Below are 288,358 nucleotides of genomic sequence, written 5' to 3' on the forward strand. Positions count from 1 at the left end.
TAGCCAAAATTAGCATCCCAGTTAATATCACAGTTAATGTGAATTATGGATGCACCATACTAACCAAGCTAGCTAGCTTCTACCTGTTGTTCAAATATGGTCACGTCACTACAACGTCACTACAAACGTCACTACAAAACAGTAGTGACATTGGGTGGCCACGCCCACTTTTTTATACAGGCTATGGTTAGCTATGGACAGCTGCTCGTCCTCCTCAGTGAGTGAGAGACGAAGAGAGAAATTGAGAGTCCTAAGAGAAAGAAACACTCAAGCAAATTTCAGACATCCTGCAAAGCAGAATTTATAAGAAAAGACAATGCATTCTTATGTCAGTGCGTTATTACCGACGCTTTCAGACAGCGTGACAAAGCATAATTATTTGACGCTAAAGGTACCCTTCAGTGTCCGTATGAAACACCACAGTTTGCTACGTTGCAGCAACACAGCATCACGGCCGATGTGCTAGCAGATAGGGTTAGCCAGTCGACATGCATAAAGTCAGTGAATTAGGTTTAGGCACTAACATTTCGGTTGTCGTAAGGGTAGGGGGCAATGTACGCCCCAGACCGTCTCATACAGACAATTAAACATGATTTGTCACTTTTTCTGAAAGCATTTGTATTGGACGCCCCGAGATGAGAACAGACATTTTAATCCTTCTAACCAGCAGAGCGCTCCTGTGCTGTCAGCCAATCCCAAACATTTGTTATTGATGACAAAAGCCCTGTGCGATTCCAGCTTCTCTCACATACATGCCATAAAAAACGAATGCTCGTACCTCTTTGACAAACGAGCGTTTGCATGAAGCCTTCTCTGCCAAAGAAGTGCCATCTCTCACATGGCTTCAGTGCTTGTTAAAAAATAACAACAGATTTCCATTAATGCTTCATGTTTTTTTATGTATGCTCTGTGTGATTGCGGTGTGTTTATCTCTACATTATTGTGTTCGTAAACTACAGTACATTTCTTAGAGGTTCAGAGATGAGTGCCACATTCACACCGTCACTCCCCGCTTATTCCTCAACCAAGGCGGAAACACAAGTGTTTTTTATTTTGTGTGTTTACCCTGCTAGCATGTTTTTTCCCTCGCCTTGCTTCTTTATCTATTCCTGCTCAGTCACAACTCCTCGTGAGCACCCATTTAGCACATCAAATAACACCGCTCCCAGATAAAAGTTACTCGATCAAGGCATGTTCTCAAACAGAGGCTCCCCGCAATATCATGACATTTACTGTCCAGAGTCTCCGCCGCGCTGCAATCACACGGCAGCCCTTCCCCTGAGTGGAGCTGGACAGATAAGCCGGCAGAGACGCAAAAGCTGAGCGGGTCTTTATCTCCAGCCAAGAGCTGTGAAGGACTGTCCTGCTGCCATTGTGGAGCCATGCTGAATCACCCATGAGATATCTGAAACCTCAAACAGCTGAGTAAATTGCTCTCTGAAGCTGTATAAAAATGCTCGATTCAAAGAGTGATGGTTGGAAAAAGCCAATATGCAATTGATTCCCCCCCCATGAGATGACAGAAATGGGAGTTTCAGGGTGGACGTGTGAGGCTGAAACGCTCAGACACACAATCAGGCATGTGTGACACCGCTGAGGACTCATCTGACGTATAATGTTCTGCTGCCAATCCACAGCAAAATGTTTTTCTCATCTCAGAAACAGCGCTGAGTAAACACTGTCGCTGAATATGACAGCGAGGTACACACAGTATGTCGGCAAAACTCCAATCAGATGTTAAGATCAGAGGTTTAAACTGACTGTCGGCCGAGTGACGAGGCTGAAAATGCTGTAAATCCAACATGTAAAACTGTCAGACATATTGACTTGCAGCATTAGTGAACTAAAACATGCAGAAATATTACCTGCAGATGTGTAGAATGGTATATCATTTCAGAGTGTGGTATGGATGGAGTAAAATAAAGCAATTAAACGTTATTGTACAGGTGTGTAATTTATGAATATACTCCAAATAAGTTTCCTAGATAGCACTAAGATTTGGTGATCAGTTGGTACACTATGATCAACTAGGTAGCCTATTGAGAGTCAAATGTGAAATAAAGTACAGGCAAAAGTGTAATTCAACATATATGTAGAATAAAGACTAAATAATATATGTTCTCTCAAAGAAATTCCTCTGGACGTCACTTTACTTCCTGTTTTATTTTGAAGTTGTTCTAACCCCTGGTGTTGTATCTTGTTTTATTTCCCGTCAGTATTGATTGTTCAAGTGTTATTGTTGTATTCACCCTCACCTGTGTATATAAGCAGTTGGCTGTCGGTCATTCATGTTGCTCCTCTTGTAGGGCTGAACGATTAAACGTTTTCAAATCACAAGCACCATGCACCTCCTGTTATGGTCCTACTCACCAATCAGAGCGGGCACAGAGCCCGTTCCGCCCTCCGCAGACTAACAATATGACATTGCCACATGGAGTATTTCAGAATAAGAGCGTTTTGCCTGTCTGATTTTGCTGACTCAGATTTTGCTTATTTGTTCAGTTCAGTAGCTACGAAGTTAAATTGTTTATTTTTTGTCTGTTTTAACTGTTTTTATTGTTGATGTACGATCGGGAGTCTGCAAAGGGTGTTTTATTTTGAAAATTGACCGGATTCTCTAGGCCGTTCTGTGTCTGACTTCCTGCCTGGTTCATCTGCTCTGTGCTGCTTGTCACGGCTTCAGTCAAAAATAGACTGGCAGTGACTATTGAACTTTAGCAAAACTTCAATAAAAAAATTGCAAATCAAATCGTAATCGCAATATCTGGCAGAAAAATTGCAATTAGATTTTTTCCCCAAATCGTTCAGCCCTATCCTGTTGTCCCAGTGACCAGAAATATCCTTTGTGTTTCCAGTGTTTGTATGGATTTATTTTCAGTTCTGTTTGGACTGTTACTTCGGTTTATGGATTAGAGACTTTCACTCGTTGTCTCCAAATGTTTGCTATATTAGTTCTTGGACTGCTTAACTGCCTTTGAAAGTTTCCAGGACTCTGTTTAAATAAACACCTCAAATGTACCTTCTCCGTCTGAGTGTCTTGGACACTTTATTTTTTTTTATTCATGGGTTATTTTATCAGGGACTGATACATCTAACATACATAAACTAAAAACAGAAATCCAATGCGTGTACCATAGTGTTTTTAGCAGTTGCTAATTTGCAGCACTCGTCCGTAGAAGGGCTTTTAAAGAAATAAAACATTAAAACAGTGGTGAAAAAATAAAATATGAATAGTATAATACAATACATTACAGTATAACACAAGATAAAAGGAGGTAAAATTAATAAATCAAAATATAATGACAAAAACATGTAACAGTAACTACATTAGACTAGACGTGAGTACAAGTTTGTTGCTGAACCAACCAGGACTTGGCCTCTCTTTTAAAAGTGGTGAAGTGGGTTTTCAGCAGTTTTCAGGTGTTTAGGTAGCAACTTCAAGACTTTGATCCATTCATAGAAAAGGCCGTCAGAGCAAAAGAGGTTTTGTAAAATGAAACTTTACAATTGCCACTTGAAGCTGCTCTGGTGGATCTGCTGCTGCTCTGTAGTCTCTTAATGTACTTACAGAGAGGCTGAGGAGAAAGTCCATTTAAGATTGTGTTTTTTGGATCCACAAGATATATTCTCCATCTTCAAATCAAGCACATTTTAATTCATTGGTTACTTATTATTAGGGCCCGAGCACGACCGTGCGAGGTCCCTATTGAATTTGCTCGGATTATTATTATTATTTTTTTTTTTTTTTTCTTTTTTTCTTTTTTCTGCAAAGTAGGCTCAACTGACATGGCCTAAACATTCTCGAAAACTCACCAAAATTTGCAAACATGTCAGAACCGGTGAAAAATTTCGTATTCTACAAATTTCGCACATGGGCGTTGCAAAATGACTCGCTAGCGCCACCTAGAAAATTGGAAAAAATTAGCCCCTCGTTCACGTTCAACCTACATCTACGAAATTTTCTGGGGACATGTATCATGTCAAGACGCACAAAAAAGCCTCAAGAACCCATAGCCTAAAGTCAACAGGAAGTCGGCCATTTTGAATTTTATGGCCATTTTTGGATGATTTACATACTTCGTACTTTAACGAACTCCTCCTAGGGATTTAGTCGGATCGACGTCAAATTTCTGCTGCGCCTTCTAAAGGCATTGAAGATGAAAAGTTGTGCTATTTGCGCGTTTTCGTCAATGGGCGTGTCCGTGGCGTCGATGATTCGCAATGAAACAGGAAGTTGTTGTAACTTCAGTGTACATGCTCACATCTGGACCAAACTGTACATGTAGGATGAGAGTCCCGCCCTGAACACATGTACATGCCGACATTCACCCACAGTCATAGCGCCACCTGCTGGCAACAGAAAGTGACCTTTAACGAAGCAGCCCCCGCCGCACGTTTCACCTACGTGCACGAATTTTCTGTGGTACGTGTATCTTGTCCAGACGCACAAAAAAGCCTCTTGGAGCCATAGCCTAAAATCAACAGGAAGTCGGCCATTTTGAATTTTACGTCAAATTTTGGATGATTTACACACTTCGTACTTTAACGAACTCCTCCTAGGGATTTAGTCCGGCCGACCTCAAATTTGTGCTGTGCCTTCTAAAGGCATTGAAGATGAAAAGTTGTGCTATTTGCAAGTTTTCGTCAATGGGCGTGTCCGTGGCGTGGCGTCAGAGATCAAGTCTTCGCCATGACACAGGAAGTTGTTGTAACTTCAGTGTACATGCTCACATCTGAACCAAACTTTACGTGCTTGATAACTCTCCCACCCCGTTATGGAGGACCGATCCTGACACAGCCAGAAATAAATACAGAAATAAATAAATGCTCAATAAATAAATAAGCATCCAATTAAATACACAAAAAAATAAAGTAAATAAATAAATGTAGGTAGTAATTAAATTATACAAGGAGACATAAATGTTTATATTTTAATTAGTGCCTTTACTTATTCACCTTTGTTATAATTACCTTATTTGTTTATTCAACTTTATTTATTACTAATTTTTTTAATGTATTTATTTATGTGTGTGTTTTAATATTTTTGTCTGTTTTATTCTTCCTTTGTATTTATTTACCTTATTTATTTTCACCCATGGTATTTATTTCTGCCTGTCTTTTTTAAATTTTTGTATGCATTTCTGCCTCATTATGCAAATGAGGAGGGGCTGTGTCTCAAGGGGTCATCTTCTCTGCTATTGGTGGACCAGTCAGACAGGAGAGCTCTTACTCTGCCTGCAGACATCAACGATCTTGCCCCTCACACAGTCAGATGGCTTCCTTCAGTGCACTGAGGTGTTTAACAACTCTGAAGACAATACTACCAGCAATGTCTTCCTTCTCTTTTCATGTAGACGCTCCGACAGACAGTGCTTTCAGTTTGCTGCATGCATGGACACAGAACTGCGGTATAGAGAGAAGCACACGGTCAGCTGGCTGCAGCTAAATCTGGAGTGCACTCGTATTCAATTCTGTATGGTAAATTCAGTTTTAACGGAGCAGAGCGAGCTGACAGGCAGAGTTAGAGACTTTTTCTGTCCGTTTCTCTCTTTACAAAGACGCATGTTGCAGTCAGAGTCTTCTCTGAAGAGGGCAATGAAGTCTCAGTAGTACCCGATGCGAGCACCACATACAACACAATTTATCAAATTACACAACGGATATACAGTATGAAAATAAGACTGATTGGATTATACTCACAGGAAGTATAAAACCTGTTACATGCGTAACACTGTAATGTCAGGGAAATTACTTTACTTAGAATTAAGTACTGCAGTTGTACATTTGAAATACCTTCCTAACTTTCTGATAGGAAGCCTTCTTGAGGTGGTATAAAACATTTCTTCTTATATTCTGACTTGAGTTGTGGACAACTATGACCACATGAATTAAAAAATTAAACATTTCACTGCCCAAGTCAGCTATAACACAAGTCTTGTTCATCAGACTACATGCTGTGGACAGATTTTGTCCCAGGATTTATTATGCATTTCTTCTTCTTCGTTGCATGATTTAGAATAATAAGGTGAGAAATGGGTCTGTTCTGAGTTCATCCTGCACTGCAGCAGCTAAAAAGTCCATTTAATCCCAAAAACGCTTTTCTTTTAGGCAGGCTGGAGCAGAAAACAACTCACCTTTCTCAAGTTGTACAGTAATGTCACATGTGTATGAAGGTGGATCAAACCAGCTAATCTTAAATGTCAAAGTAGAGAGGAGCCTAGTAGGCCTATTTATTTTCATTCATTATACAATATGAATAAGCTATGCAGACAGTTGTAAAGAAAGAACATCTTTTTCTTCTGTTCTCTACTTGTTATAGTTACACAGTATTAGGGGTGTGGGCTGTATTAAAAGTATCCACTGTTCTCCCATGCTCTAACACACAGTAACGATGAAATGTGTGCTGTTCTCACATTCTTCCTCTGTATGTACACATAAACAACAAGGCAGGGAAATATAAAAGGAATTTATTTTATTGTTTGGGTACATTATTGTTCAGTGTACATGCTCACATCTGAAACAAACTTTACGTGCTTGATAACTCTCCCACCCCGCAGACATCTACACGTCAATACCGATTTATATTCATAGCGGCAAGTGCTATGTAGCTCCACATAGGGGACACAGGAAGTGACATATAGCACCTTCATGCGGCGTCGGAACCGCGTAGGAAATTCACAGCCGCACCGGCAGAGCTCCAGAATGTGCAACTCGGCCGGCTCACGCGCGGACGCGCTACAAGTGCGAGGGCCCGCCCAACGCTGCTTGCAGCTTTAATTAGGGCCCGAGCACGACCGTGCGAGGTCCCTATTGAATCTGCTCGGATTATATATTTTTTTTTTTTTTTTTTTTTTTTTTCTGCAAAGTAGGCCCAAATGACATGGCCTAAACATACTCGAAAACTCACCAAAATTTGCAAACATGTCAGAACCGGTGAAAAATTTCGTATTCTACAAGTTTCGCACATGGGCGTGGCAAAATGACTCGCTAGCGCCACCTTGAAAATTGGAAATGATTAGCCCCTCGTTCACGTTCAACCTACATGTACGAAATTTTCTGGGGACATGTATCGTATCAAGACGCACAAAAAAGCCTCAAGAACCCATAGCCTAAAGTCAACAGGAAGTCGGCCATTTTGAATTTTATGGCCATTTTTGGATGATTTACACACTTCGTACTTTAACGAACTCCTCCTAGGGATTTAGTCGGATCGACGTCAAATTTCTGCTGTGCCTTCTAAAGGCATTGACGATGAAAAGTTGTGCTATTTGCGAGTTTTCGTCAATGGGCGTGTCCGTGGCGTCGATGATTCGCAATGAAACAGGAAGTTGTTGTAACTTCAGTGTACATGCTCACATCTGGACCAAACTGTACATGTAGGATGAGAGTCCCGCCCTGAACACATGTACATGCCGACATTCACCCACAGTCATAGCGCCACCTGCTGGCAACAGAAAGTGACCTTTAACGAAGCAGCCCCCGCCGCACGTTTTACCTACGTGCACGAATTTTCTGTGGTACGTGTATCTTGTCCAGACGCACAAAAAAGCCTCTTGGAGCGATGCCCTAAAATCAACAGGAAGTCGGCCATTTTGAATTTTACGTCAAATTTTGGATGATTTACACACTTCGTACTTTAACGAACTCCTCCTAGGGATTTAGTCCGACCGACTTCAAATTTGTGCTGTGCCTTCTAAAGGCATTGAAGATGAAAAGTTGTGCTATTTGCGAGTTTTCGTCAATGGGTGTGTCCGTGGCGTGGCGTCAGAGATCAAGTCTTCGCCATGACACAGGAAGTTGTTGTAACTTCAGTGTACATGCTCACATCTGAACCAAACTTTACGTGCTTGATAACTCTCCCACCCCGCTATGGAGGACCGATCCTGACACAGTCAGAAATAAATACAGAAATAATAAATGCTCAATAAATAAATAAGCATCCAATTAAATACACAAAAAAATAAGTAAATAAATAAATGTAGGTAGTAATTAAATTATACAAGGAGACATAAATGTATATATTTTAATTAGTGCCTTTACTTATTCACCTTTGTTATAATTATCTTATTTGTTTATTCAACTTTATTTATTACTAATTTTTTAATGTATTTATTTATGTGTGTGTTTTAATATTTTTGTCTGTTTTATTCTTCCTTTGTATTTATTTACCTTATTTATTTTCACCCATGGTATTTATTTCTGCCTGTCTTAAATTTTTGTATGCATTTCTGCCTCACTATGCAAATGAGGAGGGGCTGTGTCTCAAGGGGTCATCTTCTCTGCTATTGGTGGACCAGTCAGACAGGAGAGCTCCTACTCTGCCTGCAGACATCAACGATCTTGCCCCTCACACAGTCAGATGGCTTCCTTCAGTGCGCTGAGGTGTTTAACAACTCTGAAGACAATACTACCAGCAATGTCTTCCTTCTCTTTTCACGTAGAAGCACCGACAGACAGTGCTTTCAGTTTGCTGCATGCATGGACACAGACCTGCGGTATAGGGAGAAGCACACGGTCAGCTGGCTGCAGCTAAATCTGGAGTGCACTCGTATTCAATTCTGTATGGTAAATTCAGTTTTAACGGAGCAGAGCGAGCTGACAGGCAGAGTTAGAGACTTTTTCTGTCTGTTTCTCTCTTTACAAAGACGCATGTTGCAGTCAGAGTCTTCTCTGAGATGCGAGCACGACATACAACACAATTTATCAAATTACACAACGGATATACAGTATGAAAATAAGATTGATTGGATTATACTCACAGGAAGTATAAAACCTCTTACATGGGTCTATTAAAAGTAAAGTAACACAAAAATGTCAGGGAAATTACTTTACTTAGATTTAAGTACTGCAGTTGTACATTTGAAATACCTTCCTACCTTTCTGATAGGAAGCCTTCTTGAGGTGGTATAAAACATTTCTTCTTATATTCTGATTTGAGTTGTGGACAACTATGACCACATGAATTAAAAAAATTAAACATTTCACTGCCCAAGTCAGCTATAACACAAGTCTTGTTCATCAGACTACATGCTGTACAGTATTTGTGGACAGATTTTGTCCCAGGATTTCTTATGCATTTCTTCTTCTTCGTTGCATGATTTAGAATAATAAGGTGAGAAATGGGTCTATTCTGAGTTCATCCTGCACTGCAGCAGCTAATAAAGTCCATTTCATCCCAAAAACGCTTTTCTTTTAGGCAGGCTGGAGCAGAAAACAACTCACCTTTCTCAAGTTGTACAGTAATGTCACATGTGTATGAAGGTGGATCAAACAAGCTAATCTTAAATGTCAAAGTAGAGAGGAGCCTAGTAGGCCTATTTATTTTCATTCATTACACAATATGAATAAGCTATGCAGACAGTTGTAAAGAAAGAACATCTTTTTCTTCTGTTCTCTACTTGTTATAGTTACACAGTATTAGGGGTGTGGGCTGTATTAAAAGTATCCACTGTTCTCCCATGCTCTAACACACAGTAACGATGAAATGTGTGCTGTTCTCACATTCTTCCTCTGTATGTACACATAAACAACAAGGCAAGGAATTTATTTTATTGTTTGTGTACATTATTGTTCAGTGTACATGGTCACATCTGAAACAAACTTTACGTGCTTGATAACTCTCCCACCCCGCAGACATCTACACGCCAATACCGATTTATATTCATAGCGGCAAGTGCTATGTAGCTCCACATAGGGGACACAGGAAGTGACATATAGCACATTCATGCGGTGTCGGAACCGCGTAGGAAATTCACAGCCGCACCGGCAGAGCTCCAGAATGTGCAACTCGGCCGGCTCACGCGCGGACGCGCTTACAAGTGCGAGGGCCCGCCCAACGCTGCTTGCAGCTTTAATTGGAAAATGTATTCCTTATGTTTAATTCTCATACTCAAAATAACCTCACCTAAGTCATTAGGACAGTTAGCCAAAGTTAAGACTGCATCAGGAAACTATGCTAGCTACAAAAACAAAGTCAAATAGCTTATTTAAGTATAAGTATGACAGTGAGTGATCACCAGCAGTAGGTGACAGTCTCACTTTATGATAGAGTTATGATTATGTCATAATCATTGACCTTAATTTAAGTAATCATCATCATTGCCACTACAGCATGACACACATCCTACCCAAGGGCATCACTTTGTGCTTGTGGGGACATTTAAGGGTTCAGATTAGGGGTGTGCATGAGAAGTAACATTGCACAAGATTTGGGTCATAATAACAAGATATATTTAAAGGCTCAGTGTGTGAGATTTAGTGGCATCTAGTGGTGAGGGTTGTGAATTGCAACCATCTGTCCAGTCTACCACTGCCCTCTAACCTTTCAAAGAGCGCAGGACAGCTACGGTGGCTGACACAGCACAAAAAGTGTCTCTTCTGAGACAGCAGAGAGTGGCCAGTCAAGAAATGAGGTTTCTTTAGGTAGATTTATTAAGAAATTATATTTATTTAACTATTCAGTAAAACCAGATGTTATTGTGACTTTGCCTCTGACAGATAACATGGAAATACTAATCCAAGAGTGTGAAACACTGTCGCTGTTTCTGCACCACAGTCTATCATAAACCACACATTAAATAAAGTTTATACAAACATTGACAAGGGAAACACGTTCATTCTCTCTGTGATTATGGATCCTCGCCAAAACTGCCCGCCAACAATAATATCTGGACCGCTGCCAGATTATGGTGCTTTGATAGCAACAAAAAATATAAATAAATAAATACGTTGATTGAGATCTATTTCAGCACTGCAGTCATGACAGCAACAGTTACTCACATAATCACTTCCTCTTTAGTGGTTTTGCCTACAAAATAAAAGCGCAAGAAGCTTGTTTACCAAAATGCAGTAATCGGAGTTGAACTGAGCTTTTATTTTGAAAAATTCTGAATGACATTAAAGAGTCTGCAGCTTCTTGACACACCTCTGGGAGAGCCGTCAGAGAACGTGATTCCCCTAAATGTGCTCTGCCTGATGGATGTGGATCAAACACCGAAACACAAACAGTGCAGCGCATGCTGTGACCTGAGAAACATTCGCTGCAGAATCCATTTGTTGAAAAATAATAGTATGTGTATATATAACAATAATAAAAGTAAAATAATATGTTGAAAATAAAGTTGTCCCAAGGTGGGATCAAACACTCTACCCTTGTGTAGACTGAGTAGAACTGAACAACATGTTAATTCAAATCAGTATTACAGCTTATATTCTCAGCCACCATCTAATGGTTGAAAATGTTGCTCTGATGCAAAACTTACTTGCCGTCCCCTGCAGTATTTTATTACTACTACTACTTCTTCTAACGTACGTATTCAACACAGTGATGAGTGCACTGCCTGAATTCTACCAGAAGTAGAAACATGACGATGCAACATCAAATCTTATATTGCATTTCTGTCGATAGATCCTCACAAATATTAACACACTGAACCTTTAAATAGGCCAACGATTTAGAAAAAATATTTATTGATGAAATATAAGATTGGGGGAACTGGAATATCTCCCAGAAGATTTTGAGCATGAAACACTTGCAATATGGAGAAATTCTCTGCACCTATTTATGGTGGAAAGGTCTTTTAATTATATAAAGGGAAGCACAAAATTTAGGTGGCAGGTGACAGTTCAGAATAATAGAATATAATGCAGTAATCAGTAGCTTATTATTTTTTTATAGCTTAAGTTACTTTTTTTAGACAATGCAGAGGTTTCTTCTATATTCACATTACATTGCAGGTTGTGCTATTGTGCAAATAAACCTTTCTCAAAGCATTTTCATTTGTTAAATAACGTTTCCTGGCACACGTGTTTTTTGAGATCAACAAATGCTTTCAAAAAGTGATGGGGACATGTCCCCAACATCCCCGGGTAAATGACACCTCTGACCACAACCTCCCTGCTCCCAGTTGAGCTGCTCCATGCTCACCGCTTCACCTCCACTCTCCTCCTCCTGCTCTCTCTCGCCCTCGGCCCTGTCACTTTGTCACTTCGCTGTCTCACGCCTCCTCCTCTGCCTGGCAGGGGCCACGGCTCTCCTTTACTCCTTCGAGTCCCTGCGCATGCTCTACGCCGGGGACCGCAGCTGATGTTGACGCTACTGCATCTCCGGTCGCGCATTTGACGGCAGATTTTTTTTGTTTGGCCCGCAACACAAGAAACAGAGAGCAGAGTAGGAGGGAGAAGGTGCCAGTAAGAGATTCATTCCACCCCTGCTGTGACTTGTAACCAATCAGCTAGTAGTACTGTGGGCAGGAAACTGTACTTGAGCAGACAGAGTGAGGCGGCTGTGTAAGAGCCAAGGGAATAGGGGAAAGGGGATATAATTAATTATATCGGCTATCTGTTTTTAAAATGACCGATGCAGATTATTGGAAAAATGCTGAATATTGGCGCCGATAATCGGGCCAACTTTGTGCACTGATTGTCTGATGTGTGTCACCTGCACCACGTTGTCTTCACCCCTCCCTCTTGTTTATCCAGTGTTGCTGCTGTCGCTGTTGTGTCTTATTTGTTTTGGACATTTGTTGTCATTTTAGACTGTTACTATATACTGTTTTTGTTGCTTTGTTTTTTGGACTTCTCACCTGTTTCATTGTTGGATTACTGTGCTTTTGTGTTGTTGGACTGCTAAAGGGTACCCAGGGCGTTAAAGAGCAACGCCAAAGGTGTTGACCAAGCGTCCATTTACGACGAGTTGGGAATGAGAACGGAAAGGAAAATACTCTGAAAATCTGTTTTTCCTTTCAATAAGTACCAAATGACACATTTCTTTACAGTAAATAAAGCATTACCCAGACTCTCTGTAAATGATTGTGTTTTTTGGATGTAGTTTGGTGGGGGACAGAGGACTGCATTAAACGTGTTATTCTTGATGTTGACTGCAGTGTGGATTATGATGCGGAATCTGTCTACATAAGTGTGTTGTTTCCCTGATTTGTCGCACTGCATCTTACGCTACTGGACCAAATAAAGGTTAAAAGAACACCCCAAACACTGTAATGATATATATTTGAGTGTAATCAGCTCTGTAGGAGATGTAAATGAAACAAGCTGTGGGACCTGACCCTTTGTTTTCACTGAGTAAGCTCAGCGAGGGCCCGCTGATGTGAAACATCACAACCAATTTTGTGATTTTCATCTTAAACATGAACATAATTTCCCTGCTGCAACTGCAGTTTCTCCCTTCGGCCCACAGCTCGCTTTTTGTTGTGAATATGAGACAGTCTTATAAACTAGTCGCACTCTGCAGAGCATTGTTAAAGAATCAGAGGTCAGCAAGACAAAGAAAATGACAAATGAGGTAATTCAGGTGGTGTTTCCATAGGGAAGTTTGCAGTTTACGGAACAAAACTCACTCTCTCACTCACCGGCCTGGACCTTCCTGTTCAGACATGCAGGAAAAGTATTTCCCAGAATTCACTGAGCTTAAGGCAGGGCGACACCGAGTGCTCATCATCTGTCTGGAAAAGCACTAAACGATCAATAACAAGGACACTCAGTATAAAATGATAAGGGCAGACAGCAAGTAGACAATTTGACAAGATCCCATGACATGTTCATTTCAGGAAAGTTTAATAATTTTATTTATGTTTATGAAAACCCAAAAGAAGAGAATCAAACTTTGGAGGAACTCGAGGCTCAGAAGAGGGAATCAGCAGGTTTATACATTTTATGGAGCAGATACACAACACGCTGGTGACGCTTCCCGCTCAGCTCGCTCTCATTAGCTGTGTTTCCATCTAATTGTCAAGACTTTTGAAATGTCGTAGATAAAAAAATAATAAAACAGAAAATATGAATTAGGCGGGTTTTCATCAAGTAGTTTCGTTGGACGTTACGCATGGATGTCATAAATAAGTAGATGTTGCAAACTGAAAACAAAACCAGTCGCAGGGACCTGAAGTTCTGAGAAAAGTTAATGAAACGTAAATGTTCGCTATTTTTATGCCATCTCACTTTTTTTTTTTTTCAAAAAGGCAAAATCCACCTCAAGCGAGTGTAAAAACTTTTTTGCATAACTGAGGACGTTTTTTGAATTTTGATTAGAAGCGGTTTCCATCAACCTTTTCTTATGCGATGCTTCAAAATGCGCATAAAAATTAGAGCCTGATCGATATGAGATTTTTAAGTCCGATACCGATTTTGATATTTGAGGATTTTAAAAGAGAGAGACCAAGATACCATGACATAATACTGTTTAAAAATAAACTTGTATTGTTAGAAACAGTACTTTTAACAAAAGCACAGCAACATTTATTAAAGTTGAAATGTATAAAACTAAAAAGAGTCAAATGTATAAAACTATAGAAAACATTTTTAAAATATCTGATTTATTTTAAAGTAAAAAACTAATAATAATGAACATTAAATTAAATACTGTATGTATTGTGGGGGCCAGCGAAATAGAAACTATAAAAAATACCAATATAGTACTACAGCTAAAAATAATAATACCATACCTCATCTCTAATGTCATTGCTCTCCTACAAATAATATATATATATATATATATATATATATATATATATATATATTATTATTTTATTATTTTTTTTCCTTGTCGTGCAGTAGTTATTACCTTACATATAATCTGCCACGATGATCTAGTTTATCACCTGCACTCTGTTAATTCTATCCAATGCAACAGAAACCATTTCTGGCTCTATGACACAGTGACGCAGAGGAAACGCTGCCCATGAATTAATGACTGTCTACAACGAAGACCTGCGTGTGTTAGATACTTGTTCAGCTCACGTTTATTCACAAGGACTTTAATCATTTCTGAACGCCAACTGTAACTACAGACATTACAGTTTAATCGCTCATTAATGTTAGCGTCCTCCACTGATAAACGCGGCATTAGCTTTGTGGCTAATTTGGCAACAGGCTGCGTTATCGGCTGTTGGAGATGTTAGGAAATATTTAGACACGAGGGAAGGATGCGACTCTGTTCCTCTTTTTTAATAGTCATATCGGCTATAAACAATATATCTGCAAGTTGCTTATATCGGCCGATAATATCTGCAAAACTCTAAAAAAAATTTTGATGGAAACACGACTATTGGCTGTTGTGGGTTTCTGATTGGCGGCTCCCCAATTTAAAATCTACAATGTGATATTGACAATTTAAAATCGAGGAGGAGCCTTCGTTTGCAGTTTTCTATTTACCTTTAGTCCATGTTCACAGCTCTGATATTCCCAGACAGGATGACGGTGTATTTTGATGCAGATCCACATTTAACATTTCAAAGTATTTAGTGAATTAAGTGAAGATGACTCTGCAGACTTGGTGGAGTGAGTTCTAGTATTCATTACATCTCCGCTAAAGCTGAAACTGCTCACCACAGACGGGTTACCCGGTTCACTAGCTTTCAACACCATGACTCCACAGTCTGCGTATTGACTGAAGCTCGAGGGGAAAAACAAGTCTGTCAGCCAAAACTTCCCTAACACATTCAACGACACACAAATGATGATAAAACAACATAATTCGTAGTGCATGAGTTCACTGTTGGCAGCAAGAGCCGTCTGTTTTTACCAGTGGTGAAAGTACATTTACTCAAGTACAAATTTGAGCTACTTTTTCTAAGTCTATTTTTTTTTTAATGTAACTTTCTACTTCCTCTTCACCACATCTCAGAAGGAAACATTGTACTTGTACTGCGCCACATTTGTGTGACAGCTTTGGTTCCTTTACAAATTAAGAGTGTCTTGTGTCTCGCTCAGGGACACATTAGTAGATGTGTCACAGTGGGAATCGAACCCGGGTCTCTCACACACTTCAGGCATGTGTTTTAGCTACTTTATCCACATGAAAAAACGGCCGCTGTCGCAGCTTGCAGGCAGATTGCGTAAGCAGTAACGAAGTACATTTCCTCAAATACTGTACCAAAGTACAAATTTGAGGTACTTTACTTGAGAATTTTCTTTCCATGCCACTTTCTACTTCTACTCCACCACATCTCAGAGGGAGATATTGTACTTTTTACTTCACTGCATTTATCTGACAGCTTCAGTTACTTTACAAATTAAAAACAAATTACCCAACAGTTTATATCTTTTATTAAATGTTTAACACTGTGAAATACTGTACATATCTTTTATATTTTTTCCCACTTTCTATTATCTATTATTTCTATTCCTTAATACCTTGATCTGCAAATTGAGCAATTGTAACAAAATAATTTCTTCCTCTGGGATCAATATAGTATTTCTGATTTCTGATTCAAGTACAGTTGAAGGGTTGGTTGACAGAAAAACTATTTTGCTTAAGTGGTGTAAAAACATTTGATGGTTCTCACAGGTGAATATTTGTTAATAACGTCGAGCTTTGGTCACAACGAGCGTTGTGAACGTGTCACTTTGGGCTCTGGGTGACTGTGACAGCAGAATCTTTACAAACCAAACAATCAATCGATTTAATGGAGAAAATAATCAGCAGATTGATCCAGAAGGAAAAGAATATAAATAATAAACAGTTCAGAATGAGCTCCAGCTCTGCAACTACTGCAGTGACATCCTGCTTTCCATTAATGATGAGGAAGAAGAATCTGATGAGAGAATATGTAATAGGTACAGGGACATTTTACTGCTTTAATTATATGTCACTATTATTTTCTATACAGGACTTTTACTTAGCGTGGTATTAGTACTTTTGCTAACAGTAAGTATCTGAATTCTTCCTCCACCACTGCATCTGTTATTTAGCTCACAGCAACTCACTCATATTGATTTCTGTCAACAAATTCATGCTTTTTACGAGAAAAGTATAAATGTAATTTGGTACCTCCCTCGTCTTAACTTGTCTGTAACATCTGAACTTTGAGTTCCTCATTGATTACAGGCTGGGAATCTAGTATGTAAGAAGTTCTTAAGAGAATCAGTCATGCTCAGCAACTTGTGAATGAGTAATGGAGGCAGGAGAGCACATACAGTTTGTCTCAGAAGTGTTTGTATCAAAAGAAATATTTCTCGGTCTTGGTGGATGAAGTGCACAGAATAACGTCTTTAAATCATCTGAAAATATTTAGCTGTGATTAAAAACAAATCTGTCTGGTAAATGAACAGTTACAGAAGCAGAACTGCCTCCTTTGTCTTGGTTTGATGTTCTCTGCCTTTTGTCAGCGCTGCACAGACAAATCGACATGATTAAGTCTTTACACTTTGGAAAGTCTTCACATCAACGGCGTGCTTTAAATCGGCCGTGTAATTCAGAGGAATGAAGGTGTGTTTGGACCTGAGTGGGCAGGTGGGGGGGAGGCTGATCCACGTGATCCAAAAGGGCTGAGAGAGCCGCTGTCTGACGGCAACCGGGGAAAGACTGAGAAGTCTTACACTCAGCAATAATTTCACATATTCTCACAATACTTTTAAGACAGTTGCATGAATTCATAATGCAGCAGGTGCCTGAAGTCTCTCAAACTCGCAGCAGAAGTCGAGGGAAGATGTGGGGCTGGGTGCGCTTGTTTAAAGCACGCAACATGAAAGCTGGGTGGCGATAGGGCCACGGAGGGATTGATTTTAGAGAACCTCTCTCCAGCAGAAGTACTTCAATTAAACATGAAAGACTACTTGTGCTAAGCCTAGGGCTGCAACTACTGATTATTTAAATCCATGGTTTGTAAAACGAATCAATCAGCCTATCTTAAAATGTGGGATACTCATCGCAAGTTCCCAAAATATCACCTTTCTATTACTTATTCTGTAAAAGTGGGAGGCACATGCAATCCAACAAAGGTTAAAGAACATACAAATGTCTGACAATTACATAAACAGAAATTGTTTGCAATAGATTTTCTGTGAATTGACTGATCAATTAATCTTGATTAATCTTGATTGCAATATAGAATCTCTAATTATGTTTTCAGTTCACATAATGTTTTTATTACCTTAGAATGAGACATTTCTATCTTCATACTCTTACGTGGACGTCACCATGTTGCACCGCCATGTTTGAAAATGTATGAAGAAGGAGGAAGAAGAAGAAGAAGAAGTAGTATTAGTAGGAGTGGTGGTCGTCTGGTTTATTAAAACTACGAACAGAAGAGAAATTTGGACTAATGGAGGACCACACCTATTATTTTGCACAAGAGTCGACAGAGCATCTCGCTTATTCTACACGCTTGCAAAGGGGGGGTGAGCTGTTGGTTGCAATTTGCAACTCTCACCACTAGGGCTCTGCAGCGGGTGATTAAAACTACTCAGAAGATCACTGGTACCCATCTCCGGAGCATCAGTGGTATCAGTGATTTGAGGTGCCTGCAGAGCCCGTGTCCACCAAACTGTTTTTTTCTGATGCCAGCGTCTTTTTTCAATTCATTGCAATGGGAGCGCCGCATTTTTACAACCTGGTAAAAACGCCAGCGGCGTGACGAAGCGTTTTTTTTCTGGTCTCTGAGAGTTTTTTTTTTTTATTAAATGTATTTTTTATTAATTGTATTAAATGACAAAATATAACAATAATAATAAAACTAAAGAACAAAGAACAAAGAGGTATCATGTGACAAACAACAAAGGCATTATAGAAAAATATTTACATATACAATATACATATTTTAACTGTTAAACCAAATAAAGTAATTATGTAATGGTTAATTTCTATCTTAAAAAGAGTTAATTGTAGTTTCTTCTTCAACCATTTACACTTGTGAATATAAAACTTTCCATACAAAATAAAGAGGTTCAAAATACGTCTTCTTTTACAATCAATATCATTCTGCAAAATAAAGAAATATTCCAAGTCTAACAAAAATAATTTGGTACAAACACAGTCATAAAATAAATGACAGATGGTTTCAGCTTCACCACTGCAAAACACATACTTTTCCACAACATCTTTCATGTGAAAAATGTTCAACTTTGGGAAAAACGCTGCGCTCGTCAATGTCACTTTTTACCCAGCTGTCCAATCACAGTAGCGGAGGGGCGGGACAAATACCGCACCATAGTAACGCTTACTGTCCTGGAACCGGGCTTCATCCAACCTCAGCTCTTGGACCAAACGGTGGTCCTCGCCGAACCCAACATAACTTTATGTATCATAGCAACCAAAGCAGTCAGAAAAAAACGCTGCACCTGAGAAGCAGCTGGCGTTTTCAGCTGGCGAAAAACGCTTTGGTGGACACGGGCCCTAAAGGACAGTACCCACCCAGCCACAGCCTGTTCACCCTGCTGCCTTCTGGGAAAAGACACCACCAGACTGCAGAGCAGCTTCGCCCCCCAAGCTATCAGACACTTAAACTCTAATTCATCCTCAGCTCTGCTCCACTGATTATAGTTTATTTCTGTTTACTGTTTTTATAATTGCTTCTGTGTTAATGTGTAGTGTCTGCTATGTAGCAGAAGGGAGTTACAAACTCAATTTCATTTCATAACCTGTTATATTGTGACAAATACATGTACGTACCCACCTAGATGCCACTAAAACTTACACTCTGAACCTTTAATATTGTTTCAGATGTGTGGTTAAAAGCAAGTCCACCAGAGGTTTTAGTAAATGACCAAATTGTCACTGCCTTTAAAAGATCTTCATGATTAAAAGGAGCAGTTTACCATTTTAGGAAATGTGCTTATTTACTCTCTCTCTCCCCGAGAGTGAGATGGGAACATAAAATTAAATGTCATTTTTACACAGCTGGTTGGTCTAGCTTAGCATAGAGACTGGAAGCAGCTAGCCAGGCAAGGAAAAAGAAAAATGTTCAGTAACCAAAGTTTAAGTGACAGCAATGCTTCACTTTAAACCCCCAACTCACCTGCTGGACTCGTCACAAGAGGAAGCTTGTCAGGAAAACACAAACATGATTAATTTGACTCAGTTATTCTCTGATGATCTAAACCAGCTTTTCAGGAGTTCACCCCATTTCTCGTTCAGTTTCTCTGCCCAGATCTTCCGCAGCTGGTCCTAAATTTGATCTGGCATCCTCTCACTCAGTCCCGGGCTTTCTCCTCTCAGAGCTCCGGGCTGCAGCTGACAACGACTTCAGCTTCGCTTGCCAGGAGGACTGACATGTTTTCCTGAGATGAGGGTATCATTACACCCACTCACCCAGTCGCCGCCCCGCCAAGCCAGCGGTCTGTCTCCCACATCGCCTCCTCTCGCTCATCAGCATACCGTTCCTCTTCTGCTATCCAGCCGGGCCTCGCTGCCACGAAGCAATACAGCAGAGACTGTTATGCAAACAGGTTTGGTGCTTGTTTGCCTCTGAATCATCCACGGCTGAAGGCCTGATAGTACCTATTTTCCAAAATGAACATTATATATGACAAAACTAGAAAAACAAGAGTGAGGTATTGATATTATTTGATATTGATATTAATTTTACCTTATATTCACAGACAAACAAAACTCCTTTATTGAATACCTTTAAAGCCCCTTACATGTTTCATATTAAGATTAAAGAAAAGTGCTCATTGAGTTACTTGAAAGGGGTAAACACTAAACTGACTGTAAACTAAATTTTTATAGATTATGGGATAATTAAGTCATTTTGAAGCTTTTTATAAGCTAGTGATTATTTTAGGGATTTGTTTAACATCCCAAAACTGTCTTGCCGAGCATTAGATGAAAGAATCAATACCACTCTGTTAAATATGAAGCTACAGCCAGCAGCTGGTTACTGTAGCTTAGCTTAGCATAAAGACTGGAAACGGGGAAACAGTTTCACAGTAACTGCTACTAGCGGAGTAGCAGGAAAACAGAGGTTAGGACTCAATAGCAGAAACCAGAAGGCAAAGCAGGAACAGTTTAAAGATTTATTTAAGGAAAAACAGGGACAAAGGCTTACTGAGTGGTTAGGGTTAGACATCCAAAAGGGTACAGGCAAATATCTAAAGTCCAGGAAACAGGCAAGGTCCAGGGGAAAACACAGAAAGTCTAAAACACTGGGGAGGGTCAAAAGACAAAGATGGGACCAAACATACACACTAGAGGAGTGAGGATGACTAATCAGGGCAGAGCCGACAACCACACAGGGGAGGAAGTGTAGTGAACTGAAACGAGAGGAGAGGTGAATGACCAAGTCAAACAGGAAACAGAATGAATGAAAATGAAGTGAACAACAACACATAGTGAAGGATTTTACCAAAATAAAACAGGAAATACCCGACAAAACCAAGACGAACAGCTTGGCTCTGTCCAAAGGTAACCAAGTCCGCCTACTAACACCTTTAAAGTTCACTATTTAACACGTAGTATCTTGTTTGTTTAATCCGTACAAAAACACTGTTTCTTTGTTCTGAGAAGACGATGAATGTTCGGCCCACATTTTTATTTTTCTTAGGGCCCACATTTGGCCTTGAATTACAGCGTTGTCTCATGTTTAGTGTGGCTGCCTTAACTCAGATGTCGGGTGTGTTGTGGACCAAATCTGGGCCAAATAAATTTACCACAGTCTCACTTTACATGGGCCATATGTTTGGCACGTTGCAGACCAGTGGCCTGCACTACGAAGGGAGTTCAACCTACTCAGAGTTAACTCGGGGTTATCAGGCAAACTCAGGGTTGACAAACTCTGACCGCCTCCACTGGAGTCGGTGTTAACCCCAGAATTTTTTCGCAACGGCGCATGCTCCGTGTTTCTCCAGAGGAATGCACATTGGTAGTATCAGGAAATTATGAACGTAAAGACACGTTAACAGCTAAATCTAATCTCATGGCGGCCGGCAAAGCAAAGGAGGCTTGTTGGCACAGTGTTCTTGTTGTAGTTCAAATCTCTATTATGTATTTTATGGGCTCTTCGTTTATATGATTAAGATGTAAAGGTACAACTGCACATAAGGGGTAATAATCCGAGACAGAATTTAATTTCCGAGATTAATCTACAAGTAAAAAACCTGAATATTCTCTGACATTATAGTCACAGAAACTTCACTTTGCAAGGCTGCAACATCTCACACACACATCTGCCGTGTATTATGCATGCTTTGGAAAGTTATATTAAACTTTGCAATCGGATTTAGCAGTGAGGAAATACTCGTGAGTTTAACCCACAGTCACAATCATGCACTTTAGAGACTTTGCCTTGGATTGGGCGTATTCAGAAGAAATCACCAGAGGGATTTTGGGATTTATTTATTTTTTTTACATTAATTTCAGGGAATGTCCGATTTTTGTTCCTGTAAATTTCACACTTTCATATAGGATTTTTTTTTCTCGGTTATTAACCCCTCTCCCCAGGCTCCCTATTTTTTGGACACGTAAAATAGTCAATCTAAATATGTGAAAACAGTCAGCAGAATTCAATTACAGCCTACAGATGGGCTCCAGCTAAGAAACTGTCCCGTTAATTAATTAAAGTTCCTCTCTAAAATCACAGCTCGGCTGCAGGGCTCGCTGTCTGAACATAATGCTGTTGTGTTCAGAACTTCATTGCAGCCGCAGCGGAACAAATCAGAATGAAATCTAATAATATTTTATGAAGTGGTGTGTAATAATATCCTACTTCTCATCCTTAACATTGAGTACTTACTTACGCAACTTATGCAACTTTTAATTAATGTTAAACATTTAATGCTGACTTTTCGTTTCACACAGGTATTGAACACCGGTCTCCTGGTTGAAAGGCTGGGATTCTGGCCCTCCTTCCACCCAAAACCACCTCCTCACTCTGTCTTTTCAGTTAAATATCCTACACCTACCTTTAGCATTAAAAACCGACGCTACAGGGCTTCTCCCAGTGCGTTGATCTATGACGCTAAGGGGATTTCCATCTTTATCATGCATCCATATGTGGCAATTTGGGAGTGTGAACAGGTTGGACTGGCACATAACCCCTCATGTTTACAGTTTTACTGTTACTGTTTTTGTTTTAATGTGACACTGATGGGTAGACAGTGTTGCCTTTGTACAGAACCAGGCTTTACGCTAAGCTAAGCTAATTTGCTGCTAGCTGTAGCTTCATATTTAACAGGTCGGGAGTGTCATCGAGCTTCTTAAAGCCTTAGACAAGACCGAGTACAAATGCGGTCGAGTCCGAGACGAGACCAAGACCATCAAAAAGTGGTCTTAAGACTGGTCTTGAGACCAAGAACAGTCTCGAGTACTAAAACACAGGCTACCCCCAGTGAAATGTAGCAAGCTAAGCTTAAGCTACAGCAACGTGGCAAAAGCTACTTTTATTATTTTAATATTTTATAGTTAATATATATATATACATACACACAAGTTTGTTGAGTTTGAGTTTGTTTTTGGTTGTTTCCTCTTTCTTTAGTTTTTATAATGTCATTTCATTGTTCAATTACTTCTTTTTTATTGTTAATATGTGAATTTCTGCTCTGGCAAAAATTGTTTAACCTAAACATTCATGGCAATAGGCCTGAGAGAAAGAGAGAGAGAGAAATTTCTCATCTCATCTAATGGAAACAACTTTCTGCCGCTGCATATCAACGTTTCCTCCTCACTGGAGGAAGAGCTGTCCAGGCTGGACCCTGGTCCTTCTCACAAGAGGTGTTAGAGTAACTATAGAATAGAAAGTAAACTCAAACGCGCATCTTTATTCCCCTGCAGCAAAGTCGCAGACATCAGCCCAAGGATCGGTGCATGCCTTGGGTGTGAGAGACCCGGGTTCAATCCCCGACTGTGACCCATTCACCATTGTGTCCCTGAGCAAGTCACTTAACCCCTCATTGCTCCAGAGGCGTGCGACCTCTGACATGTACAGCAACTGTAAGTTGCTTTGGGTAAAAGCGTCAGATAAATGTAAATGCTATGGAAAGCTATCGCACTACTCAATGGAAGAGCTTCATTCAGAAAACAACGACGCTACTGAGAAATTTAGTTAAACTAGTAAGCTGCTGCCAAACACTGCTAACATCAACTTTTTCTCCCTCTGAAGTTTTAGTTCTCACTTATCTGAATAATTAATTTCTCTGTAAAATCTGTACTTAAATAACTGGCAGCTGGTTTCGTGTTAATCCTTTTATGTGATGGTGCTTTTCCCTTTTCTCACACAGAGAGCCAGTTCTTGTAGATCTGGTTATGATCTGATTTCCTGTAACATGTGATTTGATTTGGTATCTCTGGAAAACACAAAGCGCAAGTTCACAACCTTCTGCTTATCTCAATGAAGTCTGAGTCTTACCTCCATCCTGGGCCTCACAGGGAGATCACACTTCCTGCCCTGCCAAGAGTCTGAATTATAATTTTAATCATTGCTGTGCTCGCCTCTATAATGTGTCTGCTGTCATCTTAAGTAATGATCTACAATGAGAGGGACTATTAAAGCCATTTATTATGCTGGTTCTGCTTCTTTTTTTAGCCGACAATTTACCTCCCTTTGCACCTGTGACATCTCTAAACCTGTGGGATAAATATTCACAGCCGGAGGAGGAGGAGGAGGAGTCGCTGTTCGGGGACAATGTGACCCTTGTTTAAAGTTTTTATAAAGGTTTTGCTTTTTGAAACAGCCCGTCCTCACCAGAACAACGTCCATATAGGATGATTATCCAGCAGCTTATTATGACCCATATTTACGTTTTTGTCAGGTGAAGGAGTATGTGAGGAGGTGACGGGATGGACGGATCTGTCAAGTAAACTCAGGAGACTGAAGTTCCTGTCCGGTGTGAAAGTCAAAGTTATACAAAGTTTTAAGTTAAATAACGTTTTGTGGGTGACTTACGCCATGTTCTTATTTTAATTTAAACCAGGTGGTTTTGTTGTCTAAATCTACCCAAACTAACACCGTCTCACAATATTTACGAGGTGTTAAACATCATGTGACTTAGACCACGTGACTTATGTAATGTACTTAAAGATTCAGTGTGTAAATTTTTGTGGCATCTAGTGTTGAGGGTTGAGTATTGCAACTACTGGCCCACTCCTAAAATCCACAGACTCCCAAAAGAGTCGTTGGTTGCAGCCCTACTTTATACAGTTAGCTAGTTTCAACTGTTCAAAATCTGTTTTAACTTATTGGAATTTTCTGTAATTGCTGCTTTTTTGTGAATTATTAGCTGCTTTCATCTCTTTGGGTCTCAAACTGTTATAAAAATGAAGCCATGTGAGAGGTTTATAGGGTAAATGTCTCTTTGGTGGGACTGCTAACAACTCAAAGACATTTGAAACATGACAAGAGGCCACAAGGCTGGTTTAATATTTAACAATGTGAAAGTTTCTGTCCATACATCTATTACCTATACCTACTTATCCATGCAGGGTCACGTGGACATATGGCCAGTCCATCACATGGCACCTGTAGAATCAAACAACCACTCACACTCACACCTAAGGGCAATTTAGAGTCACCAGTTAACCTAGCCTGCATGTCTTTGGACGGTGGGAGGAAGCCGAAGCACCCGGAGAGAACCCAAGCAGAAAAGCTTAATATGACCCAGGTTCACACCAAATACCTTCTTCTTATGAGGCAACAGTGAAAGTAAATGTAAATGCTCCGTACTTGTATAGCGCCCTTCTAGTCTTTTCGACCACTCAAAGCGCTTTTACACTACATCTGCATTCACATTCATACACTGAGCCTAAGTGCTCAAACGGAAACTAGCATTCACACACATTCATACACTGGCAGAACAGCCGCCAGGGGCAAATTGGGGTTCAGTATCTTGCCCAAGGACACTTCGACACGCAACCAGGGGGAGCCAGGGATCGAACCGCCGATTAACTGCCAACCCGCTCTACCTCCTGAGCCACAGCCGCCCCAGTGCTAACCACTACACCACCGTGCCGCCCAAGCTTAGGGCACCTGGTATTCCCAGGCGGTTTTCCATGCAAGTACTAACCAGGCTCTATCCTGCTTAACGTCCGAGATCTGACGAGATCAGGCGTGTTTCGTGTGTAAGAATTAAGTTTATGTGTTTAAGTAAAATATTAATCTGTAAAGTAACTAGTGACTAAAGCTGCCAGATAAATGCATTGGAGTGAAAAGTACAATATTTCCCTCTAAAATGTGGTGATGTAGAAGTTTTGAGCACCGACGCCCCCTGTACCAGTGGCAGCACGCCATTTTTGCGCAAAATGCAAATGGTAAATTCATGTCCAAAACTAGTGTTGCATCACCCTATCCATGCTACACACCTCTGGGAAGCTAGGAGGCTCAGCTAGAAGCTCAAACCACAACAAGCACACATCAAACACCAAGCATCTAAATGAACTCATATCACAACATAAATCGCTCTGTGAGCACTGTACATGGCTGCAGTTATAAGCATCCAGTTATCTCTAATCACAACATATCCTCATGTCCAAACCAAAGCTAATCTCCCCCTGAGATCAGCTGTATAGCTCACATCACTCAAATCAACAACATTATAGACTAATTAGCTGGATAAAATGAACAACAAACGCACCAATAGACATGTACAATCACATCCACTGACTTACTTTTGCCGTTTTCAGCCCAAATATCAGCTGATTTGTCAGTAAAAACATCTCCAGGCGCCATCTTGGTTATTGGAAAATACCAATGCCTTTTTTCGTCAGAGGAGGAGAAGCGCCGCTTTGGAACACCCAGTCATTTTCGCGGTCTGGTAGCCGATCCGTAGGAGCTACATAGACATCCATGGTATCAAATGAAAGGTCTGCTCGATCCAGATCGATTGAGTGCTTTTGGTCAAAGGAATATTGATGAATATTCACTGTTTTTATCAATATTTCAATGTTTTGGAAGCTTTCTGTAATTTGGAGGGCGACGTGGTGTTGCAGTGGTTAACACTGTCACCTCACAGCAAGAAGGTCGTGGGTTCGAACACCAGTTGCCCCGGCCTTTCTGTGTGGAGTTTGCATGTTCTCCCTGCGTCTGCGTCCAAAGACATGCGGACTGGGTTGATTGGTGACTCTAAATTGTCCTTAGGTGCGAGTGTGACTGGTTGTTTGTCTATGTGTGGCCCTGCGATGACCAGGGTGTACCCCGCCTCTTGCCAGATGTCAGCTGGGATTGGCTCCAGCCCCCCGCGACCCTGTACGCAGGATAAGTGGTTGACGATGGATGGATGTTATTTGGAACGTGGTTCTATGGACAGAAATAGTGTTTTAAAGACAACTCCCAATAAAAGAGAACATGTAAACAGTAAATATCGCCAAAACATGGACATTCGCCTGGTATATTTTTTAAAAAACTACTAACTTTTGTATTTTATGATAACTAGGTGTATTCCAGTTGCATTATAATCTATCTTATGATGGTTTCCATCGTTTATTGCATTAAATATATAACTTTTTTACCTGGCGAGGATGAAAACATCATGTTTTTCTTTATTGCATCTTCATTTGGGGGATAATGGGAAAATAAATATGTTAATTTATTGGATTTATATTCCTTAGCTCCTGACCTTTCAAAGGAGACCAGAATTATGCATCTAGGCCAAATGGTTGAGGAGATATTCCTGATGTTATTTTAGGCATTTTTCCTGAAAAAAGGTGGAGGTGACCAACAGGTTAACGTACCATAAAACCCTTCCCACCATTTGAGTGCATTTTACTGCTGATACCTGCTTTAACTCAAATAAAAATGTGAATCCAGGACTTTGTTGTTTCCAATGTGATACTGTTTCTTCAGTAAATGATTCGACTGCTGCCTCCACGTCTGGTCATTACTGACACGTTTGAATCTTGAGCCTTACAGCCGTGCAGAAAGGATCTGACACTCGCAGCAGCTCCATAAATAGGTCTGATGTTCAGCGCCCTGCAGAAGACAGATACCGTACATTCACGGTCAATTATTTATCACGATAGCGTTTTCAACACGAGTTTATCGCACAACAAAACTCGTGCAAAATTCAAGGAGGCCATATGTTCGTGGTGATGATGGAACGCCGTCTGATACACAGGAGGTCTGAAGTGTGTTTCTGACTGAACACACATCCACTCCCACTCGCTAACACACTCTGCTCTCCATCCATCCACAACGTCTGTGTGTGAATTCATTTTTTTTCAATTTAGGTTTTTATTGTTTGCGTCGTGGTGAGTAGATTCTGTTCAGATATTTTGTGTGTTTTTCTTTGTTTAGGAGTGGGATGTTTCGACCGAGCTTTAACTCGCCCACACATATCATCACATATTTCTTTTTCTGCTCTCCTTTTTGTCATTTAGCTTTTATCCATTTATCACTATCAGCAGTGTTGGAAGAAGTACTCATATATTTCAAAATATACTCAAAGTACCAAAAGTAAAAGTACTTATTAAGCAGAATGGCCCATTTCAGAATGACACATAGTTTATTATTAGATTATAATTATCATGCATTAATGTGTTTGTTACTTTAATGTTGCAGCTGGTAAAGGTGGAGCTAATTTTAATAAATTGATATACTGTATTTCCTCCACTGAGTGGTTAGTTTTGAATTTATGGTTTGTTACTTCCATAGCCTGGATTTTCATTCAGCAGGTAAGAGCGGTGCAACACAGGTGGCAACTAGGAAGTTATTATTGGTGCAAAACAATTGAGCACCTGTGACAATCAAATTTATCTTGAAGGTACTGAAGCAAAACAACTGAGCACCTGTGACAGTAAAAATTACCTTGAAGGTACTTTTGAAGCAAAACAACTGAGCACCTGTGGAATTTGCCTTGAAGGTAATTTTTGGACGCTGATGGTGGAAAATAGTCACACATGTGTCAGTAAATTTGAAGTCACAGAGAAAATTACTTTACAAGTTGCAAACTTTTACTTTCCTCTGCTTCCTGGTTGTTTTCTGGAAGCTGGACCCAGAATTTGCCAAAGGGATGACATGTTACCAGTGGCAATGTTACATAAACTTTCTCATCCATCCTGTTCCTCCGGAGCCAGTCACTCCGGCCCAGAATACCAGTTTTCAGCCAGCTAGACTCTGGCCTGCTAGCAACCAGACCTGCTAACAGTCAGTCAGACTATCTACAGCTTGCTAACCTCCTGTTAGCGCCACTGAGTCTGTCCCTGTTCCCTGCTACTCAAAACAGACTCATTAGTCTTCCTTCTGGAGTTCCAGGCTAGCCTTAAGTCGGTCCCCCCAAGGAAACAGAACAAAATAGAGACTGCTGGACGTCCAGCTCTCTTTTTAGTTGGCCCTTCCTGTGGAGCCCACAGACTGTTCAGCCAGATAGTCTCTTGGCTAAATGTAAATGCTCCGTACTTGTATAGCGCCTTTCTAGTCTTTTCGACCACTCAAAGCGCTTTTACACTACATCTGCATTCACCAGTCATACACATTCATACACTGAGCCTAAGTGCTCAAACGGAAACTAACATTCACACTCACTCATACACTGGCGGAACAGCCGCCAGGGGCAATTCGGGGTTCAGTATCTTGCCCAAGGACACTTCGACACGCAACCAGGGGGAGCCAGGGATTGAACCGCCGACCTTCCAATTAACGGCCAACCCGCTCTACCTCCTGAGCCACAGCCGCCCCCCCTGCCCAGCTCCTCGTCCACGCCGCTGCAGCCCAGTGCTGAAGGTATCTCGTTGCTCGGCCTCCCAGACCGGCTGTTCAGAATCCCACAGACATTGTTGTCCATCTTACCAGAGACTCAGCTGGCTAGCACTCCAGAGACAATGTTGTTCAGTACCACAGAGGTACCGCCAGTCCTGCCTGGATCCTATCGGTGGTCCGGCTGATTCCTGCTCCCCGTGTCCACCCAGCGGCTCGGCCGACTACTGCTTCCCACCGTCTTTAGCACCACCCCTGTGCTTCAGTTCCCTGGTCACTTGTCCCTGAATCCCTCCTCCGCACCTCCCTCCACCCACCCTGGTTTGACTTGGACCTTCTTTCCCACCTGCCCCAATTTGCACCTGTGTCTCATTATCTCCGCCCTTCTTGTGTATATGTCTTTGTCTGCCACTTGTTTGGTGTTAGCTCGTACTTTGTCTATGTTTAATTGGATTTTGGATTATTGCCTGTTCCATTCATTGGCTGTTTGTCCGCATCGATTCTGGATTTATTTTGCCTTGTTTTGGACTGCCTCCCTCACGTCCGTTGTAAGTTCCACCTATAGTTAATAAATCTACTCCGCATCTACTCTGCCTTGTGTTCTGCGCTGGGTCCAAATCCCCTGTATTCCTGTGTCAGCGCTCAACGTGACAGGTTGTTTTGTAAAACTGATTCACTTACAATTCAATAACACACCAAAATGACCTGATAAGATAGTGTATTTTAAAACAATAGAGAAAAATGAGAAAGGAGATATTTTAACATGCGGTTTCATTCAGTGCAGGACTGTGCAGTCACAGCCTCCTTCAAGGCCAACACACCGGAGAGCAAAAAAATTTAAATGTGTGATTCCATCATTAGGGAAAAAAAAGTTGCTGCTCTGCAGACAATGAGCTGTGAAAGATGGTAAAACAGAGGGAGGCTGTTTTTAAGTATCAAAGGACATTTTCTGCATGTGGGAACTCAAACAGCCGTTCTGTTTGTCCTTTAAATCAGCTTTATTATAAACAGTCTGGAAAATTTGATGTCAAAATATCCCAAATGTGACTCGTAGATTTGTGTTACCAGGTTTTTCCTCGACGGCAGGAGAAATATTCACAGATACCTCACAGTCAGCTTCCATTTGCATAAAAAAAATCGTCTATTTTCTGAACGGAAACAACATGTAGCTTCATGTTTTAAAAATAAATTAGCTGATTATTTGGAAAAACAGGTACGGCAACGGTGTGATATCTCTTCTCTGGCTTCATCAATATTCCAGTCAATGTGTTTATTTGGCTTCTGCAGCATGACACATTTCCAGCAGAGCCCGTGTTGCCATGGTTTAGCCGAGCGTCAAACCATGGAAACAGTAATCAGGAGGCCACGGTGGTCTGATCGATTTCAAAGGGAGCCAACAATATTAATTTCTGACAAAAGGAGAGAATTGTGTAGGCTCAGAGTTTGCTGTTATTCTAATGTGATGAAGATTTGATGGATTTTTCTTTGAGGCCGGTCTGAGCCGGTCAGTTTCTTCCTCCACTGTTGTCCAGAAACTATTAAAACCCATCACTGCTGCACTGGGTCACATGTTCCTTCATCACCACCGTGAACACACACCCTGTAGTTTATTCCGACTCAGTCCCACACACACCGTCCTGCTGCACCAAACACTCACTACAGCACCACACGTGGATTCATCCGCCACTGAAAATAGTCCCCCACAAATGCACAATTTAGACTTTTAAAAAAATTATTAGTAAAAATATATATTCTCAAAGATTTACGAATGTCTTTCATAGGACTTGGATAATTAAGGGACGGACTAACAAATTGTTGGTATTGGTTCTTTCATGGAGTTTGTTGACAATAACGACAATATTATAGATGAACACCAGCTTTATCTGTTAGTAAAACTTTAATTATTTCCATTTTGCAGCTGGATCCAGATGTGAATGAAAATATGAACTACCAGGATTAGTTTTGCCCCCAACATAATAAACATAATAACAGTTCTTTAATCAACATTTCTGAACGTATCTGTAAAACAATCGCTGTCAGTTTGTTTCCCGACAGTATCTGAAGAAAAGCACGATAAACAATGTCATGGCTCTGTTGAGGCACTCTGAAGTTCTTTGTTAAGGTTTGAACATTAAAGGTAGCCTGTGGAGTTTTTGAACAGCAGCACAATAGAACAATGTTTTTACGAGTGGGTCCCCGTTTTGTTTGCTCTAGTGCACGCAAAAGTCAATAGTTTCAGACTAAACCACCGATCCAGACGTGGCGGTAAGGACGCCAACACAGCAATGCACCAAGAAAGGCAGTGAAAAGAAGGCAGCTACCTTAACCTGGGCTGCAGTCGGCTTCTTCGTCCTGTGTCCTTTCCTAACCACTTTTCCTTGACCTCGTTGGAAAATGTCACAAGGTCAAGGAAAGATGTGAAGGTGAATTCATAAGGACCTTGATAAAAGACAAGAGAATCTGACTGCACTTAAAAATCAAAATCTTTAACACGTGGAAGATAAAATTAGTGACAAACTCAGTAAGGTTTCCTGTCCAACACAAAATCGCACCTAACCTAGAAAGCTAGGTCACATTTAACCATCTAGTACTCTAGGAAGTAACAACAAAACAAATACGATTTAAATGTTGAAATTAATATTATAACGGGTGAATATAACTAGAAATTCAATATGCTTGTTTTTCAAGACTCCCAGTAACTGAATGGATTTGACATAGAAGAATAATCTAGATTTATGGTTTAGGAGCTCATCATAGGGATTTCTAGACATTTTGGATCGCGTCACAAGCATAAAAAAGGAGCTCTGTTGTTTCTACATTTACGTGGGTCTGCAGTGGTGAAACTACAAAGCTGCGTCGCTTTAAAAGTTGCTGGGGCAAGGAATTGTGGGACGGCATTATCTCTTATCCTTTTGTAAAGGATGGTCAAGTGTACCCTATGCTAAAGGAGATCAGCATTGAGGCACATTTCCTTAGCCACTTAAACACTTCCGGATCATTTCACTCAGTTAGAAACCTTCCTCAGAAAGCTTCCAAAGAAGACTATTCAACCGCAGCCCTGAGTTTTATGAGCAAGGCAATTACTGAAAATATATGTCAGACCTGGATGATTCACACAATATGTTTTAGTGAGAAACAGTGAATGTAAACAGAAACTTTGTTTACAAGAAAACTCCACAAAAGTCACGGGTGACTTGAAACCAGGCGTGTTTACCTTGAGTATTTAACCAGAAGGGCCATCTTCCCTGGACATTTACTAAATTGTTTTAGTGACCTAAACCTGACCACACTCAGAATGACTTCTGTGGGGCACAAGAGCTTCATGTACTGGAAGAAACGTTCAAAATGTTCATGAGACACGGAGCCTCTCCCAGCAACCTGTTCTCACTCCTGTCGTCACATATGGACGTGTCGGTTTGTAATGCACTGAGGAGCGCCTCACTGTCAGAGTTCAGCATACCAGGGGAAGCCCTGCAGCATTGTTTCTTAACACTAAAGGTGGGTTTAGGACATTTAACAGACACGTCTGAGTAAGGAGGTGGTTGGGGTGGATGGAGGGCCAGAAACCGGACTTTCTCTCTGGAGACCAGTGTTCATTTCCTGAGTGAAACAACGGCTACGTGCAGACTGCAGGCCAAAGTGACCCAAATCCGATTTTGTTTTTGCTCATATGTGAATCAGATCTGATCTTTTTATGACAGGCCAAGTCACATGAAATCTAAGCTTTTCCAGTTCGGAATTGGGCCACTTCCAAATGTGCGGATCTTTTTAAATGCGACCTCAGTCTGGACACTCTCTGGCGTCACTCTAGAGCAGCTGTTGTCACAGTTCTACAGTTGTAGAGGGAGCCACAGTGAACGAAAAAGCTCCACAAAAGCCTTTATTAAACATGTGGCTCTCTTCCTCCTCTACTTTGCTATCATCTGCTCACAACTTCCCTTTCTTACACCTGAAATCCACCGGGTCACAAGCTCTCTTCTGAGATATGTAAATACTGTTTATCCGAGCGGACACAGTGGGGAAAGATAGAGTGACTGAGTTGTAGGGAAGTTTCGTTGTACAGCGCCAGAAACCAGAATAAATAACAGAAAGTGGTGAAAACTTGTCATAATTCGGGAGAAATGTGACCCGTGACAGGACAATGAAAAACGGGAGTCTCCCGTGAGCTACCTGGAGCTAAACTCTGTTGCTCCTAAACCCAACCAAGTACTTTTGGTGCCCAAACCTAACCAAATTGTCATGTTTCACAATCTTAACAAGTACTTTTATTTTGAAAGTCAAACTGGTCCTAAAAAGCGACGCCAACGGATCTTGACCAAGCGTCCATATGTGACCAGTTTGGAGAGAGAATGTGTTGCTCCCAGCATGCACTGTGGGGAACACGTTGGACAGGTCACCAGTCTATCACCAGTAAATTTTTAATTCTGATGTACCGGTTCCCACAGAGCTAGACTGATGTTTTCTCCCAAATCCATCTTCTAAATACTAATTGTAATAGCATTCTGTTTTGCAGTTAGCACACAAAAAAAGTCCACATACAATTATACAAAATGAGTGCTTTTAGACTTCCATCAAATTGCAATTTTAAAATATTACTTTCCTATTAAACAAAAAGAAAGCAAAGGATTTCATACATTTAGTACTTAGTGCACGTCACATGAAGTCCCAAATGCAAAAAACTGCACCAAACCTACACACTGTAACACAATAGTGAACCGCAGAGTGAAGGAACCCTCGTTAGACTGTATGTACACTGAGCTGTGCACATTAATATATTATCCCCCTCGTGCACAGATTCAGATGTGCAGAAGAAAAATGCAGAAAGGAAGCAGGCGTGCATTTCATTACGCTTTCATAACTGACATTTTCCTCATGGATATATTTTCTCCTGCTGATTAAGTTACGAACCGTTAACGCCGTCACGCAGCACATCCATCAGCTCACATCTGTGTAGCGTTTCATCACCGCCAAGCAGATTAAAATACCACAGCAGATTCTGACAAAGATAAAACAAATGTCAACCCTCTCTTTCTCACACATTGTTTGCAGTACTTGTGCCTCAGAATCACGTTTAAAACAGATGTTTAATCAGAAAAATGAGAACGTGGGCCAACTATCGTAACCTCATGATGCCATAGACCTTTTATTGATTTTTATTTTTTCAGTTTTCACAACAGCAGCAGTGCTTTTTTGTGCTCCAAGTGGGTTGGATTTCATCCTCCAGAGCAGAGCAGTTACAGTGCATCGCCAATGTGTGCAGAAGCGTTGTACAGCAGAAGCTAACCTGGATGAAATGCAACTTCCATTTGGATTTGACAGAGCCACCAGATGAGTTTCACACTGAGCTGATCAATACTGTACACAAAGAGGCTATTCATCACAGAGCCGCAGTAGAGCAGGATGGCTACAGTACGTCCACGTCGTGATTTGGCTCTAACATTCAACATGGCTGCCGAAAAAGTCACCAAAGGTGGGAGCCAGCGTCGTCACGGTGCTCTGGCAGTTCTCTTTGATGTGAGGGGGATGGCCATCCTACAGCAGGACTTTCTGTCATGTATTATTCTGTTTTTATAGAAAAATGTATTTTAGAGAGACTCTTTCTGCTTCTACCGGTGCAACAAACTCCCTGCAGCTGTTGTGTGGCTGCTTCCTAAATTTCTCCAGAGACTATTAGTCATTTTTTCCCCCTCTTTTAATTTTTATGCTCCAGGAGAGCCGTGTTAAAGGACTAGGTTCATATTTTAGTAAATCGTTTTTTTTAGCTTTACAGTTAGATAAACAGAAAGATGCCACTCTCATGTCTGAGTGAAGCCAGAGTCAACTGGTAGTTAGCTTAGCTTAGCATAAACAAAAGGGAAACAGCTAGCCTGGCTTTGTCCAACGTTTAAAACATCAGCCCATCCAGGATTTCATGATGTCACCATGGCAACTATTAAAACAAATTCAACACATCCCTGTAAATTCCTTCACATTAAATTTTGACAAATCTCCTAAATTTTTACACAAATCTTACCAAATCTGATTGGTGCTGTTTGGCGCAAAACATTGTCACACGTCAGCAAACTCACTTCTTTGTTTACAAGTCCCAGCAAACATGTTTGTAACCAACGTCTCACATTTGCTGACAAAAAAGCATTGTGGTCGAACATAAAAGAAATTGTGTATTGACACAAAACGTACATGGAGAGTTGCAGAAACTCATGGAGGACGTCAGACGAGACAAATCACCGAGACACAGGCTGCTGCGTCCCTGTCAGCTGCAAGCACTGAAAGAATCAGGGTAAACTGGTTTAAATTATGCAGGGTTGGGCCCGCCAAATCCTGGAGGGACTGTTTAATGATTCAACTCTAAATCTAACGTTAAAAAAAATCACATCTATTTTTGTAGTTTTCACTTATTACTACAATTACGTCGCAAAAAAATGCCCCAAAACATCTCAAAATTAGGCATTTTAGGCAACAATCACAAAGCAGGCCAGCGAAATCTCGGAGTGACTGAAATACACCTCCTGCTCACCAATTAACCAAACTGAAATGTAAAAACAGTATACAGATTAAACAAATGTGGTAAGTGTTACTGAGCTTTTGGTGTGTTAGTCAGCAGACTGCTTCCAGTCTTTATGCTAAGCTCGGATAATATTCCAGGTGTTGGACCAACGCGTTCTCGGTGGTGTCAAAGTTCAACACACTTGGTGAAGCCCGGTTGCGTCACTATTGAATGCTAAAGGTAGCTGAGGGATATTCAACAGATAAGACAGAGTATTGTAAGTATTATGTAAGTTGCGTAAGTTACATTACGTAAGTTGTGTATGTATGTAAATGTAAATTAACTGACATAAGTAATGTAGTTATTTTAACTGTGATCTTTTTCTAAACCTAACCAAGTAGTTTTGTTGCCTAAACCAAACCAAATTACTGCGTTTCACAACGTGCCATTTCAAAATTAAGACATTTTGCAACATTTACACGTTTATTCTGAAAGTCTAACCGGACGTTGCATAATTATTGTCGCTAACTTGACCGCAGAGCACTAAACGTTGAAAAACGAACCTGAACATGGGCATAAAAAAGCGATGCCTTGCGTTCTTGAATGTGTTGGTTGGGAAGTTCTACTGCATAAATTTTAATATAAAGTCTTTAGTGTCTCAAAGAAAGCTGTGTAAAGTCTACTAAAAGTCCTCGAGTGATGTCACTTGAGTCAAGTTTGAAAATGAAACCAATCTGTTGGCGTGGATTTAGAAAGACGTGAGCTTACCAGTAGCTGCTGCTCGTCCCTGCTACAGGCTACATTAGCCGCTACTAGCACGATACATCCGAATCTCCGACCAAACTGTTGATGGTTGCGTTGCATTGTGGGTAACGTAGGCGCCATGTTTTGACTGGGAAGAAGAACGTGTGGAATGACAAAAGAAGATATCTCTGGTGCTGCTGCATCGATTTTGATCCTTTAAAACAAACGTCCATCGTGAGTCCGACAGTTTTGTAGGAAAGCATCAAAACTCTTTTTAACACGCAGACATGAGAGTGACATCAACTGTCTCATCTAACTCTTGGCCCATTACCCCACAACTCTTCCTTAAAATCAACAGGACAGGGTTCCTACACATTTCTGAGATCACACGCTAATTCATTGCATGACCAGCGAAGCCAGGATTTTAAAAATACTGAAGTCAATTTTCCCAGTAATCCCTAAATATTTAATACATTTATTTAACTTTTAAATCATACTTTATGTAATTTTATCTCCTTGATGTCTTCACCACAATATCAAGACTTAAATTCCAGTAGAGCAAATGACCTTAAGTACAATTTATTTATAGTGTAATTTATATTTAATTTGGCCTAAAAATACTCAAATTTAAGAACTTTGATTTCAAGAAATTGCAGAGCTGATGCTTCATATGTAATTTATACTCCTTAACTTTTAACCCCCCATATTTCCTGACTTCATGACTTCAGCTGCAGCCTTGGACATGAGTAGCATGATTTCCAACACCATTACTTTCTTGTTGTTGTTGTTGTTGTTGTTGTTACAGCTTTTGCATATTTTTTTCTGCAACGCAAACAGATTTAGAGTTTTTTCAGTTTGATATTTTTTTCTTCAAAAAAATGCTCTTTTAAAGGGATCAACAGCTGCTAAAGCTTGACATTTAACATGTGACAGTTTGGTGGGAGGAAAAAAAAAGGGGGGAGATTTTGATCAGAATACCGTGACATTTTCCAGCGCTTAAAAAAAAAAATCATCTTCCACAACTTTTCTAGGTGTGGAAGACGCAAATGCCAAATTCCAAGAGGTGACTGTAGGAACCCTGGGTCGTCAAGCCTGTTTCGACTAGATCTGGATTTGTGTTTGTTTTAGCCTGACATGAAATGGAACATCACAGCTAATATTAACAATTAACAATTCATCTTTTAACAAGAGGTCTGGTAGATAGCGTCGGGCTCTGCAGTTTGCACTATATTACAGTGTAATACCCATTCAATTGAGCAAAATCCAGACTCTTCAGCAAATTAAGGTAAAGTCACACTGATGCATACAGATTCGTACATTTACACTCATTTTGGAGCCTTGAACTCCAGCAATAAAATTAAAGAAAATGCATGCACTGGCCACGAGAATAAACCAAATCTTTATGTTTTTTTCTCTGACTGAACTCGTGCTTTTCTCTCCATCTGGGCCAGGCACGTCTGAGGAACTAAAATAAACATGTTGTAGGCACCAGTATTTCCCCTTATTGAGTCAGGAAAATGAAACACAAATTGTATTTTTTGCCCTTGGGGCTCATGGTCAGCTTAGCTAACCTAAGCTGCTTGTGCTTACAAGCCAACTGATGTTGACTGTCAAACTCATATGGCAATGTGAGTCTGTAGGCTACAGTCCAGTGCAGCACGTACAGGCGGGGGTAAGGGTGGGGGGCCCTGCACCTGGGGCTATGGGCTTCCTCCAAGTCATTACATATCAACTGCAAACCAGTCACGTAGCTTCCACATCATCACATCCACCGACATTTCTCCTCCTCTCCAATGGCTGGGAAATGACAGCCATTCATTAGACAGCGCCATCAGATAGCACAATGCAGACTGAATGGCGGGTCAATGCATTTCCACAGTCCTCTGCACCATCTATCAGCTGAACGCTCATTCTGCAGCCACATTATCATAAACAATCTGGATGTTGGGGATTTTGCCCTCAAGGGGGGAACCTTGTAGAGGGAAATGTTTGTGGGGTGATGGGGAGTTTGACTGGCATTATACAGATGGTTAGAGAGAGGAGGGGTTATTTCTGTGGCTGGTAATAAGCGTTTATGCCCTGCAGCATTTAAACCGTATTAGTTTGTGGAAAGCCTGTTTAAAGTCCTCGTTGGACATGGTGTAAATGATGGGGTTGATTAAGGAGTTGAGGTAACCCAGCCAGGTGAAAATGTCAAATAACTCCGGGTGGAAGCAGGACTCGCAGACAGGCACTAGAAGAGTGTAAATGAAAAACGGGAGCCAGCATATGATGTAGGCTCCCAGGATTATTCCCAAAGTTTTGGTCGCCTTCCTCTCCCGGGCGGCGGAGATCCGCTTCTTCTCCAGCAGCGCGTCGGACACAGTGACTTTGACTTGGCTCACGTTCGCGGGCGAGGTAGTGTCACAGGAGGAGGTGTCGTTCGTCCCGTAGTTCAGAGAGGTCGTGGACGCCACCGAGCCGGGGGAGTTGGTGATCAGGTGCGCGGAGGTGAGTCTTTTCCCCGGCTTGTTGTGCGACTGCTTCAGGATGCGCTTACGGGCTTCCACGTAAATCCTCCCGTACAGGGCGATGAGCAGCAGCGTGGGGATGTAGAAAGCGCCGAAGGTGGAGTAAATGGTGTAGAAAATGTGGTCGGTGTTCACGTTGCAGGTCGTCACCTCCTCTGCTTTCACTTGGCGCCAGAAGAAAGGCGGCAGGGAGATGGAGATGGCGATCACCCAGGCGGTGGCGATCATCCCGGCTGCGCGCCCCGGCGTGCGCTTCTTGGAGTACTCCACCGCGTCCGTGATGGCCCAGTAGCGGTCCAGCGCAATTACGCACAGGTGGAGGATGGACGCGGTGCAACACGTTATGTCCGAGGACAGCCATATGTCGCACACCACCTGCCCCAGTGTCCAGGTTTGGCTGACCGTGTACAGCGCGCTGATCGGCATCACCAAAATGGACACCAGGAGGTCCGTGACGGCCAGGGAGGCGATCAGAAAGTTTGCCGGGGTGTGTAATTTTCGGGACTGGTAAATGGTGACGATGACGAACGCGTTTGAAAGCGTCGTGGCGAAAGTTATGAGGGCTAAGGTCACGGCTAGACCCGCCTGGAAAGCCACGTTACTGTCCTTCTCCGTTTTCGACGTGAAATTGGCATGGGTGTAGTTGGCGGAGATGTTCAACAGCTCTCCGTAGATGACAGGCGTTGGTTTGAGCTGACTTGCATTCTCCATCCCTCCACCTTCCCTCGTCAGATTCCCCTGTCATTGAGCTCAAAGTAAAGCCTGGAGATCACTCTGAAATCACTCAAATATTCATCCACCAGGCGCGTTTCTCGTCTTCTGAAAACCCAAAATAAAAGCGGCTCCATCTCCAGCAGACGCGCAGCAGCAGTTATCCAACCATCAGACGACAGGTGTTGCCACAAAGACGCATTTTTGCCTCCTTCTCTTCATCTTATTCACTTCACCCGCAGCATTTTACACTATTTAATCAACTTAAATAGGCCTATCCATGGAATAAAAACAAAGCGGCACAAAAAGCTGCCTCTCCATCATCCACAAACATCTTTCTGTGAAATCAAGTCATATCAGGATCCAGTGTCAGAGCAGAAATGAAAAATACTAAAATGCTGTCTCTATTAGCTGGTTTTTAATCCGCGCACAGTCTCTTCACAAGTTCAGAGCTGCTGAAGTCTGACTCCTGGTTTTATACTGCTCTCTCTCTCTCTCTCTCTCTCTCTCTCCCCCCCCCCCCCCCCCCCCCCCCCCCCTTCCCTCCCTCTATGTTTCATACATTTCTATGACCTGTTTTCTCTATCAGGACTTTTTTTAGGCCAACACCTATATTAATATTTACCATAAACTCAAGATTTAAACATTTTCAGAATTCCTTATTTTAATAATCGTGACACAGGTAAGTAGTGACCGACATTTTACACTGTAAAAATAAACCTGTCAGTGTTGGTTAAATTATGATGCTGTTTCTAAATTGACCTCCCAAGCTGAGGTTCAAAGTTCATTCTTGAAAACTTCTTCCCTAACAGCAACTCCATCTAGCCTATAAATAAAAACCATGTGATAAAATTGAAATCTCCAGAACGAAAAGGACCTTTTGTTGGGATTGTGCTCTCAGCTTCCTCAAACATACTTCACCATTCTTGTAGTTTTTGTCACTTATCAACCAACATATACACCTATAAGGGCATGAGTCCAATTCTTCCACTCTAGAAATACATTTCTAATGGCAAAATACTGAATACTTAATTAAATTAATTTTAAAGCAACACAATAGGTGTGTTTGACTACATGCGTTGGATGCTGAGAAATTTTGTCCAATTTTCACTGGCGCTGCAAAACATCACCATGTCACATGACATTAAAACCTCCCGGGAGCAAAACGGCTGCAGTTTTTTGAGTCCGGTGACTACAGTTATTTTTCTCTGGCTGCACCAAGCAGGAACCACCTTTTGCCTGAACTCGGCATTGTTCTCAGCTCACGCACTCTACAGCTTCATTTATACTCCTGCGTAGGGTCTACGTGCGTAGCTACGCTGTAGGCTAGGCACGTAGACAGGCATTTATACTTGTGCGTCGGTGTGTCCGTCATTCTGCAATACACCCCCAAACGCTAGTCGGCGGTAGCGCTACAGCGTCCGCTGTGTTGACTAACGTGAATGGGGGTAAAATTGTAAACGTGCGGCTGGTGTAACCTTTTCAGATGTGACAGACCGAATGGATCACATCCTGATAGGGAAACAAGTCATTTCGCTCAGGTTGCGACGGTGAAATATATTAATCCGACTACTAAAAGTTACTACAAAGCACGGCGACTTCCGGTCGGCTCGGAGGCATTGCGAGGCTTCCCAGCTGACCTATCACAGAGCTTACGGTCCGCATCGACTCGACGTGTAGTTACATTTTGAAGGAGGTGCACGTCAGGCGACGACGTAGCCTCTACGTAGCCCCGTAGCCTACGCCGTTGATTTGACACAGAAGTATAAGACTTAAAGCTGATGATACACGGGGCAACTTGTTGAGCAATGTTCCTGGTGGCAAGTACGACTATGTTTTGAACGGATAGCGGCGGGGCGGGAAGGGGATTATAGTAGTAATCTGTACTCATTACCATTGACGGGAACATTGCCCAGCACCATTGCTCTAAAAGTTGCTCCGTGTATCATCAACTTAAGGGAACTAGAATGTGTCCGACTTGACGGCAGTATTTTGGCTGCTCACGTTTCACTATCAAGTCAGCAAACGCCTGCCGCATCATCTCCAGCTTACCTTATGTGAGATTTGGTGTTTTCCGCGATTTGGTGCAATTCACGGCCGTGGTAAATAAAATCAGCTGATTCAAAAACTAGCAAGTCCATCACCTATAGCTTCTTCTTCTTCTTCTTGTTCTTCTTATGGCTTGCTCATTGTAGAGTCTTGTTGGTGTGTAATGTGGTGCCTTGAAGTATTACACCGTTCTCACAGTTATTTTTATTTATTTTACCTTTATTTTACCGGGAAGTCCCATTGAGATCAAACATCTCTTTTACAAGAGACACCAAGAGACAAGGTAGCAGCCGTACAGAAACACAACATAACAGCTATTCAAACACAGCGGCCTCTCAAGGAAAAACAACCACATGCCTCCATCACCTCATCCTTTATGATGGTCTTAAATTCATTGATGGATATAAATGTGTCTCTTTTTAGATCTTTGTGTAGATTATTCCATATCCAGGGTACATAGTGGGAATATGCAGTACTTGGAGTGGCAACAACAGAGATGCCATTCACTCTATCGCAGGTGAGTGTACAACTAATGTTGCCTCCAGCAGCAGAGTTTGCTCAGTTATCAGTTCCAACCAAAAGAGCCCTTTTGTGAACATTTAGAAAGTTTGTGTATGACAACAGAGCAAACCCTTCTGATGAAGACCAACAGCTGCCGTTTAAAGCTGGTAAGTCAACCTTTAGTTAAAATTTTTTCAGTCAATCTACTGTTCCTAAAGGACATAAAAGGAACTGTCACACTCAGATATATTTTTGTTTGGCTAAAATAAGTAAAATGTGAATATGATGAGTCTAAAAATGGTGGAATCAGCATTTAACCCATCACCGCTTGTTTTTAAAATTGACAAACTGCCCTGCAGGTTGCAACAGAGGACACGACCTCACCTGTCCTCAGTGGCAGCTTATCTGAGACGAGATAAAATCAGCCGATGATATCGGCCGCGTCTCTGTATCAGTCGGGTTTCTGCTCAGCAATGGATCATATTCTTTGTAACTGTTTGTCCTTCACAGGTGTCCAATAAAGAGCTCTTTAAAATCACTTCCTCACTCTGTCTCTCATTCTAAAAATAACAATTCAGGCTGAAACTAACGATTATTTTCATGACTACTTATCCTGCCCAATGTTTTCTTGATTTAGCATTTGATCTTTAAATGTCAGACAATATTGCAAAAAGCCAGTTACAGTTCAAAATCCAATGAAATTCAGTTTATTGGCACAAAAGATGATGAAAACCAGGAAATGTTCATATTTTAGGAGCCGAAACAAGAAACTTTGTGTCATTTTTTATTAGAACACTACCTAAATGATTGTTAAAATTATTATTTTATGATATAGAAGATTTATCTATATGACAATTAATCAACAACAGCAAAAGACAAACAGAAAACAGGAAATATCAAGACGACAGGTGTTGCCACAAAGATAAATTCCTGCCTCCTTCCCTTCATCTTATTCACCCGCAGCATTTCATACTATTTGTTTAACTCAAATATCCCAAAAATAAAATGAAAACGGCACCGCTAGCTGCCTCTCCATCACCCACGGATATCGCTCTGTGATGTTTTAATCATCTTCCTAATCATATCAGCATCCGGAGTCAGAGCAGAAATGAAAATACTTTGCTGAAGATAATGAAAACTAGGAAATATTCATTTATTTAGGAGCTTGCCAGGGGACTTTGTGGAATATTTCATTAAAAAAATTACCTTAATGAATGCTAATTTTCTGTCCAGCGATTAAATAAGAATTAGTTATGCAACAACTGCAAGGTGGCGTATAAAAGACCAGGAAATGTCAAGTGAACATTTAAATTGAACAGTGAGGACAGGAAACAAAGAGCCATTACTAGAAAACAAATTTACATTTATTTGCATACCTGTAAAGTATATCTACACATATTAGCATCTATAAAAGTAGAAATAAAGATCTCTGTCTCTCTCCCGGGGTTTCCTCTGCGGAGAAGCAGGACAGCTCCTTGACCTGCAGCTCCCTCCTGACTCCATGTTTTAAATATCCGATCATAGTTTCCTGAAGGGTCGAGGGCCAAAAACACAACCTGGGACCAGAGCAGGAGGAAGTATTAGGATACTTAAGTAAAAGTACTAATACCACATTGTGACAAATAGTCCTACGTTGAAGATGTTACTTAAGTATAATCAGGAAAATGTACTTTTAAAGTAGATATTATCTCATCACATTATTATTATTCCTCATGCATTAATGTAAAAGCAGGATTTTACCACTGTAGTTGAACTATTTTGTAGTGATTTATTTTTCTATGCTTTTAACTGGTTTTTAATTCCTTTAAAATATTTTCATGTTTTTGTCTATTTTATCTTAAAATCTGATGGGGTTTTTTTTTACGACTTGTGTGTTTTATTTTCTGCCTTTGTAACATAGATTTTGAAAAGTGCTCTATACATAACGATTATCATTATTATTATTTTTATTCTGGATCAATCTGCTGATTATTTCCTCCTTTAAATCGAGTGATCGTTTGGTTTTTAAAGACTCTGCCGTCACAGGTACCCAGAGCCCAAAGTAAATACACAATGCTTGTTGTGTATTCTCTGATTCCAGCTTCTTAAATGTTTCTACTTTCTTAGCCCCTCTGTGAAAGTAAACCGAATATATTTCGGTTGTGGACAGTTTTCATCATTATTTTACATTTCATGGACCAAACGACTTATTGAGAAAATAATTGACAATGAAAATAATCATTAGTTGCAGCCCTCCTTTCCTCCATCTGTTATTTATTCAAAGTTGTTGAACATCATTGATTCTTTTAAGAACGTTAATTTCTTCTTATATAATTATATATTTCCCGCCTGGAATCAGTGAGGAACTCTATTTTCGGCATTAACTACACAGATTTTAGAAAGTTAAAAATCTGCTGCCAAACTCATAAAAGCAAGAATTTGTAAAAAGAAATGCATTTGAATGAGCTGCTGTTGTTGCAAACTTTGCTATGAGCTAAATAAGAGATGCGGTTTTTGGAGGAGGACGTAAAAGTCCTGCAGTTTTTGTTTATTCATTTGATGATCAATATATTCTGTGTGTACTTTATACAACAAAATATACGTGTGCTATGTAACCAAGATGTGCCTGCTTTGCAAACTGCGATGTAAGCAGCATGTGTTGGTTTTAAAAACGGCATCTCAAGATTAGCTAAGTGCTCTATTTAGGGATCCTGGGTGAACAACCCTAAGCGGGGCCGAGTTACTGGCGTGTTTGATGGTGACCCAGACGTGAGAAGGTCAAACAACGCCATCTCGTCTTGAAAGGGTACGCCTGACAGGAACGGGTGGTGACCCCGAGCTAAAAACCGACACCAATAGAACCAAAGAAAGACATGGGGGGAGACATGAGGCTGCAGCCCGATCAGCCATAACATTACGACCACCTGCTGGTCTTAATGTAGGTCTCCCTGTTGACAGTTTGGACCTGCCACCTGACCAAGGCCTGAGCTCCATTTCCTTCATCCCAGTGTGATCAGTAAAATATCCCTAAAGTATTAAAGCAGTAAAATGTCCCGGTGCCTGTTGTACTGTTACACATTCTCTCCCCAGAGTATTATTCCTCATCATTACTGTAAAGCAGGGTGTTGCTGCTGTGGTTGTTGAGCTGGAGCTCATTCAGAACCATTTGTAGTGATTGTTTTCATTCCGGATCAATCTGCAGGTTATTTTCTCCATTAATATTCTGCCGGCACAGTTACCCAGAGCCCAAAGTGACACCTTCACACGAGGGCTCAGATTATGGGTGTGACGATACACTTAGCTCATGAGACGAGATCACACTTTCACACTGTTTTGAAGAAATCTTTAATGCTGAATCATACGAGCGGGGCGTCTGGGTGTCCTCCCTGCATATTTTTATCGTGGAAATGTTTTTATTTATGTGAAAGGAAACACTATGTTTAGGTGGCAGGTGATGATTCAAACCCTACAAATCTAACAGAATGTAAGTCGGTGCAGCTCTCAGGCATTCTGTGTTGCTTTCAGATCTGATTCTCCTGATCAACTTTTATCATTTAAAATCTTCCCTGCTGAGTCAGCACTCGCGCAGCTTCCTCTTCCTTCCTCTTTTGTCATGTTCACAGGGAGAGAACGGAAAGCCAAAAAGAAAGCTGCTAAAGATGATTGGTGCACGTTTTTGGGTCATTTTCAGTAGCTTGTTTAAATTTTTTTTTAGTTTAAGTTACTTTTTTTGGACAATGCACATTTGTTTCTGGGTGGCACGGTGGATAGCGCTGTGGCCTCGCAGCAAGAAGGGTGTGGGTTCAAACCCCGGTTCCCCCGGGCTTTTCTGAGGACCATCTCCGGGTGCTCCGGCTTCCTCCCACCGTCCAAAGACGTGCGGCCCTGCGATGGACTGGCGACCTGTCCAGGCAGTACCGCAGCTGTGTAAACTGTTGCGTAGTTAATTAAAAAAACAAAACATGTTTTATAAACTCTTCATGCGTTTTGTGTGTAAAAAACTGCAATCTGTCAAGTAACTAAAACTTTCTACGGCTGTCAGATAAATGTGGTGGAGAAGAAGTAGAAAGTGGGTTGAAAGGAAAAGACCAGCTCTTCTAACATCATAAAAAAGTTTTCCAATTAAACTCTATCCTCCAGAGAAAGGAGAATCGATTTTCATATTCACGTCCTTGGAGGCCTCTCTTCACTTCACCTTAAGAGCTGATTTGAAGCTTCTGTAAATTAGAGGAAACCTTTCAGCTCTGTATCTGTGGAAAGGGAACATTTTCTTGGGTTTAAATGGATGTGATAATAAGTTATAAGACTTAACAAGTTGTTCTTACCAGCAAAATGAATAGAGCATTACCCTTATGTTTGTTTTTACCCCCTGAGGCTAATAAGTTGCTTTACTGTACTCATCTGGGGACCTGGAGCCATATCCCAGCATTCCTTTAGTAAAAGTATTTCCTTTAGTATTTAAAGCAAACAAACCAGTATATATTTGTCACACATTTTGGACGCTGGGATACATGAAGTTGGAGCGAATCTTCATTTTCAAAGTAATCAAACCTGATGGCTGCCGAGCTCTGAGAGTGTGCCGGTGAACTCGGTGACCATAATTCACCACGGCTATGATGCCGAACACCTGTGCTGCTTCTGCTCCTCGTCTGTTTCCAACAGCTACACCGACGTCAGCATCGAAGCACCTCTCTCAGTGAGGTTAAAACGAAGAGAAAACAAACAAACCGTCAGTATGAGTTACATGAAATATGATCGCCTAAAGTTTTGTCATCAAGATTCAAAGGTCTGATGTGTCAGATGTTCATGTGCGGTGAAATGCAGGAGGACCTCAGGTTACCAGCGGGTATAAATGGGGTCACCGTGCAAGACAGCTTCACAAGTTAACAAAATCTTTATTCTAAAAGGAACTGGGAGTGATGTGCAGCTGCATTTGTACCGGCCGTAAATGGTTTGAAACCAGAATATAATGTGTTAATATGATGTGTTTGTTACTATTACTACCTCATGCTGTGAAAGGGATGAGTTTATTTTCACCCATGCTAGCAGGAACATCGGTGGGTCCACCACGTTGGTCCAGACTGAAATAACTCGACAACATTTGGACAGAACGCCATGAAAGTTTGCACAAACCTTCATGGTTCCCAGAGGAGGAACTGACCAAACACCTGCAGCACTAAAGACATTCCCATCAGCCCCAGCTGTACTTTGTGTTTAATGCTATTTAGCAGATGTTAGTCTCTTAAAGCCGTGGACACAGCCGGACACTTCGCAGAAGATTGAGTATAATGCTTCACTGAGGAAAACTGGAAGGAGGAGATAATGGTACAAATATGTCTAACTACTTTTACTATGGCTGACTATACACAAGCTCAATAGCTTTGGGAGCTTTATTTTGAGTCTTTAATAATTAATTTAGTAAACGAAATGTTGTGCAACGGTGAACAAAATGCCAGGGATAGTAAACAGACCAGTAGAGAGGGAGCAGCAACAGTTAGCTCATCGCCAGCCCTACAAGGAGTCGCTTAATTGAGAACTGAAGAAACTTTGGCCACTTTTTACTTCTGAAAAATCAAAATCGTGTCTTTTCTTTTAGAAAACAATACTAATCTTCAGGGTCTTAACTTGCAGCAAGTACAAACAAAGTGAGTTTTTAAAGCATAAAATCGTTCATCACACTTGTTTTTCATCCTCACAACGTCCACGCGGCACATTACATGCACATTGTGCAGCTCTAGCAGGCACTGTATTGATCATCATGGCGAGCACGAGAGCTGAGTCACAAGGCAAAGCTCCACGTTTTCCAGTCGAGCTCCTCCTGACCTTCACCTGGACGCCCGCAGGCTCTGAACTGACTGAGGGAATCGCATCACGGACCCTCGGCTGAAATGAGATTCCTTGGGAATCTCTTTCTGTGTGGGGGGTGAGGGGCTCAGTGATCGAGTTGCTGCTTGTCCGGTCGGGTTGTTTCGACAGACACCTTGAAATACTTTATAGTTTACTCAGCACAGAGATATTGCTCCTGACAAAGGTCTTGCTGCAGTCCGTCTTCATCCAACATGGAAGTTTGTAGAGATATGGACCATCAAATAGATTAAACAGAAAGAGGAACAAGTTTTTTAAGAAAATCCTTTGAGAATAAAGATTATAAAAAGAAGAACTGACTGATGAAGGTGTTAATAATTTAACCCTCTGTAACAGATTACAGAGGGTTAAATTATTAACACCTTCAGTAGTCTTTGTAAAAAACAACTTGAAGCAAGTAGTAAAGGATTATAAGTAAAAATACACACATATATACACACTTTATATAGTGAAGTAAACAGTATTTCCCTCTCAAATGTAGCATAAAATAGAAATACTTTAGTACTTTAACATTGCACAGAACCTGTGTAAATGTATTTATCGTATTTATTTTCGAAACCCCATTTAATTGACCCTTCGAGGGCCCCCTACACCCACATTCGGGATTTGAATGATGGAAAATAACACGGGGATGTGGCCTGCAGCCCAAAAATGATCATAAATAAATAAAAACAGCTGAAGCACAGCGAGCTGTCTGAGATCAGATCCAGAAGAGGGCCCGCCTGCCGCTGCAGATAATGACTCCGTCGGGCTTGTTGAAACAGTCGGACATGTTCCGACAACAGCGCTCTCAAACATCGAGGACACTTGAAAATGTCATTCAGGAAACGTTCAAAAAGGTTAACAATCACTGCATGCACATTTTGGCAATTTCCAGTGAATTAGACAACCGTTAGTTTACACTCAGGGTGAGAAAAACAAATGCAAAAACAAACTTTCCCTGTGCCTGACAGCTACAAACCTGCCTGTAAGGAGAAATTATAATATTCTTATGATGCTATTTTCTCCAACAGGAGCTCTGTTGCCAACATCTTATCAGATGAGCTTCTGTACCACTGTTGATTTAAAGTGGATGTTGATATTGTTAAAATAATTTGTTCATATTATTGAACTGTTTAGGTCAATTTGAGCCAGTTTGCCTTCCCTCTACTACTGAAACTCTTGGAGTGGCAGAAGCTGGACGTTTTGACCACTTATCTATTACTTTAAGCCAAATATTTCCCCTGTTTAACCATTAATGTTAGGTAATTACTTTAACTGTTTAACCATCACTTTTAATTCATTTTTAACAACAACCCCCCCCCCACACACACACACACACACACAATTTACCAGGAAAGCCTTATTGAGATTACAAAAGACGATGTTGGCAGCACCAATAAAGTCATTAATCATTAATAAGAGTCATATGAAACTGCAGTGTTGTGTTTCTTTTAAAAAAGTAAACAAAATAAAACCTTGACAGTGACAATTAAGTGATTTATTTACAAGATAATGCAATCCAGTATTAGCGGTCGACCGGTACAGGCTTTTCCACAGCCATTGCTGATATTTAGAGATGAAAACAAAGAAAAGTATTGCATTATTCTGTGCAGAGTACCTTCTCGTGTACGTGTTATCTCAGCCAGAAACACGATGTTTTAGATGGAAGCTTTATTAATGAATGAAACAGAAACTGCTGTAGATTTCAGAGCGTGGCTGGTGGTTAAGGGAGAGCGGGGTTACAGTTTGTCAAACGTCATTCAGCTGCTTTATTCTCTACAGTATAACTAAATATATATATATTTAACACTAACCAGTGATGCTGTTAGATCAGAGCTGCTGTCATTTAGGAGAAACGTGTTCACACTAGAAAACTTTTTCACCACCTTCCCAAAACTCACACGGGGGATGTCAGAGTCGCCGAGTGAAGAGACAGGTAAACTCAGAAGTGGGCCCACATGCAGAGACTAGTTGGAGCTGCATGCAGTTATTATTATTATTATTCAGCAGAACAGAAAACTCTGGCTTACATGTAACTACTAGCAGACCAAAGGTAACACGCCAAGAAATGAAAAGTAATCCAAAACACTGAGACAGGCAGGAAGCTCCCGACACATGATGTGGACACGACAAAGACTGAACAAAACTGAAGGCGTTAAATACAGACACAAACTCGTTCTCACTCCCCGACTCGTCAAGAACCATCGGCGGTCCATGTGAAAGAAAAAGTCAACATTAAATACTTTTATTTAAGTTACGTAAATTGCGTAAGTTACGCAAATAACGTTACTATACTTATGTGTTAACTGACGTAACGACGATCTTTTCCTAACACTGTTGTTGCTAACTTTAGCGGACGTTGCATGTTTATTGTTGCTAAGCGCTGCTAACTTGACCACGGAGCGTCTAAAAATGACGCTAAAGGGCCTTGACCAAGCACCACTATGTGACGAGTCGGTGAGTGAGAATGTGGGAGTGAACAGGTGATTCACATTAGGGACTAATTGGACTCAACAGGAAACAAATCTAAACAAAGACACATGAAACTGATCACGACAAACTAAGACAGGAAGTAAAGGAAAGGAAACTTATTGGGAGAAAACCAGTAGTTCTATGTAAAATGAGACGTTGAGCTCCCCCATACAGCCAAAATGGCGTGATCCTTTCGTAATGCAGCGAGATCAGGCAGAAGGTGGTTCAAACATGACATAGTGACGTTTCGACACAATTTCTACCCAGCATGCCTTACTTTAAGTCCATCATGCATCATGTTAAGTCAGCGCCGCGCAGCACCACATGAAGACAAATGCACCTATTGACAATCAAATCAGGCTCCGCCCATCGAAGCATCGAATCTTTGACTATACGGGGTCAGCGTTAATACAAACAAAAGTAAAAACTATCTATAAAAATATCTTAATGTTGACTCTTTAATAATTTATACAAACATACAAAAGGTGGCACCAACTAATAAAATAAAGTGTTTCAAGACAAAAGGTAAAGGGTACCCCAAACTTACGTAATGACAAAACTCCTATGACTTTATTTATAACTTTACCAAGGGAGCGCATTCACAATGCAACTGCGTGGCCAGCGGGTCGGAGAGAGAGAGAGAGAGAGAGGGAGTGAACTTCATCTTCTTATTTGGGTTTTGACAGCAGCTGGCATCCATGGAGTTGCATTACTGCCACGTTCAGCCCTTATTCTCCCTCAGAGTCCGCTCATATTAAATCCGTCTTTCCAGTCCAGTCGTCTTCAGCAAAACAAATAACGATTTCCTGCCTTCAAAACTGTCTCCACATTCCTCCTGAGACCTGGCAATTCATTGTTGTCCTCTGTGGCGGACATGGCACCGAGGGCTCTATTTCAAACAACATGCGTGTAACCTGTTTGAGTCCTAATGTACTGCGTAGAGTACATCCTGTGCTGTCAATCACATGGGGGTGTGGCCAACAGATAAAAAGTTCTGTCTTTTCAAAATGGCAGGAATCACACCAACCAGCCTCCATGGCCTTAAGAGAGGCAAATTATAACATTTATGCAAATGTTATTTTTTGTTATGTTATTAACATTGTTAATTTTAAGCTTTTAAAAATACAATTTTAAGTCCATGTCCTTTGTAGGGGACGGCGGGACTTGCTCCCACTGATTTTCCATATTTTTGGCATATTAATTGTCACATTAAGGTGCAGGAGAGAAGGACGCAACAGGAAGACCTGTTTCAATTGTACCATGCATGTGTTCATCACATTGTATGTGCACTGACCTTCTTTCAGATATTCGCCCATTGAGCAAAATGTTTTTGAAGGTAGTAATATTTTTTTTGTTCAAAAAAGTTTTCTTAAAATTAAATGTAAATTTTCCAAGATGAACGTGTTTGAAATTTGTTCTATATTGTTCTATATATTTATATAATACAAAATGGAAAGCAAATTTATGGCTTACAATGTTTTTTTTTTTACTAAGGACATGTAATGAAACATAAATGAAATATATTTATGAGAAAAAACAAATCTTTGTGACATGTTTCCTACATCTCAGTTACTGGAATTATGTAAACAAAATTAAAATTTTAAAATTGTTTTTCTTCCGGGTCTCAGGACTTTTCTAACCGCATCCTCTGCCCGCCCCATTGTTTTGTAATTGTATTATCATCTCTTATTATTCGTGTATGAATTTCCTGCATGGAACCTGCTCACAAACAGACCTGTTGGATGGCTTCCTGTGCTGTTAATGTTTCCATTTTGCTCCCCTGCTTCTTAGCGTGTAAATGTCTCCCTTTTATTGTGTTATCCCAATTCAGCCGTTGCTGTTGATTTTGATAATTTAATATTGAGTTCAGTATCTCGTCATTTTACTGCCTCTTCTTCCGCCAACTTGCCTGTTTTCTCATTTCCCCTGATTCCTGAAATAATACTTCATGGTGATTTCCCGCACAGTGTGTGCACTTTACTTGCTCCTGCTCTTCTCTATGCTCTTTCCACACCTCTGACTCCTCTAAATACTGCAGCAACATGTCCATATTCCTGACAGCAGAAACATCTTAGTGGAGCTCTCTCATGTGACCTCACCTTGTAACATATATACGCCAAATATGTCCTTTCTGGCAATTCCCCCACAAAGGTCAGACACAGCGAACCACTTTCCTCTTTCTCCCCTTTGTTGTGAGTCTTGCATCACAACCATCTTCCAAACGACCCGTCCTCCACTCACAGCGGTACACCACTTATCACTCTCTGACCCCCCCTGAGTGAGAATTGAAACAGCTGTGATCTTCATACTATCTAATCCTCAGTGCTTTATCTCGCTGCCGCCTTGACACACAATCAATGATATCCATCCCACCCCTTGTTATCGTGATCGAACGCAAGTTTATCTCCCAAAAACTTTCCGACCCCGTGTTGATCTTTGAATATCCCGTCTGTTCGTGTCACAGCAATAAACCCAACACGATACGTCTCATCGGTCCTTTTTCCTCTGACTGGCATCGCTTGTCCCTTCCTTCCTTTTCTTATTTACAAATCATCTCACTTTGTCTTCCTTTCCTTTGACTCCGTTTTCAAAGTGCACGCCTTCCTCATCCCTTCTCCCTCTGCCAGCAGGCTTCTTTTATTGAGGGCTTGGCTTTACGATGTTTGTAGGCAGCAAGGGCAGAAGCCAATAATCCTGGTCGCAGGGCCCAGTTGTTCAGAAGTAGTCTGATTTGATTTCGGCTATCGGATTGGATCAAATCTTGAAAACGGGTTGTTTAAAAGATAAAAGTCTTCAGTAGGCCTATGTGTTGTTGAAAACTCTTTATAAGGATTGGGAAATCAGGATTATCCTGATCCCAACAGAACGGAAAAAAAATATAATACAATTTTAAACTTATTCAAATAATACCACATCTTTAACATGTTGCACACACAGATTTTGCACTTGATTTATTTATTATCTACAACGATAAAGTAGATAAAGCAGACATTACCTATTAAGCCTTTCAGTACCGTAAATTAAATAATCCCCCAAACAGCTGTCACTATCAAACAAAAACAAGGTATTTAATTTTAACTGTCACCTACTGTGCATTAATTACAATGACACAATCATCAGGGCCCGGTTGTTCAAAAGTAATCTGATCGGATTTCGGCAATCGGATTGGATCAAATCTTTAAAAACGGGTTGTTCAAAAGACCTGATCCAATCCTGGTTTTGATCTGGATCAAACCTTCAGTTTGTGTTGTTCAAAACTTTCTAGTATAGGACTGGGATCACTTTTATCCTCGTCCCAACAGAAGGCTGGATTCAGGGTGGATTTTAGGAACAAAATGTCATAAAACTTTTGAAATTTCCCAAATAATACAACATTTTTTCTCATGTAGCCTACATAAACATTTATTTACATTTTGCACTTGATGTGTTTAAACTTAACAGTGAAAGGAGACATTACCTATTAAGCCTTTCAGTACAAGTTAAATAATCCCCCAAACAGCTGTCACTATCAAACAAAAATAATGTATTTAATTTCATACTGTCACTCATCGCGGTACATTAATTACAAAGGCACAATCATCAGAGGTGACCCAAGTGTTCTGTAACAAGTGCATCCCTTACTGCAGGTCCAGTCAGTCCCTCATTCTGAGCTAAAAGCTGCTCTCTGAACAACACATGCTCAAAATATCCACAGTGCATCTGTGAATAATGTATATTTGTTTGTGTTTCTTGGATTTGTTTTGGGTCAGATGGTCTGACTGTTTGAGAAATTGAAAATGGAAGGAAACGTTTGTGTTGTTTTATTGCGTCTCTTCAAACACAAGTGACCCCACGCTGACTGATCTACCTGTTGGTCTATATATAATCAACAGCGTTGTGATATGTAGTCCCATTTAGAGCAGATTTGGTAATCCTGAAAAGTTTATATCTGGATCAGGGTGATCCAATGTTGCTTTTAAAAAAACAGCACAAAAGTAAGAGGAGTTACGTGATCCGGTATAGCAAAACATGGGCTTTCCAAATCCGGATCATTAAATTTGAACAACTGGGCTTGGAAATCAGAAAGAAAACACACAAGGGCTCAACAGTTGCATAATAACTTTGAAACTAACTATGAAATATTAGTCTAATTTTGTTTTGAAAATCAAGCTTATTTTCACACATAAAAGAAAACGTTTATGTGAACTATATATTAAAAATGAAACGATAATAATATAAAACACAGTCCATAGGTTAGATATTTATGACGCAGTTGCATATTAGGGCCACATTAAGGGAAAAAACAATAATTTTGCATTTCGCGAATAAAGTCAAAATGATCAAAATGGTAGCCTACTTTACCTTTTTACTCATCATGTTATCTTTATTCTGGAAATGCTAAATAAATAACAAAATCTTCGTCCTTACTGTGGCACTAACACTCCGTCACAGATGATCAGCAGTCACACGTTTGGACGGCAGCAGTGATAAACCGTAACGTGGCGGACGTCTCAGACTGTCGCGGGTCACAGATTTCCGCGTAACACCTGTCCACCCCGTGAAGCTAATAAATTAGCAGCGTGGTTTTTACGATTGTAAACTTTTAATGGGGACATGAGGAGAGCCGCAGCCGAGCAATGGAAAGCAAGGAGGGGCATTTAAAAGGTAATTAATCTAAAAATAAATATAAAGTTTGATATTTAACTGTAACAACGTGAAGTTGTAACATGAACACAACGATGAAGTGTGGTGTTGTGACTTCAGCTAGCTTAACGTTAACTGTTAAAGTTTGACATAGTTCATTTAAAGCCGATTAAGTTTTTGTTTCCTGCAGTTTTACCACCGTTGTTTTTAGACATTTGATGTAGATTAAGGCTGCCAGATTATTATATTGGTAATTTTAGCTACAGTGCTAGTTTAGCTGAAAGCGCCTGTGCAGTTAACTTAACGTTACTCCAAAATATGTGCATCGTAAAACAAAAAAACAAATAAACAAAAAGCACTACAATCACATATGGAGCTGGCGATTCAGGAGAAAGTAATAAATCATATATATACAGCGACGTGTTAAGAGGATAAATCTATTTTTACCGGCTGTCCGATAATGGACGCACTGGACAGCTAGCTAGCTACTGATAAAGTGGCCTAACTAAACAATAAACACACCTGGCCCAAATAATGACTCAACAATACAACATAAACTGCTAATGCTTTTAAACAATTAAGCTTTATCTCTCCACTAAATAGAGTAGCTCAGCTATGTTATATTTTTGTTGCAGGTTGTGAGGCTTTTAAAGAAGTAAGAAGTAGTTTTGGACTTATTTTAATGGAGTTATTGGTGTTTTTCCATTTGTAAAATTTAACAGAAACATACAGAGGTTTTGGAAGCAGGTTGTCTGTAAGTTAATGGGAAGCTGACTGCATGTTTTATCATAATTATTTATAAATGATCATTTATTGTTATGTCATGAGGGGCTTTCTCCTCACTTGAACTGAAGATGATCGTTCAAACCCATTTTATTGTATATTAATTGACCGACACGCTGGTTTAAAGTACTTTGCCACTTACTCTGTGAAAGGTGCTATATTAAATAAACTTTACTTACTTACTTAACCAAAATTGAAGGCATGAACATTGCTGAAATTGGAAATGAACTTAGTTGGTGTGGTAAAATAGTAGCTAGCTTGCATCCAAAAAATATATATTTATGTAAATGTATAAATTTTGGGTTGTAACTAATGCCTGTTTTTATTAACCCATTTCCTTGACAAGTTGACTAGTTGTTTAATTTATGAAATGTGAATTTCTTCTTTTGTCTATATTCAGTTTACTATCATATGAGAGAAGAGAAAGCAACAAATCATCAACTGAGAAGCTGAAATTAAGTGATTTTTGCTTTAAAAAAAAAAAAAAGAAGCTTAAACAATTAACTGAGTATGATAATGATTGCAGATAAATTTGCGTTTTGGTAATCGATTAATCCGTTTGAATAACAATTTAAAAAAAAGGCAAAATTCTCAAATTTGGGCCGGTTGCACAAAGAACCTTCTTAAGTGTGAATATTTTCTGGTTTCTTTGCTCCTCTGTGACAGTAAACTGAATATATTTGGCTTCTCTGGCTTTGGGAAACACACTGACATTTTTCACCATTTTCTGACATTAATTAATTGAGAAAATGATTGACAGCTCAATCGACCGTGAACGTAATGGTTAGTTGCAGCCCTGACTGAATCTGTTTCAGGCGCGAGTCAAGCGGAGTGGTTCTTCACGAAAGCCAAAATCTCCCTGGCAGTGGCTATAATAAAGAACAAGCCCACGGGCATGAGTGGCAGAGAGTACGCTGAGGCTTTGGCCGGCAAGATGAAGAGCCAGGATGAAGGCTGGAAGAAAAAAGCCCGGGAGCTGCAGCAGGAGGTGCTGAGGCTGCGACAGGAGCTGGTGATGGCCAGAGCGACGTCTAACACAAGGAGCACAGCGCATGCAGCAGGTATGTAGGTTACAAGCGGAGGAGGAAGCGTAAATGTCCTGCATTGAAATCGTTACATAAGTAAAAGTATAATCAGGAACTTTTTAAAGCGGCAACGTGTTCAGTATCGGGCTAATTAATTATTCTTTTCATTCTGAATCAATCCGCTGATTATTTTCTCCATTAAATCGATTGATTGTTTGGTTTATAAAGATTCTTACAGTTACCCAGAGACCAAAGTGACACCTTCACAACGCTTGTTGTGTCCAAATCTCAACTTTATTAACAAACATTACAGTTATTACAATAATTCAGAGGAAAAGCAGCAAATCAAACGAATGAAACCTTCAGTTATCAAAATAGTTGCCAATACATTTTTTTTAATCAGTCGGCTAATCGTTACAGCTGATCTTTAAAAATTCAATTTATAACAAAACAATACATCATATTTTATTAATTCTCAGTATATTTTGTGCAGAAAAATCTGTTAACTTCTAACTGAAGCTGTCGGATAAATGTAGTGTGGAGATGTGAAGAAGGAGAAAGTGTTATGAATAAATAAAGAAGTACAAGTACCTCACGTTTGTACTTGAGTAAATATGTTTGGATAATAATTGAATAAGACACTTTATTTAAAGAGCATGTTACTTCACTAAAATCATCTTGGTTTTTAAAAAGAAAACGGATAAAAACATTTTGGTGTATAGAAACCAAGACTGTAAAGGAAAAGAAGAGGGGGGGAAATGACAGATGTTTTTTTTTTAATGGCTCATGATATAATGCTGAACAAAGAGAAGTCATGTATAACTCCATTATTCCTGCAGAGTCCAATCTAATATACATCTCATCGTTATCTCAGCCGGTAACGTGTTGATTTAGTTGTGAGCTTTATTAATTAATGAAACCGACACGAGAGCGGGGTTCAGTTTGTCAGACGTCAATCAGCTGCATTATTCTCTACAGTATAACTATATATACTAAACACTAGCCAGTAATGGTGTTAGATTAGATCTGCTGTCATCCAGGATGATATATCGGCCTCTCTATCACAGCTGCAAATGCTCCGTGCCCCCCCTTAGTGTTCAACCGGGCCCTTAGAACAAACAGCAGCACCTCAGAATATAAGAGATCAGAGATACAGCAGAGAGAGGGGCCATGAAGAGGCTTATAAGTATCTAAAACATGCTGGGGGCCAGCGTAAAGATAATAGAAAAGTAGATTAACTTTTCACCCAGGTAAGAATTATAGTTATGTGTGTATATAAGTAGTAAAAGCAAGAACACGTCTGCCTCTGATATTCCTGAGTTTGTTTTTAATGACAAACATGTTGTAGTTTGAGGTTTTACCCTTGAAAGAATAATTTATTCAGTGACCTGTTTTAACAGACAGGAGGTTCCGCTGAAAGGTGAGCTCGTGTCAAAAAAACTGCACACAATTTGTAGAGATATCCAAGCACCGAGCGTCTCTGCTGATGCCTTTTCAGTGTGAGGAGGCGATATCTCAAGGACGGGTTCATCCTGACGCGAGGCCTGCGAGGAGCCCAGACACCGGGCGTCCTGTCCCAAGGTTATCTCACAAAGCTGCTAATGATCACATACACGATGTTTTATGGCTGCGTGTTACCCCTGCTGACCCGGGCGGTGTTATACACAAACACGACAATATTAATGATGTCTGTCAAACAGATGAGTGCAGAGTGGAAGCAGCTTTCACCTCAACCAGCTGCATTTTAGTACCTGTAAACCATCAGTTCCTTTCACGTCAGGACTGGCGAACATCACAAAGTTCTGCAGCGATTGGGCTCTGTAGCGCCCCCAAACGCACGCCACAGTCGAGACAAAGTTGCCTGTTTTGTGGGGATCGTTGCGTTTAATGTCATGTGACGCCATGAAACCCAGCATGCCTTATGTTAAGTCCTCGCTGATGTCTGAGATGGTTGTGGGTCATAGCGGTAAAAGTGCCCCCAAAATTTGAAGCAGCCTCCGCCGTACCTTTAACCTTGATGTATGAAATTTGAGAGGCAGAGGGATGAAAAGGAAGCGGCTGGACTACAAGCGAGCTGTTTTCAGGCAGTTTTCTGTGGGAGATGGGAACTCCCTTTGGGCTGGACTTTATGCTTTTTATACGCAAACCACCTCTTTAATTTTACATTTTTCTGATTAATTAAGTCTATAAAATGTCAGAAAATTGTTAAAAATGCTCATCACCATGTCCCGGAGCTCACGCTTACATCTTGAAACCCCAAAGAAACTGCTAATGGTTTATTTAATTAAAGCAATTGTGGAAATGGCTGGAAAATCCCAAGAACTATGTTTTTCAAACCTGTGAGCTAATTAGAAATGTCTATGTGGAGCTTAATCCAATATTTTTTTTAAGTGGTTAATCCATTTATCCATTCATCCATCCTGCTCATCCAGGTCCAGGTTGTGTTTAATTATTAATTAATTAAATTATAAGGCCTTTTTGAAATATACAGCCAGGAAGTACAGACACAAGTTTGATTTCATAATAAATTCATGCACTTTGTAAGTAACTCTAGGACTTATTGTTCCGACGGGTTTTCATTGATATCTTTCATACTCTGGCTGGTTTGACCATGTAAATGTTATTTGGGGGGGACGGTTTGGACTGCAGCCTGTTAAATGATCACCCAGGTCCACCTGTTCATAGAATTATCAGCTGCAACCCCTACAGTTTAGATTTTAGACTAAAAGACAACAAAGCATCATGATATTCCTTAAAAAGGAAAATGCATCTTTACCTTCACATGTGCTTGTCTGAAAAGCATTTATTCTGAGTTGCTAAAATGCGTATTTGTGTATCAGTTTCAGTCGTCTTTGTTCTTTTTTTTTTATTTTTTATATTTATTCAGCAGCAAAAACAGCGTACTTGCAGAGAAAGTGTAATTCCGCAGTGTGATCCTAATGTGTTGATGTTTATGATGTTGTGTGAAAAGAGAAAAATATATATTCTTTTAGAATCCAACCATGGCCGGGCTGAATATAAAATACTTGAGGTTTGATACAGCCAGGCAGACGGGTTACGACCTTCTGACCACAGATCATATTGGAAATGTAATAATGTACCTTAATGACCACGATATGACTTTGAATGATCATTTAGATAATAATACAAATCTGGCTCTTCTGCCAATATTGAATGTGTTTTGTCACTTTGTTCCAGCTAGCGTCTGACCTTCAGTTACCTTTTGTCTCGCAGGCGGCGACGCTGTGATCATAGACTTTTTCTTTATTGTGTCATGCTCATAAATTTTATTGATTCTTTGAACATTTGTTCAGTGTGAAATGTGATGGCAGAAAATATTTTTTTTATTTCTCTTATATTCTTTTAGGCAAATACTTTTTAATAGTACTTATTATTATTATTATTATTATTATTATTATGATGATGATGATGATGATGTGTTTGACAAGAAGATGGATCAGTTTGTCAGATCGGCCAGCAATAGATAAAGCATATGATGAGCAAAATGCTCAAAATGGACCATTACAAAATAGCGGCGACGACATCATAATAATAATAATAATAATAATAATAAAAAATACTAGTAAAAGTAAAATAATTTAAGAGAAGGAAAAAACAATTTTCTGCCATCACATGAAATATCAGATATTTACTGAAAAAAAGGAGGGTGAATTTTTCCCTTTTACATTTCAGCTGTGTAAACAAATGCACACTGGCGTTCAGTCACACATGTACCACACTAGGTAACTTCACATGTTAGGGCAGTTTCAGATTTAGCAGCGGGAGGGTGGGATTATTATTATTATTATTTTTTTTTTTTTACTGTCCTGGGATTGGGAGGATTATTTTTGTGGGAGCGGGATGAGACAGGAGGGAAAATACGCTGCCATGTCACCATCCAGTAGAAATACCAAAAAGTACTCCCTGAGCAGAATCCCCCATTTTAAAAGAGTACGTATCATCATGTTATTGTATTAGGATTATTGATGCATTCATGTGTTCATCACTTTAATGTTGCTGTTGGTAAAAGTGGAGCTCATGTGAACCACCTCAAATCCTGCTGGGAAGTTTAATCTATGATAATGAACCACAGTTAATGAGTTGATTTATATAATCTGTAAATGAAGTAGTTACTAAAGATGTTAAATAAATATAGTGGAGGAAAAAGTTCAGCATTTCCCTCAGAGATGTAGCAGAGTAGAAGTATAAAGAGGCAGAAAATGGAAAAAGTAAAGTACTTATTTACTTGCCACGACTGAAACTAATTTATGTTTTGACTCATTTACAGAAATGCATTTAGGCAAAACTGATCCCAAATCAGGACCTAACTCTTCTGTGTAAAATCTTCTTCCAGATCATGACTACACCATGAACGTTTCGCAGGACCTCTTTGGTCCAGAAAGTACGGCGTGCAGCGCAGACCCTCAGTCAGGCTGCGACTCAGAGACTCCTGAACTCCTGCTACCGGACCACCAACCTGCCGTCCCTTCCCCTCAGCCGCCTGTTCCCTCCAGTCATCACGGAGGTCCTCGTGGGAACGCCGCGCTGCCCCACGTGCAGTTCCTCCAGTCGCTGTGTTCCCTGCACCGAGTCGACGGGGACCACAGAGGCCTGGAGTCTCTGTGGTTCAGCTCTGACGTGGATGTAGGGTCAGTGTTAGTGGACTCTGTGTGCCAGCTCCTGGACTCTGTGGTGGCGGCGTGCAGGGACCCCCCTCCGCTGGGACCTCGTGACCTCGTCCTGCAGGCTTGCCGGGTCGCAGCCGGAGCGATGGACCTGTTCTGCTCTCAGAGGCCGCCATCTGTAGAGTTCATGCGGCGCGTGGAAGAGTCACTGAGGGAGCTGACCGCGATGCTGCTGCACAGTAATGAGCTCAGCAGGGTGAGTAGTGGGATCCCCGGGGAGGGCGTGTACGCATGCACACAGTATTTCCCTATTAATATGGCTGAACCCAACTGTTAGAGCGCTTCAGTTTATGCAGTAACGTCCGGCTGCGGACTGTAGCACCGCTCAAGCCACACCCCTCGCTCAAGCCTCGCCCCTCGCTCAAGCCACGCCCCCTTGCGGTACAGTCTCTAATGATTGGCTGTAGCTGCAGAACCTTTCTATATGGTCCGTTCTGCCCTTCCCGCTCAATTTTTACCACGCATGTGTGAAAACTTTATTTACAACACAATATAATACAAATGAACAGTAAATTACAGCATTAGCAGAAAGTCTCTTGCTCAATTTGTTCTTGTTTCCACAAGCTAAATGTTAAAGTGATCTGGGAAAGTATAATAAGCGATTCAAACATTGCCTAAGTAGTGTGCAATATTAATTATTTTTTCATGTCAATAATACTATTGACAAAAATATTAATATTAACCTCCATTAATACTACATAAACATTTTTAAACTTAAACTCCGATCTTGATATGCATGTTTCCACACTAGGGAAAGATGGATATTATAGCAGCATGTTTGGTTTTCTATTTGTGCCTGCTTACTATGCAAAGACAATAACGCAACCAGCATGATGGTGCATCTGTTTATTGAGGATGTGCACAAATGTTAAAATACCACAATATAGTATAATAAGATTTAAAACAACACAACAATAAAAAAATGTGGTTAAGGATCTTAAAAGAAACATAAAACTTTGGACTAACTAATATTACATAACATTTTTAATGTTAAACAGTTGAAATTAATAACTTTTATTTAAAAACAATTAATTGTACTTATTTGTCCAACAACATCATAAGTTCAACTTCTGCTGCACTGAGCTGTGATCACCTACCTGCTGCTTCTGCTGCGTCATTACTTTATCGTCTTCCTCTTCAAATCTCTCCTTCTAGTCTGATGAACTTTGACCTACAAAGACCCGCGCTCACGCCACACACCCCATTCCTCGCACACGCCACGCCCCCTGAGCTACAGCCCGGACCCTTCTCTGTTTATGTGATCAAATAAATGGAAATCTAGATATTGTGCTTATGTTACATTATTACTGTACTAATTCCCATACTAATCCATATTTGCATGTTTAACAGTTTAACCTTTGCACTTGAGAAATATCAACATGTGTAACGATTTTAATTAAGGAAACCTCACTGCACAGCAATAAAAATGTATTAAAGGCAAGTGTCAAAACAAGAATGCAACCTTTTTCTGTTACTTTCACAGCAGGTGAAAATATCTAGTAACAAATTATAAAAAAAAAACTATTGTACAAAGTAAAACTTTCCAGAAAACAAACTATGAGCAGGCTGAGTCGGAGTGATCATCCTGAGCATGTAATGTAAGCGCAGGGACACAAATTAAAAATTTAAATAAGCCTCATTTGGGCAGAAACATAAAATCATGATGCACATCAGGTTCTGGCTGCAGTGGCTGGATTTGGGTCTCATGGGATTAGTTTTATCAGGGAATCTACTCTATAGATTAAAAACAGCAGATTTCTATGGGATTAAATCACCATATTGGTCACAAGTTTCTTACCACTCGACATCCCCTGGGTGTTATTAGTCCTTCGGAAATAGAGCTTAAGGGGCTTACGTGACAGTTGCAGTAGTTGGAGTGTATATATTAACTTTTCCCAAAACACATTTTAATACTACCCCATTTCCCATGAGCATCATTAAAGTTTTATAATATTTTATTTTATCAAGACAGGATTATTGGTGCTTTGTGTAAAAATATGCGTTGATGTCAGCTTAATGTATTCAGCAGCTGAAAGGTTGCAGGAAAAGGTAAAAAATTATTTGCCTGCTTAATTAAAACCAAATAGTTTTACCTTTTCTACATAAAAAATGTTTTAATAGATTCAAAAGCAAATGGAATAAAAAAAAAACGGCTGCAACTAATGATTATTTTCAATCCGTATTTTTTTCTCCATTGCTGTTTTTGTCAGTGGAGTCCGGTGGCTTTGATGAGAGCGACATAGGGGTCGTTTCTGGTTAAACAAAAATGCTCTAACTCTGTAGGATCCTTTTTCCATAATGTTTTCAGACGTCTGAGCCTGTCAGCAGCAACAACAAGCTCTTTAGTGGACGGACTTTATCACGGGCCGACTGCGGCGCGCTCACTAAATATAGGACCAGTTAAAAAACAAAATGTTGTGTACCATAAGTCACAGACACACAAACGTGGGAAAATAGAGTTCAGGTTGAAAAATACAGAGTATCTCGCTGTAGTTTTCTAAAAATGAGAAGCTGCTTCAGTCTGAAACAGTAGGCCAGTAGGCCTCGTGAAAGAACACAGAAATGGCACATGTGGGTGATTTTTGGTAGAGCTTCGCATTCACAGATTTTCTTGTACTTGAAAAGTGGTCCAGGTCTGATGAGTGATTCATGTCTTCTCTAAAGATAAAAACTGCTGTCTGACTTTAAATTGATGAAGAATAAATCTGAATGGATTTAGCCACGATTTTCTTTAGCAAGGCGTGTTTTAGCGTCTAATGTCACGCTAGAGACGGTACAACTCTCGGATGACACGGCGTTGACTGCTGTAGTAATGTTCTTAAATTGTTTCCGGGTCTCCTTGTACTGCTGACATTTGAAGTTCCCTGAACGTCGCTGTGATAGCGACTTGTCAATCACAAGGCAGCCCCGCCCTAAAGCCTCCCCTGCTTCCTGGTCTCTGTTCCTCTAAATAGGACCATAATTTACTAAATGAACATCACGCTGTGGTGAAGAAGACTTGAAACTATCGACTGAGACCATAAACTCATCAGGAAAGTGTTTACTGAGGGAATAAATCGGCTGAGAAGTAGCATAGACTTCTATGCAATCGCACATCTTTCTGCAGCCAGGAAGTCCTCTCACCCGACGTCGTATGATTGTGTTCTGCTGGTTCAACAGTTTGATAAATTGCTGGTGGTGATGGACCAGTGGATAAAGACTCCTGCCTTTGGTGTGAGAGACCCGGGTTCAACTCCCCACTGTGACACATCCACAGTTGTTAGTTAATTTTACAGAAACAATGAGCGCTAAAATATTATTCATTCAGATTAACCGGCATGATAAAGGAATTAAAAACTGTCCCAAAATATGGGCAGGGTGAGTTGAGTGTTTAAGCGAATAAAAGCCTGGGCTATTAATTGAAGTTTTACGGTAAACACATTCAGAGAGGATTTCAATAAGTGTTTTTATTCTCAGTTCTTTTCATTTTGATTCTGGTGATTTTTCCTGTGGCGCTGGCTAAAACCTCTTCATAATATATCAACTAAATCTTTTTTTTTTTTACCTTTTGAAACCACAATGAGAGTATTTTCATTACAATAAAGGAGAACAGTTTGCCGTGTCATTAACCTTTGTTTAAAGCTCACTCACTCCATAAAGGTTAACACTGCCTTCGCAGCCGATTGTGAATGTCACTCACCGCCTCGCACACGTTACCTTCATGACAGGGCTCGGCAGCTGGGAAATGGAGATGAAAGTGAACCTGAGTTGACAAGGATGAAGTTATCCCATCTGGCTCTTAACTGAACGCTCAGAGGATGGCTTAGCCAACTAAGATGGCTGCAGGCAGTTTCCCCTTCACAGCATATTCCCCTTCTCTCTCTCTCTCTGTTTGTCATGACTAATAGTGAAGGAACTGGAGTTTCATTCTGGAGCGACAGTTACGTTGAGCAGTTGTCAGTGAAACTGATGATGGTGGTGAGGAGGGTGTAAGATCATTTAAATATAATGAGGACTTCCATTAACACGGCAGCCATCAGTCTCTGAGAAACGTTATTGCCCTCACGAAGGCAAGATACAGCCTTATAGGACAGCTTACTTGGAGTCAGACAACCAATCACAATAATTTAAAAATTCAAAAAGCAGGAAGACCATTAGTTGGACTCTGTACCTGATTATTAGGACAGGACACTACCTAATTATTATAATGGAATCAGTGCTTTACCATTTTAAAGGTCATGCAATAGTCAAGATTCATATGTGATGAATAAAACATTTGAAATGTTTAAGCTATATTCCCTGCTGACTCCATTTTAATTAATTAATGCTACATAGGCAGGTCCTCATAAAACCAACCCTTAATTTAATTTATTTGGGGGATGGGATTGGTTGCTTCAGGGATATTCTGTAACTTGTCGAAATATTTGGTAATGTTTGGGTATAAAAGTTAAGAAGCTGTTGTTTTGTTAGTTGGTACAAAAGAGCAAATTGCTTTTATCCACTGAAGCGGAAAGTTGACTTTACCTCACCATGTCAGGAAATGTGCACGAAAGCCTACAAACCCATAGAAGGATGGATAATAATTATACAGCACCAGTAGTGTGTTGCTGTGGGTCCTGTTTGTGCACGTGTGTGTATTTCGGACCTGTGTGTAAACAATAACAATAATAACAGAGTGAAAACATTGAATTTCCCCTTGCGGGATTAATAAAGTTCTTCTTCTTCTACTACTTCACTCGTGTACATTTCTGGGTAAACTTTAGCGAGTAGACGAGTTCCTTTTTTTTAGAATAAAGGTGTATTTGTCGATGGTTGGTTATTTATTTATTTTTGATACTGAGTACCAATACATGACCAGTTTTCCCCAAACTTACTATCAGGATACTGTGTTTCAGAATGACAGTGTAACTGTGGCGGGGCGGAGTGCAGTTGACTTTCGACCGGCGCTGCAAAACGTCACCATGACGTCACATCACCATCACACGACATTAACATTTTGCGCGGCGGCAGCGCACAAAGATGCTTTTCTCTGGCTGCACAAAGTTGGAACCACCTTTTGCCCTAAGCTTCATTGTTCACGCAGTCTACCGGAGAACGTGTCCGACTTGACGGCGCTGTTTTTATAGCCCGCCCCATGTTAGACTATCAAGTCGGCCCAAGCAAAGCCTATGTGTGGGAACCACTGTTATACTTTACTGTGTGGAACTTGTTGGAATACGTTTTACAGACAAAGGAGCTGTATTTACTGTTGATCCAACCCGTTCTCATGCCAGGGCGTCACAAATGGACACTTGGTCAAAACCCCTCGGCTTTAGCCAGAATAATTATGCAACGTCCGGTTAGAATTTCACAATAAAACTAGTGTTTAACGTTGTGAAATGGCTCAATTTGGTTAGTTTTAGGCACCAGAAGTACTTGGTTAGGTTAAGGAAAAGATCATGATACTTACTCGCATAAGTTAAGTAACTTAACGAACAACAATCAATGTTGACTTTTTTGTTTCACATTTTCTGACCTACACCTTACTCTGACTTTTATGTTATTTATACTGGGCCTACTTTTACCGTTCAACAATGACGCTAAAGGACTTGATAAAGCATAGGTAGACTCAGGTGTAGCTGGCTTGCAGACCTCTTCGGTGGCCACGGACAGAATATGTGGAGACGGCAAGATCTGTGATTGGTCAGCTTCTGTTTTTTTTTTTTTTTTTTTTTTTTAATCAAGTTTCTGATGCTGGCGGAAATCATTGATGGTAAAGATAACGTAAACACACTAGCAAGCAAGCAAATTTGCAAAGTCATTCCCGCTCTAAACCTTCTCCTAGTCCGGCTATTGCTGTTGGGTAATATAGGCTAAATAAAGCGCGACATGACCTGGTCACCTACAAAATATCCTGATGCTGAACTATACATCAAAACCACGCCATGGTCGTCTAGAGCTACCATACTGGTTTCCGATTTTCGAATACTGTTTGCGTCAACATCCAAGTCCTAACTATGACTGGAAAAAACCAATATATCTGACGAGGGTCGCAACTGATAATTATTATCGATGAATCTGCCGTAAATGTTCTTGGTTAATTGATTAATCCTAAAGTCCAAGGTGATGTCTTCAAATGTCTTGTTTTGTCAGACCAACAGTCCCAATATATTCACTTTACTGTTTTGTAAGACAAACAAAAGCGGTAGATTGTCACATTTGAGAAGCAAGAACTACTGGATGTATATACTGGAAATATTTAGTATTTGTTTGCTTTAAAAACCACAAACAAATTAATTGATTATCACGTCTGGCAAAGTCTGTTTAACTTGATTTAGTGGCATGTTGACCTGTAGAGTATTTTTTGTTTTGTTTTTTTGACCTTCACACAATCAACTCTGCAATCAAACAACCGTCCCTCAACATTAGATGAGGAATATTATTTATTCAATGTTCAAAGCTAGTAAGAGTGCGGGAACTTCCAGCTGAGTGAACATCAGAAGCACTATGAGACTGTCAGCCGCTCTCTTGACTCGATAACAAGGGAATCTTTCCCATCGATAACTTCCATCCACTCACATAATGTGAACGTGGCAGTCCAGCAGGTTACTGAGCACCCGTAGTCCTGTATTTCTTTCAAAAATGCCATTCAGTAAAAGATTATTACAGTTTCACCTGTAATAATCTGTCCTTTTGTGACCAACTGTGAGGCTCCCATGAGGTTTGGCACTAAATGTATTTGGACTCTCTCTAGCCTTTTCATCATAGCACCTTCTTACATAGAGTGGCATCTGTGTTTGGAGTGAGATTACGCTGTTTAAAGTAAAAGTCCTCTCTTTGATACCCCTCACTGTTCGATATCTCCACTCTGTGACGCTCGGCGCATGTGGAATTAAATTTTTTTTGATGTGCTCGCTCCCCTTCAGCCTTATCATCTTGTTTTTATAGAGCGTATTTTGACAAGGCCTCGGCGAAGGGGTGTGAACTTGTTACTCTGAGTCAAATATGGGCCTCTATACAGGTGGAGGAATAGCTTTTAAAATGTGATCATTCAGCTGTGGGTGATGTGGGTCACAGATCTCAGCTGCGCTTGTTGCTCTGAATGCAACACCTTTTGGCTTCATTGCATTTTTAGTCTTTTGATGGTGGCCAGCCTGGAGAAAATGTTTTTTTTTTCTCTGCCTTTTCTACTATGGATGCCCATGATGTATGATGGGGTGAACTATAGTCCAAAATGGCAGATTTGGAAAGCAGCATTTTCACACTAAAACTTCAGGTTTCAGTGCCACGTCCGCAGAATCAAACACTTTTTGGAACCGAGCTGCAGCTGTAATATCTTTGTCTCTGTTTGACTTTTAGTTTGAAAAGAAAGACAAAAGAAAAGACATATAAAAATAGGAGCCAATGCAGAGAAGCTAAAACTGGTGTGATATGGTCCTACCTTCCAGCTGAGTGCACAATAATGTAATGTTTTCATTCAGACGGCAACAGAATTATTAGAAATAGCAGTTGTTGCCACTATGTGTGTTGTGGCATGAGGATTCTGCTGACTGTTCTCTACATGAACAGTCGTATCTATAATTATTCTGAGGTCATTAACAGGGTTTTAGGGGGTGATTCCCAAAACATCACTGGAGAGCATCATAACCAACCAAAGTACTTTCTCCAAATCTAATGGTTGTAGTTCCTCCCCAGTAGACTGATCTTTGGGTGTTGGTTATTTATTATCTGCTCTCGCCTTTCCAATTATTTGTTCAGAGATACGGTGAAAATAATGGCCCAATATGATGTGAAATTACATATTTGTCATTGAAAAATGGTCCTGAAACTGTAGCCTCCCGTACTGCAGCTATAATATAATGATGATTTCAGCAGCAACTGAAAAGACAAAGGATGGTGAAAATCCAAAGGGTCATCGGGCCATATTTAAATGCATATTTGATAACCCATTAGCTACCATAAGACAACAGCTAATTTTGGCATTCAACCACTTCCTAGCTAATAATACAGTTGGTTAGTATTGGACGATACAATGGGAAAGCTTTTAATTTTGAAATATCAGCAAACATCTTGGATACACTTTTAAGCCTGGAAGTAAAACGCAATGGATACAACATTAATCCAGCACTAATCACCAAATCAACAAAATCTAAACATGTCGGAAAAATTCTGGCAGGTAAACGCTCTTATTCTGAAATGCTCCCTGTGGTAGATGCTACATGCACGCGTCAAGACGAGGAACGAAAGCGAGCCACAGAGAGCTTCGAAGAAGGCACAAAAGGACATATTGAAAACAAGTCATTAACGTGGGGAAGGCTGCACGCTCCGTTGCTGAAACACTTCTGAGAGCCTTCCAGAGGACTTTGACGCCGTAAATAAACCGCTGCAAAGGGAGTTTTGTTAAAATTTGCTTATAATTTTGACATTTGTTTGAAATACAAATGTTACTTAATAATTTATGATTATTAAAACATGTCTGCCTTAGAATATAGTGTTTGTTTGTAGTTAGTTGTCATTCTTTACCGTTAAAACCAGGAGTGAAGGGACTATTTCATTTGGTAAGAGCAGTTGAATTTTCCCGGTACAGCGGAACGGCGCGCAGCGTTATCGTTTGTCCGTGTCATCAATCCGCACACATGCACCCGTGGCTTATGGCACCATACATATTCAGCATACCAAATGTATAATAAACACCACTTGCAATCCAACACAACACGGTAAGTCTCAGAAAGTAGATGTGACTTTTTTTACTCATGAGCAGACGCCATTAGCTGCCTAGATCAAGGGAAAACGGTCTGAAAGCTTACAGCATACCAAGAAAAATGGTTAACAATAATAAAGTGCATTGAGTTCGTAGTCACAAAACGAAAACAAATCACTACTATTGTCCACTTTTTTTTCATTCTGTTCAAATTTGAAAGAGAAAAAGCTGCAGCCTCTTTTGAAATGCTCTTTACCTAAACTTTCATTACTTTTGTGCAAACTGACAATTCAACTGCCTACACGGCTTTTATTTGAAATATAAATTTGAAAGGTTTTAATGAAAAACACTTCAGAAGACACTTCAGACCCTTTCAGTGGTTCAGCTTTAACTGACAACATCTCACATGCAAACAATTACCATTTTCAAGCTGTTTACACTGAGTACTCTCTTCAGAAAATGTGGCCTTTTCTACGTTTTATATCTAATTGTATGAGTGCAGAGCCAAACACAAATCGCTGTGCACTTTCCATGTATAGCGTACATGGATCTCAGTATGAGGTGACCTTAAAAGTTAGGTTATGAACACGTAAGCGCTCTGACTTTGACCACAAATCTTTGTTCACCACACTTAAAATGTTCTTTGTGAACCTTCCTGCAATTTCTTTCTTTCATTTCTCTTTAACGTCCTCAATGAGGACGTTACAAACGACTTTGAGGATACCCGTTTTAATGAACTCTTTATATTTTCATACGTCCATCCGTCACTCTGCCAGTCAAACTGATTGTTCAAGACATTTCAGATACGGAGGGAAGGTCAGAGATGAAGGGCAGGAGTAATTATAATACTGGAAAGACTCCCGACAAGATCAACGAGCACCGGCAGAGGAAGACAACCACTGGGACACGACTTTAAAATATTCAGACACCACACTAATCTGTCAAACACGCTGCTCAAAAAGATTGTCTCTGTGAACCACTCAATAGTTTTCCAGTTTAATTCCTTGCTGACGATATGAAGGGGACGACTAAGCACTTTATCATCATGTGTCAATAGATATTCTTTTGCTAAAACTATTTAAATATATTATATACACTATTTAAATCGATTTAACGGTCCTGTTCGGATCACTACAAACTACCAAACCAAGTCCGTTATTAGGCAGATCTACCTCAACCTCCCAGCATGCATTCCTGTCCTATCACAGCATCATTTTTGACATTAGGAGGCACCAAAGCTAGAAAGGTCCTGAAGATGAATAGAATAAAAAACAGTATTCTGGACATATAAACTGTGTGCTTTTAAAACTGCTGTAATCAATATTTTTAAAATAACAAAGGGTCACAAGACTTAAATAATCATCACCCAACTCTATTATCTATTTCATCACTGGCAAATGTATTTTTGCATCAGTGCGGGGCAAAGAAAATACATGACTTACAGACTGTAACAGCAGGCTGTAATGTTAGTTTTCTCACTCGTACGCGGCCTTTAAAGTAAACAGAAAATATTCAGTGGCCGAATGTTAGATGGCGCATCGTGTAACATTAGGTTTCTAGCAGCGATGCAGAAATAACTTTGAACATGGGGCGATGTAGAAACATTTGGAGAGAAATCCATTTTATGTGACGACCAAGCGGCGACCTCCAGCTGTCACGAGTGAAGCCATCTAGGAAGTAACTTAAACCTGCAGCCAGAAACTCCTCTGGTTGATAAAAGTGCGATTGTATAGATGTCTATAAGAAAATGAGGCAACTTCTCAGCTGATTTATTCCCTCAGTAAACACTTTCCTGATGAGTTTATGGTCTCAGTCGCTAGTTTCAAGTCTTCTTCACCACAGCATGATGTTCATTTAGTAAATTATGGTCCCATTTAGAGGAACAAAGGAAAGCAGAGGAGGCTTTGGGTGCATGTCGAAGTGTCCTTGGGCAAGATGCTGAACCCCGAATTGCCCCTGGTGGCTGTTCCACCAGTGTATGAATGTGTGTGAATGGTGAATGCAATGTAGTGTAAAAGTGCTTTGAGTGAGTATTATGACATTCTAGTGAATGTAGTAATTTAATATATTATTGTTATACTAACAGTAAACTATTAACTAAACATTACACTCTTTATTTAATCCGCTCGTGTACAGTTCCTCCTCCATACCACCCAGTGCAAACCTTAATCTAAATCGATCACCTTCTTGTATTTGTTGTTTTCCAGCTTTTCTCGGTTGTCGGTCAGATGAAGTAACTCGCTCATTACATTATGTTATAGCAACGTTGAGTGATCTGATCAGATGGGAGTGTGTCCATACAACTACACTGTAACTTTCTTTTATTTGACATGCTATTTTTCCTGTAAAGGAAGAAGAAAGCGTGTACATGAATCACGGGTCCAGGAAATTAGATTCTGCTGACAGGAGGGCGAGGTACAGCGTCCTCAGTTTGAGTTTAAGAAATGTCTTCCACAGGCTCCTGTAGCTCTGCTTCATTGTCATGCAGGGGCTGATGGAATACATCTTACTGTACAGTCTGAAGGGTTTTTGTGTATAACCTTTATTATTCTTAGTGAAAGATTGTTGTAAAACACTCAACATCGGTAGGATTTGGTGTTTTCGGCTCAGGTGTTCTCTGTATGAGCTGTAGCCCAGCCCACGACCTACCACTTCCTGGTCAGGGCTTCAAAATAAGCTAATGTGTGTTACAAAATAAATGTATTAGGGAAATCAGTCCGCTTTAGGGCTGTAGCTAACCATTAATTTCAGTATTAATAGGTGTTTTCTTAACAAAGTGATTAATTGTTTAGTCTCTAAGTGTGTCTCAACCTAAGCTGATGTCTTGATATTGCTAATATTATACAGTCCAAAACCCCCAAATCTTCACACTAGAGCAGCAGGAACCCGGCAACATATGGCACTTTTGCTTGTAAAATGGAAAAAAGAAAATTAATTGTTGTTGATTATTATTTTGTTATACTAATTAAATGAGCTTCCTGTTTGACTTGCAAGTTCACTGAGTATTTAAACCTGCAAATGGACCCAAACACCTCTCATAGTTTGATACAGCATGGTGGGAAACTACAAGTCAAAAGCTCATTGGAGAGTATCTCTGCGAGACATTTTGTCACTGTAGGAAACCAACCGTCATTTGTCTTACCTTTCTGAAACACCAGCTAGGAAGTCAAACAATGAAAACTACTGTATAAGAGTCCTCTGGAAGTGTCAAATAAGTGCTTACGGTCTGAAGTGTGTTCCATCTTGAGCAGAAACGCCGCAAGCAGCAGCAATTTACCCAGCGGCAGGTCCTGCCTTAGTCGCCTCCGTCCACGAGGAGAGCTCTTATTTCTGGCTGAGTTTCACAGACACACCTGGAGGAGTTTTTACGGTCTAGGAGGAAGGAGATTGGACAAGATGAAGAGCCCAGACGGTGAAATTGCAGATCCTGAATCCCAAGTGGTGTCATTCAAATGTCACTCTCCCACTGTGTTCGACTGCGGGCATATTTCATGTAATAACCTTTCGGAGAGGAGAAGCGGTTAGTGTCTGGCTGGCCTCATATAGCCTTGCACCCGCCTCATCGTACCGTGTCGTCCTTTTGTCTGCTGGAAGAACTTTTATTACCTACTCCATATATTGCATCCAGCTCGCCTCATGTGTTTCATCCCCAAACAGAACCCTCAAGTACACCTTTTATCGCTCTATTATTTCTCAGACAATAGGGCCTTTCACTGTTAGCGGCGGCTGCATTTGTCTGTAAACATGAAGAAAGGGATTATACATTATCATAAAAGATTTAAGAAGATTCAAGGAGAGCATCGTCAGATCTATTTTGCTTTCTGATTGTTAACTCGTCAAGCGGGTAGTATCTCCTGCAGCGTGCTACAGGTGATACAGAACGAGGTGCCAAACTGACCGCCATCAGTCCTTTTCAGTCACTACAACAAGAATGTAAGAAATAAAGTAGAAGAAAATGCAGCAATAACCAAAGAAAAGATACAAGGAAATAACCTCCCTCGCACCTCAAACTCAAACACAGTGATGAAGCTGGGCAGCTCACCAGAAGGTTCCTGTCTTAAGTCTCAAGTTAAGACAGGAAGAGTCTAATTTGGTATTACAGAAGCAAATCATAACTAACTTTAGGAATCCTATCTTATCTCGGGTTAGGAAATCCTAAATACTCTAATTTTTATGTCTGTTACCTAGCGACCGAGGCCACTTTTCTCATCTCGCCGAACTCAACGGCTTTTTCAAACTCAATCGCTGTTTTTTGCTTATTTTTTTATGAAACATACACTGAAAAAGGAGCAGATACAACAACCATCACTGAACTTCAAGTCAGCAAGCAGCGTTGGGCGGGCCACGAGTAGCGTGTCGTGGTGCGAGCTGGCTGCGTTGCATATTCTGGAGCTCTGCAAGTGCTGTTCCGACACCGTATGAAGGTGCTATATGTCACTTCCTGTGTCCCCTATGTGGAGCTACATAGCACTTACCGCTATGAAAATAAATCGATATTGGCGTGTAGATGTCTTCGGGGTGGGAGAGTCATCAAGCACGTAAAGTTTTGTTCAGATGTGAGCATGTACACTGGAGTTGCAACAACTTCCTGTGTCGTGGCGAAGAGTTGATCTCTGACGCCACGCCACGGACACACCCATTGATGAAAACTCCCAGATAGCACAACTTTTCATCTTCAATGCCTTTTAGAAGGCAGAATGTGTAAATCATCCAAAAATATCCGTAAAATTCAAAATGGCCGACTTCCTGTTGGGTTTAGGGCATCGCTCCAAGAGGCTTTTTGGTACGTCTTGACATGATACACGTGCCACAGAAATTTCATACACGTAGGTGAAACGTGCGGCGGGGGCTGCTTCGTTGAAGGTCACTTTCTGTTGCCAGCAGGTGGCGCTATGACTGTGGGTGAATGTCAGCATGTACATGTGTTCAGGGCGGGACTCTCATCCTACATGTACAGTTTGGTCCAGATGTGAGCATGTACACTGAAGTTACGACAACTTCCTGTGTCATGGCGAATCATCAAGTTGATCGGCCTAAATGCCTAGGAGGAGTTCGTTAAAGTACGGAGTGTGTAAATCCTCCAAAAATGGCCAACTTCCTGTTGAGTTTAGGGTATGGGTTCTTGAGGCTTTTTTGTGCGTCTTGACATGTGCATGTAGGTTGAACGTGGACGAGGGGCAAATTTTTTTCAAATTTTCTAGGTGGCGCTAGCGAGTCATTTTGCCATGCGTGAAACCCATAAAACCAGTTTTCGAGTATGTTTAGGCCCCCAAAATTGAGCTTACTTTGCAGAAGAAAAAATAAAAATCTTTACAGTTTCGGTTCGTGCTCGGGCCCTAATAACGCTTAACTCGGGAGATTAAAGATAAGCGAGTGGGCTAAAATAGCGGACACAGTCACCGCCGCATATCCGGCATCCAGCGGAGCGTTGATGCTGTCAAAAAGAAAGTCCATTTACAAGTGATGCGAAGAGAAAGGCAGCTGTTGTGTCCAGAGAGCAGATGAAACAGCTGGCGGCTCCTCCTGCGCTCCCTCACTGACCCCGGCAGAAAGCTGCGGGCTAACGTCGTCACGTTTTTCATGCGTTTCTTGATTTTAACGATCTCCTCCTATCAAAGACTTGCATTAGGATCCTTGTTACATCAAGCCTTTACATTATGTTACATAATGAGACATTATCCAGCGTTACATGCTGCCTTTCTGCTGACGAGGGTTTTGTCATCAAACACATCGGTGGAATCTATTAAGTTCGGCCTGTTGACATTTTGTTGATCTTGTAAAAGCAATAAAAGAGCAGCCGTGTGGATTAAACGAGTTAGCAAACACTAGCTGGTGGAAAAGTAAACGTTAGGAGAGTTTATTTAAGATTTTACAAAGTTAGGATGCTTCTTTTAATTAGGAAAGGAATATTGACCTTGAGGAAGTGTTAATCTGTAACAGCCTTTTTCCTAAATCACTTCCTAACCCTTATTACCATGGTTACCAAGCAGTAAGGATAGGATCTGCAGGTTAGGAAGTTTCTGTAACACGGCGCCAAATCTGTATCCTGTTCTAGATTAGATTCTTTATTCTCTTTTTCAGGACAAATTTACGCCTCCCATCCAGACTAAAACTTCAAATCCGAACTCCTAAAATGGAGAAGTTTGCAAACACCGCTGACCCGTTTTCATTTTCAAACTATGGGGTAGCTTATAAGTTTGGACAGCCGAAAAACGTAGGACTTGAGAAACAATGACGCAGACTAGTGTTGCCAAAAATATCTCTATATTTTTTAATACATATCAATTAAGAATATTTTAAACGTTTTAATTTTACTCATTTTCCACAATATCGATAATAAAAATTTGCTCTTTCACAATCTCGTCTCCCCAAAAGCGAGTTGACACACACACACACACCGCTGCAGTGCCTACATAGCCCCGCCCCCTCTCACTCACAGCGCCATCTTCTTGTCTCATTCCGGTTGATTGGTTTCATTTTTTTCCTGCCTTTTCACAAGTCCCGCCCTACTGTGCTTTGATAGGCTAGTACTCGTCGCTTGTGATTGGATGTTGGCAAAGGATACAATCAAACCCAAATTCAAGCGCTGGTACATAGCAGGCTAACGAAAGGTGCTAATAAAACCAATTTTTCAGTTTCATGTGACGTCTCATTCCAAGGAAAACGCTCCCTTGGAGGGCAAAAAGACGTTATTTTCCGCTGCCTGCCAGCCAATAAGCAAGCGAAACACTGTTACTTGGAGTTTGTTATTTTTTGCGTTGCCATAATGCTGTATGGTAGTTGTGCTTTCGGATTTACTAATCGAAGTAGGAGACAAGCCTGGGCTGTGTTAAGTGAGGGATTCCCCAGAAGGTAAAAGTAAATATTACCGCAGTCGAGCGGCGGTTTTTAACAGTAGAAATGCGGCAGCGGATGCTGTAATGTTACACGGATCGGTTATGCCCAACACTTGCAGTTTGTGTTCATATCTTTCTTACGGTGAAAGGTGATACAAATAAAATTTGACTGCTTTTGCAGCGTCTCTACGGGGAAGTCGCGGTGTTGGTCTGTTGTTTTGCCCTCCAGGTCATGTGACTGAAAACTATGAATAGAGCAAAACACCGGCTGGGCCGACACTGACCACTATAAAGAACCTCGAGATGCTGGAGACGCCTTCCCTGAACTATTAAACAAAATGCCATAAGATAGCTGTCGTGTTGTTTGCCCAACAGACATTTATAATTCTCAAAACTAAGCTAATCCCTTCAGAGCTATCAGACCTCAGGAATCTTAGACAGCAGAGTTTCAGTTGATAGGAAATGCGGGTAAAGCGTGAGGATGTAGCCTAAGCGTGGGCGCCTAACTTGTACGCCCATGTTCCACATTCTTTTCAAGTGGCGAATCACTGTATCGCCGCAAACAGACGTTTAAATCGCTGCCGTGCACCTGTGTCTAGACCGCAAGCGTTGATTTAGCTCTCATTTTTAATCTTTGGGCCCGGAGTCTCTGTGCACAACCGGGTCACGTCCGTTTTGTCTGTGCTTGGCGAATGCATCTGACAAGAAAACACACTGATAATATTGTCAAACTTTGTCAAGGAGAAGTTCAATTCACAAACATTTTAAACACAAACTCCTCTAGAGCTTTATGTATTCCTTTTTCTTTTTGTATCGTCACCAACTAGATTACCAAAGCAGCCGGTCCCATCAGGCTTGTTTATGAAAAGGCCAAAGAGGTCAAAGTGGAGCGAAGGCAGGCCTCATCAATCTACAGCCTGAGAAAATCTAGTTAGGGAAACTGAAAAACAATCTCCTCCCTTCAATCATTTCACATTATGAATTAATCTCTTGATGGGATAATCATGCAGACAATTTCACACGATGTCCTCGAAACACTCTGAGGTAATCAGCAGCAGAGGCAATGCAAAGATGATTCAATTTCAGGTCCTTTTTGTCTTTTCGTTCCTCTTTCAGTTGCTATCTGATCAGCTTTAAGCGTCTAACTGTTCTCACCCAGGTTGAATTCCCCAGACCCAACTGAAAAGCAACAATGGTCATGATGCCCTTGAGCCAAACATTTAATTTTTAAGATTTAATTAAAAGCTGCAGCAGCAGATAACTGTGTGCGTTGGGCACCAGGATGAAACAACCAAAAGGTAAAAGTCGGACGGTGTTAAGTCATTTTCTTCTTGTTAACTAATCCAATGTGCAGAACCAAACCTGTTAATGTATCTACTGACAAGTCCTGTGTATCACATCTGCTCTTCCTCATGCCACGACATCTCACGATATTAAAACGTGAAAAGCTGTCTCATCTCATGAGTAGGATGGAGTGTGAGAGTAAAGTTAGCATAGAAGATGCCCTTGCCATTTTTAAATTGTTTGTTCAGCAGCATTTTGGGATCCTGGTGGAAACCATAAACAGCGACAGAGTGACAGACAAGACACGAACAATATATACAAGCTAGGGCTGAAACGATTTATCGATAAATCCGATTACTAAAAAGCATCAACACAAATTCTTTGCACCAACTCTGGAATTGTACGGTCTGCACTACTACTACTACTACAGCCTACTGCAACAGCTCGACGCCAATGCTTCAGCATTTGATCAGAAAGCACCCGGTCTATCATCAGTCCACGGAGCGGACCACAGACAAGGTACAAGTAACGGCAACTTTAGCAATGAACTGAAATCAGGATTGATTGTTGAATTGAAGGCTGGCAAAAGTACGCCGCAGTTCTCAGCTGTAAATGTACACACGTAGGTTTGTTGTTGTTGTCCTCCGCCTGGTTTAAAATTATCTAGCTGCAGTACCGGAGTCTGCGGTCTCAGGACCCCTGCAATCCTGGGACCGAGAGTAACATAGCAGGCAGTATCAAAGTACTGCAGCTACGTACTACTCGCCTGGTTGGGCCGTGAGTTTGTGTTTTGTAACCCATCACATTCATGAGTTACACAGCTGATCCCTTTACGGGGGAGGGGTCACACCTGTATCATCACACCTCTAGTGAGCCACACTGTTGCACTGGGTGACAGCTTTTTCTGACAGGTAGTTAGAAAGTGTTGCGAGACGGACTAACGCATCGTTTTATTGGTTTTGGTCTTTTCATTGGATTTGGCGACAGTACAGAAAATACTGATTCACGCCTTATCCTTTTAAACAGGTTTGGATTTGCCCATTCTGACGTTATTGATCTAAAGTGTGTTAAATGGATTTTAGTGATGTCGTGGGAGTTCACCTTTCAGGTCGACTTGTGCTGTGCTTATGATTGTGTTCCTTGTGGTATCTTCTTGTAGCCTCATAATCAGACTGACTTATATTTTCTTTAACTTCATTCATCCAGTCTGACATTGTGTTCCTGTTCGGCCATATCTGTTTTGATTTGTTTTGCCTTAACCAATCAGTAGCAAGCGACGTATCTGTCCGTCCCATGGTAATTGTCTGTCGAAGGGGAAGAAATATGTTGTTGTTCTTCATAGATGTTGCTTGTTAGGTAGCAAAGCTATGAAGGGTTATGACATCCTTTTGTTATTCAGCCTAAAAATGTTCACTGCACCTGTTTGAACAACAAGTCAGTGAACATGAGGGCGGTGAGTTTTACAGGCCAGTCTTGCAGCTGTTCTTGTATAACGGAAGTGGAAGAACGTTAAGTGTGTCTTTAAATTGTGTTGGACTCTGCCAAGGCTGTCCCTTGTTGCCTGACTTTCATTTACAAAAGCTCTGTTGTACAAGGCGGCATTGTTTCACTGTTTTTATGTTGTTGTTTTTTTTTAGTTTGTAATCTGAAACAGTTTAAACTCCAAGGTACATTTTTTTTTAAATAAAATGTGTTGTGACAGTATTTTAACAATAGTCAGCAACAGGATTGTACATGTTGGAGGTTCTTAATAACGAGCGTCAGTTTCTTCTGAGTGTGAGGCCTCTGGAGGCTGCGTGTTTATGTGGAGGAGTTTCTTTGTGGGTGACCGTTAAAAATAGCAGCAGATATGGCAAAGTTTTGTAGGTGGGAATTCATGTCCTGTCTCACACGTTTCCACACATTTGACTGCAGCAACAAAACAATCAATTATCGTCAAGTTCAACTGCAGTCACATCCAAAACGATGTGAGACAACAAATTTGTTTAAAGGCATAATGTTTCCTCCCTGAAACACAGTGGCTGAAAGGATTTAGCCTGGTGCTTCTTTAAAAAATCTTTAAACCACTGTCATATATAATCTTTGGGTGTGAAGAATACATTTTTATTTTATTGCTCTGTCTGGTGGCCAGGTGAATTCACTGTTAGACCAGGGGTCGGCAAATAAGTAAATCCAACGAAGGTTAAAATCAAGGGCAGCTGGACTTGGTTGAAGATAAGTAAAGTAAAAAATAAGTAAAGTTTTTTCACGCCGTTACATGGCCGGCCCGAACTTAGTCAAATTATTTCACATCCTTTTATTTGCCCGTTTAGCTCAGCCAAACGTAGTGTGCGTGAATCCTGTTGGGAGGGTTGTATGATCGATCCCAACATAAGGTGGGTATTTCTTTTCTCCTTTGCATGCTCGCGATATATAGCGTGTGCTGCAGTGTGTGTGCGCCGCCCGCCGTTTGATCCGCATTCATAAACAAATGGACGTTTATTTTCATTTTATGGGGATCCAATCACACGTGTACTGACGGCTTTTTCAGAGGTGTGTCGAGCAATCCAGAGACTCTTTTGAATGAACTTTGAACTTCTGAACTTTTCAGAGTAAAAGCTCTCAATAAACCCAACATGGAGCATTGCTCCAATGTTCTCGTGCTTTTATTTTGGAGGCACAATCACTTAAGAGGAAGTGATTATTTAACCGTTGCTGCCCACCACTGCGTTGGACAATCTAAAAGAAAATGGTTTGTTTTGTTGACATGAACATAAGAACCAATAATCAGTGATTATCTTCCTAAAGGATAATTGGGTCGATTTTGGGTCTGATTCGCCCTCCCAACAATTGGGGGGTTTACGGACATAATCTTAAGGTCGCTAACTGGATTGGAGGCTCCGGGCCCTTCAGCAGCCAATGAGAGCAAGCTGACCAGCGTGTTGTGTATCTGCTCTCGCTATATGCTGTTTGCATCTGTTTTGAGGTTGTTCTGCAACTGCCTAGAGCTGAAATTATCATTATTATGAAATTAATTAAATAGTCGTTGGGCAGAAAATTATTCTGATAAGTGATGAATCGGTTGTATTTAAGGGAAACATGTCAAAGATTCACTTGTTCAAGCTTTGTTCAAACCAGAAAATTAGCTGCTTTTCTGGTCAAATATTATAGTAAACTGAATAACAAGACATTTGAAGACATCACCTTCTGTTCTGAGAAATTATAATGGCTATAACAAAGTAGCCCAACCTTGGACACACATTGCGTTCACCTTGTAGTCTTGTGCAGCTGTTTGGTGTCAATCAGTTTGGCACGAATTGTCCGCGCACGTTCATTGTATCCAGTTTGTGATTGGTAGAATTAGTCGATTTACAGATTTTGTATTCTCAGTGCTAGCAAGTTCTAAAGGTTAGTGTGAAAACTCTCCATCAATAATCTGTTGTTTTTCCAAACCTCAGCTCCAGGCTGCAGAGAAGCTGACGGACTACCTGATCACGCTGGGGAGCAGCAGCATGTCAAAGTCCTTTCTAATTCGTCACATGCTGTCTCAGATCAGCGCTCTGGCGGATCAGCTCTGGCAGGCCTTCCAGGTAAACACCCCCACTGCTTCACCACACATGCTCTTGCATTCCCATTGTGCTCTTCTTCTTCTTTCTCATTTGGCTCGACGTTGATCCCTTTCTACTTGATCCGCTGCCTCGTGATTGTGCTCTCCCTGTTTTTGTGTGTTGATCATTGCTCTTACCCTTTAGCAGTTTTGCCAAAGCAGAAACTTTTTCATCTGTTTAGCATTCGAGCCTTATTGTGATCATGAATCTCTCTCCCACTAGCATTACTGGTTTATTTCTCTCTGGCTTTCTCCCCCATTGTCTCCTTTCTCTCTTTCACGCTCTGTTTTATGTCACCTTTTTGCTCTTGGAGAGCCAGCCTTTGTGCAAGGCCTTACGTGCAAACAGCTTGCCCTATTGACTCGTCGCCACGGCCGCTTCTATACCGCCATAATCAATACTGCGTCCCACCAGTTCCCCGTCTGCCATGTATTCAAATGTCTCAGTAGCTTTGGCAACCGCTTGAGTCAGAGGCCAGACGAGAGCTGCATTTGGCCGGCCTGCTTCCTGTGAAAGGCAGAGCTGAGTGTCGAGCCACCGGGGGTCCTTCGAAATGGAAATGTGTAAAAAAGGACATGGATACAGATGATTTTCCCCTCTTAACCCCTCCCGCTGAGCACCCCTCCTCCTCAGTAGGGTTGGTCATGCTCGCTTGTGCCTGTTTTTCTCTCTCGAGGCGGAAGAGAATTTTAATAACCCTGTATTTTTGAGGGCCAAGTAGAAGGAAAAAAGAATCTCTCAACCCACTGCTCACTAAAGATATTGACAATGCAAGACAGCCTTGTGCTGCCGCAGAGCCATTGTCGCCAACAAACCAGCAGTAACGGTTATTCATGAGGACGAATCCTCCACAAACTGTCATTTAAAAGTGGAGCGGCGTCATCGTCCTCGGTCATTCAGGGGACCTGTTATTCTGAACTTAGATTAACCGTTGTGGAGGCGCAGATCCCTGTTAATGTGGTGGTTCAAAACACGCAGACACAGACTCCAAAATGCACCGCTTCACGTAACAGGAGCATGTGCAATTTGCCCTAAATATTGTTGACTATTATTGTTGTTACTATTGTTCTTAAAAAACACTTTAAAAGCACATGTACATGCACAAAAGGCATGTGAATAGTAACAATATTTAAATAAATGTTCCTTCCAGAAACTGTGTGTGAAGTCAGAGATTTACACAGGTAAAACCTGCAGTATCACTGTTGAGTATGTTGGATATAAACCATGGTCAAGCGTTTGTGTCAGTTGCTGCATTTGGAATATAACCAGAAACTTGAGTGACTGGCGAGAATACCTCAGATGAACACAGCCTCCATATCAAGCGCGCAGCTATATCATATCTATATATATTGAGATTGCTTTTGAAGACTCTGTTTGCTCGAAGACGGAGCCGCTGGATTGTCTTATTTGCTCGTAGCTCCATGCTTGCAGCTCCTTGCGGTTCATCCTCTTAGGGAACGAGGTCTCAGGGGAAGAGCTGTGTGCCGCTCGTTATGTAGGGGAGACTACATCTATATTTCCATTAACATTTTATGTTCTGAGCTCATGCTGTTATCCAGAGGGAATGATAATGAGTGAATCTTATCACCACCATCGCAAACACACTGTCAGAGTTTGTAGTTACAGTGCCCAGAGTTTATCTGTAAGAAAACACTGAGATGGTAGGATAGAAATGTGGTAAGTAACTTTTATGTTTCTCAAACATGTTTCGTTCATAAAATAGTGAAGCTCCAGCTGCAGGAAAAACAAGGAGTAAAGGTCACAGGTCAAGAGGTCCCAAAGGGTTTGAACTACAAAGTAGCCTGTCTATATTATTAAGTGAGAACAAAAAAGCAGACTTGCAAATATATTTTTTGACATCCTCAAACCAGATAAATCCTCTTTGGCGCCCCCTTTAGGCGCGCGTAGACCCCATGGTGGGAACCACTTCTCTGACCAATTGTTCAGAACCCAAAGACATTCAATTTACAATGACATTTACATTTTCGAAGCTGCAGCTGGCATATAATGTTCTTTTTGTTGGCAAAAATCTACTATTTCAGCCCTACAGAGAATAAAAAAATCAGTGAAGCATTCTGGTACCAAGCCTCCTCTTGTAAATCTAATCCCATATGGCACACACAAGTCAGTTTAAGATGCTAAGGTAAAATTTACTGTGACATTGAACTATATGTCACTTTGCTGAGGAGCTGACGAAACACCCTCTGGGAGTTCCTTGTCCCCTGTTTGAAGACCACTGAGCTCTACAGCTACCACACCTCCTGTATAAAGCTTTCATACAGTCCCCAGGCCGAGTGGAAGCTATGAACTGACCCCTGCTTCAGCTCTTTGTCAGCAGCAGCAGACTCGAACTCCCCGTCATTAGTGCTGAGTGAAAAGTATTTCTCAGCATGGAGGATTTCCTTTTGTGTGGGGAAACTGTCATGGTGGTGACATGAGTGGATGGCTTCTCTGTCTCCATTTATTAAGTTTCCAGTCAGTTTGATTTTTTTTTTATTTAGTGTCACGACACTAACACGACAATGGAAGCAAGTTTCTCCAAAGTAGCACATCACTTGGTGACAATATTGTTTACAGTTTAGTTTGTCTGGCTATAATATTGCCTTAGTTCATGCTTCAACTGTGTGGTTACGGAAGCTGAAACAAACTGGTGTGCTTGCGTGCTTGAGCTCCTTTTTACCAGTCGATTGAACCTGCTTTGAAAAGGAGTGTCTTTTGTTAGTGGATACGTGAATTTAACATGATTTCAAAAGCTAAATCATCATCTGATTATGAACCGTTCAGGCAGGTAGGCTAAATAATCGACCTGTTTAAAACATTTATTTGTGCAAATAAACTGGTAACAATGGTAACAAACCTGCTTCCCTGATCAGAAAGCGCTACAAGGTAACAATGCCCTTGTTCTTCCTGGTCCAGAGCAAATCTACAGATGTGAATGTTTCTGTTTTGTTTTTTTTAGGCATTGGCGAAGACAGGTGCAGCCTTTTATCAGTTTAGTTCAACAGCATGGACAAACATGCCTGCAGCTGCCCTGCAGCACAACATCTGAGAGCACAGGATCAACTGCCTACGCTACTGAAAAGACATTATAACTTCATTCTGGGCAAAAGAAGCTATTTTTTCTTTTCAGTTTAGTACTCGGATCTAATTTTGTAATGTAGGTAATGTGAGCTGTGGTGCGTCAATGGGTATCCATCAAACGCAGAGTTGCTTTGCATTCCCATCTATTCCTGGTGGCAAAACAATGACAGAGCATTAGTCACACTACCTGCAACATTAAAAAAAAAAAAGTTCATGAATCCCTCAGGAGCTGATGAGAAGCATTTACATTCAGGGTAGTTTATCAGTATACAACACAAATGTGTATAATGCACATATGCAGTACCTAGTTAAGGGCTAGACAGACAATCAGAAGCAGGGTAGGGCGGTTCCTGACAAGTAATGTGATACAAAACAAAGCAGCTTCCTTCAGATACCCGGGTTCGGTTCAGCTGTACATGTTCCGCCTGGCTCTGACATCCCTTCACTCAAAGCAATCTCAGTCCCCGTTCTCATCTGTGACACCACGAGCTACCTCACGCCATCAGAGCAGCGGCGTCCCTCTCTGACTTCAAGAAGCTGCTGAAAACTCTGCAGAGAACACTTCCTCCGATAACACCTCCAAACTCTAACATGCACTGCCTGTGCTCTTCTTCTTCTTCAGTCCCCTTACAATTATCTTTTTATTGATTGCACAATTCTTCTCAGCTGATTTATTCCCTCAGTAAACACTTTCCTGATGAGTTTATGGTCTTAGTCGCTAGTTTCAAGTCTTCTTCAACACAGCATGATGTTCATTTAGTAAATTATGGTCCCATTTAGAGGAAAATGGACCAGAAAGCAGGGGAGGCTTTAGGGCGGGGCTACCGTCTGATTGACAAATCATTAACATGGCGACTTGTCAATCAGGATAGAGGCGACTCGTATCCACGGCACTGTGTGAACATAACCAGCAGTGTTGGCCAAGCTTACCAGGAGTCGGCTGTTCATTTCCCTGTAAATACGTTTTGATTTAAGCCTGTTTTTAGCTAGCCAAAATTGCCATCCTGGTTAAAATCAGTTGACGTGAATTGCGGATGCTCCTTGCTAACCAAGCTAGCTAGCCAGCGCCACCGTCTCGTCCAGATATATCCAGTGCTGCTGGTTCATTCTCAAGGCTTTAAAACGGCAGTCCACAAACCAATGAGTGACGTCATGGTGACTACGTCCCACTTTTATACAGGCTATGGTTGTTCCTGCCAAATGAGTAAATGTAACGTAAACCTATTACGTGCACAAAAAAATATATATAACTCAATAAAGGAAAGGGAAAAAGCGTCAAACAGTAAAACTTAATACCGCTTAAGTTTGATCCAAAGTTTTGTATTTACATGCTGTGTCAGTCGGCCTGTACCTTCCAGCCAGGTGCTGTTATTTTCAGTGTCTGTCAGTGATTTATGTGGACATTCAGATTCAGTTAACCCTTCACTCCTGCTGATAACACAACCATATGGTTTGCTGGCCCAAATCTCTGGCCTCTAGATCAACCATCACTGCAGGGGAGATTCAACATATTTCTGTTCAGCTGCCTTGTTTTTCTCCCTTCCTAATTGGGACCCAGTAGAGTAACCCTGTTTGCCAGAATCAAACTCCTCGGGTAACAGGAATAGTGTCGAACTTATCACAGGTGTAGCTAACCATGTATCCTTCACACACATGGCTGTGGCTGCAGGTGAGAGGCCACTACTCTCATGTAAAGAAAGTCCTTTAAATTACTTAGAGTCTAGTTTATTTAATAGGTTTATTAAGCACAATGTGATGGCAAAAGTAGATTTTTAAGTTCCCAAAGGTGGTTAAAACATTTTGTTTGTCGGGTGTCCCCGGGGAAAATTTTAGTGTTTTTAGTAATTCATTAACTCAAGAAACTCCTTATCAAGGTTTTAACTACTCTCTATATATACAGTAGTTAGCTAGTTTTATCTGCTTAGTTTCCAACGTAGGGGTCGGGCACCTCCAAAGGGACACCAGATAAATCTCAGGGGTCGGAAGATAATTAATGGGAGAGGAACAAATAAAAAAACTACTTAAATCTGTTTACAGGTTTTTGCTTTTTCTCTAATCTTTGTTGTTCGTAAAATACAAGATAATTTTACCTCTTTGGGCCTGAAAGAGTTTTTTAAAAATGAAACCATGTGGGTTTAAAATGTAAAAATATATGTAGAAAGAGAGATTCTGCACATTCAAAGTTCTAAGTTAAGGATTAAGGATTTTTCTACATACCTTGGAACCTGCATTGCATATTCTTCTGAAACATAAGCTCCCTGTATTGTTATAATTAAATTCCTAAGTAGTAGTTCTATTATTATTATTTAAATATTAAACTCAGTTCATCAGCATACCACCTGCTTCTGCCGTGAATGCCAAACAGGCCTCCACCCTTCTCCAGCTGGTGGTTAAGAGAGCAGATCGTTCCCATCTGCCCCGGGACTTTTAGCTGACTCAGGCCTTTATGTTTGAGGGGTTGGGAGGACAGGAGATGATGGCTGAAGGGCTTTGTGTCATGTTAACACATCATCAGCCTTATTTCCTTGATATCATTCGCATCATAGTTGGGGAGACCTTAACAGCCCGTCTGGGCGTTTGTCTGGAGACACACGACAACGAGCTAATGAGGAAACCAGTTGGGAGATTTTCACGTCTTGAAACAAAATCAAATACATGTTGTTCAGGTTGTGCTAGTTCATTTCCACAGGTAGATTTTTTTTCTGTACAGTATCACATTGTAGATATACAGTGGGGAGAACAAGTATTTGATACACTGCTGATTTTGCAGGTTTTCCTACTTACAAAGCATGTAGAGGTCTGTAAATTTTATCATAGGTTCACTTCAACTGTGAGAGACGGAATCTAAAATCCAGAAAATCACATTGTATGATTTTTAAATAATTAATTAGCATTTTATTGCATGACATAAGTATTTGATACATCAGAAAAGCAGAACTTAATATTAGGTACAGAAACCTTTGTTTGCAATTACAGAGATCATACGTTTCCTGTAGTTCTTGACCAGGTTTGCACACACTGCAGCAGGGATTTTGGCCCACTCCTCCATGCAGACCTTCTCCTTCAGGTCTGGAGACTGGCTAGGCCACTCCAGGACCTTGAGATGCTTCTTATGGAGCCACTCCTTAGTTGCCCTGGCTGTGTGTTGTCATGCTGGAAGACCTAGCCACGACCCATCTTCAGAGCTCTTACTGAGGGAAGGAGGTTGTTGGCCAAGATCTCGCGATACATGGCCCCATCCATCCTCCCCTCAATACGGTGCAGTCGTCCTGTCCCCTTTGCAGAAATGCATCCCCAAAGAATGATATTTCCACCTTCATGCTTCACGGTTGGGATTGTGTTCTTGGGGTTGTACTCATCCTTCTTCTACCTCCAAACACGGTGAGTGGAGTTTAGACCATAAAGCTCTATTTTTGTCTCATCAGACCACATGACCTTCTCCCATGCCTCCTCTGGATCATCCAGATGGCCATTGGATCTTGCGTGTGCTGCAGGATTTTAATCCATGACGGCGTACTGTGTCAGGTCATTGACCAGGTCCTGCCGTGTAGTTCTGGGCTCATCCCTCACCTTCCTCATGATCATTGATGCCCCACGAGGTGAGATCTTGCATGGAGCCCCAGACCGAGGGAGACTGACCGTCATCTTGAACTTCTTCCATTTTCTAATAATTCTGCCAACAGTTGTTGCCTTCTCACCAAGCTGCTTGCCTATTGTCCTGTAGCCCATCCCAGCCTTGTGCAGGTCTACAATTTCATCCCTGATGTCCTTACACAGCTCTCTGTTCTTAGCCACTGTGGAAGGGTTGAGTCTGTTTGTGTGTGGACAGGTGTCTTTTATACAGGTAACGACTTCAAACAGGTGCAGTTAATACAGGTAATGAGTGGAGAACAGGAGGGCTTCTTAAAGAAGATATACCAGACCTCTTCATGCTTTGTAAGTAGGAAAACCTGCAAAATCAGCAGTGTATCAAATACTTGTTCTCCCCACTGTATGGATTGTTAATTTTCCTCTGATTGCAATTAGCAGTACCTTTAATTATTCAAGGTATAAAGGTAGTTATCATTAAACAACACAAGGTTGTACAATTAAATGAAGGTTTGTATTCCCTTCAAGCTACACACATAGGATCAGATGATTTAAGGTGTATTTGTGTATGGTAACATATAAACAAATTAAATATACAGTTTGTTATGTATACGAGTGCTAGATCCGGGATGATGGGAAGATCCCTGCAATGATGTGGGCACAGCAGTCTCTGATTGTCCCTTGCTAAGCAGAGTCCCATTTCATCCAGACCGGACCTTATCCACGAGCAGCCTTCCTCCAAACTACTGCATCTCTGAGCTCTTTTTTTTTTTTTTTTTACCAAATCAAATACATTTGGCAGTGATCTCCTTTTTAATAACTAATGCAATATCTAATATTCCATTTGCTGAAACTCCCCTAAGACAGTTTGGAGGCTCGTCTCCAGCTTTTAAAACCTGGATTAATTCATCATTTGCTCTGCAAATGTCATAGCTGAAAACTGTTTCCTAAAGTTGACACGGCCACATTGGAGCAGATGAACCCAGTGAATTTGATCTTAAATGAACGACTCAATGATCGACCATCTAAATGCGTAAAGCAGACATAATGACTTTACATGATAAACCGTGGGTCACTTAAGTTTAAAGCTGTCATAGGGATCATCTAAAGATGACAGATTAAGTGTTTTGGATGCACTATTTCAAGGACGTAAGTAGAAGTGAGTGGAGGCATTAAAGTCATGAGTATTCTATCAGGAGCAGGGTGGTTGAGGCCAGTGTTCCTGTCTGACATACATCCTCAGAGATGCCTGGTGCCACTGTCCTTGGAGCAGTGCAGCATACAGATAAGCCCGGCCATCTGGGCGCTGTGTTGTTCTGTCAGAGGGCGTGACAGTCAGTGGCATACACCAAACAGCCACAGCCCCTCAGGACAAAGCCACCATGAAACCCAGCAATAACACTAAACCACTGGGCGGTGTAAATGCCACTCTGACGCCATTACTATGCACCCTCAGTTGTCATTGACCCACTGTCTGCATTTTATGCAAACTTTGGGTGGTCTGTCGCTAGCTGTCTTATCTTCAACACATGTTTGTTTTTATTTTTTTTTTACTGATTTACTGGAGAGGATTGTTGGTGTTTAAGATAAAATATCAGCTGGGTCCCGTTCAACAAGGAGAAAACAACGAGGAAGCAGATTAATCACTTGAATGATTCCCAGAGCCTGAGGTGATTGTTTTATAGTGTTGTGGTACTTGAGATGGATCGTCTTGGAATCGACCGCATTTCTAATCGGCCTTGTTATGGTCTCAGACACAGAGGACTCTGGATTTTTATTTCAAGACCACAACTGTGGTGATATCAGTTAACTTGCCTGTGCATCACCTGACCATCTTTACTTTGACTGGATGTAAACCGTTACTTAATAAATATTAGCTATACGTTTAAAATAAGCTTTCTGTGTACATTAGGACACTAGTTTCAGTTGCTTACCAGCTATTAGCCATCTGTCTAGGTGCACAAACTACCCAGATTACTTATCTTAAATATTTAGAGAAGTAGCTAATGCAGTGTTAACTTTGCGTAACAGTAGTGAGCATTACATGTAGCGGTCCCTGAAAGTGTCTCCCATCTGCCAGGACCTGAAACGACGACCTAATGTCCCCTCAAGTGTTATGTCAACAAACCATGAAGAAGAGAGTCCTTCTGTTTCCAGTCCTGGACCACGGCGGACCGCAGCAAACGCTCCAAAGTTTTGCTTAGCTTCACTAAAAAAAGAGAACGACTGCAGAATGCAACGCCTGCAGTTTGGTGTGAGGGAAGACGCAGCGCCAACATGACGAAGCGTTTACTTCAACACGGCGTGAATCTGAAGGAACGCACCGTGTTCAACGTGTCGCATCCGCCCAGCTACAATGACGCCTCAGATCCAGCTAACGCTAACGCTCAATATATATTTTTCTTAGAGACAAGTCCCCAGATACGCCGCTCTGGCACAGACTCCTTTCACTTTAGCCATGAAGGGGAAGAGGAGCACTGACAAGACCTGTGGTGAAGGAATCAGAACTGGAATCGATAAAATTAAAGTGATACCCAACCCTCCACATTGGTTAGTGCAACTTTAAGCAGCCTAATCTAACTTGAGGCAAAAAGGGAATTGGGAAATGACATGATCTGACTTTTATTTGATAAATTAAACGACTGATTAATCAAAGTACAATCAACATGATTGTTAATTGCAGCCCTAGATTGGATTCCCTTTGACGAATTATAGGGTCTGTGTGTAGAGAGTTGGGCTGAGGTGGCCATCCTGGTTAAACTTCCATTGCAGCTTCATTTGGCATGAGATCCCATGAAACTTCTCCTTGTTATTGTCTCATTAGAATGATGTGATGAGTTTCAGAGCCAGCCAGTGTCTGGGCTGATTGCCCTTAATGATATTAATTTTGGCTTGTGGATATTAAATTTGGCTTTGGGGAGATGAATGAGTTTGCAGGGTTCAGCAGTGGTGGCAAGGCCAGAGGAAATGAGCATCAGCAGCTGATGCCTCTAAAGGACAGTGCCAGTTCAATTTGCACTCGTTGGCTCCACAGCCCTCAGTGAATGCTCAGGGAATAATTTTGCTCCGGGACTGCTCCGCACATTTCATCTTTAAATATCAGGAGGTGGCTGATTCCCGATTCTTCAAATACTCCTGCTCTTACATTTTTCTTGAGCGCCGGGTCGTCTGGTGCTTGGCAGTAATCTCTGACTCAGATGAGATGAATTCGTTCTCAAAAATTGTGAGTTTAATGGAAGTGCTTTGTCCCTGTGAGTGGCAGTGGTATTTGGAGGGAGAAAGTCTTTAGGAGATGGGAGACGAGGTGCCGTGCACACGGATGACATCCCCAAGAAACTGGCTTTGTGTTCCTTAAAGCTCATTTGTTCTGGCCCTCGTGTGTCACTGCGGCAGCCAAAAGGTCAGCTTCTGTTTCCGTGAGTAGCATACAGGGAACTACAGCTTAATCTCGTTATACAAACCCTGTGTTATGAAATGATGAATAAATCTACATTGTATGGAGATCACTCTTTCCAAAGCACTGACTGATTCTGAAACTGGGAAATCCAAATTGGCTTTGAATTGGTTTCAGCCCATAGACTGTATATAAGAAGTGGGCGTGGTCATCGTGACGTCACCCGTTGGTTTGTGGAGTGCCGTTTTGGCGCCTCGAGTTTGGCCGATAGGGCGCCGCCATGCTACCAGTTTTCTCCCAATAAGTTGATATACAGCCTTTTACAATAAACATTTCAACGTATAATACTGTAAATAAACATGTAAAAAAAAAAAAACCTTTCAAGAAAAGTTTTTAAAGTGCGTAAATAAATCCAAAAGTGTATTCCATTGTTGTTTTTCGGATAATTTATCACCGTTGATGAACCACACAAAGAATATTTTATTGTTTTTAAATAGCCAGCTACTTGAAATAGTCCCGCGAGGAACTGTGTTGTGAACACAGTTGGCGAATTTACTTGTTTAGTTTCGGGATGCTTGTGTGATCATAATGTTATTTGATCTCATAGACACTCAACAATTGATTGAAAATAGCCTAATATCGCTGTTTGACGTAACTTCAGACTACACAAAATACATAAAGAAATGGTCAGTCAGGCATTTATTAGTTTCTGACTCTGACGTTGGAGAAACAGTTCACTGAAACTATTGTATCTCTGAACTCTCTCACACACGTAGGATATTCCATGTGATCTCCTCTTTAATAACTAATATAATAACAAATGTAAAATGGTTTCACTTCCATTCACTGAGCCTCCCCTCAAACTGTTTGGAGCCCCCCCCCCCTGGGAGGCCCGACTTACACTTTGAAATCCTCTGATGTACTGAACTCTTTGTATTCAGCTATGCCAAGTTAAATACAGTTTTCCGTTCTACGGCACCTTAAAAGACTATAGTTTGTGATGCTGAGCCGGCATACTGTATTTTGTGGACTTCATAATGCTCTATAATGTCCACACAGACCTACTGTGAGAATTATAAACGGGTCTCGGCTCGAGCTGTTTGAAAGAGCTGTGTCAGTACGCCCGTCTTTTTATCCTTACTCGCCATCTCTGCCCTGTTCCTCAGGGGAAATGAAAACCAATAACACACCTTCGCAGGGAAAACAAATGATGACGAAAGGATGTTGGTATAGTTTTTCCCCCCCTGCTGTACAGCTTTGTAGGACGCACAGGGCAAGGCAGGTGGGGAGGGTGCTGGCATGTTGAGAAGTGGAGATCCTGATACTGGAAGAACTTGTGGAGAAACACTCAGTGCTGATAAATGCTGAAGACACATCCACTGGCATATGTATCTCAAATTACAATTTTAATACAAAAGTAAACTTTGGCCCTTTGGTTTACTGTCCATAAGTTGAAACTAGTCTCAAGCAAGCACGTGCAACAACACAAGACACAGCAACATTACTGACCAACAGAAAGAAGGCCAGCTCTGCGTCCGTCTCTCAGCATTTTATTTTCCATTTATACTGGTCCAGCTTCTTGCTCAGTCACTCTCTTTTTCTGTCCCTTCCTCTGACAAAGTCTTCTTTGGTCTCTTTGCGGCCTGGCTAGCTGCTTCTAATAGCTTATGTTAGTTTGCTGAAGAGTCTTGTTGATGAAGCATTAGGCTATTCCAATGCTACATAATGGGATACCGAGCGCCCCAGGCCAGAGTGGCAATGACAGAGACGCCATTCACCCGGTTACCAGTTAGTGTACCATCAACATGATTTTAAAGCTACGTAATGGGGCTTTGAGTCAGCCTTTCCATTTTCATTTTAATATGCTTCTATTAGCATCCCGTACGAGTGTGTGAAATGCAAACTGGATTAGTTCATTTTAATTTTCACTTTTACTCAAATAACACATGTGAAAAATTATTCTATTATTCTGGTATCACATCATGTTGAAGTGTACTTTAGAGTTTTGATAGTCTGACAGCCCTAAGAGGTAGTGTAATTCTACAGTAATGTTTAATATGCCATTTGGATCCCTTTTTATCATTTCGGGCTTTTGTGTGATCTCCGTGGTTCTTTTTCCATTAAAATGTGAAGTAATGTCTAAGTGCATTTCTGAAAAGTTTGGAAAATGAAATGTGAGTCAGTTAGCGTTACTCACCACTGCTAATATACTCGAAACATGTGACAAGATAACAGAGTTAATTAAGAGTACCAACTCTGATCCATCGTGACATTTCAGCGCTGCTTCCCACCCACGATGGCATTTGTTATTTTAATGAATGAATTTGTCTCGTCTGACCCCCATGTGTCCTGCTGTGTTTTTATCTGTGGCTATGGGAACTGAAATGGATGTGACGGCAACAAAAGGTCCAGTCCAGTGTTGCCCGACACTCATTTTCAGATGTTGGTGCTTTCTGGTGGAGTTGGAGACATTTTAATGGTGCAGGTACCATGGTGTTACTGTGTTTTCAGTTTCCATCAGCCTTTTATCTCACCTTTCCCTCTACAATGAACTCACTTTCCCACCTCAGACAAGTTTGAAAACCTTTTGGGATACAGAGAATTTTTTTTCCCCCAGAATTTCTTATGTGTTCGTGTCTCAATTGAAAAACATTTTAAGGCACATGTTGTTCTTTGCTTATCATCTTCTGTACATTCATGCATGGTATTTGGTAAATTTACAGTACGGTATGTTGTTAAAGAAATGGTGTGAGCCAGGTTCAGGTGTTATGAAGGAGTTTCGGAGACTGATGAAGTCTTGCATAGTTTATTGAGTCCGGCCAAGGAGATACAACATCAAATCTCAAGAATACTTTCTGTCTGGGGATAATTATTCTTCCTAAATCTATAGAGATTAGTGTGTCCAAATTAAGGCTATTGTTCACCCCTCTATCCATGTGTGAAGAGTCTATTGGTTCAAATCAAGAGACATTGTTTGTCCGTCTACCCACATGCCACACTTTCTACGTAGAGCCAGCCTTTCTGTCTGTAATGAAACGAAGCAGATAATCTCTAGCTTGGGTTACCTAAAAGATGCATCATTATCAAGGCAGCTACGTTTGTATGTAGACCCAGCAGGCCGAGAAGAGAGTCGGTCTGACCTACATTTTGGAGAGTCCCTGGCTGGCTCAGAAATGGATCCTACCATGACCTGGGGGAACCTTGAGGTACCCCTAAATTCATTCACATTTGTCTTCATATGATGATTTTATAATGGTATTCTACATTGAATGTTATTCTGTCCATTGAAGAGAAAAGGCCGGGCTAGGTCTTTTCTCTTCAACGGACGAAGGCCTGATCCTTTGTCTAAAATGCTCTATTAACTCGCCAAATCGGTGCAAACGAGTTTTTATTCCAGTAAAGGACAGAAAAACCCGAGCAACAACAAACAACAATTTTAACCCTTTCTCTACTAATTTTTTTTGTCAAAGTTAGTTGTTTTTAGCTGTTCTTTATCATAATTTGTTGTTACAATATAGCCTTTTATATTTTTAACACTCTGGATCAGAAATTCACAATTAGATTTCAAACCTACTCACACCGTGTTTTTTAAAAGATATTCTTGCATAATTTGACACTATTAAAACTTAAACACACGATTGTATTTTTTAAAAGATTACCATAATTCTCAAGTACATTATATATAGTTTTTTATATATACATTTTTATAGTTGTACCTTCTAAAAAGGATTGACCTCACACAATAGTCTCTTACAGTGTACATGTCATGATCTCATTCAGTACGTGACCTGTAGCAGGTGCCCAACTTCATCTTCTACTATACTGCATGTTATCTGATCCTTGAGCAAACACTATGTGTTATTATCTAGGCGTTAAGCAAACATTACTTCATTTTATGTGGTTACTAAGCAAAAATTACATCACCTAATCGGGACTCTAAGCTAACATTACCTGTGTATCTTAAACTTAACATGGCCTTACTGTCAGTGACTTCAGCAGCTTCACTTCACATGGAGAGACATGAATAAAACGGTCTACTAAACAAAAAGTTATGCTTCTAATGTCACACTAATAAATCTATCATTATACAAATGATTGAAACACTTCTATTTTAAAATACTTCTACAGTAGGTTAACATAAACAAACAAGATTAATAATTACACCGTCCAGCAGCAGCTATAAGTTAGAGAGAAGTTGTTCATTAATCACAGGGCTGGTGGTTTGAGCTCCTGTCCATATGCCAAAGTGTCCTTAAGCAAGACACTGAGCCCCAAGTTGCATGAGAGGCAAATCTGTTTGTCAGTTAAGGTAGAAAAGAGCTTTATAAATTCTGGCCATTAACCATCCTGTTGTGCTGTGAGCGAGTTCCTAACAAATTTTAATTGCGTTTTAATTAGTTCAACTCCCAACCATCAAAATGCCAAATCCCAACACACTCCGGGTCCGAAGGCAAAGCTTACGGCGGGCACATAGTGTTGCCATCTAAACGTTGACGGCTCGGATAATGTCGTGAAGTCCCCGAATGATGATTTTTCTGTCGAATCACTGCATTTGTAGTTTTTTTTTCATCTGCGTCATTGTGCACAGAGCAGCACCGAATAACAGCATTCACAGAGTGTTGTCTCAAAATGACCAACTACAAAACAAACTCGATGGGATCTCCACGTCCACCTTAGAGAAGACAGCGGGGCTGACCCAGAACACACTGGAGGGATTACGCATACACCGATCAGCCACAACATAATGACCACTGACAGGCGAAGTGAATAACACTGATTATATCGTTAACCACAGCTACAGAACCAGCAACAGGGTCACGGGCAGCCAAGGGTCATTGATGCATGTGGGGAGCGGATGCTGGCCCGTGTGGTCCCATGCAAGAAACGAGCTGTAGGTCAGCTACTGTAGGTCTGATAGAAAGGTGTCAGGACACACAGTCCATCCGGTCCATGCCTTCACGGGTCAGGGGTTTAGCTCATATTGTCAACATTGTCACTGTTGGGAGCGTTATCACTGTCCATGCGTCAGATTTGGAGTTATTTGTAAATTTTTAAATAATACAGGACCACAATAATTTTAAAACTCACTCACTCATTGATTTTACTGCTGATGAACATCGTGGGGGTCCATGCATTCACCAGCAGTGGACAAGACACATGCCTTTGGTGTGAGAGACCTGTGTTTGAATCCACTGTGAGACACCAATGTGTCAAGACACTTAACCCCTCGTTGCTCCAGAGGCGTGCGACCTCGGACACGTATAGCAATTGTAAGTCGCTTTGGATAAAAGCGTCAGCTAAATGAATAAATGTGAAATGTCAATAAATGTAATGGGAAGTGGCACGCCATCCACATGCCAATTTTAAGTGACTTACCTATTCTGGAAAACTTGTGTGAAAATGAGTCCAAATCAAATTTTCTGAATAGTGGTGGTGGCATTTTACTTGATGCGATGACCTCTGCTGAATAATATGGACAATGAAATGTGCTGTACTTGGTCAGAGCGGAGGCTTGCATATCAAGATGCCCTTTAAAATGATGACTTGACTGTTGTCTCTCTCCACATCAGGATTCTCAGCATTAAGCACTTCCTTAAAATCTACGTGGTAGAAAACTGAAAGGTGTAAAATATAAAGGGGAAAAAAAAATGCTGCCACCTGCTATTATCTCTTGTCTCGTTAGTGTTTTTCAGGGGATCTTTTGTGTGGAAGCTCTGGTGGCATCTGTGGTGATGGCTTAATTAATTTGCATTCTTTGGCTCTCTAGTCGCCTGTTGTCTTCGTCTCTATCTGTCATCTTCCTCCCACAGTGCTCCTGCCTCAGCTTTCACTAAAATAATCCACTGCTCTACTTAATCTTTGCTATCACATGCATCCTAAATACATGCAGTGCCGGTTAAATTAGACCTCAAGCAGTGGGAATGTGCTCTTTTTTTCCCCACCTTCACTTAGTTTTTCAATGGATAGAAGGCCATCTGCTATCAATTAGATGTGCCCCACACACATATGGATACTATAGCATTCTCAGTGAGTGATGTGAGTAATGGCTACCAGCACTTCACATTAGGTCTGATTGCCCTACAAGAGCCAACGTATATCATCCAGGCGTTGTGTAGAGACATCTGCGCACTGCGGTTCGTCAGCTGAATTAAGTCTGCAAAGCGGCTAAACGTTGGCTGTCATTGCGGGAGAAAATGTAAAATTAATTGGGCCAATATTTAGACCAATCTGCATCATTGCCAAGTACATTTAAATAGCAGGAATTAGGCCCAGAACAAAATTAATTTTGGCAGCCTGCACTACAATCCAAACAATGACTGCACAGACCAGGGACGGGCATTTCAAGCAAAAATACTATCCAAAAATCAACTTTTTATTCATAATAATAATCAACATGGGAGCAGTTAGGGATTCAGGGCCTTGCTCATGGGCACCTTCGGCAGTGCCCGGGGGGGGACTGGCAGCTCTTCAGCTACCAGTCCATACTTCGTATGACTGGTCCATGCTGAATTTCCTAAGACAAGTCCCCACGGACTACTGCTGCTGGAAGATACAAAGTCCACTGATCACATCACACACATCATGTCAAAATCGACAATGAGTTCGGCTTACTTTCCGCAGTCCTTTGTTATATATTATTACAACAACTGGAAATGTTTAGCTACATTTTAAAGTAATGATCAACAGTCCAAAAGATAGACAAGATAATTAGTTGAATATCGAATATCTTCACATATAATATTTTCCCATAATGGATTATGTAACGGTTAGACGACTCTTTTTCAAATCCTGTGGACTATTAAAAATCACTGGTTTTGAAACCACCAGTGTTGAAGATGTGCAGTCACGGCCAGTTTCTGTGAACAAACTCCTTGATGATGGACATATTCTCGGTGAGGTGAGCTCGGCTCCCCGTCCACCGCTGCACACGTGACAGATTTAAAGAACGATAAACTGATGGACAATTAGTCGAGGATCAAAGCTGCCCTGTATCCTCAACGTGCACCATTCTCATTAGTGGTCTAACCAGGAGGGAAAATGAGACCGTTTGATCAAAGTCACTTCATAAAACTAAACCTGGGAGCATCTGTGGAGTGCTTCCAACACACCAGACATGAAAAGTAGGTTTTTAACATCCTACCTGTATCTTTAATTCATTATTTCTAAAATCTGTTTTAGAGTTATACTTTGACTGGAAAAAGAAAAGATGCCCATGTAGAAATATTGTTGGGAATCTTTGATCCTCCACCTTTTTCTGTGCCACCGCTACCTGTAATTCCACACGATTCTCTTTCTTAACTTAAGATCTCTTCTGTAGCTTCCCAGGTAGCAACAGTACTGTTTAGAGATGATGGCAAATAATCGGTGGCGCCGCTCTTCTGGCGATCCGGGTTCTCGTTGCTGAAACCCAGATGGACTTGTGTTATCTAGCCTACTATCCATTTAAAAAAATATATACATACATACATACATACATACATACATACTCACCTAAAGGATTATTAGGAACACCCCTTCAGTTTCTCATTAATGCAATTATCTAATCAACCAATCACATGGCAGTTGCTTCAATACATTTAGGGGTGTGGTCCTGGTCAAGACAATCTCCTGAACTCCAAACTGAATGTCAGAATGCCTTGTTACCACTGTGCAGGCTGGTGGTGGTGGTGTAATGGTGTGGGAGATGTTTTCTTGGCACACTTTAGGCCCCTTAGTGCCAATTGGGCATGGTTTAAATGCCACGGCCTACCTGAGCATTGTTTCTGACCATGTCCATCCCTTTATGGCCACCATGTACCCATCCTCTGATGGCTACTTCCAGCAGGATAATGCACCATGTCACAAAGCTCCAATCATTTCAAACATGACAATGAGTTCACTGTACTAAAATGGCCCCCACAGTCACCAGATCTCAACCCAATAGAGCATCTTTGGGATGTGGTGGAACGGGAGCTTCGTGCCCTGGATGTGCATCCCACAAATCTCCATCAACTGCAAGATGCTATCCATCAATATGGGCCAACATTTCTAAAGAATGCTTTCAGCACCTTGTTGAATCAATGCCACGTAGAATTAAGGCAGTTCTGAAGGCGAAAGGGGGTCAAACACAGTATTAGTATGGTGTTCCTAATAATCCTTTAGGGGTGGGGGTGTGTGTGTATATATTAAATGTGTTTAAACTGGCTGACTCTAAAGTTTTCCATTCCTGCACAGCACATAACAAAGTCTGTTTCCAACCTCTCTGATCGTCTGACTGCTGGTAATTTTTGACCTGTTGGACTTCTTTATAGCAGTTCCACCCTGTTTCCCCCAGATCTCAGTTATTAACTTGGTGAGGACACTTTTAATACCGAGGAGGAGGAATGATACCCGCCAAAACTATAGGTAGGTCCAAGTAGCGGTAAAATCTGCAGTAAAACAGTGAAAGGAGGTTGTCAGTTTTAGGATTCACAGGTGGAAGTCACTGTGCACAGAGCTGCTCAGGGCCCAGTTTCGCAAAGATGTTTTAGACTGGTCTGCAGTTTCTCAAAAATAATGACCGAGCCCAGACCGTTAGCCACCCTAACCTGAGGCTTGCACTGAACTAAGAGCCATATTTTCATGGTAACAATCTGTGACCCCTGTTTTAACAGCGGTGTGGAGTGAGAAACAACAAGGAAAAGATTTTCAGAGACTCCAGTGAACTGTGAAATAGACAGCAGTCAGAACCTTTTATCAGTTGTTTTTGTTTGACCAAGGTCCTGACCCTGACTGACCAGTTAGCAGAAGTACTGAGTCACTGCAGCTCAGCTCTGCCACACGTCTGAACCGCACTGAGGCTTTATAATAGTGGACTATAATCCTCACTGAGTTTTTGCAGTAAAATGTCCTTTTTAAAGGTAAGGCAAAGTGGATCGCCAAAATTTGAGATTTAATCTTTAAAAATATGAACTAACTTCGTCGACAAGGTCATGAATTTATGTCAAGGACGTCTGTACTGTGTTGTAGAAATATCTGCTGACGTTACCGAGCGTTTATTTACCTCGGAGGTCAGAGCTCGGGACTCTGATTTAATGTCATATCCGTTAAACCAACAAGGAAACTCGAGTTGGACACGTTTCATTTGCCATACAACAGGTCGTACAAGATGGTGGACGTAGCCAATTTCAATAGACAACACGTTACACGGTATTTCACACATGACGTGATCGTAGCAACATTTGGTAGACGGTAAAGCAGTTGGCAAGTAGGAACTCCGACATCGGGGGGGGGGGTTCCATTTGTCACTTCCGGGCGCGAGCTATTTTTAACCTAACAAATAAACAAAGTAAGGAAATATTCTTACACCCATTTTCCTTATTAAACAGAAATACCACCTAATCGCCCCGTTAAGTCATTGTTAAACACACTTCATTGAAACTCAACAGAAAGACAATAAAGCTCACCAAATCCGTCGTGGTTAGTCTTTACACTGTTCCAGCCACCGACCACAGTGCATTACATAGGCAAGTGTCTGAATAAAGATTTGAAGGTACTCTTAGGTGTCAGTTCTTTACTTCCTGTTGACAAAGACGGGCACCTATCTGACATCAAGATGCCCGACATCCCTCTCGCTCCTCTTCCGGTTGACTCCTCTAAAACATACAAATTAACTCACCTTGACCTAAAATTTTCATAAACCAGACAGTTTGCAGAAGATTAATTAAGACGTCTGTCTGAAGTCTGATCTTAGCCACCCTCAGTGAACACGGGAGGAGCGGCGGGTAGGCAGAGGAGAAGGATAACTTGGTGAGAGAAAAGAGGAGACGGACTATGAGTTGTCAGGTCAAAGGTGAAGCTCTTTTGTCCGTTTTCTGTTCACGTCTCTCTAACTGGGTGGACACTGTAAATATTGTGGTTTGGTCTTTGTGGGCACCCTGCTGTCATATCAGTCATCTCCTCACGCTGCCAGTTCTATTTAACAAAAGAAAATAATCATCCAACCCAGTGGACCTTTCTTCAGTTGCTGATAAACTTCCAGAACACAAGGAGATGGAGTACTTTTCTGTATATATGTGTGCGTGAAACAGACAAACCTGTGTTCTTCCACCTCTTCGGGGAGTCAAGATGTCAAGATATGAGCTCAGAGAATGCCGACTTGGATGAGATTGGATTGATTTTCTGTCGGTTGAATCAGTGGATTGTCAGCAGACCGCCTTGAAAGAGACAGTCAGGGGGGAAAAAATAAAACACTGTGTGAGAGAGAGAGGGAGAAAGGAAAAGAAAAATCAATTCCTGGGAGTTGTCTGCTCTGGGCTAACGAGTGGGGAAGGTGGTGTGTGGTCATGTTCTGTAAGCCTGAAGCGCACTGCAGTCGAACTCAACTACAGTGGAGGGCCAATGGGAATCATTTGTACGCTGCACTTCAAAGGAGAGTCGTACCACGAGTGTCGTAAGACTGCTGGGTATAACAAGAGCCTATGAGGGGGGCCACAGGGCCACAAACATTGTCACTAATACAAAAACTGGTAAAAAATAAAAGGCTTATTCTCATACACCGATCAGCCGTAAGGTCAGAGCATCTCAAAGCCGGTCTGCAGTGGTCAGTACCCATCAAGAGGTAAAGGTAAAGGACGGAAAAGCAGTGAACCGCAAGGGTGCATTACAGTACAATACCAGGGTGTCCGTGGGGTCTTAAACTCTTAAAAGGTAATAAATCAATTTTGCAAATTAAAGCCATTAAAGAGTATTACAGTCTTAATTGCCATTTAACAAGGTATTAAATGTTGAAGATATTTATTTAAGATATGTGAAATTCCTGTTTGTCCAAAAGTTTGTTTGCTAAAAGTGTAGGTGAACGTATTTATTTATGATGCATAGCCAAAAATAATAGACAGGCAGTGCGTAGCGACTGTGTGATTGGTTTCCGTAACGTTAGGCGCAGGGATCTACCGATTTCACTCTTAAACGCTCCAAAAAATAGATGCGTGCGAACCGGAAAAAGATTTACGAGTAGGCTACAACTGTAATCTCCCACCCCGCCGGACCCTCAATGCTAATCGTCCAAAACATAGTCGGAGTGGCGATCAGTAGTTACGAGATTAACCTGGTTGGCCGGTCGTTCTGTGGCCACTTCAACAGCCCTGTTCCTCAAAAACAAGAGCGAGATGCGCCACCAGCAGCTGAATCAGTAAGACGGAAGACAACAGGGAAAATCCAAGGAGCGTGCGGGTTTGGCTAACGTTAGCCAGCTATTTAGCTAAATCTGTGCCTTTTTTATTGAAACACGTTGAACTTCTTATAAAGCTGATCAATCACAGCCTGGATGGAGCGGGATTTAAAAAAAAAAAAGTTTGATGTGCTGCAACAAACTTTTTATAAATGTTGAACTCAATGTTCTGCATAAACGGGTATGATTATTGACGAGTTAGCAGCCTGCCCAAAATCAAGGCTGGAGACTCTCATGTTGCCTGGAGCATTTTTCTTGCACAAAGTTAATGAATAAAAAAACAACCCCAAACTGAAACAGCTGTAATTTGAATTAATATTACACTAGTGGTAAGTTATATACTATTATATGAAATTATATTGAACATAATGAATATATCAATATCAAACTTAGAGTTTACTATGAAGTTAACAATGTACTAGTTCCTCCTCCAGGTTGTGCCTGTGCTACACCGCCTGCACTACTTACGTTATCACTCAGTTTATTCTCTTCATCTTTGTTCCCTCCTGCCCTATTTGAATTTTGTTGTATTGATCAAGTGGACGGTGAAAGTTATCACATTATCTAGTTTAAACCAACTAAAACACAAAATTACACTGTGTTTGACATGATTTGCTGTAATGTTGCGTCCATAAACGTCATAGTTTATGTAAGACAGTTGCATTTTGCAGGAAATCTGACAGAAAGGGAGATGGGAAGTACATGTATAAAAGGAAAAAGTGAAAGAAAGGTAGATGAAAATGGAGTAGGAAGGGAAAGAGGCTACCTGGGGTTTGAGGGCCTTTTTGAATGCCGGCGGGGTGTTTTAGAGAGAAGCCAGCTGAAAAGACCCGGTCACCCCAGGTTCAGGCCTGGTTGTTTGTAGAGTGGTTGCGTCCGCAGACCTAAGGCAACGGGTAGAGTTATAGCAGGGGGAGAGAGGGTCGGGGAGGTAGGGAGGGGCAGTATTATTTATGGCTTTGTAGGTGCTAAGTAGTAATTGAAAGAGTGGATCCTGTATTTAACCGAGAGCCAATGGAGGTTGTGATGGACGGGGATGATGTCTGTCTCTCGGCGACTGGTGGAGCATGCGGACAGCGGAGTTCTGGACGTTTTATCAAGGATTTTGTTGTGTCCTCTACGGTTTGAAGTTAGTTTTGACCTGTATTAAGCATCTAACATTTACTATTCACTAATTCTTCTTTTGTAAAACTCTCGTATAACACAAGACGTTTAGAGGCGTCACGTTGGATTTGTGATGGGCAGTAAATGCTAAACCTGATGTATTTACAGATCAATTAATGATAAAAATGTAGTTTCTCTATGTGTGATTTGTAACACACTACCAACTTGAGCCCAAACTAGCAAAGAATAAGTAAATGAACAAGAATGTGCTCTCAGGCCTCTTTTTTTATTTTTTGCTCTGACTTTGAATTTGCGCTGCGTATGACTGTCTTGGTTTTATTTTAGCACCTCTAACCTTGATACTTTCTCATATTGATCCTGAAATGCTCAGACCAAGGGAAGCTGTCAACTCAGATCAGCCATCTGAGATTCACACCCGTGATGTTTAATCGACAGTTACAGTGGCTGAAGTCAGTCAGTTAGCAGTTCAGGTTGGAGCCAAACCTGGAGCTTGGACAGAAAATGATTTATACACAGCAGCGGACAACTTGATATACTTTTTTATTTTCTAACCACATAAGTCTCAACAAACAGCTTCAGACCAGCAAATGTAATAATTTATGTCTATTGCAGGGCTTAAATTCAGCAATACATAAATAGGTTTGTGGAAAATGTTCTAGCGTTTTTTTATTTGTTTTTATTTTTTACTGTCGCGTGATAGGTGTGTGTGAAGCGCCAGTCTTCCTGCATAATTGGTGGCTGTGTGTCGGTTTATACATGAAAGAAAGGGGACTGGCACTTCCTGACTACGTGGACACTCATTGGCTATTGTAGGCTGCGAACAGGGCATGGAAGTTTCTATTGGGTCAATTACTGGTCACTCAAAAGGTCAACATGTAGACGCTTTTTTGTTTACATGCAAACTGTAGTTAGGCTGATATAAAACGACACAACAGCAGTCGCGTGTGTATTTATTGATATAATAATGCGTTTTGGGCTAAATCTTTTACTGGATTGGATCGTCTGGACCTTTGCCAACATAACGAGGCCAGTTTTGTCGGCATGCAATCCACCGGTGGAGTACGGCTTCACAGATAAGTGGCGTCAGTTTGGATTATAGGCAGTGCTTGAAGTGGGGTACTGGTAAACGTACTTTTACGTTTTACTCTTTGGCGTCCCGAGACTTTTCTTGCGTATCGGTGGGCTCATCTCTTCCCATTCGCGCCTCACTGCTAATCTCTGTCGGCGGAGACAGAGCAGGTAGAAGCTCCGGTGCCTTTCATGCAGCCGTGTGCAGAAAGTTGCTTTAAATTTTTGTGAACCGACCAATCACAGCCTGGATGTGCCGGGACATTAAAAAAAGTTTGATGCGCTACAGCAAACTTTTAAAATGTTGAACTTGTTGAATGATTATTGATGAGTTAGTGCTCAGCATTGAGCACCATGTAGATCATTTTTCTTACACAAGGATTTAATAAATGAAAACCCACAGAAATTAACCTGCTGTCCAACTGGAATTAATATTACTCTAGTGGTAATCTTTATAGTATAATATTATCTGAAATTAAAATGAAACAGTTTGGCCCTTTCCCGGCAGATACACACTCTCCCATGTGAATGGGGAGTACCAGGGCTGGCCAATAAAACAATAATGATAATTATCACAATTTAATTCTCCTCAGCAACAATCTAACAAATGTTTAATAAATGTCTAATTTAATTAATTTGAATCACGAACAAATCAGCTCTAATTTTTTTCTGTTTTTCTTTTTTTGGTTTTATTTTGTTGAGGAAAAGGGTCTGAAAAAAAGATTTCACTTAATCACAATAGTTTTGAATGTTTTACCCAGATTTGTGCAGTAATCCTCTGTTTGGCATCAAGTGTTTGTTCTGACCATAAAAACAGTTTAAAACCACAATTAACCAGCTGGTTTCTTCAACTTCCAGCAAAAGTCTGTCTTTAAACTTGAAAGAAATAATGATTTGACATTTATCCTGAGAATAATCGATATTGAATGATATAAAATGTTTTATTGTGATAATATTTTTGGCCTTATTGCCCAGCCACAAGTACCAGCCCCTATATTTTCCACTTCAAGCACTGATTTTTAGGTGGTGGCAGAAAACACACCAACACATTTCAGGGACAGAAAATTTTTTTGCTTTAAGCCCCACTATTGTCATGATTCTGTGTTATGTTCAAGGTCGTAGCAGCAACATTTAAAAATGAAATAATATTACAAACATATTAAATAAATTGATAAAATTTAAAGATTATAAAACCATTGATTTAAAAATGTTTTTCCTGCTAAAGACCTAACGTTTAACAAAGCTCATTTTAGTGTGTTAAAAACATTATCTGGCCCACTTTTGTCGACAGGCTGCGGCTGACGAGGAATTAATACTAAATTTGCAGGATATGTTGAGTGCTTCCTGTTTCTTAACACATTCACCGTGCTTTTTCTGTTGCCTATCAAGACAGGGATTGAGAAGGCTGCCAGCACACTGGCCCCCGGCTTGTCCTGGGAAGAGTCATGAGTGCCATTTTCCTTGTAGCCTGGACCCAGCACATATCAGACAGAGCTTGGTACAAGGTTATTTGTCATTATACAGCACAAGGTTGTAATAACAAAATGAAAATTGTAGTCCCTTCAAGCTACACTAAGTGCATATGGTAACATATAAAATAAAACAATACAGTTATTTATATACACATACACAAAGACTTATTCCCCCAGAACAATCTGCAGTGCGTTTTTTGAATTTGCGTCTGGGGAGGATGTAAACAGCAGCATCGTCCATGTAAAACACCTCCCCTCGTCTTTTTAAAGCTGGACCTCGTTATACGTGCTGGGTTTATATTCATATAGTGAGCCTTTGTACTTCCCCATCGGACCTTATTTCAGGAAAAAACAGTTGTCTACAACGAGAGACAGCTTTTTATTTTTTATCCCGTTTGAACTGGGCTCTGAATTACACACACGTTTGTTAATTTAAAAGTAATTAAGTCAAGACAGTTTCAGTTTGTCGCGAAACAGCAAAGTAACACTGAGTCGTCTCACACAATATACCGACATGTTAGCGCTGTAATGCTAAGCTAACGTTCATTGCTTGCTTGCTACTAGCCAGGTAGCTAAGCTATGTTCCACGCACAGATGTATCTCACCTGGTGTGTTTAATCCGACGACTCCTGGTCCTTTCATGTCATCATCTACACATGGAAGCTCTTTGACGTTAGCTTCAGTCCTGTTAGCTTCAGTCAACAGTTATGACGTCACATACGTGACTTTTGGGTTTGTGGCCTTTTGTATTTACGTATTTTCAAATACAAACTGTGACTTTCTTGATTTTCAAATTTAGATTTTAAATTGACAAACATCCTGTGTGTAATTCAGGGCACAAATCAAATGGGATCAAAAAATTCTCTCGCTGTTGACTTCTGTACATATGCTTTCCGAAATAAGGTCCCATGTTGGTCCACGAGTAGGGAAAGAGTGGATCCTGTATTTATCTGGCATGAGGAGTCAGAAAGGAGAGAGAGAGAGAGAGAGAGAGAGAGAGAGAGAGATAATTTTTTTTTTCTTATTTACAAAACACACACACAAAAAAAAAACTAATTTACAAAAGTTGTGACACACAAAACACACATAGACTAATTAAACAGACCTCTCAAGACTGAGACATGGGGAGACTTGTATAGTGGCTGATCAGGCCATTCTGACACAAAGGAGGTAGACAAATGCATAATATATAAATAAACCGCAATAACTACAACAAATGTTAAGCCAATGCTACCTAATATGAACTAACGGTAAATCAATCAAATAATTAATAAATAAAAAAATAACAACAAAAGTAGATCTAGCAAAGAAAAGAACACATCTCCAAAATGGGAAAACTCTGCCACCCCCACGATAAGGGAAAACATGGTACCGTCCAGTTATCCATCCTCCTACTTAGACAGCTTAGATCCAGTTGGATGTCCTTTTGTCAGCTAGCCAGAGACCCCCAGCAGCAACTCCCCACGAACTGATAACTCAAAAAGAAAGGTATTAATTTCACAGAATATAACTTAAGTTAAACAAAGATAATGCAAAGTAAACTAAATGTGTGCACCCAAATAGAGAACTAATGTGTAATAACTAATAAAACTGTTTTTAAAACTAAAATCTGTGTGTCCAGTTATTTATTTTGTATCCTGTCTAATGTGCTCATAACAAATGAAAGCGTTACCGCCGTGAGTTGTTGCTTCCATGTGTGGCTGCTAGTGCAGCATTAATAAAAGGAACGATCTCTGCTTTCTTTAGCAAGAGAAATAAGAAGGAAGGGAAAGTGAAAGTGCTTTTAGCAGCTGGCAAGGCTTCACAGAATAGATTCAAGGGCTTTTTGAGCAGTTGCATCACACCAGAAATGTAAAAGCCTTCTTCTTAGTAACACAGCTGAATACCTGAGTCGTGACGTGTGCTGTTGACTTGGAAGCTGGACTGAAAAAGTAGTCCTGCGTTAACACGGGTCCGCCCAGGCTGAGCTTCTGTGCATTTCAGTGTTAATACTGTGCCGGCTTACTGACAGCACAGTTGCAGAGAGAAGGCTGAAGCTTCTCGCTCACACTGTGGGCTTGCTTTTTCACTCCGGTGACAAATCAATCTCTGTCCTTGATCAGTAAATTACTGCCCTTCACACTCCCAGCCGAGCACAGCTTCATTATGTACTCTTTGTCAGCTTCTCCCTCACTTTCTCTACTTCCACTGCCTCGCTCCTCTCTGTTTGTCTCTGCTGTTCCCCTCTTTTTATCAATCTCTTTCAGATTTTTTTTTCCTTTCGCTGCCTTTTGCAATTTCTATGAAGCTCTCTTGCTCTTTCCTCTCATAATCTTCCAGCCTCCGTTCACCTTGATGTCGCATCTCTTATTCCCTTCCCGTTTTGTCACGCTCTCCTCTTTTGAAATAGCCATTTAGGTGAATGGTGTAGACAAAACAGAGCAACGCCTCCTGGAAAAAGCTATTGACGTAAACTAAAGTAAGATTCATCAGAATCGCACACAGCGGTAAAGCGGTGAGTCAGAGAAGGTTGAAAGCTAATTAGCAGCATTTATCAGATATAAAAGGAGATCTGGCAATTAGTACTTTGATATGTGAGAGTTTTCAAAGCAGCACAAAGCAACTCCCAGAGCTTAAGAGGTCAAATCATCTGTACCCAAACTGCAGGAGTGTCAAAAAAAAAGCCCTAAAAGCATTTGTGTGAAGAGGAAGAGTCTGGAAAATCCTGACACAAACACAAAACTTCAATATAATTGAACATTTGTGTTTGAAACATCTTAAAAAAAACATGATTTCAGTAGGGCTGAACGATTTTGGAAAATAATCTAATTGCGATTTCTTTTTTTAACAATATTGTGATTGAGATTTAATAAGCAATTAATTTTTCAGATCTTTATCTTCTATATTATTCAAAACAGACAAGATATAAATCATTGTATAGTATGACCAAAACAATATTAGATTAAACATACACTGTTCTTTCTTGTAGGACAGGCCTTTATATGTTTTGATGAAATTAGGTGATGCATGAATTATTATCATCATGAATGGTGGAGAGCAAGTACCAAATTATAATAGTCAGGTCATGGCATTAAATAATATCATAAGACAACAACAAAAAAAATAAAGTTCACTACACTGTTTGATACAGTAAGCGCTCTATACAAAACCACAGTTCAACCACCAATCAATGAGTCCGTATCTCAGTTCAAATCTCCACAAGAGTCCATCGCTCAACAAAACCTCCTTCTCTGCATCCCAGCGAGCAAACGGGGGAAAAAATACTCAGTTTAAGGTTCAATACAAAAGTTGGCAGACGAAAATAAAACCAAGTGATGGCTCTCGCGTAACCGACAAGCTTAGTGATTCTCCGACAAGTCCGGATTCTGTCGAGCCTGATCAGCGTTTTGCGCGGCTTGATTACATACAAAGTCAATGCAAAGATGCGAAAGATGTATTTGTTGCGACATTTGCCGGGTTGTGAGAGTTAAAATTTTTCAACTTAAGCGAGAAATTCGCATGGCGCTGTGTTGCACCTGCACAACACCCGTGAATGGCAGGTGAGCAGAGAGAAAAAGGTCAACAATGAGCCTCAGTTTAGCTGAAAATGTACACAAGTGGGATGACGATGTTGCTCTGTGGATCACGAAAAATCAATAGGCAACTGTTATGTGCTACGTGTGCAGCTTGTTCCACTGCGGCCCCAAAAATTATCTAATAATGCTGCTTTCAGATTTTCAGGAGCTTTAAGCAGTTCTGTGGTTCCAGTGTCTCAAATGGGCGGATTTGTTGCATTTCTCTGTGTTTATATTTGTGTAAATTTAATATTTTCTGGTGTATTGATTAGACAAAACACGACATTGTCTTGGGCTCTGGGAAACACTGGTGGACCCGTATACAGTTTTTATTACTATGATTTGGTTACTTTGAAGTTAAAATCCATATCATTCTCCATCTTCTAGTCGGTCTTCAGAAACCTTCAGTCCCAGCCGTCTGTCTGTCTGTCTGACTCTCCCTCTGTCAGTTTCACGCTGTCAGCTTGTCTGTGACCCAGTCTGAACAGTAACGACCGCCAGGTCCAATCAAAAGGACGATTAAATCCCTTTCAGGGCGCAGCTTTATAATCTCAGGGCAGCTGATGTTATCTGGGTCATGGTGCTCCAGGCTCCCACGCTGCATACAGATCCTGGAGTTGTCTCCTATACCCCAGTCAAAGTCCTCGTCCATGTCAGTGCACAAGGCTTTTTCACTTTTCCAAATCCCAGCAGCGGTAATTAACTGGTATGGGTAGGCTGTTTCTTTTGACACACTGTTTTCAAAAATCTCTACAAGGAGCCCCCAAACCATGAAATGTTTGTCTGCTTATGATTTCAACACTGTCTCGATGCTGCTACATACAATATTATTTTTCATTTCTGCTTTCAAACCACAGTAATGAGAGTTTTGAGTTGAGTTATATTTGAAGGGCAATGTAGGGATGGAAAAAGCGATGATAGGATTTCACAATGACCCATTTCACCTTGCTTATTGTTTCAATACAGACAGTAACACCTCTTTCACCTACCTGCTATGAGATGGAGGTTGAGGGTGTTTCCAGTTTACTAGTATGAGACGGCTGGCTAACAGGGTGGCAAAGCCAAGAACGGTCTGCATGGCTTTAGAAGCAAAAGGCTGCAAGGGGGAACCAAACAAAGCCAAGAGAGGTTCAGGAGAGATAGTAGTGTTATATATGCTGTGCTAAGAGTTTTGAAGCTTGGGACAGAACCAGAACATACGGGAATGGTTGTCTGGGGATTGTGGGCACCTATTACAAGAGTCAGTTACATTGGGGTAAATCCGAGACGGCCTCAAATTAGTGTAATGAACTTTGTGTACCACTTTACACTGTAAGAGGCCATGTCTCTCACAGATTGAAGATGAATGAACTCAACCGTAAAACTTGTTGCCACTGGACGCTGGGGTGTCAATAGTTAAATTGATAAGGCTATAAATCCTAGAAACCTGTGATGAACTGGCGACCTTTCCAGGATGTACCCCGCCTTGCGCCCGATGTCAGCTGGGATTGGCTCCAGCCCCCCGCGACCCTGTACGCAGGATAAGCGGTTGACGATTGGATGGATAAATCCTAGAAATTAGCCGCTTTTGTTCAGGATCAAGAACCAATAAGGAATTAAACAGTTTTTGGGGGTCAACTAGGGAATTTGGGGTTCTGATTCTCAATAAAATGCCTTATCAAAAAAAAAATGAAATAGGTGGGATTTAGGCAAGTCAAATTTCTGGTTGTAAAGGTCCTTAAATTTAGTTATCCCTTTGTCAAACCAAGTCCGAAAAGTCAAATCAGTGCAAGAGGGCAGAAATAAGTGATTATTTACCATGGGGGAGAGGACTGAGCATCTATGAAGGCCTAGGCTTTTCCTAATTTGAATCCAGATTATAACAGAGTGAGCTACCACTGGGTTCGAGGTAAAGTTGGAGACAGTCAAAGGGAATTGGGAGCAAACCAGAGAATGAATAGAGTGTTTAGAGAATGCAAATTCCATATGCAACCATGCAGGCCACTCTTCATATGCTGTGTTGTTAATCCAGTATAGAAGTTTATGAATATTACAGGACCAATAATAATGTAAGAAATTGGGCAATGCTAAGACATCAAGAACTTTTGGGAGCTGTAGCACAGAGTTTTTTCATGCACGGATTTTTATTGCACCAGAGGAAGGAACTTGTTAATTGATCCAGCGATCTAAAAAAAATACTTTTTAATAAAGACGGGGATATGTGAGAAAAGATATAGACTAGGGATAGTGGGAGACCTGACAATCTGTTGAAGTCTTGTTTGCACCGGAGAGAAATTTTTTGGATAAAAGTCGATTAATTGGATTTGTAACAGGCAGCCCTAAATATTTAAATCCATCTGTAGCATATTTGAAAGGGAGAAAAGACGGAGGCATATTTTTGGACAGAAAATTGATGGGAAGAAGTTCGCTCTTGTGGAGGTTAAGTTTATAGCCTGAATAGGTCCCAAATTTGTCAAAGATACTTAGAACCATGGGGAGAGAGGCAGCTGGATTAGACATGTATAAAAGGAGGTCGTCTGCATACAACGATAATTCATGAACTTTCCCAGCTCTGGTAATTCCCACCCTTCTGATGCAGCCAGATGGGATAAGAGGGGGGGGAAGGGGTCAGCCCTGTCTGGTTCTGCTATAAAGGGGAACTGGGGCAGACTGGATACCATTTGTGTGGACTAGGGCGACTGGCTGGCATAAAGCAATCTTATCCAAGATATAAATTCTGGATTGAAACCAGATTTCTTCAGAACAAAAGAAAGGAAGTTCCACTCCACCCTGTCGAAGGCTTTCTCTGCATCTAGTGTGATAATAATTTCCAGAATACAGGTAATTATTTTTAGCTGATGGTACCTGATAATGGCACTAGATGTTAAAACAAGTAATCTAACATGAATGTCCAAACCAAAATACATGACTATTTTTGAGAGATTTCACTAATAAAACTAAAATGTAGACCCAGGGCTGGAAATTAACAACCTCCAAGCGGCAAATGTGGATAGATTTTCCGCTTGGCGGCTAAATGTTGGAAGGCTACCCGCCACATTGGCGGGTGAACGTATTATGTACGATATCACCATATAAAATCTTTTTCACGGTACCTAAAAGTGGACCTGTTGTTTTTTGTTGTGTCGCACTGAAATTGGTCCCCACTGTACGAAGGGATGTAAAATCGTGTAACACACGGATTAGGGACGTTCATTGGTTGTTGTTGGTTTTTTCAGTTTTCTTGTGTTTGATTGTCATAGATATGTAAGGGGGTGGGCGTTAGGGACTGGAGTCGGGAGCTGTCAAATCATGCTTCGAGTACCTGGAGTGTTTGTAGCTTGTAGCTAGCGACCACCGTAACGTGCAAACCTGTCAACCCTCCCGTTTTCCTCGGGCTTCTCCTGTATTTTACCGTTCGGTAACAGTGAAGGGAAGAAATAAAACAAGAAGAACAAGAAAAGCTGCGCAACGGTTTCAGGGTGGATGATGATTTGCTAAGCAGAGTATTTCACATCCATTTGCCCCTGATTTACGATGTGCAAGTAAAAACTGCAACCTACTACAGACCAATGTAAACTGTTTTTCTTGCACAAAGATTTAATAAATGAAAACAACCTACAATTAATATTAGGCCTATAGTACTGATACATTGTATATGAAAGTTTAATGAATATAGTGGGGGGAGGGCAAAAATGAGGCTGAAGCAGAAGATAAAAACTATTATTGAGGAGGTTTAAGTTGAATGATAAAGCATTATTTAGAGTGAGCAGTGATGACATTTAATTTGAATGATTAATAAGCATCTTGTAAGTTTATAAAACAATTTAAGTCTTAAGTACATTTAATAGCAATGAATTACTTTTGCTTCAAATTTCAATCTGGTGTCTTCTTTAAGTTTGTATTCGACAGAATTCCTTATCTCAATTGAAAGAAGTGAAACAAATGTTTTCGTGACATAAAAAGGCACGTTGCATGTTATTTTGGGTGGTTAAAAAATATGCTTGGCCGGTGGATTTCATCTACCAGTCTCATTGGCAGGTGAGCCAAAAAGTTCATTTCCACCCCTGTGTAGACCTCATGTTGGCACTTAACCCTGGACTAAAGTGGTGGACCGACTGACCGACATTGGCAAAACGTCAGGATGCTAGCATGCCATGGAGAAAGACAAATCTAGATTTTACAGAAATTTCAACCATTTACAATGAAGACAGAAACTACCCAGATCTTTGTACTAGGTATGCCATAGCCATGCTGTAGCCTACACTTAGCAACGTGTACCCTACGCCATAGCGTGACGCTTACCCCGCCAAAAACGCAGACCGCAAGAAATGAGATTGGTCAACTTGGTAGCATCGCATTTCCTCCTACGCAGTTCCGACTTGTCCTTCCCATCTGCTCCGATGCCTCTCTCGTTTCTGCATTTTTATTAATTTTTCTAAAGGAAAGTGCTGTTCCACGTCAATCATGTTTGGAGTAGCTTCTACACCAACGAAGAAGAAACAACTCAACACAGTGGAACATAGAAACGGCAACTAGCGTGACACCAGCACATACAAGTATAAATGCACATGACAGCACATAGTGTACGCAGTCGGCTACACAATAGACTTGACGCCAAAGTATAAATCGGCCTTTAAAACCCCCCCTTATTAAAATAAATGAAGCTGCATTAAAATGATTTTGACCACTAGGGGGCAGAATGTTACAAAACAAACAGAAACCCAACCCTCATACCCTGATATTACACATCCTGCACACAGCAACATTATCCTCCCATTGGAGTCGTGTTTGTGTTCACCTGATGGAAGTCCAATATTCACTCTCTTTTTAGCTCTGTTTTGCTCTCCACCAACTGTGAGAAAAATATGTCTTCTTAGCTGCAAGATATTCCATTTTCTTATTGCCAACACAGCTTGCCTTTACCGTTTGGGTTTAAAGTTATAATGTATTTTATAATTTTTACATTTAAGGTAATGTTTGGACTGTAGCAAACAAACAGATACTAAAACCCAAGCTGTATCCTCAGAACAGCCGCTGTGATCACGTTGCACCATGTGAACATAGATGATTGTGTTTAATTTCTGAGGAACTCATTCTCAGGGTTGCTAATTATCACCTCCGAGGGCACAGTTATAGGGCCTGAGCCTCTGTGTTACAGGTGCCAACCTCCTGCAGATATTCAAAGGCTCTCTACAGTATCCTGTTGCCAAGCTTCAGAACCCATATCCACGCTCACCTGGACAGTTGATTACAAAACGACCTTCGCCTCACCTGAACCCTCATGTCCAACTTTAGCTGAGGTCTCCCACCTGGGATTAGAGATGTTGAGGATCAAGTTCATTTTGACTTTGCGGTTTGGCCTGGTAGTGAAAAGCTGTCCGGTACCTGGCATGGGGAGAGAAAGTAGTTTATCAGGATTATTAAAAAGCAGCAACAAATCCTGTCACTGTCATCCTGCGGCCCGCCGGATCCCTGAGGACTGCTAACGAGCCAACAGACAGCTCAATCAGTCTGCCCTGCTGTTTTCATCTTCTCAATGAGTCTGGTTAGGATACATGCAGATGGGCCCTCTGTCACTTCATCTAATGTTCTTATCTCCAAATTATTCTGTCCTTTTATTGTGTTCTGCTTGTCTTCTATTGTTCTGGTTCAGCTGTGTTGTTGGAGAATTCTTGCATCATGTTTAGCATTGGCAGACAGTTCTTTATTGAAGGTTATACACTACAACAGAATTTATATAATTAGAAATAATCTAGGCAACGGTTTAGGACCGATAATGAAATCACAAAGCTTTGTTTGGTACTGCCAGAAATTTGTCTGTTAATGACCTACATGTACCTACAACTGTCAAGTTCTGAGAGTTGGTATTGAACGTCCAGTTAAATGTCCCAGTTTTGCCAAATTTACACTTTATTTCAATTAGATTCAGTTTAATTAGATGGTTTGCCATTAAACAGATATTTATGGCACCCACAGAATGAATTCTTTATGACTTTGGAAACCTTCTGACTTTAAATTTAGGACCACAAGAAGGTAAACATTTTAACTTACAGAGGTCATATCATTTTCAGGTTCAGCTTATTTAGGGGTTGTACCAGAACAGGTTTACATGGTTTCATTTTCAAAAGACACCATATTTTTGTCACACTGCACATTGCTGCAGCTCCTCTTTTCACCCTGTGTGTTTAGCGCTTCGTTTTAGCTACAGAGTGAAGCATCTCACTTCTGTATTATCTTTGAAGGGAGTTGCACATGCACAGTACCTAGTTATTGACTACTAGCAGGGTTTTTCCTGGCTCAGAATGAGCCTTTGGGGGGTGACTTTGCTCGACAGTGAGCATGGCCGATACGCGTACAGTAAAAGTAATGATTCACCTTATGACCGAAATATATCTATTTTCTTATATACAGAATATATCCATAACCTGGGGGAGTAAAAGTATAATAGTAAAGTATACTATGAGTATAATAATCTATTTACAGGTTACACATGAGTTGGATAATTTGCAACAAATAGTTTATTAGTTGAGATTCAGGTGTATAATAATAAAACCTTTCTCTAATATTAGCCTACACCACTGTGGTGAAGGTTTGATTAGTGTTAATGTTTGTAGACTCATTATGGCTATAGGCCACTATAGCTTACTAATAGTAGCCTAATATTAATTCCACTTGGACAAAAGAGTAGTTTCATTTTTGTGGGTTGTTTTCAGTCATTAAATTATTGTACATGACAAATGCTGTACTTGGTGGTCAGTCTCATTTGTTTCTGAAAAGTAGCCTACTTAACTCGTCAATAATAAAAAGCGTGCATACAGAACAACTAGTTCAGCATTTCTAAAGTTTGCTGTAGTGCCTCAACCTTTTTCAATGTCCCGCCTACTCCAGGCTGTGATTGGTTGGTTCGCGAAATGTGACGTTGACGAGCTTGATGCACACGGATGCGGAGATTAACAGGCGGGAAGAATGGGAATAGGTGAGCGTCACCTAGTGCCCAGAAAACCTGATGTGGACAGGGCAGAGGCAGAGGCGAGGCGTCGGTACGCCAAAGAGTAAAATGTAAAAGTGACGGTACCAGTGAATACCGGCACAAACGGCTTTTATATTGTGAGAAATAACAGTAAGTTATCTCTCCCTGTAGGAGCGTTCATGCGCAGTCAAACGAACGCAGCAGCTGGTTTATTAATCCAGCGCCTACTGCACAGCGCTGTGGATGAGAGGTGACTGCTGGAAGTCAAGACATCGTATTTAAGTTTATGTTCTGCTTGCTCAACAGTTGTTTGATAAATGGCTATTAAAACACATTCGGGGAATATTTGAAACGCTTTTTTTCAATTCTGATCATTTGGCCGCTGGTGATTTTCCTTTGGCGCTTGTTAAAACTTCTTTGGGGGGCGCCAAAAATTTCTCTATGCAGGAAAAACCCTGACTAGCCAATCTGAAGCCGAGTAGGGCTGAAGCAAGGTTGTGTGATCCAAAAGATGTTTCAGCCGGTAACCATGGCTAAAGTATTTATCCGTACATGTTCGAGCCCAAGTCTGAACAACGCAGGCAGAACAACCCGAACCAGCTTCACAAACTAGATTTGAGCAAGAGTTTCAGAATGATAAATTATTCATTTGTCTAACTAGCTTTCACGTCGGGTATAATTTAGCTGGGTTAGCTACAACCTACAACTCCGCACTTGAACACTCCAGCTGTTTTCAGGCTGTTCAGGAACAGTGTTTTCTTTGAGGCTTTTTCACTTTGCTAACCTATTACTTGCACCAGAAAGTTATATAACACAATAAAGAAAAGGGGGAAAGCCAGAAAGCATAATGTGACTTCAATTTAAAACATCTGAACATGTACCAGATAGATTTACACAAAATTTGTACAGACAGTTCTACACACTCAACAGAGATGGCGAACATAGTAAACCTTATGATTTCAACCATAATTTCATTTAGGCAAAAAATACATTTAACATTATTCTTTAAATCAAAAGATGGAATTGAATGTTTATATTTCTCAAAGTTACTGTAAGTATTATTAAAAAAGTATTGTTTTGGCATTGGTACTGAAACTCAGGTATTTATGTGGGACTTGTATTGATAAACCACCCAGCCAGAGTGGGTAATTAATGGCAGCGCACACCAGCCCGCATCCTGACGCATGTCGACACATCATGATACTCTACTGTTCCATCTATTTACCAGATTTGACGCATGTCATCTCTGCAGAAAACCAGTAATTTTATCCCATTTGCTTCCTTATCTGTCTGCATGACGTGACTGGATTGTGTTGTAAATGAATATGAACACAAAGCTGACGGTTGAACTTAATTTCTCCAAACAGTTTATAATTGCAAAAATCCGCTTTGTGTACTCAACATTATTATTTCTCGTTTTACTGTTAGCGAGTTATTTTTCTGGCAGAAACGCCAGTTGTACAGTATTATGCAAATGATGATTTATTTACATGGAGTTAGATAGGATGCTTTGCTCATTAAAATCCTGGTGGATTGTGCAAGAAGGGCATTACCTCCCTGGGATTTTAAATCGGAACCACTGAGGGAGACACAATTTAATAAAATATGGCACCTTTCTTCAAAAGCCTGATTGTTGTTCTGCCGATGCTCGGTGAATCTGTCAGTCTGCATTGTGTTTCTTTCGCCTTCATGCCGGGAACATTGATTTCCAATGACATGGAAAGGGAACAAACAATAGACAGAAGTGATGTCAAGAGCTCATGTGAAACCCGCTGTAACCGCTGATTTCACATGGTTTCTGTTAGACATACAGACAGGCATGAGGCATGGACAGCATGCTGTCTTTTTAGACAAACCTTTTCCTTGAAATGCTGGATTACAACAGGCCCTGTGAAATCCGTTATGTCTTTTCCAGATTCTGTTTTAATTTTTCTAAATTCTGTCTTTTACAATTGAAGCACATTTTGTCATCAGAAAGACTGTGTTGTTATGTGGTATTCAATTATGTGGTATTTGGTAATTCAATAATAGCAAATGTAAAGAAAATTCATCAATATCAATGAATTTGATGTAGCATGCAAATGTGCCTAAAAATGTATGCAATTATTTATGGTCCATTTGGCTTAAGTGCTGTGGAAACTAATGCTTATAATGCTAGGGAAAAGTCAGATTTTTATAAATTGCATCCATATTTTGGCAGATTCCATGATATTCCCGTGTTTGACAGTTTATTCTGAGAGTTTAGTTACAGTAGGTATGGCCAGCTACCGTTAATTGCTCTGTCATTGGTGGTCAGGGGCCTAAGTTGTTGCAGGAAGATCATCAATCTTAATTCCATTAAACCACCAGTGTGGGTTGTTGACACCTGGCAGGATGGATCCATGGAGTCCTGTGTTGTTGTATTCTTACTTACTTACTGACAGTTTGTGATGATTAATGATTTGTCCAGAGTCGCCGGAATAGAATGGAAAAAGTTTTGTAAATTAGTTGGTGAGTTAACACACAATCAATTTTCAATGAATAGATAATAAAGATTTTTTTCTTTGTAAAGTAAATATCTTTGACATTTGCACTGCGGTTTGGACAAATAAACAAGCTTAAGACGCCACTTTGAGCTCTGGCAAATTAAGACAGACCTTTTTCATTACTTCATGACATTTTGTAGACTAAATGATCAAACAGAAATAATTAATGAATGTAAACTTTTTGGTTTTCAATCTTTCAGATGATATCGTTGTCAGTATTTTTAATTGCAAATCTGATGTACTACAAAAACATTTGAAGTTGTTTTTCTGGGTGGATGTGTTGTCACTTGGTGGTTTGATGGGATGTTTTTAAGATGTGAAGATTTGTGTTACTATCCAGTATTATAATTCATTGAAGGGGATTAAAAAGTTTCTTTAATTTAAACAAACAAAAGGGTCTGTTTGAATGGAGACGACATGTTAACTTATTTTAAGTGAGGCTTTTTAGTGAGAATCATACCATTAAATAGAATCATACTATCGAAAAGAAAGAAAGAAATAGAATGATGTAATATTCACTTTCATCGTTAATTTAAGTAACTTAACCTGTGGACCATTACATGATTTTAATACAGGAAGAAAAAAATAACACCGGCACATGTATCACATAATCCAATCCAATGACACAAACAGCCATTGTGTTAAGTTTAATTATAGATACCGTGTCAGAGAGGTATAGAATAAATAGTATCTGGGCTTGACTTTATGCTCAGAGGAAGACGTCATGTGATGTCACAAAGATTTCTAAATAAGGATGCCGGCAAGGTCCGTTGTGGTTTTAGGATTTTTATCTCAAGAGACAATTTCTGTCACCTCCCCCGGTGGACGAGTAGTTGTTTTCTACACAGATGCTCCATCACAGCTCGCACTAGATTTTCGTTCCAGTTGTCGATTTTTGCCGTTAACTGAATCTCACTTCATGGCTTCATAAATTCTTTGTGCATGTGAGTGCTTGTGAATGGTTGGAGATTAAAGTGAGAACACCCTGGGCTCCTTCTTACCTATATAAATGCCTTAAACCACCTCTTCCTCCCGAGTGTGGTTATATGTTGTCAAATGTAACTGGGGGTACAGGCCAGATAGAGTGTGAAGTGTGGCTGGTGGCAGTTTTACTGCACTGAGCATATACTGCACCGGATATATAAAACAAATAAGCATAATTAAAATAATAATGCCTGATTAGTTGTGTCAGAACAAGTTTAATGCAGAGAAGCAGCAAACTACTTTAAAATGAGCTCTTTATTTCTTGGACGTCAGTAGTGCTGAAAACCTTTTGTAGGGCAGCCTTATTTCCTCATGCTGCATTTTACAGCACTGTGTCTGTTATGTGCCTGATTCTAGCGCTCGGTGCCTCCTCGTGTGCTTATTTTTTTTTTTTAAGATGCCCTCTTGTTTTGCTACAGTGTTTGTCCAGCTCAGTGGTTTCAAATGATGCCTGTCCTTGAATGAACAAACTTGTTTTCTCCTGATGGAGGTGTTTACTGTTCAGGGATTGCAGTTTCATTCTGCATGCATTGAAAAGTTACAAGATATGGCAGGATATCTTGTTTCCCACATATAGTTTTCTTGAGCCTCCCAGGATTATTAACGATATATTAGCGGCAGCTCAGGGATAATGACCGCAGCCAATGTATTTTAAAGGCAGCCCAGGTATATTAGCGGCAGCTCAGGGATGATGACCGCAGCCAACGTATTTTAATGGCAGCCCAGGTATATTAGCGGCAGCTCAGGGATAATGACCGCAGCCAACGTATTTTAATGGCAACCCAGGTATATTAGCGGCAGCTCAGGGATAATGACCGCAGCCAACGTATTTTAAAGGCAGCCCAGGTATATTAGAGGCAGCTCAGGGATGATGACCGCAGCCAACGTATTTTAAAGGCAGCCCAGTGATATTAGCGGCAGCTCAGGTATATTAGCGGCAGCTCAGGGATAATGACCGCAGCCAACGTATTTTAAAGGCAGCCCAGTGATATTAGCGGCAACTCAGCGATAATGACCGCAGCCAACGTATTTTAAAGGCAGCCCAGGTATATTAGCGGCAGCTCAGGGATAATGACCGCAGCCAACGTATTTTAAAGGCAGCCCAGGTATATTAGAGGCAACTCAGGGATAATGACCGCAGCCAACGTATTTTAAAGGCAGCCCAGTGATATTAGCGGCAACTCAGGGATAATGACCGCAGCCAATGTATTTTAAAGGCAGCCCAGGTATATTAGCGGCAGCTCAGGGATAATGACCGCAGCCAACGTATTTTAATGGCAGCCCAGGTATATTAGCGGCAGCTCAGGGATAATGACCGCAGCCAACGTATTTTAATGGCAGCCCAGGTATATTAGCGGCAGCTCAGGGATAATGACCGCAGCCAACGTATTTTAATGGCAGCCCAGTGATATTAGCGGCAACTCAAGGATAATGACCGCAGCCAACGTATTTTAAAGGCAGCCCAGTGATATTAGCGGCAGCTCAGGTATATTAGCGGCAGCTCAGGGATGATGACCGCAGCCAACGTATTTTAATGGCAACCCAGGTATATTAGCGGCAGCTCAGGGATAATGACCGCAGCCAACGTATTTTAAAGGCAGCCCAGGTATATTAGAGGCAGCTCAGGGATGATGACCGCAGCCAACGTATTTTAAAGGCAGCCCAGTGATATTAGCGGCAGCTCAGGGATAATGACCGCAGCCAACGTATTTTAAAGGCAGCCCAGGTATATTAGCGGCAGCTCAGGGATAATGACCGCAGCCAACGTATTTTAATGGCAGCCCAGGTATATTAGCGGCAGCTCAGGGATAATGACCGCAGCCAACGTATTTTAAAGGCAGCCCAGTGATATTAGCGGCAACTCAGGGATAATGACCGCAGCCAACGTATTTTAAAGGCAGCCCAGGTATATTAGCGGCAGCTCAGGGATAATGACCGCAGCCAACGTATTTTAATGGCAGCCCAGGTATATTAGCGGCAGCTCAGGGATAATGACCGCAGCCAACGTATTTTAAAGGCAGCCCAGGTATATTAGCGGCAGCTCAGGGATAATGACCGCAGCCAACGTATTTTAAAGGCAGCCCAGTGATATTAGCGGCAACTCAGGGATAATGACCGCAGCCAACGTATTTTAAAGGCAGCCCAGTGATATTAGCGGCAGCTCAGGGATGATGACCGCAGCCAACGTATTTTAAAGGCAGCCCAGGTATATTAGCGGCAGCCCAGGGATAATGACCGCAGCCAACGTATTTTAAAGGCAGCCCAGGTATATTAGAGGCAGCTCAGGGATAATGACCGCAGCCAACGTATTTTAAAGGCAGCCCAGTGATATTAGCGGCAGCTCAGGGATAATGACCGCAGCCAACGTATTTTAAAGGCAGCCCAGGTATATTAGCGGCAGCTCAGGGATAATCACCGCAGCCAACGTATTTTAATGGCAGCCCAGGTATATTAGCGGCAGCTCAGGGATAATGACCGCAGCCAACGTATTTTAATGGCAGCCCAGTGATATTAGCGGCAACTCAGGGATAATGACCGCAGCCAACGTATTTTAAAGGCAGCCCAGGTATATTGGAGGCAGCTCAGGTATATTAGCGGCAGCTCAGGGATGATGACCGCAGCCAACGTATTTTAAAGGCAGCCCAGGTATATTAGCGGCAGCTCAGGGATAATGACCGCAGCCAACGTATTTTAATGGCAGCCCAGTGATATTAGCGGCAGCTCAGGGATAATGACCACAGCCAACGTATTTTAAAGGCAGCTCAGGTATATTAGCGGCAGCCCAGGTATATTAGCGGCAGCTCAGGGATAATGACCGCAGCCAACGTATTTTAATGGCAGCCCAGGTATATTAGCGGCAGCTCAGGGATAATGACCGCAGCCAACGTATTTTAAAGGCAGCCCAGGTATATTAGCGGCAGCTCAGGGATAATGACCGCAACCAACGTATTTTAAAGGCAGCCCAGTGATATTAGCGGCAACTCAGGGATAATGACCGCAGCCAACGTATTTTAAAGGCAGCCCAGTGATATTAGCGGCAGCTCAGGGATAATGACCGCAGCCAACGTATTTTAAAGGCAGCCCAGGTATATTAGCGGCAGCCCAGGGATAATGACCGCAGCCAACATATTTTAAAGGCAGCCCAGGTATATTAGAGGCAGCTCAGGGATAATGACCGCAGCCAACGTATTTTAAAGGCAGCCCAGTGATATTAGCGGCAACTCAGGGATAATGACCGCAGCCAACGTATTTTAAAGGCAGCCCAGGTATATTAGCGGCAGCTCAGGGATAATGACCGCAGCCAACGTATTTTAATGGCAGCCCAGGTATATTAGCGGCAGCTCAGGGATAATGACCGCAGCCAACGTATTTTAATGGCAGCCCAGTGATATTAGCGGCAACTCAGGGATAATGACCGCAGCCAACGTATTTTAAAGGCAGCCCAGGTATATTAGCGGCAGCTCAGGTATATTAGCGGCAGCTCAGGTATATTAGCGGCAGCTCAGGGATAATGACCGCAGCCAACGTATTTTAATGGTAGCCCAGTGATATTAGCGGCAACTCGGGGATAATGACCGCAGCCAACGTATTTTAAAGGCAGCCCAGGTATATTGGAGGCAGCTCAGGTATATTAGCGGCAGCTCAGGGATAATGACCGCAGCCAACGTATTTTAAAGGCAGCCCAGGTATATTAGCGGCAGCTCAGGGATAATGACCGCAGCCAACGTATTTTAATGGCAGCCCAGTGATATTAGCGGCAGCTCAGGGATGATGACCGCAGCCAACGTATTTTAAAGGCAGTCCAGGTATATTAGCGGCAGCTCAGGGATAATCACCGCAGCCAACGTATTTTAAAGGCAGCCCAGGTATATTAGCGGCAGCTCAGGGATAACGACCGCAGCCAACGTATTTTAATGGCAGCCCAGTGATATTAGCGGCAGCTCAGGGATAATGACCGCAGCCAACGTATTTTAAAGGCAGCTCAGGTATATTAGCGGCAGCCCAGGTATATTAGCGGCAGCTCAGGGATAATGACCGCAGCCAACGTATTTTAATGGCAGCCCAGTGATATTAGCGGCAACTCAGGGATAATGACCGCAGCCAACGTATTTTAAAGGCAGCCCAGGTATATTAGCGGCAGCTCAGGGATAATGACCGCAGCCAACGTATTTTAAAGGCAGCCCAGGTATATTAGCGGCAGCTCAGGTATATTAGCGGCAGCTCAGGGATAATGACCGCAGCCAACGTATTTTAAAGGCAGCCCAGTTATATTAGCGGCAGCTCAGGGATAATGACCGCAGCCAACGTATTTTAAAGGCAGCCCAGGTATATTAGCGGCAGCTCAGGTATATTAGCGGCAGCTCAGGGATAATGACCGCAGCCAACGTATTTTAAAGGCAGCTCAGGTATATTAGCGGCAGCTCAGGGATAATGACCGCAGCCAACGTATTTTAAAGGCAGCCCAGGTATATTAGCGGCAGCTCAGGTATATTAGCGGCAGCTCAGGGATAATGACCGCAGCCAACGTATTTTAAAGGCAGCCCAGGTATATTAGCGGCAGCTCAGGTATATTAGCGGCAGCTCAGGGATAATGTCCGCAGCCAACGTATTTTAAAGGCAGCCCAGTTATATTAGCGGCAGCTCAGGGAATATTTACAATTTACATTTATTCGTTTAGCTATAATATATATATATATATATATATATATATATATATATATATACATATATATATATACATATATATATATATATATATATATATATATATATATATATATATATACATATATATATATATATATATATATATATATATATATATATATATACGGCAGCCCAGGGTATATTGACGGCAGCCCAGGGTATATTGAGGGTATATTGACGGCAGCCCGGGGTATATTGAGGGTATATTGACGGCAGCCCGGGGTATATTGAGGGCAGCCCGGGGTATATTGAGGGCAGCCCGGGGTATATTGAGGGTATATTGAGGGCAGCCCGGGGTATATTGAGGGCAGCCCGGGGTATATTGAGGGCAGCCCGGGGTATATTGCTCCACATGCGGCGCCTCTACTGCTGTGAAATCAGAATTGCAGGTGGAAAAATCAAAAGACACCTTCTGTGCTGATGGAGAAGCAGAGCAGAGACATACAGGGAGAGACAGACAGAGGTGGGGCAAGCAGGTGTGTTTGCACTAAGACCAGAGGTGTAGGTGAGTGAGGTTGGGGGGAAAAGCAAGGTGAGTAGACACTTAAATAAGGTGGAGAATGCAGTAGAATTAAATTGATGAAATAGGAAATAACCTGGTAGAAATAGAAATATACCCCTCCCACCACAGTTACACTGTCATTCTGTGGGAAACACTGCTTGCAGTATGTGCAGAGCTTCAGCTGTTTCTGGTTTAAAGCAAGAAAATCTGCACATTAATTACTGGCAAAGCCTGCAAACAGGATATGCACTGGTTCGTCAGTTGAATGTATATTTAGAATAAATCACAACATTCTCAATGCAGTAAATCCTTCATGAAAGAGTTTCACTGAGCGTTAATTCCCACAGCTTTATTTGATTTCATATTTTACTGGTTTAAATGGATCATCCAGCAACACGGTGGAGTCCTCAGGGTGGTAATAAATCATTTAAATGTGCCGAGTTCAAAAGAGACATTGTGTCCAAAGTCTGTGCCTGGATACAGCTCAGACAATCATCATCTTTATGATGATTTGCAGAGCCACATTATGCTGCAGTCTTCCCTCCCCGTGTCCAGTCAAATCCAATATGTCCTTTGCATTTTGTTGACAGTTGCTGCAGCAGACAGTGTGAATATCTGAGGCCTCTGTGTCAAGCTGCCTGGCATCATCTAATAATGGCAGCGTTTCACCAAACACTGTATGCATACATATATACAGTACAGGCCCTTTATTCACAGCTCAGACACATGATTGGAACCTGTTATCACACTCTCATTCTTTTAATAAATGGTCTAACACTAGACAGCAAGTCTGAGTTATGCATACGTTTTTTAATGTTTCTGAACACAGTAATAGAACAGGCCCATGCTTTGAATCAAATTCAACCTTGTCGTCAACATGTTCATAAATATTGAGTCGAAGATATAGTTAGAGTACATTAAAAAAAAATGGATCTACGGTATCTCACAAAAGTGAGTACTCCCCTCACATTTTTGAGTATATTTGATTCTATCTTTTCATGTGACAACACTGAAGAAATGACACTTTGCTATAATGTAAAGTAGTGAGTGTGCAGCTTGTGTAACAGTGTAAATTTGCTGTCCCCTCAAAATAACACATCACACAGCCGTTAATGTCTAAACCGCTGGCAACAACAGTGAGTGCACCCCTCACCTAGTGAAAATGTTCAAATTTCACGTCAGTTGTTACTTCTTGTAAACCAGACGACGAGTACTACTACTGTTACTTGTTGTTGTTGTTCTTCGTACATAGTCAATGTAGTGACAAAATGTGCTCTGTATAGCAGTTTGAGGACCTACGATCTACGTAGATATAAATGTCTCATTCTAAGGTAATAAAAACATAACGGTTCATTATAGAAAGTCTTTACACACCACTGAAAACATAGTTATGGATCTTTATATTGCATTTATGTCAATAGATCCTCCTAAATATTACACACTGGACCTTTAAGTAATTAATGCCATACTAATTAGAGAGGTTGCACTCCTTTGACTGGGTAATTAACAAATGATCAATAAAGGTTTGATTTAATTAATTTGTAAGTAGCACTTAATTCTTCTGTTAAGATATTTATTTTGTTGAGAAAAAGGGACTGAAAAAAAGATTTTAATGAATTTTATCTCATGGTCAACCACTTGACGTCAGGCGAAAAGCGGGGTACACCCTGGACAGGTCGCCAGTGCATCACAGAAAAAATAGTTTAAAACCACAATTAACCATGTGGTTTCTTCAACTTTCACTAAGGTGTAAAAATCAGCCTTTAAACTGGAAAGAAATATTGATTTGACATTTATCCGTTGATATAGAATATGACATTTTTGGTCATATCGCCCAGTCCTAGTTCACAGCATGGGAACATGTTAATGTTATTGATTACACTTTTTAGTGATCAATCTTCTTTGTGAGTGCAGAGGAATTCTGTCTTAAATAATCTGTAGCTGTAACAGAGAAACAGAGATTTAAAACTTAAAAAAAATTTAGCGAAGTTATAAGTGACCCGATCCTGATGGGGTCTAGAGTGTGTTTGTGTGTGTAGTTAAGGGGTGGTGTTGTCAAATTCTGTCAGCCCTGTGGAAGTGTAAGCCTGGAGGAATACCTGACAGCCATCTGGCGGTTGTTTTTCTATGTGACATTGAGCACACGCACATTTACAAAGGCACACTGAGATACAGCCTGGAAGGAATCCAGTAGCTTCTGTTTATTTGAATAATTAATATTTGTGGTGTTTCATGGATTGGATGCCTCAGCTCTGAAGATAATCACACGTCGTACCTCATATTTCTGTGTTGTGACCTGTACTTAAATAGCTCGTGCAAGTCTTTGTGGCATATTGCAAAATCATAAATCAATCCATCATCCCTGAATGCTTGTCCAGTGTTTAATTTGAGTAATGATTCACGTCTATAATGTCTTTATCTTAAGTATTTCTCCCCATCAGAGGAGGTATTTGTGCTGGTTGACCTCCAGGACGTGTTAGGAAGCTCCGACACATGAGAGTGCCAAGCTACCGCTGGAGTGGAGGCTGCTGCTCGGAGGCCAGCTGGTTGTTGTGGTGTCCGAACGATAATGCTGCGATGATGTGTTGAGAAGAAATCCGCTTGACACTGTTCTTGATCATAAAAGTTTATTACATCAAGGAATTCAGCATCAAGTACAAGCTCTGCAGCAGCTTGGAGAGTGACCCAGCCCGATAACCACTTTGTCTCTCTGTACATCAAACACAGCTTATATAGGACATGTTTAGGTATCTGCTAAATACCATATAAGGGCACAGTCCCTTCATACACACTAATCTCTACTCCCCCTACCACTGGGTCAGAGGTCAAATTCCATAGGAGGGTTCACTCTTTGCACACCCATCAATCATTACTTCCCCTTAAGGGTTCACTGTGCCTCTCTCCAGCTGCAGAGTATTATGTTACTGTAATGGTCAAATGCACATATGTTATACACCACATTGTAATGGCTGCAAGCCCAGATCCTGTTAGTCCACACCGAAGATGAAGGAAGCTGTTAAGCTGAAGTAGGAGACCTTCTGGGTGTGGTTAGCCCAGGGCACTCCTGAATCAGCAGATGGGTACAGACAAGTCTGCAGAACTGGTTTTATGTTGAAACAAAACATTTCTACAACATTTAGCCCAGCGGGGATTTTGTCGGGCAGTGAAAGGAACATTTTAAGTAACTGCGGAAGCAGCAGAGTCAGGGGAAGCGTTGCCCATCTCTGACAGAGGAAGGTCAAAAAGCTCGGCAATAGAAAGACGCCAGTGGGGTGGATTCACTTTTCACCATCCGTACTAGATGCTTTGGATACTATCGGTCTGTCACAGCTGAGAAGGTGTAAAAGGACAGTAAACATCCTTATGTGACATTGCTGGAAAAGATTCTCCAGCTGATGAACTTCAGGAGGTCATATTCTGCTTTTTGTCTTTTTGCCTCTCCTTTATTATGTTATATCTCTTTTTTGTGCATGTAATAGGTTTGCAAAATGAAAAAGCCCAAAGGGAGTTCCCAAGTCCCAAACAAAACTCTGCTCCTAAATAGTGCCATAATATATTTAGAATAAAAAAGGCAATGTAACTTTACAGAATGTTAAAGTGTGCAGTGTCTCTCCTAGGATGGAGTTGTAGCAGCGGAGTTGAAGCAAAAGTTTTGTCTGAATATAAAAGCCCAACACAACATGTCTCAGCAACATTGCTCTTGTGTCCATGAGCATGCGATGCACGTCAGTATAGCATAAAACCTCAGTGTTTTCCATAGTTTTTTGTGAGCTTTAGATGAATGTTTTGGTGTTGGTTGTGGTGGTCATGGTCAGAGGGGTAGGATGATGATACGTTTTCAAATGACAAATATGTAATTTCACATCATAGTGGGCCATTATTTTCACCATATCTCTGAACAAAGAGTTGGAAAAGATCAGTCTACTGGAGGAACTACAACCTTTAGATTTGTGGAAAGTACTTTGGTTTGTTCTGTTGCTCCACAGTGATTAGACATTTATGGCACAGCATGTTTTGGGCATCACCCCCTAAAACCCTGATAATATGACCTCAAAATCATTATAGATACGACTGTTCATGTTTGCCTTTTGTGTCTTCATTTTACAGCTTCTGACATTTATCTGTAAACATTAATATAAAAAATTGGCAGCATGAGAAACCTCCTCCCTTCTGAGGTGCATTTTATTTGCAGATTAAAATCCAAAAAGAAACGTCTCCTCATTTGCTTAGTTTGCAACACTAATTAGCTTTACTAACCTCAGCTCCTCTACAGTCACCTCTGTCCTTTCCTTTCCTAACAACCACTTTTTTACACTCACCTGAAAACTGAAAAATAATTGAATCAGTCTGTACAGGACAGAGCTGCAGGCTGCACCAGTTTACTCTCAGTTCGTACTTGATGATCAACATTGGACAAGTAGGTAGTAATAAAATACATCTACCAGTTACTTTCTATAAATTGAGCTAATGTTGAGTTACACAGCAGCCAAAAGATGCAGCCTCGGCTGCTGTAGAAGCGTTCCTGCTCAGCTACGCAGTCTCAAGGGGAGGGGAGATGTTTGCCAGCTCTAACAGGCTTCACTTTTCCAGCAGGTGGGGAAACAGACAAACTTTTTTTAAAACCAGATTGAGAGCTGGGTCCGAAACACTTTCCTTAGCAGGATGTCTGAGCTGGATGGATTATGGTTCATTTTATATCAAGAGTGATTCCTTTTTATTGGTTGTAAAAGACTATTAGAAGTTTTTTAAATCTAATTAAATCTGTGGCCATTAGTTGTCACAAGTATGCTACCATACAACCTTTACCTGACACCACCCTGTAAGTTGGCCTTTGTTCATACACCAGTCAGCCGTAACATTATGACCACCTGCTGGTCATAAGTTAAGTCTCCCTTTTGCTGCCAAAACAGCCCTGACCTGTCCTGGACTCCACTGTGATGCTCCTGTCAGAACCAGCATCAACTGTTTCATTAGTTTGACCTGCAGTAGCTCGTCTGTTGGATCGCACCACACGGGCCAGCCTTTCGCTTCCCCACGTGCATCTGTGAGCCTTGGCCGTCCGTGACCCTGTCGCCCTTGACCCTGTTTGGTCCTTGTCAGAGTCTCTAAAAATCCTCATGCTGCCCATTTTTCCTGCTTGTAACACATCAACTCTGAGGACTCAATGTTCACTTGCTAACTAATAGATCCCACCCACACATAACGTTACGGCTGCTCGGTGTATAGCACTGTTGTGTCTCGGAGGTCGTAATTCTAATAAGCCCTGACGATGTTGTTACTTTCCAGGAGCAGGAGAGCTCCGGGCTCGACAAGTTTCCCCTGGACCAGTATCAGAACTCGTGCCATTTATTCTGGATCCTGGAGGAGCTCCTGCAGAAATCAAAGGTACCGTGCGGGGTGGAGGTTGGGTCGGAGCAGATGGGCTTCCTGAGTCACTTGGAACAGCGCGTCTTTCTATTGTCAGATGAGTTTCCCTTGTTTTTCATCTGCATGTGGAGGATCGGAGGTCTCCTCACCTCCTCGGACAGATAAGATCCCCCATACGAAAGGGCCATATGACCAAAGAGGACTAAACCAGCATCTGTAGAAACCTGTGGCTAGGGGCCCTAAAAGGAACACTCGGACTACATCTCATTGACCATGACCACAATCTTCAAAACTAGCTAAAGAGTAAGTCTGGTGTCCTGCTATATTTTTCTTACTGTCAAGAAATCTCTTGAAACGATCCTACCCAACAATGAACTCATCGTTCTCACAAGTATTGAGTGTGTATCGAAGCCTGTATCTGATCTCTCTGTTGTTCAAAAACTATTAAAACACATCAGTGAGACGCGCACAAGAAACGTCAGCCTGGCAAAATAATAAAACTGACAATTTGAAGGGATTCTTTCAGAATATCGGACGTCAATGCCTCCTTCCCAGTTTGCTCTCATAAAAACATTGTCGACGTAAAGGGTGGTGGTTAATTAACACAGAAACAACACATTCTTAATGAGGATTTTAATTTTAATCTTTTTACATCTTTGCTGTAGCTGCCATGTCAGGAGGAAAACATTAAATGTATCTGTAACAGAGAAATAAATGTTTTTGTTATTGCCAACAAAATCCCAAAAGTTTTGTTCTTTCAGTGTTGTAGTGATTTGTTTGACATTTAAGTGCTGAAAGGCACAAAATTACTAATTATTCTCGTTAAGAACTAATTGTTTTTTGATTTGTCGTGACTTTCTGTGATGGATCACTTAAGGCCTGTTTAGTTTATGTAAGTGATAACTGAAGCTCTGTACATTATTCTTCACTGTGGATATTCAAGGCTCCTGGTTGATGGTGTTAACGGAAGATGTTTTGTATTTCCTGCGGGCGTTAAAATCACACAGAAGTGTGACAAAAAGGAAAATATCCAGCTCGTTAACAGTTGGGGGAAATGTGCTAAAACTTTAAAGAATGATGTGATGAAAGAGTTTTGATTCCTGATTCAGTTACTGTATGTGTACATTTTACACCTATTATTTAAATAGATGAAAATAAAACACCAGAACGGTAATTCATCCGGACAAAACAGTAGAAACCAACATGAAAGACACAACCGTGGCCTCACACGTGGAGGTGCTGACCCTCATCCCAGCGTCCTCAAACCGCCCCAGTGCATCCTGGAGGTCACGTTGTTTGTAAAAGTGAACAATATAAAAAATATTAACTATCATGAATTCATTTCTTTTAAATTGAGGCAGGAAGAACAAGCGTAGTTTAAAAAAATGTAATTCTGGTCTCAGTCTGAGCTACATTAGAAATAAAAAGAAAGTATGCTATTTTCTGCATTTACATCAATACATGGCAAATCATGAAAGTGGTTATATTCTAACAAACATTAAAAAAGCTGTATACCGTAACACTACTTAAAATCACATCTAATTTCCTCGATGGAGCCCATGAATAGGACATTTCTTCACCACCTTGAACTTTATTGACTCATAAACGAAGAATATTCACTGCGAATAAAAATATAGGTTACATTTTTTTTACCCCTTAAAAGTGCATCGGACTTTACAGTATTTGTTTTTCCAGCCCTGAGTACAGTAGCACCTGCAGTTTCCCTCTCAGGCTCCAAAAGTATATATGTAGCTTAAATGGCAAAACTGGAAGCATGGAACTGGCTGCTGCTCATTGAGCTTATTGCTGTGAGCTCACAGCATAGACTGTATAAAAGAAGAGGACGTAGCCACTGAGACGTTTAATGTTTGAATGTTTTTTCAGCTTGGAGTTTGGCATTTTGGCCATTGCTATCCTGTTTTTTTATTTATTTATTTTTTTAACCAGACGTGGCCATATTTGGAGAGAGGGTGGAGCTAGCTAGGCTGGTTAGCAAAGTGCATCTGTAATGCGTAATCTACGTTGATTACAGTGGTTGACTACAGACTTCTGACCGGCTGCCAAAGCGCTTTTGCCCCCTGGCTGCACACATCCAGTAGTGTTTGTAGAAAAGAAACCCGTCTATAAGCCAGGTATCCCAGAATGCATCTCGCCTCCAAAAAGCAGAAGAGAAAACTCACAACTGTAAGTTATAGTACTGTTGTTATCGTGTACGTTTTTTTTAATGGGGGAATATAGTTGTCTAAACTCGAAATATGTGGTCGATTTTCTAAAGACAGGGTTGATTGGAAAATTTGCCGCTAACGGGTCCGGCCGTCGACCGAATGACTAACTGCGTGCTCCCATCCCTGGGAGTTTGTACTCCTGAGCCAAACTTGCCAAGTCCAAGCTTTTAAAGTACAGAAGTAAGAACTTGGCAAACAGGTATTGAGAAACGGCGATAATACACTGCTCAAAAAAATAAAGGGAACACTAAAATAACACATCCTAGATCTGAATGAATGAAATAATCTCATTAAATATTCTTTACATAGTTGAATGTGCTGACAACAAAATCACACAAAAATTATCAATGGAAATCAAATTTATCAACCCATGGAGGTCTGTATTTGGAGTCACACTCAAAATCAAAGTGGAAAACACTACAGGCCGATCCAACTTTGAAGTAATGTCCATAAAACAAGTCAAAATGAGGCTCAGTAGTGTGTGTGGCCTCCACGTGCCTGTATGACCTCCCTACAACGCCTGGGCATGGTCCTGATGAGGTGGCGGATGGTCCCCTGAGGGATCTCCTCCCAGACCTGGACTAAAGCAACGTGGCGTTGGTGGATGAAGCGAGACATGATGTCCCAGATGTGCTCAGTTGGATTCAGGTCTGGGGAACGGGCGGGCCGGTCCACAGCATCAATGCCTTCCTCTTGCAGGAACTGCTGACACACTCCAGCCACATGAGGTCTAGCATTGTGTTGCATTAGGAGGAACCCAGGGCCAACCGCACCAGCATATGGTCTCACAAGGGGTCTGAGGATCTCATCTCGGTACCTAATGGCAGTCAGGCTACCTCTGGCGAGCACATGGAGACTCCGTCACGTCTGTCACGTGTGCTCAGTGTGAACCTGCTTTCATCTGTGAAGAGCACAGGGCGCCAGTGGCGAATTTGCCAAACGTCCTGCACGGTGTTGGGCTGTAAGCACAACCCCCACCTGTGGACGTCGGGCCCTCATACCACCCTCATGGAGTCTGTTTCTGACCGTTTGAGCAGACACATGCACATTTGTGGCCTGCTGGAGGTCATTTTGCAGGGCTCTGGCAGTGCTCCTCCTGCTCCTCCTTGCACAAAGGCGGAGGTAGCAGTACTGCTGCTGGGTTGTTGCCCTCCTATGGCCTCCTCCACGTCTCCTGATGTACTGGCCTGTCTCCTGGTAGCGCCTCCGTGCTCTGGACACTACGCTGACGGACACAGCAAACCTTCTTGCCACAGCTCGCATTGATGTGCCATCCTGGATGAGCTGCACTGCCTGAGCCACTTGTGTGGGTTGTAGACTCCGTCTCATGCTACCACTAGAGTGAAAGCACTGCCAGCATTCAAAAGTGACCAAAACATCAACCAGGAACCACAGGAACTGAGAAGCGGTCTGTGGTCACCACCTGCAGAACCACTCCTTTATTGGGGGTGTCTTGCTAATTTCCTGTAATTTCCACCTGTTGTCTTTTCCATTTGCACAACAGCATGTGAAATTGATTGTCAATCAGTGTTGCTTCCTAAGTGGACAGTTTGATTTCACAGGAGTGTGACTGACTTGGACTTACATTGTGTTGTTTAAGCGTTCCCTTTATTTTTTTTGAGCAGTGTATATACAATCACAACCAATGGAGTCCCCCCCAGAATGCAGGTTTAAGGCACTTCAGCACTGGCTTCACTTCTCAGACTGGTTGCTGGACAGTCAGAGGACAATGTTTTAGAGACATTTCAGAGAGATAATCAAACAAGTCAGGGGATTTTGAGAATCGAGGCAGACATTTACCCCCTTACACAGGGGAAATTACGCTATCAGATATTGAAATGGAAAATACAACAGCCCTCTCCCGTGTCTGCATCTTCTCGTCGTTTCCTAATGCTCCCAGATTGTTAGCCTTTCATCATTCCCTCGTCTGTTGCTCACCCTCTCCTCAAGAAACAGAGTGCCTCCATCTGCAGAGATGTTCTCTTCCCCGCTGCTTATATGCTGTCTGCAATAATGGCCCAGGCATGAGCGCTTCTAAATAAGTTTCCTGGTACGTCGAGAATCACCAAAGCCTCTCGGGCCCCGGCTGTGCAGATAGTCATCACTCCTATTGTGTCTGCTTTGGGTTTCTGCCCGTCCCTGTCTGTGATCTCCTCATCTTTCATATCCTGTTGAGAGCAAAGCAGGGATAGGCCGCGCTTTAAAAAATAAAAATGGACTGCTCATACGTGCACTGATGGTTAATGTGGAGAAGTGAATCTGTCTCATCATGCAGGGATTGACAGACATGGCAGGTTGCGTCATCAGCAGAGAACCCAGGATGTAAGTGTAAGCTGTTTCATCAGTAAGGGAGATTAACGTTTGTGTTATGAACAAAAACTGCAGTTCTGCCAGCCAGACCAAGACTAGATATTCTATTTTTTTTTTTTACTGTCAACAATGAAAATAAAAAGACCACAACCAGCATGTATCTACTAACAAGTATTGTGTGCGTTTCCAAAGCCTGCTGTGCCATTTAGGGCTGACAATTAATGGTATTAAGATCACAATCTGGATCCATGCCTCTATGGGACTCCTGCACAATTGCTCTGTGTTTGCATTAGCAGGGTTTGATCCCTCGCGTCAAACCGAGCCCTCCCAACATCTCCTAAAGCTGTGTCAACAAAAGACAAATGTGCAAAACGTCTAATTACCGTGTATTTGTTTGATTAACTTAGTCTCTGACAATGCGAGTCCCCATCATGAGTATAACTTTAATATTACGTTAGCTGCAGACGTTGACGTCTGGCTGCGTGTCATATTTCAATGTCGTCAGTCTTGGCTGCGAGATTGTGAGACACAAGTTTAAGTTCAAAGTGGCTGGAGGAAGATCTGATCGTTCTGTGTAGCTCAAACAACCGAACATCACATCCTCTTCTCACTTTCACAGGTTGAAAAAATGAAATATAAAATGAGGTTAAAATAACGATAAGTGTGTCTTTTCACCGTAATTTGTTTTCCTCCATGGATTATCCAATTTTACCTCTGTCTTAGCTCGACCAGAAAGTGAAATTGAAACTTAAGTTCGGTCCGGCGTAAGGTGTAAACAGCATCTATGTTACCCGATTCGGAATTTGCAAAGTCATTCACTTGTCGTGAAAATAAAGCTACCAAATATGGCATTGCCTCGTTCATTAAAAAGAGATCTTACGCGCATCTCTTTGCTATCAAAGAAATTGTTTCAAAATTTTGGGGTCTTAAATTTGTTGAGGTTTTAAAAGGTCTTAAACAACATCAAATTTGACTATAAACATGCAAGAACCCAGGTTAAGACCACCCAAACATCCAACCATCCATAGTCGGATTCTTAGAAAGACTAAAGAGTAGGGCCCGACCAATGTGGGATTTTTAAGACTTTTCAGAAACGCATAACAAACAAAGATTATCTCTAGCATTTGTTATGTGTAGTTTTGAGACCTCACCAAGATAACATTACATAATGCAGTTTAAAAATAAACTTTTTATTGTTATAAATAAGACTTTGAACAAAAGTAGAGCTATGGAGGCTATTACTTATCATGCAAGTTAACCAAACACATGGCTCTGGTCAGCACTGCAAAACAAGGGATTAATGTATGGCTGGAAAAACGCCTCTCTTTGCCATCCTGTTTCTGTGTTAAACTGATTGACCCTCAGTGTTTTGGGGCACAGGCAACATCTGGCAAAAGGTGAGCTGTGATGGTGGGACTTTGGTGCTACAGTGCATAACTACTGCGTGGGCTGTGAAAAAAACGTGTTGTCACGAGTATCCAGATTAGTAGACTGGGTGAAGTTACTCCACAATTAAAATCCGTGGGCCTCACATGTTCATTCATCACCGTGAACACACACACTGTAGATTATTCGGACTCAGTCCCACATACACCGTCCTGCTGCACCAAATACTCACTAGAGCACCATATGTGGATTCATCCGCCGCTGGAAATAGTCCCCAACAAATGCACTATTTGACAAAAGTTTATTTGACAAATGCATTACTTGACAAAAGTTATACAGTATCTCACAAAGTGAGTACACCCCTCACATTTTGTAAATATTTGATATCTTCTCATGTGACAAAGAAGAAACAGTGTAAATTTGCTGTCCCCTCAAAATAACACATCACACAGCTATTAATGTCTAAACCGCTGGCAACAAAAGTGAGGACACCCCTAAGTAAAAATGTCCAAATTGTCATTTCCTCAGTGTTGTCACATGAAAAGATATAATCAAATATTTACACTCTTCACTTTTGTTGCCAGCGGTTTAGACATTAATGGCTGTGTGATGTGTTATTTTGAGGGGACAGCAAATTTACACTGTTATACAAGCTGCACACTCACTACTTTACATTATAGCAAAGAGTCATTTCTTCAGTGTTGTCACATGAAAAGATAGAATCAGATATTTATATCAATGTGAGGGGTGTCCTTACTTTTGTGAGATCCTGTATATGTGTTAGGTGTTTTTAAAGATGTCTTTTCAGTAGGAACCAATGAGCTCGGAGCTTTGAGCCACAGACAGGAAGTCAGAAAGTATTGAGAGACGGACACATTGTTGGTTTTGAAACGGACAATATAATACAGTCCTTACCATCTAATGTTTTGCATTTAACTATCTGAACAAAATACATTTTATTCTATGTAAATTTATTTTGTGCTAAGTAGTTTTAGAAGCTTTAATGAGCGTCCAGAGCTGCATTGGGCCACTGGGCCATGAAATACTGTAGCCATAATGAAAAACATAAAATAAGGTAAGAGGACATAAATCAGTGAGCTGTAAAGTGGCTTGGTGTGCAGAGGCTGCAGAAACCGTGAGCAGATTGTGTAAATAATGCTTCACTAAGGCATATCCACACACTCCCATCATGAGTGGATGATTTATGAGCTCTCTGAGTCCTTAAATCTGCACGACCTTGATTGATATGAAAATTAATTTTCCATATGTTCATTCACTGCTGTTATAGATTAAAGCACTTTTGATGGCTGCTCTTGAAAGTAGACCAGTGTTGTTGAGGTTAAGTTGGTGGCTTTTAAAGTGTGGAGTTTGATTTTGTGGTGATGAGTTTTGACAAAAAGGAGTTCAGCAGGGAGACAAGCTAAAAAAGTGGAGCTTTTACTGGAGTAAATGCTGCCTTGGTATGCCGACAGACAGCAGGAAAACATGAACTGCGTTTTGCTTGACATGATGGAAAGAGATTAGTATTCTCAACTCATGGAGAATTGATTTCAAGAAACATTCATCACAATCCTTTGAGCAGGAGAAGAGGATTAAACCTCTCCATGTCAGTGTATTTTGAATTTAAAAGAGGTTTAAAGAGAGTTGAAAGGGGGATGTGAAGACTTTTTATGCAGGAGGACTGGGCCATTTCGGAGCCGTTTTGGCCGATTAGACATGACTTTTCGTGGCTTTTTGACCTTGATTGATATGAGAAGTGATTGAAATTTGATGCTCTTCCAGATGCTCAGTGTCTGACAGTCGAGACCACTGGCCTTTTTTGACAGCTGTTTCAGAAATCAACTGTAACAGAGGGTAATTATTTTATTACCAGAGAGCATTTAGCATACCAGATTAGAAATGTATTCACCACTGGTCTGGGAAAATGCTTTGAAATGAGAGGATGCCAGATGAATAACGTTCGAGTTAAACAATTATGGCAAACTTGCAGATGTTATCTTGTGTTTTGCTATAATATTAAGCCCTTAAGTAGATTCAACACATTCTTACTCACATCTCATCACAGATGGATGCTTGGTCAAGACCCCTTGGCGTTGCTCTGGGTACCCCTTTAGCATGGTTTTTCTATGTTTAGGGCTCCACTGTCAAGTAAGCAACAGTAAATATGCAACATCCGGTTAGACTTTGAAAATAAAATTACGTACGTAAGGTTTGCAAATTGAAAAAGCCCAAAGTTCACCCCAAAGTGAGTTCCCATCTCCCACAGAATGCTGCTCCTGAAATGAGAACAGCTCTATTGTAGTCCAGCCTTTTCTTCTGTAACCTATCACATAATGCTTGCTTAGCAGCTAGTCAGGCACGCCCTCAAAAACGCTGGTGGAGAAACACACTGAGCTGCAAGACGTCGAACATTATGTGATACAGTCGTATCTGTGATGATCATAGTTGCCAAGAACAATGTGCAGGCAGAGTGCTTTTGATTATATTGGTATTGCTGCAGGAGTTTTGCAATGCACTTCCATAAACGGCGAGCATGGCTGAACCAGCTCCATGGTAGAGCGACTTCAGTAGTGTGGAAGTGGTTTGGTTTCAAAAGATCACACTACGGTAATATGTTGGAAGTTCGAGCTCCTCTGAGCTCTCATCCAAAAATGTTTTTGTCATATCATCAAAAATATCGTTATTGCAGAAACAAACCCTGAAACATGATGATATTTCAGGGCCGTCTCTCCCACCCCTACAGCAAAGATGTTAGGTGCGTTCGAGATGACGGCTGACTTTCGCCGACTTGATAGTGTAGCGTGAGCTGCAGGTGACTGCAGGGGCGGAGAATAAAAACAGCGGCATCAAGTTGGACACATTCTACCTGCGCGAGCTTACTGTGAGCTGAGATCAATGACTGATCTGAGATCAGGCGAAAGTGTGGTTCCAACTTTGTGCAGGCGGAGAAAAGCAACTCTGGCCACTGGACTCGGAAGTCAAACGCACTTATTAAGACTTCTGGATTATTTCTCTAACTTTCCAAGTGCTTACCATAAACCCCAAACATGGAAGCATCTACTGTTATTATTTTAATGTAATTTACTGTAAAATATATTGATTTGAGCTAAAAGCTTCTAATAAATCTGTCTTCATGTCCAGGATGGCCTACAGTGTAGTTGTTGAAATTGAAACCAAATCACTACAGATCTGTTGATGATCTTTCAGTTACAAAAAGTGTTCGGCGTACCCTTCTGTTAGTTCTTTAACAAACCCCAAATAACCTGCTGTCATGTAGATTGAGTACAAACAGCCAGTCACAGCCCCGTCCCATCCACTCTATGAGCACGCAGTCAGGCTGACGAATGTAATCTGGTTTAGCAAGCTGTAAATTGAGGACGACTTCTGCTCGTTCATCTTAATTTTACAGGTTTTTGCATCACTGGGAGACGACAGCGTCATTTCCGAGATCAGTTGACGCATTCCTTCTCAGCGTATCGGTGGAAATACACAGAGGAGGAAGAGACGGTGTCTTATCAATCTCAATATACAGAATGAGAGGGTGCTGTCAGGATTTATGCTGGAAACCATCGAAGCTGCACACATTTCCACTTCCTCTTGTTTATTTTTATGTGACCTAGTGATGACAGAAGTCATGTTAAATCAACAGCTCACACGGACTAAACATACACTGATTAAGAAGGTAAAACTTCACCAGAGTAAAGCTGATTTGTATCAACACATTAAAAACTGCAAATGGTAAACACAGCATAGTTTTTCTTGTCAAAATCGCAAAGTGAGCAACAACAATGACGTGTGAATCCATCCGGCCTGGTTACACAGTCCAGTTAATGGATGATTTTATCTTTAATTCAGACTAATTTGACTGCCAGCGTCGGTCCTCCGGGGCTTCCCGCTGGCCGCCTCTTTGGTTCAGGCTTTCCGGAGTCTGATTGTGACCATCAGTACCAGGTGCTCTCCGCTACTCATTAATGACATTCATTTGTCAGGAACACGAGCAGTAATGGATGCGCATTGTCAACATCGCAGCCAGCAGGGAACAGTATTTTGTATGCCGGTCCCACCGCAGTGGCTGAGGTTCCTGTTTGAAATAAAGCTTCCCCACCAAGTGAGCTCATCACCAATCCGAACATTTTCAGATGAGAACTGCAAGCAAATTATTGATTTGAAAAACCATCAGTGTCTTTATCCGCTGTGCACCTGAACCTAATTTATACCCTGATGATCGGATCTGAGCTTCAACTTTGTGCTTTTTGGAATAAGTGGAGGAATCAGTTGATTTATCTAGGACTACTACTACTGTATGTGCTCTATATTTAAAATCTTTATTGGTCGCTTATTTTAATAATCAGTTGGCTAGTGTTTGAAATGTCAAGACACGTGAACAAAGGCTCGCAAAGTTTCCCGATTATAGAATTTAGCGCCAGGCCACTATTGGCATAGAGCTGATTCATCTTTATTATGTATGTGTGGCTCCACTTTGTCCACTAGAGTGCACGGATACATTTGTTTTTCAGCTGCATAATGCTGTATAATCCTGCTCAGTGCCTACTGTGATCGGAAGTCTTTAAACCAAAAAATAGAACGAGAAAAATTGAGGGACCTTTTTATCAAAAATGTTTATCTGAAGAAAATAACCATATTTGTATTGTCCTAAAAATCAGTGTTGTCCATTTATTTTCAACTAATTAATTGACTTATCGTTACACTAGACAGCACTAGAAATATCCTTTGCTTTTAATTTTGCTGGATTAAGGGCATTATTGGATTTGTTGGCTTGTTTGCGTTCTGTGTCTACCATCTGCTTATTGGTTGGGGTGGACGTTTCTGGAATAGTATGAACCTCCTGATGAGGCTCTTTAAACTGGGCAGACATTTTGATTATTCTTTTGCATCGGGTTGTGACGACCAGCCGTCAGAATTACATCACTGCCCACCTGTCACGAAACCCACAATCTTTCAGTAATCCAATCACAAACACCCAAGAGACACACACAGTGTGAAAATCATCTTCTGGGAGAATCTCTCAGTGTGAGTCAGAGCTGCTTGTGTCGTTGACAGCTGAACGCGCCCATTGGTAAATTTTGTGTCTCTGGAGTTGAGGGGGAGTGGATTTTTCACTCCTGTCCCGTCCCAATCCTGGAAGAATGACTCCAGTTCCTGATAAACTAATCAAAAAATAGTGTTTATTGATGTTACAGCTGCATATCTATATATAAAAACTGATCTATGATTCTGGCCTGCTTTCCACTTTTATTCGTGTCACAATTTATCCCACCCCATACGAATCTCATGACCCACAGGATTCCTGGAAACATTTCAGCCTCTACTCTGAAGTCTCTGTGAGGAGGAAGTATTATCCAGATTTCCCAATCGGGGGTTTTAAAGGACTCTTGGAAGTTTGGTCTTGGCAGAGTTAAGGCCGATGCTGAAAACCAGACTACTGTACCGTGAGTTACAGTGAGGTACAATGAAAATAGCCTGGTCAATGTTATTGAACTGAGAATGCAGACATTTTATTATTTCACTGTTGATTTCCTGTTTTTGTTTGGTTCTGTGAGGATCTGAGACATGTGAGACTTTTACAGAGTGGATTGAACTATGGGACACGCATACACACTTATTGCTTTGTTTGCTTTATGAAAATATGGCTATTAAAAACTGAACTGAGTTGAGGTCTGTTGGTTTTTGCAGAGCTTATTGTTATTGCTATTTGGTGGATTTCTTTTTTTTTTTTGTTCTATTTTATAATTTAGTGCTTGTCGGACTTGACTGACTGGCAACCCTGTTCATTTAAAAGTGTCAAACATACAGTGTTAACTCACACCTCACGTTGTAATCTGCCTGAGGGCCAGAACCTGCAGCTTTTAAGCTCAAACTGTACCGATCAAATGAGCTAACGCTAACTGAGCCCCGAACATATTGAACATATTCTGGTGTTCCTTTTTATATTGTTGTAGATGTCGGTTTTTTTTAACTTTTTATTTTCCGTTGTTGATTTTTTACACCAAGCAAATATAACTACAAAAAGTTTGTAATCTGCTGCCTGTTCACTGTTATTAACTTATGCTCAGTCGAAAAGTAACTCTGAGCTTTGAGATGCACTTAGGGAGGTCTATTTTCATCACCCTTTTTTAAGGCATCACATTAGAAAAGTTTGATGGAAACAGCAAAATTCGACAGTTAACCGAATAAGTTCTGACGTAGCGAACTGACGTATCTACACTTGCCTTAGCCTGGTTTATTTGCTCCAAATCTGCTGACAGAAACGCAATTCCCAGGGTTATATATTTTCTTTTTTGCATCATTTCAAAAGTCACCCCCCCTCCACACACAAACACACAATTTAGCCAAGCATGTCAGGTAATGCTCAAGTTCAGTTTCAGATGATCTAGGGCAATTTTGGCCTTTGCTTGTCAAGCCCTGTAGGAATTTCTTAATCAAAGCAAAGTGAACGGTGAGGACTCTCATTTTCTTGTGTTACTGGTTGGTTTGATCTAACTTCTGTCAGACTCTTCTTAATTCGCTCGAGAGAGAAATTGTCATTACTTCCCTCTTGCAGCCCTCTAAAATATTCTAGTAAGTAAGCTTAACTCTGCCATTGATGGAAGCTGTGGTCTCTTTAGATTGACTCTGATTGTCTGTATGTGAGTCAGTGTCAGTGGCGGTCCCGGGCCTTGTTGATGAGTCCAGCTGCAAACCGAAAGAAACTGTTCTTGTGGCGTGAGTTTTTGGTCCTGATGGACTGTAGCCTGAGTGGAGTGTCTGAAACAGTTTGTGTCTGGGTTCGGAGGCGTTAGCCACAATCCTTTCCTGCTTACCTCTGAGTCCTGGAGGCGTACAGATCAAGGAGGGATGGTAGATTGCAGCCCTTCTCTTTTTGAAGTGTCAACAGCGTACCAGATAGTGATGAAGGACGTGAGGATGGACTATATGGCAGTATAGAAGTGCCATCATTGTCTTTGGCAGGTTGAACTTCTTCAGATGCTGCAGGAAGTACCTCATCTGTTGGGTGATGATGTACCACCATAAAGTGGTTAAAGATAACTGTAAATAACACACTGTAGACAGTACAATTAAAGAATGTAAACTGCTTTACTTAAACTACATGCATTTTACACTGTGCAATGTAGTGTAAACTGACAAAAGGCAGTGTACTAGCATGACTGTGCGAAGGCAACAGATATCTCTGAAGATAAAACGGCCCATTAATGTTTTTAGCAATAGGTTTGTGTCATTAGTGAGGCCGCACTGCCCTCTACTGGCTGATTAATTATGTACAGGGTAAATTTACCAGCGGTTACCGTAGCTGCTGAACTACAAAAGCTGTGCAATGTGTAATGAGCGGACCTAGATGTAACCGTTTGGTACAACAATACTGTAAATTAACCCAGAGCAAACCTAATTATGTGCTAGAGTCATATTGTAAATTTCCACACTACTAACAGTAATACAGTTACCGAACGATTAGCAAACTAGTACTACAACGATGAAAACTATTGTAAACTCTCTCACTTACTTGTGCTATACGCACCTCACACCTGATGACAGTTGAACTACAGATTTAATGTCCAGGAGAGTCTAGCAGATGTGTGCCCAAACATTTATGACAGCATCAACCGATTGTGCCGGTTAGCAGAACAAGACAACAGCAGACTGGAAGGTGAATCCTTCTCCCCATAACGTTCAGGCAGCCTTCCACCGCAGATTCAGGCCGTGCCTAAGCAATATGCTGTTGAGAGTTTATCACTGTGTATATGTGGCCTCTCGCATAAAAGTTTTGATGCATCGATAATGGTTTTATAATTGCATTGTAGCCCTCGGAATTGAATCTTGAGGTGCCTAGAGATTCACACCCCTAGTTAGTAGTGCAATAATAGGCTTAACCTACAGTAAGCAGTTTATACCAGCCTATTAATGAATTTGCACAGTAAGTAAACAGACTTTTTAAATTAAGTCCTTCCTCTCTATTTCCAATGCAGCATAACAAATTACTAATCATCTGCTCAGAACTATAATTACCACCACACATTTTGCAGAGGGCTGATGCATGTTGATGAGCTATTCCACTTTGAATGTCTAAATCCCACTAAAAAATAGTCCTTTTGCCTCAGCTGCAGTCATCTCACCACACATGGCTCATAAAAAGAGAATGTAGGAGAGCAGAATTTAAATAATGACCCAGTCATTAGGTCTTTCCCTTGCTGTGGTATTGAGCTGCTGCAGAGTTGTTTCGTCCGACTTTTGTCAGGTTTGTTGGGTCAATTTCTGAGCTATTTTAAATCACATTTTTGAAATCTATTAGATCCTGAGAATACGGACACTTCGTTCTGGGTCTCCTGTCTTGTACCCTGGCATAATCTTTCCCAGAAAGGCTGAACAGGTTTTCAGTTTTGGGACCTTAGAATTGCTTTTCTGCTCTTTGCAGATGATGTGGTTCTGTTCCCACCCCATACGCAGACCGTGACCTTGAACACACACTGGGGGTGGTTTGCAGCCGAGTGTGAAGAGGTCAGGGTGAGGCTGTGGTTCTCTGCCGGTAAATGGTGGATTGCACCCTTTAGGTTGGGAGTAAGTTGCTGTGAGTGAAGAAGTTCTTGGGGTCTTGTTCATGTAAAATGGAACGTGAGATCGACAGGCGGATTGGTGCAGTGTACTTGACCCTTGTGGGTGGACCAGTTGATCTACGTTCAAAACCTCATTTATGGTCACAAACTTTGGTGGTTTAGGCCTCAAGGATGCCTCCTGGATTCCGTCCTTTTGAGGTTTTCTGAGCACGTCCAACAGGTTAGAGACCCCGGGGTGGACCCAGAACACGCTGGAGGGATTATGTATATCTCATGTTTCTTGAGAATGACTCCGTATACTCCCGGAAGGAGCTGGAATATGTTGTTGGGGATCCTGCTGCCACTGCTACTTGGCACCCTGGATAAGCAGAAAAGGGATAGATATATCTCACACCCCCTTCTGTTTGCTGCCACCAAATTTCCAAAAAGTGTTTCACGTAGTTTGAATCACATATTTTCTAGTTTATGCACCTGATACTTCATACAAGCAGCAACTAGTGGCAGAGATGGGGAATCGAGTCCGACTTAAGTCGCACACACAGTGACTTCAGACTCGACTTGAGACTCGTCCTCGAAAGACTTCACACTTGACTCCGACTTAAGGTACGGGACTAATGAACAATGTTTATTTTTAGGAAACGTCTGATGAGCTTGGTGTTATGGTCCCCTCCCTCCATTACCTATAACCTGCCTACATAACACATGCTACTTATCGGCTGCGCATGGCCACACGTGAGAGAGGACAACAAACACCGGCAGCTGCTGTGTCATTCATCATAAACTTTGTTTTTTTCAAGACCCAAACAAAGACGGTCGGAACACAAAATAGGTTAGTAACCGAGGTTAGTGAACATGTTTAGCTCAGCATTGGTCATCTAACGTTAGTTTGCTTCTTGCTTTAGCTACGACATACGGGAGTTTTGCTCCGACTGTCGTTCGTAAAGAAAAGATGAATGAGTGTTTGTTTACTTGCCAAACTTGTGGTGGTCGATTTAACGTAATCGTTTACGTCCCACTGGCTGCCATCACATTAATTATTAATGTTAGCTGCAAACAGGTTACAGGTTTATTGTTGATCATGCAACGTTAGTTTTATTTAGTTAACGTTACATTGGGTTTGAGAGTCTGGGGGATGTGTTGACTTACAGTAGTTAATAAGCTGTCAATAATTGTTGACGCATTGTACATTAGGCTACATGGTTGTGCTCTGTAATTGAAGAACAGGTTACAGGTTTATTGTTGCTGCTGTAATTACACTGGGTTTGAGAGTCTGGGGGATATGTTGACTTACAGTAGTTAATAAGCTGTCAATAATTGCATTGCACATTACATGGTTGTGCTCTGCAAGTGAAAAACAGGTTACAGTTACAGAATTCCTTATAGCTATGCAGTTTTATAAGCAGCCTGGATTGAACGCAGCAGGTGATACAACATTTATTATAACCACGAGAGACTTGAGACTTGACTTGGACTCTAGCTCATAGACTTGTGAGCATCTCTGGTACATGGTCCATGGAAACCAAATCAAAAACCAAATGTTTTAAATATGTATGGTTGGCAATGAATGGCACAATAAGCCTGTTTCTACAAAGTCAACTTTTTAGAAATGCAGGGGTTTCATCTGCAGCCTGCTGATAAAATAAATGAGTCTAAAAATGTTGAGTTCATCATCTTCCTACTTAGAATTATACTTTGTGATTGACAATAATTGCTAAACGCCTTGTGCACATCAAAATTCTCCCACTCCCACACTTTTCTGAAAAGTGAAACAATATGAATTGAAGCAGGGACATTCTGTAAAGTTCAGTGAATCACTATTTTGATTTCTAATAAATTAAGAATAAGATATCCCTGCCACACTGAATCTCTCACGCAGGTTTAAATTACTTGTAGCTTCACTGCAAATGACTCAGATACAACACAAGGTGCTTGTTTGCTTTTCCTTGTAAAAAATGTTAATATGTGAGCTTGTTTAAGTTTTCTGCTCATCACGCAGCAAGAGAGATTAAAGGATAATTTCTGTATTTTAAACTTTGTCCATATTATCACATTTAGGTGATGAAATGACTAGTAGGTAAAAAAAAGATTTGGAGTCTGTGCAGTAGATGCTTCAGCCGGCAGCTGAACCAGCTCCAGTGGCTGCAGCGTATTCCTTCGGGGAAACTGTGCCCATCAAAATGACGTCCACAAAAATTGCTTCTTGTTGCCATCGTGGAAAGGATCCCTACGAGGGACTCCCGGGAATATTATGGGTTATTCATTTGTTTTTTTAATTTTTTTTGACTTCTGGGTAAAATCATCCTCCAGATATTTACTATAACGCAAACGCACAAATGCTAGAAGTCCAGCGAGCCCACAGGTGTGTTTTTCAGGAAACAGGACCGGATTTTGGCGAGGGGAATACCGGGATGTCAGTTCCTGATATTCAACCGTAAACACCATGTTGGCATTAAGTTACAGGGAGGACAGTGCAAAAACAGCATGATTGTTCAGTTTTATTTTCTAACACTGCAGATTTCAGTGCCATACAGTGGCTGTAGCAAGATATGTCTTGATTGATAAATATAAAAAAATGTTAACATATGTCAAAAGTGCATGGCACCTTAGATAAAGTCTGCTAGTAGATATTGATGGGAGTATTGGCAACTTAATCTGAATTAAGTGGCCTTTCTCCCGCAGTGACCAAGGTCACAGATCGTCTGAGTCAGCAGAGCAGGGATGCATTGTCTCTGGCTGCTTGTTTAACCTTTATTGTCACAGAGAAGATTTACTGAGCAGGATTGTTAGTCCTCCGAGTCTCACACCAGGAACACAGTCCCAGTACTCTGCTGAACACTGAGCAGGAATTCCTTTTAGGATTTAGCGCTTTGCTTTAGTGTGCTGCGACACCTTGTCTACAACGGCCACAAGGTTGATGTTAATTCCTTAAAGGGATCACATGGAGTTCTTCACCACTAGTAGCGCTGCAAGCGAATATTTGATTGTCCTGTATTGTTTGTATGTATTTAAAAGGTTTGTGAATGAGGACACGCATCCATGAAGGATTTCTTATTGTCTGTTTCTCTGGCCAGATTTATCATTGTAGAAGGATAGATGACAGATGTTTTGGCCTCTTCCTCCCATTTGATAATTGTTTGTAGACCCATGGTTACTCATTTTCTGATATTGCTCGATGGTAATCTCTTGTGTTTTTCCACATTTCTGTCACTTCCACTGTGTAAGATGTTTTTCATCTGCTGTGTGGGAACCTTGTTTGATATTTTTGACATTTTGCTAGAAAAACAGTCTCAAGGATTGTTAACAAGAAGGTTATAAATGCACTGTTGGTTTCCTCCAACTGAGGGTGTACTGAGAAAGCATTAATTTAGTTTTCCATAGAAACCATCAAATTTGTCTAATTCACACTAGGTAGACAGGTGCGTAGGAAGATTATATCATGCAAACTAAAGAGTCAAATTCCCCACACACACTCAGCACAAAGTCTTATAGAGGTTAGGCCTACACGATTAATCGCTCAAACTGAAAGCCGTGACTAGTAAGGAGACAACAGAATCAGCATGTAAGCCAAACAAAACACAATTGTAAAAGTGCTCACGGAGATATTAAAAACCCCCAACTCCATAACACAGTAGACTCATGATACCATTTGTTACCATTCTATCGCAATCGAAAATCGCAGTATTGTCCAAAATAATCACCTTTTTTTACAAATTGTGCAGCCCTGTTGGAGGTGCAGCATTTCGGTCATGGGCCTTCCAGAACACCTGACGATGACACGGGACCTAATGAAGTGCTGACGATGTGTGGGAGTTTTTTTCCATAGAATTGTGATTTTGGCATAAAAAGATGAAGTTGGAAAGTATTTTGACTTTTTTTTTTTTTTTTTTAACAGGGTTTAAGATGTATGCAGTCTTTTAATTGTTGAACTACAACAGATCTAATTTGAATTTTAACCACCTAAAGTGAAATTGACAAGTTTTTGTCAGCTCTCATTTATCATGCGCTTCTCTTATTAACCGTTTTCATGAATCTAATCATCATAAAACTCAAAACACCCGAGCGTAAAAGATAGAAGCAGGAAAACATTTGTTAACCTGTTTTCAAACCACCTGCAGCATGAAATCATAGAAATCCTGTTTGGATTCAGTATGAGTGGTCCACTTTGGCCGGAACCAGGCTTCACTGCACATCTAAGGCTGCTCCTCAACAAACTTAAGGACATGGACTTTGCAATCAAACTGTAGCTTGAGGAAAAGACGAATAAACAATGTATAATTAAAAAGATTTGCATGCTATTAGTATTCCCTGACATTGTCTGCAGTGACCCTGGAGGCTGACGGAGAAACAACAATGTTTGCAGATACATAAATTAGACTTTCAGAACAAAAACAGCTGCCTGGCAGAGCAGCACAGGAGTATGTGTGAGAATACTGTGACACCAAGTGGGACTGTTCTTCCTGCAGGGTCAGAGATCATGAAATCACTAAACGAGGCTGGTTGTTGCACAGAAGCACATTTGTTTAGTTTGGAAATACAGAAGTGGGGACAACAACAATGTCGTCTTTATTCTATTATCAGTTGTCTTTTTTTCAGATTAAAAGAAATAAGCACTACAGGGAACAGGGGTCACAATATATTATAATTTTTTAGTCAAACGAACATTCTAGTGCTGCCCTGCTTTGCATTTTTAACTTTTAAACCTTTAAGGTATTTTGTAAGTAAAGTGTTAAATCATGGAAGTGTTTAATTGTTTAGTCTATAAACAAAAAAAGTGTTCAGAGAGTTCAGAGAACCCGAGAAGGATTCTTAATGTGAGTTTTCTTTTAGAAATAATCCAGAATACAAAAGCAACAGGAAGGAAGAAAATACAGGAATATTACTTCTTAACATTTTAATGAGGCACTTCTCCTCGTGAGTCCAAATTTTCTTTAGCACAAGCCATATTCATAAACTGTCAGTTTTAGCTTATGATGGACTGATTAATCGGGCCGATGGCTGGCATTTGTGATAATTGGTATCGGCTAATACGTGTTCACGAGGCCGATAAACACAATCTGTCTGCAGACACATCTGCAGGCAGCCTCGTCAGTTAGCTGCTGGTGAACGATGTTAGCGCACCATTGTGAGTTTTGGTAAAGTGGTGGAAAAGTAAGTTTGGGGCTCTAAATGTCCTCAGTCATCTTTTCTAAATGTGAACACGTATATTAGATTGTACTTTGCATAGAATAATGGCATCGGCCATTGAAAACCCCGTATCAGTCGACCACTAGTTTTAGGAAGCTAACATGCCACAGTGAGAAACGTCAGCTACTAGTAACAATAACAATACCAGACTCAACATAAAGCTTGCTCTTGCAGGTAGTCAGTGTATATCAAACCAACGTTAGCAAATCCTACTGTTTACCATCAAAATGTACCAGAAAAACATTGAAATTCAGGATTTAACAGTTTAATTTACTGGATATCGTCTAAAAGTAAATACAATATTCTGTGGCGATCTATAGGTGACATGTCTCATGCTTCAAACCTGAAATCATGTAATTGTCCTGTATCACGTTTCAACCGATATGTGTGGTAAATCAGCATCTTGACCACAACAGAAATTACTGACTACAGATGCATTAGAACAGGAGATCATATGTTTTATAGTCTTATTAAAGGAGACCTATTTTAATGCTTTTCCAGACCTATATTGTAGTTCTGTGATGCCTGTATAGCATCTTTGCATGATTCAAAGTTCAAAAAAATATTCATGTAGGACTTCATTTCAGCCTCTGTCTGAAACAAGCTGTTGATGCTCCTGTCTCTTTAAGCCCCCCCCCCCCCCCCCCCCCCCCCCCCCCTCAAAGCCTGATATATGGTAAATGAATGCATTTTTTATAACGCTGACATCACCCGTTCACCTTCTCATGCACTGATGGCAACCAAGCCATCGGGAGAAATTGGGGTTCAGTGTCTTGCTGGAGGACGTTGTAATACTCCAGGTGTGCTCAGGCTGAACAGGAAGTGGATTATCACCTTTTAAACACCTTTTAAACCGACATGGACGAGAAGTACTTAGTTAAATGTGACATAATCCATCAGAACAGCTGTTAATTTGACGTTGAGGTGAGATTGTCAAGAATGAACTTTGAACCTCTGAACTTTTACAACAATTTTGGTTTTTGTTCTGGCAACAAACCTACAAGCGACTACGGGGAAATCTCTCTAATCTGGAAGATACCTGCTTGATTTGTCGACTGCTGAAGCCACATTTTAGCTTGCATTTTTTACACCTTGAAGAACAAAGACATCTCATTTATTTTGACACAATCCAACATACACCATCTTGCTTCAGGAAACACTGACCAGAGCACCTAATGTGGATTAATCTGCCGCTGAAAAAATGCACAATTTCCCCGTTTGATCACACATCAGATCGTCTCGTTGAAGGAAATACTTTGAAGTTCTAAATCTTTGCTGTGCATTGTATAAGTAAGTCAATGGAAAAACAACTGATGGCTGGATTAAAAATTACAAAAACAAATCAAAGTTAAACTGAACACAGCTGATCCAACCTGCGCGGCAACTCACATGTGACTAATGTGTATGACCCCCCCACATGCCTGTATGAACATCTGGGCATACGGCGGATGGCGTCCTGGGGGATCTCCTCCCGGACCTGGATAAGGGCATCAGCGAGCTCCTGGACAGTCTGTGGTGCTACCTAGTTGCAGTGGATGCACGATACACAACGTCACAGATGTTCTCAATTGGATTCAGCCCTGGGGAACATGAGGGCCAGACACTGGCATCAACTCCTTCATCATCCAGGAATTGCCTACACACTGTCACCGTGAGGCTGGGCCAATAGCGGACCTGCCAATTCTGGTGTTCTCTGGCAACTGCCAATCGAACTGCACAGTGGTGGGCTATGAGCATAGAACCCACGAGAGGACGTTGGGCCCTCATGCCACCCTTATGGAGTCTGTTTCTGGCAGTTTGATCAAAAACATGGACACCAGTAGCACGCTAGAGGTCATTTTGTAGGGCTCAGGCAGTGCTCCTCCTTGCAAAAAGGAGCAGATACCAGTCCTGCTGCTGGGTTGATGCCCTTCTACGGCCCTGTCCAGCTGTCCTTGTGTAACGGGCCCCGTCTCCTGGTATCTCCTCCATGCTCTTGAGACTTTGCTGGGGGAGACAGTAAACCTTCTTGTGACTGTGGATGTGCCGTCCTGGAGGAGCTGGACTACCTGTGCAGCCTGAATGTGCTGCAGGTACCGCCTCATGCTACCAGTAGTGATGAGGACACTTGCAAAACACAAAACCAGGGAACAAAAAGTCAGGAAGGATCAGGAGAGAGAAGTTGTCTGCGGCCACCACCTACAGAACCGTTCCCTCTCTGGATGTCATCTTGCTGTTGCCTTTCCAGTTCACCTGTTGTCACTTTCATTTGCACCAAAACAGGTGACATCGATTCACAATTTCTTATGTTTCCCAACTGGACAGATTGATATCCCTGAAGTTAAACTGACTGGATGTTGGACTGTGATAAGGTGTTCCCTTAATTCTTTTAAGCAGCGTTCTGCAGATGCATTTCTTTCTCAATACAATATTCACATGCCAAATATCCACTGAAGGTGTTATTTGTTGCTGTAATAATTACTTTTTTTTACTTACAGTCTAGTGAAGAGATCCAGTAGAAGTTATTTAGGATGATAGAGCAGGTGTATTTCTCTATAAATATCTTGTTTTGTCTTGTGTACTATTTAAGTGTTAATAACATTTGAAGTGTTGAACATGTAAAAACAATCTTTGGTCAGAGTGAAGCTGTTTGCTGATAGACACAGGAAATAAATGCAGCCTCTGTTGTTGGTTTTTAAAGTAGAGCCTGAGGCAAATTCATTTCTCTACAGTTGTGTCTTCTTCAGCTGTTCTGCTCCATCAGTTTGGTTCCTCCGGCAGGCTGTAGTCTGAAGTAACATCAGCAAAGCCCTGTCGCTGCCAAAGCTCTCTGACATAAATAAAAATCCCCAACCACTTTCCAGACAGACTTCCTTTTTGCCAGACCGAACATTTTCACCTCCTCAATAATGATTAATCTGTCCCCTCACTTCAGGTCTTCGGGCTTTCACAAGCTCATTACAGAATCCATCATACTTTGACGTTTCTGGGCGTACGAGCTGTCGGCTAATTGAGATGTTTCTACAACAAGGCCTCTCTGAGAATTGGTCAATACCTCCCGTGGTGAAGGCCCATTAGCACACAAATGTTGTCTGCCTGCGTTTGTCTGAACCATACAAAACGTCTTTCCTTGTGCATGTAAACATGAATTCCCTAATGAGTAAATCATCAGTCAAACCCTATCAGTGCTGAGAGTGAAGCATTATCTCAACTCGTTTCCTTCAGTTCAGAATCTGAAATACTTGATTGATCCCCGAAGGGAAATTCTGTAAAACTCATGGATCATTATGGTCACATTCAGAGTTTTCAGTTTCTTAGCTTCACAGGAAGTAACGCTTTGGCAGGATTTAGTCAAATGCCATTAGGGACTCTTGTGGTTTCAACAGTGCGAGGTATATCTGGAATTAGGACCTGCAGGGTCCCCAGCAAAGCCTTACCTGCGGTTACAGACTTTGTGCCCTCTTAGTAGTGAGCTCCATGTTTGTAATAGTGCCTGAGCATACTGGATTTTTAGAGTTTATAAATCTTACAACAATGTACTGATTGAATGATTATTTTCATTGTCGATTAATCTGTCAATTATTTTCTCGATTAATCCGTTAGTTGTTTGATCTATAAAATTTCAGAAAATGTCAGTGTTTCCCATAGCCCAAGATGACGTCCTCAAATGTCTTGTTTTGTCAAAAATCCAATGAAAATTAGCAGAAAATATTTACTTTTAAGGACTTTTAATGAATTTTGTAATTTGTTTCTTAAAAAAGCTACTCAAACCGATTAAGTGATTACCAAAATAGTTGTAGATTTATTATAATAATAATAATAATAATGAATTACATTTATATAGCGCTGTATCATATATATATACTCAAAGCGCTTCACAGTGAAGTGGGGGGGACTCACCTCAACCACCACCAATGTGTAGGACCCACCTGGGTGATGCACGGCAGCCATTTTAGCGCCAGAACACTGACCACACATCAGCTTGAGGCAGAGATGGCGGGAAACATTGAGCCAATTACTGCGGGGATGATTAGATGGCCAGATGGTGAGAGCCAGGTTGGGGAACTCCTACTCTTTGCGACAAGTGCCATGGGATCTTTAATGAACCCTAGTGAGCCAGGACCTCGGTTTCATCCGAAGGACGAGATGTTAAACTATTAGTTGACAACAAATTGACTAATCGCTGAAGCTCTAGTACTGAGTGGTGTTCACTTTTTTATAATTCAAGTTTTTACTGTTCTCTTGGCATACTTTAGCATATAAAATCAGCTATATATATCTATATATCTATATCTATATCTATATAGAGAGAGAGAGAGAGAGAGAGAGAGAGAGAGAGAGAGAGAGAGAGAGAGAGAGAGAGAGAGAGAGAGAGAGAGAGAGAGAGAGAGAGAGAGAGAGAGAGAGAGAGAGAGAGAGAGAGAGAGAGAGAGAGAGAGAGAGAGAGAGAGAGAGAGAGAGAGAGAGAGAGAGAGAGAGAGAGAGAGAGAGAGAGAGAGAGAGAGAGAGAGAGAGAGAGAGAGAGAGAGAGAGAGAGAGAGAGAGAGAGAGAGAGAGAGAGAGAGAGAGAGAGAGAGAGAGAGAGAGAGAGAGAGAGAGAGAGAGAGAGAGAGAGAGAGAGAGAGAGAGAGAGAGAGAGATCTATATCTATAGATATCTATATAGATATCTCTCTCTCTCTCTCTCTCTCTCTCTCTCTCTCTCTCTCTCTCTCTCTCTCTCTCTCTCTCTCTCTCTCTCTCTCTCTCTCTCTCTCTCTCTCTCTCTCTCTCTCCCATCCATCCATCCATCCATCCATCCATCCATCCAGTGTTGGGCAAGTTACTCAGAAATTGTAATATATTACTAGTTACTTATTACTCCTTAAAAAAGTAATGCTGTTAATTTACTTATTACTGGGTGATAAAAGTAACTAGTTACGTTACTAGTTACGTAGAGAGAGAGAAAAAGAGGGAGCGAGAGGAGATGCTGCACGAATATATGCCCCGTCAATACAGCTCCCCAATCAAAGATGATTTTAAATACACGTAGTAAAAAAGATTTGAAAATCAACGTGTGGCGGTCAGCGTTGATAATTATCCAAATTATAGGCTAATTATGGGAAACACCGCTTTCATTTCATTCACACTTAATAATTAAAAACGTATTTATAAAAACGAACAATATCTGTAAATAATAAAAAGCATCAACCATAAGCATATAACAAATTAAAGTACAGAAGTCTGAAGTACCGACCCTGTACCTCGATGCGGGTTAAGCCCTAATGTAAACTTTAAAAGAAAACTTTTCAATAATAACACTGGCTGATTATAAAATGTAAGGTTTGGCTCTTGTATCTAAAACAAATCTCATTAAGTCTATTGTAGTCATCTAAAACCTCCATCAGAAATCCTTTCTGCTGGTGTCTCATCAGGAGGGAAGAAACCAGTTTAGATCATTTAAAATCTGACAGAGGTTTCTGTGTCTGACTGCGTTGAGCTCCCGGAATTCATTGGTACTAAAAGGTTACTTTGAGTCAGTAAAAGCTTGACAGAAACGAGGAACAGAGTGAGTTTAGCAATCAGTAGCTAATCAGTGTTCTGGGGGTTTGGGGGTCAGGAGAGAGGAATAGGACCAGGGAAGAGCACTGCCTTATGATCAGAGGCGGGAAAATCAACCTAATTCAAGCATCCACAGGAGACCACCAGGTGTCCTTTGTAATGGCTGGAGTGTTTGACATTTTAGGTAAGATTAAAATAATCTGAAAGTTTGATAGGATCAGAAGTAAAGAGGAAGGGAGGAGGAATCGCCCCCTTTGTGTTGTGTCCACAGTGCAAGAACTTGGTAAAGTCGGTTGGTCGAAGTTCTTAGAACCTCTTTAGACATTTTAGCTAGGTACTCTCCCATCACAAGATTACACTGATTGGTTGAGGGGCTTGTTTTACTCATCCAGCAGCTAAGTTTACAAGAATTTGACAAAGCACGTGGCAAGGTACGCTAAACGAACAGACTACATACAAACAGCTTTTGTTTTAGCTTGTTTGGAACAATTTGCTATTAGCCGAGGTAGCGGGTGGGAGCTTACCAATAATACGATCTTATAATTTAGCCCTGGGGCCCGTTTTTGTAACCCGGATTTGTAAACCATCGCTTATCATATGTTACAGCTGCCTTCCTGTGTGTTGAACCCTTTTGGGTGTATATGTGTGAATATGCTAAGTAGGAAAGCAGTTCCAGTCGAGTCGAGTTCCTCCCACTTTTCTGTTTGGAGCTCTGAGGACTCGCCCTCCAACCCGGGAGGTCAATCCGTCACTCTGCTGAGCACTTGACCAGCTCGCCAACGTACCTCTAGTTACACTTTGTTTAGCTTTATGTCGAAAACTAGTTGTGTGCTGAAATGATGTTACTTCGTTGTGAGATCTACCTGGGAGACGGGGCAAGGCTTTAGATTCATAGCTGATATCGACCTTCATACTCGTAGCAAGTTTGCTACGACGCAAAACTACCCAATTTTACATTAAGATCGCCCTCTTGTGGCTGTGTGAAGAAGTGCGTGTGAATAAAGACCAGGTGTAGGATATCGGTAACCGGCCAACCCGCTCTACCTCCTGAGCCACAGCCGCCCCTGCGTGTCTCCAGTGTATTTTTTTGTGTGTTTTGTAGTGTTTATTTTTTGCGTTTTAGATAGTGTTTTGTAGCATTTCATGTAGCTATAGCTACCTGCGTTACCATTAGCGGGCTTTTTGTAGCATTAGCCACCGTTAGCTAACGTTAGCCTTAGCGCTAGCTAACTATGTTACTGTTAAAAGCATTGATAGCCCCCAGAAGCCTCTAACCCTAACCATGGGTGTGTGCCTAAACCTTGATTGTATGTATCTGGACTGGTAAACCCTACAGCTGCACACAGCGGCCAAGGCCTCCTAGTATTGCATTGGGGAAAAGTCAAATGTCATTTTAGGAGTCATTATAAACACTCGTATGCTATAGAGGTCGTTTTGGAGACACCAACTATCGACCTGTTCTGTCATTTCTATATGAGGACGTGTTGTTATTTTGTGTTAGCCACATTCATTCATTCTCATAAGTCATGACTTTTTATTGTGGAAATAAGTCAACACTTCATTTTTCATCTTGTGCACTTGTGACCAAATTCCTTCCCAACACCATGGGACAAATCCAGTAAAATCATTGATGTGAAATGTTTTCTGTATTTATGACCAAGCTCTGTGGCATAGTATCGCATTAATACAAAGGGTAAAAAACATATCTCAGCTGGATTTAAATCGACTTGCTTTCCAATCACAAACCTTCAGGCCGTCTGTTTGATGCACATGTCAAGCAGTGCAGTAGCAGCAGCGGTCAATTTAGTTTTTCTTTTTATGCAGCCTCACTCCCAAAACCATGAAGACTTTGAATCTGTCAGTGTTTTTTAGAGCAGCAGATTGTCGGGGTGAAACCACACAGGCCGGGCTCATGACACACACATTACTAATTGATCACATGCCATTTTCGGTAGAAATGTTGGTCCAAAACTTCAGAGCACCAGGAGCGCATGGCTGCTCTGAGTGGGAACTCTCAACCAAAGATAGCAAATTGCTTTTCCTCTGTAACGTCTGACCTCTTTTAAATTCTGTTGACTTTTCAAAATCTGAGCTGGCAGACAGTCTTTAACTTCCAGTGGATGGACATAGTAAATGTTATTTAAATAATTTTAATCCTTATGTTTTCCAACCTTTTTGGCCTATGACCCTTAAAATAATTTCCCCCAAAAAATCTGATGTTTAGTTGGTTCTCGGAAAACTGAATAAAAACTTTATCGTAGTAGTCCTAATAGGGCCTGACAATATGGCCAAAAATGTCCACACAATAAAAATCTTTGTATCATTGGATATCGATAATTATCAGGATAAATGTCTTAAAAGAAATATTAAGTGCTAATTCATTGATCTTAAGGTATTAACTCAAACATTTATCGAACATTTATTTTATTATATCGCTTGTTATAATAATTATCGTTATTGTTTTATTGCCCAGTCCTATGCTCGAACTACCAAACTCGCCGCTTTGTTCAATTGCACCAACAATCATCTTGGAATCACAATCACAAAGTGCCTGATATACCAATTGTACCAAACATTGCATTTGACATACGTAATAAATACGTTAGACATCATGTGTCTAGTGAACCAGCGCAACTTACCTTTCCATGTATATCCATATCTCAGATGTCCATATTGGGGGAAAAATGTGTTGTAATGTGTTCAGAAAGAGTGCTCTGTTTTCTAATTTAGAGTTTTTCTTTATTATCATAAATATTCCACTTGTTTGTTTTCTATATCCATAATTACAGTTCAAACAGGAACTGTTTGCAGCTGATACAGCAGATTGACTAAAATGTAAAGAAATACAGGCTAAAAACAGGACTTAGTGACTCCACGGCGCCGTTATACTTCCCAGCATGATGGGAAATGTAGTGGGTAAACAAAGAACGTATTATATTCTTATATCTCTGGGACACTGACACTCTCCCTGTCCATTCATAAACACATATTTACAGTGTGTTAAAAACATGCGGACATACAGGCAAAAAAAACTAAACTACACAAGTCAGTTGTACTATTACATGACATTATTTGGCAACGCTAAGTCATCCTAAATAATCTATTAAATATAGTGAGCAGTCTTGTTTTAAAGAGTTACACGGCCACAGTCTCAAACAATGAAGAAGTCATTGATCGATTGTAGTAAATTTATGGTTGTGTGTCTTTGGGCCGTACAGATCTAACTTACTGCACTTTTAAATAAACAGAAGTATGTCTGTACTCGTCTCCCACCAAGAAAACAATAAATTATTAGCTGCAGAATTTCTTCGACAGCTTGAATGAGCTGCTGACTTAAAGAAAGACCGTGACAGATCGTTGCAGTTGCAGCCTGGGATCTTTTCTTTCTCCACATAATGTGTTGGCTGTGAGTTGGTGGTCTTCATGCCTCTCATTATGGCAGGCCTGTTTCATGTGTATAACATGACTAATGAGAGATAGAAAAGTGAAGCAGGGAGTCGTCCACACAGAGCCATTTATCAGCACAGGAGGATGCTTATTTCGATTTTGACATGGAGGTTGAGTTTATAATTGGCTTTTCATTTAGTTTCAAGGACCCAGAGGTCAAGACTTTTATTCCAGAGGTGGAGGACTACATGGAAACATGCTGAAACAGGAGCACACCTATGTTGTTACTTTTTTAATCGCAACTTTAGGTGAGGTTCAGTTTACAGAAACATTACTTTGTATATTGCAAACAAACCGTAGACACTCACCGCCCACTTTATTAGGTACACCTTGCTAGTACCGGGTTGGACCCCCTTTTGCCTTCAGATCTGCCTTAATTCTTCGTGGCATACTTCCAACAAGGTGAAAGTATGCCAAGTTGGTCCATATTGACTTGATAGCATCACGCAGTTGCTGCAGATTTGTCCTCTGCACATCCATGATGCTAATCTCTCGTTCCACCGCATCCCAAAGGTGCTCTGTTGGACTGAGACCTGGTGACTGTGGAGGCCAGTGGAGTACAGTGAACTCACTGTCATGTTCAGAAAGCCAGTTTGAGATGATTTGAGCTTTGTGACATGGTGCATTACCCTGCTGGAAGTATCCATCAAAAGATGGGTACACTGTGGTCATAAAGGGATGGACATGGTCAGCAACAATACTCAGGTAGGCTGTCGCCTTTAAACGATACTCAGTTGGTAATAAGGGGCGTCAAGAAAGTGTGTCAAGAAAATACAAAAAACACCATTACACCACCACTAGCAGCCTGAACCGTTGATACAATCGGCTTTAATGCGTAATATTTTCTGAGGTAGGACTTTACACATTTCAGCTTTTAATATTTCTTCAAAATAGTATTAAAATGTCTTCTCTTGTTCTTGTTAACCCAATATTGTGCATCGTCATTGTTAATTGACATATTTTGGATTTTTTGACCGTTTGTTGGACAAAACAAGACATTTGAAGACGCCACCTTTAGGCTCTGGGAGAATGTGATGGGCATTTTGTCAGTATTTGTCTGACATTTCAAAGACTAAACAATCAATTAATAAAGGAAAAGAACAGACAGATGAATCTCTGATAGTTGAAGCTCCTTTTTGACCAAAGAGCCAAAAGAAATCAGTTTATATTGATAGGAAACAGCTGATGAGTGAGATAAGGTGATTTTGTCTTTGCAGGTTTCATTTATCTTTACTTTCAACAACTGTTAGAGCAAGTTCAGAGTGAACACATGTTTTATAAGAGTGCAGCAGCACAGTAATGTCCTCTGGTTCTACGGACGTTATTGACAGCGTTGTGTTTACCTGTAGTGCATCCATCTGGACCACCCTGCGCTGTGGACCCTCATTGAGCCCGTCACAGCCTACTAGTCTGGACAGCCTGTCATCTGCGGGGGCTGATTTACACAAATACCCACTGAGCTGCTGCAGAGAGAAGACCAGCGAAATTGCAGTCAATCAGAGCGTAGCCTCGGTGTTGATCCCAATGAGTGCAGGACTGTCACATCTGCGCCGAGTCGCCGGCTTCTCCTGGTGGACTTCACTGCTGTCAGCACCCGGTAAAGCAGACAGGAAGTTGGTCTCAGAGGAGGCGAGTTAGGAGGACTGGCAATGAAAACCAAACTGTTCCTTAGAGTCGTATTTTTTTGCTACTGCTACTTTTCTCTTAAGAATCGAGCCTGATATGTAATTGGTATAAACGTTTGATTGTCTCACCGGCCTGATAAAGTGTTTGAGGATCCATAAAAGCTCTTAATTACATTAAACAAACTCAAGGCTGTAAAATGGCTTTAATACAGTTTAGAGGAACTTTTATATTCTTCAGTTAACTGCTAGAGGTCTTTCAGGTGTTTACGTTGGTGGGTCTCTGTGACTAATGTTAGACCTGCTCTATATGAAATTCAGGTATAACCAGGGCTCCAGAGTGCGACAAAAATTTATTTCTTGGTCGCACTGGTGCACTGAACATTTCACAGGACAATTTATTTGTCTGCTCCATCTCTATCTGTGTGTATTCCCCAAAACTCACTTGTAGAAGAAGGTGAGAGCCAATCAACAGCAGGGAAGGGGCTTTAGATTTACACTCACCTAAAGAATTATTAGGAACACCATACTAATACTGTGTTTGACCCCCTTTCGCCTTCAGAACTGCCTTAATTCTCCGTGGCATTGATTCAACAAGGTGCTGAAAGCATTCTTTAGAAATGTTGGCCCATATTGATGGATAGCATCTTGCAGTTGATGGAGATTTGTGGGATGCACATCCAGGGCACGAAGCTCCCGTTCCACCACATCCCAAAGATGCTCTATTGGGTTGAGATCTGGTGACTGTGGGGGCCATTTTAGTACAGTGAACTCATTGTCATGTTTGAAATGATTGGAGCTTCGTGACATGGTGCATTATCCTGCTGGAAGTAGCCATCAGAGGATGGGTACATGGTGGCCATAAAGGGATGGACATGGTCAGAAACAATGCTCAGGTAGGCCGTGGCATTTAAACCATGCCCAATTGGCACTAAGGGGCCTAAAGTGTGCCAAGAAAACATCCCCCACACCATTACACCACCACCACCAGCCTGCACAGTGGTAACAAGGCATGATGGATCCATGTTCTCATTCTGTTTACGCCAAATTCTGACTCTACCATCTGAATGTCTCAACAGAAATCGAGACTCATCAGACCAGGCAACATTTTTCCAGTCTTCAACTGTCCAATTTTGGTGAGCTCTTGCAAATTGTAGCCTCTGTTTCCTATTTGTAGTGGAGATGAGTGGTACCCGGTGGGGTCTTCTGCTGTTGTAGCCCATCCGCCTCAAGGTTGTGCGTGTTGTGGCTTCACAAATGCTTTGCTGCATACCTCGGTTGTAACGAGTGGTTATTTCAGTCAAAGTTGCTCTTCTATCAGCTTGAATCAGTCGGCCCATTCTCCTCTGAACTCTAGCATCAACAAGGCATTTTCGCCCACAGGACTGCCGCATACTGGATGTTTTTCCTTTTTCACACCATTCTTTGTAAACCCTAGAAATGGTTGTGCGTGAAAATCCCAGTAACTGAGCAGATTGTGAAATACTCAGACCGACCCGTCTGGCACCAACAACCGTGCCACGCTCGAAATGGCTTAAATCACCTTTCTTTCCCATTCTGACATTCAGTTTGGAGTTCAGGAGATTGTCTTGACCAGGACCACACCCCTAAATGCATTGAAGCAACTGCCATGTGATTGGTTGATTAGATAATTGCATTAATGAGAAATTGAACAGGTGTTCCTAATAATCCTTTAGGTGAGTGTATACTCCTGCTGTGACTTGACGCCGATACCATCACATTTGTATTTAATTAAACTGGCAAAATGCTAATTGGCGGTGGGTTTCTATGTTCCACTGTGTTGACTTCTGCCAGTGAACTAACTAACTTTTGGTTTAACCCTCAGCTAACCTGAGTGGGGGTAAAATAATAATCGTGCTGCTCTTCTAGACTTTCCAAATGTCTTTGACTGAATGGATCAAATTCTGATAATGATCTCATTTCGCGGGGGTTGTGACGCACAAAAAAATGTATCCACTGTTTTATAGCGGCTTTTTTGGCCGTTAGCAAGTACACCTGCACAGAGCACTTCTTGGAAGCTTGGAGAATGTGCAATGCTACCAAGCCCACCAATCACTGTTCTTGTGGCCTGTGTCGCCGCTACGTGTAGTTACTTTTTTTGGGAGGTGCATGCCAGGCTACGGCGCAGGGTATGGCATTTGAATTTTTTATATTTTCACTTTGTCAAGCAAATTAAAACATCAGAACTTTTTAAAGTTTTGTTTTACATTAATGAAGTTTTGGCTATTCTATGTTTGTGCTGTGATTCAAATATATAGAAACATTTACCTGCAGGTTTTCCTGTTTACAATCATTCACAGAAAGTTAGAACATACTGTTATGGTGCTAAAGGTGCTGTGAAAAATTTGGGTGCACCTAAATTTTGTGGCGGTGAAATATTTTGGCACACGAGTGCAACCAGTGTGAAAAGTTAGTCTGGAGCCCAGGTTACTAATAACATTAAACAAAGTGGGAAAGTGGAGAACAAGAATTGTGGAGTGAGTTGACTGGTTATTAATTGTCACATTCACACACGTGTACCCACACAAAAAACACAAATATCTCTTTCTTCCGTCACAAACTCTACTAATAAAATCAGCCACACAAAATCCTTCTTAAAAAACTGGTATTCTGCTAATTTTTAGGTTCAAAATCCTATTTAGAGGTTGTACCAGAACTGGTTTACATGGTTTCATTTTCAAAAAACACCATAGTTTTTCCCATACTGCACGTTGCTGCAGCTCCTCTTTTCAGCCTGTGTTGAAGGCTTCGTTTTAGCTATGGAGTGATACATCTTGTCTCTAAATGATCTTTGTTGGGAGTTGCACATGCTCAGTTCCTAGTTAAGGACTACTAGCCAATCAGAAGCAGAGAAGGGCGGGTCAGCGAGAAGCCGGTAAACAGCTCGGGTTCAACCGTACGTGTTGCCGACCAGCTTGGCAACACGGACTGGAGCGAGAGTTTCAGAGCGGTGAGTTATTAATCTGTATCCATAAAGTTTTAACTGAGCTCTGTCTCTACATCACAGGAACAACTTTATGTCCACTGACTGCCTGGAGGGTAGCTGGTGTTTTTCCACCGGTGTTCTTGAGGAGTAGGCGTATGAGGCGCATTTAGCTTTGAAAGGTAAGCTGCTGGACTACAAACAAGCTGTTTTCAGGCAGTTCAGAGCAGAGTTTTCTGTGGGAGATGGGAACTCCCTTTGAGCTGGACTTTGGGCTTTTTCACTTTGCAAACCTGTTACGTGCACAAAAAAGGTTTATAACTCACTTTTTCACGTGTCTTAAAACAATATTCAGTTACCCATGAACATGCTGCTTGCTGTTCCTTCTGTTCATACTGGCCTTTCAAACAATCCCTTCAATGCTCTTTCAATGTGAGTGATGGAGGACTAAACCCACGGTCTTGTTCTGTGCAAGAATGTGCATCTGAAGCTAATAATAGGCTTCCAACGTTACGGTCTTTTTAGTGTAAAATGCTCTTTGTGTTTCTCCTCTGAGCTGTACTGGAAGCATAGAAACTAAAAGATCTCACTGATCTTTGTCGAGTCCAGTGTTACAATATCTGATGGCCGGAGCTACGAAAATAAAGCCCAAGTTGTAATAACTTGTGCAGGCGCTCAGTCACAGAGGAGCAGGAGTATGTGCAGTCATGATAAAGCCTTTTATTAGCTATATGGTTTGCTCATGAAACAAATTAAAAACAGCCGGTTTAGATCTCGGCAGCTCTTCATCAGGGTTCAAATGAAGAGACGATACCGGAGACTGACCTTTTGTATGCATTCGTTCAGGAAAGTGTCCTTATTGGGACAACATGTGAGACGTAATGAGTGTCATTCAGGAGCTATAAGTAAGAGCAAACCCAGCAAATAATGTCTGTTGCTCTTCTAAGGTTTGTTTGCTGAGTGCATCCCACGATTTGCCTTTAGAGCACACCACTATCTTAGAAGTTTCCCTTTAAATAGAAGAGAGCCAACATTATTGTTATTAACTTTACACCCGTCCTTTACCGGCTTTGGAAAGTTAAAATATTATCCAGCTGTTTTCATCCCAACACAAAGGTCTTTTGCTCTCATTTTATTTTCAGATAATTATTTCAAATGTAATATAATATATGTGTGTGCATATTTGCTGCTCCGACACCTTCACTAACATATGATCAGGAATCCGCACACTCATGTTAGACGAAGCTTAAAAACACAGCTTGATACCGTACGTGTCAAACCATGTGTTAAACACTTTCCCAGCCTCTTGACTCAGTGAAGGAGCCTCTTAGTATTCTGTCGGCGTCCCGGCAGAGGAGGCAGCGTCTGCGGCTGGTCGGCAGGGCAGCGCCGGCTCTTCTGATGAGCGTCTGAACTGTGAAATCTCAGCTAAATCTCTGGCCTTCTCCGCAGGTCATCCTCTGGTCCGCAGCAGAGTGGAACGCAGCTGTGAGAGGAAAAAGAAAAAGACTTTTGAAGTTCACGTTGGGCTTTGCAAAGTGGATAAAATCGTTAGGATGTGGTTTTTCAGTGGCTGAGAGGTATAACTGGATGGATGGGGAGGGAAGGAGCTCTGGCTTTGGTCCACCTTGAACTTCATCTACACCTCTGACTTGCGGGTCAGTGGGAGTCCTGCGTCGTCCTCTGGGGACCAAACAGTCGACAGGTGCTAATCTCTGAATCACTCTGCAGAAGGAAAGCTGTATTTCCTGTATTTATGTTCTAAAAATGTCAAGTTAAAGGTTTTACAGACTTGTTTGTTTCAAACCTGAAAGCCCAAGTTCTTAGTAAACACACACAATATTTAATATGGATACTAGCTGAGGTATTTTATTGTGTACTGGAAGGAATCTAAGATTTCTGCAGCCGTGCATCACAAGACGAAAAATCCTGGGCTACGCTCGGTGTTTACGTTCAGTGCTAGCGTTTTAAACATTCTCCCTTTCTGCAGTATCTGTATGCACAGCTACAGGGTGTTAAGGTAAAAGAAAGATCATGGTTCAAGCTAATATTTAGGCAAACATTAATTAGAAGAAACAATATCCAGTCTCCTGCACAAAAGTCTGGACTTAAATTTTGAGGTGCAAAATTATCCGACATGGATGTAGTTCTCTGAGAGGGTAAAAAAACTCCAACATTTTGATAAACGCAGGTCTCAATTAGCCCACCACGCACATACCAATATAAATGTTTAATCTTTTGTCAATATGGACCTGCTACACGTCGTAAGGTCAGTTAAATTGTTCATTTCACTGGTATGGAACGCAAGAGACATGAAAAAAGCTAAATTATTATACACATAATATTCAATTGTAGTTTATTTCCCGTCTTTGATGAGCGAGAGTTTTGTGGGGAAGGAATTAAAGACATCTTTCCCAAATATAGGCAGGGCGAGTTCAGTGTTTGAAGCAAAAAAAAGTAATTATGCCAGAATTGGCCCGAAGGAAGCTATTTTCCATCTGAAATCCCCGGCAGGTCGTCATAAAGTACACGGTAACACAGTTAAATATTATCAAATGACACAACACTCCAACCAATTGTCACTTTTCAAATGAGCCTTAGAAATCTTAGATAGAAAACCATTTTCTTTTCATCACTGCTTAATCCTGCGCTATAAGATCCTGCATGGATTTGCTCCACCCCCACTAAGCGAATACCATCCATCCATCGTCAATCGCTTATCCTGCGTACAGGGTTGCGGGGGGGCTTGAGCCAATCCCAGCTGACATCGGGCAAAAGGCTGGGTACACCCTGGACAGGTCGCCAGTCCATCGCAGGGCCTAAGTGACTACATTAAATTGAAAACAGCTGGTGGTGGCCAAGCAGGAAGTCCTGTCTGCGACGTGAAGCCAACGCAAACAGCCAGCAGGAGGCGACTCTTCTGGTGAGTACATTTAGTTTTAAGCCTGTTGTTTGCTAGACAAAGTTATCATCCCTGTTAAAATGACAGTTAACCTGAATTACAGAAGCAGCTAGCTAAGCAAGCTAGCTAGCGCCACACACGGCCGTTAGCTCCGCCGTCTCGTCCAAATATGGTCACTTCCGGGCACTTCCTGGTTGCAAAACCTCAACATGGCGGTGCCTTATCGGCCCAAAACGGGTGAATACATTTGTCCTTTCAGTCGGCCGTTTTTAGTTCAATAGTAGACATTATTTTGTGAGCCATTCCTGCACATCAGCCTTGGTCTCGTTTAGGCTCTTGGTCTAATTAGTGATTCATTCTTTACTTAACTAACAAATTTCAATCGCACGATGATTTTCTCACACACAGTGTTTCTGAGTTTATATGTACAACTACATGAGCTGCAACTTTAATACATGAGCTGCAATTAATTTCTTGATTAATCAATTATTATCTGATTTTATTGTCATAATAATGCGAATCAAAATTTCCCAGAGCCAAAAGTGACCTTTTCAGATTATTTGTTTAGTTCGGACAACAGTTCAAAACACCAAAGATGTTTCGTTTACAGTTAAAATGAAAGGTGGACGTATTTTTTTCTTGACAGTAGCTTATTATTACTGATTAAAGTTGTTGTTGATTATTTCTATTGATCAGTTTAAGAGATGAATCCACTTTCAGCACTTCATGCAGCTGTGTAGACTATTTGTATGCATAATACTGTGTGTGTGTGTGTGTGCAGCAGTCTGTGTCTAATAGACTGGGTTCGAGTGTGTCGCTTTGCATGTTAATGTTCACATGAATATGTATGAAAGTGACATTCGTATCAGCGCCTCTCTTACCTTATCACTATTTTCAGATTTAAATGAAGTATGTTTCCCCGCTGTACACTCCTGTTTTCTTTTAATGATCTTCTCAACATTCTTCAACATAGGCACACACCAGTTCTGTATGGCAGGTCGTTCTAAACACTACAACTCCCAAGAGCCTCGGCTGCTCTTAATATGCAGAACAGGCCGGTCAGAAATGTCACACCACTGGACATAATTGTTAAGATATATTTCAGTAAGAAAGCTTATCTGATTTGCTCTGTGGAGTTTCCTGGTGAACAAAACACATTGTGGTTGTCCTCCAAGCTGTTTACTAGCTTGCAGTCTTCAGTCTTTGCTGGAGCTTTGTTGTGTTTCTTTGGAGCATTAGCGCCACCTGTAGGTCAGTGTAATAATTTGAAACCATTGGTAGGAGTGTGTACTGCGACACTCGCCCGCACAAGAAGAAACAAAATGGGGACCCGTGTGTGAAAATGTTGTTCCATAGAGCTACCAGGGGTCAGAAATGCTTGATACACAGCGTTGGCGTGTAAATTAAGAACATTTACTCATGTACTGTACAATTTTATGTAACTTTATACTTATGTGAAAGTTGATAAAACTGCGGGATGATGCCGAGTAAATCCTCTTCCTTCTTCAGCTAAATGAACAATTTAAACCCGCCTTGGATCAGCTGGAAAATGCATCGTCGCAGAGCTGAAAACGGAGATGATACAAACACGGGATGATCTTTTAAAGTCCATGATGCATTGCTAAACATTAATGCAGCAGGAATATTAACTACAGAAACATCAGATATAACAGTGAAACACTTCCAGGATCATTTTACTGCAACATAAATACTTTTACTTTCATTCTTTAAGTATATTTTGCTGATAATAATTTCACTAATGTTTTAATGGCAGTATTTTGGGGATAAGCTCAAAATAACTCCCCTCATTCACAACTCCACAATCTGAACAAACATCAAAAGGGAGCTAGCGTGTAGAAATAAAATATGTATTAAAAAATCCTCCTTTTTACCAGCTGGGAGAGTTTACTGTGATGCAAGCTTTAGAGGAAATGATCTGCTGCAGGTCGTACTCATGTCGGAGAGTCTCAACATTAAGTCAGATTATGTCCTTGATTTTGACCTCCCACTGACCATAAAGTTCCTCGCACCTAACTAATGAAAAACACAAGATGATGAAACAAGAAGAAGACAAAGAAGTAGATCCACACAAACAGTGATGTTTCTGTGAGGAGGTTTGTAAACAGCAAACTTCAGTTTTAATTGAATTCTACTTTTCTCTTCCTGCTTGCTGTAACAGCTCAGATTGTGTTTATGTGTGACCGTCGAGGACTCCATGGGTGTCTCTTTGTGTTGGGCTCTTAATTACACCTCGAACCCAGCAGTCAGCCCGCTGCACAGCTCAGTGAGCCTTACAGCACACCGTACAATATGCCTGTGAGCTAGCGAGGGGTAACCAGGGAGCTAATTAGCCTTCTGCGTGGCTCCCTTCTGTTTTTTATTTTTTATTTTTGGTTCTCTGCATGTTGAAGAAAAGTTTTCAGGGAATACTTAAAGGATTGTGTTTGTTGTTGTTGTAAATATATATAGTATAAGGAATCAACACCCTGATTGGCTTTAGGAGATTTCCATCATCATCAGTCCAGCCACCCTCGTCTCTCCGTGAGCCATCAGTGACAAAAACTCTACGTGCTGACGGGCCTCTTTTAGAGGTGACGACGGCTCAGTGGAGAATAAATGCATGGAAAGTTTCAGATAGGGAGGGAAGAGGATCCCTACGAGTCTCGTTCAAGGACAGTTCTCGCTCTAAAATCTCGTGAGCGGCAAGTTGTTGCAGGAAGACGACGGTGGAGATGTGAGTCAGATTTGGAGAGGAGTTTTTGTGTTGGAGTAACGTTAGGGGGGGAAAAAAGTCTTGGTAGCAGCTCCTCTATGTACACAACAAACTCCTCGTCCTTTCCACCCGCATTTCCCTGCAACAACTCGTCTATCCTGAGATTTTAGAGCGAGACTTCCTGTAACTCGTAGGCTTCCTTTCCAGATGTTCTTGTGAAACGTCATAAGTCGCAGCCAAAGTACTGTTCCAATTCAAAAGTCCACATCTAGCCAGTCAAATACCCGGATGTGTTCTCGCTCCGCCCGTTTTACTGAGCCTGCAGCGGCGTTGACTTGTGTGGACTTCGGATCGCCAGATATACCAGGATGCATTTCGCTGCCAAAAAGCGGAAATGTCGGACGAGAAAACTCAGAACTGTAACTTATAATCCTGCTGTTCTTGTGTCACATATAGTAGTTTTAAGAGTTTTTTTATACGGGAATATAGTTGTTTAAACTACAAATATGTGGTTGATTTCTCAAGACAGACGATTTTTTAAAAATTGCTACGATGTTTCCGTATGTGAGGTCCCGCCCGCTAACGGTCCGGCCGTCATCAAGTCCGCTGCTGTTCCAATTGCTGAATGACTGACAGCGTGCTCCCGTGGGAGTTTGTACCCCCGAGCCGAACTTGCCAAGTCCTAGCTTTAAAGTTCAGAAGTACGAACTTGGCGTACTCGGTATTGAGAAAAAGCCCTAGCCAGTCTGAGCCTGTCGCTGGGGGAAAAAAAAATAAATAAAAGGAAAAGCACTTTTTGTGGACGCCATTTTGACGGGCGCAGTCGCCTGCCAGCTGAAGCATCTACTGCACAGAGTCGTTTTGTACCTACTGGTTAGTGTTACTTTCGTCAGACGAAACTATTTGTCAACGACCTTTTTTTTTCCCTGACGAAAACGGGACGAAAACGGGACGAAGACGAGACGGCGACAGTGTCCTTAGACGCTGACTGTGAACATCTTAACGTGCAGTATAGTTGACGAAAAATGACGAGACTAAAATGTAATTCATAAAATAAAAACGTTAATAAAATCTTTCTTTTTGTCAGTATAATGAGGAGACAAAATATTAACGGCCATATTTTCTCCCTCTAAATTTTCACTTGAACCGTTTGTTCATTCAGCGGGATTTTTTTTCTTCCCGTCCTTTGAATGTTGGCCGACCGGGACGACGCGAGGAAAACGTTACTATGTAGGATGCGAACTCTGGTGATGAACACTGCTCGGGAGAAAGAGGCGCTTAGACATCAGCTCCCCTACAAGCATGATTTGTGATATTTCGTGGGGTCTGTAAAATATTGACATGTTGCTTTATATCTCTATATTTCTCTGTCATCATGGATCATGCAGACAAACATGCCTGCTACTTTCACAGTCAGCCCCAGACCGACATGATTCAGCAGTAAGAATCACAGTTGGTCCCCCTCCTCCCCGTCACAGGGAAAAAAAACTGAGCTCCCCTGAAAGCTATGTACAGTTCGCACACTGATGTACAGTTCGCACACTGATGTACAGTTCGCACACTGATGTACAGTTCGCACACTGAAGTGGTTATAAGATTTTTGGAAAAAACACTATGAACTTGAAGCGGCATATCAAGGCTAAGCACCTGGGAATTGAGGTACGTTAATGTCTCCTTTGCATGAGACCAAAGCTAACATTCGAATCAGATCTCTATTCTGGTTCGAGCAGATCGACCAAACTGCTGATCAAAATTGTACTAATGAGTTAGAGAAGACTAAAATGATGGTTAATGTCTAAAACTAGATCAATCAAAAACTTTTCTTTTGATTAAAATTCCCAGACTTTTAGTCAACTAAAACTTGACTTAAAAAATAGTATACAGTGGACTAAATATGACAAAAAGTAACAAGGACATTTGACACGGGACTAAGACTAAATTTTAAAATGGCTGACAAAATTAACACTAGTACTAGTCATTTAAAAAAAAATCAAATATCATAGAAAAGTGCATTGTGAGAGAATAAATTAACACCTAATTAACACCTTTGCAGGTGTTAATTAGCCCATCAGAGCTCTTCTCAGGCCGACCTTTCTGTTTCATAAATTCTTTATTCTAATAGATTTTGAGATACTGGAGTTTTGATTTCCATGATATGTAAGCTATAACCATCAAGATTAAAACGAAAAAGAGAAATATTTAATTTTATATGTAAAGAATCTAGAATATATGAAGGTTTCACTTTTTGAATAAATAACTTTTTAACTTAGAAAAGTTAAAGGTCCAGAACATCATAACGACTGACTTGCGTTGTCATTTAGTATCATAACGTAAAGTTGTATCAACATATTTTTTTAGTCAACAACTGACCGTCAAATCAAATAATCAGTTTCCACAACAAACTGGAGGGATAATAAATAATAACTACTCTAATAATAAATTCTAAATTTAAGTAAACTAAAGGCTGCATCTTAAAATAAAGTGCTTCATTTCAGACTAAATAAACTAAAAAGTGTAGCTTGAAGTGATTGAAGTGTAGTCTCTATTAATAATAATGTAATAATGATAATTTGTTTTATTTGAAATGCAAGAAAACTTTCTCTTGTTCGGTGAGAAACGTGAGCTCTGGCTTGTCCTGCCAGCTAGGAGTGGAGATATGAGAGATTCTGGTTTTGAACTGCCCGTGAAGAACGTGCTGGTGAAAATGGAGATGCTCCGTCATGAGGTAGTAATTCAATAAATAATAAATCGGCTGTAGGTCCGGGTCTGGAGAGGACGGCGGCACGCCATTTAGTGACCTCTGTTCTAAGAGATGCACCTGAATGTAAAATAGGGCCTTTGTTTAAAAATATCGAAGGTACCCTTTAAGTTTCTTTTTGTAGATTCTTTGTATAAAAACAGAAGAAATCGTCAATTGAAAAGAAAAACAAACTAGGAGCTCTGTGCTTCTGTTGTGGATGTGGAATTTGTATGACTCGAATAAATTGGGACATGCTCGTCTTTTATGTTGGGACGTCAGATGCAGCGTCGGATGTTGTCCGCTATGAAACACTAGAAGGGATGAAAACCATCTATTGCTGTGCCTGACATCCATCTTCGTTTTCGACGCCCTACATCTGTCGGGTCGGGGTGACATCATGTCGTCTGGACACGCCACAAGTGAGAACAATTGGCAGCGCTTGTATCAAATAAAAACGATTAGAATCATTAAATCCTACACGCTGTGCGGATGTCAACCACGACTGGGACAGACTTCAGTCGTCTTCCCCAAATCATGCTAATAATCGGCTCCACGTTCATACTGAGTGTCTCCGACTGACATGTTGTTTCTGAACAAAGTTAGAACAAATGTTAGTTTTTATTTCAGGTTTATTGAGAAGGAACAACTTATAGCATATAAATTAATGTACAGCGTGCCAGAATTATCCAAAAGGCTGTTTTACATCTGCAGTCCCCGGACTGGTGGGAATATGTCCCCCTAAAAAGATAAAAGCATTAAAGAGGTGGTATTGTGATTTTTGGCTTTTTCACTTTGTGTTATATATCTTGTTTGTGCATGTAAAGTGGGAAAAGCCCAGAATCCAGGCCGAAGGTAGTTTCCAGAGAAAACTCTGCTCTGAATTGCCTGAAAACGGCTCGTTTGTCGTCCAACTCAACTAAAATTTTACGAAAGATACATAATTCTTACAGATTAATAACTCACCACTCTGAAACTCTTGATCAAGTCCACGTTGTGAAGCTGGTTCAGGAACATGCACAGCTGAACCCCAAACCCCTAGTTACCAGCTTGTCAGGACCCGCCCTACTCTGCTTCTGATTGGCTAGTAGTCATTAACTAGGTACTGCGCATGTGCAACTCCCAATAAAGATCAAATAGAAGTGCGATGCTTCACTCCGGAGCTAAAACAAAGCGTTCAGCATGCAGGGTAGAAAGAGGAGCTGCAGCAATGTGCAGTATGACAAATACTATGGTGTTTTATTTTTTTTTTATGAAACCATGTAAACCTGTTCTGGTACAACCCCTTAATAAGATTACCTGAATATGACTTTTTTAAGCTATAAAATTTAATGTTGACAGTGCTGACTTACCTGTTCCACCACTTTTCTTTAAGTTAAGTTCAAAAGAGGCACGAGTTCTAAAATGTCTACTTCTGAATTTGCATAAAGTTTCACCCACGAGCCGTCCTAAACAGACAAACCCTGTGCAGGATTTCTGAGTTATTAAAATAAAGTCAGAGGATTATGATTATGACCCACACACGGCAGCATCAGTAAGAGACAATCACACCAACACAGGTGGTGACTAATTCTTCCACCTGCAGCGTCTCTGAAACCAGTCAGAGATGTTCAGAGTGCCCTGACATTGAACTGAACTGAGTTTTTTTTAATTTATTTTTTTATACCCCTTTTGAAATAAGGAAAAGGTTATTTTATCTCAGGGCTGTTTCTGGGTTACTCCCTTGCCAAGAAGTTGCTTGGCAACCGGATAAACACGTTGTCTTTTAAGGAGGTTTGTGTTCACGCTCACAACACAGCAGCATCAAACAAAGTGTCCTCGACCGTCTAAATATAATATGGCCATGGTCTGGTTCAAGAAGAAGACATACTTTATAAATCACTCTATTGTTGTTATTATTCTTATTAGTTTACATGCAACAACACGTGTACAGATGTCAGAGCGAGGGGGCTGCCACGTAGGACGGCGTTTGCTTTCCAAGAACACAATGCACACAAATACAAGTATAAAAGAACAAAGAGTATATACCGCTGTGTATCTAAATACATAGTGCACCAGTACACATCAATAAAAGGTAAAGATAAAATTCAAAGAAGCTAAAAGGAAATAAGCATCAGCATCAGATTAAAGTAAATATTTCCAAGCCAAGTCCCAACAGACTGAGCTAATGCCGCCGCAGTAATTTAAGTTTTGAGCAGGACACCACAAAGCTTGTGCAATCGTCTATTCACCATCTTAGAAATACGCCTGGATTACTGAAACAGCCAGCGCCGGCACGTACCTTGAGAGCGTCGGGCAGAGGTCTGCTGTCTGTTCCAGTATCTGGAACAGCCTGCCCGAGGAAATCAGGTTTGCGGAGTCAGGGAACTCTTTTAAATCCCTTCTTAAAACAGACTTTTCCTGATTTGAGCTAATTTTATCTATCTCTCTTTTAACTGTATGTTTATATAAGTGTTTTCTTGCTTTTCTCGTGCATCTTATCTGTTTTATTGTCTTTGCACTTGAAAAGACGTGAAAGCACTTTGTAACATGGTTTTGAAAAGTGCTCTATAAATAAATATTATTATTATGGCGGAAAAACTGTCCCATGATCTGTTGACTCTGGACTAAACGCCCGCTGAGCTCATGTAATTCAGATTTTAAACATCCAGGCCTCTGCAAAGGAGGAACACAAACAGATAAGATAACCAAAGCGCGTGTTTCATCACTTTTTACCGGACAAACGTTAAACTTATCTCAAGATGCAGAGAGCTGCTTTACTTCTGTGCTGTTTTTTTGACAACCACCACCACCAACCAATCAATAGCTAGGTGAGCTATTGCAGCCAAACAGCCTTTTTAATCTAAGCTTTCATCTGCAGCTGCCATAATTCTTGACCCAGAACAGATGATAAAAATAAGCCTTGCGGGGAGATAACAATACAACAATATCACAAAATGACTGAGATGCTGATTTACACCTCAGAGTTTGGAAGAATATGGGAGGTTGTTTGGGAGAATGTTTCGTTTACAGATTACAGACATGGCAGATTTCATGGCATACTACTGCAATTATGACAAATCATAGGAGGAAACACAAGTGGTCAGCTCAGGAAATATCTGTGAAACTGGTATCACTGGTAAACTTTTTCTTGTCATCTGTAGGCAGGCCTACCTGATGATGTTATATCATATTATTTAATTCCATGACTTGACTCTCAAATTATCTCTCATTTTATAATAATTTCGTATTTCTTCTCCACCATTGCTCATAATAATAATTCCTGCAATTAAAGCATCACCTAATTTCATCATAACACAGGCCTGGCAGTGTATGTTTAATCTATCTGTTGGTCATACTACACTGATTTATTGGTTGTCAGTTTTGAATAATACAGAAGGGAAAGAGCTTACAAATTAATTAAAAATTAATGGTCTGTCATTTAATATATTATTAGCAAGCTAAGCCCGACATCTTCCCCAACTCTAGTGTGCAGCTGTCCACTTCGCTGTGGCGTTTGATCGCTTGTCTTGCTTTTGTTTATCTACTTCTCCCACACATCCAGCGTAGTCTGCCGAAACCTCCCTCCACTGCTTTTTTGGGTGGATGATTTGCAGGCTGATCAACATCATTCCCATCATTCCATTCATTACAACTGACTCGGCATCGTACTGTCGTCAGCCTCTCTCAACGCTGTAATCCCCGAATCTTTAAGCTAAACAATAAAAATACTCAAAGTACTCCTAGAACAACTTTCAGAGCTTCTAACACACTCTCACTCCTTCCTTTCTAACGCCCAAACAAAAGTAACTGCCAATAACAACAACAATAAACAACCACCAGTGAACCTCCCTTAACCGTGTGTTACATAGATGGGACAATGGGAACCAATTTAAGTGCGACACACAACAAACAAGAATGGCAATCTGCTGCTAGCGACCGTCAAATAGCTATTATATGGGGATATCGTCCTGAACAAGTTACCCGCCAATGTAAACGGCTAGCCTTCCAACATTTAGTCGCCAAATGGAAAATCTACCCACATTTGGCACTTAGCGGGTGTAAATGTCCAGCCCTGCAGGTACTTATATTTCCCTTTCAGTATTTCCAGGCTCTTGTTGGATGCTCAGAAACTTGTAAAGGGACTGTTAGTTTCATTTGTATGTAAATATTTGATCAGTTGTTGTTACATTATTGTCTCAGGTATTTGGATTTGACTTGATTAGCTGTTTCAGCCTGCAGCTTGAGTACAATTTCTTACAAAGGCTTCTTACCGTAGCTTGGCCTTTTTAAATAAATGTCTAGTCTAGTCATATAAGAGTCGTATATGAGATCATTCCTTGTTTATTATGTATAACTATTTTGGGAGAGCTTGGTTGTTGTTGACCCGGCAGCCCTGCTTTCAGCTCAGCTCTCCGGGAGTTGAGGTTTGACTCGTAAAAAAGTAACCAAAACGTTTATTTTATGATCAAACCAGCAGCTCTAAAATAAAGTCCTTCTGCTTCCTGTAAAGTGATGTGAGGAGTTCTGTCAGAGCGGCAACATCAAACATGACTCAGCAGGGATGAAATGATATGGTGGAAATCACTTTGTGTACTTCAGTCTTCTGACTGAGTTACTTCGTCCCTGCACTTATCCCACCAACACAAATCCTTCCACGTTCTTTGTGCTCTGTAATTAAAGTGATTCAGATTCAGAAACTGCACTTCCCCCATCCATCTCCTATAATTATTTTTGAAGCCTATTTTAAGTGCAGGGTTATTAATCATGTCGTAGTTGAAGTACCCCTGGGTCTCTAAGCATGCTGGGAGATACTTCCTTTCATAAAGCAGAGGGCTGCTGTTCATGTCTAGTCATCTTAAAACCACTTCACACAACGTTACCCATCTGGCTTTTGTTGTCTTGACTGAAAGGAGATCAAATCTTCACACCTATTGTAACATATCTGCGTGAAAAGTTATGCTTTGGAGAAAATCCAAAAAACGGGATGCTCGGGACTTTTTCATCTGCAGCATCATTCTGTCATCTCTACATTCCCTCTACTCCTTTTCCATGGAGAGAAATTATTTCTTATCCTCCTCCTCCTCCTCCCGCTGTAACTTTCTGCTGTCACTTGCAGCCCAACCTCAAGGTTAGCAGAGTGGGCAGCAAATCACTGGTTCAAACTTTCAGACCATCTGGGAAAAAATAGGGGTGTGGAAATGAGTGAATAATGTTCCCCCCTCCTCCTCCTCCTCGTCAAAATGTCCACCCAAGATATTTTCTTGACTTGTTGACTCGTAATTTCTCCCCGAAAACGTCTTTCCCTTCTAGAAACACAACATGTCACACGAGGAAAGGCATTTGAAAGATTGACGTCTTTCAAAGTCACTATTACTATACATACACTGAACAAAATTATAAACACAACACTTCTGTTTTTGTCCCCATTCATCATGAGCTGAACTCAAAGATCTAAGACTTTCTCTATGTACACAAAAGGCCTATTTCTCTCAAATATTGTTCACAAATCTGTCACAATCTGTTAGTGAGCACTTCTCCTTTGCCGTGATAATCCATCCACCTCACAGGTGTGGCATATCAAGATGCTGATCAGCCAGCATGGGGATTGCACAGGTGAGCCTTAGTCTGGCCACAATAAAAGGCCGTAGGCTGGCCACAATAAAAGGCCACTCCAAAATGTGCAGTTTTATTGTATTGGGGGGGCCCGGAAACCAGTCAGTATCTGGTGTCGCTGTCAGTAATCCGCCCTGTACAGTGAAAACTGGGATTCATCCTTGAAGAGAACACCTCTCCAAAGTGCCAGACGCAATCCAATGTGAACATTTGCCCACTCAAGTCGGTTACAACGATGAACTGCAGTCAGGTCGAGGCCCCGATGAGGACGACGAGCATGCAGATGAGCTTCCCTGAGTAGGTTCCTGAAAGTTTGTGCAGAAATTCTTTGGTTATGCAAATCGATTGTTGCAGCAGCTGTCCGGGTGGCTGGTCTCAGACGATCTTGGAGGTCCTGGGCTGGTGTGGTTACACGTGGTCTGCAGTTGTGAGGCCGGTTGAATGTACTGTAAATTCTCTGAAACACCTTTGGAGGCTTATGGTAGAGAAATGAACATTCAATTCACGGGCAACAGCTCTGGTGGACATTCCTGCAGTCTGCATGTCAATTGCACGCTCCCTCAAAACTTGTGACATCTGTGGCATCGTGCTGTGTGATGGAACTGCATATTTTGGAGTGGCCTTTTATTGTGGCCAGACTAAGGCTCACCTGTGCAATCCCCATGCTGGCTGATCAGCATCTTGATATGCCACACCTGTGAGGTGGATAGATTATCTCTGCAAAGGAGAAGTGCTCACTAACACAGATTTTGACAGATTTGTGAAGAAATAGGCCTTTTGTGTACATAGAGAAAGTCTCACATCTTTGAGTTCAGCTCATGATGAATGGGGACAAAAACAAAAGTGTTGCGTTTGTAATTTTGTTCAAGGTATATGTGTGTGTCTCAAGACGTCCCTCATCCAAGAGAATTCTTCAGTTCTGACTGACTGGTAGGGAAACTCAGCTATTTAACCTCTGTTGGATTGTTTGCCAAGATGATCGATACCCCTGGTTCGTTAGTCCATCGTTGGCATCTTCATCCGAGGCCAAGAGGTAACGTTTATTAAGTTTCCTGGGAAGTGATGAAAGAACAGCGTTCTAAGTGGTGGCGTAGACCCCCTCCTCATGCACAGTTAAGGCCAGAAATATTTGGAACAACACAAATTGAATAATTTTTGGGTCACACTTTACTACAATGGATTTGAAATGAAACAACTGAGATGCAATTGAAATGCAGACTTTCAGCTTTAATTCCTCCTTTGTGATGCTTTGCCAGGCGTTTGCAGCAGCTGACTTAAGTTGTTGTATGTTTGAGGGTCTTTTTGCCTTAAGTTTTGTCTTCAACAACTGCTCGATAGTGTTGAGATCACGTGATTGACTCGGCCATTTCAGAATATTCCACTTCTATGCCTTAAAGAAAAAGCTCTTGGGTTACTTCCGCAGTTTGTTTGGCGTCATTGTCCATCTGTAAAGTGAAGCACCGTCCAATGAACTTCGCTGAATTTGGCTGAATATAAGCAGACAGTATATCCCTATACCCTTCAGCTTTTCTGTCTTCTGTCACATCATCATTAAAAACTAGTGACCCATTGCCCTTGGGAGCCATGCATACCCATGCCATCACACTGCCTCCACTGTGGTTTGCAGATGATGTGGTATACCCTGGGCCATGAGCCTTTCCAAGTCTTCCACATACTTTTTCTTCCCATCATTCTGGTACAGGTTGATTTTAATCTCAGCTATCCAAAGAATGGGCGGGGCAGATATTTTTTAGCCAAGTCTTATCTTCACTTTTCAATTCTTAAGGCTTATGAAATTCTTCTCTTTATGGTAATCTTGGATAATGACATGCCTACCTCCCGGAGAGTGTTCTTCACTCGGCTGGAGGTTGTTAAAAGCGGATTTCCAGGCCGTTTTGTGTTTTTCGCTCAGGATGTACCAAATGTTTCTGCTATCTCTCTGTCTGATGGATCTTTGAAACAGTGTTTTTCCTGCAGCCTAAGGATGGCCAGTTTCATATGGATTAAAAGCAAGAGAATTAAATGCAGCTTCCAAATTATGCAAATGTCACACCTGGAATCAACTCCAGACCTTTTACCTGCTTAGCTGAGGTAGAAATAACGAAGGAATAGCCCACACCAGTCTGTGAAACAGCTATTCAGTCAATTGTCCAATTACTTTTGGTCCCTTGAAAAAGAGAAGCTGTACTTCTTTTATATTGGATGTGAATACCCTCAAAATTAAAGCTGAGAAACTGCCCGCATGTATCATTTAACTCTAACTTGTAACTTGTGTTTTGGTCAACAGCCAAAATAACAAAACTTGGCTCAAAGTATACAGTATAAAGTGCAGTATATGTATATATGGATATGTGCATGGGTGGTGGAGAGCATTGTCTTGCACGCTGGTCCGCAATCTTCCACACCTCGGTGAACCTAGGTTGAGATTTGGTGACTGTAAATCATATTATTCACGTCATTTTCTGACTGACCCAACCGTTCAGTGAGTCCTTGTGCTCAAACATGTTTCTCCACTCAGGTTTTCATTTGTCATAACAAGCCTGAGATAAGCTTAGGAGGTGTTAGACAGAGCCAGACAAGCTGGTCCCCCCCCCCACCCCCCCGCTTCAAGTGTTTATCTATGAGATTAATATCAATCTTCTGCTCTCACTTTTCTAATGAAAGCAAACAATTTCTTTCATTTTCAGTTGACCCGAACTACCTGATTAATTAAAAATTTCAGAGAAAAGTTGTATCAAGCATTAACTTAAAGGCCTTAAAGTGTATTAAAAGTCTAATAATAATAATTTGCAAACTGCTGCAGGCAGTAATGTTAATTAAATATTTTTGTATCTGTGCTGTCAGGAGACATTTTACACCTATAAACTAAAAGTGGGATTGTTGCTGCAGGTGGCTGTTAATAATAATAATAATAATAATTTATTTTATTTGTAAAGTGCTTTTCTAGACTCAAAGCGCTGAACAGACAGTTTTAATAGAGTTTCAGTCAAATGCCGTCAGTGTTGCAGCAGCAGGAAGCTCATCAGCTGAAAACTGGCACGTGTTTCATTGAATTCACCTTTTACCACGGGTTAATCCAGCCGTCCATTATCTGCCGTTTATGGGAAGTACTGAAGAAAATGTGAAATCTTTCTAGTTCACATCGTCCCTACTGGTTTCCCATCAGTCTTTGGTATTAGAAAGGTTATAAAAGGTCATAAATGGTAGTGATGATAACTTGAATGTGTTTCCACGATGACTTCTGGTCGACTCGCTGTGTGGGAAAACGAGGAGTGAAAACACAAAGGCTTTTAAAATTTAATAAAGTCTGCTAAAGTGACAGAAAGTACAAAATGAAAACGAGCCGAGAAGAAAGAGAACAAACGATGAAGTTTGTTCTGTGATTTATCTCAGTCTGTTGTGCTTTGTGTGTCTGCTCAGAGCTCCCATTAAGTCCTTATGATTTATGCATCAAAAGCATCCATTATTTGCACGATCTTTTTCTGAGAATGTCTTCTTCTCTGATCTGTAAAATAAGATATAAAAATAAAGCTTTTTCCTGCAGAAACGCTGTGCTTCTGTCTCTCCTTAGAACTGTATTGATTTGGAAGCGGTCAACTTGAGAGGAGAACCACACGCTCTCCATCATTTATGACATCTTTTTTCTTTCTTTCTTTTTTTTGGGGGGGGGGAGTGAAACCTCCTCCCGGTGTTTCCTCGTGTCTCTCGAGTTTGATTCGTCTTCGACGAGGCCTCTCTGTGACGCCATCCCTCGTCTGTGTCGGAGGAGTTCAGATGCAGACGGGGATGACAGATTTAATTGAAGCTGAGGTTGTGACACTCGGCGGCTCTGACAGGCCGCGTTGCCCTTCAGACAGATCGCGCCTCATCATCAGACCTCCTCCGCCGCGTGTTCGCTGTGGGAGGCTCGTCTCTGGCAGCTGACGTGCACTGATGGCCGGAGAGGGGATCAGTGACGCAAATCACGGTACGTGGGCGGCGGTGTGGCGTCTCTTTTCCTGGTTGAAAAGAGGGAAAAACTTGATGAAGAGTGATGTCTAACCGGTCGGTTTGGTGCTGAGGAGCAGGCGTCCGTTGGTTCACACTGTCCCACTGATCTACAGGTTGAAACAGGTGCCTCCGTCTGTTTTTGATGTGACGAGTCATGAGCTTTCCATCCAAAGGTGGTGCACATTTTTAATGAATTTACAGAAAATCTGCTACTTTTCTCGTTTTGTTTTTTTAACATTTTAGAAGTTGAGAACAGTTGTAGAAGCAAATTCTCCAGTCAGAAGCCATTAATCCACTGCAGAAGAAGAGGAAACAAGGAGATCAAGTCTTTAATCCGTCGTGGCTATCCCTCGAGGTCGAGGATGATGGTCTTCGTTCTGTAGAGCAAAGTGTGTGTCTGTTTAACATGAACTGGATGTTGCACTCAAAGAAGCACCCAACTGCAGAAAGCAAGTTTATTTGTTGCAGCCTTAATAATAACAATATATTTTACTTTCAAAACACTCAAGGTCACCTTACAAGACAGGATGAAATAACAGTGTAGAAATAAATGCATTTAACAAAAAGCTAAATTACAGTGCATTAAATCCAATAAGGATATATAATCTGTTAGAAGCAAAAGATTTCTGTGACCAAATGAATGGTGAGTAAATTTAAAGAGGTGTTTTTGGGTAAGATTTTAAAATGCAAAGCGAGTCAGTAGCCATGTTTCCATCCAATAGTCGTGCGAATTTTAAGCAGACTTTTGAAATGAAAAAAAACAAATAAATATTTGAAATATGTGCGTTTCCATCAGCTTGTTAGGAGTGAATAAAGGGTTCCAAACCAGAAACAAAACCAGCCTCATGAACTTGATGGTCATTGATCTTAGGAAAATGGAGAGAGGTCCTCAGAAATGTGTTTGAAGCGAGCAAGTTGCTACCAGCCATGTCTCGGCACGTTATGGGAATATCCGGTGTTATGCCGAGTTTTGCATGCAACTTCAAATACTGCTTTTAAACGCATCAATGGTGATAAATGATTCGAGGGAAGTATGTATTTTATTAACGTTTAGAGTCGTTAATATTTTATTACACTCAGTAGAAGCAGCATTCAGTGAGATTCAGCTAAAATATGCAGTGATAACCCCGTTCTGAGAAGCACCTTTTAAGAGGGGAATGCATAATTCAGCAGAACAGCTGATGAAGGCTACCTGCCCAGATTTGCATCCACCTCTTTACTCAGCACAGATGAGTGTTACAAGTTACAAGCTGCAGGAAATTCTCAGCAGGCACAGCTGCACAGCCGGGCAAGACGCCGACAGCAGAAACAGCTGATCGGTCGTGAGTTACAAGTTCGCTATGTCAGAACTTATTCGGAAAAAATTTTAAATCTCCCATTTAGCGCATTTACTCTTTTCCTACAAAAACCACCTCAAGCGGGCGTAAAAGCTTTATTTTTTATTTTTTTGCCGTTTCCTTCGACCTTTTCTAATGCCATAATTCAAAACGCGCATTAAAAAACGTTGATGGGAACACGGCTAATGTGGAAGGAAGTTTGCGAGGCCATAACGGTCATACGGGCAGCGAGGTGCAGCGAGGTGCAGGGGAGCGAGGTTGTGAATGGTCTTGAAAGCGAGGAAAAGAATATTTTACTGGGAGCCAGTGAAGCTGCTGAAGGATGGAAGAGATGTGATTAATACAGGGGGATCTGGTGGTTGAAAAAGTTTAAGTTTATGTATGAATTCATCCGTCCTCACAGCCGGTCGAAGTAACTTCGCCCGCCGCTGAGGTCTTGTAGGTTGGGTCATTCTTAGTCTGGACCCTCGACCTTGCAGCCATGGACGTGGGACACCGAAGCCTCTTCATCACGACACGGTGACGACCTGCAGAAGAGGGAGGTCATTTAAAAAGCTCCAGTCAACGCTCGAGCGATGGAAAACCACGAGCCATAACGTGATGGAAATCAGATTTCTGTTAGTTTCATGTATTAATGTGAGGAAGGTTACAGCCTCCTCATCGTCGCGCCACACAGATCTGATGTTTTCAGCTCGTCACCGGGGGCGGCAGTGATGTTTAAGCCTCAAACTTCATGTACATCAGAAGTTATTCCTCACACTTTTTTGCCACATTTTGCTTGCATCGATACACCAACTTCTCCACCTCACCCCAAAAGTTAAACCCGTTTTAAATAGTTTTTTTGCATTTCCATCCAGCAGTTTTTCTGCACAAATTTGAAAAAGCACATAAACAGATGGATGGAAAATTGTCTTTCTTTAAAAGAACATGTAGAATCAACCAGTCCACTGAAAGTAAACCCCACTTTCCTGTGTTCCCTTGGCGTATTGTGAATTCAGATACCAGCCTGACCGTCCGTATTATTTGTCTAACTCCAGATTCAAAAGTTTCCTAGTCAACCCCTTCTTCTTCTCTCGCTTTGGATTCCAGAGAGTCGGGCACCGAACACATAATCTGGGAAGAGCTCCTTAAAAAGAGCCAGTTTGCGGCTGATGTGTAATGAGGTGTGTTAATGTAGGCAGTGTGGATGTAAAAGTATAAGAATAGTAACTTACCAGTCCGGAAGAGGAGGAAGAAAAGTAAGACAAAACAAAGAGACGAAAAACTGTATTTTTCTCCTCCTCTTTCGCCCCTTCTTTTTTATTTCTTCCCCTTCTTGAGCTCTAGGGTCAGCAAGGACCTCACCTCTTTTCCAGATGTTCATTGGCTGCCAGAACTTAGCCATCAGATTGGTTCTTTGCATTACTTCTCCTTTTATGGGCAGATGGTCCTCCTGCCCAGCAGTTTCAACACCCCTTTACTCTAGTCACAAATTAACAATATAAAAGATCAAGTAAAATAATAAAATGTATGAAGTAGATTCAGTAAACTGACCAGATATAGCAGGTCTCAATTTAAAAACAAGACAAAATGAGCATTTCTTAAATCTTAAATGCATCACACAAATGAAAATCACACACAAGAAGCAGAAAAGACATCACGGGTTGTCACTATTTTTTTTACAAAGAAAAAAACGTCCTTCTGTTCTTTTAATCTCAAAATGAGGTTTCTGTGGCTGGCGGCGTTTGGGCAAATAGTGCCTTCTTTTCTGATTAAACTGATTATCTTGATGTCATCGGGGAATGCATACATGAGACGTCCTTACAGAACACAAGTCTTAAAGTTTACTGAAAATCTATATTTACTTAAAAATGATCAAACCTTTCTTCACACCTCCCCTCATGTGCTAGATGCAAAGATGTGTGACGCTTTACCTTTTGGTTTAATTAGGGCTGAACGATACGGCCAAAAGTGTTATCACAATAAATATATATAATATAAATATACAAATTTCTTTTGAGTTTAAAGGCTGATTTTTGCTACTGAGGCAAAGTTGAAGAAACCTGATGGTTAATTGTGGTTTAAACTCGTCTTTATGGTCTGAACAAACACTTGATGCCAAACAGTGGATCACTTCACAAATCTGAGGTAGAACATTCAAAACAATTATGATAGAATCTTCAACACATATGCATGAACAAAATTAAGTAAAAGCTTTTTTTCAGTCCTTTTTTTCCTCCACAAAATAACCATCAGAAATAAAGTCCTAATTCGTGTCAAGTGAATAAAATCAAACATTTATTGAATATTTATTGAACAAAATTATATTGTGATAATTATTGTTGTTGTTTTATTGTCCAGCCCTAGGTTTAATTTACAGCAAAGGAGTGGACTTCAGCTTCCTCTTTTTACTGGAAACTAGCGTTATTTTGAGACTTCAGCGTGCACTGAGCATGTCTGTCCATACCCAGACAAAGGTCTCTAGAGGCAAAGATAAGGGCAGGAACAAGAGATGCAGAGAGATAGGACTTATTAAAGAAATAAAGACAGCATCTCAAATTAATTAATTTAAAATGTACTTTTGTAATATGAGCTAAGCAGTTAACGATTATCACTCTAAATCATGTTTTGGCTTGTATATGTGTCAGACGTCCACTGTCCTTCACATTTATCTCATTCTCACAACAAATTATAATTAACACAAACATTTAGGGAACCTTTTCTTTAATGAAAAAATAGTTTGTCTTTCTTAATTAGAATCCCCCCAATGTCTGCGCTGCGTCTGACTGGAGTCATCGTGCAGCGCAGCATGCGTGGGCGCAGGATCGGATATGTGAGACTGATCGGCCGATCGATCGTGTGCATGTCTAAGCGTCCAGTGGATCAGCCCTGCTCACAAGGGATTGCTGCTGTGTGTGGGCGACCATGACCTCTGACCTCCTGAGCGTCGTCCTCGCAGATCAGACGAGTCGTACAGGTAGAAATCGAGCGGACCTTATCAGCAGGTTTCGGCGTAAGCGGCCGCGTCAGCTGCTTCGCTCGGCGATTGATCGTCTCATTATCAAGCGGATCGTTAGAAGGTCGAGGTCGCTGAAGACGAGTTTTAATTGATTAGCGAAGATGTCCGCCTGAAGCTCAGACGCACGGGACGGTTCAAAGAGGAAGGGTTTAAATCACAAAGTCAGCCATCGTGGTCATCACCAGCTGCTGACACGGGGCTCTAGAGCAAGGTAGTGACGTTCAGCAGTTTGCAGCGCGGCTAAACAGTTATTATGAGGCCCTGCAACGATCGTCAACAGAAAATATGTCGATTTTTATAACTGATTAGTCATCTTCAGCTCTAAAATAAAATGTCCTCTGTGATTGAACTCATTGTTCTGGACGTCGTGAAGTTAGAGGAGGTTGTCTGCAGAGAGAGGGTTAAGAGTGTTTCCTTTTCTCTCTCAGGCTGCATCACCCAAGGATTGTTGGTGAGAATATGGTTCAGTGAAGGCTTTGAAATCCCTTCTGGTCTGGTTTGCTCTTTCAGTGTTTCCTAGCATGAAGATTGAGATTATAAATGTATTGTTAGAAGTGTGCATTTAATCTCTTGTGCTGCTGCTGCAACCTTTATGTTAATCTGACGTGCTTCAGGTCCGACCTCATAAGACTGCCGTCAGGGACTTTTGCCTAAAGTAAAATGTTGTTAAAATGTCGTCAGATGATCTTAAAAGTGCTGCTTGTCTGAATGACAAAACGCCTTCACTTTAACAGACAAATAAAAGCTATGCAATGTTACGTAACTCCAGGTCTAATGAGGGCTTTTTAACATCGCTCCAGAATCTCCCACAGGCGTTCATTTGGGTTCAGATCTGGTGACGTGTGAAGGCCTGTTTTCATCAAACCACTCGTGTTCTGGATGGAAGCATCTGCACTACACCTGGTCAGTCGTTTCCATTTTTGACTCCATACAAACCCCAAAATGTGAAACAAGTTCACAGAGACGAGAGAGGAGATAAAGGACGAATCCATCAGGGAGCTCTGTCACTGTGCAGAGTATTAATGCAGGACAGGCAGGATGAATGCATGAAGGTGGAGTTTCATTGCACACTGTACCGCCTGCTACATTCTCATTCTCCAGATACACTCTCTGGAGAGCTGCTGTTATCCATCAGCAGGAGTAAGAAAGGCTGCGTCACTCCGCTGCTCTTCACACCCTCATCCATTTCTTTTATTCCCCCCACAGCTCCTGTCAAAATAACCAAACACTCCTCGTGAGACACACACCAGCTCGCCCTTTTCATTTTTAATATCAAGCACACGCAGACGTTCAACATGTAGAGAAATGATTCTGCTCTGACATGCTATTGTGCAGTGTGAGAGATGCTGACGCCTCTGTTGATTCACTTCTTGCACTCTACTGCCCTCTCCTGTGACAGGGATTCATATATTTAGTAGAATCTGGGGGGAAATCAGCAGAAGCCACCAGCAAAATGCAGCTAAATCCTCCCCGAGGCTGATTAATCGTTGTGACAGCTGAGGCAGGTGTGGTTAAAGATTTGAGGTGAATTCGTTACCTGACCTGTTTAGATGATTACCACAGCAGCTTCAATAATGGGAGCCGGTTTATTGGATTGATTTTGTTGTGTTGGGTGTAGGTTTGGTAATAGACAAAAAAGTCTTTATGATAACTGCAAATAAATTATGTCAAATCAAACATGTGAAAGTCAATTGCACTTACGGCGGCCGCCGACTAAAGCTTTGGCGTTACTTACTGGGACACTTAAAGGAAGCAAGCGATCATTAATGTGCTTTCCTCCTCAAAATACCTTCATTTGTTTTGCAGGTATTTGACCTGCAATGGCTTGAAATATTTTACCGACATGAAAGACCAACATCCCTAGAGCCATGGCACCAGCATGATTAAAAAATAACTAGATGTCACAAACAAACCTGCCCTAAAAGCTATTCCAAATACAACTTTATTGTTACAAGAGTCTACGGTGTGTTGCTCTGGGAGGCTGTAACTAAAGTATTGGACAAATTGTAATTTTGAATTGATGGCAATACATACTGACTAGTCAAAGGAGCTGAAACGTCAAGACATGTCCAAATAAAGGACGTCTACGGCTATTTAGTTATCCTCCTGCACTTAACTCAGTAGATAAACCCTTAAGGATGTTGCTTACGGACATTTCAGATGCTGTTGTACTTGATCTCTGTAGTTAAATGTAAGTTTATTGATGGTTAACCCCTTGAGATGAACCATCTCGTTTTCAAGGGGGTCCAACACAAACAAATGGTTGCTACAAAGAAACACAATCACAAGTGACACACAGGAAACATACCTTCATACAGAAAGAAAAAGAGACTCTCAATTACCAACCGTCCTGCTCAAAATTCCCATAAACCCACACAAAGTAAGAAGAAATACTGATTACACAGAAAAAGCTGACCTAACCCCCTAACCTTTCAAAGAGCACAGGACAGCTACGGTGGCTGACACAGCACAAAACGTGTCTCTTCTGAGACAGCAGAGAGTGGCCAGTCAAGAAATGAGGTTTCTTTAGGTAGATTTATTAAGAAATTTATTTAATTATTCAGTAAAACCAGATGTTATTGTGACTTTGCCTCTGACAGATAACATGGAAATACTAATCCAAGAGTGTGAAACACTGTCACTGTTTCTGCACCACAGTCCATCATGAACCACACATTAAATAAAGTTTATACAAACATTGACAAGGGAAACAAGTTCATTCTCTCTGTGATTATGGATCCTCGCCAAAACTGCCCGCCAACAATAATATCTGGCCCGCTGCCAGATTATGGTGCTTTGATAGCAGCAAAAAATATAAATAAATAAATACGTTTGATTGAGATCTATTTCAGCACTGCTGTCATGACAGCAACAGTTACTCACATAATCACTTTAGTAAAGATACCAACGATGGTCGTTCAGTCTTGGCCACAGGTAGTCTTAACGACTGTCGTCACAGCAACCAGGAACACTAACGAACCAGCGGTATCGATGACCCGGGCCAACGACCCCACTGAGGTTAAATAGCTGAGTTTCCCTGCCAGTCAGTCAGAACTGAAGAAGTCCTTTGGATGAGGGACGAAACGTCTTCCAGTATCTTCAACCAAGTCCAGTTGCCCTTGATTTTAACCTTCGTTGGAAAACTATGACCTGGATGACTGAGAATCTTCATAGACATCAATCACTTTAGTGGTTTTGCCAACAAAAAGTGCGAGAAGCTTGTTTACTGTAATGCAGTATTTGGAGTTGAACTGAGCTTTTACTTTGGAAAAATTCTGAATGACATTAAAAGAGTCTGCAGATTCTATTTGTGGAAGAGAGAAAAATAAAGTTTTCCAAGATGGGATCAAACACTCAACCCCTTGGGTTGCGAGTCGTTCACCTCACCAACTGAGCTAACCGAACAACATGTTGATGCATCTCAATATTACAGCTTATATTCTCAGCCACCATCTTGAAAATGTTGCTCTGATGCAAAACTTACTTGCCGTCCCCTGCAGTATTTTATTACTACTTCTTCTTCTTCTAACATACGTATTCAACACAGTGATGAGTGTCTGCACTTCCTGAATTCAGTGTTTCCCCAATATGCGTTCAGGAGCGACGGTGCGCCACAGAAAGTGATTGTGAATGAGACCAACGAGAAAATATTCTGGCAGTAAACGTACGGTGTCGGTTACGGTGTCAGCTTCTCAAGACCAAGAATAGTCTATTTGCGCTAGCTAACATCTTCCCTCCCCTTCAGACTGCGCAGGAAAGCTAGTAGGCTGCGTCTTTAGCTGCTATGCAACTTAACATTAGCTCAATTTATAGAAAGTAGCTGTATTTTATTACTACCTACTTGTCCAATGTTGAGAACATCAGGTACAAACTTAGACTAAACTGGTGCAGCCTACAGCAAATAGAAAATGCGGTTGTTAGGAAAAGAAAGGACGGTTAGTAAAACAAACAAATTAGTGACGCACACTAGTCCTTTTAAGCTAATGAGGAGACGTTTCTTTTTGGATTTTAATGTGCAAATATGCACCTCAGAAGGGAGGAGGTTTCTCTTTTTATTTTACATTAATGTCTACAGGTGGGGGGGTTTGGGACCCAAAGTCCCAAAGTCCCAAACCCCTCTGACCACGACCACCATGACCACCAACAAAACATAAATCTAAAGCTCACATTCAGCTGGGAAAACACTGCAGTTTTAAGCTATTCTAAGGTGCAGCGAATGCTCATGGACACAAGAGCAATGCTGCTGAGACATGTTGGGTTTTTATATTCAGACATAGTACGCACTATGCACACATAAAAAAACAAATTAGCTTCACCTCCAAACATAGTTATGGATCCATTTCTGTCGATAGATCCTCAGAAATATTACACACTGGACCTTTAAAAAGGAATAATTTATTGATCTAATGTTACTGAGGAGGTTGTTCCAATCAGAGGGAACTTTATATTTAAAGCTGCCAAGAAAAGTGTGTTAATTTCCTTAATAGTACATATAGAGTTCTTTCACTTTTCTGAGGCTTGCTCTCCTCATTTCTTGCCATCTGCTGCCCTCTACTGAGACAACACGCTCTGCAAAAACTGCCTCACATGATTCAAATTTTAATCAGCATCCAAATGCTGCTAAATCTCCCCTGAAGCTGATGAATCTGTCTGCACAACACAAACCCGGAATAATGCAACTGTAAATATCTTCCACGTGGTTCTTTCTCTGCAAATAGTTGGATTATTTTTCTCTCTTCTTTTTATTATTCTTATATAACTTGCATTGTTTATTCCATATTTATATATTTCTACATTTATTATATAACTGTATGTTTGTCTACGTGTAGCACCTTCTCACCAAAGCAAATTCCTCATATGTGTAAAAACACGACTTGGCAATAACGCTGCTTCTGATTCTGTAGGCGCCACTACTGCCACATTAAAGCCATTCTAACAGCTGCAGAAGTTTATTTTTCAGTGGTTTGTTAACAATGCTGAGGAAACAATCATTTGTCTTAATTATATATGTCAAATGCGTTTACTCAAAATGTTTCCTTACATTTTCACGGCCAGCAGTTTCTTTGGTGTTTGTGTTAAGCTCATTTCAAAACTTCCCAGACCTACGGGTATCTCTGTACTGGTCACTACTTTAATGTGATGATCTCGTTCATAATGACTTTATTTATGTAGCAGAGATGCAGCACTAAGTGCTTCACAAAAACAGGATTAAAAACAAAAAATGAATAAAATGTGTAATGGCTTTTTGTTCTCAAAATAAATAAAACCAAAACCAAACGGCCACTGAGGCACCTCTAACCTTTAACGATGAGCTTAAAACACTGGGAGATACTGGAGTCGAAGTATAAAGTTGCATATGGGAATGCTGCAGCAGTGAATATTGTTCAGTTGGAGGGAAAAAAACTATGATCTGAACATCAATATAACTCTAAATATATATTTTTGTACTACACACATCCAAACATAATCTTCAAAATAAAAGCTTTGTACTGGACGCAGAGATGAAGCTGCTGTCAATCATCTTCTAATCTGACCAGGTAAGACAACACTGTTGTGTTCAGTTTGAGTGCAGAATCCTTAGACACTTACTTTACTTACATGCATATGAAATCCTATCACATCCTGTGCTGTATGTTGATTTGTTTTTTGTTTTTTTTGTCCTCCCACCAGTGTAAGACAGATTAATGGTGCCCGGTCGATGACGTGAGCGTCTTTACGGAGAAACTGATGCATGTTATCAGCTGGCTTTTCATCAGCGTCGTAAAAGTGGGCGGACGAATCTGTCTCTGGTGTTTATTGCATCAGTCATGATGTGTTGAACGCTGATTTTCTCGTTATCCTGTCAGTGGGTGGGAAATATCAGGCAGCAGGTGAACATTGTGTCGTCATAGTTGATGTGTTAGAAGCAGGACGAAATGGGCAGCGTGAGGTCTGAGTCTCTTTTTGATGGTCTTGGTCTCGTCTCGGTACTTACGTTGATTTCAGCTTTTAGTGCTTGTATGTTGGTGTTTTAATGGGAATGTGGATCTTTTAGATCAATTTGAGAAGTACCTGTGACCTTGTCCCACATTTTATTGTGTGTAATGTGGGGAACTGGTCTTGGTCTTGACTCTGTCTCGCCCTCACTCGGTCTTGGTCTTGACTTGGTCTCAGCCCCTAAAACTCTTGGTCTTGACTTGGTCTCAGCCCCTAAAACTCTTGGTCTTGACTTGGTCTCAGCCCCTAAAACTCTTGGTCTTGACTTGGTCTCAGCCCCTAAAACTCTTGGTCTTGACTTGGTCTCAGCCCCTAAAACTCTTGGTCTTGACTTGGTCTCAGCCCCTAAAACTCTTGGTCTTGACTACAACACTATGTACAAACATTACAAAGAGTTCAGTCTAGACCTTTTCTATATAAAAATTGCGATAACTTCTGTTATAAATTGGTGCCAAATAAATAAAAGTGATAAATGTGCATATATAATTAACCTGTTTGGCTGCAAATAACACATTTTCATGATGGACTCGAGTGCTAATGTTAGTTAATGTGCATCGTCCCTTCTTAAATAAAGACGTATTATTATGAAACTGCTCATATTTGAAAATGAACGACATGAAAAGTTTAATATTTTCCTGTAGAGCTGTAAACGACCGGTGGATTAATCGATTCGTTGATCTTCAAAAAATAATCAGTAACAGTTTTGATGTTTAATTAATTGTTTTAAGTTTTGTTTTTTAAAGCAAAACTTTGCAAAATGTTGTGAATACCTGCTGCTTTTCTTTAACTTCTCTGACAGTAAACTGAATATCTTTGAGCTCTGGGAAATTTTAGATTCTAGTTTCTGCTTTGAGTTAATTTGAATAAATTTGAACTAAAGTTACTACCAAAGATTTGTTTTGCTAATACACCGATAACGTGGAACAAAACTCTACATTGTCTCAAAGAAATGAAAATCCTTTCCGCGCACTGGCCTAATGAAAGTGTTGACTTTATGTTCCACTAACAAGGCTATGAGTGAAACTCCCCCTCAGTTTTCACCAGTATCCTGAACTCAAGCCTGCAGGCAGTTAAACAAACTCGGCCTCCCTCAGAAACCAAAAACGTACTAATAATACTGCAGCCAAGAATAACAAGGAAAACATAAATCACTCATTGCGTTTTAAATGGTACATATGAGCAGCCAAGAATTTTAAAAAACTACTTTTGTGGTGTCTGCGTTTCCTCCTGAGTGAGCAAAGGAGGAAGTCAGTGAGTTTATTTCACAGTCTGATAACAAACAAAACTGCCCCTAAGCAAAACACATTTCATCTGTGTGTTCTTGCAAAACGTGTTTTGGAGACCAGCGTCGGGTGACTCGTGTAGTGTGTGACCTCCTGTCACCGATGAGTCACGTAGTGTGAATGCCACAACGACTTCAAGACGGCAAGTTGTGTAAGTCTGAACCATTAGCCGACGCTGAAAGTCGTGTAGTCTGCACGAGCCTTAAGATAGCTACAGTGGCTGACACAGGACAAAAGAGAGTAGCCAGTCAAGAATTAATTATATTTTACTTAATATATAATTAAAACTGTATGATTTTGCGAATATTATTGTTGATTGTTCATCATACAAGAGCAACATGAATAAATGAATTGCTACATGATGTCTCATACTCCTGTAATACATTATTTTACTTTACTGTTATCATGAATTGTCTTACATCTTGGGAGGGTTGGCCTGGACTAACATACTGAAGCAAAAACCATCTCAGAAACATCTCAGAAAAACTATCACATCTAGTGCATCAAGTAGGACCTCTGACAGATACCAGGACAATTTAGGCCTCTGTGTTTCTGCACCACAGCCCATTATAAACCACATAATACACGAAGATTACAGAGGCAGGTGAGGATCAAGGCTCCTCTCCCCACTGCCTTTCTTATCATAACACTGCTAGCAGTAAAGTATTTTCCACCAGGGCAGTAAAATGTTAAGTTTAGCTGGCTGATCTGAACTTTCATGCCGTTTCATTTCCAATAATAATCACCTTATTGTCTCAGGAACTAACCGACACATTTATGCCCACGTTGCAAAACCCAAGAGACAGTTAAAAATTACAATTTCTAGGGCAGTAAAAGTTTAGCTGGCTTATCTGAGCTTCCAGATGCAAGTTACGGTTTTATTGCAAATTAATTGTCTCACGAACATTAACGACACATTTATGTGCACGCAAATCCAAATCCCTGGAGAATAACTAACGTTACATGACACTACGATCCAACTACATAGTTTTTCTACCAGGGCAGTAAAATGTGAAGTTTAGCTGGCTGATCTTTCACCTTTCATTTCCATCGTTAACATTGCACCAACTTAATTACCTGTCCAGCGAGCGCCGCTTTGAAAACATTTGTCCTGCAACAGCTCTGTCCATCTGTGTCCACAACAAATTATTATTTATTCATCTGTCTGCATCTGTTCCCCCGTGTCTGAATTCATCATGTTTTCACTTCTTTGACGACGAAGGTCCACACGCTGTCGGCTCGTGCTAAATAATAGGTGTAGTCCTCCATTTGTCCAAATTTCACTTCTCTTCTTACTTATAAAAAAACAGACGACTACTCAGAGACTGTGTTATTATTATTTCCTCTTCTTCTTCTTAGTATACATTCAAAGTAGTGACGAGCGTCTACACTGCCAGAATTATACAAGAACACCGTGGATCTTATAATGCATTTCTGTCAATAGATCCACAGAAATAGTAAACACTGGACCTTTTAAAAGTCTTATTTTCACTCTGGGCTTTCACTCTGGGCTGGCGTGCACACTACGTGATAAGGAGCCTTTCCTTAGAGAAACAAGTTCAAGGTTAGCAAATGTTAATAGCCTGACCTTTGGATGTTATCACAGACAGAGAACCTCCTCAAGGATAATGTTTACTACCATAGCAAACATTAAAGGTGAGTCTGTACACAAACAGTGGGTGTGATGTGATATATTGCCACAGTGACAGGGAAACGCAGGGCGAGACAGATTTCCAAAACTAACAATGACGATCTTGGTCTTAACTTAAGATTTGTTCTGTGGTTTGTGATAGATTCCACCTGCCATGTATGAGGTAGGATATTTTACCAGTGCTATGGAGCATAGTGGATCCTGTGTGGCTGGAGGCTGTGTATTATTTTCAGACAAGGTTGTGGTTTGTCAGTCAGAACAGGTGTAGTACTGTGTGTCCTAGAAGAGAACCTTTTGCTGTTCAGCTCGCTCTCATTTTCTTTCCTAAATTAAGGCTCTGAGGGTGGAGATGTAAACACAGTAAAGCCCTCTGGGAACAAACTGCAAGCTACATAAATAAACACGACATTACTGGATCAGACTTGGCAGGGCTCATTACAGTGGCCCAGTTTTGACACGTTAGTTTTGAAGCTTGAAACCTCGAGAGGGGTCTGCAGTCTGTGTCCATCATGACGTTCAGTCGGGTGTCGCTCTGTGTGGTTAAACCTGTGTTATATTATGTCCTGCCATAGATATGTGTATGAATTTGAGTTAAAGTTCAGCATCAGTTAGTTATATAATTCCCCATAGTGCGTTTACATTTTCCTATACGCACGGTTTCATAATCTGCCTGTTATTTCCTGTGTAAGCAGAGGGTTTCCATTGAAAATGTCTGGGATGGATGTTACTCAGAAGCAGCAGGATTCTTTCTTCAACCTTTGGTCATTTGGACCTCTTTGGTCCAGACTGAAATTATTAGATGATTACCTTGACATCTGTGTTCCCCAGAGGACGAAGCCCACTGACTTTTCCTCCAGCGCCGGTAGCAGGTTGACATTTGTGTGTGTTTAGTGGAATGTCTAGACAGCTGTTGGATGGAATTTGTCATGAAATTGTTCAGACACTCATGTTCCCCTCAGGATAAATCATAACAACTTCGGTGATTATCTGACTTTTTCTTTAATGCCAACCTTTAGTCCAAAATTAACAATAATTAATTGGCTTATTACCTAATTCCTGCCAAAGAAATGACATCCTCAGCTGTTATTAAATAGCATGCAATACAATCTAAACTAAGCTGTTGAACATGGTAAACACCCGTATGTCAGCATTTAGCTCGAAGCACCACTGCACAGAAATACAGTCTCACAGAGCTACTTGCTGCTAGCACAACATTAGACCGGCACATGCAGGTTCATAAAGTGTCATGGCCCTGTCTTTATTAAGGATAAAAAAATCAAAGATGCTATAAAATGCAAATGCAAATTTGTATTTCAGTTTGTACGTATGCATTCATGTCGTGTTAACCAAAGCTTTGTTTTATAGACGTGTCTAATAGTGCTTTTGCAGCCTTCCCTGAACCTGAGCGTTTGAGATCTTAACTAAACCCTGGGCGTTTGAGACCTTGTCTGAACCTGAGCGTTTGAGATCTTAACTAAACCCTGGACGTTTGAGATCTTAACTAAACCCTGGACGTTTGAGATCTTAACTAACCCTGGGTGTTTGAGACCTTGCCTGAACCTGGGCGTTTAAATCTTGCCTGAACCTGAACGTTTCAGACCCTGCCCGAACCTGAATGTTTGAGACCCTGCCTGAACCTGAGCCATTTAGACCCTGCCCGAACCTGGACGTTTGAGACCCTGCCCGAACCTGGACGTTTGAGACCCTGCCCGAACCTGGACGTTTGAGACCCTGCCCGAACCTGGACGTTTGAGACCCTGCCCCGAACCTGAACGTTTGAGACCCTGCCCCGAACCTGAACGTTTGAGACCCTGCCCCGAACCTGAACGTTTGAGACCCTGCCCGAACCTGAACGTTTGAGACCCTGCCCGAACCTGAACGTTTGAGACCCTGCCCGAACCTGAACGTTTGAGACCCTGCCCGAACCTGAACGTTTGAGACCCTGCCCGAACCTGAACGTTTGAGACCCTGCCCGAACCTGAACGTTTGAGACCCTGCCCGAACCTGAACGTTTGAGACCCTGCCCGAACCTGAACGTTTTGCGATCCATTAATAAGTTAAGGTTGATCGGTCAGCTGCCATGCCCCTAGTCTACCCCTGTCCAAGTGGATTCGTGACCCAACACAGATATTGCTTATCTGATTATCTTTAGGCTAAGTAGTTGTTTGTAAATAACCAGCCTGTTAATAGTCAACTGTTGGGGCTCGACTACGCTGAGATTACAACTCTCAGATGCTGCTATCCTGTCTGACTGTGCTGCAGCAGACTGTGAAAGCTTCACTTCCTCTCTATGACTTAGATGTCTGAAGTGTATTGCGATACACAGATGTGTTAAAGAAACTTGTTTTGATATGAAAAAAGTTGTCTGAGCGGAGCTGAGTCACGATACAGACCAAACATGCACCACTCTGTTCAGGCCAAGTTATTGCAAAAGTTTAAGAAGGATGGTCATCACTTTTCCTTTTTTTTTTTCATGTTTCCTTTTCTCCTGGCAGCCTTCGGGGGTTAATCAAAGTTACCCGGTCCAACACAGTAAATATTATGACTGCTTTCATTTTAGCGTTAAATCTAAATCAGCCAAATTTACACATCATTGAAATAAGTTACTTTATGTACATACAGCAGGTGTTTATCTACATTTACTTTTATCCAAAGCTTACAACTTACAATTGCTATTTATGTCAGAGGTCGCATGCCTCTGGAGCAACGAGGGGTTAAGTGTCTTGCTCAGGGACACAGTGAAGGACAGTGTCACAGATGGATGAATGCAAATGACAGATGGATGATTCATATCTGCAGACTACCAGCTCTCACCAGGGCCGTTAAATAAGAGAGTTACGACACTCCCATTGACTTCTGTTGGAACTGTGGAATGAGGAAGTAACACGTCACGGGGCAGCCGATGGTTCCAAACACTGAACAGTTCCAGCGCTGAGCCCTGTTCATTTCAGTGTTTCTGAAGTACGCTGCCTGGTAAGTTGATGAAATTACTGCATTTGTTGACATTTTAACTCATTAGCTGTCCTCTCATGAATCTAGTCAATAGTGCTATTTTATGTAGCCAGCTTTAGTCAAGGTTTATCGGAAGATATTAACCGTTAGATTATATAATTGCAGCTAACGTTAACACTTAACCAGCTAACGTTACCATACCAAGATGTCGGTTTGCCAATATTGACCTCAAATGTAAAGTTTTGTTTATTTTCAGGAGGACGGAGAGTGGAGCGACGACCAGGCTGATGGAGCTTGCAGAAATGTCTGTCCGCCAACCAGGACACACTGTGGGACATCTGGCATGAAATATAGCCTCCTGTCTGGTCTTTGCAGGATGTGAAAATTAAAAAAGTGTTTCTTTGAAGACATCACATTCAAGGAAAACTTACCTACCTGGATATAAAATATAATAAAATATATTGCTGAATGCAATTAGTTGCCTTGTGTATTTTGCACTGTTTACCAAAACTTCTTTCTTGACTTAAACTAAACAGCTTCTGGCATTCATTGATATTTACTTGATAATGTCAGTAATTATGACAATAGAAGCATGAGAAAAAACATCTCCATACTGTAATGTGTTATACCTTATGGGAGCAGCCCGAAAATTGCTGCAAATGAAGTCGCTGCTGTAAATGTGTAATGTTACGTTATGGGAACAGCCCCTTTTCCTTCCAAATTTAAACACAAAAACTGATGAAATCTGTGTTTCCGCCACTCTCCAGAACAAATGTTATTATATGTATGTAATGTAAGTGTCAGCTCAGTAATCAGTGTCATATTTTGTTAAAATTTACCGATAATTGATGTAAATATAGCTGCTGTTGGTGTCTGTCCCGCCTAAACCCATTCAAACTGGTTGACAGCGCTGAGTTGTTTGGAACCATGGAGCGTTACATGAACCACGTGACCACATAGCGGCGAGATCAAAGAGTGTCGTGACTCTCTTATTTAACAGCCCTGGCTCTCACACACTGTACAATACACAACTGTGTAGCAGTGTGACTTATTAGAACTGGGGTGGCACCCCCGGCGGCGCCATTGTGCGTCGCAGACACCTGTCTACGCCAACGCACTGTTAAAAAGCCAGTATATCCAGATCTTAAAAAACCTGCATGTTCAGATCCTGAAGACGTCCTGGTCTGAACATCGAAACTTAAAAAATTAGAAATGAAAGAGCATTCTGGCTGGTTTGGGTGTGCAAAGTATTTTTGTTCTTTAAATTAAAAGCAGATATTATGTCGGCTGTGATGGACTTCCTCAACCAAAGCAATGTCAAGTCTCTATAAACAGATTTTCCCATTGAAGTGAATGTAAACCAGCAGCTAATCCCTCTCTGCCTTTGTCAACTTTATTGGCATGAAAGTAAGAGCGGAGCATAAACAGGGCTGCTGCTCTTTGTCTAATCCCTACTGTTCAGGTCTGAACATATCAGAGCACTGCTGTAAAATAAACAAGAGTGCATTTAAATAGGACAACAGCATATTTATAACATCATGAAGAGATGCTATTTGCTATTTTTACAGTGATAACAGCCAAAAACACCTCCAGTCTTTCAGAAGATTTTACCCCACTTCCTTTATTCAGTCTTTGTCTGCAGGTGGTGTTCAGCTTGTTGTCTCCACCCTGCAGACACACTGTAGTTAATCTGTAGTTTTATTAGAATTAATATGTTATAATGGAGCAATTTAGAGCATCATAAATTTTGGGAGAAAGAATCAACAGATTAGAGTCGTGTGAGGATATTTAAAGTTTTGAATCCTTCAGATGTCGTATTTTTCCTTAAAATGTCTTATTCAAAGATCCTTGAATTAGGCTACCTTATTGTTAAAGGTGCTAAATAAACTTACTGAGGACAGCGCCTCCCTCCAGCGTGTGGTTTAGTGTAGTTAGTAATTGTGTCAAAAAGTCAAAGGTGGTGGTCAGAGAAGAGGCGGATCACAACCCAAATCCTCCTCCTCTTCATTCTGAGCCGCCGCATGCCTCTCTCTCTCTCTCTCTCTCTCTCTCTCTCTGTAGTGTCAGCTGGGTCTCCTTTAATTTATTAAGTGACTTAGAGACCATAAAAAGCAGAGAGAAACGTTTAATGCGCGTCATGTAAGAAGAACCAACCAGGCTTCCCACCTGTGTTCCTCCTCCAGTGTTTTTGCGCGCAGCGGAGCGCGCAGAGATGGGAGCGCTGCGCCCGGAGCTTGGCTCTCTGCAGCGGCTCTGCCTCGGCTTCCTCCTCCTGCTGGGCTTCTCTGTGTCCAGCTCGGCGGCCTGGGACCTGGTTCTCCTCCACACTAACGACGTACACGCCCGGGTGGAGGAGACCAGCGAGCACTCCGGGAAATGCGGCGGCGGCGGCGGCGGCGGGTGTTTCGCCGGGGTCGCCCGGAGAGCCACGATGATACAGAGGATCCGAAACTCCATCAGCAACGTGCTCCTCCTGGACGCCGGAGACCAGTTCCAGGGGACCGTCTGGTTCAATTACTACAAGGGCGCCGAGGCTGCCCATTTTATGAACAAGCTGGGTTATGATGCCATGGTGAGAAACACAGACAAGCTTAAAAACTCCAGTCTGCGCAGCTTATATTTCATTTGAAGCCAGAAGATAGAAGCATTTCTGTCTGCTGATCTGTCAGGAATTAAAATGAATGTGAGCTCAACTTTAAAGTGACTTTGCGCAATAGATAATTCTGATAATAGATGAATGGATGGAAACTTACATACTCATCAAAATGATGATGATGGTTAGCTGGCTTTATGTACTGTTTGGTAGTTTATTCTATTAAAATCATATTGGATCATAAAATAATCCCACGTTCTGCATGTAAAATCTTAATTTTCAAAGTAACTGTAGCTGTCAGAAAGTGCTGTACTACTGTATGTACCTGTGTTTTTGTATTTATTACTGTATAATACTGTTGTATTTTTACAATATAAAAACAGGAGTCTGTAGTTTGTTGGTGATAATTGTGACCCTGCTTTTAATGTATATCTCCATTAGTGGATCAATTATAATCCTGGTCAAAGGATTACTGTTGATTTTCTGCCATTAAGGTTCACAAATATAGAGAATACTGTGTTTGTGTCCACCGATGTAACAATAGAACAGTCCCATTATGATCAGACCGGACTGGAAAAGGCTGAAGCTGCTTCATTGGTTTAGGTCTAACAGCCTTACTTGGTTTAATTAGCTTAAAAGCAGCAATTGCGGAGAGACATTTTAATGGATGAGCTCTCTGCGCCCTTTAATCTTTGCACCAGAATTAGAGAAATTAGTTTTCACTCATTTCAAATCTCGGTGGAGGGGCTCCTGTACGGTGGCCAAGAGAGTTCAACTCTCGTGTTTTGTCCATTTGGAGGCAGCGCGCTCTGCCGCCACACTTCTGCTTCCCTGAGGTGATTGTCGGCATTAAGCAAAGGTATTGGTGTATTTGGTGGTCAAAAGACATTTCTGTTAAAACTGGGTTATCCATTTTTATTGGCTATATTTCGATGTATAGTTAGAAGCTGCTTAACATGAAAATAGTCATCCATCCATCCATCCATCCATTGTCAACCGCTTATCCTGCGTACAGGGGGGGGCTGGAGCCAATCCCAGCTGACATTGGACGAAAGGCGGGGTACACTCTGGACAGGTCGCCAGTCCATCGCAGGGCCATGATAATAGTCATTTAGGTGTAGAAACAGCAGTTAAATGTGACCTCGATGTGTAGAAACTATCACTGCCTGTATGAGTTTCTAGACGTTTACTTACACTAAACAAAAACATCTGACTTGTTTAAGTGGTGGATGGAACATATTTAGTTGGTGCGTCAGGAAATAGACCAGACTTCAGTCATTTTAATGCTCAAAGGATCTGATGGTTGTCAGATGTCAACATCCCACTTCTTCTCTCTGAAACATTTAGTTTGGTTTCCTGTGGCTGGTTTTAATTTACATTCTTGCTTTAATGAGCCACAGTTTTCTGTAAGAGGAGGTTAGTTTGTTGATTGAGATCAAACAAACTGAACTGGAGGAACTCTCCACACGCTCACTAAACTATGACTGACATGTTCTGTGTTGTTGTGCCTTAAAGGGTCATTTAGGTCATTTTAAACCTGGGACTTATTTTCACACATGTGGGGTCAAAAAGACTACATTCTTCAGCCGGCAGGGAAGGACTCCCGGTGACCCCCTTTGTATTTTACAGGAAGCTGAAGTCTCGCTGAAGGACAGTTCTCGCTCTGAAATCTCGTGAGAGGCGAGTTGTTGCAAATAGTGTTGTAGTACTTGAGACCGGTCTTGGTGTGGAGGCCGGTCTTTAGACCACTTTTTGATGGTTTTGGTCTGTTACCAATTCTTCAGGTTTCTTCAGCTCTTATTGTTTTCATGTGGCAGGAAAGGGAGTTTTGGGGGCCCCACAACAAACTCGTCTCTCCAACTCTGAGTCACATTTCCACCGTCACCTTCCTGCAACCACTCCCCTCTCACTTGATTTCAGATGTCACATGTTTTGTAAACCAGGTCCCGTGGAAAATTCCCTTTGGTTGAACTGGCCCCGGCTCATAGGCCTACGGTACTGTTTAATTAAACCTGTCTGAGGGGCCCCTGTAGACAGTTTTCAGCTGTCTGTGTCATTCTGCTGTTCTAAATTTATCTTTACTTTGTGTTTTTCAGGTTTTCGGAAATCATGAGTTTGACAACGGAGTGGAAGGACTCATGAAGCCGTTCATGGAGAAGATCGGGTGTGTTGTTCTCAGCGCTAACATCAAGGCAGACAAAACTCTGGCCGCAACATTTGGCAACTCTTACTTGCCTTACAATATATTTAATGTTGGCGGTGAGGAGGTGGGCGTGGTGGGATACACATCTCGGGAAACTCCTGCTCTGTCCAAACCTGGTAAGTGGACTTGTGTTTGCTTTTAACGCTGTCTCGCATTGTTTAGTTCAGGGGTCTGCAAATAAGTCTGGAAAAATTGTCATAAACTGTTAGCATTATTGTCTTCCTTTATCAACAAATTGATGGTGTAGAGATTGTATAACATATCAAATTTAAGCATGTGCAGGAGTCCGTACATCCCGGCGATTGGTCCACATCAACCTATGGACGCTTATTTTCATGTCCCCCGTCTCTCCAGCCAGAGGAAATTCCTGCGTTTCTCATTGAGGGGAATCCGATCTCACGCTTTCTGAAGGCTTTTTCAGAGGCGTGTCAAACAAGTCAGAGACTCTTTTGAATTTCCTTCAGAACTTTCAAAGTAAAATCTCTCAAACGTGGAAAAAAGTACTGCTGCGAAAATGTTCTCGTGCTTTTATTTTGCAGGTACAATCACTTAAGAGGAAGCGATTATGTGAGTAACTTTTGCTGTCTTGACTGAGATCTGTTTCAGCACCAGCCACTGTAATTAATTATTTATTTAGTTGCAGCTATCAACGTAATTTGGCCACATATTATCGCTGGCGGGGCCAGCTTTGGTCCGTGGGCTGCCTATTGCCGACCACTGGTTTAGGTGGTAAACATGATGATGATATACCCTTTTTCATGGCTACATCTGTGCAGTGTACACTGTTTAAATGTTTTGAAATGGAAAGTATGTCCTTTAGCGAGTCTTCTGAAATAAAGAGTCCAATCCAGACGTCTTTTAAGGGTTTTATTCTTTGCAAAGGGTCAGACAGTCTGCAGAGCGTGGGCATCACTGCGGCCTTTTATTTAGCAAACACAGAATCAGACCAGTCAAACATGTTAGTGCCCACTTCAGAGTTCTCTGCATGTTCTTCTCGTAGGGAACGCAGTCCTTCCAGCACTCGGGTCACCGAACCATCTGGAGCTCTACTGTTGGGCACAAACATACAACAGGAGTTATTAAACATTAGCCCAGCAGCCCGGCCTCTGCGGGTGCTACTCTTGCCTCTAACACGGCTGCTGGTATCACTGTGGTGTTCTGTTGTGGTGGTTTTTGTGCATCATGCTTGTGATCTAAGAACTGCAACAGAGGCACTGTTCATGCTGTTGCAATGGCAGCAAACATCAGTGTTGTTCCTCGTAGGCCCACACATGTCTGGGTGTCTGACCGGGTCCCATGACGTCTCCTTCCAGAGACAAACATGCTTCTCGCTCTTAAGTTTTGACGGCGTCACTTAAATCAGCAGTGGTGAGACCAGGAGTTTTCCCACTGGCTCCCTTGTGCTGATGTTTGCTGTCTAACAGCCTGTGAGTCTGAGACAAAGGCTGCCTAAGCGTTCCCAATCCCTCCTTCACTCACAACACAAGGTGCTGATTGTGCACGCTTGTTGATCTGTTGTTGTACTGGTGCAGGCACCTTCCTGCAGTGGCTGGCGGGAATCCACGGAGCACTTTCAGCCACTTTTACCACTGTGTATGTTGTCAGGAGCACCTTTCCACCTCTGCGCCTTCCAGTGCTTTTCTTCTGAAGTCCTTAAACACCACAGAATCTCCTGGCAGGAGACTGTGTGAGAGGGTGGGGCCTCTTTAACCTGCTGATGTAGACGGGCAAGAGCAGAGGACAAAGTCTGGCAATACAGTGATGTGTGTCAGGCGGTACTCTGCTGGCTGCCTCTGTCCCTGTTAGTGGAGGGCGCCATAAAAGAATCATAAATGGGCTCAGACCTTGACCTGGTTCTTATCCTGGTTCTCATCAACGCCACCGACAACAGCTTTGTTCATGGAAGACCTGTGTCTTCACAGTACTTAGCTAGCTTAACCTTTAGCATTCTGTTCTGTTTCTCTACTGCTCCACCGCTTGCTGGGTGGAGGGAACAATGTGGTCTCAAATCACTGCCCATGTAAGAGCCAAGTTGTTTTCATGGCTTCACTTCCAAAAGCTGTTCTGTCGTCACTGTTGATTTTGGAAAGCACACCCCAGCATGGCAAACCAGGGCTTTTGCTCCAGTTGCACCCGTCTAGTTTTGAAGTTGGAAAAACTTCTGTCCATTTTGGAAACATATCAACTATCATCAACAGTAAATTTTGCCTTTGCTTGGGTTTAGCTAAAAACCTCCATCTGGTGGTCACATGGTTCTTCTGTTGGTGGATGTGCTGCTAATGAAACCTGTATTCCTTTCATGAACCAGTGTCTTGCTTCACCACAATATTTCATTAGTGATACAGTTACAGTTTCACAACAGCAGCAATCTGATGTTTTCTAGGAAGGCTAAACTAAAAAGGAAGAAGAAGAAGAATCGGTTAGTGTTGGATATTAGGCTCTGGCTGCTGCTCCTGTGTAGGAGAGGGGAAAAACTTTCAACAATGTCAAAAACAACAAGACAGTAATTTATTCACATGATGTTAGTTCAGTCCATTATATGATGACGTCACTCATTTCACTGTAAATAAAAACAAGTTATAGCAAGTTATTCTGCTCTGTGTGTGTAAAACAGCTTCTCTGAATGAGGCTGTCTGATAAAACACCTCACACACAGACTTGTTGCTCACATTACATCTCCAACACTGAGCGACTTAGTTTTGCATTCAGTTAACCCCTTTTCTCTGTGGAGGAGAGCGCGTGACTCTGGACCATGTTTTTAAATTTAAAGGGATTTAAACAATAACGTCAAACAACAAGGAACGAGCAGGCAGCATTCTTTTCCAGTGGAAATGGGGTCAGTCTGTTGGCGTGCGTCACATTTTATCATCAACACGGCAGCAGCACACAAAGAAACATCCAGCATTACATAAAAGCAACAGACGCAGCGAGCAGCATGACAATAAGCACCGGGCATCTGGTTTGCTTGCGAGATGTAGTGTCAGAACAGGTCATGTGATCGTCCTTCGGTCAAGTCAAGTAAGAACGTAGTTCAGGTCTTTGTCGTCCCCGAGTACAGGCAGACTATAGAGAGGCGTTTCAGTCAGTGAGGCTCTGTCAGGTCAAGTCAGTCAAGTGCACTGTTAGTTCACCATGAATCATGGGAGAAAGGTTTCTCTCTCTGTTCAGTCTTTGTCAGTAATGGGATCCTTTTTCCATAAAATCATCATCACCTTCTTTATGGTTACTGGTTTTGGAACAGATGAAAAGGCTTGTATGCATTGGGAGAGAGAGCTTTACTCTCATCGTGATCACATTCCCAGAGAAGTTATTCTGTCTATTCCAGTTGCAGTTAGAGACAGACAGACTTGCCTTGTGTGAGGCTATTGTGGGCGAACCGCTTTAGCAACACAATGGTCATCTCAGCACGCTGTGTGATGGACTGCAGAACGGAAACCGACCAGCTGCGCGGGAAATGTAAAATTTTAAAAACAGACCTTTGTCAAATCACCAACAGAGAAATATGTGGTCTGTGATGTAACCAGTAATGTGAAATCTTTAAACCTGTGGTGCTCGCGGGTGCAATAATGCATTAACCAGCACTCTGTCGCTCTGCTGGTCGGCCTTCATCACAGTCTTTTTTGAAAATGTGGGTGCGTACAGGTCACTGCAGCCTGCAGCAGGGAACAAAAAGAAAACATGTTTAATATTTCCAAGCGCTTCTTTTTTTTTAGTAAATATTATTTCACAAATCAAATCAAACTTTGTGTGAACTACAGCTATAGACTCTCATTCAGTTTGCACAGTTTATTGTTTTAACCATGGTGTGTAAAAAGATGTTACAGGAACTAGTTCAACGGTTCTTTTAACCTGAGCAGGACTTTTTGCTCTTTACTGTACTGTGTTCTCAAATTCCAACTTACGGGCCTGTTTTCAGTCAGCCAACTCCGGGTGGACTTTATCCCCAAATCCATCCGTTTGCAAATCACTTGGCTTTGCTTCGCCATGTGTGTACATCCCCCTCGGTACAGCTAAGATCAGAGAAGGAGAAAAAGAAATAAAACAACAGCGCAGCCTCCTTGTCCAGATAATATGTTGCAATAATTCTCTCTTTTTTTTTTTTTTTCCACTGTCCCTATTCCATAAATGATTAAAAATGGTTGCATCCTGTCCATCAGAATTGCGTACTGTGCAGTGTAACGAGTCTATCTGCATGTACCTAAAGGTCTGTGTGTGTCTATGTTTGTGTGTGCAGTGGGGGTCACTCATTAGTGCTCTGATAACTGAAATAAGTGCTTAACCAGCGGAGAGAATCTGCAGTAATTTTGCTCGGCCCTGTTAACTAAGGATCCACGTGTGAGATGGTGCAATCAAAATAACAATCTAAGCTGAAAGTCTAAAAAACAAAGAAAAACTTTTGTAGTTTATTTCAGACACTCACCGTTTTTAAGGACAACGTAGCTTCTCTCTCAACGCCAGCGTTGCAACAGTCAGCTGGTGAAATGTCTTCCCTCCTAGATATTCCATTATACAACTGTAAGTGGTTTAAGTTCAAAGGGGAGGCATTCATTCATCATGGCCAACGGTAGACCATGGAATGTTACACAGCAGGGCTTCATAGCCGAGCAGCTGCACACAAGCCTTACAGCACCAAGCATAATGCCAAGAGAGGGGTGATCAAAAACACACCGCCACTGGAATGTGGAGCAGTGGAAACGTGTTCTGAGTCTGGGTTTGTCAAATGCTAGGAGAACGTTACACACCTGACTGTGCTTAGTTCCACTGAACGGAAATGATGTTGCCTCAGCTTGCCAGGACATTTTAGAAAATTCTATGCTTATAACTTAGTTGGAAGAGTTCGGGGAAGGCCCTATTCTGTTCCTGCATGACTGTGCCCAAGGCATGGTTGGATGAGTTTGGTGTGGAAGAACTTGACTCATCCCTAGCAAACACCTTTGGGATGAATTTGAACAGAGATTGCGAATCAGGCCTTCATCAGCGTCTGACCTTACAAATGCTTTTCTGGATGAACAGGCAAAAATATTGTAGAAAGCCTTCCCAGAAGAGTCCGTATCAATGCCTATGTATTTAGAGTCTTAAATCTCCTTTTGGTGTCCCAGTACTTTTGTCCATTTAGTGTACTTCTGAGTGAACGCCTAACAGGAAAGCTGTTGCCGAAGATTTTAACAAAACTTTAAAAGGAGCAGAGAATTCATGGGAGAAGAAATTGCAAGCAGTTGTGTGTTGCTTTAACTAGTGGAATGGGAATCATCTCCAAATGTTTTGTATGTAACCCTGGACTCATGAGAGAGACTCGTGTGTGATGCGGCGCTGAATCTGTGTAAACGTAACAGTCAAAGCATCTCTGAGCTATTCAGACCTCAGGGACGACGCGTCTCTGTGGGATGATATGCTTGGCCCTGAAGTTGGATAAATAACAGGCTCACTCAGCTCTCATCACTCACTCGAGAATACATGTATAGTATCTCACAAAAGTGAGGACACCCCTCACATTTTTGTAAATATTTGATTATATCTTTTCATGTGACTTTGCTCCAGTGTAAAGTAGTGAGTGTGCAGCTTGTATAACAGTGTAAATTTGCTGTCCCCTCAAAATAACACATCACACAGCCGTTAATGTCTAAACTGCTGGCAACAAAAGTGAGTACACCTCTAAGTGAAAATGTCCAAATTGGGCCCAGTTAGCCATTTTCCCTCCCCGGTGTCATGTGACTCGTTAGTGTTACAAGGTCTCAGGTGTGAATGGGGAGCAGGGGAGTTAAATTTGGTGTTATCGCTCTCACACTCCCTCATACTGCTCACTAGAAGTTCAACATGGCAAAGAGCTCTCTGAGGATCTGAAAAAAATAATGCTTGCTCTACATAAAGATGGCCGAGGCTGTAAGAAGACCGCCAAGACCCTGAAACTGAGCTGCTGCACGGCGGCCAAGACCACACAGCGGCTCAACAGGACAGGTTCCCCTCAGAACAGGCCTCGCCATGGTCGACCAAAGAAGTGGAGTGCACGCGCTCAGCGTCATATCCAGAGGTTGTCTTTGGGAAATAGACGTATGAGTGCTTTTTGAGGGGACAGCAAATTTACACTGTTACACAAGCTGCACACTCACTACTTTACATTGGAGCAAAGAGTCATTTCTTCAGTGTTGTCACATGAAAAGATAGAATCAAATATTTACACAGTACTTTGGTGGTTTCAGCAGTATTGATCAGCTCTGGCTTCTGTCACTTTAGAGTTAGACATTATCCGACTGAACTGATATGAACAATAAAACAATGCTGATTGTTGAAAAGTGATTAATAAGATTTGGCTGCACGCTTGTTTCTAAGGTGCGTTCAATAACTTCATGTGAAGCAGCCTGACCCTAAAAAAAGAAAAGAGAGTTACTCATTCAGGAGATGAAGGCAGACAGAGTCACTGTTGAAGCTGCCGGCGTGTGAAAAAGAACACGTGTTCAGAATATCAAGTAGGGAAGTAAATCAGGGAGGACAGACTCTGCAAATCTTTCTTTCTGTTTTAACATCAAATTCTAAAGTCAGCGATGTTGTCTTCCTGCTTTTGTTGGCTGACTGGCTGAGCAAGTGTAAAAAGGAAAATAAGAAACATAATTTACAATCATACATTTCAGTTTTGATAACTTGTGCAGGATTAAACAGATGTTTTCTACAGAGTTTCTCTCCTGTTCATGTTGGCGTTCAGGACCACACCTGCGCTTCGAGGACGAGGTGAGCGCCGTGCAGCTGCAGGTGGACAAACTGCAGACGCTGGGAGTCAATAAGATCATCGCTCTGGGTCACTCGGGCTTCACTGTGGATAAGGAGATCGCCAAGAAGGTGCGCGGAGTCGACGTGGTCATCGGGGGACACAGCAACACTTTCCTCTTTACAGGTACGGAGGTTAATACAGCTGTTAGGATCACATCCGTTATATCTTCATTTCCGGCGCCGATGAGTGTTTCTGAAGTCATATTGTGGTGACGCTCGTACTAACGTCACACTTATCTTTAAATCATAGATTCATCTACAACTAAACTTCCAAAAGTTGTATATTTTCTTACTTTTTAGTCTCTGGTTAGCTAACTGACATCTAGCGGTCTCTGCAGCAGCTTGGAGAGTGACCCAGCCCGATGGCCACTCTGTCTCTCTGTACATCAAACACAGCTTATATAGGACATGTTTAGGTATCTGCTAAATACCATATAAGGGTCAGAGTCTGCAAACTGAGGCACCAATCCATATAAGAGCAAAGTTCTATAGGATAAGTGTAGACATCTTGTTGGACACCAGATAAGGGTCTGAGCCTCCACGTAACCACTGACCTCTGCTCTCCCCTTAAAGGTCACTAATCCTCTATCCAGCTGCTGCAGTGCTATGTTAAACTGTTATGCGTCAAATGCACATAAGTGGGTACGGAAAGTATTCAGACCCCTTTAAATTTTTCACTCTTTGTTTCTTTGCATCCATTTTCCAAAAATCAAAAAAGTTCATTTTATTTCTCAGTAATGTACACTCAGCACCCCATCTTGACAGAAAAAAACAGAAATGTAGAAATTTATTAAAAAAGAAAAACTGAAATATCACATGGTCATAAGTATTCAGACCCTTTGCTCAGTATTTAGTAGAAGCACCCTTTTGATCTAATACAGCCATGAGTCGTTTTGGGAAAGATGCAACAAGTTTTTCACATCTGGATTTGGGTATCCTCTGCCATTCCTCCTTGCAGATCCTCTCCAGTTCTGTCAGGTTGGATGGTAAACGTTGGTGGACAGCCATTTTCAGGTCTCTCCAGAGACGCTCAATTGGGTTTAAGTCAGGGCTCTGGCTGGGCCATTCAAGAACAGCCACGGAGTTGTTGTGAAGCCACTCCTTCGTTATTTTAGCGGTGCGCTTAGGGTCATTGTCTTGTTGGAAGGTAAACCTTCGGCCCAGTCTGAGGTCCAGAGCACTCTGGAAAAGGTTTTCGTCCAGGATATCCCTGTACTTGGCCGCATTCATCTTTCCCTCGATTGCAACCAGTCGTCCTGTCCCTGCAGCTGAAAAACACCCCCACAGCATGATGCTGCCACCACCATGCTTCACTGTTGAGACTGTATTGGACAGGTGATGAGCAGTGCCTGGTTTTCTCCACACATACCGCTTAGAATTAAGGCCAAAAAGTTCTATCTTGGTCTCATCAGACCAGAGGATCTTATTTATCACCATCTTGGACTCCTTCAGGTGTTTTTTAGCAAACTCCATGCGGGCTTTCATGTGTCTTGCACTGAGGAGAGGCTTCCGTCGGGCCGCTCTGCCATAAAGCCCCGACTGGTGGATTGCTGCAGTGATGGTTGACTTACTACAACTTTCTCCTATCTCCCGACTGCATCTCTGGAGCTCAGCCACAGTGACCTTTGGGTTCTTCTTTACCTCTCTCACCAAGGCTCTTCTCCCCCGATAGCTCAGTTTGGCCGGACGGCCAGCTCTAGGAAGGGTTCTGGTCGTCCCAAACGTCTTCCATTTGAGGATTATGGAGGCCACTGTGCTCTTAGGAACCTTAAGTGCAGCAGAAATTTTGTTGTAACCTTGGCCAGATCTGTGCCTTGCCACAATTCTGTCTCTGAGCTCTTCAGGCAGTTCCTTTGACCTCATGATTCTCATTTGCTCTGACATGCACTGTGAGCTGTAAGGTCTTATATAGACAGGTGTGTGGCTTTCCTAATCAAGTCCAATCAGTATAATCAAACACAGCTGGACTCAAATGAAGGTGTAGAACCATCTCAAGGATGATCAGAAGAAATAGACAGCACCTGAGTTAAATATGAGTGTCACGGCAAAGGGTCTGAATACTTATGACCATGTGATATTTCAGTTTTTCTTTTTTAATAAATTTGCAAAAATTTCTACATTTCTGTTTTTTTCTGTCAAGATGGGGTGCTGAGTGTACATTACTGAGAAATAAAATGAACTTTTTTTATTTTTTTTAAAATGGCTGCAATGAAACAAAGAGTGAAAAATTTAAAGGGGTCTGAATACCCACTGTATGTTATACACCACACAGTCTTCAGCTTTGGCGACGCTGTAAGAGCCAAATGCTGCGTTCACATATTACTCCAGCAGATACAAAGTGTGTACAGCTACGTTTCAAGAGCTGAACTGATTGTACTAGTGCAGTGCCCGTTCACACTTTTTGGATTCCCCTACTGCATCAATATCACCGAAACAAGACGACGATGGCGAAGATACTGCTGGATACTCAGTACTTCCTTAGAACTTCATTGCACTCTTACAGCTCCTGTTAAACATTAGTTTCTAACGTAACCTGTATGATGACGATAACTCAACAATTCACTACCACATCAGAACATATAGGCCCTGCCCCCTGCAAGCGTACCCGCCCTCGCTGTTGCAGAGCGGAGCAGCTTTCTTTGTACTGTAGTTTATTCAACGTTCATTAACTCCGAAGGTGTGGCGTGTCAATTGCACCAAATGCAACACTGCACTCCCCCTGGGTCTGCAGCAGCGAATCCGTCACATGTGAGGTCTATTAGGTGAACGGTTCTCAACATAATCCAAATACAAACACACAGATACCTGCCGTTACTAGAGATCACGTTGCTGCCAGCTCTGTTGTTCTGCAGCCAGTTTGTCTTCCTGTTTTGTCAGCTAGCTTATAACTTTCTCAGCTTCATGTGTTTTTTTTGTTTTTTTTAATGAGCAGAAAAGGTCAGTAATTGTTTCGTTTCACTCTAATGCTGTAAGTCTCTCTCAGCGTTGTTCTTGTTCCTGGAGAGGAGGAAACTTTTGGTGGTTTGGCTAAAAAAAGTAAACATGCCGTCGACACGAGAGTCCATCAGTAACTCTTTAGGGTTTTATATAAACAGAAGTAAACAGGCACCGAGGAGCTGAGCTGTTGGTTTGGACCTCCGGCCACAGAAACTCCAGGAAGTTTTTCAGGCTTTATGTAACTCTGAGGCCCCACTGAGTGTATCAGCACTCAGTCATTGTTTGGACTTTGGAGGAGAAGAGTGGTGTTGTAGCTGACAGTGAGGCATTCAAGACCTGGTGTGAAGTGCAGATTTGTACTTTAAAACTCAATTAAACCCACACACAGAAGAGAGAAACTGAACTTTGCATCCATAGCTTTGCAGGGATCTTCTTAAAGTTATTCTCCGCCATTACTGCCAGTTACCAGATTATTGCACATTAATCAAGTATTACAAGGATTAAGAAACATTTCAAGGTTCAGTTTAATGACTAAGAGTCTGAGTGTCTGACGCCCTGAGGGAGGAGTAACAGACTGTGAATGGTGCATTGTGGTGTATTTTGGAGGATGACTCTTGCACTGAAACTTTTCCTTTGTTTGATCAGCACGTCATGAAGTCACACAACGTCACTGATCTTGTGGATCAGTTTGTTGAGTCTCGTTAATGTCCGCTACGCTCAACCTGCTGCCCCAGCATGCAGCAGCAAACAGGATAGCACTGGCCAGATTCATAAAACATCCTCAGCATTGTCCGACAGATGTCAGCCTCCTCAGAAAATAGAGACGCCTGTGGGCCTTTCTGCAGAGTCTAGTTCATTGATCTTCAGAGAAACTTGCACGACTTTTCATTTACAAATAAAAACTGCTGCTAAATCTTTCTTTCTTTCTCTCCACGCTTTCATTTTTCAGGACCACCTCCTTCCTCTGAGGTCCAGGTGGGTGATTATCCGTTCATGGTGAAATCAGAGGACGGGCGGCAGGTTCCTGTTGTGCAGGCCTACGCCTTTGGAAAATATCTGGGTAATCTGACGGTGACCTTTGACCATGCTGGCAATGTAGTGAAGTCCAGTGGAAACCCCATCCTGCTGGACAGCAGTGTCCCACAGGGTAAAGAGACCAAAACGCAATCTACATCTTGTTTTTATCTCTGTCTAAACCCTCTTAGCGGGAGAAAAGCAGCGACGCCACTTCTACAGAACAGCTATGAGTTAAAGAGAGTTGATCTGAAGGAAGAAGACCGTTTTCAGCTCTGTCACAGGCCAAATCAAAACTGTTCTATAATGTGAGAATGAAACGATGTTAAGTTGGGACTCGTGATTAATTCCTATTTAAAAATTGCAAGATCTGATTAATCAAAATCTGCTCCTTCACACTGTTACTGTTTCCCAGTTTATGAAACCTGTTTTCTTTGTGCATAAGAGACGATGATTCAGTGATGTCTCCTTGTGTTACTAATGATGAAATGCAAAAATGTTACAGGTCCGACCTCCTCAGATTACAGAACGAGATCTGTTTCATATTTGCTCTTTTTCAGTTCTCTGGTTTCTGTTCTGTAAATTACACTGTAGCAGGAATGTTCAATGTCACATACAGTATGTGCAGCTTCGTTTGAACCCCGTCTGGATTGAATGTTTTGAAATACTGATCACCAGTTACTAAACACATTAAAACCCAGGATGATGCAGATGAGGATCATTCTTCAGTATCTCCTGTTATTATCTGATTCATACTGCTGAGGAATTTGATCAGAGCACTGGCATTAAATTCACGTCAAAGGATCATTTCAGTTTATTACAAACTTGTTTTACGTAGGTTTTTCCATTGTTGAAGTTAATAGCTGACATATGGGACCAGGCAAACCAACAGACCACCACATGTGAGGACAGCAGTTCAAGGCGAAGCAGGAACTGTGTAGCACGTTAACAGTCACTTTGGGTTATAATTTAACTTCCTTTTCTCTTCCAAATGACTTTCTCCATTGTTCTTGTGGCCGCGATATTACATCATAGAGGTTGCATTTTCCAGAAGATATAGATATTTTTTTAGTTGGAGGAGGAGGAAGGGAACAATGTATTTACCTCGGAGATGCATGCATTGGTTTGGGATTTGAAAATACTAGTGTAATTTTGAGAGAGGAAACTGGTTAAGGAAGACAACTGGTAGAAGAGAGTGATTGGACAGAAGAAGGTGAAGCAAGTAAGAGATATTCCTTCCATTTGGTGAAATACTTGAGATAAATGTTCGCCTTTCTGGCAGGTACCCCATTCCTCTTACTGTCATCGGTGCTTGAACCCTCGCGCTGCTTTTCTTCTTCTTCGACCGGTCTTCTCGTTTTATTGGCAGTGGCGTTTGGGAATGTAGGAAACATAATATAAAATGCACCCAAGTAGGTTTTTTTTTTTTTTTTTAAATACAGAAGAATTACGGGGAAATATTTAAACAGAGGACAGCGGGAAAGAAAAGCAAAATACGGGAGAATCTGGGGGAAAGCGTGAGGGTTGACAGGTACGGAGATGTGTTGGAGTAAAGTATAAAGTGGCGTAAAATGTAAATACTCAGGAATCAGTGAGAGTGACTTTAAAAGCCAGTAGAAGTGATTGCCGAGGAAAACAAGGAAGGTAACAAACATGAGCTGAGTTGTTATCTCAATGTTTAATGAAATGAAATGTCACACCCAGATCCAGAAATTCTCGCCGATGTGGAGGAATGGAAAAAGAATCTGGCCAACTACTCGGCTCAGGAGGTGGGAAAGACTCTGGTCTTCCTGAACGGGACCTCCCAAGAGTGTCGATTTCGGGAATGCAACCTGGGAAGCCTCATCTGTGATGCCATGGTTAGTCTTTACCTCCTGAATTAAGGTGACCAGATCTGTGAAATGAAAACCAGTTTGGTGGTCAGCATGTCATTAAAAAACATAATGTTATATATGAAATACAAAGGGGGACAATTTCGGTTTTATATCTGTCTAATATAACTCTTCCGAATGAAATAAAGTCATTTTGAGGCAGAAACTACCTTTCAGTCTCAATAAGTAGAGGCTGCAATCACTTTCTGGCAAGTAGAATACTGCATTTTATGGGTTGTTTTGGCCATTTAAAGGTATTTTAAGAGGTAAAAAGTATAGTTGAGTTATAATCTGTCAAATATAACTGATAAATATATGATTTCTGAATTAAATCAATTAATTTTGAGGCAGAATCTACCTTTCAGTCAATAAATATATAGGCCTAGAGCAGAGGTCACTAATAGGCGGACCACGGTCCGGATCCGGACCCAGCCGCCGTCCTCTCCGGACCGCTGACCTACAGCCCATTTATTATTGAGACTTACTACCTCGTGACGGAGCGTTTCTAATTTAACCCGCGCAGCTTTTCTAGCATTTACTGTACTGGTTTAGAGGACTAGGAAACTCACAGACCAATCGCATGTGCTCCAATCGTCTCATGTGACGCTGCTCAGCCAATCAAATCTGTGCATACCGATGCTTGCGAGTCGAGTCCGCGAGATTCACCAGAGACGTTTTGGAAACATACCCGAATTGAGGAGACGAAAGATAAAAGAGATTTCACATGACTTTTAATCAAGAATGTACAGATTTTTACATGTACATTCCTCCCACGGGCAGTTCAAAACCAGAATATCTCATAGAACTCCAATATGCGAGCTGGAGCTCACGTTTCTCACTGAACAACAGAAAGTAGGAAAGTGGTAGCTCTGTAAGAGGAAATGAAAGAGAAGAGGAGGCATTACAGCTGTTCATTTGTGTGTTTATTATAAAATTGGTTAAGACTACACTTCATCACTTCAAGCTACACTTTTTATTACATTTTTTCTAAAAATTAGGCACTTTAGTTTACTTAAATTTAGAATTTATTATTTGAATAGTTATTATTTATTATCCCTCCAGTTTGATGTGAAAACTGACAGTCCGTTGTTGACTAAAAACATGTGTTGATACAACTATAGGTTATAGTACTGAATGATAACGCAAGTTTGTCGTTTTGATGTTCCGGACCTTTGCTTCAGGAAATTTTCTCTAACTAGACCTCTTTGAAATCTAATTGAATACCCCTGAACTAGAGGCTTCAATCACTTTATGACAAGTGAAATACTGCATTTTATGGGTTGTATTGGCCATTTAAAGGTATTTTAAGAGGTAAAAAGGACTGGATAAGTTGGTACACACCAAATTAAATAATGTAGAGTCATAAGGATAATTGCAAAAGAGATGTCTTTATTTTATAACTCAGCAAGTTATGTTATTTAGAGGCCACAATCCGTTGTCCAAACATAAACAAGGATATTAGACATCCTATGCCTACCAAACACCTATTCCATCAGCAACAACAGGCTTCTCTATAATCACATAAATGTCAGGCCTTGAAAATACTTATTAGGCCACAATTGTGATTATTCCATTAAAAGAAACTTTAAAGTTTCACAAAGGCATACCTTTGCTAACACAGGCCACCAAAACTGGGGACTGTCCCCAGAAAATGGGGACGTCTGGTCACCCTATCCTGAATACTTATTAAAGGAGTATTCCATCTAACAACCGGACTGAGAGCTGAAAGCAGGGCAGACCAGCCAAAACAGATAAACCACGATCGTGCTGATCATGGAAACTGTCAAGGAACCGATCCTACGAGCAATCTGTAGATATTTATGCTACATCATTTAAATAAAGTACATATTTCCTTACAAATGAAATAAATAAAAATTATAGCCATGTGTGACTGAGGGAATCTGCTTCTTGTCTCCGTTATTCAGATCGACCACAACATCAGATTCTCAGCTGGCGGCCAGTGGAACCACATCAGCGCCTGCATCTTCAACGGAGGAGGCGTCCGCACGTCTATCGATGAACGCACCAGGAACGGTTTGTAAAATTAATTACGATAAACATAATTAAGACTCACTCTGAGGATAAGTAGTTGTTGAGAGGACAGGAGTGTTTCCTGAAGAAGGGTGATATTAAACAGCGTCGGTGTGTCGTCTGTAGGTTCGATCACCATGGAGGACCTGATCTCCGTCCTACCTTTCGGAGGAACCATTGACGTGGTGCAGCTGAAGGGCTCCACGCTGAGGAAAGCTTTCGAACACTCAGTGTGGCGATACGGCCAAAGCAGCGGGGAATTCCTTCAAGTGTCCGGTATTGTTCCATATATACATCGTGTCCATCTGTATATAGCCCATTTCCTTAATATATTTAGTTCGAAGCCTCCTTGCTGTTAATACAAACTCAACACTTCCTGTATCTGTTTCAAATTAAAAGCCCTTCATTTCTTAACGAGGCTTTTGTTGTGAAACATTTGCTGGATCGTGTTTTGGAAGGATCAGAGACTTGCAGGGTTCCTGTACAGCTCTTCAAATGTAGCTATCGCCATCTTGTGGCACTTGTATGTTACTACATAATGGATAGCCTAAGCCCCTCCCCTTCCAGTAGATCACCACGGGACCTTTCTTCGGAATAAAATATGGACGGTAGTGAACACCATGAGACAACTCATTTTTTATCCTGTTTGAATTGTGGCCTGAATTAAACGTTAAAATGTTTGTCAATTTAAAATATACATTTGAAAGTCAAGAAAGTTGCAGTTTCTTGTAAAACTGCTGAAGTAGAGTATATATTTAAGACTTAAATATATAATTACAACACAAACCCAAAAGTTGCGTATGTGACGTTACGTTTTCTCTCAATGACTGAAGCTACGGTTACTGAGGCTACTGTTACTGAAGCTAACGTTACTGAAGCTAACGTTACTGAAGCTAACGTTACTGAAGCTACTGTTACTGAAGCTACTGTTACTGAAGCTAACGTTACCGACGCTAACGTTACCGAAGCTAACGTTACCGAAGCTAACGTTTCCGAAGCTACTGTTACCGAAGCTACTGTTACCGAAGCTAACAGTACTGAAGCTACGGTACTGAAGCTACTGTTACCGAAGCTAACGGTACTGAAGCTACGGTACTGAAGCTACTGTTACCGAAGCTAACGTTACTGAAGCTAACGGTACTGAAGCTACGGTACTGAAGCTACTGTTACCGAAGCTAACTTTACTGAAGCTAACGTTACTGAAGCTACTGTTACCGAAGCTAACAATACTGAAGCTAATGTTTCTGAAACTAACGTTACTGAAGCTACAGTTACTGAAGCTAACGTTACTGAAGCTAACGGTACTGAAGCTACGGTACTGAAGCTACTGTTACCGAAGCTAACTTTACTGAAGCTAACGTTACTGAAGCTACTGTTACCGAAGCTAACAATACTGAAGCTAATGTTTCTGAAACTAACGTTACTGAAGCTACAGTTACTGAAGCTAACGTTACCGAAGCTAACGTTACCGAGGCTACTGTTACCGAGGCTACTGTTACTGAAGCTAACGTTACCGAGGCTACTGTTACTGAATCTACTGTTACTGAAGCTAACGTTACTGAAGCTAACGTTACCGAAGCTAACGTTACCGAAGCTACTGTTACCGAAGCTAACTTTACTGAAGCTAACGTTACGAAGCTACTGTTACTGAAGCTAACGTTACTGAAGCTACTGTTACCGAAGCTAACAATACTGAAGCTAATGTTTCTGAAGCTACGGTTACTGAAGCTACGGTTACTGAAGCTAACGTTACCGAAGCTAACGTTACCGAGGCTACTGTTACCGAAGCTACTGTTACTGAAGCTAACGTTACTGAAGCTAACGTTACTGAAGCTAACGTTACTGAAGCTAACGTTACTGAAGCTAACGTTACTGAAGCTACTGTTACCGAAGCTAACGTTACTGAAGCTACGGTTACTGAAGCTACGGTTACTGAAGGTTACTAAGCTAACTGAAATAGAACAGTAATACTTAAAAACAAGTTTTAAAATGACAATTTAAAGCAATGGGAAGGTTTTTTATTTTCCCCCGTCCTGTATTTGGGACCGGACTTCATTTGATTGTGTCCATTCAAGCCCTTAATCCAGACCTGGCTTTTATTTGAAGAAACACTGTAAACACTGTATGGACACTTAAATCTATCGGGAGCAGAAGACTTCTTCACATCACATTTCTTCACCATGGGAGGATGATGTGAAAGTATTACCTGTTTCTTAGCACAATCTTTGACTTGACACAGGGGTGGACTGGTAATCTGGCATACTGGACAAATGCCTGGTGGGCCAGCATCGAGTTGTCCAATCCCACACTGCTGTGAAAATCACTTGTAGACCAAAAATACCTTTTTTGTCCCAGTCCAGCCCTGCTGAGACGTTTTTGTGTGTCTTGATTTGAATTACAAAGTAATGTAGAGAGTGCTGAGATCACATGACTGCTATTAAAACTCTGGATCTGTCAAAGAGAACAGCTAACGGTAGCTAGACTGCCTCCTTTCTGAACGGGAAGATCTGCCTACCAGCACCTCTACAGCTCACTGACGACCAAGACATATTCTAGCAGATAATCCCCTGTAAAACCTTAATGTGTTATTTTTGTACAAATTAAACAAGATATAACATGTTAGGGAGCTGTAGAGGTGCTGGTAGGAGGAATTGTTTCAAGACAGCCGATCTGAGCAGGCATACAATGCCAGCTTTCAGTAATTGATAGTTACCTGAGATATTTCACCACAAATATGTCTATGTACTGATGAATGAGTCAGACTGATGATGTTTCCGTGTCCTCCGACAGGATTTCGTGTAGAGTTTGACATCTCCAAACCTCCGGGGCGTCGCGTGAAGAGCCTCCGCATCCTCTGCACGAAATGTCGAGTTCCTCACTACGAACCCGTCAAGGACGAGACGGTTTATAAAGTGGTGCTGCCGTCCTACATGGTGAATGGTGGAGACGGATTCTCCATGATCAAGGACGAGACGCTCAAACACAACAGCGGTGAGATGTTTGTTTGTTTTGCTGATTTTTAATGGATTCCTGAGGTACCATTTACTTTACCCTGACATGACTTTGTATTTCCTTCCAGGTGATTTGGACATTTCAGTCGTGTCCAACTACATCACACAAAGAAAGAAAGTTTATCCGTCTGTCGAAGGACGCATCAAGATCTACAACTCAGCTTCTGGACTGCGGGGACAAACCGCTTCACTGGTATTACTGGTTTCACTGGGGCTGCTCTGGACTCTGTGTGGGAGCGTTTAAGACTGACTTTACCCAGAAACAAGGACCGACAAACAAACTGCAATCCTGCGGGACCGAAAATCTAACTTCACAGAAATATGACTTTACTTTTGATTGTGGCGTGGTGGCAATGGAGCAGTGGATAAGACACATGCCTTTAGTATGAGATGCCTGGGTTTGATTACCACTGTGACACATCCAACAATGTGTGACCTCTGACTTATATACAGCGATTGTGAGTTGCTTTGGATAAAAGCGTCATGTATTGTTTTTTTTCAAAAACAGAAGGTGTAAGCTCTGGCAGCCAAATTCTCAAAAACAATCTGGTTGGTAGTGTCTTGGACTAAGTTTGGACAAAACGGCAAAAACAACAACCACAAGATTGTCTCCTTCACACTACGTCTCCAGTGCTAGTTTGAAAATAATAAAGCATTACTAAACTATTTCGCCTTTAAACAAAGCACCTCAATCCGTGTCTGGCTCATTCTTTGATTATTTCGTTTCAAAACCAAATTGGAAAAACAAAAAAAAAAGTTGTTTTTTAAGTGAGCACTATATTATAGCCACATACGAACAAAGAAATTAAAGAAACTGTAGGATCGCGCCAAGCTGGTTTCAAACTCACTGGAGCAAAAACAATTTCTCATTGATTTGGTTTTGAAACTGAATAATCAAAGAACACGGATTCACCTCCCATACCCATATTTTTACGGCCCAGATGCTGGCAGTAGCCGCTATCCAAACCACATGGTGCACCTGTGTTTTTCTACAGTTTATCACTGTAGGTAATCATTGAGCCTTTGGTGTAGGGATGGGGATCGAGACCCGGTTCCAAAATTTCTCAAAACCCGAAAATCAATAAGGTTCGAGCTTATCGATACTGCTATCGAGATGTGCGGGCTATGATGTAACGTTATGTCTCGAGCGTCAAATGTGATTTAATTTGAAACGCAATGGATAAGAAAATCATCAGGCTGCAGTCTCTGCCTGCTCCCACACACACACACAGCGGCAGCCGAGTGAGAGGCGGCGCCGCCGCAGTGGAATACGGTGAGCTTAGCTTAACTTAGCTCCAAACTACTGTAACGTTAGCTGATGACAGCTACGCTCGTTACTGTAAGTCCGTGCAATAAAACCTTCGCAAGTATAAAGACAATACTTTATCAATCCACCTGTCTGTAAGGTAACGTTAAACATGTAGAAATGGTTAATTTAAACATCCCTGTCCTCAGTATCTCATCCTGTATGTTTTATACAAGTACAGCTAACGCTAACTTGGCATTAGCCAACAAGCTGAATAGAAAGCTGTCTGTCTGGAGCACAGACGGGTCTGTAGTCTTAAAAACTCAGCTGCTGGCTGAGACAAACCAGACGCTCCTCTTCTTACCTGTAACGTTACCTGCAGCCAGCGAGAGAGGAGGAGGGACTGATACAGACTGATGTTGTTCTTTCTAAACGTCACTCACTACTTGTGATGTCAGATAAAGTTATTGAGTAACTTTGCTGTTGTCTAGAAACAACATTTAGCTGTATTTAAAATAATAAATTAAAAACAACCAGGCAGTTAATATGTACACTTCAAATCAGTCATCTCAATATATAACGTTATCGCACATTGAATATTGTCCTCATACCGTGCAGGCCTACCTCATGCCCGTTGGGTCTGGTCTTACCAAATAACCATCACTAAATAATAGTAAAGGATCGATAGTGGTATCGATAAAGAACCGGATCGTTAAGAAGTCTCAAGATCAATAAAAATTAACGATCCCTATCCCTACTTTGGTGCGATTGAGAAGTTAAAAACAAACGTGGCTTTATTCCTGTGTTATTTCCTAATAATTTCTAGAAGGTTTACTATAAATATCATAATTTTGTACTAATTATAATGAAAGTAGAGACAATACTCAGTTCAGTTTATAGTGAAACAGCTAACAGATGGACATTTTGTACACATTTTCATGTTCCCCTCAGGATGAACTATAACAACTTTGGCGATCATCTAACGTTTCATGTAGCGCCACCTTCAGAACAATGATTTACTGTGTCCAATAATTTGATTTTGATGACCAAATACTTGCAGGACTAACGATGTTCCCGTCAGTCTCTGCTGACTCTAGATAGTTTGGATTAGATGGGGAAGTTTGCGGATGAGACCACCGTCATTGGCTGGATTTCAAACAATGACACTATTGGGAAGAAATTCATAATCTTGAGTGTTGTGCAGAGAACAACGAGCTGCTCAACATCAGCAAAACTAAGGTTCCTGGGAATCAGCATCTTGGAGACCCTGACATGGTCGTCTCACATGCTCCACGCTGGTGAAGAAAGCTCAGAAACGACTGTATTTCTTGAGGAAGCTTAAGAAGACCAAATTCCCACGCCAAGTTCTTGTCAGCTTTTACAGAGGAGCAACAGGCACTTAACAGTTCACACCATGAGCAAAACACTTGGCGACAGTAATAAGGAAAAACTTACTTTCAGCAGGTAGAAACCTTGAAACTCCTTAATTCATCCTCAGCACTGCACCATGTGAAATACTAACACACTGTACTGTGATGGTAAACAGACCTGCTAATAATCAGTATAGCATTGTCATTGTAGCATGTTAGCTTTTAGCTTGAGACACCGCTATATCTAAGCACCGAGCTGCTAGCGTGGTGCGAGACTCACTGTAATAACTTTATCATTAAAGTATGATAAATTGTATTGTTGTCTCCAAACAAATTTCACATTTTTACTGGAGTGCAATGACTTTTTAACTTGGCTATCTTGGCATTTAATTGGCCTTAAAGGAGACCAATTAAACTGTTTTTCCAGTCCTATATTGTAGTTCTGTGACTCCTGTATGGCAGATTTGCATGTCTCATACTGGCTCTTCATGTAGGCCTTAATTTCAGCCTCTGTCTGAAACAAGCTGTAGATGTTCCTGTCTCTTTAAGCCCCCCCTCCCCTCTCAAAGCCCACTGTCTTCTGATTGGTCAAGACCTGAAGCATGTGTGTACAGACGGACTGAGACGTTGCTGTGGGAACAAATGACCATTTATGGGGCACCGACACTAGTTGGTACAAAAAGCAGTTCAAACTTAGCGTTCTGGACAGGAGGAAACCTGAGGTTTTCTTTTAAATACTTTAACCTCATTATTTGAAGCTTTGGCCATGTTAAACATGAACATCCAACATTATAACATTGTAGATTAGTCATAAAATGCTGCGACTGTTCCCAACTGACAACGGCCTCCATTTTACATATAATTACTGCCAAAATATACTGTTTTTTTTCTTGGAAGCTTCGTGGGAAATTATTAGGAATGTTATCTAAATGTTTCATCTGATGTTTAGACGTGCAAATCCTCACAATCACACGAGTAGACAGAAATGACTGATGCTTTTCTGCGGCTGTATAAACATTATGTTGAAAGGTAATTGTTAATAATGGGATAATGTGATGTAATAATGTGCCTCAGCAGACTTCAGAGCACTACATATTTACCCAGGTCATGTTTTCCCGCTTTATCTGATACCACACAGCAGGGAGTGTGTTATTGAAGCTCAGTGGAAACAGAAATCTGAATCAAACACTGAGTTTGTAAAGTTATCCGCCTTCTTTGGAAGTTAAAGCACACAGATGTTAAAATTTGCTTCACTTCAGGCCAAAAAAGCAATCAGCCTTCCTGTAGCAGCAGGAGTTCAAGTTTAATTTGTTCTCTTAATAATGTGCGTCTACGTGGATGGGAAAAGTCTCACCATAAAGTCAATTTAAAAATGTCTTGACTGCTTCAAACGCTTTGGACACATGCAACACAAAGCTCCAGTGTGATTGTTGTAGTTTCTGTTGTACATCGCTCAAGATAAATGTCTCCGTTTAAAAGCGAAACATTGGCGTGAACACATTTAGCAAGGAACAGTGTCACAAGTAAATGTGACAAAATGGGAATTTGGGAAGAAACAGTAGTCGCACAGAATTACGTCTCATGTATGCAAGAAGAACAGAAACTCCAGCACTTAAAGGAAACATGGGTTTTATTTTCATAGCTTTGCTTCGTTCTATTAATGATAATTCAATAACTAATAATACCGCAAAGTCAAAGCGGGAAGAAACTGTGAACAGAGTTTAGGTCATAGCTCTTTCTCTTCCTGATGAATAAATCTAACTCAGATCTCAGAAAGTACTTTAAGTACTACTACTTCAAATTAAACTTAGTGATATTTGAGTGCCTAGAAAGAGTCGTTCCTGCGTACCTGGGTTAAAGTTCCTGTGAGAAGAGTCTTAGACGCTGAACCTCTGAACTCTCTGTGGAGAGACGAGAGGAACGTCCGAACCGAAACCGGCAGCAGACTCTATGTTTGTAACATCCATAGACTCTCTTTGGGTCTCCTCGGTGAACAAGGCCTCCTCTGTGTGGGAGTTCTCCTAAACATGTTAATGCTTGGGAACTCAGTCTGTTTTCTGGGCGCCAACCAATGAAACTGGCACAGAACTGCTCCGACACGAGCTGCCAAGGCCTGGAAAACAACCACAGTGGAAACTATTCTCTCCTTGCTTTTCATTAAGTGCAGTTCTGGGAAGGGATGAGGACACAGAGTTAGTTGGAAAGCAGCAGGCGTCGTCGTTGGGAAACAGTCAGGTTTTCATTTGTAGCTGCTGTTTAGTTAATAAATGAAAAGAGCGCCCGGTTTAACGATACAAAATAACTATGAACACATTTTACTGCGCCGTGTCTGTCCAGAACCAGGCTCCCTCTTACCTCAGAGTGGACCGCTTTGATTAGAACTGCTTCTACAGAGGAACTGGTCCCTGATCTGTGGATTATCTGGAGTAAAGATGGTCAGACGAAGGCGTCATCAGTAGAGGTGGAAATCAGAAATCATTTGATTCGAATCACTTCGTTCAGTTGAGTTCAAAGATTTGTAGTCTTTGACCTAAATCGGTACATGAACGCATCATTGTTCATCAACATGTACAACAGTAAGTAAATGCGTCACTGTTCATACGTACTCCAACACGTACCGCGGTAAGTGAACATATTGTTCAAACGTACTCCAACACGTACCGCGGTAAGTGAACATATTGTTCAAACGTACTCCAACACGTACCGCGGTAAGTGAACATATTGTTCAAACGTACTCCAACACGTACCGCGGTAAGTGAACATATTGTTCAAACGTACTCCAACACGTACCGCGGTAAGTGAACATATTGTTCATACGTACTCCAACACGTACCGCGGTAAGTGAACATATTGTTCAAACGTACTCCAACACGTACCGCGGTAAGTGAACATATTGTTCAAACGTACTCCAACACGTACCGCGGTAAGTGAACATATTGTTCATACGTACTCCAACACGTACCGCGGTAAGTGAACATATTGTTCATACGTACTCCAACACGTACCGCGGTAAGTGGACATATTGTTCAAACGTACTCCAACACGTACCGCGGTAAGTGAACATATTGTTCATACGTACTCCAACACGTACCGCGGTAAGTGAACATATTGTTCATACGTACTCCAACACGTACCGCGGTAAGTGAACATATTGTTCAAACGTACTCCAACACGTACCGCGGTAAGTGAACATATTGTTCAAACGTACTCCAACACGTACCGCGGTAAGTGAACGCGTCACACCTCTGGGTGCTGACCTGTAAAATGTTCCCTGTCAGGAATTAGGAGTGAATGTAAATGCTCTGTACTTGTATAGCGCCTTTCTAGTCTTTTCGACCACTCAAAGCGCTTTTACACTACATCTGCATTCACCAGTCATACACATTCATACAGTGCTCAAACCGAAACTAACATTCACACACTGGCAGGACAGCCGCCAGGGGCAATTCGAGGTTCAGTATCTTGCCCAAGGACATTTCGACACGCAACCAGGGGGAGTGTGTGTCTTCATGAGTCACCCTGGACATCTGTTCCACTGCAGGTTTCCAAAGGTCATTTTTAAGTGCAGATCCATTTTTTGATAATTTAAGAAAACGCGTGTCTGAATAACTTTCTCTTGCTTCAGAAATCACAGGAAAGATATTAAGTTTGTCCTCCCAACAACCAGATCCAGATGTTTCATACCAAAGCCAGAGAACAGCTGTCCAGCATCTGCTCTGTGTTTCCACCATTGTTTCGTAACCCAGGCCACAAGCATTTGTCTGCACGGTTCATCAGAAGGAAGAAAAAACAGGTAATAACATCTTAAACCTGAACCTGGAGTCGACCTGTGAGGGTTTCTGATCTGCCAACATCTAAACAAATCTCGTCACTGGTGGTGAAAGGAAAAGAGGACAGACAGCGTTATCTGTAGGGACATCAATAAATATATATCTTTTTATTAGTGCATTAAAATACATTGGAATGTAAAAATGATCCCAGAGGTGTTGAAATAGTTCAGTACTGCTCTTCTATAAACCCGGGACGTTGGAGTATCCAGTGTTCGATACATCGTCTGCGTCACATGACCATCGGCTCCTTCACTCCTTGCTGAGGGGGAAACATCAAGGTGGTTCACTTCAGTTTATCAGTTTGATTTAGTTCATCTGACAGCAGCATTTCTCACTTTTGAGAAAAAATACCAACAATTGATTAGTTCCAGATTTTCAAATGCAGAGGTGGAAAGCAACTAATTACATGTACTCACATTACTGTAACTGAGTAGTTTTTTGTGTACTTGAACTTTTTAAAGTTTTTATAATCTGTAATTTCACTTTTACTTAAGTATGTTTTGTTTAAAGTATTGTGCTACATTTTAAATGTCTACTGTCTGTGGCTCCTGATCCAACGAGGGAACGAGTTACGCATGATGATACGGAAGATTTAGAAACGAGATTTTAGAAAGAGGAATCACGCTCCTCCCGAAGTTCATGCCCTACTTGTAAACAAGGTAGCTGGTTAAAGAAGTTTTCACAGTTTATTAAGAGGCTTTGCGCAAATTAGCCAAAAAGACATCGTTGCATGACGCTAATGTTGGTTGGCCTTAGCAACCTAACTAGTTAATGGTGCTGACGTCTATGATGTCCCATTAAAATGACCACCTGTTTGAATGTAAATGGGGACATAACTTCACATACAGCCCAGTGCGGCCCGCCGTCTGATCTGTTCTGCCACAGTTTCATAAAGAAGCAAAAAAAACTTCTTTTAATAACAAAGTCTCTAATGTTGTTTTGCGTCGATTGCTTTGTATCTGTCAAACTTAAATAGAAAGCATAATAAGACTTACGACGATTTAATTAAGTATAAATATTAAATCGGTATGTTTTAGGTTAAAAAAAGTAATGTTTACTGTGAGCTACTTTTTACTTTTACTAGTAGACTTTTATACCAGTAAGTTCATTGTAAAAGTTCATCAATGTAACACTAGTTTTACTTAAGTAGAATATTTTAGTACTCTTTCCACCTCTGATCTGACTGTTTTATTGTCATTGTGGCCTTTCACACATGCTACATCTGCTGTGGACCCCTAAATGATATGAGACAGAAAAACAAAAATGGGAAGTGGAACCAGAGGTGTGCGGACCGCTCGTTGCTGTGGAGGTTTCAGTCGTCTGAATGGAAATGGGAAGCTCAAGTTTCGCTTCAGGAGTTTCAGTTCTGAACGTTCACTTTAACGGCATCAAGGTCGTCTTGAAGATGCGACTTCACTTCAGTAAGTGTGAAATGTTTAATATTACAGCTGACGGCACGTGAGAAATTTCATTTGACCTAATCATATGACGTAACAGGTCAACAGCTTGGCTCAGAGTCAGACGATCCTCTAGCGTAACAAACAATTAACTCGGCTCTGTCCAAAGTTCATCAATACCTGTGAATCGAATTGTCACTTTTCTGTTTGTGCACCAACGTAACAAACAAGGTACTCATGAGTGAAGTTTAGTTGGGTATATTGTCAAATTATGGGGAAAGGCAGGCTAGCTGTTTCCACCTGCTTCCAGGCTTTATGCTAAGCTAGGCTAACCACAGCCTGAGGCTACCGCTGTGTCTCAAGTCGCGCCCTGTCTTGACAGCATAAATACATTTACGATTGTAAAAGTGAGTTCTTTTTTATTCATTTTTTAGTCAGGTGAGCAAACAAGCCGGCAGATATTTTGGCGGGTGATCCGCCTAGTTACAATTTGCCATTAGATTTAGATGAAGAAGCAGTCGAACGTTGCACTCCTCACATTAGAGGATAGTTGGGATGATTTTTTTGGTCCAATTCGTCCTCCAGACAATCACAGGGTGGTTCCTGAGCCGAGGCTGGTCGGAACAGATTATCAGCCCAAATGATCCCGGAGCGGCCAATGAGGAAGCGTCCCCGGCGTGTTGTGCATCTGCTCTATAAAATGCCTGCCGACTTCACCTTCTCAGCCTCGAGTTCATCCAGTAGGATTCTCTTTCGTTGGTTTGTTTTCAACCAGCTGACGACAACAGTCTGCCTCCATGTTTGTTTACGTCTGAAGTCCCTTGTGATCACGTGAGATTCTGTGAGATCCCAAGTCCCCGGAACCACCACCCTGAAACTGTGGTGTCCCACGTTTTTAATATCTGTTAAGATTTAAAGATCTTCTAGGTGCACCAGGCATTAATGCTCAATGGCCATGTTTGATTAAAAACAACACTAACCTGTCAAAATGTCCACACTACACGCACATAGCGTACTACATGTTGGTGTACCAACGGAAGTATCCAAATTGAGACACGGCTAACCTTTGTACGTAATGATTTCCATCTCACTCTCGGAAAAAAGGCTATTCCTTTAAAAAGGAAGCGGAAAGTGTTTTGTTATTGTGACTCAGCTTCAGCTTGTTAATCTCAGCTCCAAACTCTAAGCACAATCCTCTTCATATTCAGAGATCTATTGAATTCACCGATGCCCTTGTTGCATCATGGGACGTTACGCAATCTGTACTGGTTCAATAATAATTTAGTGAAAGCGGAAACACCTGCACTAAATTTAAATACGCAAATAAGAAGCACAAACTTCACATTTACACATCGCTTCTTATCTCTTTAGGATTCCCTCGGCTGTTTTTGGGGGGATTTATCCAGAAATGAAAGCACCCAACTTCCTCTCTGGGCTTAATATTTACACACAACGACTAAACATACTGCAACAGCGTGCAGGGCATTTATTTACCACAACTGAAGAGAGCGCCAGGCCTGGTTTACACTATATTCAAACATATTTCACATTTAAACATGCCGTGGGAAGAACTGATGCTCACAATGTGATGGATCTCCCGTGTCAGATGTTGGAGTACTCTCCTTTAAGATTTCATTCTACATGTCCACAAACATAAGACAGCGAGCTGAATCACTTCCTGTATTATTTCTTTACATTTTCCACTGTCAGTTGTTTACCTTGCAGAGTTCAGGGAAAAGCTCCTGCACGGCGATGTCCAGCAGGACGTACGTCATCTGAGGGGAAACGAGCAAAACACTTCGGTTAGAGAGGACACCTGGATGTGCGTGTGAGCGCCACTGGTCTGTGAAAACAATCATTTATAATACAGATACTAAAATACCACAGAGTATTCTGCATCTTTTTTTTTACCTTTTGTTGTTGTTGTTAAAATCATATCACATTTACAACAGAGAAATCTTTTAAGTGAGTGTCAAGAACTTTCATGTAGGGCTGGGCAATAAAATAATAGTGATAACTATCGCAATGTAATTTTCCTCAATAACAATATAATATATAATAGTATAATGTTCAATATATCAAATATTTGCTTCAATTAATTTGAATCAAACAAATTAGCACCTAATTATTCTATTAAAATATTTATTGAAAAAGATCATAGATTCATAGATTTGTGAAGTGATCCACTATTTGGCCTCAAGTGTTAAAGATAAGTTTAATTAACCATCTGGTTACTTCAATTTTCACTCGGGAGCAAAAATCAGCCTTTAAACTTGAAAGAAATAATGATTTGACATTTATCGTGATAACCTTTTTGGCCACATCGCCCAGCCCTCGGACGTAGCATCAAAATCAGATTGTGGTTGTATTTTTCCAGTTTTAAACAGTATTTTATTTGGAGAAACGCTGCTGTACCAGACTCCTCTGTGGTTACGTCAAATGTTTATCTGTCTTCATAAGACTCATTTGTATTGATGTAAACTGTGATGGGCTCATTCAAACACTTTATAATTATATTCAGTGTGGGTATCTGTACTTTTTGAACCTTTTAACAATACTGTGGTAACTTTGGTCACTATATTAAATATATATAATACAATTTCATACCGTTTGATCTCTAGAAGCGACACACCTGCAGAGGACACACCTGCTGGCCGATAAGAACTATGGAGGTTTCAGACCGTCTGTTTACCTGCTTGTTGAGGAGCGGCTGCTGGAATACTTCAAAGAGGAGCCGAATGCCTTCGTATTTTGCCTCCTCGCCGATGCACTTCCCCACAAAGTCTGAAATCAAAAACACACGCTCTTATTAAACTGATGTCACGGTGTGTTTCGTTGAACTCTCAGTCTCACCTAAAGTTTTCATGTAAGATGCACCTGAAGCACATCAGAAACGAGTGGGATCTCTTTTCATTCACGTTAGTCTGAGGCGACCACTTAAATGCTCTGACATCTGTTCCTTCCACGTTTCAACTCACTTGGAAGGAACATGCTCACATGATAACGTGTATTTCTGAGAACACGTAGTGAAACTGAGGCCTTGATTTTAGAATCCAGGGGAGACGGAAAATAATTTTTAAAAAATAGTCATGGAATATTAAGAGTTTTTAACAATCTATCACAAGGATCCACAACCATTAACTAACGAGACCATAGCGGACCGCCACAGTCTAATTTGCTCCGCCATAGTTTCAAAATGAACCGAAAGAATTTTACACAACATTTCAGACCTCTAACGTTGTGTTTTGTGGGCGCTGCTCCACGGCACTCTAAGCTCGCTCGCTCAAACACTTATAATCAGACTCGAGACAACCACTTTTCTTTTGAGTTAACTACGGTAACGGTCTCTTTTTGACACTTGTTTGTGAGAAGGCGATTAAGCTAGTCACACCTACATTTGGAGTGCACACGTATTCAAGCCTTTACGGTAAGTGAAGCGGCCCAGAGCGAGCTGACAGGCAGGTTAGAGACTTTATCCTGTCAGTTTGTCTCTTTACAAAGACAAGTGCTGCAGTATGAGAGTCCTGCCTGAAGAGAGGCTGTGAAGTGTTCATGTTACGCCGGACAAGAACCACATACAACATTATTTATCAAACCGGGTCGCACTGGATGAATTTAGCGCGAGGAGGAAACACATGTGACAACGTCCGGTTTACAAAATAAGGCGTCTGTACAGGATGGAAATAAGATTAATTGGATTATATTCACAGAAAGTATAAAACACATTACATGTTTCCATTAAAAGTAAAACACTTCACTTTATTGATTTAGGACTGCTGGAAAAACATTCAATAAATTTGTTGACTTTTGTTGCAGTTTCATCCAGTGGGTTTAGTTTTGTTTACTAGAGCACAACATTGTTTACAAGAGTGCAAAGTTCTTCATAGATAGCCTCTTAATTTTGCACCAAATTAATACATTTAACCTGTACAAAATTTTCTTCCCAGTGTTCAAGGACCGCCCAACAGTCTCAACATCGTGTGCGAAACAATGAACACCACATGAAGAAAACGTTGCCGCAGAATATGAGATGTTGGATGAAAACTGACCTGGTAAATATTTCATCATCTCCTCAAAGGTCTTCTTGGCTCTGACTTGTTTGTCCTCTGTGGTTCGCTGTACGCTGCTCTCACAGAAGACGGCGTCTGCGGGAATGAATCGGCACAAAATACATCAAGCAGTCCATTCTGAGCTTTTTATATTTGTTCTTCCAAAAGATATATTGTTGTTTCTGTCTCTGTAGTTCAAAGACGGAAGAGGAGAGACAACAACTGCACAGACTGCAGATTCTCAAACCATCACACGTAAAAACCACACCTGGTAACTCTGCTGTCCACTTTAAGATTTCAGCAGAAAACTAATTGTACATTTTATAATGTGTGGTTCAAAAACTACTTCCAGTCATCCTCAGAGTTTTAACAAACCTGTATTTAGTGGGAATCTGTACATGTTGTGCATTTATACTTGGGCTGTAAGAGGAAAGAGAGACGCACCTCTGAGCTGTGTGATGAGGGAGACCAGGTGGTGCTCCTGGAGGATCTGCTCCAGTTTAGACAGCATGTACTGGTCCATGTAGGCTTCGAAGGTGTTCTTGAACAGGATCCTCCCCGCGGCCAGGATGTGGTGCAGCCAGTCCGGTATGTGGAACGCCACACGACCTGTCACCCAAAACACAGAGTCCATACACCACTAAGCTGTGTCTGTATCTGAGGCAACAGTTTCCCATAAACACGGGACAGGAATGTGTTTTTGGACACTGGACGTTTTAAAAAATCTAAGTATTTTAAAGAATGATGGTGGAAATCTGTCCACTGATATGTGCAACTGATGACGGGAAGCAATCAAGACATGTGGAGACATCTTTAAGAACAGTGCAGACCTCAGTGTTCATCTTTTCTTCTACTATTTGTCTTCACTGCTGGCGTGTTAGTTACTTAATTTTACTTAAAAAACACTTAACAGTGGTGACAATGACGCTAACTGGTGTTAAACTGTTGCTGTAAATCACTTTTAATGCACCCTAACTATATTTAAATCTAACTTCTGACCTCATCCCCGTGCTGACTTTGTCACCTGATGGTTTTTCTCTGACATTCACGTGTAAAATGACACGCTTGAGACGCAGTTGAGTGGCGCTAAATGGCGTGAAATTACACAAGACACCGGTGTGTCATTCACACGCCATTCGATGCTACCAGGCTCTTCTCTTTGTAGTGTTTTTAAATTATGTCCTTTCAAATCATGAACTCGTCTCTGTGTTTTTTAGTCCCGCTACAAATAAACTTGCCTTAAAACAGCTGTGAAATTCTGATTTATTGCCTTCATTATCCTTTTTCCCCCATCTGGTGTTACCGTGTTTGTTTTGTTCTTTCACTTCCTCTCCTCTTTAACAGAAACGACACAAATGTAGTCAGTAAACCTTTAACTTGTTGAAACTGAGAAAAATAACTTCTGTTCAGAAACAAGTTCCTTCAGATGTTTTCCATTAGTCTCACACCTCTAAATAAGTTTCAGCTCTTGGTATCGAGGGGGAAGTGCAGAAGGTCAAAAGGTCTGTTGGAAGAAACCAAATTTGCTGAGCACTGCGTTATATTTCAGTAGAGTTTGATTTGGTGACCGTCACTTACCGACGTACATCATGTAGTCATACATGCCGTCAACAGGGACCATATCCATGAAGCAGTTTTGGTTGCTTCTCCACTCCAGACTCTCTGCCAGGTTTGCGTTGTTCTTGAACAGGTCGCTGAAGAGCTGCAAAGCGAATGATCAGCGAGAGTCACGAATATTAGGATTTTGAACAACACTGGATGTGAATCTTGAAACTTATCGGGTTGATCTGCGGAGTCACGTGAAGTAAACATGCCTTCAGCTTTGTGAAGATTAACATCAACTTGTGGCAGGAATGCATTGAAGCGTAATTTAAAGCAAACGTTACTCTAAGTGCTCCTGCGTCAAGCGACATTACGCTGCTGCAGGGGGAGAGCTTGTTCCTCCGGACTGGACTTAATTCTGTAATCAATACTGGGATGGGGGCTGAAATCACCTAATTAGAGTGGATGTAAATGTAGGTTTGAACATTCTATATATTGTGCTGACAAAATTAGTTTCCTGCCCAACTCTTATCATACAGACTTGTCTTCCTCCCTGAGGACAGAGGAAATACTTTTCCTCTCAGACCTGATAAAATGGATGTTTTTAAACCGACAGGAAAGCTCAGATAAAATGCTTCTGATTTGAGTTGTTTACCTCTTGAAGCTGATTATTAAAGTGTCAGACAGTCTGAGGACTTTGGGGATTTACCAGCAATGATAACACGAGACAAAAAGAGTACTCATATCCAGGCCTGGTGGGAGCATGTTTAGTTTGTGTTAAGAAGAATTTAATCTTTTTTTTTTTTTTTTTTATACCCGCTTGTTGTTCTCGGTGGAGGGGCTGAGGATGGTCAGCTCGGGTCTGCTGGGTTTGGGTTTTGGCGACTCGCAGGAGTTGATGAAGGACTGGATGAAAGGCTCCAGGTTCTGTCCTTTCTGGAAAAAACAAGACGTCAGTTAAGTTTCACTGTTTAATATCACCTGCGTCACGATGAACTAGTCACAGCACTGACGGAGGGCGCTGGCTACGTGCCGCTGTGAGCATTTATTCTTGTTGGCGGCGGGGTTTTTAATGTTCCACTGTGTTGAGTTTCTTCTTCTTTGTTGGAGGAGGCTATTGCAAACAATGCCAACAGACAGTGAGCAGATCATGTTGGAGCTGATCTATATATTTCCAGGAAGTTAATAATTTTCAAAACAACTTTAATAATTTCTGCTCAGCCTGATTTCCCTTGAGGATCCTGGACTGAACGGTTATGTGGGAAATTCAGGCTCCACTGACTGAACAGCTCTGGGAGAATAAAGAAAAGTTCTCAAGAGGTGACTGTGTGTCTTATCTTCCACTCCCACACCCAGAGGTCAGCCACATAGCAGCACCTCGGGAGGCTGTGGGAGGCTGGAGGTTTACTGATTACTTAACTTGAACTCCTCTTGGTCCTCTGATTAAAAGGAAGTTTCCATCATCACTACTCCCTGCACAGTTATTGCTGCTGGGGAAACAAAAGCTTCACGCCAGAAGTATTTCCTTTGTGCAAATATTGTTGTTGTTTTTGGCTTAACATGATTCATAAAAAAATCCACTACATCTTGTTGAACGCTCACATCCCTCTAAAAATCAACTCCTTTTATGCAGCGTGAGATGTTTGCTGGTTGAACTGACATTAACTGATTACATTGAGCAGTGGTTGGCTATATATAAAATGTAAACAGTTACAGAGAGTGTCTGTTTTCCATGCACTGGTTTTAAATGGACAGCCAATACCTTAGAAGGAGTAGTTTACCACTCATGTCTGTACTGTAAATGTGCAGCAACAGCAGGCAGTCTGTTAGCTCAGCTTAGCATAAACACTGGAGAATTTCTATAGGTAGGTAGGTGTACAAATATTTAAAAATACCTCCATTATTATTCTTCATTTCAGCTCAGGAGGGACTCACCTCTTTCATCAGCTTCCCTGGTACAGACTTGAAAATCTTTCCTGTAAAACAAAGACTCAGTTAACAATCTAAAATAAATAAACTTTCGGGAGGAGGAAAAGCTGAAGGCACCGATAAGAAAAGATGATGATGATGAAAGGTGATATTTAGAAAAGGTAGAAGGAGAAAAGTCAGCAGGTTCGCTTTAGATAAAAAGAACACATTTATAAGTGGACTGAATTTGGGGGGATCTGAAGCCCAGGTTGAAGACTGTGGTTCATGTCTGTGCGGTGCAGATCAGCTAATCCTGGCCAGGTTGGGGTTTAGTTTTTGCACCTTGACTTGACACCTTGTCTTGACGCAAGCATTTGTCAAGTAGGGAAGTATGTTGTCTGTTCTTTTCTAAAAGTCGCAGGGCTCGAAAATATGTTGGAATCACAATCTACAATTACACAATCTCTAATTGTATGAAATCAGGTTTGGTTGGACAACAGCAACGACCACAACTCCTTCACGGAGGGACCTGCGAATGTTGTCAAAGCCTCTAGCTGCTGCTCAGTGACCAGCAGGGCAACACGGAGGTTGCAGAGCACTTCCTGAAGGCATGGAGGGAATGCGATGCTAACAAGCTGACCAATCACAGTTCTTGTTGTCTGCGTCAAGTAAAGTAGTGAAGTTTACGTACCCAGGTTGACATCAGGCAGCATCCTGTCCAGGAACTGAGACTCCATGCTGTACGGAGACAGGAAGTCTGCCAGCAGCTGACTGTTACTGAGCTCTGGATGCCGCAGGAGTCTCTGCACACAAACACACACCAGCAGCTTCATACATTTACACTTTAATTCAACTGCTGTTCTGCTGCAACACAAACGATCAAATCTGATAAATGGGACAAACATGAAATATGCATTGAGTACTAAATCATGAGTTTCTAATTGTGTTGACAGCCTTCACTACAACTCTCACCCAACTCTAGAGCGTGCAGAACAAAAGTAAGCATGCAGTAATTTCTATTAAGGTTGAATACCTGTAAATATTCCTCAAATTCTTCTCTTTTTGATGTGAGGAACTCGTAATTCTTTGGTCCAATAATTCTTTTGGATGGAAGCTGCGCATCTGCAAATGTGCCTGGAAAATATTGATGGAATAAAACATTCACATGTAGCTCTTTATGGAGAACATACACGGAAAGAAATGTTTTAAACAGCTGTGGGCTAATGTTGTCATTAGAGTTACCGTGGAACTCGGTGAGTTTGGATTCTAGTACGTAGAACTCCAGATATCTTCTGTAGACCGACCACTTTTCAGTTTCATGACCAGCTGCAAGAAGAGGGCGACAAATTACAACATGTCTGACTGTTAAAGGCTAACGCGTGGGGAAGTTGATGACTCGAGCCACAGACTCCACTGACATTTGTCTCTGTGTAAAAAAAAATCTATTTGGTCTGAAAGCAAATAAATCTGATTAGTTATTCAATTGTCTGCTGCTTTTGTCCCTGGATCAAAATTATCAGTCAAAACAAATTCCTACTCCTGACCAACTCAAAGGGAAACCTGGGGCCTATATTCACTACGTTGGTGTTGTAATGACTCGTAGGCTTTGAATCCGTACAGTAAATGGTTTCAGCCGGCAGCTGAAAAGGTCGCAGACGACAGTGCAAACGAGAGTCAGAGTTGGAGAGAGGAGTTTGTCGTGTTGGAGTAACGTTAGGAAATAAAGTCTTGCTAGCTCCTCGACGTACTAGGGCTGCAACTAATGATTCATTTCATTAATCTTATCATTAATCTTGATTAATTGATTCGTTTTTTGGTCGATAAATTGTAAAAAAATGGTGAAAAATGTCGCTCAGCGTTTTTTTTTTTTTGTTTACTGTCACAGAGGAGGAAAGAAACCAGAAAATATTCACATTTAAGAAGCGAAAATTAGAGAACGTTTACTTCTTTTTTCTTTAAAACAGGACTCAAACTGATTAATCAAATAGTTGGCGATTAATCTGTGCAGCTCTAATCCATACACGACAAACTCCACTACTTCGTTTTCATCACCAGGTTTAACAATACCGAGACATTCCTTTAATGACACACATAATGAGTGACACATGTTTTGGGTTTACCAAACAATTTAGATAAATGTAGACGTCAGTAGGCCAAAGTGAAGTATGTTTCTATGACATGAAACGGCTCAGCGTTGTAGATCTACGTTCACATACCGGTAGAGTGCAGTGACAGAGGCTTGTGTTTCGCGCTCGCTCACCTTCCTTCCTGTCGTTGCGTTCCACGTCGATGCAGAAGACGGGGATCTTCTCCCTCTTGGCCTCGTCGTCGTAGATGTCGATGTAAGGGATGGTGATGCTCCAGGCCGACAGGTTCCTCAGGGCGCCCGGTGTGCTGGCCGGCTCGGCGGGGCAGTCGTCCTCCATCACGACAGTCGCCTCCTCCACCTGCAGGGACACAAAGAGCCAAACCGAGGAACAAATAATCACTTTTACTTTGAAGTTTGGTGAGGTTAAATTAAATTATGTGTAATTTTCTGCGTAACACCTAAATTGTGTGAGTGGAGGACAGATAAAATTATTTATAAAGGAGTAGATGGATGTATTGAAAGAAAGGATAAAAGGAAAGTAGATAAATGCTTCGTTTTGCAAACCGTCAACAGGAGGTAGAGATTCTCATCGCAGCTCCTAATTTTACACCCGTGAAAAAGACACACTCACCAAATCCTCGCCGAAGTCGTTCATGGCGCTGGGTGGCAGCATGGCTCCCTCCATGGTCGTGCTCTTGAACACACCTTTGATTTTGCTGCCAATCCTGCTGATCCCGAACGACTCGCCTCGTTTTGAAGTGTTTCTGGGGTGAACAGAGAAATACGCTGATGCACGCATCTAACCTGCATTACGACTACAACACGACCCCTTTAATCTCATCTCTTCAGTCTAAATATTCTGTCAGCTTTGTTTCCATCCTTCTTTATCACGCTCAGGTGTTTGAAAACTGTAAAATGACTCGTTGACAGAGCATTTACCTTCGTGTTATGACAACTGATGGGAAAAAAACTGACTTTCTCTGTGTGGTGCATCAGTCATGCAGCAGACATGCAGACAGCTAAATGTCTTTTTTAACCACGGGTAAAAGCAGCTTGTACATTTTGAAAACTACTTTCTAACGTTTAACCAGGTGTTGTGACAATATGTGGGCGCCTCACAAAGTGCCTATTCTTTCATTCGATATTTACTTATTTAAACACATATCTTGCGCATTTTAGACTGTATTTTATTGAGGGAATGATCTCATGGTGCAAAACAAAATGAACCTCTGATGCATTTGAGAAGTTTCACTTACTTCCTCTATGTAAGGGGAAGATATCACTCTGGTATCATATTGAAAATTAGGTATTGTACTGGCAAAGTTACAGACAAAAAAAAACTATACCTAGCCCTATTTAAAGGAGTTACAGATGTTTGCAAGTGGCCATGTTGGAAAGGAGACAAAGCAAAGCTTCTATTTTAACGTCAAGACACTGAACTGAACAAGACACAGTGATGCATCATGATGCTGCTGCATGTCAGCGTCAGTTTGAGGTTAAAAGGTTGAAAGTCTCATTCTAAGGTAAAAGAAAACTTCCAATCCCGGTCGGAGACAAACATCCATCATCTCAAACATGGAGTTAAAGTCAGAGTGCAAGCATCAGCGTGACACGCACACACAGACAAAAGCCCAGCAGAGGCTCATGACGTTAAGATTTGTAAATCAAGGACTAGTTTGTTACACAGGAGACATGTTTGATCCACAGAGCAGCGTACAGTTGAATTATACCGTATCTGCATGCATCATAATATGATTATAATACTGCGCACTGGTTGTTTGCATATAGTATCTTGCAAGCAGCAGACTCTGTGAGGCCAGGTAACATGCCGAATACCCACTTACCTGTTTTCTTCCAAACTGAAGCTATTTCTGGAATAGGATGCACAAGAGCAACTAATGATGACAGTTTGGACAAAAGACCTTCAAGGGAGCAAACCTTAGAGGGCTGTTCTCTACTACTAAATGCAGGAACAGTGTAAAAACAAAACACCTTTTGAGTGTTGAATCATGTCTGGTTTAGTGCGCTTTAGATTGCGAGCTGGGAGGGGGGGTTACACACAGTAGCTGATTCAGAGCAGACTCTATTCATTCAACTTACACTGTAAATTTCCAGCTAAACTGAGGCTTTTCTCTCTCTCTCCTGACATCCACCGGTCTTGTGCAGAGTTTTGCGTGCATGCCGTGCTGCCGACAGCTCCGTGCACGTCGCGGTTCCTCGCGGGTCAATTTCAAGTAGCCGGCTGTTTAAAAACGCTAAAATATTCTTTGGGCGGTTCATCGACGGTGATAAATTATCCGAAAGTCCCGCGAGGTGCGGACAACTCGGCACAACACCAGTGAGGCCGGGGCTCCTCTTCCGCCACCGCACACATACACGCTACGTACGCCTCAAACATGCAGGGCATCGTCTGCAGCTTCACCACGTCGGCGTACGAGAGGGAGGACAGCGTGTGGTTAGACTGCTTTCACTCTGTGTTTCTGTTCAGAGAGGTAAAACGTTTACACAGGAGACAAACAGGAAGGTACTACACAAGTTTGTACACAAATAAAAGTAACTCAACACCAGGCTGAGAAGTGGAACTTCACTGCCCTCCGTGGTTCAAAGTTTCATGTCTGTTTTACCTGTACATCACTGCAGCAAGGTGTTCATGAACATCTCTTCTTTTATCATTTGCAATTATTGCTCAACTCTTACACTAAACAGTGAGGAAAATAATTCACAAAAAATTCAATGAATTATGACAAATAAGACCCATAAACTTCAACAAACTGATTTTAAAATTAGTGGAAAACACCTTTAAAGAGATTCTATGGTCTCAGGTGAACGATGAAAAACCAAAAGTAGTAGTTATATCACTACCCACACACACGCTACGCCTACACATGCGCACTGCCGCTCCAGGGTTAGGGTTACAATTTTGGATTTATTCATGCACTTCAAAAAAATTTATTGAAAGTTATATTCTTTTTACATGTTTATTTACAGCATTAAACATTGAAATGTATATTGTAATAGGCTGCATATTAACTTATTGGGCGAAAACTGGTAATTCTATGTAAAATCAGACGTTGAGCACCCCCATATCACCAAAATGGCGTGATCCCTGTTTCACTGTGAAGCTTAGACTACGAGATTGACAGTGGAATCAGGCTCCGCCCATCAAAGCATCAAATCTTTGACTAGTGAGGGTCAGCTCTAGTAAGTATGTTTTTAGTTTAAGTAGTGCTTGTGTTCAGCATCTCCTTACAATTTGTTCGGTGTGGAACGTGATGTTAAATATAATGCCAGTAAGAGCGTCGCCATGATCTGCAGAACTTAAGATGGTAATTGTTTAAAATATCCTGACTTTAAACTGGCTAACAACAAGCCTAGTGGCTATTTTAGTTTAGGGGATATAAAGATATCTCTGTTCAAAGCATGTTGTACTCCACTCTCTACTGCGCACTTGTGGTCAAATTATAGAACGGCAAGTCTGCAAAAACTAGGACCTGATGTTACAATGAGAATATTACTCAAGAGACCAAGATGGTGTAGTGCAAGTGAGATGTTTGTGGCTGAAGGAGTAAGGACCTTTCATTCTGTCTTGAGAACCCTCTTGTATAAATTAATGCGCTGGCTTAATGGTTCACAAAATGAAATAATTTTGAGCTTGACCAATCCCATATGTCTTGATTGTCTTTTAAAATCATTTTAAAATTCTTCTAACCAGGATTTACTAAGGTGTTTTTATTATGTACAAATGTGTGTATGCGGGCATGTATATATATGTTTTGTTGTGGGTAAGATCTGGACCTTGAGTCTGTAATAAAGTTTTGATTGATTGATTGATTATGTTTGTATTATTTTTTTCAGTGGAATTCCCCCCCCCAGCACCTTGTCACATGTTTAACTCTTGTGTACTTTTATTCCCGCGTGACAAAATAAATTAAAAGCAAACTAAAAGTCTAATTTAAAAAACAGGCACTATAACATACCTGTTAATTCTTGAGTTCCTCGTTGGAGACTCGGCGCCTCTCAGCAGGTGTCTGAAGTACTGAACACAGAGAGGCGACACAGTCAGTGCACAAATTACAACTAATGTATGACTGGAAGTCCTGGATGTAGCACATTTAAATTAAATTTGAGGTAGAGCCAATTTTCATACTGTTGGGTAGTTTAATCAATAATCCATCTGCTTTGTTTGTTAAAAGCTGAACATGAAAGTTAACAAGTAACTAAAGCTGTGCGATTAATGTAGAGTAATTAAAAGTACAATATTTCCCTATAAAATGGAGTGAAGTATAAAATATATAAACTTTGTTATTTAGCAACAATGAAACAGTTGAAACCTGTATTTGTTTCTACTCGTCGTTCATAAAAGCAGGTGTGTATTTTATATTTCAAAACCTGCATGATGTGTGTGGGTGACTGAGTTTTTGGTGTCTCACTTCGTCGCTGTGACAGAACATCGGGGTGAAGACTTTCTCCAGCAGAGACAGGACGTGTTCGTACGCCTCAAACATGCAGGGCATCGTCTGCAGCTTCACCACGTCGGCGTACGGACCTTTAGCGACTGAGAGGGAGGACAGCGTGTGGTTAGACTGCTTTCACTCTGTGTTTCTGTTCAGAGAGGTAAAACGTTTACACGGGAGACAAACAGGAAGTTTCATGTCTGTTTTACCCGTACATCACTGCAGCAAGGTGTTCATGAACATCTCTTCTTTTATCATTTGCAATTATTGCTCAACTCTTACACTAAACAGTGAGGAAAATAATTCACAAAAAAATTCAATGAATTATGACAAATAAGACCCATAAACTTCAACAAACTGATTTTAAAATTAGTGGAGAGCACCTTTAAAGAGATTCTGGTGAACGATGAAAAACCAAAAGTAGTAGTTATATCATTATTAGGGATGTGACGACACACTTAGCTCACGAGAACGAGACTTTTAAACTATTTGTAAGAAATCTTCAATGATGAAATCTATGAGTGGAAAATAGTCTTTTATCCGACAGAAAAATCAGAAAATGCAAACAATGCAAGCTGCTGAATAATGTGAAACAGAACTGTGTGAAATAAATATGTGAGCCCTTTCCTTGTAATCTTGGTGCAATAGGGCAACATGCAATAACCACACTAGCACTAATCCATCAAACTATGTTGTCAACAACGTTATTTTCTTCTGTGTTTGTTTTCTTTTTGTGAAGTACAGCATGTCAGTGCTTCTCAGGTTCTTGTTGATGTGTTTTGTGATATGTGATGTTGTTTTTGTGACATTTTATTATGTAGCAACACTGCACTATAAGGGCCAATAAAGTTAACCTAACTATTCTGAAATGTTGCTTTACACATTTGTTTAAATCGCCGACAGTGTGAATGTCTAAATGAACAGGCGCAGTCTACAACAATGCACTGATTTGATGTGTTCTTATGAGCTGCATGAAAATATCAGCCTTATTCTGTCAGCTCGTCTGTGTGTCGGCGTTTCCACATTAAAAGACTCGAGCACTGAATAAAAAAAATTAGATTAATTTATTTAACACACTCAAAAGTGTTCCAAACATTGTTCTAAATTAACTCCATAAAGCAATGAAACGAAAAATCAATTCATGCCATAAAATGTGCTCAAACAGTGGTTGAATCTCAACATGTAGGCAACTGAAACTCACCTCATTACCTGCACCCACACTGCAAAAGGTGCGGCGGAACGTGACCAGTCTCTGTGATAGACTTTAAAATAGCTACTAACCTAAAATTAATAGCCTGCGTTCATATTAATATTTATTTCAATATCCCTACTAAACTGCTCGTAATATTCAGCCTCACATAAGAAATACGAAACCCATTTATTTTAACAGAGCCCTGTGACCGACTGCGTGGAACGGATCTCGTACAGATGCTGATATCGTGAGACAGCTTTTAACCTCGATATCGTATCGGTATCGTATTTAATACCGCGTGATCTCGTCCCGCCCCTAATCATTATAGCCTCTTACTGTTCCTTATCTCCTCCACGATGAACTTGTCGAAGCTGATCTTGTCGATGCTTTCGTCCAGGCAGTAGGTCTCGTACATGTCCAGCACCTCGCCGTGCAGACGCTGCAGCTCAGAGTCGCTCAGCTCCGGACTCAGGATCTTATCGTTGAATTCCTCTGGGGGAACCAACAAGAGGTTTTAAACAGTCAGACTGAAAGGGACATCATGGTTACAGGTCAAATTGTTATTATTCACCGAAGCTCCCCCACGCAAAAGAAAGACTCTTCTTCTTTCTAATAACTAAAGTGGAATCATTCCTGAGTCGTCCTCTGTAAAACAAGGGTAAACATGACGTGTCTGCATGTAAAGACCTCTACAGGACAAGCGGGTAAGAAAAAGACTGGATGGGTGATCGTTCATGTTGATCTTGGGGGGCTAACTAGCTTACTGAGATTGCGATAGGCTTGCATAGCTAGTTTTAGGGCTAGCTAAGTCACTGAGCTTTATCAGAGGATTAAGTTTGCAGGGCGGTTTACATATTATGATGACTGTTCGTACCAACGGTGAGGCAGAACTGCAGCACGTTCACGGCTCCTTCCTGTTTCAGGAAGTTCATGAAACGAAAAAGGAGATCCTGCTCTTCCCTGATCTCCTTCAGCTCCAACTTCAGCACCTGCGCAACGAGAGGGAGACTTCAGGTTATCTATCTATCTATCTATCTATCTATCGGAAACGTTTAAAAAATACGCGATATAAATAAGGCCGAAAGATAAACGCATGCAAGACGATACATAAGATACTGAACACACTGTAGCGGGACAAAAAGGTCAAAACCTGCAGTACAAGGTTGGTAATATTTATCTATTTAAATGTTTCTTGTAACAGATCATTGAGTTTGTAGTGAATAAGGTCTCTCTCTCTCACAGACGACTTCTTGTTGCTGATGTCTGCATATCTCTGTAAAAATGGAACCAGGGTAGACGGAGGCTCTGTGGCTGGTTCAGGCTGGAGATACAGAAGAAGCAAAATAATTAGTTGAGAAACCTGAATGCAATAAAGTTTCAATTAATTTAACTGAATTAATATCATGCTTTATGATATTTAAGTGGATCTACAGTACATGAACTTGTCACAGATTCAGATGTAACGTAACGGAGCAGTACTCCCTGAAATGTTCTTTGCACTTACTGGACTATTATCAACAAAGAGCAGCACCAGGAGGTTCACAGTGTCCTGAAAACGCAGAAAGAGAGACGGCGTGTTACCTTAAAAGTCCTGATTAACCTTCAACGCCAGTTTGCAAAACACAGAATGGAAAATGAACTTTTTTTACCAGTTATTGTCACGTCGTATCACTCCGACAGACAAACATTGATCCTGCTGGACTCACAGGGTCAGCCATGAAATCCATGGTGGGTAATATGACCGATCCAGCCATCACCTCCCGCAGCAGCAGAGCCAGAGACCTGAACACAGACAAACACACAACCACCACTTTTAACAACGTTTAATACACGATCATTTACTTTGATCATACAGTCAATGTGGGGATTTAACAGCCCCTCAGGGCTTTAGGACAGTTAGCTTACTTCCGTGTATGGAGCGGCTGTAGTTTACACTTCCTAGATGTGACCCATTTAGCCTCTGTCAGCTGGTTTGTGTCAGCCTACCTGCAGTCTGTTGCTTTGGGAGGCATGACGTAGGGAAACAGCATCTCGGTCAGCTTCCTCAGGTAGAGCAGTTCGTCTTTTCGGCTGTGCAGAGCGACGTGGAGGTCGGTGCCGTATTCATCCAGAGCTGCCTGTTGTAAAGCCTCCACGTTCTTCACTGCAGACAGACACATGCAATAACAACAGAACACAGAGTCTAGATCATAAACCCGGTTTCACCATTTTGCCAGAAACTCTAATATATGTGCTGGAAAGGCCAAAGGTTGAGAACATTTGTCATAAATCGGGACAAACACAGGAAATCTGGGGGGAACTGTGACACTGGGAAGAAAACCGAGAAAGAGCAATGAAATTTAGGAGGACTGGCAACCTCTGTGGCCTCCATGTTGACCGCCGTACGACAGCGTGTGACATCGTACTATTATTCTGCACATGCGGGTCGGTTCACACTGGAGTCTGATATGGGCCCCATTTAAAAAAAAAACAATGTGAACAGTCAAAAACAAAGTCTGTGAACGTAGCTTAGCCCAGTGTAAATCAAACAAAACAAAACAAACAGTATGACAATGGCTCCACACGCTTGTTCTTTAGACCAACTGCCTACTCGCATTTTTAGAGAGTGTAGCTTAAATTACTTATAAACAGAAATTCAAATGCATTTTGAAATTTAGAAGATAAGACAACGAGCAGGAGAAACAGGCTGCATGCAAGGTTGGAGCACTTTGTGTTCAGTTTTGTGAGGTGAAATTAATCATTTTAAAAGTTAAATGTAAAACAACCTAATAAATGAATATAAGTGAATGGACAAATGAGGGATATAAATAACAGAGTAAATAAATAAACTTTTGTTATCTGACACCTTTATCTCGAGCTTTTGCAATAATTTCAATATGCTTCATCGCAGCTTTCATCACTTTGTCAGCAAACACGGCAGGAACATCGACCTGGGAGAAGCAGCGAAAGACACAAAAAGAAACAATTAAAAGACAAAAAGTAAAAAACATTTCATGCCTAAATCATGAAACTGGCGTCTGAATTTCAACTCTCTGCTGCTGCTTCTTCTTCATCTGTAGTGGCTTTACTGATGCTGCTGGTTAGATCAACAACAAGCTAAACTGTGGGGTAAAATTTGTTTAGCTGTGAAGATTAGTAAATTAGAATTAACCAGCAACTATTCTGACCATTAATGAATCGTTTCATTAAGTTGCTCGCTTCAGCTTCTCAAATTTGAGAATGTTTTCACATTTTATAAACAAATCTTCATTCAGATTATTCAAGAAAATTGTCAGTTACAGCCTTATAAACGAATCTCTTCCTGTAGCAGCTCTATTTTGTCTGTCTGAGGAATGTTTAAGCGTCACCTTCTGAACCCGGCGGATGAGCACTGATGCGAAGAAGCGAAAGGTCATCCTCAGTTCGTCCACGCACGCCTCGTCATCTGTGATGTCCCTGAAAACCAGAAGAGGGAGTTCATAACGACTTCCTCACAAGTGTCTTTTTAAAATATCTTTCTCGAGACAATAAAACACTTGTTACCTGTACCAGGGGAACACAAAGTTCTCCAGAACTAACTCGAACACCTACAGATCAGGGACAGCAGAAGTTAAATCTGTACATTTTTACATGGCATGTGCATACATGAAGAGTTTTATTCTACAGAAACAGAAGACCAAAATTAAAAAGGAATTCTGTAAGTAACGGTCAGAAAATAGACGGATAATAAATTAATGGTTATTTTGTTAGATATTAATGGGCCCATATGAGCTACTTGCAGATAAATCGGTATTTAAAACAGCCGATAAACGACAATTAATAAAGAAACAAAGAGGCGGATCAAGCATGTTGCATAGTTTGTCCACCAGAGGGTGCTCTGCAACTAAACACAGCAAGCAGCTGTACTTTTGTTCAAAGTATTATCTATAACAATAAAAAAGTGAATTTTTAAACTGCATTATGTCATGTTATCTTGGTGAGATAGTCTCATAACTACACATAACAAATGTTTAGGGATAATCTTTGTTTATGTTGTGCGTTTCTGAAAAGGAGCAAAAAATAAATTGGATTAATTGACTAATCAATAATTAATTTCAGGATGAAACCTCCTCCCACTGAAGTTACCTCTGCTATTGAAGCGTCCACCTTTGAATGAACCTTCAGGTCCAACCATGGCTGATAGTTTTCAAGCAGCAGGGTCGGCCTGCAAAGAGTAAAATATATTTGTGCATTTTATCAGTCTGTGATTTATGATCTCAGAGATCATAAATCACAAACTGCACGGGTGTGAAAATTCCCAGCATTTTAATCGAACTAGTGAGCATGTCCATGCCTGACCGGACACATCTGTCCTACCTTGCTGCACATTTGATTTCTTTAAATGAATATTTTTTTGTAAACACATGTAAGAAGGCCCCTGGTCAGACATTGAGATTCATGGTTACTTACTTAGCTGTAATTAATTTTGTGGGTATAACCTGCCTTGAGCCGAATCCCATCATCAATGATTTTGGCTGTCTGGTGCAATACTGCATAATAATATCCACTAAGAGGAAAACTAGCTTAATGTGTCCTCACAAAATGACATTATCCAAATTAAACTAGACTTTAATGGTGTTTGGTTACCAAGGAAAATATGTTGACTGTACCAGGAGTAAACAATAAGTATAGTAACCATATAAAGCAATAACACACACAAGCCTCACCTACTTAACATTATAATTAAGTAATAACACAAAACGTATCCATCTTTACAGTCAGCAAAAGGTTCATTGACCTGCTTTATTCACTCTGTACTACAAACTTTGGGTAGTTTAATCCAGAATAAATAATTGTATTTTATAGATTATATTTTATGTATGTAAAATCTTGATCAGCCAAGTAACTATAGTTGTGAAGTTACTATAGAGATGTTGGACGTCCATGAGCTGAAACGTTGAAAATCCAAAAAAAAGCACCTCTCTCTCTGTCTCTCGAGCAACATCTACTAAAAGATATAAAATATTAATGTCAGGGAGTAAAATACACAGCATTCCCCTCTGAAATATAATAAGGAAGAAGAAATATAAAGTACAGGGCTGCAGCTGACGATTGTTTTCATGTGTCAAAGCTCAAGACGGCGTCAATAAATTTCTTGTTTTGTCCACGACCCAAAATATATTCAGTTTACTGTCACAGAGGAGGAAAGAAACCAGAAAATATTCAGATTAACAAGCTGGAATCCAAGAACTTTTGTTCTTAAAAAATTACTCATACCTTTAAAGAGGTCATATTCTGCTTTTTGTCTTTTCCTCTCTTCTTTATTGAGTTATATTCCTTTTTTGTGCATGTAAAAGTTTTGCAAAGTGAAAAAGTTCCCATCTCCCACAGAAAACTCTGCTCTGAACTGAAAACAGCTCGTTTGTAGTCCAGCCGCTTCCCTTTCATCCCTGTGACGTCACAGGGATGAAAGCTAAATGCGCCTCATGTAACACTCGCCAAGCGGCTACTCCGACAACACAGGGTGAAAAGAGGAGCTGCAGCAATGTGCAGCATGAAAAAAAATATGGTGTTTTTTGAAAATTAAACCATGTAAACCAGTTCTGCTACAACCTCTAAATAGGATTTTGAACCTGAAAATTATCATAATATGAGCTCTTTAATCGACTGTCAAAGCAGTTAGTGATTAATCATTGTAGCTCTAATAAAGTAGCATAAAAAGTAAATACTCTACAACTAGTTATTTACCTTCCGCCAGCGTGAAGAGGCAACTGAATAACAACAGAGCAGATTTATATGCATTTTTATGTTGTTTACACACTTGCTGAGTTTTCAGTAAGTGTTTATGTTCAAGTAAGTGTTTATCTGTTCAGAGATCCTGTGAACGTACCGGTGACGTTTGCACTTGACCTTTCCACACACGGCACAGCTGTGGCCCAGAGGAAACAACTCCTGCTCCTGCCGCTGCTGGAGAAAACAAACCTGATATATCACACACTCAATTGTGGAAAACATATCTGTGTATGGAAACTAGGGCTGCACCATTAATCTAATCCCAATCTTGATGTTGTCATGTGCAGTCCCAAATACAGCCCTGCAACTATCTCTCAAATCTCTCTGAAATGTCAGGAAGGTTCCAAGTCTGGTCAGATGTTTGACTTACTGTGTTCCTTGGCTTTATGTTGAAGAGGATATTTGGGAGAAGGGACTCTGGTCCGAGGGAGCAGTAGAAAGTGACGACACCGGCCACAAACGACCAGAAGACCATCAGGATGTGGATATACCTGGAGAGGGAGTTTTATTAAACAGCATTAAAAACTCATGTAAATGAACTAAAAACACTGTTCAAATAAAATACTGAGATTGTCGGCGCTAACTGCTTCTCCACGTTACATTAAGTAATTTTCCTATTCTTAAAATGTCAAATGAACTCGACCAAACTAAACCACGACACTTCACTTTAACGACAAAATGACCAGAGTGGGTGGGATTTGTTTTCAGTGCAGCAGGGTAAAAATAATAATATAACAATATTTCTAAGAGGCTGAATACAAAGTTGCATATTTCGGGGAATGGTGCAGGGTATTATCTTGATTAATGGATTAATCATTTAACCTTTGACATGGTAAAAACTTCCTATCACAATTTACTTTGATTTATGATTTATTGATTTTCAAAATTAACCCTGCACTCACGAAGTACTCATGATCACTGTTAATTAATCAGGTTTTAAAGAGGTGGTATTCTGCTCATTTTCAGGTTCAACATCTTATTCAGAGGTTGTACCAGAACAGATTTACATGGTTTCATTTTCAAAAAAACACTGTTTGTTTTAATACTGCACGTTGCTGCAGCTCCTCTTTTCAGCCTGTGTTGAAGGCTTCGTTTTAGCTATGGAGTGATGCATCTTGTCTCTAAATGATCTTTGTTGGGAGTTGCACATGCTCAGTTCCTAGTTAAGGACTACTAGCCAATCAGAAGCAGAGAAGGGCGGGTCAGCGAGAAGCCGGTAAACAGCTCGGGTTCAGCTGTACGTGTTGCCGAGCTGGTCGGCAACACGGACTGGAGCGAGAGTTTCAGAGCGGTGAGTTATTAATCTGTATCCATAAAGTTTTAACTGAGCTCTGTCTCTACATCACAGGAACAACTTTATGTCCACTGACTGCCTGGAGGGTAGCTGTGTTTGGAAGGGAGAGGAGAGTCACAGGGATGAAAGGGAAGCGGCTGGACTACAAACGAGCTGTTTTCAGGCAGATCAGAGCAGAGTTTTAAATAAAGGAGAGGGAAAAGCCAAAAATGATAATATGACCTCTTTAGGTAGCTTACACAAGCCCTGATTAAGCACAGGTACCACTGGACCTGTTCAATGTGGTCAAGGTGTGAAAAAAGCAGTGAAAAAGACGCATTTTTTATTTTCACTAAGAGAATAAAGGTGTCACAAATCTGAAACTGTGTTTTAAAAATGTTTAGCCTCTTTGCATTTCCACTAGAGGGATTAGGGTTTCACACATCTGAACCTGTGTTTTAAAGAATATTTAGCCTCTCTGGAATAATCTAGACCAGATTTGAAATCTTTAGCTACAGTGGTGTTTGATCTGGACTTGGTCCAATGTGGTCTGGGATTGAAAAACACAGTGACATTATCCTTTTTTTGCATTTCCACTAGAGGGATAAGGGTTTCACACATCTGAACCTGTGTTTTAAAGAATATTTAGCCTCTCTGGAATAATCTAGACCAGATTTGAAATCTTTAGCTACAGTGGTGTTTGATCTGGACTTGGTCCAATGTGGTCTGGGTGTGAAAAACACAGTGAAATGATCCTTTTTTTGCATTTCCACTAGAGGGATAGGGGTTTCACACATCTGAACCTGCGTTTTAAAGAATATTTAGCCTCTCTGGAATAATCTAGACCAGATTTGAAATCTTTAGCTACAGTGGTGTTTGATGTGGACTTGGTCCAATGTGGTCTGGGATTGAAAAACACAGTGACATTATCCTTTTTTTGCATTTCCACTAGAGGGATAAGGGTTTCACACATCTGAACCTGTGTTTTAAAGAATATTTAGCCTCTCTGGAATAATCTAGACCAGATTTGAAATCTTTAGCTACAGTGGTGTTTGATGTGGACTTGGTCCAATGTGGTCTGGGATTGAAAAACACAGTGACATTATCCTTTTTTTGCATTTCCACTAGAGGGATAAGGGTTTCACACATCTGAACCTGCGTTTTAAAGAATATTTACAGTGGTGTTTGATCTGGACTTGGTCCAATGTGGTCTGGGATTGAAAAACACAGTGACATTATCCTTTTTTTGCATTTCCACTAGAGGGATAGGGGTTTCACACATCTGAACCTGTGTTTTAAAGAATATTTAGCCTCTCTGGAATAATCTAGACCAGATTTGAAATCTTTAGCTACAGTGGTGTTTGATGTGGACTTGGTCCAATGTGGTCTGGGTGTGAAAAACACAGTGAAATGATCCTTTTTTTGCATTTCTACTGGAGGGATAAGGGTTTCACACATCTGAACCTGTGTTTTAAAGAATATTTAGCCTCTCTGGAATAATCTAGACCAGATTTGAAATCTTTAGCTACAGTGGTGTTTGATCTGGACTTGGTCCAATGTGGTCTGGGATTGAAAAACACAGTGACATTATCCTTTTTTTGCATTTCCACTAGAGGGATAAGGGTTTCACACATCTGAACCTGCGTTTTAAAGAATATTTACAGTGGTGTTTGATGTGGACTTGGTCCAATGTGGTCTGGGATTGAAAAACACAGTGACATTATCCTTTTTTTGCATTTCTACTGGAGGGATAGGGGTTTCACACATCTGAACCTGCGTTTTAAAGAATATTTAGCCTCATTTCCACTAGAGGGATAAGGGTTTCAAAGACAATAAAGGCCTGTCAATCTGCTAGGAGGTCTCACAGCCCCCCTACAGTGAAAGGCTGGGCCACCTCACCTGCCTAATGGGAGGCTAACTTCAGCTTCACTCGGCTGAAACACACAGGTGTGCAGGTCAGACACCACATGACCCAGGCAGTGTTTAGAGATAATCTGACACTCTCCGGCCCAGTAAACACAGTTTATAATACCGACAGTTTACCTGTTGAGCAGCACGGTGAGAGAGAGCATAGACAGCAGCAGGAAGCAGAAGACTGGATACTGACGGCCAGCTTCCCTCAGCACGTCAACCTTCAGTCCCCGCTTCAAACACGTTAAAATACCTGCCATGCTGACCTGTCGACGGAAAGGATTAACGGTTAACTCTTTGAAAGGGGTGTTTCTGCCTGTTTAGATTAAATACGCCGGATAAAAGTGAGGTTTATCATCTAAAATGTCAGTTTAAACTTCTCGGTCGAGCCGTTGTAGCTAACTTAGCTTAGCTAACGGTTAACGTTCGCTTGTATAGAAACTTACAGCGGCAACAAAACGGTCATATAATGAAACGCATTTTATCCACAGGCTGCAGGAGTCTTCGGCTGTTAGCCGGACTAGTCCTCCCAAGAAATCATGTTACTTTCTTCAGCTTCAGAAAGTTTTTACTTCATGTTTTCCAATGTTTTAAAGTCCCGACCGACTTCCCTGACAGACTGAGTGTTGTCTAATCCGACCGGGGGGTTGCCAGGTCCGTCAAAAACACGCTTAATCCCGGTTTTTAAAGTAAAACAAAAAACAAAAAACACCACCTCCGTTCATATTAAAATACAACTTTGACTTTAAGGTAAACAAAAATTATACACCTATCAAACTTAGCTTCATTATCCATTCTTCTGAAAGAGATTAAATGACTTTCATCAAACCTTCAATATTTGCGGTACTTTGCATTTAAAATCTTTCATAAAAACATTGCTTAGCTATGTTCTTTATGGAAATGTTAAATACAGGGCTGGGCTATAGGGTGAAAAATGTTTACACGCTTAAAGTATTTGATATTGATCATTATTATCAGGATAAATGTCAAATAATTATTTATTTAAAGTTTGAAAGGGAGCGTTTTGCTCCTGAGTGAAAGTTGAAGAAACCAGATTGTTAATTGTGGTTTAAACCTTTATAAGGTTTATATATATTTTTTACACATACAAGGAATTTGTTTTATATAAAGATATCTTAAATAAATGTGAGATTGACAGAATATGTATATATAAGTACTTAGGATCTGATATGTTGTGCAAACTGTTAATCACTTCACAAATCTGAGGTAGAACATTCAAGACAATTATTATTATTTCAACAAATATGCATGAGTAAATAAATTTCAGCCCCATTTTCCTCAACAAAATAGATAAATAGAAAAATAAGTTCTGACTCGTCCGTGACTAAAATACATTAAATCAAACCTTCACCATCAAAATTTACGACATTTTTAGATATTGCCTGTTTCATCCAAGTAATAGTCCAAAATATTCAGTTCACCATTATTCAACAGAAATAGTCAGTCAACATCTCCAATAATAGGAAACTTTATTAAAGTGTAATCACATTTATAAAAAAAACTCTATCCTTATTTTTTGGTGTAACCTGTTTTCTCTATTTTATTAATGTCCCCCAACTTTTGTGTTTGTCTGAGGTTAATGGATTATTTTGACCGGTCAATCGAAAACCATAACTTCCTTAAACCTTCTCACAGAACTAGTACACGCATCAAATGCGTATTTTGCAGAGCCGACATGGCAACCCCAAATCCAAACAACCCCACTTCCGGTTTGGTGATCCATGGTTGTGTCATATTTACGGAAGTGACTCCAAATGGTCATCCGCTGACCTCGTTACTATTCAAAACATGTGTTTAAATTTAAGTGCATTTTGCCTTTGTGTTACTTATGTGGTTTGTAGATGTATAAAAAACTGTGTGCAATATTTTCTCATCAAGTTAAAAGGCCACAGACGCATAAATTAAAGTAAAAATAATCAGTGATTAATTTATATTTACTTTAAAAGGCCTTTTTTATTTAATTGGCATCTTTTTTGACTTAAATTAGCCGACTGCTGCTTGTTATTTTGGTCTTATTGGACAATGGTTCTGTCACGCCCCCCTCAGAAGCCAAAATAAATCCCTCACTCCAGCAAAAGTGGATTAAATTTATATTAATGATTAATACGGGCAATTGAATTTTACAAGATTAAGTTTAACAAAAAAATCCTTGTTGCATCAGAGCACTTTTGTTTAAGTCACCACATGAATTATAACTTTGTCTCCTCAATAATTTATTGATCCCTAAGTGGCAATTTTGTTAAAACTGCATATGAAGCTATTAAATAAAACAAAACATACAAATAAAAAAAAGGTATGGTGGATATTTACAGTATTTTACAGTATGTGCCACTGCACCAAAGTACATGAGAGTATTATCGGTGTAGTTGTAAATACTTTCAGGACCAATTTGCTCTGTACCACATTTAAAAATGGGAATCTTTAAATTTATGATGTGAAGCTTCACAGACCGATAAAAGTCCACGATCTTAACACACATTGACAAAAATCAAACAACCCCAGAACAAAGTCAATAACTTTATTAGAAAAATAGGTTTAAACTCACTGTACAGTATAAAACAGTTCATTTGCAAGAATGCAAACACACTTGTTAGCAAAAAAAAAACAAACAAAAGAAATGATTTGACCCTTAAACTGGTGATCCAACAGAGTCGAATACTAGTATGTAAAACAAAAGTAAACCTGGTAAAATGAGAAACAAGCTGCACACTCCTTTCTGAACGCCGAAGAATGCTAAAGATTCAAGACACAGCGTTTCATGGCAAATAAAATAGAAAAAAAAAGGTCAAAAACACTGCTACGCACTAAGGCTGGATTAAAAAGGAGAAACCCAACCTCATAATGTCTCACCGTTAAAAACCACGTACATCTGTGATGTACAGTGCACTGAAAAAAAAAAACCCTCACAACTGCTTTATTCTGTGATTTCCTACAATACCCAGAATGCCTTTTCACTGTCCCCCACTTAAGAACTAGGCGATATAAACACAGCTATACGGCCACGCCCCGTGCTTAAAATTCAAACATCTTGTGGATGCACAGCATTATGTGGGCGCAGATATCGATCTCTTCGCCGCGTGACCGCTGTAACGTTGCTGCTCTAAAAAGTACTCCACGCACTACGACTTTGGAAAAACGCCCCCTACTACTAAAATATCTCACCTCTCTGAAAATGACTCGTCTGGTTAGTCTGTTTTTGTCGTCAACAAATCCCATAAAAAGCCCAAACCCAGCAGTGAATGTGTATCCACGTGTGGATTCATCCGCCGCTGAATCCGCCGCTGAAAGTAGTCCCCAACAGATGCACTAGCTGTTTTTAGGAACTAAACTAACTTTATATCCGCGAGCGGTTTTGAAAGATTGGAGCGGAGAGCCACTGACAGGAAGTCAAAGTGGTGGTTTTGGTCTTTTCGTAAAATTTTGTTGACAATAAGAACATCAGACTGGATCCTTTTACATTTTATACTGACTATTGGATAAAAACCCTCGCTGAGAAACACAAGTTATTGAAGTTGTTGGAAGTCTCGTGCATCTGTAGATAAATTACTACACAAATCGCAAAGTACATCACTAAATCCTGTTATTTCTCCTCAAAGCTCAAATATATTACGCTGGATTTGCTCTTTTAAACTCTTCCAGTATGATGTGTACACTTGATAGTGAAGAGACATGAATTAACACCAGTTTACTCTATAATGTGTCACAAATATATCACATATGGCATGATAAAACTGGTCTACAGTGACGTACAAGGTGAAATGTTGAAATCATGCTTTTTTTTTGCAATACAATTTTTTTTTTCCACACCACGTTTATTTAGATTCCTAAATGTTTCAGGACACGGAAATAAATTCATATTCTTTCAAACCTGCTTAAAATAACAAAAACAAAATATACACACATAAGAAAGGCAGCTTCATTAGATGTCAGTTTGTTCACGTTATGAACGAACAGATGTTTTGTGCGGACATCACTTTTGCTAAACATCCTTAACATTGATGGGTTCAAACAAACAAACAAACAAAAATTAGACAAGTTTTCCTATCTTGGAAGACAAAAGGCTGAATACTGGTTTCCAGCTATTTAAAAAGAAAAACAACAGTAATAAAAACAGTTTGTAAACTACATCATCACTCAGTTCATTTCTCAAGACAGCAAAAGCTTGCTCAGGCTCATTTTCAGAGGATCAGCTAACATGCAAACGGTAGCCTACGTCGAGCCTCAGCTGAGAACTCATTAGGCGCTCCGTTGCTTGTGTTTGGGGTTCAAACCCTGCCTCAAGTTTCCTCAAGTGCAAAACAGGGGGGAGAGTTGGGGGCAGAACAGGCGAGTCCTCGAAACCTGAGGTAGTTAACGGACCCCATGGCGGCTTAGGTTCTTAAAGCACCATATTCCTGGAACGCCCGACCCTCAACACCTCCAACGCTTTCCCTGACAGTCAGAGATTATCGTGTCTTGTCCGTCATGAAAGTTGTAGTTTAAACTCAAAGAAATACAAAATATAAAATAAGCATCAAGTTCCACTAAAACACTCCAAAAAAAATTTTTTAAAAAACAACAAAGTGCAAAGACTTTTTCCTCCAGGAGGACGTCCATCATCATGAACTCCTGCTCAGTTCGTCTCAAATGGCATATTTGGGGTTTGGGGGGGGGGGGGGGGGGGGCTTATAAAACTTAAAGTCTACTCGCTTTTTGCTCTTCTGATTATCTCAGAGCGTGGCAGCTTCTTTAAAAAACAAAAAAAAACAAAAACACCCAGAAAGGTTGGATTGCCATTAGACCACTGAGTCAAGTTGACCTTACCATTTCCATCCACTGGCAGCCTGCAGCGTGTACCGCCATACGCTGGGGGGAGGGAAGGGGAGGGGGGGGTCAGTCTTCATAGCGACGCATCAGGACCAGCCTCGACCCCTTTTCCCTGCTAGTCAGGTAACAAAAGGAAGCAATTAGAGAATGGAAAACAGGATCATATCACACACACATCTACTGTGTTCCTCACACACACTCATCAGTGTAACAGTAGCGGGATAACGGTGTATCACATGAATTTGCATTCAGTAGAAGACAAAGCATTCTCGCAGCACTTGCACGCCCCTCTGGTTTAACATGCTCATGTCAATGCCTTAAACGAGGACGACAAGCAGAGAATCGGCCTGGGTTTGGATCGTTAAAAAAAAAAATAATAATAAAAATTGTTGTTTGCGATGCAGCCGGTGAAACGAGGACAAGACAGGCAGAGAGAGAGAGAGAGGAGGAGCAGCCATCATTATTATTATTATATAAAAGCAAACAGACACACAAACACGACAAAGCGAGTCATGCACGGCAGTTATCTTCCACAACAGCACAATTGAACCTCCACATAAAACATGCAAGATTAGTATCCAGGCCTTCAACAGCTAGGTAGATCCTTCTGGGACAAGGAAAAGCTTCACTTTGAAGTTATTAATAAATCAAATTGTGCTTTTTATTCCCTCCACTCGGAACAATTGGGACTTGGTGTTGTAGGAGGAGGGGAGGGGGAGAGGGGGAGGTGGGGCTTAACTCGTGATGCTGCATTGACAAGTGAATTTAGGACACCAATTTGTGAAACATTAATGTTTTTGGATATGAGAGGAACTCATAAAAAAGGATGGAGTATGTCACTACATACATACAGAGCACTTGAGAGATGCCAACTAGAGAAGTAGGTGATTTGGAATTTGATGGCATGCAAGGTGACACTGTAGCATGTGGCCAACACTGGCAAACCTTTAGTCCATTTTCTTCCACAAGGAGCCTTAAAAATTTGAAGGCAATTTGAAGAGAGAATTTGCCGAAACATGAATTTGCAACACAATTTGAAGTTTTTGTTACACGTGTGCGTGTATGTTTATTAAAGCAGACAAACAGCAAAGAATACAAGCCAAAATGTAAAGCCAAAAAATAGGACTACGAGGGTCCTTTTTTTTTTTTTTCTTCTTCTTCTCAATAACAAGACACGCATTACTTTGTGACAATACAAATTGTATTTTCATTTGTTTTTAAATACATGTTTAGGAGACATATGCTTTGTTGCTGTTAGCTACTTAAAACATGGAAACCAGATATTTCTAAAAACATACATAAAGCTATAGCCAAATAGACAGCTCGAGCACATATTTGCATCTAAAATTTTTTTTCTTCAAACTTTTGTTGTAATGGAAAATCTTTTCCTTTTTTTTTTCTCCTTTTTTTCTTTTTTTTTTTTAAAACGACCATCTTAAAAAATAAAATTAAAAATAAAGGAAAAATTAAAACCAGTTCGCCAGAGAAAGGTGGGAGTGTGACTACGGTTTGAGTCCAAGCGGATTATTAAAATATGTACAAAAAGATATCTTGCCAGATGTCACCCAATTTTGGAGGAGGAGGAAAAAAAAAAAAAAAAAAAAAAATATGCAGGCAACCGTTTGGGATTGAGGGCCAATCAGATCAAGTCTCTAAATAAAAAAAGACAAAAACAAAAAAAACCATAAACACGGATTTTGTTATCAAAGCCCTACTCGTTTACTTCCACTGTTGCCCAAAAGAATCCTGATAAAATTCCTGGTTGTCGGATTTGTAACCGGAATAGTTACCAGAATGATCACCACCTTGGAGCGGTTGCTGAGCAATGGGTTGAGAGCCCCAGTTCTGATTATTGGTCTGGCGACGCTTCGAATCTGGCTGGTTGTACCCATCAGCTTTGCGCTTTCCTCCTACATTTCCACCGCGGCCACCCCGAGCACCACGTACCCCTCCTCGCCCTCTCGGCTGCACGCCTCCTCTTGCGCCCCGTCCGCCGCGGCCCGGTCCGGGCCCGCCTCGCTGGGAGAAGTTGGCCCTGCCCCTGGGTGCCCCGGCGCCGCCTCGCCCCCTGGCCGGGGAGGATCCGCCCCGGGGGCCCCTGTTGCCGCCCCGCCCTCGGCTCGGAGCCTGGAAGTCGTCGTACCCGTAGTAGGGGTCGTCGTAGCCGCCGCGGTAGTTGTGATAGTCATAGCCGTAGTAGTCGTAGTAGTCATCATAGCCGTAGTAGTCAGGGGGGTAAGAATAGCCGCCCCGGTTGCCGCCTCTGCCCCGGCCTCTGACGGGAGGAGGCATGTGGGGAGGGGGAGGGTAGTAGTAATAGTCGTCATACCTGATGAGTGCGAAAGAAAGTTAGAGACAAGACAACAAAACGATAAAAACATCAGGGGTCAGGATCCTGACTGGCTTATGTGTTAGCATAATATTATTGTTAATATAATAGTAAACTTCTGACATGTTATATTATGTATATATCTTCTCACTATTATAATAATAACTCCAGTTAAAGCAGTTTCACTGTGGGGCTTTGTTTTTTATTCATTAGCTTTGTGCAAGAAAAACGCTCTACATTGTAGGAGTTAGTCTCTAACTTTAATTTTAAGTAGCCTACTAGCGCGTCAATAATCATAAACATTTATGCAGGACAGTGACGTTTATTTTTCCGCTCCATTCAGGCATTAACGAGCACATCGGCTTTACGAACAGTGTTTTAATAAAAGGCACTGATTTAGCACCTCCTTAGCCTTCTGCCTTACCGCTTCACCTGCTGACGGTGCATCTTGTTTTTGAGTAACGGGGCTGTTTAAGCGGCCACAGAGTTCAGTCCGACTACGTTTTGAACGATTAGCATTGGGGGTCCGGCGTGGTGCAAGACTAAGTTCGGTTGTACTCGTAAATCAAGTTTTCTGGTTCGCACGGATCTACTTTTAGTGGCGTAAGACAGCGAAACACTCGCACGGTAGATCCGGAAAAAGCGTTGAGCGTTGCCGTGCTCGCAGTGTGTGGGTGAACATGATTAACGCCAGTACTGCACTGATATTAATTAGTGTGAAATCTTAGTAGCGGCGGTCATAATTCTGCAGCAGCGATGCGCCAAATATAGGGGAGCCATGTGGTATGTGCACGTCAATATTACCTTATTAATGAACATTTAGATAATCGATTTTTTACTGTTTTACTGTTTAAAAAGTAAACCCAGCTTAATAGCTGGGAATATTTACAGTAAAAACCACAAACAAAATAATCGTTCATTAATTGTAATCGAGGTAAAATGTCCTGATTTTAGGGCCTAAATTGTCCAGCTCTAATTATCAGGATAAACTTTAAAAATCAATATTTCTTTCAAGTTGAAAGGCAGATTTTTGCTCGTTGACTTGATGCTAAACAGCTGATCACGTCACAAATCTGAACTATTCTGATAAAGTCTTTTTTTTTAATTAATGAGGAAAATTAATATTTTCTTAGTCCTGTTTCCTCAACAAAATAAATATCTTAACAGAAAAATTAAGTGCTAATTTGTTCGTGACTCAAATAAATTAAATCAAACATTCATTGAACATTTGAGGTAAATTAAATCACAATAATAATAATCATCATCATCATCGTTTTTCTGCCCAGCCCCATTTATAATATTTAGAAATCAGAAGACGTGTTTCTTACATTTGTGTTTTGGCTGCTTGTCTCTGTGCTTTGCGCTCCTTCCTTTTCTGATCAGGCGGCTTAGCGAAAACAATCTCTATGGGCTCTCCCTCCAGCTCCCTCCCGTTCATTTCTTCCAAAGCCTGAGAAAAGCAGCCCGTCACACACATCCGTTAACATTAACAAAGGATTTTGGGTTGATTTATCGCAAATGTAATCTGTATTTAGAGTCAAGCTTGTGCAAAAGTGCTACAGACAAACAGAAACCCGCACCTTCACAGCACCGTCCCTCTCTTCGAAGTGGATGAAAGCGTAGTCTTTGAGCTTCTTCACTCGCTCCAGTTTCCCAAACTCACTAAAGGACGTCTCCAGGATCTCCTCTGTGACACCGTTGGCGAGGTTTCTCACAAATAAAACCTTCACCTGCAAAACAAAGAGCGCGGCTCAGGGTTAGCCTCGGCTGGATCTTCAGGGCGAGTGTTTTTAAAGAATCACCGTGTCTTCTTAGCGTTTCTATCACATGACATTGCGTTCGTTGACGCTCACCTTCGCCATGACCTCTGGGTCAGGGTCTTCGATGGGGTCGGCCCACTCCACTGTCACCACGTTGCCCCACACCTTCACCTTGCCGCTCATTAGCCGGCGGCGAGCCTGAGCGGCCGCTTTGTGGTCTTCGTACTCCAGGAAGCAGAAGCCTCGGTTCTTCTTTTTGTCGTCGGGCTGGTGGTACAGTATGACGTCACTGAGGCCCTCTGCGAGCAGACAGGAGAGAGGAAAGAAAACAAGATTGAGATTAAGTAATCTAGTTGTTTGGACTGGATTTAGTAGAATGACTCGTTTAGATGAACACAGTGTTTAAAAACACTAAATGATTATATTTTATTACCTGTGACTTTAGCAAACTCTTCTACAATCTGCTCCTTTGTTTTACTCTTGGGAATGGAGCCAACAAATAGCCTGTTGTTGGCGACAGATATACACACCCCGATGTGCTTGCCGGGGCGAATCTCATGATTATTACACTGTAAAAAGAAAAATGTGTAAACTATACACAAGATGACAGACGTCAACACATAAGTCGAGTTCAACTGCCTCACAGCAAATCTAGTCATTTACATGCTCTTTTTTTAAAACTCTTGACAATTTAGTCCCAAACTTCTTGTAATTGTTTCAGCTATATTGTTAGTAGTAACGGCCGCCTGTTACTCGATTAACAAACCAATTTAGCCAAAATAAATATCAAAAACGTGTCTAATCAATAAACCAGTATTTTATTCAGTCGTCCCGATGAAGAACTTTAGAATAATGACAATAGCAGCAGATCTTAAAATGAATCAAATTTCCACGTCACTGATGTGTTGCGATAACAACAATAACAGACATTAGGCTACTTTACTCAAAACTTTAAATGTTTCTGACATGGATTTATTTCAGTATGGAGTAATATGCAGCATGATAAACAGATGTGCTTCTGCATCAGTTTGGTGCAAAGGAAACAACTGAAGCCGTTTCATACGACAGTCACAGATCGTCTGTAACGTTTGAGCCGTTGTCTCGCTCGTGCGTGGCAGAAACAGAAAATATGAAAACGTCACGTTACCATGACAGCAGCGGGGCACAAATTACTTTTAACACGAGGGTGAAGAAGAAATAAATTTTAACGGACTACGCGTCGTCGTGCTGATAATGTGCCGTGCTCGTGTGGAGACTTGCGGTGCTGCCGTCACGTGTTCACGCCGCTTCGCGCATTTTGTGGACAGCAGTCGTGCTGCAGTGAAGCTCACGGAGCGAGCACCACGTCGTTGTTCGAAGGTGCGGTCTTTAGCTGGAGCTTGTCTGGGGGGAATCCCACTAACACCGGATGCAGCGACACTCCGACGCACGTGACACAGTAGTGCGTAGTGCTTGTGTAGTGCGTTTACTTTACTAACCTAATTTAAGTTGCATTATTTACAAGTTACTGTAAGTCTCCTCTCAAAGTCTTGTTGGGCTTCTCGTGCGCGAGCGAGACTCTTAGCAACAGGAAACGCATCTTATCTCCTTCATGCTCAGCTGAATGGTTTTATGCCCCTCACAGCCGACTTAAATCTGATCTGAACGCCTCTGGAGATTCACAGACTATTCCCCAACGTTCAACATAAGCTGCGCAACTTCCTGTCTTGGATCGACTAGTCTCCAAACCACAATGTCAAAAAAAAAAACCCACAGAAGTGCGAGAAGTGACGGGGAAATTACGCAAAACCACCAGTGAAACAAGAGTTCTTTATGTACTTCATATATTGTGAAACATGAAAAATGAAGAGACTCAGGGTGAAAGAACAGATCAGCACAGACGGGCAGCAGGGATTGTCGGAGATACAGAGAGAGTCAGAGGTGAATTAAAACTGTTCTGTAGTGAAAAAGTAGCTGCCTGCTCTCATTGGCTGGATGTTATTGTCTCTGGATATTTAGCATGCTCTCTCTCTCTCTCTCTCTCTCTGGTGTCTGCAATGCCTCGCAAAGCATCGGCGAGCCTCTTTCATGGGTCATTAAGTAGTTCACACGTAACGATCAAGCGTCGATTAGCGAGCGCCGATCGCTCACTGATTTGCCCCCGATCACCCCGTCGTGCAGTGTGACCCAGGCTTAAGGTGATCACTGATTTATGTAGGAAAATAAATTTTAAAAGAACTGCATGAACCTTTTTCTGCTTCTGGATGGGGGGCATGACAGAAAAAGTTTGAGAAGCACCGTGTTCAGCCAACATTGTCTCTGTATTTTCTTGTCAATACTGTGTTTAGTTTTCACCGTGGGGTTTGGAGAGACTCCTTAACCATTTGTAGCTGCGTGTGCTTAGAGGGAATTACACATGTGGTTTATTGTTGGTGGAGCATGCAGGGAATTTTTGCATTCCTGACAGACTTACCAGCTTCACCGCCTCCTGGGCCGCTTCCTTGGTGCAGAACGTGACAAAGGCGTAGCCCCTGTTCAGGCCGCTCAGCGGGTCCATCATTAGCCTGAGGTCCCAGATGGGCCCGGCCTTCTCAAAGAGAGGAACCAGCTCGTCTTCAAACAAGTCACGGGGAATCTTCCCCACAAATATCTAGGGGAGAGAAAAAAAACACATCTCATTTATTAATCATGAAAAACAACCCTTTAATGAGAAATACATTCATAGGGATGTGACCCTAGAGGATGTTCCCCCCTAAAAACTACGAGAGATTCAAAATTTAGTGTGACTTCTTTTATATTTCAGCCTTTAACCTACTAAAAGCTGACAGAACCACACAGGTCCAAGTTCAGAACAACAAAAAAAAATCCAACTAACCTTCCTTTTTTATACAAACACGTTGTATGGACAAGAGGTACGTAAGGTAATAAGCTGTTCAGAAGGAAACAATTACCTTGGTACCAACGTGTGCAGTTCACTAAACCACAGTAAACATTGGCGTTTACGTGGCCTATAAATGTGAAGCGATATGCAGAATGTCAGTCTGCCAGTGTCGCTTATTATGTAAATCGAGAGTATCGAGACTTAGAAGGTGAAAAATAAATCACTAAGCCTGCATGAGGAAAATCTGCTGTGTGAGAAAACACTGTTACACATCATAATAACCATATGATTTGTGATGCATAAAAACAAATACTGAAGTGTACGTTAGCTGCCTGGTTGTTTAAAAATTCATTACAGAATTAGAAACTAAATGTTTCTGGAGCAGCAACAGTAAAGTTTACAGCAGCAGAGTCACTATATAAACTCAATAATCTCTCCCTGGAAACAAATTCAACATGTCAATAAAATAAAATCATATTACTGAAGTTAAGATAAACAAAGAACTCAGACATCAGTATCAGTCCTCCTCCTCTGTTATTCACTGCCTGCAGGTAACGTTACAGCCGGGAGAGAGAAGAGCAGCTGGTGTGTCTCCGCCAGCAGCTGAGTTTACAACAATGTGCCAAATTGTAAGGTACTAAGCTCAACAGTTAAGACTACAGAGAGCTTTTCTTTTAGCTCGTTTAAAACAATTCGCTCCTTGCAGAGGAGGAGAGACTGGACAGAGCAGATTAAAAAAGTGCTTTGTACAGGTTTACATGTTTATGCTTGTTGAACGGATGGATTATATATTAAACTAGTTGTCTTCAACTCAAGTAATTTTGGAGTGAACTTCACCTCACCGTCTCTCTGCTGCCTGATGATAAACACTACGGTCTGCAGCCCCAGGGCCCATTTAACAGTCATTTCATTCATTGCGTTTCAGGCGGTCTTTTTGCGGCGTGTTTTTCGTGCATGTTCACATTGTCATGATGATAATAACATTTATCGGTCAGCACCAATTCTAATACTTTTGCATTTTTCAGTTCCCCTCGACGGCTCATAGTTTAATTTAATCTAAACACAACCACAACGCAGCGTACCTCTGTTCCAACATTGGGCTGGGCACCCGAGTACACCGACTCAGGGGGGGGCCCGCCATACTTCCGCTGCCCTGTTGTTACGTCAAGTGTGTAGTTGGTTCTGTCCAGGAGTTCTTTGATTTTAGCCTCATCCGGTCCTTTAGTGGAGTCTGAAACTTTAGTCCCTTGTTTCTCTCTCTGCCTGTAAGTCTTCATCACCCCACAGAGAAAGGCACTTTTGTTCTGGAAGACAGAAGAACCGTGTTAGAAACGTGGATATTTACCCGCTATTATCACTTTCTAAAAAGTGACAGAACGCAACATATTGTCCTAAAAAACATTTTAATAAAGACCTCTTTGTTTTTCAGGTGATTCAACTTACTTGCACATGTGACAGATCACTCTCTTTGAACTGGACCAGCACCTGCAGGGCTCCCTCCTCGTTGAATTCTTTCAAAGCTTCAATAGCCCTTTCGTCTAGGTCACTATGCGCTACCAGGCCTGACGAGCACAACAAAGAAATATTGTAAATATGGTGAAATATTAGATATGGATGATCATCTGAGCAGGTTTGCACTGAGGACGTATGACTCATGCAGCTATGAGGCACAACAGAGGCTTCATAATAATTGATTTGCACCAGAAGGAACAAAAGAAAAATAGATCAGCGCTCCAGGCAGGGCGTCTTAATTTCATCATCATGCAAAGCTGCTGTTATACAATCGCGCAGTGTCAAGTTTCAACAAAATCAATATCCTCAAGACATGCAGCAAAAAATTACTGTAACCAAAGATCCGGTCTAAATCAACATTAAACAAGGATGCTATTAAAACGGCGTTCCAATTAACAAAAAAGCTCTGGCTAATATCTACACTGCTCCTTCTGCTCCTTCTTAAGAGTACAATTCACCTGCTGAAGCCAGACAGCTGCTCCATTGTTTCGGCATATGCCGCAGCACCAGCTGGCTACCTTCCTTGAACCCTTTTATGGCTACGCTCATCCTTTTACCCACTCAATGCAGTTTCTACGCTTAACAGCAAGACAAAAAAAAAAAAAAAAAAAAACTTCTGGACGTGTCACCAAGAAGGCACCTTTGTGAGTTTTATTGATTTCTACAAGCAAATTTAAGCTCTCGTTATTTAATCTAAAGTGTAGCTTATTACTGAACTTATGACAATGCAGGAAACAAGATGCCAAACCAGCGATTTAGCAGCAAACTACCTACCTACCCTGTCATCCTGCTGCTCAAATGATTAGCTGAACTTTAAACTAGACCCTTAAAGTAGAGTTATTAGCCGATTATACTATAGAGGGACTGACAATGACTGACTGGTGTTTTATTTCCCCAGGCTACCATTGATTTAAGCAATCAATATTAAAAAAGGGCAAGCCTGGTGATGTCCCTGTCCTGTCTGTGGAAGCCCAATGGTTTCGACAAGAGATGTAAATCTTTAATAAAATGGTCAATAAAAAAATATATATATATATATATTTTAAAGAATAAATATTTTACTACAACATTATTCAGATACCTAAGCGGGAATGGAGGACGGATGGATTATTTGCATTATTAAATCGGACAAAGAGTTAATGGTGCATTTGTTGCTGGATATTTTTAGATTAGTAAACATATGGTGCTCTAGTGAATAAACAACTTCTGGCAGCAGGAACATGCATGTTGGATTTACTCAGAATAAAATACACATTAGTGGCAGTGAAGGAGAAGATCGCTCCGTATTAAAAGTGTGGCTCATTGGTGTATTTCTATGGCCACAGAGAAACACCTTGTAACAGGCTTAATATACATAAGTTACTGCGTTTGGATACAAGCAACCATTTGTGGAAATGAAAAATCAATCTTAGATCATCCACAATAAGTCATAAGTGTTGCAGCAGTGTGGCGATTCCCTACATGTTATTCATGCATGTTCCTCCTCAAAAAGCAGGTAGAGGGTCAAGCAACAACGGCAGAACACATCCTGAGGTTTAACTTACCTGCTACATAAAGTTCATCTAGCTTCTCAGCAACTTTCTGGGGTAAACCAGCTTCCAGCAGAGCCGGGAAGTGTTCCGACTGGGTCACCGCTGCTGTGGTGTCCATCGGCTCCTCAGTCCCGTTCCCGTTTACGTGATCTGTGGCCATGTCTCCAGACATCTGTGCAGGAGAGAGTATTGCAATCAACAGCAGTGGATGTTAGATGTGCGGTTCAGGACTGGACACCGCTGACTGTAACGTTATCCGGGCGGTCACCACGCAGAACTAAAACATTTACACTGCTCTTTTTGGCCAACTTTCACGTGTAATGCTCTTTGAAATTCGAGCGGGGGGTGCAGATCACACCGCCCTGCGACTATTATAAGTTAATAAAACAACAAAATCCAGCTGGTTTTCAAACATCCACCACGCCTCTGTTAGCTCGTGCTAGCTCATGCTAGCTGGCTCGAGCAGACCGCAGGCCGCACGCGTGGAGGCGCAAACTTGGGATTAGGGCAATGTTTAAATTTTTATCTCAGAACTAAACCCATTCTTGAGTTTTGTGGGCTTCTTTAAATTTGATGCACATACGCCCATGCACAGCACATCTCATTTTTTTCAAAATGCCGGCTAGCCATGTTAATAGCCGAGCTGGCTCTGTTAGCTAACAGTGGCCGGTTGTGCAACGCATAGAGCACCAACGTAACAACAAAAACAACATGTTTCCGTGGTACAGCGGGAAGAATCGGTGTGTACGTACCATGCGAATCTAAACTTGGGTGCACGATGCTGATCCGCCGTGTTGAAGGTGCTTTTAAAAAAGGAAAATATTGACGCCGGTGCTCTGCAGGTTAGTTTCTTTACTCCCGGTGAAACAAAATGGCGGCTGCGTAACGTCGCGAGTTCTGCTTCTTGATTTACATGTAAGGGGTTTCTGAAAGGTCTTTCACGGGCTGCTCGGTCGTCATCATAGATGGAAGGTTTTCACACATCCGGTGAACAGTGGACGGATCGTGGTTGATTTATATATGTTTTTACAGCTTTTAAAGCTGCTATTAAAGCTAAAATATCTTATACTTAAATCGCGGTCTAGCTTTACGCTAGTTAAAGTCTGTTGTTGCTGCATTCAGTAAAGATTTCCTTTTCTCTACGAGTGGGTGCTTTTACTTTGAAAACTAAATTGAAACTACCTTTCGCGTACATTATATTCAGAAGGTAAACATGGACTTTGTGGTAAATATTTAGTTTAGTTTAATATTTAGTTGGTTGGAAAGACATATTTAATAATTGATTAATTAAAAGATTCATTAACTAAATCTAAAAAAAAAAATTCCATCTCTTTACAAATAGGGGCTTTTACTTTGAAAAATCAAATCGGAAAAGATAAGTACAGATGTAAAATACCTTTCCCGTAGATTATATTCAGAAGGTAAACATTGATTTTGTGGTAAATATTTTTAGTTGATTGACAAGACATATTTAATAATTGATTATATTTAAGATTGATTATATATTTAAGAATTGATAATAAAAAGATTCATTAACTAAAACTCAATAAAATTCCTTCTCTTTACAAATAGGGGCTTTTACTTTGAAAAATCAAATCGTAAAAGATAAGCGCAGATGTAAAATACCTTTCCCGTAGATTATATTCAGAAGGTAAACATTGATTTTGTGGTAGTTGATTGACAAGACACTTTTAATTATTGATTAACGAATAGATTAATTAACTATTTTTTTAAATCAATAAACAATTTTACTGCACTTATTTATGCTGATTGAGAAGTAGCCTGACATTAATTCAGCCTAAGTAGATTTTTATTGATGGAATTTGTTCATCTTATTTTTTTGGGGGGGGGGGGGTGCTCATTTATTTGTTAATTATTGGCTTGATTTGTGCTGTTCAACATGCAAGCACTGTTAAATGTACATATTATTCAAGTAGTGGCTTTAAATGTTTGTACTTTCATTTTGTACAATACTTTCACACAGTACTCCAAATCTTCATGTAAATGTGCGTATGTATATATTTTTCCTCTTCTTTCCTCTCTGCTATATATTTTGAAATTGTATATGCTGTACTCTGGTACTGGCTAGACTGAGTTCGGCATCTTGTATGAACCATGTGTGCTGGGCATAATTGTAAGACTTTGGGCTCTGGGCAATTGTGACAGAATTTCTCATTATTTTCAGTATCAATAAGTTTAAGGCTGGAGAAAATAATCAACAGATTAATCCATAATGAAAATAACAATTAATTGAAATCTGATTCAAAATAGTTCAACCGCAGCTAACAACAACAGTGAAATCCTGCTTTTACATTAATGAATATTTAGAATCTAATAATCTAATATAGTATAATAGTCAGGGACATTTTTCATTCTACTTTGAGTACTTTTACCTTTAATACTTCAACTATATTCTCCTGATTATACTTACATATTAAGTAACATTTTCAGTGCAGTAGTTTTACTTGTAACAGAGTATTTTTACATTGAGGTATTTGTACTTTTACTTCAATAAAGATATGAATAGTTCCTCCACCACTGCAAGTAAGCAACTATTTATTTATTATTCATTCTTATTTATTCCAGCATTCTTTGCACTGTGCTCCGTCGCACTGTGTACATGTATGTATGTATGTGTACCTGTATATCACATACACCTAATAATAATTTTACTCCTGCATCCTTTGCACTGTGCTGACTGCACTATTTGTCAAACTGTCTATATTGTTTTTGTGTATAGTGTGTGTATACATGTGTTCTCTACACTGTAGCCTGTGTCGGATTTTATCATTGTGTTATTCTGTGAGCAATGTGCAATCCTAAGTCAAATTCCTCCTATGTGTACACATACCTGGCGAATAAAGCTGATTCTGATTATCTTTTTTTTTTTTTTTTTTAAGCTTTATTCAAAATTAGGATATACAGCAGGAAAACAACATCTTCTGTACATCAGTAAAGTCTATGGACACAAATAGGCCAGGGAGGTCAAGGGTTATGAGAAGGAAAGTATAATTTTAACAAAAGCAAAAAATTTAAATAAAGCTGTAAAGCTTACAGAGGTCATATGATTTAACAGCTTTTTTGTTTGTACACAAACAAACAGTTTGAACATAGTGCTTAATGTTAGCAGCAAGCTATTTTGACAAGAATTTTGACTTGTGCAAAATAATAAGTAAATTTACCACATAATACTCTGAACATAATTTTTTGTCATGTTTAGTGAATCCAAACAATACATTTCCCCACCGCAATGCAAATTGAGGGTAAATATGGACATTTTTGGTATGTGGGCAAGACCAAAATAAATTCACCAGTGTTTCATGTAGTTCACAGTTCAGTTCCATAGAAAGTTCAGCTGATGTCCAAGTCCTTTTTCAGTTTTTGCAGGTAATAGTAAGTGGGGTAAAAACCTGTGAAGCATTTCGAATGAGATCTCTGTGACTTTGGTTGGTTAAAAAAACTTGTGTGGCAAAAGCCAAACCTTTTCCCAACAAATCTCTCCAACAAATGAAGACCAATATGATACAGCAGTCAGTGTCTGATTATCTATTTTATTATTTTTTATACATTTTATTGAAAATCAGTTTACAGACATTCCAGCTTATAAGCACAATATAAGTCTTAATATAACATAATAGTGCAAAATATATATAAAATAATAATAAACTTAAATAACAGATACATTAACAGAAAAGAAAGGAAATAAAAAACAGGACAAACTAAGAGATGAGTAAGTGAGTAGGTGACAGACTATCTACTGATTATCTATTTTATTTTGTGCATTAAAACCCCGAAATGTCGTCACATTGTGTGGGCGTGGTTTGAGTGGAACGCTCGTGTCCCTGATTGGCTGAGCGCGAAATTTGAAATGTAGTATGAAACGGCCGCACGTCAGAGCAGAGAAACAAACCCGACGACGAAAGTTATTATTTAGCGAAATTGATTTATAAAGCCAGCCGAGCCAAGTATTGAATCAGATATATTGGTCGGAAACAACACACGAGGTCGTTTAACTACGTGACTATTGTGTTTTTCAACTCAATGCGAAATGGATATTGCAACTTATTTACAGTAAGTAACTGTTGTTAGCTTCATGCTAGCGGTTAGCTTTTAAGCGTAACGAGCTAATTTATAAAGTTCATACTTGTCTGCTCTAACCTTTCTTTTAATTCTGAGTACATTCACTCTTTCAGGTTATTTGAAAACACTATGAGCTCATATACAGGAGACGACCCGCTGATGCTTGGGACAAGTGAGTAATTTGAGGAACGTTAGTTGAAATTAGCGTTTTATTTTATCGTTGTTCATGTAAACAACAAAGTTGACTAACGGGAGCAGTCCCAAAGTCGCTTGCCATTTCAATTTACTATGCTTAATTGGCATGAATGTTAGAGTTGAACCCTGTAAGTTAGCCAAATCAGAAAGTCACATATTATAATCTCACAACAGTGAGTACACCCCTCACATATTTATAAATATTTGATTCTTTTCATGTGACAACACTGAAGAAATGACTCTTTGCTACAGTGTAAAGTAGTGAGTGTTCAGCTTGTGTAACAGTGTAAATTTGCTGTCCCCTCAAAATAACACATCACACAGCCATTAATGTCTAAACTGCTGGCCACAAATGAAAATGTCCAAATTGGGTACAATTAGCCATTTTCCCTCCCTGGTGTCATGTGACCCCTTAGTGTTACAAGGTCTCAGGTGTGTTAAATTTGGTGTTAATTAGTTCCTACCAAGGAATAATTACTATGATAACAAGCACTAATAATAATTCTGATAATATCAGTCATTTTATACAAACAACAACAATTATATACAATGGCAAGCAAGTGTGGGACTCGCTACTGGGAGAACACTTCCTCTTATAACACCTCTAACTCCTAACCTCTAACACTTCCTGTGCTCTTCTTCTTCTATCCCTTACAATGATCTTGTATTGATTGCACTTTTTGTTTTGATTGCACTTTTTGTTAACTCTTACTTCCTTCCCTAAGTATCTACCCCATTGATGTGATATGTACTATGAGCTCTTACTATTTATTGCTGCTCTTATTAGTATGTATTGTCAGTTGTAGATCTGTAGTTGATGCTTGTATGTTGTTCCTCAAATGTAAGTCGCTTTGGATAAAAGCGTCTGCCAAAGGAATAAATGTAAATGCTAAATAATGGCGGCAAAACTTATGGCCTTTTGCCACAAACTGAGAACAACCATTGAAACTTCTGGTAGCCAGCTCTGCCTTGGCGACCCTTTTGTCTAACTTTCTTTCTATTAATAGCTTTCAGCCCAGCCTTATTTAGTTAAAGAAATATATTTCCTTTTATTTCCCTTTCTTTGTTAGTCCTCTCTCAGTAATCTACTTTATCTGTCCAACTTTTTTGGTGCCACAGGTAACAGCATTTGAATAACATGCTGGGCTGGCAGCTGAGAGTATAATGAATGCACAATTACCCGTATATTTTCTTAGGTTTGTGGAGTATCTGGAGCAAAGATTACCTGCAGACGGTGGCAGCGGTATGTCACTGGTGTTTGACAGACTTGTACAGAGCTTTTTGAATGTCGAGAAATACACAAATGACACCAGATATGTGAACTACTGCATCAAATGCGTAAGTTGACTAAAGTATTTAGTAGATTATCATGCAGCAATCATTGACTGGAGTTGCTTCGTTAGTCAGACTTCAAAAACCTCCCATTTCTTCATTTTAACTGTCTTACAGGCAAGGTTTTATTCAAGCCCGGTTTCGCTGTTTAGTCACCTATACAGTAAGGGTGTCGGTACCAGGACTGCTGCGCTCTATGTGGCCTGGGCACAGCAGTTTGAAGAGATGGGAATGAATGAACAGGCTGACGTCGTGTACCAGAAAGCAATTGAGAACCAAGCCCAGCCAGCCGACATGTTCTTCACGAACACAGGTAACGACAAAGAAATAGACACCACAGATACAGAAGATGCTCCTAAGGTTAAATGCCTAAAACATAGGGCTGGGTGACGGGATCAAAAATGTTATCATCTCATAAATTACACACAGTATCTTTCACACCAAAAACACCACAAAAAAAGTCATTTATACTAAATTTATTGGATGTTGGTGGCACTCTGTCAAAGGAAAATTAGATTATTTTTCTTGGCTCTAGCTGACTATTTGCTCCAGAGGATATGTTATTGTCTGTAGCCCTTACGAATGTTAAATATAGAAGAATTGCAGCCTTTATTTGCCTGTGTTTAATAGTTGTTTGAGTATGGATATTCACAACAAAAAAATCACAATTTAATGCTCTAAAACTCAAAATCTGATCTTCAGACAGTTTCAAACAAGAACCGGAACCCAGACACCAGTATCAGGTGAGAGTTTATTAACTTGCTTATTTGTTCATTTAAAAAGGGTGGTATAGATTGTGAGAGGTACTAACTGTTTGATTTTTTGTTTGTTTTTAGCAGGAGGCCGAAACCCGTTGCAAAACTCTCATCTAACCAATCAGCCTGTAGCTCAAAACAAGGTATGTGTCTTTTGAAATGACAATTATCATTTCACAACCCCAATATTTGCTTTTTGAAATCCACCACTAATGTTTGTCATCTGTTACAGGCGTCGGTGGATTGTCTACCCAAACCACCCACAATTAAAACCTTCATAACGTGAGTTGCTTTCGTTCGCGTTTGTTTTCTGTGAGGTGTGTTTGTGCTTCTGTGTCAGGCGAGGTTACAGAGGCTCTGCAGTGTCATGTGAGGTACTGCTGAGCTAATATGTTCATCAGAGAACCATGGCCGCCATGGTAGCGTTATAAAAAGTGTTCTAGTTTTGGTTGTACGTGGGAATGACACACGTTGGTTTCTTTTCTCTTTTCTGAATGCCATACATTAGCTTCTGTGTTTGTGTCCAACAAACCAGAGGTGCTCAACCAGCAGTCGTCTGTAGATGGCACAGATGACAAACAAATGACGGCGTGGACTTTTTTTTAAAAAAAGACTTAGGCTTAGGCACAAAAAAAAGAATAAAAACAACAACATACAATAAATAAATACTCTATTTTACCTTCCATTGTCTCCTGAAGCTGAAGGAATGATTAATAATAGAAATGTATTCCCCCTTTTGAAGTAGACCCCTTCTTTAAAACAGCGTCCGTTTTATTCACATTCAAACACTTGGTCATTTTCAGATGGTTATATTGTAAAATGATCGAACCGGAGGATTAATAATTCTCTTTCAGCCGGAGCGATATTTATTAGCCAGCGCATTCAGTCTGTGGGACGACGACAACAACAACAACAACAACACACTCGTGATGACATGCGAGATTTCCCTAACTCCCTGTATCACCGTAGAAACGATAGTTATGAGCAAGCAAATCTCACCTTTATATAACAGTTGCAATTAAATACCTATCTTTATTTTAATTAATCTAAAATAAGTCTGGAATTAAGGAAATCAATCTAAAAAACCCACAAAAGAGTTCGAAAAATATCAGCAGCTGTGTAAAATGTGGTATTTTAATTAATGTAATTAAACATACAAAGTCATCGTTATGGACATTATGTAATTATAGTTTAATTATTAGTATAGTTTTAATATACTGCACATCCATTTCAATTAACTTGCATAACTGTATTACCTTCTCCTGACTGGTCATGTGTACTATAGGAAGACGTGTACAGGACTTATATATTTGCCCACACACATCTGAAATGATATTATCTAGTCTCTTTTCTCCTCCGCAGAGTCTCTCGCTCTGAGAATTCAGGGTGGATTCCCCCAAGTCAAGACTCAAATGTTGTGTTTGTGTCCGAGTACATGAAGGATGAACTTGTTTGTGAAGGATCTGAGTTGTGCTTCGAGGAGGTCCGAGCGGAAAAATACTTCCGGAAGATGCAGCGTAAGCAAAGTTTATGAATCCTACTGCAGCGGGAAAAGAACCTAATCTGCTTTGAAATAAAGTTGCGAGACTCACATCACGTGTGTTTATTATTATGCGAGTTATTAGCTATGTCGTAACATCTGTTTGTTTTGGTTAAAGAGGAGAGGCTGCTGAGGGAGCAGGAGGAGGAACTCCGGAAACTGAGCAGTTCGTTGGAGGAAACAAACCGGGCTCTGGAAGTCTGCAGAGGTTTAACCGTCCAGCCTTCATCGCAGAGGGTGAGATTTCAAAATCAAGTGTTTGTTTTTAGTTTTCTTTAAAGGAGACCTATTAAACTGCTTTTCCAGTCCTGTATTGTAGTTCTGTAACTCCTGTACGGCAGCTTTGCATGATTCAAAGTTCAAAAAAATAATTTTCTGTCTTATACCCGCTCCTCGTGTAGGCCTTCATTTCAGCCTCTATCTGAAACAAGCTGTAGATGCTCCTGTCTCTTTAAGCCCCCTCCCCCTCTCAAAGCCCACTGTCTTCTGATTGGCCAAGACCTGAAGCATGTTACCAGGCTGTTGTTGTTGCTGGGCAGAACAGGCAGACTGAGTTTGCTGTGCGGGGCAAATAACCATATATGGAATAGTGTCGTAGAAAAAGCCGTTCAGAACAGGAGGTTTCTGTTCTGTATGCTCACAGGGATTTCTTTTAAATACTTTAACCTCATTATTTGAAGCTTCGGCCATGGCAGATATTTACATGTGCATTATTCCGGGTTTGTGTTGTGCAGACGTATAGATACGGAAGAGAGTGTTGTGTACATATAGCAAGTCATGAAAACAATCAAACTGGTACTCATTCAACAAATTGCATATAACCAATATAGCTACAGAAGCATGTTCTTATATACATGATGCATATCATATCATTCGATATTGATCATTATCAGGATAAATATCAGATCATTATTTCTTTCAAGTTTAAAGGCTGATCTTTGCTCCTGAGTGAAAGTTGAACAAAGGTGGTTTTAAACTTTTCTCAATGGTCAGAACAAACAATTGACGCCAAACATCACTTCAGAAATCTGAGGTAGAATAGATGAAGATAAAATACTTTGAAAGTAGGAAAAGTATGTATGAGTAAAATGTATTTATTATTATTATTTATTATGAAACACATTTTCACCAACATAAATAAACTTTAGTATAAAGATATTTAACTGAGCACGGGGACAGGAAAGGAGGGTCAAAGTGGGTAAATAATGTAATGCTTTATTAAATAAAATTAAATAAAATATCATAACATAACTCAAAGCCTTTCAGTTGGAAAAAGTTGCAGGTTGGTGCAACACATTTTTCAAACTAAGTGCTAAGTTTCTCCTGCAGCAGTTCAGGGTGTATGTACTGTTTTCTGATTCCGAATTGCGTCACTCACTTGCTGTATGTACTGGATAACTTGATAACTCCTTCCTTTTGTTTTCTTTGCTGCAGCTGTCTGTAGTAGAAACGGCTCCCAGCTTCAACCCCGATCCCGCCCAGCGGTTCTTTGGGCGTCCTCGACCCTCGAATCGTCTGAGCAGCAGGCGCTCTCTTGGCTTGAGATTACACACGGAGCCGACCTTCATGCAGGAGGCCCCTACGTCCCTGAACCTCCTCAACAGCAGACCGGGGCGTTTGACACGCACACTCTGAGCTCAGGCGCGTCCCTTCATCCCTCTGTCCTGCCAGACGGGAGCAGTCATTTACTAAAATCTGCTACGACTTCCACGTCCGCAGACCAAGTGTCTGCGGCCCAGACCCCGATGCTTCAGCCTCGTTCAGTTCTGCAGCCCGTCTGCTTCGAGCAGATGAACCTGTCGCTCCACAGACCCGCCTGCACCGCCGCTGTGAACGCTGATGCTCTCTGCCAGGACGAGCTGGTGCGGGCTAGCGGCCCGGAGAACTGTCGACCTCAGGAGCATCAGTGAGTAGCTCCTAACTCTGCTCAGATGGTTTCTGTTATGTATCGTGTATCCGTCCCTGGTTAGCGTAGAGCCCGGCTATTCTAATCTGCCTTCTCAATCACTTCGTCCCCCACAGGGATGTGGCTCACCCACCAGAGCCTGAGGAGAAACTCAACAGTAAGTAAAGTTGTTTACCGGTGACCCTCTAATCGTAGCTTCTTGTCATTGTTTTTAAACCTCGTCTCTGTGTCTCTCAGTGTCACAGGGTGGCACAGGTAACCTGTCTCACATAACTCCCAACTCTTCACTGGGCTTTGTTCAGGCCACACCATCAAGGGTGCTGCCGTCGCCCACTGTCAACACACGAGAAGCACTAGGTGGGCACAACAACCACTTCGCTTTTGGTGACAGTCGTTTCTTCCTGCTCGTTGTTTATTTTTTTCAGCTGTAAGGATTCAGGACATCAGGTTTATTCGTGTTGCGCTCCGGGTGTATCCTACAGTTGATCTAAGTTATGCTGTGCTGCACCGGTCCGCCGAATTCTGTTGCGCTTTAAATGTGTGTATTACAGTGTGAATAACTTTTAATCTGGTTTTGTATCATCCAGATGTGATAATGGACATGTTCCAGGCGCCAAACTTCCTCGATGACCAATTCAACAACACATCGGTGCTCCAAGCTGCTGAGAATGGCGCTGATCCGGCTACCCGAGAAATGGTGAATATGCAGTAAACAACGTGTTCGCATTGTGAACCTGCGTCTAAAATTAATTTCATGACTTATTGGCTGAGGGTTTGTAAAAATATAAGTTTTATAGTTACTTTCCAAAACCATTCATTTAGATTTTTCAGGGTAATCCAAATTAAATCATCCTGTTTCAGTGCTGTTTAATGCGTCGAAACAGATTCAGTAATCCAGGTCAGTGTTTCCTACAGAACGGCAGCGGGGTATATTTCTGTTTCTCTGCAAAATTATAAAATGGGTCACCAAATATACTTTGGCTGCTATTCATTTTCCTGGCCGGCCCCGCCCAAGTAAAGTCTATATGAACACTGCAAGTAAAAGTGACATTTACCAATGAAATCAGATGTTTATAATTCATAATAATGGGTTCAATATTCATGCTGTTGTTAAATAATATAGCATCTTTCTGTATGCAACACAAATCACTGCCATCTCTGCCAGTTAGCTACATTCTTCTTCTGCCTTTAATTGTTCTTTTTTTTTTTTTTGAAGGAGGCATCGTGTCTTTGACTAAGCCGTCGTCCGCAGCCCCTTTCACCATCTTCCAGGAAGACACTGACAAAGAAAACGCCAGGTATATATCACCACAGAGCCTGCAACACCCAATATGAACGTCCCAAGTATCTGCTGTAAAAGTAAACACTTTCTAAACCCGATGGGATGCTAACTCGTAGAGCTGCAACGATTAAGCGATTGGTTATCAACATTTAAATTAATTGCCATTTGATGAGTGATTATTTTGCTAATCAATTAATCGTCTTGAGTCCAAATTCTCTAATTCCAGCTTCTCTCTATTCTCTGTGAATATTTTCTGGTTTCCTTCCTCCTCTATGATAGTAAGCAGAATATTTTTAGGTTATAGACGAAACAAGACTTTGAGAAACACTGATTGTTATTTGTCACCATTTTCTGACCAAACAACTAATCGATTAATTAAATGAATGAATAATTAGTTGCAGCCCTGCTAAAGTTGCATTTCTGTTCTAAATACATCTCCTGTTTATAATGACTTACTATATGCTTCGCTGTGTGTCTGTGAGGAAGTAAACTATCAGAAGTTACATTTAAATGTATAATGTTCCTGTTTTTTTCTTCTTCGTTTATTTTTTTTCAGTGCCGCTCCCTCTGCGGTTGAGAAGTCTAAACTAATCAGAGCTCTGGCCGAAATCCCAGTTTCTAACAAACCTAATGTGAGTATAAAGAAAACGGAACGCTGCTTTTTAACAATTTTCTGACATTTTATGGACCAAACAACTAATCGGTTCCCGTAAAACTTCAATTAATAGCCGAGTCCCAAATAGCCGCCTACCGTGTTTACTTCCTGGTGTGGGAACACATTTTGACAAATAAACGCAGGTCCCCATCTGGTTTTTTGGAAGTTATTTGGATGTTAGAACCTCTTAAACCCGTGGGGTCGCCCGACTTTAGCTGCTTTAAATGTATGATCAATGGTCTATGTCAGTCTGGACATGCTACACGTCATGCTACACGTTCAATCATTCAGTTCATTTAACGGAAACCATGAGCCCCAAAATCTAATAATAGATTCACCGGTGTAACCTGCATGGTACAGGAGAGGAGAAAAAAAACTTTGCCGTTACCTCTTGAAGCGCTCGTTAAGTCCGAATGTGTCCGTTCCTTGATTATTTATATCCCTTTAGTCCAAAAGAATCAAATCGCTAAACATAGACATGAATCCAAGCTATGAATCCTGTCATGTGAAGTCCATCGTCTGCTAACTTCTGCCGCACTTCTCTCATCCTGCACCGCGTTGTTTTCGTTACGTTGCTGCCTACAAAAACAGCAATGGAAAATAATCATTAGTTGAGGATGTGGCAGAAGTAGGGAAGGGAAGGGACCTTTTCTCTTAAGCTGATAACTTCAATAAAGTCCGGCAATGTGCTCAGCTTTCATGTCAAAAAGCTGCTTTTTATTCTTTTATTAAAAGCACACTGTATCTGTATTTATCTGATGTCTTTTTAAAGCCCCTTTCTGATGTCCACAGTTGGAACATTTCTGAATTTGACATCTCTCAGTGGTAGTGTAACAGAAGACAGCGGTACACATAGACTAAAGCTAGAATCAGACTCACTGGAAACGTGCTGCGTTCACATAATCGGTCTATAAAGCAACTCTGTTCTCTCTCTCTGTATTTTTGCTCACCGTCTGTCTGTGTTTGCTGATCAGGATACTCCTTCAGATCTGATGCCGGATGAGAGCACCATGTGGGGAGCTCGCTACAACTCCCTGAACTCGCTGGCTGCTTGTCCCAACAGCACCACAGACTTCGCCATGTTGGCTCAGTTTGTCTCCACCCCGTCCGCAAACAAAGCTCCTTTTAGCGGCGTCTTTTTCGAGGACCAAGGTACCTGACCTGGACCCACACACACTTTAACTAAACATATTAACAACGCACATGTCTACTTAATGTGGGCTTATTAAGTTTTGGGAACATTATTAATTTAACTTTATTTTTTTCCTCCAGAGAACTGTGATGGTGGCGATGCTGATGATTTTATCAGACGTCAGCCGAAAAAACTCAGGTAAACAATCTGTCCCCCGCTCGATTCTCAGGTATTCAAGGAATCTGCGGTCCTTTTTTAGAAATTTAAAAAGGCCTTTAAACTTAAAAATAAATGTCATTTAATTGATTGTAAGCAGCACTCTGTTATATTATATAATAATAAACAAATGTACAACCCACAACCTCAGGAAAGGACGACCTCATTAATGACTTCCTAATCCTAAATCATTCATTCCGCTGTGGAAAGATTATAAAGGGTCCAATATAGTTGATTTCAAAAGGTGTGCACAGACCCTGGTATTATTGATTTAAAGAAATGCCTTACTAATAGTAGTAGTAGTTTGATAGAGGTTGTAGATTAATACTACTGGGAAACGTCTCAGGTCTGAGATTCTTTTCTGTATGTTACTGCTCTTGCCAATAGTCGGAAATTAAATTCACCAAGTTAGACCATTTTAAGAGTGTTTCATGATGCATTCAGGTGTAGATTTACAAAAATGTGTCGCTGACATTGCTGCCACCAATTGTTCATAAGGGGGATGTGGAAGCAATGTATTAACAACAATAATGCTTAAATTAGAGGTCAACCGATATGGTTTTTTTCACGCCGATACCGATACCGATCTTTTGAAATCCGGGTCGGCCGATGGCCGATTAATGCTGCCGATTTATTTTGGCCGATATTTGCTTGGTTTTTAACCTCTATTTGCACCGAACTGAAGCACAGAAATCCGCGTTGATATTCGGTGTGGTAGATAACGGTCGTTAAGGTTCCAGTGCCGTATTAGCACCGGGTCTGTCTGTAGCTACCCGTTAGCAAAGCAAAGCCAGTCTGTCACTAGCCTATAGTGCGTTGGTCTCTTTTTTATTACTTATTTCTCTGCATTGAGTGACAACCCTCTCAAATATAAGACACACAAACAGAACAAATAAAAGTCTCAGATTCACTCTGTAATTGCAAAATTATTGCTTACTTATTGTGATAATGCAACTTCAACTACGATCCAAATTAGCCGAATGTCATGTGTCTTATTCAGGTTTTTTCTCGAAGTTGGCAGTAACATATCAACAGTTTTTAATTAAATATAAAGGAGTAATAAGAATTGAATCCTTACGTTAGCTCCTTAGGCACTGGATGAGGTCTGCTGCTCACTCGGCTGGAAAATGACTCTAGCGGCAGCGCGCGTCAAACACGTGTTCCACGACAACACTAGGCTGCCCACAGATGCGCCTGCCTAATAATCGGCTTGATATACTTGGATATTGGCCGATGCCGATTATGTTAAAAAATGCCAAAAGTCGGCCGATTAATCGGTCGACCTCTAGCTTAAATTATTCATTGATTAGTAGTTGACTGAAAATTAATTGGGGATCTGGTTAATCGTTAAATTTCTCATGTGAGCAGTGTCTGTTTTTTGTCATTGTAAATTTCACCTTGAGATTTTGACACACACAGAGTCCCTGCTCGAGTGTGATTCGTGTTTTCTCTGTTCCCTCCCTCAGCCCCATCATGGAGCAGAGTCCGTCTAACGAGAAGCTCTCTGAAACCACCGTCGGTCAGCCTTCCTCCGAGAGACACGGCACCATTGTCGGCGAAGGGCTCGCCACAGCCCAGCTCTGCATGACCGCCTCCTCCATCACCATGGTGCAGCCTCCCCCTCCCGCTGTGCTCTCCTTCAGAGACCAGACCACCTATACGACCGACTCCTCCATCCCCAGGACCGCGGGGCCCAGCTGGGACGTGTACACGAGCCCCGAACCCAAACGGGCCTCCCTGATCTCGCAGCCGGAGAGTTCAGTCGGACGCAAAAGCGAACCTTTTACAATCATGGAAGAATCAGACGAACCCGCCCACAAACAAGTCTACGATGTTCCCATGAGTCCGGAGTGTGCTCCCAAACCAGACTGGCTGGCCGTCGGCAGCCCTGAGGTCTCGCTCGAGCCGGACCTGGACGCCTTCCTGAGTCCCCGTCCGCTCAACAAAGCGGATGCTGTCTCGGACAAGACCCTGGTCGTCCCGATGAGTCCAGAACAGCCACAGTTCTGTTCCGACGTGCCCATGAGCCCGGGGCCGCCGCCGCAGTTCATCTCTGTGGATGAACCCATGATGAGTCCAGACAGAGGGCTGCGGCCGAGCGCCACCGACGTGTCCATGAACGCAGCGACGCCAGCCTGGGCGGCTGCGGCCCGGCTGGTGTCAGATCCCTGGGACGATGAAGTGATCTCTGATCTACTGTCAAACCTCACGCCGCCTCTCACCTCTCACCCCAGCTGCTTCACCTGGCAGTGCAACGTACCCAACATCTCCCCAAAGACGACCATCAGCATGGGTACGGAGAAGAGCTGCGTCTGTTTTTGATGATCTTAAAGACCGATACTGCTCCCTGCGAGGCTACACACTACTTGTTGAGCTGCTGTCAGGAGACCATTAGCCTAGCTTAGCATAGCTAAGCTACAAGCTACACCTCCAGATCTCAGTTTAGGGCGGGGCTTAACACGTCTCTCTTTTGTTTACTTCATACAAAAACAGACAGAAAATCACGTTAAAGATTTTATTTTATAGTCATATTATTTTTCACTCTTATTCTTGTGGTGTGTGTGTGTTTGTGTGTGTTGGTCAGAGAGTTCAGCCCAACACTTAAAAGCTTTTCTTGCTTGTTTCCAACAAAGAAGATTGTCCACCAGAAGACGTGTTGCTGAATAGAAAATATTTGCTTTGTGACAGGAAACGCTTCCCTGCGAGTCGACCGTATCCTCGGAGAAGGTGCTTTCGCAACAGTCTACCAGGCTACTGACCCCAAGAGCTCGGAGAAGGTGGTGTTAAAGGTAAGATGGTGGTAGTTGTAGACAAGGACCCAGACCCATCTGTGACATCAGCACAACACGTACAGATCAGATCTTCATGATTTGGTCACACGTGTGGGGTTTTTTTTTTCCCAGCACCAGGTTGTATCTTCAGATATATTTGCTGATGTCTTCTGTCGGCCTAGAAAACCTCTGAAAACAGAGGATTTGTGTTGAAATCATCTGTTGTATTAAATGTTGTTCTCAGTGACGACACAATATTCCTGTCTGCTTCAAAGTGTAAATATCTTCTCTTGTGGCTGCAGGTTCAGAAGCCGGCCAATCCCTGGGAGTTTTACATCAACACTCAGCTGGACGCCCGGCTGAAACCCGACGTCCGTCACCTTTACAGCAGCATCCGCTCAGCTCACCTCTTCCACAACGGTAGTGTGCTGCTGGGTGAGCTTCACAACCACGGCACTCTGCTGGTAAGTGAAGAGCCTTAAACCTGCGTCCTCTCTAGCAGCCAGCAGGGGGCGACTCCAGCGGCTGCAGAGAGAAGTGTGATTGTATAGAAGTCTCTGAGAAAATGTTTCTACTTGTCAGCTGATTTATTCCCTCAGTAAACACTTTCCTGATGAGTTTATGGTCTCAGTCGCTAGTTTCAAGTCTTCTTCAACACAGCATGATGTTCATTTAGTAAATTATGGTCCCGTTTAGAGGAACAGAGACCAGGAAGCAGGGGAGGCTTTAGGGCGGGGCTACAAGCTGATTGACAAGTCTGTACCTGTCGTTCAGGAGAGAGGCGACTCGTATCTGCTGCTCTGTGAACTTGTTTTTGGGTGCTGTGGGTGTTTCTGTCTAAGAGTTTTGACCCGTTCACAGCGTTTTTTCACTTCATCCAAGTTAACTGGAACATTTTGGTCCTAAAAATGTCTTCGGTTGTACTAAAAGAGACTGTAAGGACAAACCAACGTGTGACGTCTCGGCGGCTACGTCTATTATACCGTCTGTGGTTCTCATCACCTCAGAGACTCTGTGGTGGATTTCTGTGGAAAATGTTTTTCTTATCCTACGTACCCTTTAAAACCGTGACTCCGCTTTCAGAACGCAGTGAACATCTATAAAACCCTGAGTGACAAGGTGATGCCTCAGCCTCTCGTCATGTACTTCACCGTCTGTATCCTGCACATGGTGGAGCAGCTGCACAGCGTCCACATCATCCACGCCGACATCAAACCTGACAACTTCCTGCTCGGAGCGAGGTAGCGATCAGTAACCCGATTCATCAGCTTACTACAAGCTACATCTGACAGTAAAAACAGATAATTTAAACCAGTAATGGCGTCCTTACTGTTGATGGTTTTTTTCAGGTTCTTGGATAACAAGTGTTTTGAGCCGGAGAACACAGGCCACGGCCTTGTCCTCATCGACCTCGGACAGAGCATCGACATGGAGCTTTTCCCAGAAGGCACTGCTTTCACCGCCAAGTGTTTGACCTCAGGCTTCCAGTGTACCGAGATGCTCAGCGGGAAACCCTGGAACTATCAGGTGAGGACGCACCGGATGTCTGTTCATGCAATTACACCGTAAAATTAAAGTTTACTTAGTTTGTTATTATTACAGTAGCAAAGGCAAAGTTCTGGCATTTGTTTTGTAATGTTTACAATGTGATTCACACTTTTAAGCAGGTTTGTTTTAAAGGTCTCACTGTATCTTATGTCCTGTACTTCACACTGTTCTCTGAGGCCTTTTAAACCTTTATAAATTCATAATAAATAAAATTGCCTTGTGTGTGTTTTTAGACGGATTACTTTGGAATAGCAGGGACTGTCTACTGCATGCTGTTTGGGACCTACATGCAGGTCACAAATGAAGGCGGCGCATGGAGGACAAACGGTGTATTTAGAAGGTACTTCCTCCAGACTGTCATGTTTCTTTACAGCGGAGCATTTGCATATTTTCCATCAGTAAAGCAGACCTGTTTGGGCCGTCCACCTGCCATTTTTTGTAAATGCATTACAGCAGGTTTGTACTTTGTTTTAATCTTGAGCCCGGGTTTGCCAGAAGTGGAGTGAAATAAATAATGAGAACTGGATCAAGAGGAGAAAATCGGTCCATGCATCTCCAGTCAAACCTTTAACTCGTAAGCGTAACCAGATCTTCTGCATGTGTCTGTCCCCACAGAAACCCCCACAGCGACTTGTGGCAGGAGTTCTTCCACACTCTGCTGAACGTGCCGGACGGCGGCTCGCTGCCGAGCCTGCGGAGCCTCCGCTGCAAACTGACGTCCGTCCTGCAGCAGAACTACAGCAGCAAACTGCCCACGCTCAAGAGCCGCCTGGTGATTCTGCTGCTGGAGAGCCACAGTGCAGTGAGGAGATGAGAACGCCTGAGACAGACCTCAGTTTAATTTAAAAAATAAAATAAAATTAAAGGTGCGACGAGAGAGAATTTTGCGGAAGGGGATTAGGGCCACATGTGAAAATGTTTTTTGAGTGCTGAGATTAAAGTCAGAATTCTGACTGGCCCTAATCCTCTTCTGCAGAATTTGTACATAGAAAAATGTAATTATATTTACTTGCTTTTTAAATTTCATTTCATCAGCTTCCAAATTGTTTTAACGTTTTTTGCATTATAATTTTTCTTTGGTAAAGAATAAAAATGGGTTCTCTTGATTTGTTCAACGGGAGTTTATTGAAGCTAGTCCGCACAGATATGCAATATTATCTGATTCAACTGTTTAATTATCTGATGAAACTTTTTATTTCTTTTTTTTTTTTTTTTTACAGAATTGGTGTAGTTGTGAAATAAGCTTTTTAGGATTACAAGTTTTTTAAACGGAGTAAGATTTGGTTACGGTTTGTTATTAAAGGTCTCTACAGTGTGCTCTACAGTATTGTCTCAATATTTGTTGTATTTAATAATTGCTATGGTTCTTTGATATATTCACACTTTACATAAAAAAGAAAGTGAGCAGATTTTGCAATCAATTTTGTCTCAGTTGTTTATAGCTAATTTAAAGTAGGGATGTGCAGATAAAGTCTCTCTTGATGCTACCACCAGATGGCACCAACAGACGCTTTAAAGCTGCACTAATCAATAAATGAGTGTGTAATAAGAAAGAAGTTGCTAACAGCGATGAAGCAACAAGAACTTCTGCCAAACTGCAGTTCTAATGAGCTTTTTAGGTTCTTGAGCGCCTAGTTTTGTGGTACATTTCCTGTCTGGTGCAGGCTGTGTTCCCAGCTGCTGTTTTCAGTCAGCAGGCAGACACAGTTGGAGGCCAGCAGGTGAACAGAGTGCAGCATTTAGCAGCTGAAGAGCCAGATGTTTCCCTCAGGAGCTGGTGGAGAGCGAGTTTTAGATTCATCGGGACACAAACACGACTCCAGCGGGAGGATCATGTTGCTCCGTGTCTGCTGGATGGCGAGGTAGGCAGCTGTTTGCCAACATAAGCACAACTTTTATTCAATTTAATTCAATTCAGTGCTGATAAGTTCTGAAAAATACAAACAGTAAAAGTAACATTGGTACGGAAAATGAATTGCTGATAATTATAGTAATATTCATGATGATAATAGTACTCGCAGTAGATGTGCAGGAACAGGAGGGCAGCAGGTGAGTCGACCACAGAGCCACAAACACCTGCAGGAAGTGAAAGGAGGAGAGGGTGACTACGGGAAAGGGAAGATGTCAAGTTAGTAACATGCATTAATGGGATGAGGTTGCATACAGAGGGAGAGAAAGAGGAGCTCAGTGCATCATGGGAAATCCCCCAGCAGTCTAGGCCTATAGCAGCATAACTAAGGGATGGTTCAGGACTCACCTGAGCCAGCCCTAAATATAAGCTTTATCAAAGAGGAAAGTCTTAAGCCTACTCTTAAATGTGGAGATGGTGTCTGCCTCCTGAACCCAAACTGGAACCTGGTTCCACAGGAGAGGAGCTTGATAGCTGAACGCTCTGGCTCCTAGTCTACTTTTGGAGACTCTAGGAACCACAAGTAACCCTGCATTCTGGGAGCGCAGTGCTCTGGTGGGGTAGTAAGGTACTATGAGCTCTTTAAGATAAGATGGTGCCTGACCATTAAGAGCTTTGTAGGTAAGAAGAATGATTTTAAATTCTATTCTGGATTTTACAGGAGAAATATGATCTCTCCTTCCTGGTTCCTGTCAGAACACGTGCTGCAGCATTCTGGATCAGGGACTTATTCGAGCACTTTGATAATAAAGATATGCAGTAATCCAGCCTTGAAGGAACAAATGCATGGGCTAGTTTTTCATTT

At 41.2% G+C, this 288,358-nt stretch overlaps 6 protein-coding genes and 2 long non-coding RNA genes across 19 annotated transcripts; 4 read left to right on the plus strand and 4 right to left on the minus strand.

Annotated features, from left to right (window-relative positions):
• Positions 1-33,098: 33,098 nt before the first annotated feature.
• On the minus strand, positions 33,099-40,238 carry LOC119908453 (5-hydroxytryptamine receptor 1B-like). The gene has a single exon (XM_038726148.1). The coding sequence runs from the start codon at positions 39,804-39,806 to the stop codon at positions 38,658-38,660; it is 1,149 nt and encodes a 382-aa protein (XP_038582076.1). The 5' UTR covers positions 39,807-40,238; the 3' UTR covers positions 33,099-38,657.
• A 14,916-nt stretch (positions 40,239-55,154) lies between these two features.
• Positions 55,155-166,627, plus strand: mei4 (meiosis-specific, MEI4 homolog (S. cerevisiae)). Of its 3 annotated transcripts, none has more exons than XM_038727324.1 (5): positions 55,155-55,298; positions 56,876-57,121; positions 61,440-61,966; positions 81,987-82,118; positions 166,297-166,627. In XM_038727324.1, the coding sequence occupies exons 1-5, from the start codon at positions 55,271-55,273 to the stop codon at positions 166,474-166,476; spliced, it is 1,113 nt and encodes a 370-aa protein (XP_038583252.1). In that variant the 5' UTR covers positions 55,155-55,270; the 3' UTR covers positions 166,477-166,627. The 3 variants fall into 3 exon arrangements, with proteins under 3 accessions (XP_038583252.1, XP_038583253.1, XP_038583251.1); XM_038727323.1 differs by lacking the exon at positions 166,297-166,627 and adding an exon at positions 131,560-132,378 and having other exon boundaries at positions 55,161-55,298; XM_038727325.1 differs by lacking the exons at positions 81,987-82,118; positions 166,297-166,627 and adding an exon at positions 131,560-132,378 and having other exon boundaries at positions 55,158-55,298.
• A 29,118-nt stretch (positions 166,628-195,745) lies between these two features.
• LOC119909125 lies at positions 195,746-199,455 on the plus strand. The gene is made up of 3 exons (XR_005445378.1): positions 195,746-196,031; positions 198,826-198,999; positions 199,235-199,455. It is a non-coding gene; the product is annotated as an uncharacterized LOC119909125 (long non-coding RNA).
• Positions 199,456-200,989: 1,534 nt separating this feature from the next.
• nt5e (5'-nucleotidase, ecto (CD73)) lies at positions 200,990-222,187 on the plus strand. The gene is made up of 9 exons (XM_038726737.1): positions 200,990-201,550; positions 203,668-203,890; positions 210,472-210,660; positions 214,423-214,620; positions 216,192-216,346; positions 218,284-218,392; positions 218,516-218,665; positions 221,180-221,380; positions 221,469-222,187. Exons 1-9 carry the CDS (start codon positions 201,191-201,193, stop codon positions 221,642-221,644), a joined length of 1,761 nt encoding a protein of 586 aa, XP_038582665.1. The 5' UTR covers positions 200,990-201,190; the 3' UTR covers positions 221,645-222,187.
• LOC119908839 lies at positions 207,077-208,327 on the minus strand. The gene is made up of 4 exons (XR_005445346.1): positions 208,195-208,327; positions 207,677-207,784; positions 207,318-207,427; positions 207,077-207,217 (listed from the first exon to the last, which is right to left on the minus strand). It is a non-coding gene; the product is annotated as an uncharacterized LOC119908839 (long non-coding RNA).
• On the minus strand, positions 216,147-254,064 carry LOC119908835 (sorting nexin-14-like). Of its 6 annotated transcripts, none has more exons than XM_038726728.1 (30): positions 253,859-254,063; positions 253,545-253,678; positions 250,599-250,719; positions 250,326-250,402; positions 248,582-248,660; positions 248,000-248,043; positions 247,825-247,912; positions 247,323-247,407; positions 246,464-246,620; positions 246,184-246,259; positions 245,982-246,026; positions 245,718-245,798; positions 245,352-245,466; positions 244,814-244,969; positions 243,262-243,386; positions 242,809-242,867; positions 240,676-240,702; positions 239,463-239,595; positions 239,003-239,189; positions 237,985-238,068; positions 237,776-237,876; positions 237,434-237,545; positions 236,770-236,810; positions 235,651-235,770; positions 234,871-234,994; positions 233,737-233,901; positions 233,293-233,388; positions 231,936-232,027; positions 230,962-231,018; positions 216,147-216,381 (listed from the first exon to the last, which is right to left on the minus strand). In XM_038726728.1, exons 2-30 carry the CDS (start codon positions 253,670-253,672, stop codon positions 216,367-216,369), a joined length of 2,790 nt encoding a protein of 929 aa, XP_038582656.1. In that variant the 5' UTR covers positions 253,673-253,678; positions 253,859-254,063; the 3' UTR covers positions 216,147-216,366. The 6 variants fall into 6 exon arrangements, with proteins under 6 accessions (XP_038582656.1, XP_038582655.1, XP_038582654.1 ...); XM_038726727.1 differs by lacking the exon at positions 216,147-216,381 and adding an exon at positions 227,925-228,105 and having other exon boundaries at positions 250,326-250,399; positions 253,859-254,064; XM_038726726.1 differs by lacking the exon at positions 216,147-216,381 and adding an exon at positions 227,925-228,105.
• A 1,874-nt stretch (positions 254,065-255,938) lies between these two features.
• On the minus strand, positions 255,939-269,142 carry LOC119908836 (heterogeneous nuclear ribonucleoprotein Q). 5 transcript variants are annotated; one of them, XM_038726735.1, is made up of 11 exons: positions 268,985-269,142; positions 268,245-268,404; positions 266,632-266,750; positions 266,271-266,492; positions 264,781-264,957; positions 262,762-262,897; positions 262,422-262,627; positions 262,149-262,298; positions 261,897-262,018; positions 260,187-260,568; positions 255,939-258,354 (listed from the first exon to the last, which is right to left on the minus strand). In XM_038726735.1, the coding sequence occupies exons 1-11, from the start codon at positions 268,985-268,987 to the stop codon at positions 258,313-258,315; spliced, it is 1,719 nt and encodes a 572-aa protein (XP_038582663.1). In that variant the 5' UTR covers positions 268,988-269,142; the 3' UTR covers positions 255,939-258,312. The 5 variants fall into 5 exon arrangements, with proteins under 5 accessions (XP_038582663.1, XP_038582662.1, XP_038582661.1 ...); XM_038726734.1 differs by having other exon boundaries at positions 255,939-258,351; positions 260,030-260,568; XM_038726733.1 differs by having other exon boundaries at positions 260,030-260,568.
• A 2,978-nt stretch (positions 269,143-272,120) lies between these two features.
• LOC119908573 (mitotic checkpoint serine/threonine-protein kinase BUB1-like) lies at positions 272,121-286,968 on the plus strand. The gene is given in 27 exon segments (XM_038726360.1): positions 272,121-272,303; positions 272,426-272,466; positions 272,469-272,484; positions 273,704-273,845; positions 273,957-274,131; positions 274,134-274,152; positions 274,542-274,582; positions 274,679-274,737; positions 274,827-274,876; positions 275,957-276,111; positions 276,253-276,371; positions 276,454-276,466; positions 277,569-278,040; positions 278,157-278,197; positions 278,278-278,397; positions 278,628-278,726; positions 279,251-279,338; positions 279,879-279,954; positions 280,952-281,129; positions 281,250-281,307; positions 282,792-283,618; positions 284,014-284,114; positions 284,399-284,560; positions 285,180-285,337; positions 285,446-285,623; positions 285,878-285,984; positions 286,260-286,968. Coding segments are annotated over 27 exon segments (3,717 nt in total). The 5' UTR covers positions 272,121-272,280; the 3' UTR covers positions 286,459-286,968.
• The last annotated feature ends 1,390 nt before the right edge of the window (positions 286,969-288,358 follow it).

The sequence above is a fragment of the Micropterus salmoides genome, unplaced genomic scaffold (genome assembly GCF_014851395.1).
Source record: "Micropterus salmoides isolate LMB-PRFRI ecotype aquatic unplaced genomic scaffold, ASM1485139v1 Ms_hic_scaffold_18, whole genome shotgun sequence".
Classification (NCBI taxonomy): domain Eukaryota; kingdom Metazoa; phylum Chordata; class Actinopteri; order Centrarchiformes; family Centrarchidae; genus Micropterus; species Micropterus salmoides.

Bases quoted from the DNA above. Each gene is read 5' to 3' on its own strand.
- LOC119908836 (XM_038726732.1), bottom strand. The intron at 262,898-264,780 runs GTAAGTCTGTCA...TTCTTTTTACAG, and splicing joins CCCAGGAGGCGGTGAAGCTG to TGTAATAATCATGAGATTCG. The intron at 262,299-262,421 runs GTGAGCGTCAAC...TTTGTTTTGCAG, and splicing joins ACCCAGAGGTCATGGCGAAG to GTGAAGGTTTTATTTGTGAG.
- mei4 (XM_038727323.1), top strand. From the start codon at position 55,271: ATGGAAAGCAAGGAGGGGCATTTAAAAG. The intron at 55,299-56,875 runs GTAATTAATCTA...AATCTGTTTCAG, and splicing joins CAAGGAGGGGCATTTAAAAG to GCGCGAGTCAAGCGGAGTGG. The intron at 57,122-61,439 runs GTATGTAGGTTA...ATCTTCTTCCAG, and splicing joins GAGCACAGCGCATGCAGCAG to ATCATGACTACACCATGAAC.
- LOC119908453 (XM_038726148.1), bottom strand. From the start codon at position 39,806: ATGGAGAATGCAAGTCAGCTCAAACCAACGCCTGTCATCTACGGAGAG.
- LOC119908835 (XM_038726726.1), bottom strand. From the start codon at position 253,672: ATGGCAGGTATTTTAACGTGTTTGAAGCGGGGACTGAAGGTTGACGTG. The intron at 243,387-244,813 runs GTAAGAGGCTAT...CCTCCCTCTCAG, and splicing joins CGTGGAGGAGATAAGGAACA to TCGCTAAAGGTCCGTACGCC. The intron at 239,190-239,462 runs GTGAGTGTGTCT...GTGTCCCTGCAG, and splicing joins ACGACTTCGGCGAGGATTTG to GTGGAGGAGGCGACTGTCGT.
- nt5e (XM_038726737.1), top strand. From the start codon at position 201,191: ATGGGAGCGCTGCGCCCGGAGCTTGGCTCTCTGCAGCGGCTCTGCCTC. The intron at 203,891-210,471 runs GTAAGTGGACTT...GTTGGCGTTCAG, and splicing joins TCCTGCTCTGTCCAAACCTG to GACCACACCTGCGCTTCGAG. The intron at 214,621-216,191 runs GTAAAGAGACCA...TGTCACACCCAG, and splicing joins GGACAGCAGTGTCCCACAGG to ATCCAGAAATTCTCGCCGAT.